Source organism: Lonchura striata, chromosome 13 (assembly GCF_046129695.1).
Source record: "Lonchura striata isolate bLonStr1 chromosome 13, bLonStr1.mat, whole genome shotgun sequence".
Lineage (NCBI taxonomy): Eukaryota > Metazoa > Chordata > Aves > Passeriformes > Estrildidae > Lonchura > Lonchura striata.
The window spans coordinates 21,440,462-21,667,455 of NC_134615.1; the positions used below are offsets into that span (position 1 = coordinate 21,440,462).

At 57.5% G+C, this 226,994-nt stretch overlaps 6 protein-coding genes and 2 long non-coding RNA genes across 8 annotated transcripts; 3 read left to right on the forward strand and 5 right to left on the reverse strand.

Moving 5' to 3' along the window:
- Positions 1 to 23,519: 23,519 nt before the first annotated feature.
- On the reverse strand, positions 23,520 to 33,300 carry IRF8 (interferon regulatory factor 8). The gene is made up of 9 exons (XM_021537941.2): positions 33,158 to 33,300; positions 31,436 to 31,610; positions 29,843 to 30,026; positions 28,896 to 28,984; positions 27,655 to 27,766; positions 27,343 to 27,390; positions 26,290 to 26,676; positions 25,620 to 25,735; positions 23,520 to 24,700 (listed from the first exon to the last, which is right to left on the reverse strand). Exons 2-9 carry the CDS (start codon positions 31,607 to 31,609, stop codon positions 24,530 to 24,532), a joined length of 1,281 nt encoding a protein of 426 aa, XP_021393616.1. The 5' UTR covers position 31,610; positions 33,158 to 33,300; the 3' UTR covers positions 23,520 to 24,529.
- A 3,406-nt stretch (positions 33,301 to 36,706) lies between these two features.
- Positions 36,707 to 51,219, reverse strand: LOC110474486 (dual specificity protein phosphatase 22-A). Its single transcript, XM_077786235.1, has 8 exons — positions 51,186 to 51,219; positions 50,987 to 51,062; positions 49,671 to 49,704; positions 49,098 to 49,180; positions 45,905 to 45,954; positions 42,787 to 42,861; positions 41,559 to 41,730; positions 36,707 to 37,806 (listed from the first exon to the last, which is right to left on the reverse strand). Exons 2-8 carry the CDS (start codon positions 51,005 to 51,007, stop codon positions 37,639 to 37,641), a joined length of 603 nt encoding a protein of 200 aa, XP_077642361.1. The 5' UTR covers positions 51,008 to 51,062; positions 51,186 to 51,219; the 3' UTR covers positions 36,707 to 37,638.
- An 865-nt stretch (positions 51,220 to 52,084) lies between these two features.
- On the reverse strand, positions 52,085 to 57,641 carry COX4I1 (cytochrome c oxidase subunit 4I1). The gene is made up of 5 exons (XM_021537951.1): positions 57,568 to 57,641; positions 56,466 to 56,545; positions 54,609 to 54,776; positions 53,197 to 53,328; positions 52,085 to 52,350 (listed from the first exon to the last, which is right to left on the reverse strand). Exons 2-5 carry the CDS (start codon positions 56,542 to 56,544, stop codon positions 52,214 to 52,216), a joined length of 516 nt encoding a protein of 171 aa, XP_021393626.1. The 5' UTR covers position 56,545; positions 57,568 to 57,641; the 3' UTR covers positions 52,085 to 52,213.
- Positions 57,642 to 59,462: 1,821 nt separating this feature from the next.
- On the forward strand, positions 59,463 to 68,280 carry EMC8 (ER membrane protein complex subunit 8). The gene is made up of 5 exons (XM_077786385.1): positions 59,463 to 59,774; positions 64,604 to 64,680; positions 66,101 to 66,170; positions 66,639 to 66,733; positions 67,444 to 68,280. The coding sequence occupies exons 1-5, from the start codon at positions 59,586 to 59,588 to the stop codon at positions 67,601 to 67,603; spliced, it is 591 nt and encodes a 196-aa protein (XP_077642511.1). The 5' UTR covers positions 59,463 to 59,585; the 3' UTR covers positions 67,604 to 68,280.
- Positions 64,432 to 74,789, reverse strand: LOC116184038 (uncharacterized). The gene is made up of 2 exons (XR_004148762.2): positions 74,749 to 74,789; positions 64,432 to 65,081 (listed from the first exon to the last, which is right to left on the reverse strand). It is a non-coding gene; the product is annotated as an uncharacterized LOC116184038 (long non-coding RNA).
- LOC110474499 (uncharacterized) lies at positions 74,669 to 78,428 on the forward strand. The gene is made up of 3 exons (XR_002466085.3): positions 74,669 to 74,883; positions 76,664 to 76,752; positions 78,068 to 78,428. It is a non-coding gene; the product is annotated as an uncharacterized LOC110474499 (long non-coding RNA).
- A 1,981-nt stretch (positions 78,429 to 80,409) lies between these two features.
- GINS2 (GINS complex subunit 2) lies at positions 80,410 to 84,301 on the forward strand. The gene is made up of 5 exons (XM_077786236.1): positions 80,410 to 80,726; positions 81,419 to 81,533; positions 82,163 to 82,262; positions 83,277 to 83,403; positions 83,848 to 84,301. Exons 1-5 carry the CDS (start codon positions 80,637 to 80,639, stop codon positions 83,971 to 83,973), a joined length of 558 nt encoding a protein of 185 aa, XP_077642362.1. The 5' UTR covers positions 80,410 to 80,636; the 3' UTR covers positions 83,974 to 84,301.
- A 5,485-nt stretch (positions 84,302 to 89,786) lies between these two features.
- Positions 89,787 to 194,246, reverse strand: GSE1 (Gse1 coiled-coil protein). The gene is made up of 17 exons (XM_077786386.1): positions 192,291 to 194,246; positions 157,338 to 157,500; positions 106,786 to 107,004; positions 101,973 to 102,172; positions 100,185 to 100,366; positions 99,853 to 100,050; positions 99,463 to 99,654; positions 98,882 to 99,192; positions 98,178 to 98,502; positions 96,012 to 96,592; positions 95,389 to 95,501; positions 94,656 to 94,926; positions 94,430 to 94,552; positions 93,954 to 94,322; positions 92,775 to 93,038; positions 92,297 to 92,400; positions 89,787 to 90,525 (listed from the first exon to the last, which is right to left on the reverse strand). Exons 1-17 carry the CDS (start codon positions 194,244 to 194,246, stop codon positions 90,391 to 90,393), a joined length of 5,706 nt encoding a protein of 1,901 aa, XP_077642512.1. The 3' UTR covers positions 89,787 to 90,390.
- Between the last annotated feature and the right edge of the window lie 32,748 nt (positions 194,247 to 226,994).

Here is a 226,994-nt window from a genome sequence, read left to right on the forward strand (position 1 = left end):
AATACTTGTTAATTCTCTTTCCCTGTAAATCTCCAGCTCCCAGAGTCCTGTCATTGCATGAGAATATCATTCTTCCCTTTTTTGAGAAACAAGAACTGCCAAGGCTCCCTGAATGGAGGGACAAGACACAAACGGGTATTTTTTGCCACGATTATGCCTTTTAACCCAAATTTTTTGGGTTCTCTCGGGGCTGACTTGTGGCATTCTGAGACACCTTGGTTTTTTTTTTTTTTTTTTGCGTAATTCCTGACCTTGGCAAGAGCACAGTGAGATGGTGGCCAGCAAGATAAAATAATGGGGGTGGTTTATGCTGCCTGTTTAATTCTGCCAAACTTTATAAACAGCTTGACCTCAGCAGGCAGGAGCTCGAAAGCGAAAATAAAAGCCAGGACAAAGGTCACTTATTCCATGCTGGGAGGGGCAGAATTTGCTTGGCTTTCACAAATACTCTCCCAGAAGTTTTATGAATGACTTTGTCAGATTTCTCAGCTGGGACCAGTCCAGATCCAGCACTCGGGGATCCCAAAGTGGGACAGACACAGCAGGGGCATCCCTATGCCTGCACCACGGGTGGAAAATGGGATTTCCTCCCCACTTCACTGCAAAACTTCCAGCTGAATAAGTATTTTAAAGGAAGAAGGGAATGGATGCAATCTCTGCATTTCCAGCCTCTCTACCTCTCCAAACATCAGGAGGTGACATTTGAAGGAGAACAACCCAAACACTGAGGACCTTGACATTCAAAGCTGCATTGCAGATGTCCTTCTCTAAACAGTATTTTTAGTTCAAGAGCAGCGGCTCCATCTGCTTCTTCCTCCTTTCCTATAAGTTAAATAAAACCCAAATTCCTGGAATCTCAGCTCCTCGTTTATTTAAGTGAGCTACAGTTTTAAAATCCCATCACGTTTTGATTTTTCTCCTTCCAGTCCCATCAGTTTCCTTTACTACTAATGGCCAATTTTCCAGCAACCCCAAGTACCTGGAATTTAGGATGTCATTTTCTCCTCTGTTATTTCCCTCTCTCCAATCAGCAAAACATTTTCCTTTAGATGAGGAGAAAATGTCACGCTGTACAGGGCTTCTATCACATCCTGGGGGCCAAAGGACACCTGAAACTGGGTTTTTTACATGGGGTAACAATTTTTTTAGCTCATAACCCATGGTAAAAAATCACAGACATTTGTAGACGTGCCTGATGATATCCCAGCATCTGCCCCATCCCCTGGAAGTGCCACCAGGTCTGCCTTGGAGATTGGCATTTTGTGACATGTGCCTGCTCTAGGGCCACTTCACAAGTTTTGCCTTCATCTTCTGTGGGGTTTTTCTGTTCTTTGGAAGGTTTCAGGCAGAAATAGTGTTTCCCCAAGCCAGAAATAGGCTTTCAAATGTGTAATTATTTTCAGGGTGCCTGCAGAGAGAGAGAAAGCTGCTGTGAAAACCATGGTGCACCAGGGACATATCCTTCCCCCACTGCTTTGGGCCAGCAAGTGGAAACACCAATAAATCAAAGGAAAAAAAGAAAAATTGATGGGAGTAGTACCCCAAAAACTCTCATTCCCCATAGTGCTGGAAGTCTGCTTGGTTTCGAATTGAATTTTTTGAGGCACACGAGCATCCTTTGAGAGGAAGCACAGACACTCCTTACACTTCCCAGCCCCGCTGCTCTTCGGCGGGGTTTGACGCGCCGTTCCGCAGGTTTGCTCCCCGCTTCCACGGCACCACCACCCAGGCCAAGGCAGGCAGAGGCCGAGCAGAGCCGTTGGAGCCCTTGCAAAGGCCCTTCAGCCCGGCTGGGTTGTGTTTCCTTTCCTGGGAGGGCAGTGGACACGATGCCAAGAGCTCACAAGTGGAGTTGCACAACCCCAGGCCAGCGCCGGCTCCCAACCGTCAGCGCTCGGAGGCGGCAGCGGCGGCGGGGGGGGGGGGACGTGCAAAGCCTTTTGTGCCCCCCCCCAACCCTCCCCCAGGCTCTTTTTATACTTTAGAGAAGTTGGGTTCATCCCTAAGTTCCTCTCCCACAGATTGTTCCTGTTGCTGTCGCTGCTCCGACCTCGCAGATCATGTGGCTCGGGGTGACCTGGGCGCAGCCAAGGCGGTGGCTGGGAGCTCCTGGTGGGGACACTGGGGACACTGGGGACACTGGGGACACTGGGGACACTGGGGATGGAGGTCCCTGTGGCTCCACAGCCTCATGCTTTTTGCCTCTTCACCATCTCCTCATTTCAGCTTTAGCTAACTTGCCACGAAGCTGTGACTGAATACTGTGGAGCTCTTATTGTTTCACTAAGGTGTAATGATTTTCCTCACCATCACAGCTGCTTATTGCATGCAAAATTCACAACGTTCTAGGATAATAAAACAGAGATAGATCTTGGCTTTGAGGCTGTGGGCTATAAAAAATCATGGCAGATTGTCGCCCTGATTCTTAAGATTTTTCTAAAGCCTTCTGAGTTTACATTCTGTTAGAAAACTTTCTCACAGGATTTTCTATAAACAACATATTGTTTTGCATTCCTTCATAGGGGTGGAGAAACTTGATGTACTAGTAGTTTGTCCAATGCCTTTGGAGAGGTGACACATTCACTCTCCAATCCACTGTCACCTTTGGAAAAGTATAAAAGTTGGAGTCAGAAAATCAACCTTCTCCTTTACCTTGCAAATAGCAGTGGCTCACGTTGTGCTTTCACGCGTCCTATAGAGACAGCAAATAATCCATGTTTACTTGGTGTGTTGTTTTCTTCTTTAAACTCTCTGTCATCATCTTCAAAAGTCAAAGAAACAAGGATTAGACAGAATTAAAACTTGGAGACAAGCAGGATTCCGATTTATTACAATATCCAGGCTATTCTGTTCAAGAATAATTTAAAGATCCCAATCAACATTTATTAAACCTGTAGAAAGCTTTTGAGCACAATTGACAGCACATCCCTTTAGGGAACTCACTCCTGCTTTAACTTCCTAAACACCAAGCTCTCTCTGCTCCTCTACCACCTCTAACTTGGCAGCTGTGCCAGGGAAACCTCTGGCTTCCAGCACCCCAAAAAGCTGCTGGATGAGCAGAGAGAAGGGATTTCATTTTTGGAGAGCATCCCTTGAACACGCTTGGCAGGAAGGGCAGAGTCGTGGTTAATGGTGAAGCTTTCCCTCCCACTGCTGAGTATCTTCCAGATTTTATCGGCTGCATCGTGGCTGGGTTCAAATTCCCGGTTGTTTGGGTGCAATAAACCCTGATTTATTTGTGGGATCGGGGATTGCTTGAGGATTCAGCCAGGAAACTGAGCTGCAGCCCTGCTTTGATGCACACCTGGGCACGGCCACCCCTCTCGGTCCCAGGGCCTGCAGGGGACACGGAGCTGGGAGCAGAAGGGAATAAACTGATGGAATGAACACCCATGGAATAAACTGAGCTCAAAGGGACCCACAAGAGGCAGCGAGCCCTGCTCCTGACTCTGCTCTGGACAGCCCCAAGAATCACTTCAGGCTCTTGAGAGCGTTCTCCAAACCCACATCCCTGCTCCCAGAGCTTTAAAACCCAGAGCAAGGGCAGGCAGACCTTTGCTGTGGAACAGGTGATTAGCAGGTGATTAAGCAGCCGTGATTAAGCAGCTGATGGGATCCTTGGGATGGCTCTGGGGCAGCCATTCCCCCCAGAGCTCCATTTGGAGCTGCTGGGCTTGGATGGGCACTCAGGGGTCTTTTCCAAAGTTTCCAGTGCTGGTGGCCAGCGATGAATCCCATTCCCTTTGCCTCCCACCAGCTCCCAGGAGCACGGAGTGGATTTTAACACCAAAAAATCTATTTGTCTAGGGAAAAAAACCCCAAAGAGCAGAGCAGACAGTGGAGCCCTGCAAACCAGCAGGTGCAAACCAGCCCATCCCATTGAATATTTGGTATTTTCCATGCTGGTGACCACTTCCTGCATTAACTGGATCGATTGACAGCACAATTCCTGCTGGAGGGAGCAGTCGGCGAGTCAAAAGAGCAAACTTGGTCATTGTATAAAACAGGATGAGCAATCGTGGTGAGACTCTGACCGTGCCGTTACATTTATGGCTGCAGCACGTGGACAAGGGGATCAAGGTGTGCAGGGAGAAGGGACAGAGCCAAAACAGCCCCAAATCGTGAAAAAAACCACAGCAAAGGGATAGTGGAGGGGTTTTTTGCCATCTCCCAGTGATGCCTTGTGAAGGCTCAGTGAAGAACAGAGTCAAAGAATAAAGCAGGGATTTATTAAAGGATCTTCTCCATGGATCCACCTTGGACAGCACCAGAGCCCAGCCAGGGCTGCACCCAAATGAACCAAAATGAACCCAAGGTGAACCAAAATGGTCCCAAAATGAACTCAAGATGAACCAAAATGGTCCCGAAATGAACCCAAGATGAACCAAAATGCTCCCAAAATGCACGAGCGCTCCTGGGGCTCTCCCTGGGATCAGTTCTGCTCCATTGGCACCTTGGAGTTCATTGTCCCATTCCAGCTTCAGCCCATCAGTCCCACCCTGCTTGCTTTTCTCTCTCCAGCCCACGCTGTTTGTGCTCCCGGGCTGAGATTTGGATCATTTGTCCTTGGTGCCCAGCTGGAGTAGGAATTGTTTTGTGTCCCTGCTCTGTGCACAGAGCTCACCATCCCCTAAATTTGAAGCCCAGACCCACACACCAAAGCAGCACAGAATGTGAAAAATATAAAATTAAAACCTGAGGTATCACCAGCCCCTAATCGAGCTATGGGAGGTGGTGATGGAGATCTGCTCCTGGTGTTGCAGAAGGCACCAGAAGGCCCAGCTGGGATAGTCACTGCATTGGGAATTTATGGCCGCAAAAAGAAAATCATGGAAAAGTCGTGAAATCAGAAGTTTCAGGGCTTGGAGAAAGGGGCAGGGAGATGGCTCCCAGTGGAACGGCCTCTCTGCTGAGCCCCTGAGGTTTTCCATCCTCTGAGCAGCAGAAAGCACATTCCAAAGGCCCTGTGGAGCTGCTTCCCAGGCTGCCAGAGCCCTCCCTCGCTGGGATTTTCTCCGCTTTCTCCACATTTTCCCTCAGTAACAGATCTGGTTTGTGCCCATCTGGTTTTTACAGAACCTTCCAGTGGAGAAAGAGCAGTGAGGATCTGGGGGAGTGATTTTCCACAACCCTGCTGGATCCAGCCAGGAGCTCTGCCTGGGGAGGGATGGAGGATTGAATTCTCCATTCCCTCTCTCCCACCTTTTGAGGACTTGGAGCCACTTTCCTGCCTTCACATTCCTGGGATGCACATCCCTGGCAGAGGAGGGGATCTCCCAGGAGGGATTCCCCATCACCCTCTGAGGGGGCTGGATCTGCAGAACAGGGGCACCACCTCCAGCAATTGGAGTTGATCCCCAATTCCATGTTCCTCCATCACTCAGAACCATGGAAAATCGCACCTGCTCGTGCATTTGTATTTTTTGTTCATTTTTTCCCCCCTCTAACTGTAGTTTTCCCAGTGACTTCTCTCAGCAGTTCTGCCAGGCTCGTGCCAGACTCTGTTCTCAGTCAATCAGCCCTAATTAACACTGACTCTAATGGTTCCGTGGCTGTGTATTCTTCCTGTTCAGGCAGAATATTCCTTCCCACTGTTCATTTCCCAGGCTGTGCTTGTTTTTAGTGAGATCTTTTCCCCTATGAAGGGAGAAATCCAGAAGGATTTGAAGCTCCTAATTTCAGAGATTTGCTTAGAAGTCGTGTTTTTCACACTGTGCTATTTATTACAAACAGAAAACCACATTTTTTTCCAAGCAAATACCAAGAATAAGCAGCTAAAAAAGAAAACAGCACCCTGAACAAGCCCCTGTGATGTTTTAGCAACACTGGAATTGGGATACTTGCATTTTGTTAAGGTGTGAGCAAAGTTTATTAGCAGCAAAATAATTCCCAGGCTCTCTATAAAACCCTCAGTACAAACATTCCCACTTCCAATGATCAAGGGGTTGTTTTGGGGGTGGAATTCAGAGGAATCCACACAGAGGAATGTTTTTAGCCCCTGGAAGCACTAAGGAAATATTTAATACACGTGGAGGGAGGGGTTTTGCTGGGGAAATGCACCAGGGAATGTGGGATTCATGGCAGACATCAAGGAATGCACCAGGGGTTGTCTACAAGCCTTGATGATCCACATAAATAGAGGGAAAACCCTCTGGATTTGTTATTGGTGAGCTTAATCTCATCTGTGCAGGGTTTATGGGTTACAGGGGGGATGATTTAAGGATTATCACAGCCTGGAAAGGGGGGTAGTGTATAATTTATGGAATGGTTTGGGCTGGAAATGGGCAAGGACACTTTCCTAATCGATCAGAGATCCCACAAGTTTGTTGGGAGCAGCACAGTGTTCCACCCAACCTGCTGGAGAGAGGGTCACGAGTTGTGAGGAGTTAGATATGATAGTTAGAAAAAGTACGTTTGTCGTTTCAGTGCTTTAAATAGCATATTATAGTAAAGAAATCATTCACCCTTCTGAGCTGGAGTCAGACATCAACATTTCTTCCCACCAGGTTCACCTGCATTTACATTAAGCTGGGCTTGCTCAGCCTGGGAAAGGGAAGATTCAGGGTGGTTTAATTGTGGCCTGAAGGGAACCCACAGGAAAGGTGGAGAGAGATTTTGGGCAAGAGCTGAGTAACAGGAAAGGGGGAATGGCCTCACACTGATGGGGCAGGGTCAGATGGGAATTTGGGAAGGGATTGTTCCCTGGAAAGGTGGGCAGGCCCTGGCACAGGTGCCCAGAGCAGCTGTGGCTGCTCCTGGATCCCTGGCAGTGCCCAAAAACAGGCTGGACAGGACTTGGAGAAACCTGGGACAATGGAAGTTCTCCCTGCCATGGCAGGGGTGGAATGAGATGAAATTTAAGATCCCTCCCATCCCAAACCAACCCGTGGTTTATGATCCCACTCCCAGTGCTGCTCTGGCTGTATCCCCTCCTCACCTCACTCTCAGGCCCCCCTCCCTGGCCAAAAGCCACCTCAGAGCCAGCCCAAATGGAGTTTCAGTGTCCCTCGGTGCCGAGCATCCCCCACCCTGCCCACCCCGAGCAGCCCTGGCGCGTCCCGGCCGGGAAAGCGGTCGGAAAATGAAAATGAACTTTCCCTCAGCAGCAGAAACTCCGGGGGGAGGTTTGATTATTTTGGGTGGCAGCTGCAGCCAAGCAGAACCAGGAGTGGGCTGTCCCCACCTTCGAGCAGCACCCGCTGTGCTCTCACCCCTCTCTAGCGTGGTTCCTGCCAGCACCCAGCCCTGCCCGGGGAGGCTTTTGCCACTCATCCCCAGCTGGGTGACACGAGGGAGGCACCCAAACCCCACCAGCACCATGCCCTGACTCCCCTCAGCACCCCCAGCAAGATCAAGGGGTGATCAGCGCCAGGCACAGCCAGAAAAGTTTCTTTATTTCCTTATAAGCGCCATAATTTCCACTCAAATCTCATTTTTTCCACCCCCACGCTGTGGCTTCGGGCACGCAAGGAGTGTTTTCTTGAGAAAGCCGTGGCTCAGGGGGGATTTTGGAGGGTGGGTGACCTGTCCTGAGCTGTCCCCACAGAGGGGTGGAATAGGGAAACGCTCCTGAGATGCTGCACCCAAAGGTGGAGCCGGGTTTTGAGAAAGATTTTTAATTTTCTTTCCAGTTTCGCACTACCTTGCGGCTTCGTGGGAACTCATCTTTGGGCACCGAGCATTTTCATTAAGGAACAAGAATCCTGGTGTTTTTTACAGCCCTTCCTCATCACCCAAACCCAAAGGGAAGAACGAAGATTATCACCCAGGAGACAACGAAAGTGGAGCCTTCCTAAATCTGGGCTTTGCAGCTCGTGGCTCCCTGCAAGAGCTGCAAAACCCTGGGTGAGCATGGGATGAGGCTGGGATGCTCCAGTCCCAGAGCCTGGCAGGGCTCTGCTGCCCTGAGAGGCATCTCCAGCTCTGTTTGGGCCAAAAAAATGAGATTTTGGGGCTGGGAAAAGCCCCACAGTCTATGTAACCACCCCCCTCATGTTTCCTAATTGCCTTTCTGCAGGGGTTATTATTGAGTAATGCCTATTTGGGTGAAAAATTGCACCATAAACAGCCAACAGGGAAGGAAATAAATAATTGCTAATAAATGTCAAAGTGGATTAGCAAAGCAGAAAAACCAAGAAAGAGCATTTTTTTTTTTCTTTCTATTTTTCTTTTTTTTTTTTTTTATTTTTTCTTTTTTTTTTTTTTTTTTTTTTTGCTTGGAAAACAACTCCTTGCAAAGATTGGGTTTAATGAAAACTATTTCAGTGCCATGCAGGGGAGCTAATGCTTTGTCATTTCCTCAGAGTGGGTTAAAATCTGTCTCACTCCCCCACAGTCTACAGCCAGCCTGGAAAAACAGTTTTTTCTTCTGTAAAACAAGGAAAAAGCATAAAAAATTGATGTATTTCTCCCAAGCACACCAGAAGCTTGGAATATTGGATGCAAAGAGCTCAAGCATTGAGAAAATTGGGAAATTTGTCAGGTTTAGTGACTGTCCAGGGCTTGAAACTTAACAAGATGATGTGCATCTCACTGATATTTAGCAAAAAATCAACTTCCAGGTCCATTCAAAAGTGGGGGGAATAGGACTGAAAGCCTTAAATAAAGTGTAAAACCAGATGTAAATTAGGAAAAAGTGAAATATCAAAGGTGACAATGATTCTCCTTCCCAGCCAGGCAGTGTTTGGGAGTTTTCTGTGCAGCCCCTTTCTGGAAGGAGACACCAGCTTTGCTTTGGCCACCACAAACCTTTGATTTACAGACTCATTAACATCCCTGCAAGGCTGTGCTTGCCAGGCTGGCTGCTGGGAGCTCAAAAAGTGACTTATGGAGAAGGGAAAAACGGGAAAAATAAGAAAAATCTCCTCCTCAGCTCTGCCCTTGGAGCAGCAGCACCATCCCAGGGTGTCCCCCTTCAGCAGGCAGGGCTGGTTCCTCTGGTTGCTGCAATGATCTCAGCTTTTTAACCTCAAAAAACTGATTTTTATTATTTTTTTTTAAACCAGAATGCAAAGAGGCAGCCCCATTTTGAGCTACTTCAGCACAAATCCTGGGCAATCCTTTTTTTTTTTTTTCCCTTTTCATTTTCTCCTCTTTCTCTGAGAAACTCACATTGCCCTGCTGTTGTACTGAAGCAATAAAATCCTCAAGAGAGCAGAGGATGCTGAAATGAATGGCCAACCCCTCTGTTATTCCTCGTGGCTCCCCTAACTCCTGCCAGCTCAACTTGTGGTTGAGATTACAGCGATAAATCACAAGCTTCTCTTTGAAATAACAGCTCTGATTTCACCCAGGCTGAGGAAGGAGAAGGAGCCACTGGGTTGTGCAAGGTGGGGGGACGGGCATGGGATGGATTCCCCTCGGTTTGGTGGGGAATAGAGAGGTCCCAAACCCACATATGGGAAGGAACAGAACTTTCATCTTCGTTATTTCACTTTTTCCTAATTTAATAATCTGCTTTCACACTTTATTTAAGGCTTTCAATCCTACTCCCCCCACTTTTGAATGGACCTGGAAGCTGATTTTTGCTAAATATCAGTGAGATGCACATCATCTTGTTAAGTTTCAAGCCCTGGACAGTCACTAAACCTGACAAATTTCCCAATTTTCTCAATGCTTGAGCTCTTTGCATCCAATATTCCAAGCTCCTGGTGTGCTCAGGGGATCCCACACAAAATTCCAGGTGTATCCTCATGGGTGGAAACATCAGAAAGGGATTTTCATGCTCCAGCTGCTGTCCTTGTGTAAGGATGGAGAGTTTAGGCAGGATGGCGCTCAGCTATACTGGAATGCTGGGCTGGACCTCTGTATGAAGCAAAGGTGCCAAACCTGCAGATTTCTCCCAAAAAAAACCCAAAATTTGTGGATACAGCACAGCTTCAGCACTTTTGAGGCCCCAAAATGCAGCTCCCTGCGAGGGTGGTGACCCTCTGCATGAGGCAAAGGTGCCAAACCAGCAGATTGTTCCCAAAAAACCCAAAATCTGTGGATGCAGCACAGCTTCACCATTTTTGAGGCCCAGAATGCAGCTCCCTGCAAGGGTGGTGACTCTGTATGAGGCAAACGTGCCAAACCTGCATATTTCTCCCCAAAAAACCAAAATCTGTGCATACAGCACAGCTTCAGCACGTTTGAGGCCCAGAATGCAGCTCCCTGTGAGGGGGGTGACTCTGTATGAGGCAAAGGCGCCAAGCCTGCAAATTTCTCCCAAAAAAACCCCAAAATCTGTGCATACAGCACAGCTTCAGCACTTTTGAGGCCCCAGAATGCAGCTCCCTGCAAGGGTGGTGACTCTCTGTACGAGCCAAAGGTGCCAAACCTGCATATTTCTCCCAAAAAACCCCAAAACCTGTGGATACCACAGAACTTCAGCACATTTGAGGCCCAGAATGCAGCTCCCTGAGACAGTGGTGACCCTCTGTATGAGGCAAAGGTGCCAAACCTGCAGATTTCTCCCAAAAAAACCCCAAAATCTATGGATACAGCACAGCTTCAGCACTTTTGAGGCCCCAGAATGCAGCTCCCGTGAGGGTGGTGACCCCACAAAGCAAAGGTGACCCCACAAAACACAGGCGAGGCCCCGAGGTGATGGGGAGACCCTCACCAAACCCATGCCCAAGAGGGCTGCCCCATCCCTCCCGCTGATCCCCCCCAAGCAGGAACAACCCCAAAGACACCCTCAGCTTTTCAGTTAACCCAGACGGAGTTTCACCTCACGCTTTGGCATCCTCAGAAACTTGCACCACACCCCTATTTTTAGCCTGTCCCCCCCAGCTGCTCTGGCTGGGAGACCCTCGCAGGACTCCTGTGGCCAGGCGTTATTTTGGGGGGTTTTTAGTGTGTCCATCTGTGCTGGGCCAGGCTGGGTGAAGGAACGTGTGGTTTGAGCATCTGTGAGCAGCGCAGGCCGGGCAGGAGGAGCAGAAACGGCTCCAAGGGCTTTTTGGCCGTGGCCAGCAGCAAATGTGGAAGTGGCTCCTCCGTCCTGGGGTCGGGGAGGGTTAAATAAAGAAAAGGGTCGCTGTGCCCGGTGGGTTTTGGTGCAGCTGAGCCCGACCTCACCAGCAGGAGGGGAGAGGCTCAGCAGCTCCGTGCCCAAACCCATCCGTGCTCCTAACGGGGCAGAGAGAGGACAAAGGGTTTCTCCTCTTCTGTGTCACCCCAATATCTCCTCCCGCAGCTCCTGGCTCTGCCACAGGGTCTTCAGCATCGCTGTTGAATCGCCCCAGCCCTGGTACAACCCTGGGTGCTGGAGTTCACCCCAGTTTTGCTGTCCCGAGGGGCAGATCCACAACTCCCCAGAAGCCACGGCCCCAGCGCTTCCCTTTTCTCAGAATAAAGGGAGATGTTTCTCCAAGAACAACAACAACAACATTAAAAAAGAAACCACGGCCCCAAAAAAAGCAACGCTGGAACTTTTACTTTCCCTGTGCTTTTTGCTAAATTTCAGGTGGGATTTGGGAAGTTGCTGCAGGTTCAGAGGCTTTCGACTTCGTGTTTTCACTTTTTAACGCCCGCTGCGGTGACTGAGATCTGCCTACCTCTCTCACACTACCTTTGCCTGGAAATACCCATTGCTACATGGAAAATATTAAATAAACATCTCCAAAGGAGCCTCTGGTTTCTCTGATGGTCTCACCAGGGTCACTGGTGGGACCAGGAGCCCATGGGTTGGAGGGAGGCAGCTCTGATGCTGTCAGGGACATGAGCAGCTTCTCCAGAGGTGGTGGCGACTCCAGGGGTGGACATGGAGTGGCCACCTGACCTTGCTGATCTTGGATTCTTGGAATGGTTTGGGTTGGAAAGCACCTTAAAGATCACCTCATTCCAACCTCTGCCACGGGCAGGGACAACTTCCACTATCCAAGATGGCTCCAAGCCCTGTCCAACCTGGCTTTAAACACTTCCAGGAATCCAATCCTGGATCTGAATCCTGGATCTCTTCCACTGGGCAGCCACTGGCAGAACAAGAGGACACAGTCTCAAGCTACATCAGGGAAGGTACAGGTTGGATATTAGGAAAAAAATTTTCACTGAGAGAATAATAAAATACTGGAATTGTCTTCCTAGGGAGGAGGTGGAATCACCATCTCTGGATATGTTCAAAAAAGACTGGACTTGGCACTTGGTGCTATAATCTGGTTGTGGTGTTAGGGTGTAGGTTGGACTTGATGATCTTAGAGGTCTCCTCCAACCTCATTATTCTGTGATTCTGTGTGAATCCCTCATCATCCAGCCTCTGTAGGGACACTGAGCCAGCCAGGGTTTCAGCCTCAGCCAGGCAATGTAGCTTGGATTTCAGCACCACCTCCACCATCATCCACACAGGAGAGGCCCATGAGCTCCTGAGTGGAGTCTCCACGCCAAAACTGCTCACCCAGAGTTGTCCCATTCAAGCCCCACCATCTCAGCTGGCCACTTCCACCTGGACATCACTCCAGGTGATGGCATGGAGCATCCAAGCCCGCCCTAATCCCACCCCACACACCAGAGCTGAACTTTGGTCCACACCCTGCTGACTGCCCTTCCCCTCACCCTTCCCAACCGGGGCTTGTCTTCAAAGCACACAGCTCGGGATTTATAAATAAAAGAAATAAATAAGGTCTTTTTTTCTGTTCAAATTTAGCCCGGGGCAGACAATGTGTCCGCGCGGTGAAAGACTCGGTTTCCTGTCTGTTTGTCGGGGCTCCTTAGAAGCTTCCTCTGCATAACAAGCCCGGCTGGAGGGCGGAAAGGGTAAGGACCGAGCTGAAAAGTGAACAGTGGGATTGCACAACACCCCTGGCCACCAGCAGCCTCCAGGCTCTGCGATCCAGTGGGATCTGGAGGATGAGGCTGTGGTGTCCTCCACGCGCCCACCTGCCCCAGCTGGCTGGAGATGCCCGGGCAGCATCCGCAGGGCAGCACACCGGGAGAGGCGCACGCCCCGGCCCAAAAATAGTTCTTGGGATCCACAAAATGAGTCACTTGATTTCTCGCCCAAAAATATCTCCCTGCTCAACGCTCGGGGCTGGAAGGAAAAAGCCGGGCGGCGTCCGCGCCCGGGCGCTGCTCGGCGGTGCCGCAGCCGGTGCCGGCGGATCCGCAGCCTGGAGGAGGTTCGGGAGGTTGATCCCTGCTGGGAGTGTGGGAAGAGCAGAGCCAGAGCTGAGAATGATGATGCAGCGTTGTTCTTGTGGTATTTCTGGCCCAGCCAGAAGTGGGAAGTATCAGAAATCTCACGAGGCGCGAGTTGGCCTTGTGAGATTTCCAGCTCTTTTGCAAACCCCCTGAGGCCTGGATTCATCTCTGACCTGGTTTGCTCTCTCTTTTCTTGCTGTTTATTCCTATCAAACACCCTTTTGCCCTGAAGGGATTCTCAGTTCTGTCTTCCACCTGGGTGTAGATACAAGGGCATGGAAGGAGTACCAGGATTAATGTTCCATTCCACCCTGCAACATCTTGCACCAAAAACGGCGGGGGGAAAAGGGACAATAACAGCAGGAAAAAGGAAATAAAGCAGGAAAAATAGATTTCCCTTATTCCCTGGCACACTCAATATGGCAGAATTACGACTCCTCCCCAGCCCTGCAGCTTGTCTGACACAGCATTTATTGGTTAAGGAAAGTTTGGGATGCCAAAAAAAGCTCCTTCATTAAGGACTCTATTAAATGTGTCTTTTTCCACATGAATGTCCCCAAGCTCAGCTCCTGCACCCATGCCCAGCAAGTTGGGGCTTCAGGGACATGGGATCAGCATTCCAGTGTTAGCCCAAGAGAATCCATTTCCAAGCATGACTGAAGCACCAGCTCCCCTCCACAAAGCACTTTTATTTCTTTCAGGTCCAAAGACTTGGACAAAATACCCTGGGGAATTTTCCTTGGAGAATTTTGTTTGCTCCAAGCCCCATCCAACACTCCCAAGAATGGAGCAAACCTCCTGGGAGGAGCAAACATGGCACTAAAATCATTTAGGTCAGAAAAGATCTCTAAGATCATCAAGCCCAGATGTTTAATGAGCCAAAGCCACCACGAATAGAGGTGACAAAGGAGAGGCTCAACCCCATTAGAGGACACCAGCCAACCCACCCACAAGGAAAAGAGGTTTGGCAGCTCTCAGGACTTTTCCCCCTTCAAGATCTTGTTCCAGCCCTGGGAGACACCAAACCAACAGGGGGTTTTAGGGCCAAGCCTGGCGCTGACAGGAAAGCAGCTCACGCTCCACTTCTCACCCGTAAATGTAAATGAGCCCCAAGGCCACTCCTGCACCCACTCCGGCACTTTTTCTGCCAGAATTTCTGCAAGGAAATTCTGATTTTTATAGCAGGGGCACCCCAGGCTCGGCGTGCCACGGTGCAAAACCCAGGAGCTGAAATCTCGCTAAGAGCAGAGCGCTGCAGATTAATGAATTAATTCTTGGCAGAGGCCAAAGCCTGAACTCAAGGCTTGTTTTGTCACAGGGAATGGATCTCATCCTGACTCATCCCAGCAGGAAAAGTCCTATTTGACTATTTAGAAAGCTTCAGTAGAATAAAATAAATATTTATTTAGTGACTCTTATTTTTCCCTGCATATGGGTTTTGTGCACTGCAGCTCATTGGTTTAATTTTTTTTTCTACTTGCTTTTGAAAATTTGGTCTCAAGCCAGAATTCCTCTTAAACTCCAGATTCAGGAGGAGGCTGTAACACAAGCACATAATAAATATCTGAAAATGAGAGGGGCTACAGGATGGGGAGGACTTTTTTTTCAGCTCATTTCAGTGAAACTCCAGGTTTTGCTTGTACAGAACTGAGAGCAGCTACTGATGTTGGGGGAAAGGAGTTGGGGAACTCTTTTTGCAGCTCTGTGAATATTCAGAGCTTAAGAACTTGCCTTTTGTAGGCAGTGGAGCTACCTCAGAACCAGATGAGATGATCACACCTGCAGACTCTGAAGCTGAAGCATGTGATGGAAAGATGATGGTTTTGGGGAGAATTGGCTCTGTCCCAAATCCAGCCCCCCCCCAAAAAAAAGATGATTTAATGTACAGGACAGCAGCTCTGACTCTGCCAGCCTCCACTTGTAACCAAAAAAACCCTACTAAAATAGGTAAACCAGCAGGAAGGTAGGGAATGGCAGAGATATGATCAGCTCACCACTGTTTCTTATCTCAGCAAAGAACAGAGGGGTGCTAAATCAGCTCAGATTGGGGTCACAGGTCCACGGGCCACCACAGGAACAATTCCTGGAACCCCAGGGTTACCACATCGTGCCCAACTGACAGCTCAGGCTGGAGGTGAGCCTTTACAGCACGCCAATAAAAGGGAAAACAAACGTTACCATTCATTCCCATCCTCCTGTTTCAAGATCTGGCCCTGCCCTGAAATCAGATCCCATCTCTGGCAGCACCTCAGCGTCCACCGGTGACGGCCACACAAATCAAGAGTGAATTATTAAATTCTCCGGGCTGCTTTCCAGCCTCACCTCTCCTGATAGCCCTGCGGGGCTGATAAGTAGCAGGATGTCTCAAGGACTGGGCTGTGATGAATCAGCTCCTCCTGAACAGCTCCTGGTTGTTTGGAGAGGAACAAACTCACCCTGAGGCAAGGTGAGAACCGGCCCCGGGGTATTCAGCCTCTGGAAAATGAGCCTTCATGGGCAGGCAAAGATTTTTCTGCACCTGAGGTTGGAGCTTCTGTGTAAAAATGCTCCAGAAGCTGCAGGCATCGTTTATTGCCTTCCTTTCATTTCTCACTTTAGAAAGAGGCTGCTACAAATTCCACCAGTTTCATTAAAATTATAGGGAAATCCTCAGTTTTCCACTGCTGTGTTGAAGTGTTTAAACTCTTCAAAACGTGGCTGCCCCATCCGTGGAAGTGCCCAAGGCCAGGTTGGAAGGGGCTTGGAGCAACCTGGGATGGTGGAAGGTGTCCCTGCCATAGCAGGGGTGGGGTGGGATGAGCCTTAAAATTCCTTCCAACCCAAACCTTTCTGGAATTCTGTGAGTAAGAACCCAAATTAAGAGACAGGACCAGAAATGACACAGTGACACTTTTTCCTGCAGCAGCTCAAAAAGATGATGTCACTTTACCAGAAATACGGAATAATTTCTCAACAAGGCAAAACCAAGGCCAGGTTTTGCTTTCACATCAAGACCTCTGCAGTTTCAAATTCACAGCAGGAAGAGTTCCAGGCCAGGGAAAATAATTTGGGACAGAAGGGATTATTAAAGGTCATCTAGTTCAAACTAGATGGCCCAAAGGCCATCCAAATGGGATGGGTGCTGGCCAACCAGCCTGGCCAGACACCTGCCTGCCACACAAAATCCTCCCTGGTACTCAAAATCCTCCTGATACCTCTTGGCTTCATGACTCACCCTTACAGCAAGAAGCTTCACCCAGAAAATCTGGGGGAAATTAAAAAATTGTGCCTTTTCTAAACACCCCAAACCATTGCCCTCCTTGAGAACCAACTTGCCCTGAGCCATCTCTGCTCTGTATTTCATCAGAGGGCAAAGCCCTCAGCCTGAGAAGGTGGGAAAGGACATTCCAGAGGATCACAGTCCTGAGGGCTCACACTGATCCTGCCCTGCTCCAGCTGGCACTCGATGTTTCTCCTGGGGGAGTTGCACCCCATGACTTTGAGTGCCCAGCACAGCCAAGCTGTAAAACCCCTCGGTTTCTCACAACCCACGGCAAGGTTAAAATTACCCCAGAATTTCCAGACTCTTGTCGAGACCGAGAGTTTCCCACATCCACCCCGCGGGGAGAGCCACCCAGGGTGGGGACAGGGATTTGTTTCCCCGCCATTCAGCCTGATCGTGGTCTCCTGCCTGATCTCAGCCCCACAAAAGGAGAGCCAGCACCGCCACTGGCTGTGGGCAGGAAAGAGGAATCGAGCAGGCACCGTGCAGCAGAGATGCTCCTCAGGAGGAACCCAGGAGACTCCCCCTCTTGCAGGAGAGACTGCTGCTGTGTCCTGCCAACGGGTGGAACCCCTCTCTCCTTTCTGATCCCATCCCCATGTCATCCAGCTCTTTCTTGGCCATCACTCCACAGGGGTTGGTCCCCACAGCCAGGAGCAGGTTGAGGGCATTGAAGTTGTCCATGGAGCAGCCACAGCCCACGGCCCAGGCTTCCCTCAGGTTTTGGGGTTCAGCTCAGCCACGCTGGCTCCTTCCCCTTCCAGGGATGTGTTGGACGATGTTTGTAGGACCAGAGCTGGACATTTGGCAGGGTAGATGTTCGCCCTTCTCCTGAGCTGCAGCAGCAATGAACCTCCCTCCAACCACCAGCATCTCTCATTTTCACCCACCTTTTCCGTCTCCTGCTCGGTGGTGAACCCCACAGACCACCTTCCCCACCTTCCCCACCACAAGCCTCCTTCCTCCAGGCTCTCCTTGCCCTTGCTGCTGGCACCACAAGTGAACGTTTCCTGCTGAATTTTCCCTTCCTTGCCTTAAATGGAAGCAAGTGGTCCCTTCCCTTCTCCACCTGAAGAAAGAGGCTCTTCTCATCTCTCCTTGGACCAGGTCTCCTTCAGACCTCACCATCTGCCCAAGGAAGGACTGGAGGCCACATTGGTCATGAGCATTTGGGACCAAACAGAGAAAACTTTGGTTGAAGCAGCAAAGCAAATCAGCAAATTTGAAATATTTGGTATTTTTACCAAAGAGGTGTCCAGACCCTCCTCCAAAAACAAAACCAGACTGTGTTTCTGGGACAGAGGTGTAAAAACATTCCCCAAAATGATCCCTCTTGCTCTTTTCTAGCCGTGATCCCTGGGAAGACCAACCTGCCTTCTGCACCCTGCAGACCTGTCCATGAGCCAGATTTATCTCGGAGAGAAGTGGTTACTCCTCAAATACAGAACAGAAAGACACGGGCAGGGAATCACTCGTTTCAAACCACTGCTGCTTCCACATCCCTCAGTCCTCACAGAAGAAGCCCAACAGAAGAAAAAAGCAAGAACCATGGGACGCTCGAAATTGATATTATTGAAACAAATTGCTCCAAAGACTAAAAATCTTGTAATTCTTTTGGGGTTTTGAGTAGCTGGGTCCAGTGGAAGGTATTTCAGCCTCTAGGGAGAGGTTGGAATGAGATGAGCTTTAAGGTCCCTTCCAACCCAAATCCTTCCATGTTTCTGTGATTTGCATTTCTCTGAAAAACACCCAGCACAGAGTAAGGAGGTTTTACATAACCCATGTGAATTATTCTCTCAGCAAGAGCTGGAGCAACTCTTCTGAACACTCAACTACATTCACACATTGGGGTGAAAAAGAAGGAAAGGGAATATTTTTCCAGCTTGGAGTATTTTTTTTTAACCACCACATTGCAAAGATCTCCTTGTGCAATGGCCTGAAATGCCCTTTTGCTTCTTCCCATTTCCATTTGAGGGCTGAGACCAAATCCCTCTAAGGAAGAGCAGCAGAGGCCCAGGTTACCTGGTGGCTCTGGGTTATCCAGACCCACACAAAAATCTCCCACTGACTTTTATGACTCCTGGATGCATCCAGGTGTTTTGTCATTACAAACAAATCACCTGCAATAAAAATATGCCAGGGCAGCACACAGCCCCTGAGCACATGCAGACTGAGGGGGAAGGGAGGGGATTTCAGCCTGGATGTGGTTTCAGGCTCGGTCTCATAACAAACCCAAAGTTCTGAACAAATATCGCCGTGTTTCTCCTCATCCCTGTGCTGTCTCTGCTGCTGGGGCTCGGGTGGAGCCTCTTTCCAGGACTTGGGGTCTGGTGTTCAGGCAGAGACCTGCAGAGGGAAAGGGCACCTGGCAAAAGCTGATTCTGAAAATTAAGTGGCTGTCACGTTTTCTGGGGTTTGGGATCCCATTTCCTCTGAACAAAAGCTTCCTGCAGCCAAGTCCAGCTGGAGGAATTCCTGCAGCTTCAGCCTCCCCACCCTCAGCTCTTTCTCTTTTGATCGAGCTGCGGAGCTGCCTTTGGCCGATCCTCATGTTGCCTCCACAGCTCTGACCTCATGGTTTGGCCCTGGAACCAAGTCCCACCATCCACAACTGAAAAATGTCACGTGAAACCGTGTCAAGAAAACGGTCACAAAATGGAGCAAAGCCCTTGAGATCCACCAAAGGCAACACTTGGATGGGTTTTCCTGCCAGGTTTCCATCACAAATCATCATCCTTGGCCATAAAACCACCCAAGGGGGTATAAATGTTATTGTCTTCCCAGGGAGGTGGTGGAATCATCATCTCTGGATATGTTTAAAAAAAGACTGGACTTGGCACTCGGTGCTATAGTCTGGTTGTGGTGTTAGGGCACAGGTTGGACTTGATGACCTTAGAGGTCTCTTCCAACCTCATCATTCTGTGATTCTGATTAAATGCCTTTGGAAAAGGAGGTGGGACCCTCCATGCAGCTCTCCTGCCTTGCCAAGGAGAAATCCTGCTGGCCCATGAGGAGGGGGCTGCTCCCAGATTACAACACGCTGGCAGGAAGAGCCCGGAGAAGCTGGCTCTGGACAGGCTGCTGTGCTGAAACGGGGGCATTGAGCAATCAAACCAGTTGGAGAGGCTGGTGTCTAGAAATAAAAAGTGACTGTTTGTTTTCTAACGCCTCGAGAGGCGCCTGGGGGGGCCGGTGCCAAGCGGGGGCAGGTTGGAGGAAGCAGCTGGAGCTGGTGGCTCTTGGATTCCCGAGCAGTTCAACTGTGAGCTGGGACCTGCCACTGACTTGTGGTTGCAGAGCACTGGATGGAGACGCCTGCAGAGCTTTTCCTCTTTCTCCAGGTTGAGCTGGGGTAAATCTCAGGATTTAGCTGGGACAAACCTCGCCCTCCTCCTCCCCAGCCCACCAAACTTGGTCTTCACACAAATTTGGCACTAGGTAACTCCTCACATTGGGTTTCAGGCATGTGGGAGTGGTGGGCAGATACTTGTTGGACTCTTGGATGCTGAATTCTTCTCCTGAAGCCACCTTCAGTGGTGCTTTTGGCATTTGGTGAGGGGCGTGTCCTGGGAAACTCCAGCACCACGTGATGAACAAGATTAATACAACCCAGGATATAAACCAGCTCATTTTCTCCCAAGGAAAATGCTTCCCAGAGGCCCAGCTGCCTTCCAGCCACAAATCTCAGGAGAAAGCTTGGCTTTGGACCCAAATTACAGCCCTGAGTCAGTGAACAAAACATCAAGGGGCTGCAGTATTGATCACATCCTTTGCAGCACCCAGAAATCAAAATGTTCCTCTACCATGGAGTAGACATCTTTAAGTTGGAAAATCTTAGAAAATTTCCCCAAATTTCCTGCCCTGGTCCAGCCTTCCCTGCCAGATGTCAGGAGGATTTGGTAATTCCAAATATTCTTGAGGGAGCCCTGTATGTCCTGCAAGTTAAGGTTTCCTTCATGGAAACCAAGCTCCACTCCTTCCCATGTGGAACCTTCTACTCCTGAAGGCAGGAATTCAGCCTGGGCAACTCCCAGAAATTCCCTTCCATTCCCACAGGCCTTCCTGGGAAGCAAGGAGATGCCTTGACATCAAGAAGGAGTTTGATGCTGCTGCTGCTCTGACTCCAAGCGTGGGAAACCAGCAAAAAAAAGCAGCAAGAATTTTGGGCAGGGCAGTCCGAGCATCTCATTTACGCTTCAGTATCCTGCTACACCAGGAGGATCACTCAGCGGAGGGGATGCAGGGGATAAATCACCCCCAGGGTTTGGGGACAGCATCCTCAGCCAAAAACTTTTGGGACTTGCCAGCAGACAAGACAGAGAGGAGCCAATGCTGGCACTGAGGTTTCGCTTCAGGGAGGTGACAGAGAGGAACCCAAATGAACAGAAACCAACGAAAGTATTTGAGTCACCAGTCGCCCAAAACCACCAGGACAGGGCACAGCTGCAGCAGCAGTGCCCTGGGGCTGCCCGGCACCGGGCAAGGTGCAGGGATGGGTGCCTGGGATGCAGGCACTGCCTCTGGACTGGGGCTCCTCCAGACCCCACCAGATGGGGATGGCAGTGCCATTCCTGCCTGGCTTGCAGGAGAAGTGCAGGAATTCCTTCTGGAATTTCACAAAAGCCGCGGTGACTCTGAGCCGGGGGCACCCCTGTGTGAAATCAGTGCACTTACCTGGAAATCTGTGCTGGAGCTTCAGCCTCGGAGGCTTCCTCATGGTGGATTGCAGGATGGGGAAATCCAGGTTAGGCCTCAACCCAAGCCAGATCCAAGCATTAAACCTAAGCCCAAAACACTTCTGCCAACCCCACCTGAGCCAAAACAGGACCCCTGCCCACAATCACATGCCCACCTCATTACCCTTCTTGCATCCCAGTCCCTCCTCACCCACGAGGTATTTCCTCTTGGAATCTCTTTGGGATGGAAGCCATGGCGCTGGTTAAGGTCCCAAACCGAGCTGTGGGCTCTGAGACGCTGACAAAACTAAAAATAACCAGTGCAGCACGAGGCACCTCAGCTCCCCACGGCTCTTCCGCGGTCTGGGGTGGAAATTGAAAGAGCCCTGGGTAGGAGCAGGTGGCTCCAGGCGAGCTCAAGGTGGTGGTTTCTGGGGAAGGACTTGGCCCTGCACATCTGGGGAAACCACGAGTGGGGTTTCTGCTGTCCCAGCTCCATTCCAGCATGTGTTGTTCCAGCACAGCCCACAGCAGGTGCCTCGCTCCCACCTCCACCCTGCCAGGCCCTCAGGTGATGCCTCAGGTTTGGCTTTTCTATTTTTCACATTCTGTGCTGCTTTAGAGTGCAGTTTTGAGCGTCACACGAGGGGATGCTGAGCTCTGTGCACAGAGCAGGGAGACAAAACAATTCCTGCTCCAGCTGGGCACCAAGGACAAATGATCCAAACCTCAGCCCAGGAGCACAAACAGCGTGGGCTGGAGAGAGAAAAACAAGCAGGATGGGACTGATGGGCTGGAGCTGGAATGGGACAATGAACTCCAAGGTGCCAATGGAGCAGAGCTGATCCCAGGGAGAGCCCCGGGAGCGCTCGGGCATTTTGGGAGCGTTTTGGTTCACCTTGGGTTCCTTTTGGGACCATTTTGGTTCACCTTGGGTTCATTTTGGGACCGTTTTGGTTCACCTTGGGTTCATTTTGGGACCATTCTGGTTCACCTTGGATTCATTTTGGGACCGTTTTGGTTCACCTTGGATTCATTTTGGGACCGTTTTGGTTCACCTTGTATTCATTTTGGGACCGTTTTGGTTCATTTGGGTGCAGCCCTGGCTGGGCTCTGGTGATGCCCAGGGTGGATCCATGGAGGAGATCCTTTAATAAATCCCTGCTTTATTCTTTAGCTCAGCTTTCACAAGGCATCACAGGAGGTGAAGCTTCCTCACCCTCTGAGGGAGCAGCGAGGGCTGGAGCAGGATTAAAGCCGTGGGCTGCTCAGGAAGAGCAGAGAAAGGCTGAGCAGTGCTCACAGAGCACCCACAGCTGCCATCCCCACCCCAGTGGCACAGATCCCACAGGAGCTTACAGGAGTTGGGGTCTCCTTTGCCTTTAGGATCTTGGTGCATTCTAAATTGTGGTGTGCAGCCAGTTCTCCCCACAAGCACGGAATCCAAGCACTGAAATTCCTGCAGAGGATGTGCACAAGGGCACAGACAGCACCATGAGCATCCCACCACCAGGGCTGGGCCAAGGATGGAGGAATTCCCTCAATCCTCATTCTTGATCACAAAGCTCAAGTTCTCCCATCTCAGGGCACCCCCCTAGACCAGAACCCTGAGAAATCTGGATGGAGAAGTGTCCTGGTTTGTGCTGGGATAAAGTTCATTTTCCTCTCAGTAGTATTGTGCCTCACCTGCTTCCCTTCACTTTTACTCCTCTTTCCCTTTCATTGCAATTGCTATACTTGATATTTTTATAATTGGAATCCCTGAATGGTTTGTGCTGGAAGGGACCTTAAAACTCATCTCATCCCACCCCTTGCCATGGGCAGGGACACCTTCCACTGTCCCAGACTGCTCCAAGCACCTTCAAACTTTGCCTTGAGTATTTCCAGGGATCCAGGGCTTTTCTGGGTCTCACCTCCCTCGCGGGGAAGAATTTCTTCCCCAAGAATTTTCTTCCAAATATTAAACTGATGTCAATCCACAAAGCTTTTCTTTGCAATTCCCCTCCTATGAAGGGGTCACATGGAATGAGGGAGGCACCCGGCTGCCAGCTGGGATTGCACCACGACAGGACAGTGGGGAAACACTCCCCTTTCCCATGGGAAAAGGCAAAGAGGAAGTTCTTGGACACAGCCATAAAAAACTGCCCCCACCCCATGGCCTTGGAGCGTCACACGCAGCTCAGGGCTGTGGCAGATGAGCAGGGACACATCTTCCTCCTCCCTGGAATGGGGGGGCTCCAAGTGACCCCATTTCCCTCCCTCCATTGCATTACAGCATTTTGACTCCTTTTTTTCCTGCCTGGAGATGAATCCAGGAAGTCCAGGAAGAGGAAGGAGATGAGTGAGGCTTAACACAGACCCCACCACCAAAACCAAATTAGGGGCAAGGCAAAGGTCCCAGACTCCTCCCAGCAGCTCCGAGACCCCACTCCTTGCACCCAAAAACCACATTGCAAGAGGAATACAAAATATAGCACTTTAATTGCAGGGAGATATAAAAATTTACCCAAAAAAATTAATAAATCTCAGGCATACAATAAATAGGCAGCTTTGGTGGCACGCACACACGTGCAGTCCTGCTTTGGGAGGCACCAGCAGCTCCCCAGAGCTGGGGGCACACACAGAGGCTGTGAAAATGAGGATTTACACATGGATGACGCTGCCTGGACACGCTTGGGAGAGCCCCACACGTGTGTTTGGGAGGGTGAAGCCAAGCTATTCACACTATGCTGCAATCTTGAAAAATTAAAATTCTATATATTTATAGAAACTCTGGCTCTGGTCAGGAAAAATTAAGATTCCCAAGTTTTCATAGTCAGTATTTGCATATAGAATCTCTGCATCAGTTTCCAAATTTCAATCCACTTTGGTGTGAAAGAGAAACACATAAATCTCACAGCAAAAATAAAGAGAGATCTCAGGAGTTCTCTTTGGGAGGCACATCCTGCCTTTCACCAGCAGGAGTCTTTGAAGGGGGAAAGCTGATTCCTGGATATAATTTCCTAAATTTGAGCATTCTAAGGCTTTTCCAAAAGTCAACTCTTATCAAATTGCTGCTCTCAGCAAGGTCTGAGTTGCAGAATGTTGGGGCAGGTGGTTACAGCTGTTGATTTTTGGTTCTGCCTGACTGGCCATTAACAAAGGCAACACAAAGCAAAGCCAGCCCTGACCTTCCTGCACAGCTTGGATGCTCTAGACAGTCCTGGGACTAAAAAAGTCACTTTTATCATCATAAATCATTTACAGGACAAACACTGAACATCCAACCCGTTTGCTCACGGCAATTTCCACCTCTGGATTTCTACAGACTGGAAACGGCAAAGAACAAAACCCAACTTTCCAAAAGTAAAAAAAAATAAGAAAAAAAACTAAAGGACTCTTTTGAGTGTCGCATTTTAGGACACTTGGGCACTGATGGGATTAATGTGGGTGTGGATGAGCCCAGGCCAGCAGGCTGGGAGGGGGGCAGGGCTCAGACTGCGATCTGCTGGTTCTCTCGGAAGAGCGGCCGTGTTGTGCAGACGTCCTGGAAGATCCGGTAGCCCTGCTCGTGCTGGGGCTCCTCAGCCACGGGCAGCATGGGGCTGGAGCTGCAGCTCTTCCCAGCCTCGTCCACCACCTGCCTCAGGTACAGCTGCTCCACCTGGGGCAAAGGAAAAAGGTCAGGGATTGAGTGAGGAGTGTTCGCTTTGGCATCTCCTGCTGCTCCATCCAGTGGAGATGGGGTGGGGGGCACACAGCAGAGCACAGCGGGGCAGGTCCTGCCAGCACAGCAGGTCTGGCTCCACAAGCACCTCCAGGAAATAAAGGAGCAGCCCCAGGAGCTCCTGCCAGCAGGGATATTGAGGTGCAAGGACAGGCTGGGGGATGTCCCAGCACATCCAGAGTGATCTGCTGGGGCAGACATCCCAGACAACAGGAGGTGATGAGGTCAGGAGTTGTGCAGGAGGCACAGGACCATCTCTGGTCTTGTAAAATCCCCACAGGACCTCACAGACCTGGTGGGTCTCTGCTTGCTCGAGAGGGGATGCCACAGCCTCCCTGTGCCCTCCCTGTCACATCCCAAGAGGCTCCAGAAACCCCTGTCCTGAGCCTTTTCAACCCTACAGCTGCTGCAGCTTCTCCAAGGAGACTCTGACCAGAGCCACGAGGGCTGACCCCACATCCCATCCCCTTCTTCACCCTCCTAAGATCTCCCAACCCCACTGCTGCCAATCACAGCTGCTGCCCACATCACTGACGGATCTGAAATCCACCAGTCCAGGGATTTACTTCCCCATTTCCCACAGGAAAAGGCACAAGTCCCAACGCCAATGCAGGATCAGAGGTAGGAAACACTTCCCTGCAGCTCACAAAACTCGTGCCATTGGGGAGTTTCATTTGCCAACCCAGCTCCAGGAATCTGACCATCAGCAGCCCAAGCAGCTCTCAGGAGGCTGTGGAAAAGCACCACATTTCCACCCCAATCCAGGCACCCAAATGCCCCGTGGCTGCAGGGCGTGGAGCTCTGCTGGCAGAATTCCCACCCTGTCTGGGTCCCTTTTCCTGGCAGCCCTCCGTACCTGGACAAGGATGAGTTTACACCTCAGTGGCACAGCATCTGGGAACTCCTCCCCGAAGCACAGCATGACCCTGCTGTCTGGGAAGCGGCCCTGGTTGTTGTAGTACTGCTGCAGCTCTGCAAGGACAAAGGAAAACTTGGGATTTGCCCTCCAGAGGCTGCCAGCCTTTGTTACACGGCCCTGCCATCAAACACCCCACAAGGAAGCCGTGGGCTCAAGCAAAGCCTCCAGCTTTGGGATTTGCCACGTGATCCCAAACGCCACATTGTCCTTTCCCAGGCCTGGTGGTGTCACCTGCTCCTCCTTGGGAATGCAGCAGCGAGGGATTCAGAGTGCTGCAAGGAAAAAGGGCTCCACCCTTCCGACCCCACCACAGGGCCCAAGGGGGTCTCACGCCGGGTTCAAGCTCCAGAAACCCTCTGTGCATGGTCCCAAGGCTTTAGGATCCCAGAATTACCTCAACTTTTCCAGGGAGCTTCTGGCCAGAGTCAAATCCCTGTTCTCCCATCCTCTCCTCCACCCTCCTGAAGGTTTCCCCACCCCAAACTGCTGCCACCCAGCCTTGTCCACCACATCTGCTGGTGGACAACCAACCAGCACAGGGATTTATTTCCCCACAGGCAAGAGCAGAAACCCCAACACCAAAGAAACCAGGAGGCCCCTCACAAACCTCGGAAGAACAAGTTGGTGTCAAAGATCTTCACCACCTCCTCCCGGTCCAGTTTGTTGGGCCTGTCCTTGTAGGCCATGGTGTTGCCACTCCAGAAGACCCTGCCCTGGCACAGCCTCTTGATGAAGATGCCCTGCTTGTTGCTGTGCAGGAGGACACCCCTCTCCAGGTGCCCGAAGAGCTTCCTGGTGATCTGCTTCTGCCGGTCGTTCTGGATGGCGTCGGCTGAGGGGAACCGGACGTGCTCCAGGGCATCGGGGGCGTAGAGCTTCTCCCCGTGGCCCGAGGGCTGCCCCAGGGAGATCCTGCAGCCCTCGGAGCACGAGGTGCTGACGTGGCCCACCAGCCTCCCGCTGTAGTAGAAGCTGATCACCATCTGGGAGTAACCTGGGAGGCGATGGAAGTGCATCAGGAAAGGACCAACCTGCTCCTCGCTGCCCTGCCCACGTCCCCAAATCTCCTGGGAGCGATTCTCTCTTGGTGGAGGGACATCTCCAGGGCTGGCCAGCAAGGGACAGCTCCCAGTATTTACAGGATTGTGGAATGGTTGGGGTTGGAAGGGACGTCTGGGCCAGTCAAGCCCCCTGCCCAGGCAGGGTCACCTGGAGCAGGTGACACAGGAACAAATCCAGGTGGGGTTTGTTCCAGGAATTCCTCTCTGAACGTTCCACAACTCCCTGGGCAGCTGTTCCAACACTCTGACAACCTCCATGGGAAGTTTTTCCTTGTGTTGAGGTGGAACTTCTGGTGGTTTAGTTTGTGGCTGTGAAATATATTGAACTTCTTCCTCCTGACTTTGCTCCACACCCTCCCCATGCCATGGGCAGATCCCCCATTCCAAAGGCTGCCTGATCCCACCATCCCAAGCAACTGCTGCTCTTTGCCCCCATGGCACCCAGGATTCATCCCAGCATGGAGATGTGGATCATCAGGAGGGTGCAGCACCTCCTAAACCCAAAGCTATGCACGCTTAAAGGTGGGGGACAGAGCCAGAGCCACCTCCTGCCACCAGCACCGGAGAGGAGCACCTGGTGGCCAGGTGAGGTGCCTTACCTGAGTGATACTGCTCGTAGCTGGAGTATCCACTCATCAGGGGCAACGCTGCGGGCACAGAAAGCCAAGCTGAGCCTGAATTCCCAAATCCCAATCCCCCAGCTCCCCCCACCAACCCCTCCATTTTCTATCCCACCCCCAACATGGGAAATGCCAGCAAAAAGCTCCCAGCTGCATTTCTTGATGGGTGCTTCCAACATTCATAATGAGGAAGACAAAATAAACTGCTCCCCATTCCGTATCCCCGCACAGGAAGATTTTTCCTGCCCCAAAAAAATCTCCCAAATACCACACAAGCTGCTGGCTGCTTACCAGGGCTGGGCTGCTGCACCCACCAGTCGGGGATTGGGGGGTTCCTGCAGGTCTCCTGGGGGGGCGAGGGGCTCCTCTTGATGATGCCCAGGTATTCATCCACACAGGAGGGCTGGGGGACAGCAGACACCAGGATCAGAGCAGCTCTGATGCCTCCAGCAAGAGTGAAACTTGAAGCCTCACTCAGGTGAAACGTGGATGAAAAATTAAACTCTACAATTCTAACAAAGATTTGTAGGGAATAGTTATGTTTATTTACAGTGTTTTGGATGTAGCTTGGGACTTACTGTTTTTTAATGAGCATGTGTACTTTTGAGCATTTTAAATTTTTTTTATTGCTCTTACTAATTTCTATATGTATAGAATTTTCTAATAGGTTAATGCATATTCATTCTGCTGATTTCACATTACACTTCTAGTTAGTTACACTTGTACTCAGTTTTTGTCAGAAAGTATAGAAAGAACTCCTGGGTTACTTTGCCCTGTCTGTTTCAAGGTCTGAGGAGCCTTTCTTATCTTATTTTTTTAGTGTGGAAATTTGTATTCTTTTTCTTTAGCTGGGGTAGTTGTGTTAGTGTCGTAGTTACTAGACTAAGCAATATATTTAGCAAGTTTCAAGTGGTACATTTTACTTAAATTTCAATGGATTTCTACCGTGTTAAATTTTCACTCCGTCTCACAGGGTTTACAGTTTTTTTCCCCAATGCCTATTACCTATATTAAATGGTGCTTTTCTATCTTTTATATGGTACATTACGTGTTACATGGTTGCAGTTTTCCCCATGCCTATTACCTATATTAAATGGTGATTTTCTACTCTAAACCAATCTGTGAGTGCCAACATCACCAAGAACATGGAGGTGAGGAAGGAGAAAGAGGGAGGACAGGGCAGGCCCAGATCCCTCCATCTTAAAACCTCTGACCCTCATGTACAAAACCAAAACCCCCCTGTACAGCACTCAAAAATTCTTCCCTCTACTTTGTGGCTACTTCTACTATAATATCTAAACTTTTGTGACTTCATGTTCTTCCTGCAAGGTTGGTAAATCATACCATGGTTCAAACCCAAAATCACAGCTGTTTCCAGCTGCCTGCCAGGGTCTCAAATGCTTCCGACCCGAAACATCCAAAAATGTCTGAGGGACATTTTGAGTTCCCACACCACCTGAACAAGCTGCAAACCCAACGCTGCAGCTTTGCAGACGAAATTTGGGCAGTGCTGTCCCAAACCAGACCCTCACCTCTTTGATGAGGTCCTCGATGGCAGAGGAGCTGCAGTCCATGTCGCTGACATCAGCCAGGCTGCTCCCGTTGGCAACCCCTGCTTTGCCTGGAGGGAGAGGTGGGGCTGCAGTCAGCACAGCCACACGTGCCAAGCACAGCTCCTCTGGAAGGGTTTTGGAAACCTTTCACCCAGTGAAAGTCAGGAAAGCAGGAACCACAGCAGAGCCATGTAACAGCACCTTGGAGAAGCTCACAGCCCCTCCAGAGCTGCTTGTTTGGGGTAAAAAATCACTTTACAACTCATTTTTCCCCCCAGCGCAGGGACCAGCAGCAAGAAAAATCAAAAGCCTGCCTGGTGACAGAGAAAGAGCTGGAGCAGAGGAGAGAGTTTGGGGTTTTTTTGAGCACCCCAGAGACTGGGGCTGGGGCTGCTGCTTCTCTTTTTTCCACCAGCCTTCCCCAGTGCAGTGCTGCTGCTGGTGGGAACCTGCAGTGCCATTTGCATAGTGGCAGCACAGCCCCTGTGTGAACGGGCTGGAGGGGACAGAGATGCTAAAGGCAGATTTCCTGACTGCAAAACTCATTCTTTTTTTGGTTTTTTTGTAAGTTTTTAACTTAAAAAGGACAAAGCACACAGCCTCCCCTAACCACAAATAGAGTTAGTGTGAGCTGAGCCACACCGGACACCAGGGCAGCTCTCTGCAAAATTATTGCTCCTCCAGCAAGAAAAGGGATTTATTGCAGCTCCCCACCATCCTCAAGCAAGAAAAGGGATTTATTGCAGCTCCCCACCATCCTCACAGAGGGGTTGGGAGGAAAAAAAGGTTGAGGCTCATGTCCCTCCCCCAGGCAGGGAAAGTGGAATTTTCCCCTACAACATCCTTAGGGAATGGGAGCTCCCAGGAGGCTGCAGCCAGGACAGCTCGCTCAGGTGCAGGGCTCAGTCCTCTCCTGGGCAACTCACACTTCTGCTCCTCCTCTGGCACGATCCTGTAGACCTTGTAGGGCTCGGAGATGTCCAGCTGGGACCTGTCTGTCACCTCCTCAAAGTCGGGGCTCTTGTTCAGGGCGCAGCGAAGCCGCGTCTTCCACGTGGCCGGCTCCGCTTTGTCGCCTTCCTTGAACTTGCCTTTGAAAACAGCCCAAGCCTAAAGCAAAGAATGAACAAAAAACCCTCACAAAATCCTCCCTGTGAGCCCTACAAAACCTCTCAGGGAGGAAGAGCTGGGGTGGCACATTTTGCATCTTGCACCCCTTCTCAAGCATCTCTTGGGGATTTGCTGTTTCACTCCTAGACTGCACAGCCACCACACCTGGGGGGGGTTTTGGGGTGCAGAGCAGCACTGCCTGCCTCAGAAATGCAAAAAAAAGGCTTTTAAAAGCCAGGTTTTTCAAAAAGCAGAGGGCAAAATCATCACCCGTGACTTCACTTCTGCACCTACGGGTCAGGAGATGCTGGGAGCACAAGGAATATCTGCTCAATTAAAAATCAAGATAAACCTCATTTTTCAGCTCCTGGCTGATAAGTTAATAAATAAATAAATAGGTCTTCCCAAGATCAGAACTTAATTTGTGCTTTTTGTAGGACAATGTATTTTACCACTGAAGGAAGAATGAAAAATGTCACATATTTTTTAAAATATACATATTGATTTCTTTTATAGATATTTCAAGGCTATCCTCAGAACTCAGTGCTCCCAAACCATTCAGTAATTTCTTACTGAAATTAACTCCTTCACCAGTACAGATACTTGGAAGTGGGGTCAGAGAGAAGGGAATTCCTGGAGAAGACCTGAACATTTTGCTTCAGGATAGAATTTTCCCTTTTCCAAAACTGGAACCCCACCCTTCAGTGAAATCCTTCCTGCCTACGTACAAAATCTTTAGTTTTTTTAATATAAATCCAGCATTTTATCAAGAGAAGTTGATGAGAAGTTTAGAGCAGGTCAAAAGCTGCTTCTCACATCACACCTGGATTCAAACAGGATGAAAACAAACCTAAAACTGGTCCTAATTTTCGATAAGAAGGAATAAATCATCAAGAGCTGATAAGAACTTTAGAGCAGGTCAAAAGCCACTTCTCACATCACACCTGCTTCTCACAAACAGGATTCATCCTGTTTGAGTCCTGAAACCTAAAACTGGTCCTAATTTTTAATAAAAATTAATAAATCAAGAGAAGCTGATGAGAAGTTTAGAGCAGGTCAAAAGCTGCTTCTCACATCACACCTGAATTCAAACATGCTGAAAACAAACCTAAAACTGGTCCTAATTTTTGATAAAAAGGAATAAATCATCAAGAGCAGCTGATAAGAAGTTTAAAGGAGGTCAAAAGCCGCTCCTCACGACACAGGAGAAAACCTAAAACTGGTCCTAATTTTTGATAAAAAGGAATAAATTATCCCAAAAAAAAAAAGGAAAAAAAAAAAAAAGAAAAACCACCCTGGGAGACCAAGTGCAGCATCTCCTGCAAGGTTCAAAGCCGTAAAACCCAGCGAGAGCGCGGCACAAACAAAACCAACAGCACCAAGAGAAGGCATCACCAAGCCGTCCCTACCTTGAAGATGGAAGCGTCCACCTCCTGGTTGTAGTCCTGCTTGCCGGCGTGCTTCCAGGGGATGCGGAACATGGACTTCTCCTCGTTCTCCCACACCAGCCCTGCGTAGAGCTCGCTGTCGATCTGCTCGATCAGCCACTGCCGCAGCCGCCGCCCGCCGTTGCGGTCACACATCCTGCAGGGATCATCCAAACCCCGTCAGCTCTCCCATTTCCATCCCAGCACAGAGATTTGGGATGGTTTTCCCCCAGCTCAGCTGGCGCCTGCAGCTTTTGGAAGCCCCCCGTGCCAATGTCTGCCCGTGGAATGAGATTATCTTTAGCGTCCCTTCCAGCCCAAACCCTTCTGGGATCCCACGCTTCCATAATTCTGAGATCAGAACATCTCCACCCCACATCTCCACCCTACCCCCTGCTTCTTCTAAAATAAAAAAAATAAAAAATTTAAAAATCAAGGCAATTTCCTTCTGAGTTACTACAAACTCTACCAAAGTTCCTCTCCCAAAAGAAGCTGACTCAGTGCTCTGCTCATTCCTATTTTGCTGCAGGATAAATCACAGAGGAAGCAGAGGGATGGATGGGGATTCAAGCCCCCAGCTCTGCTGTCACCTGAGCAAGTGACACCGGGCAGGCCATGCTGGGGGACCAGCAGCTCCTGAATCAACTTCCCAGGCATTTTGGGCTCTGCATTTTACAGGACTGCCTCTCCCTTGTTCATTTGTTATTTACTGCCCCACTGGAAGAATTTTGGGTGGAAAACAAGGATGCTCCCAGCACAACCTGAGAACCAGTGGTGCCTGCTTTGCCATGGGCTCCCACCAGCTCCACCAAATTCCATCCCTTCTAGACAGCCCTGGCTGCTCAAGCCCTGGTTTTTAGGGATGGCCAAAGCACCACAGAGGGCACAGCTCTGCGTGCCAGCTGGGTGTCCCAAAGGATATGCCACAGCCCATCCCTGGAGGAACGGGGGCACACGCAGTTTCTCCGGGGACTCCAGCACCCAACTGAGTGATGCCAAAACTGAGAAATCCCGCAGAAACAGGACGCTTCTTCTTCTAGAAAGCTCCTTCCCAACACCGCCAGAGGCCGGAGCTCCATCTCCCTCCCCGAGAGGGAATCACACGCTCGGGACACATCAAGGAGCCCCGCGGCTGCCCCCCGCCCATCCCGGGCTCGGGGACCACACGACGGGGACTTCCCGCATCCCTTCCCGGGAGAGCTCGGGACCTGCCCCCGCCTTTCCGCCGCTCGCTGCCGGTGCCTTGCCGGTATCCTCTCACAGGGGATGCCGGTACAGGACGAGATCCTGCGGCCGGTCCCTGCCCTCCTCCGGGGGATACCGGTGCCGGTACCTGTCCCCCGGCCGGTCCCTGACCTCGCCCGGAGGATACCGGTACCTGTTCCCTGCTCCCCGGCCGCTCCCGGTGCCGGTCCCTGTTCCTGCCCTCCCGGGAGGATGCCGGTACCTGTTCCCTGTTCCCTGGCCGCTGCCGTTCCCGTGTTCCCCGGCCGGTCCCGGTACCTGCTCCCCGACCGCTCCCGGTGCCGGTACCTGTTCCTACCCTCCCCTGGAGGATGCCGGTACCTGTTCCCCTGGCTGCTCCCGGTGCCTGTTTCCCGGCCGGTTCCTGCCCTCCCCGGAGGATGCCGGTACCTGTTCCCTGCTCCCCGGCCAGTCCCGGGGCCGGTCCCTTTTCCTGCCCTCCCCGGAGGATGCCGGTACCTGATCCCTGTTTCCCGGCTGCTCCAGGTGCCTGTTCCCCGTTTCCCGGCCGCTCCCGGTGCCTGTTCCCCGTTTCCCGGCCGCTCCCGGTGCCTGTCCCGGTACCGGTTCCCCTCCCTGCTCCGCTCCCCTTTCCGCGCTCCCGGTGCCGCGCCCGCCGTTTCCCCGCGCTCACCTTATAAAGCAGCGATATTGCGTGGCCACGCCCACCACCACGCCCTCTCTAAGCTCCGCCAATCACCGGCTCCTCCCCTCTCCCGCCCTACCCAATGAGGAGGCGGGGCCGCGCGGAGCTGGCCAATGAGGAGCGTCCCGGCGGGGCGCGCGCCGCAGTTTCTCTTAAAGCGCGGCTTTCCCCGAAATCAGCTGACCCGGGGGCGGGGCCTGACCCGGGGGCGTGGCCTGGGCGGGAGGGGGCGTGGCCAGCCCGCCCCTATCCCGGGTCTGTCCCGGGCCGGTCCCGAGTGATCCAGTCCCAGTTCCAGCCCAGTTCCCCAGTGCCAGAGCAGTGCCAGGTCAGCCCATCCCCAGTCCCAGTTCCAGCCCGGTTCCCCAGTGCCAGAGCAGTGCCAGGGCCAGACTGGTCCCTCACCAGTCCCAGGTCAGCCCAATCCCAGGTCAGCCCATCCCCATCTCAGACCAATTCCCCCATCCCAGACTAATTCCCCAGTCCCAGACCAATCCATCCCCAGCCCATGATCAGTATATGCCCAAATAAATCTCCACAGTCCCAGATCAATGTAGTCCCAGACCAGTCTCCCAGTCCCAGATCAGTTTCCCCAATCCCCAATCAATTCCCCCAATCCCAAATCAGTTCCCCAATCCCGAATCAGTTTCCCCAATCCCGAATCAGTTTCCCCAATCTTGAATCAGTTCCCCCAATCCCGAATCAGTTTCCCCAATCCCGAATCAGTTTCCCCAATCTCCAATCAGTTCCCCCAATCCCGAATCAGTTCCCCCAATCCCGAATCAATTTCCCCAATCCCAAATCAGTTCCCCAATCCCGAATCAATTTCCCCAATCCCGAATCAGTTTCCCCAATCTCCAATCAATTCCCCCAATCCCGAATCAATTCCCCCAATCCCGAATCAGTTTCCCCAATCCCAAATCAATTCCCCCAATCCCGAATCAGTTCCCCCAATCCCGAATCAATTTCCCCAATCCCAAATCAGTTCCCCAATCCCGAATCAGTTTCCCCAATCTCCAATCAGTTTCCCCAATCTCGAATCAATTTCCCCAATCCCCAATCAGTTCCCCCAATCCCAAATCAGTTTCCCCAGTCCCAGACTGGTCATTCTCCAGTTATCCCAGGTCATTCTATCCCCAATTCCAAATCAGCCTTCCCAGTCTCAGACCAGTATTCCCAGTCCAAGACCAATCCATCCCCAGTCCATAAACAGTATATTCCCAAACAAACCTCCCCAATTCCATACCAGTCTCCCAGTCCCAGACCAGTCACCCCAGTTTCAAATCAGTTTCCCCAGTCCCAAATCAGTTTCTCCAATCCCAAATCAGTTTCCCCAGTCCCAGACCAGTTTCCCCAGTCCCAGACCAGTCTCCCTAGTCCCAGACCAGTTTCCCCAGTCCCAGACGAGTTTCCCCAGTCCCAAATCAGTTTCCCCAATCCCAAATCAGTTCCCCCAATCCCAAATCAGTTTTCCCAGCCCCAAATCATCCTTCCCAGTCTCAGATCAGTGTCCCCAGGCCCAGCCCAGCCCATTCCCAGTCCCAGGCCACTTTCCCCAGTCCCAGACTGGTCCATGCCCAATCCCAGTTTAGTCCAGGGGGTTCCCAGTTCCTTTCTGGATCGAGGCCAGTCCTGGATCATTCCCTCCCTGCCTGCCCAGCAGTTCCCAGTGTTCCCAGTACAGATTTGGTGTCCTGACTTTGCCCCAGCCCAGCCAAACCCAGCCAGAGCCACCAGAGCATGAAGCCCCATCTGCAGCCTGACTTCAGAGGGGCTTTTTTGGGATTACCAGATTACACACACATTTCTTGGAAGAAAACCATAATTACTCCCACGTGGGCAATACAGAGAAATGGGAAATGGATGGAGCTGCACAGATGGTTTAATAAAAATAACGCTCTGAGGTGCACAACCTTTCCTGGCATTTCTAATAAAGAACGGCTGGAATGAGCCTTGATTTTAAGTTTTTTAAGCACCCCCCACTGATCCTCATTGGATCCCCCCCAGGAGATTTGGAGTGAGCCAAAAAACATCTTCTGCCATCAGATACAGTCAGGAGGATTCATGTTCTTTTTTGACCAAAAATACAATTTTAATCTTTGCTTATCGGTGGGGTTTTGCATCACCACCTCCCCTTGCCAGACAGAGACCCTCCTGTAAAAACCTTTTTTTTTTGTTAAAATTCTGGGCAATTTGTGATATTTTAAAGGGTCTGCACACAACCAAACTCTCCATCCCCTCTGGGGATCCACTGCAATGCAGCGAGGTGACTTCATCATCCCCACCTTCATTTTGGCTCTGCAGCTTCAGGTAAATCCAAATTCCCTGCGGGGAAGATAAAAAATGAGCCCCATTAAAATAGGGTTTCAGGCAATTGAAACAGGCTGGGAGCAGAGCCCATTTCCCCGTGCCAGAGGCACCAGGATTTTGGGAAGGCTGATGTGGGATAGTGTTGCTTTAATTTTTTTACCAAAACAAAAATTAAAATTTTATATATATATATATATATATAAATTATTACAAAAATATAAACTAAAAAAACTCTAAAAGTTCCTAAAAATTCAAAACAACAGGGCAGCAGAGCCCAGCAGCCAAGCGTGAGCTGCTCTTGGCAATGGCCAAAAAGTGGAAATCCAGCCCAGTTTTGCCTGTTTGGGGTTTGCCTCCCAGCTCCCAGAATTCCTAAAGCCACCTCAGGTCCCGCTGATGGAAGCCAGAGTGGAAAAACAGATATATTCACCTGGGATAGCCCTGAAAGGCAGGGAAATTTGGGTGAGGAGGGGATTTTGGGGCTTGGCTGTGGCTGGGATGTCAGGCACGGCGGGGGTGCTGCTCTGGGGAAGAATTCCCTGGGATTCCCCAAATCTGGGGGATTTTTCCAGCTCTGCCTTTGGTGCCGTGGTTCCCTGGGGGTGTTTGAAGCTCGGGCTGTGGAGTTTATCACACCTCCTGCACCTCTAATCTCTGCTTATCACCCATCTCCAATGACTTCCTATTAACTCCCCTGCCTTCTCTTTTCTCTTCCTGCCTGCAAGTTCCATTTTTTTCTGCTTCCTAAAATGAAAACAGAGCCTTTAAATCCAATATTGATCCCTGAGCCCACCCCATCAACAGCTCATTATTTGCTTTCCCTTTGCTTCCATGTGGAATAAAACCCACAGGGACCCTTTTCTCCATCTAAATAAATGGGGAAAAAACACTTTTTTTCCCCCCCCTGGAATTCTATATCATGGCTAAACGTGGAATATTTAAATCTTTTCATCTTGCTGGTGGTTCTCATCAAGAAAATGGGAAGCAGGGTGGTTTTTTCAGTCCATCTCTGTATTCCCACCAGGAACACCACAAATCAAGTCCAGGCACCCTCAGGATTTAATCACTCTCTTCTTTATTAGGAGCTGAGTCACCCCTGGTGCTGTCACACCACAAGTACCCGAAAATCTCCATCAAAGAGAATTCCTAGAAATGTTTTGAATCCCTTTTTTCTTAGAAGGAATTGCAGAGCAGAGATTTTTATTTGAGTGGACAAACAGGGTAATTATAATAAAAGGCACGGAAGGGTTGGAGGTTTCCATGTGGAAGGGCTGAATCCACGGGATGGGACCCTCCTTGTAAGGCAGATGGGAGGAATTCCTGACAAAATAAAAACTCTGGAAAAGCACAATCCGAGTTTGGGATGAAAAACTGGACATGGGCACGGGGTTTGGGTATTAAAAAGGCTTTTGGAGAGGGACAGAGTTAAATTGGTCCATGGGTAAAGGTAAATTTAGATTGCCTTTTTCCCCCTACCTGGGGCTGGGATAAGGAAAATGCCAGCTAAAAGGAAAATTTGGATTTACCTTTCCCCTCATCTTTGGGATTGGGATGAGGAAAATGCCAGCTGAAAGGTAAATTTGGATTTACCTTTCCCCTTATTCCTGGGGTTGGGATAAGGAAAATGCCAGCTAAAAGGTAAATTTGGATTTACCTTTCCCATTATTCCTGGGATTGGGATAAGGAAAATGCCAGCTAAAAGGAAAATTTGGATTTACTTATAATATTTGTGTTGAACAGTGTGTTTTTAGCTTAAACTAATAGAAAAATGCCAACACTACAGTGAAACATGGAGGGTATGAGGAAGAAGAAAAAGGACAAGATATACCTAATTTTTTTTGTTGTTGTTTCTTTTTGGACTCCTAATTTAGAATCTTAAAATTTTACTTTTGCACCCGTGCCACACTTAATTATTCCTTATATCAAACACTCAGAGCTGGTAATTGATCCTGTAAGATTGAAAACTCTTTTCCATGGCCAGAGATCACAGCCAGTGTCTCTGGGGGCTCTGTCCAGGGGGGTTCCTGACCCCTGCCAGGGTCCCAGGGCAGCCAGAGGGAAGCCCTGGATTCCCAGAGCCCAGCAGCTGCTGCAGCTCCTGCTGGTCCTGGAAGGGGTTCCTGCCGTAATCCCGGCGGATCCAGGCGCGGTACTGCCGGGGAAAAAAGGCAGAGGAGGATTTTGGGGTGAGCTGGGCAGTGAGAGAGCCCAGAGAGAGCAGGGCTGTAGCAGCTCCAGTGGAAAGCAGCGAGCAAAGCAATTCCTGCTGCGTCCCCAGCACAGCCGGCGTGCAGGAAGCTCCCAGTCCCACCGAGCACCCCACAGATGCTCTGGGATCCCCATCCCAGCACCCCCACATCCCCAGAGCTGGCAGCACCCTCGGCTTCCCAGCCCACACTGGCCGCAGCTGGCACAGCAGCTTTATTTATTCCTGCTTGCCAAGAAGCTGCTGCTGCTCCCCGTGTGCTTGAATTCCCGTAAGGAATGCTTCCCAAAGCTTTTTTTTATTATTATTTTTTTTTCCCCCCCCAGCACAAGCAGCACAGCCGAGTTGGTCCTTGCAAGGTGAGGCAGGTTTGTTGTCAGAGCACCTCGGGAGGTTTTGAGGAGCCTCTGACCCCACTGATCCCCATTACTGCTGGTGGCCAGGGGCCAGCTGGCAGCAGGCTGAGGGCTGGAAGCCAGGGATGATCCAGAGAAACCATTCCCGTTATTGCTGGGATGAGGAAACAACCAGACAGTCCCAAATTGCAGCACGGAGCAGCGTGGGGCAGCTCTGCCAGGATTCACCACTCCAGGCTCACAGGGAATCTCCCTGAGGAGCTGGGATCCAGCTGCTCCCGCGTGGAAATACCGGGATGAGTGACAGGAGCACCCCCAGCAGCACCAAACACCCCGAGGAAAGGATGGAGGGTGCCTGTGGGTGCGAAGGGTGGGGAGAGGGACCGAGAATTGGAGCCCTGGGATGGGGACAGGGATGGGATGGGATGGGATGGGATGGGATGGGATGGGATGGGATGGGATGGGATGGGATGGGATGGGATGGGATGGGATGGGATGGGATGGGATGGGATGGGATGGGATGGGATGGGATGGGATGGGATGGGATGGTGCCCTCGCTGTGGATTTGGGCTCCTGGATGGGCAGGAGCCACCCAGCTCCCAGAAAATGTTGGGATGAGGGGCAGCAAGATTGGCAGCTCAGCACTGGATCAGTCACAAGAGGAAAAAAAAAATGTTTTAGACTGACCCTGGTGATATAATCCCCTCCTGCGGCCAGGGAAAATCAGCTGGGACAGGGGGGATTTCCACTGGGAATGTCTGGATTTCCCAGCTCCACCCCCTCCCACAGCAGGGCTGTCACACCTGCAAGGCAGGGACATCCCTGCCCAGGGCAGCCCTGAGAGCCACACCCGTATTCCTTGAGGAAAAACACCCCTGGAACGCGAGACCCACAAGGTTTGGGACAGGATTTGGGGCAAGACCCACGCCAGGATCTCCTGGGGGGCACATCCCTTCAGTGCCAGCCGTGCAGAGGGATGGAGCGCCGTGGGAAGGGCGCCCTGGCACCCAGCAGGGCTCAGCACCCAGCCTGGAGCTGGTCCCACCGCCCAGGGAAGAGGGCAGGGCTGGCTGGGAGAGGGGGGGAGCTGCCAGGCATTTCCTCCTAAAGCCAGAGCAAGAAGTGGTTCCAGCCCATTTCCTCCAGTGCTGAGCAACAGCCCATCGCCCTCCTCCTCCTCCTCCTCTCCCAGCCATTCGGGTCAAAGGCAGCCTGGCCACGGTGTGCCAGCACCATGGGGGACAGCTCTGCCACCAGAATGCCCAACTGTGCCCTCTGTGCCATCCACACTGTGCCCACTGACTTACTTTTCTAACCTTACCCCTCATCCTGCTGCTGCCCTCGGTCCCTTCCTTCTTTTTTTTATCCCTCCAGCCCAGGGAAGCCCCATTTGCCAGCTTGAAACCACAGCTGCACGCCCCATCCCTTCCTCCCAGCTCAGCTCCCTGAGGTGAAGGAAACTGAGGCACCGCAGCCCCAGGAGGTCCCAGAAGGTCCAAGGAGGTCCCCAAAAGGTCCAAGAAGGTCCAAGCTGTTCCTCACAGCTTTCACCACCAAGGATTGAGGCTTCCCACCCACGAGGGCCGTTCTCTGGCCAGCGCTGACATCACAGGGAGCACGGGTGGGAGTTTCAAGGAAAAGGCAACTCTTGCTAAATCCCACGGACAGGAAAACACATCCCAACACCTCCACCCTCAGCTGTGCCTTGGCTGTTTCAGGGAAAGCGTTGCAAAGCCACTGGCAAAAACTGTGAGGTGATGGAAAAGCGTCTCCCAAGGGAAAGGGAGGGAATTGTGGCATCCATTGAGCCCAGCGTGGATTTTGGGAGCAGGAGGAATCGGGGGGATGGAGGGAGGGCACGGCAAAGCCCAGAGCAGGGTCTGTGCTGGGCCAGAGCGTGGGAAGGGCTGGGGAGAGCTGGCCCAGCCGGGGGAAGCCCCGCAGGGAATCTCCAGCCCCGCGGGTGTTTTGTCATCCCCGGGAGCGTTTTCCAGCCTCCTCCAGGGGCGTTTCTGGTGACACCGGGGCAGAGCCACATCCCTCATGTGACAGCACCCGGGTGTGGGTCTCAAATTCAGTCAAAGAAAGAAACTGAGAATTTCTAGCCAGGCAGAAGCCTGGGAAAGAACTGGGAAAAATTATAAATTATTCTTTATCTCTCTTGTTTTTCACATTGTTTATAGTTAAGTTCTATCACTGTGCGTCAAGCACTCTGCACCAATGGTGTGAGTTGCTTTCACTTCAGAGCCAATGGATTTGATCCTTGCGAAGCTCTGTATAAAAGAGCGGGGCATTTTGAATACATGGGAGTTTTACTATTACAGCCTTCCGAGTCAGAGTCTCTTCATTCCCGTCCTGCCTCGACAGCGACACCCGGGGAAGGGAACTTGGCACTGGGATGGGGCTGGCCTTGGGGACAGTGTCACGGGCTGTCCTGCTCGCCGTGCGAGGGCAGGAATCCCCTCCGAGCGCTCCGAGGGTCCCGCTTGCCGCGGGGACATGGCGCGGTGGCTGCGGAGCACGGGCGGCTCTGCCAGCGGGGCTGGCACCGGGCTGAGGGGGCACAGGGGCTGTGACATCCCTCGCACACGTCCTGTCCAGGGTTTCCCTCTCCTTGCAGAGGTGTCTGTGCCCCATGGGAAGTTTGGGAAGCCAGGGATGGGTGGAGGAGCAGAGTCCGGAGTGGGAGGCTGGAGAGCCAGGTGGGAGCTGTGATTTAAAAGCCTTTTTCTTTTCTTTTTAAGGTCTTTCCCTTTGCCTTTCAAGGCATTTCCCTCTGCTTCCGAAGGTTTTTGGGTCAAAAGTGCAGCTCTGACCTCTGCACTGAGTGCTCTCCCAGCTGCTGGGATCCAGCTCGGCGCTGCTCCATCCTCCCTGCCCCGGCCAGCCCGAGCTCCTGCTCTCCCAAAACCTGCTGCCCCAGCTCGGTTTGGGGAGGAAATGGGAGATTTCTCCACCCACACCTGCTCCTGCCTCTGGGAGCAGGGCACTGGCAGATCCCAGCGTGCCCAGGCATCCCGAAACTCCTCACAAGAGCCTTCCTCCCTCTCCGTGCTGCATTCCCGGGAATCGGCCCAGCTCCTTCCCGAGCTCCCCAAGGGCCAAACTGCTCAACCATCCCTCCCGCTGCATCCCAACTCGAGAAAACAAGTTCAGCGTTTTTCAGACCTTTTTAAAGCTTACTCACACGATATCACGGCGATTATTTTTTTTTTTTTTTTAATTCCTTTCTGTTTTTGCACACAAATTCCCCAAATCCCGCTGGGGCAAACAGAGAGCTGCGTGCAGAGGAGCCGTGCCCGGTTGCAAAGCCTTCCAAAACACCCCTCGAGGGGACCTTACCTGGGGGAGCAGGGTGCTCTGGTACTCCTGCAGCTGCTGCTGGAAGCCGGAGTTGGGGCTGGCGTAGGAGCGCACGGCCCTGGTGGCAGCCAGGCAGCTCTGCCAGCCCAGCTCTGTCACTGTCATCAGGTATGCCACCAGCACCGTGCTGCTGCGGGACACCCCGGCCAGGCTGGGCGCCACAGCGGGGGCATCAGGGAGGGGATCCCGCAGGAATCACCCCTGGGATGCAGAATCCCTCACTGGGGTGTGGGCAGAGGGGACAAGGAGCTTTCTCACACTGCTGTTGTCACCTCCCTGTCCCCTCCTCACGCCTGTCCCACATCCTGGATGCTCGGGTGGTCAGTGCAAGGATCCCATCCCTGAGGATCCAAAGTCCTTCCCATGGCTCTCCCTGCTGCTCTGTGCCTCATCCTCTCCTTCCTCCCCCTCCCCAGTGATGCTCAACACCAAGGACAGTTTTTGGGAGCCCACGCCTGATGCCGCAAGTTTTAGATTTTCTATTTTTCATATTCTGTGCTGCTTTAGTGTGTATTTCTGAGCTTCACATGAGGGGATGCTGAGCTCTGTGCACAGAGCAGGGAGACAAAACAATTCCTGCTCCAGCTGGGCACCAAGGACAAATGATCCAAACCTCAGCCCAGGAGCACAAACAGCGTGGGCTGGAGAGAGAAAAACAAGCAGGGTGGGACTGCCTGGGCTGGAGCTGGAATGGGACAATGAACTCCAAGGTGCCAATGGAGCAGAACTGATCCCAGGGAGAGCCCCGGGAGCGCTCGGGCATTTTGGGAGCGTTTTGGTTCACCTTGGGTTCATTTTGGGACCATTTTGGTTCACCTTGGGTTCACTTTGGGACCATTTTGGTTCATCTTGGGTTCACATTGGGACCATTTTTGTGCACCTTGGGTTCATTTTGGGCCCATTTTGGTTCATCTTAGGTTCATTTCGGGACTATTTTGGTTCACCTTGGGTTCCTTTCGGAACAATTTTTGTACCATTTTGATATGAACCTATTTCTGGAGGTACCCAAAATGAACCATTTTGAAATGGTCATTTTGGGTACCTCCAGCAAGAGCCTGGCTGGGCTCTGGTGCTGCCCAAGGTGGATCCATGGAGATCCTTTAATAAATCCCTGCTTTATTCTGTGACCCTGCCCAGCTCTCCTTCCCCAGGCACCACCCCCAGCTCCCAGAGGACGGGTGGGGTGGGGGGTCACTGCAGCTCTCACCAGTGCACCAGGCAGGCTCCCCCTCCCAGCCGGCACTCGTGGATGAACTGGATGCACTCCTTGAAATGCTGCAGCCTGCAGGGAGACAGGCACAGGTGAGGAGGGAAGGGCACGCCGAGCCCTGGGGCAGTTTTGGGGCAGAAAAATCTGCTTTTCACCACTTGTCCTCCCTGGCCACCCAGCCCTGGGTTTTCCAGGAGGAGAAGTGTTGAGAATTTTAGACTTTTTGTACTAAAAGGCACTGACCCCCAAAAGAACAACATTTGACCTTAAACCATAGGAAAAGCTTCCAAAATTAAATACTAAAACTAAAGTGATGAGTGTGTAGTTTAAACTAAAGGATGTAATATCACATAGTAGAAAACTTAAAGTTTAAGGTTTTAGAATGTAGTAATATATGTAAAACAACATAAAAGCTTTAAAAATAAAAACTAGTCCTTCTTCACCTTCTTCTTCCTAAGTTTAAGTAGTATTGTGTAATTAAATAAAAAATTCACATCACAAGCCACAAGTATTAAGTTAAAAATTAGTTATTAAGTTAAAAATCAGTTATAAAATAGTTAAGTTAAAAATAAAAATAATTTAAGTATCATCTCTTAATGAAAGAATTTATCCTTAAGAAACCTTCTAAGAAAAGAGACACAACTCCATTTTTAACTTATTAAAACACTATCAAACTCACAAGTTGTGAAACTGGAATGTAAATAAAAAACAATCAACATCTCAACCCAAACAGAAAAATACCATCTCACACATTTAATCCAAAAAAAAATAAATAAAATTAAAAAAAAAAAAATCCAGAGAGAAGAGGTTCGCTTTGGCAGCACCTCTGCTGCGGTGCTGGACTTCCTCTGCTCCGCGTGACGGGGTGGGCGTGAGCCCACGGAGCCTTCCTGATTTCTCAGCAGCCAAGGCTTGACCTCCCACAGTCATTCCCACTGGTGCCTTGCCACGGGAGCTGCTTTCCCCCTGGGAACTCTCCAGAACCTCCTCCATCACTGCTAGCCCATGGAAAAGGCTGTTTGTTCCTCAGCCTGCCCTGGGAGCGCTGGGCTCGGCGCTGTGCAAGGAGCCGAAAATGAGTTTATGCAGGAATTGCAGGGGTTCTGCTTCCCAGGAACAGGAGCAGAGATGAGGGAGTGTCTAACGTCGTGATCGGGTTAAAAATCCCGAGCCTCTCATTCCTGGAAGGAGATGTCAGTCCAAGGAGCCTCCAGCAAATGGAGCATCAACATCTGGGAGGATTTTCTCTGCCCAAAGTGACGCCTCAGTTTTTGATTTTATATTTTCCACATTCTGTGCTGCTTTGGTGTGTGGGTCTGGGCTTCAAATTTAGGGGATGGTGAGCTCTGTGCACAGAGCAGGGAAACAAAACAATTCCTGCTCCAGCTGGGCACCAAGGACAAATGATCCAAACCTCAGCCCAGGAGCACAAACAGCGTGGGCTGGAGAGAGAAAAACAAGCAGGGTGGGACTGATGGGCTGGAGCTGGAATGGGACAATGAACTCCAAGGTGCCAATGGAGCAGAACTGATCCCAGGGAGAGCCCCGGGAGCGCTCGTGCATTTTGGGAGCGTTTTGGTTCACCTTGGGTTCATTTTGGGACCGTTTTGGTTCACCTTGGGTTCATTTTGGGACCACTTTGGTTCATCTTGGGTTCATTTTGGGACCATTTTGGTTCATCTTGGGTTCATTTTGGGACCATTTTGGTTCATCTTGGGTGCAGCCCTGGTTGGGCTCTGGTGCTGCCCAAGGTGGGTCCATGGAGGAGATCCTTTAATAAATCCCTGATTTATACTGTAACTCTGCCCAGCCTCTGTTCCAGCTCAGCCTTCCCAAGGCATCAAAATCTCGTCCCAGAGGATTTCCCTGCTTGTCCTGCTGCTCTCCACAGAGCAGACATCATCCCCCAGGGCCTGCAGGTGCTGCCCACTCAGCCCCAAACTCTGCAGATCCCAGTCCTCCCCTTCAGCCCCTCGGCAGGAGCAGCAGGAATGTTCTTGCCTTGCAAGGACACGATGCTCGTGCCCCCAGCCTGCATCCCTCTCCCAGCCCACCCCAAAAGGAATTTGGCTCCCTCCATCCATCCTCACCCACTCCACGGGTGTTTTTCCCACAGGGAAAGCTCTGCCTGTGCTTTTCCAGCCTCCAAGCGTGGGATCAGGGAGTGGAATTAATGCTGAGAGCTGCTGAGCTCCCGAATCTCAAGCAGGGACACAAAGTTCACCAAGATTGTGAAATCCAAGGCATAAACTGACGAGCAGAAAATAGTTTCTTGAATAACTCTTCCTTCCTGCAGGCAGCCTTATCTTCTTTTTTTTTTTTTTCCTCCTTTTCTTTATCTTTTTTTTTTTTTTCCTTTCGTAGACACGCCACAAGCGCAAAGAAATGAGCAAAGGGGGAAAAAATAACAGCCAAAAATCCCAGTTCTTGCTGAGGCAGGGTTTTCTTGTAAAGCTTCTCTTTCCGCTCAGCCAGAGCATGAGCAAGCAGGATTCCACCCCCGGGCACGGCTGCTCCCAAGGATGCTGGAAAATCCAGCACCTCCACAGGCAGGGCCTTGGAAATTAAGTTTTGATGCTTTTTAGGGTTTGATTGGAGAGAAAAATCCCATGGATTTGCCAATTTGCTGGTGCAAATGGATAAATTTGGATAAATTATGGGTGCCCGTCACCCAAAGCAGCAGCATCCCACAAAATCCTGGGAATTCCTCCCAGCAACTTCATCTCCACAATAGTATTCCAAGAGTTATGAGCATGGGTGCTTTATATGGCAAAAATAATTTATACTTTAATAAATTTCTCTTTAATTAAAAAAAAAACAAACCTTGAAGACTGACACAAATCATCTTTCTAACATTCCAATTTTCAATCCTGCGTGGTGGAATAACTCTGAAACTTGACGAAAAATTACATTTCCTGACTGCAAGCACACATTAAAACTAGATTTTAAGCCCTAAAATGTTCTTTACCACACAAAAATGAGCCCGAGCTCCTGGAAAATTTGGGGATTATGTGAAATTTCACAGCGTGAATGGACTAAACCTTCATCCTGCAGAAGAGCTGAGCTTTTATTGACCAACAGCTGCTAACAGGAAAAAGGATGGGAAATCACTTACAGGTTTTGACTGGATGAATCCGAGGCCGAGATACACAGATAGGTCATGTCCTGCAATACCAAATAAAACAGCCATGAAATACCTGCAAGAATCACAAAATCCTCCATTTCTCCCTCTTTTTTTTTTCCTTCCTCGGTTGGCCTTGAGGGGAGAAGAAAGCTGAAAACCACTTTGGGGTTTGCCATGGATGGGTGCATCCATCCCACCCTGTTGATTTCCTCTCAATCCCACAGGACAGGATTTTGGGGGGCAACTAAAATATTCAGGAGCCCCCCAGAACAGAGGCAGGGAGCCCCAAATTCCGCCAGGAAGACGTGCACTGACAAAGCCACCCTCATCCATGAGTTATTTCCTCCTCGTCCTTTTAATACCCCATAAATCATCTGCTGCCTGCTGGCCGAGGTCAGATTACTTTCCTCTCCTTAAAACATCGCTTCCTCGATCCTCCCTGTTCCGAGCTAAATTTAGATCCTTTTTATCTGAGGGTTGGGACTTTTTTTAATCTTTTCTTAGCAAAATTGAGGGGGGAAATCCTGCAGCTAGAGCGCCAGGGATTGCCCCATCTCCAGCAGGTCCCTCCTGGCTCAGGCAGCCCAAACCCCTGGACCCCTCTCCAGCCCAGGAGGTTGGAAAAATTGGATTATTTATGGAAAGAAGAGGCAGAGCGGGATGGGCACTGGGATAATTCTGTGCTGGGATGACCCACAGGGTTTCCACGCATCACCTCATCCACAGCTCCACGCCTGGTGCCATCCCAACGTCTCCCCACGCTGGGAAGAGCCACCAGGCCACTCCAAATCCACCATGGAGAAGCCAAAATGTACTAAAGACACCCCAAATCCATCGTGGAGAAGACAAAACTACCTCAAGGCACCCCAAATCCATGGTGGAGAAGCCAAAATGCTCTAAAAACACCCCAAATCCACCGTGGAGAAGCTAAAACTACTTCAAGCCAACCCAAATCCATGGTGGAGAAGCTAAAACTACCTCAAGGCCAACTAATCCACCTCGGAGAATCCAAAACCACCTCAAGGCACCCCAAATTCACTGTGGAGAAGCCAAAATGACCTTAAGGCACCCCAAATCCACCGTGGAGAAGCTAAAACCACTTCAAGACATCCCAAATCCACTGTGGAGAAGCCAAAACCACCTCAAGCACTCCAAATCCACTGTGGAGAAGCCAAAATTACCCCAAGCCACCCCAAATCCATGGTGGAGAAGACAAAACAACCTCAAGGCACCCCAAATCCACCATGGAGAAGCCAAAACCACCTCAAGGCACCCCAAAGGGTGACCCCCACCCCCAGGCCGGGATGAACCCGCGGCTCCTCACGGGGCCGGTGCCGGGTTTGCGGTCACGGCTCGGGGCCGTGATTGACACATTGCAAAACCCCCCGGGCCCTTCCGCTTCCCCTGCGGGCTCTGCTCCAGGGTGTAAACGCTGCGTGTGCTCTGCTCCGGGGTGTAGGAGCTGCGTGTGCTCTGCTCCAGGGTGTAAACGCTGCGTGTGCTCTGCTCCGGGGTGTAGGAGCTGTGTGTGCTCTGCTCCAGGGTGTAGGAGCTGCGTGTGCTCTGCTCCGGGGTGTAGGAGCTGCACGTGCTCTGCTCCGGGGTGTAGGTGCTGCATGTGCTCTGCTCCGGGGTGTAAGTGTTCTGTGCGCTTTGCTCCATGGTGTAAGCACTGTGTGTGCTTTGCTCTGGGCTGTAAGCATTCCAAGAGCTTTGCTCCATGGTATAAATGCTCTGAGCACTTTGCTCCATGATGTAAGCACTCCGAGCACTTTGCTCCATGGTGTAAGCGCTCCAAGCACTTTGCTCCCTGTTGTAAGCACTCCGAGTGCTTTGCTCCATGGTGTAAGCACTCCAAGCACTTTGCTCTGCATTGTAAGCGCTCCAAGCACTTTGCTTCATGGTGTAAGCACTCAGAGCACTTTTCTCCATGGTGTAAGCACTCCAAGCACTTTGCTCCCTGTTGTAAGCACTCCGAGCGCTTTGCTCCCTGTTGTAAGAGCTTCGAGCGCTTTGCTCCCTGTTGTAAGTACTCCAAGCACTTTGCTCCCTGTTGTAAGAGCTTCGAGCGCTTTGCTCCCTGTTGTAAGTACTCCAAGCACTTTGCTCCCTGTCTGCCCCAGCCCAGTCCCCAGCCCCGGCCCGTCTGTCCTTCCCTGCGGCTCTGTCCCTCTCCCGGAACTCCGCAGGGAACGGCCCCTGCTGGGCTTTGTTGGGGCTCCCTCCGTGGTGGCCCCAAAAGCAGGAGGGGTCCTGGTGGTGCCGGTCCCTTCCTGCAGCATCCCAACGCTGGGGTGAAGCACGCCCAGCACCTGGAGGAGGTGGAGCTGCTGGGAGAGTCCAGGGATGCTCCAAAAGCTGGGAAAACCGCTCTGGAGCCAGGCTGGATACTGGGAATGTTCCCCTGGAGAGGAGAAGCTCCAGGGAGAGCTCAGAGCCCTGCCAGGGCCTGAAGGGGCTCCAGGAGAGCTGGAGAGGGACTGGGGACAAGGGATGGAGGGATGGGACACAGGGAATGGCTCCCACTGCCAGAGGGTGCATTTAGATGGGATTTTGGGAAGGAATTCCTCCCTGGCAGGATGGGCACAGGGTGCCCAGAGCAGCTGTGGCTGCCCCTGGATCCCTGGAATGCCCAAGGCCATGTTGGACACTGGGGTTTGGAGCAGCCTGGGCTGGTGGGAGGTGTCCTTGTCCCCCACCGGGCATCCAGCACCCCGCGGCCGTGCCCCTCGCTCCTCCTGGCGCACGGAACCATCCGGGCAGGATTTGTGCGCCCCGTCGCACGCCTTTGGCACCACCTGCCTCAGTTTCCCCAGCCAGCATCCCGCGGCGCTGAGGGGATCAGCGAGGCCGGAGGAGCGGGGACAGCTCCGCTGCGGGTCCCGGCCCCGCCGGGGCTCCATTCGCGGGGCGCCGCCGCCCTCTCGTGGGGACCCCCCGGCAGCACCCAGCACCGGGTCCCGCCTGCCCCCCAAAAACCACCGAGAGATGCCCCCAACACCCCCTCCCCAAATCCACCACTGAGCTCCTTTGGGCAGCATCGCCTGGCATCCATCGATGCAAATCGGTGCAAGTCGGTGCAAATCCAGCATTGCTTCTCCCCAGGCCAGGAGAAGCTCCTGGATGTCCCTTCCCAGCTCCTGCTGCCCTGGGTGGTCGCCAGGCTCCCCAGCCAAGCACGCACCTCCAGCACGGGCGTGGCACGGTTGTGGATGGATAGGATGTGGGTCACCCCGTTCCTCAGCAGGTTCTCGTGGTCCTCCGAGTCTGGAAACGGGAGCCACGTGGGAATTACCTGCCCTGCTGGGACCCACCGGCCACCCCCCACCCCCTGACCCCCATTCCAGCCCTGCCCGCTGCCTCTCATCCCCCACACAGTGCAGGGAGGAGACTGGATTCCTCCTTCCAGGCAAAATCCCCCTGGGATGCACTGGGGACTCAGCAGGTTCCTAAAGCCATCCCCAAAAATCAGAAATTGCTCTGAGAACTCAGACAAGGCTGTTGTGTGCTTGCTGATGAGGAGGTTTTCAGATAGGCCATGAATTTCCAGCATGGCTGGTGACCACAGCTCCCCAGTGGACATCATCCCTTTCCTGGGCTGGACTGAGATCACTGGGATGGGGATTTGGGGCAGCTCTGGAAGATGCTGAGATTCCCAGTTGGGAGCACATGGAGTTGCCAAGGAGAGGAATCCTCCAGCCCTTCCAGCTGCCCAAGGATCCCAAAGCACCACGGAGGGGCAGGGAAAGACACTCACCATGAATATTCCCCAAGTAGAGGCCGGTGACAATCTGGGAGGTGACAAAAAGGAGAGAGAATTCAGATGGCACCAGGAACAAAGTACATCTGATGCGGTGGGAATGAGCTCCAGCAGGACCAGGACACCTGGCACCAAACTCCCCGGGCCATGCCAAACCAAGCACCCAAATCCATGGATCATCTGCATAAACAGCCAGGAAAAGCTGAGCCAGGAGAGCAGAGCTCAGGAGAAACTCAGCACAGAAATGGGAGGAGTTTGGACGTGATCCTCTGGAGTTTCAAAGGTTGTATCTGCCAGCTGGGGATGGATGGATGCTATTTATAGCAGGATTGATATTTATTGCAGTTAAGAGATGTCAAGGCTGCAAATTTGGTCTCCAACTGGCTGTGGCAGGGTTATGAAGGAGAAAAGGGAGAGTTGCGGGTGTTTAAGGGGTGTAAGAGCCTGCCAGAGCATTTCCAGAGGCAAAGAAAGACAGAGCTGATGATCAGCTGGACTTGCTGGTGCCCATCTGGCAGCAGAGCCCTGCTTTGAGGAGTTTCAGGGTTTTCAGCAGCACTGGGTCACATCCAGCTGCACTCCTGGGTGCAAACTCGTGGATTCAGCACAGCACAAGTTGTGAAGGGGAATGCAGAGCCCTGCATCTTATGGAGTCCAAAACTGGATCCTACAAAAGTGTCAGCACCAATCCAGCCCTTGGCAACAACAGCCTGGACCCCCCGAAAGGGTTTGGTGGCACTGGGGGGCTGTAAAAGGCACTTTGCCTGTCAGGCTGAGTTCACAGGGTGTGAATCCTCGGAGTTAAACCACATCAGAGCCGTGCAGAGGGAGTTTGCCCTGATCTGATCTCTCTGTTGGTGTCCCAGAGTCTAATTTTAAACTGGAGGACTCACATTCCAAGCGGTCGTTTAAGGACACCAACAGAAATCGATCCCCTCCTCCAGCCCTGGAGGAAAAAGCAGCACTGAAACCACACTACCCCCACTGCTGGGGCACACCCCGAGGGTGGAAAGGGAGGAATTTCCCTGCAGGGACCCCTGTTATCCCTGAGGATGAAAATGCCAAGGTTGTACCACCCCAGGGATGAGCACTTAATGCCAGCTGTCACTTTTCTGACACCTACAGACCCTGAGCTCTTCACCTCGGTTATTAACCTTGGATTTAAATCCCTGTTTCCTAATTCTCTTGAAGTGCTTAGAATTCCAAAGGGCTGTGGGAAAGGTGCAGATAGCCGTATTTAGGGATCTGGGAAGTGCTGCAGAAGGGCTGCAGAAGAAGAGAACGTGCTGGCCACCATCCCAGTCCCCCTGTACCTTGCTCATTCCAGTCCCCATGGATTTTCTCTGCCCAGGATCAGGATTCCGGTGGCTTCTCAGTCTCCAGGGCTACCTGCAAACAAACACCCAAAATTCCCAGGGAGGATGGTGAGATCTGACCCCCTCCCAGAGCAGGAGGAAGGGAAATGAGCCAGGAAAGGAGCAGGCAGAGAGAGCCCTGGCAAACTCAGCTCACCTGAGGCTGCTCCGGCGGGTCCCGCTGCTGCTCTGGAGGGAAGGGGAGCAGAGAGTGGCTGGTGCCAGGGAGGGGAGGATGAAATAAGGATCTGGGACCGTGGCAAGGCTCAGGTTTCTCTCCTGGCCTTCCTGAGGTTCCACAGCTTTTTGGAAGGGCAGTCCCAGGAGGAAATCCCTTATCCCAGCAGCACTGAAACTCCAGCATTTGCTCCCAAAATACCAATTTTCTAAGCACAATCCCCTGGCAGCTCCATGTCCCTCACCCAGGTCGGTGCCACCAGGCTGCCAGAGGCAGGAGCTGTGCAAAAAGCAGGGAAAAGCAGAACTCCAGCCACCACCAGCCTGGGATTGTCACCCTCATCCTTCTCAGCAGCCCAGAGATAAATTTATCACTTAAGGGATTTTTTTTCAGGCGTAGGAAGAGGAATTCATTGCTTAATTCCCACCAGATTACCTCACCTTGAAAACCTTCCCGAATTTCTGAGTGGAAGAGGTGTCAGCAACAGCCCACCACAGCTCCTAAACCACATTATCAATTTCCTGATGGTTTCCTGATCCATCAGGAAAAGAGCAAGCTTGGTTTAAGCTTCAGAAGGGCAGGGATCAGAGGGACCAAAGATCTTGGGAATAAAAACCATGGATGTCCATGTGTTAGCACACAAGGAGCTGCATCACAACTCAGAAAAATTCCTTCATGGATCAGCTCTGCTCACAGAGACACTGGGAAAATCAGGGAGTAAGAGCTGTTCAAAACCTGCAGAGTCCAGCTCAGCTGAAGGGAGAAATTTGGCAGCAGCTTTCTTAGCCCTGAAAACACTAAGCCAGGCAGCAAATCCTGTTCATAAACCAAATATCCCACCCCAAGAAACCCACCCAGAGACCAGCAACAGGCAGCTCTCAAGTTAACCAGACATTTATTAGCATTTCTGGAGGTGGAGAGGGTGTTCCAGTACAACAAGCAACGAGGTCACACACGGGTGATGGAATCATCTCATATTCAAGCAGAGCAGGTTCCACTGAGTTGCTTTATTTCTTCCATTCGTTCTTGTCAAAATCCCACTGGGCTGTGATGCCCTGCACGGGGTTCACCCTCATGTCCAACATCCTCTTGGTCTGAGCTGACACCCACTCGTCGGAGAAGGTGTGCGGGACGGGGCCGTACACTGCAGGATGGGAATTATGGAATTACATCCTCATGTCGCCTCAGCAAGTTGGGAATTTTGGGCTAAGTTTTGCTAATAAAAGGGTTTTTTCCCCCTGAAGTCATCTCACTGGAGCAGGGTGCCCAGAGAAGCTGTGGCTGCCCCAGCTCTGGAAGTGTCCAAGGCCAGGTTGGACAGGGTTTGGAGAAACCTGGGACAGTGGGAAGTGTCCCTGGCCATGGATGGAGGTGAAATGGATCTTCATGTGTGTGTCCCCATGTCCCTGTGTGTGTCCAGGATCTTTTCCATCTTCAGGATCCCTTCCAACCCAAACCAGCCTGTGAGTCTGTGATTTGTTCCAATCCCCACTCCCTGCATGCAGTCTCTGCTGCATCCAGCCCAAACCACACTCCCACATGGATTCTCCAGTGGTTTCCTCCATCACCAACATAGCAGCTTCCTGCTTTCCTATTTTTGGGAGCCTCAAGGCAGGGAGAAGCTCCTTTAACTGCTGCTCTGCCTCCTGGCAGCTGGAGGCTCCCTGGAGGTTGAATCCTTAGCTGGGAATGCAGCCAAACGTGGCAGAAACCCAAATGTTCACTACCCGGTGCACCAAAAGAGGGGAAACTCTGGAATCAGGAATTTCACCACTCAATCCTTCCCATTTCCCATCCTCCCAAAGCTCCACTCCCTTTCTGTGAGTCAGCTTCCTGAATATTTCTGCTACATCCCCACCAGCTACAGCTCCAGGATGGAGTTTTCAGGCAGCTCCTGCTGGCAATCCCTGCTCTGGCTGTTCCATAAAGCATCCTGACCCCACAGAATTCCCATCAGGCATTTCCTGATCTCCATGGAAGAGTTACTTACTGAAGTGCTTCTGCCAGATGAGGATGACTCCAGTGAGACCAAGGAAGAACAGAACTCCCCCCAGGATGGTTTTCCACTCGTTTGTCCCTTTGTTCATCTCTGCGTAGGTCTCATTGAATTTTATCCGATACACTGGGAGGAAAAAAAAGTATCAAATCCTCTCTTTTAACTTTTCCTGGGATTTGTAGGTGACCATGAACTCTGCAGAGGGAGGTGAACCAAGCCTGAGGCTGCCCAAAAGGGGGTGGATGCTAAATTAGGTTTGGCACACACCAAAGCAAATCAGTTGTTTCACCCCACATCAATTTTGGTCTCCATTTTACAGATTATCCTAAAGTTGGCCACAAGTTACAGTGTAGACCTGAAAGAAGGAAAACTGGGAGTTCTCCTTCCTCCCCTCCAATTCCCAGTGTGGTTATTGACCCCAAAGCTTCCTAGCACAAATAATTCGCACAGGAATGTTTCGAGCTCAAAAGGCTTCTCAGCTGCCACTGAAATCCACAGGAATTTAAAATCCAAAGCAACAGAAAATTTGGAGCAATTCCTCAAAAAGTTTTAAACCTTTCCCCGACCAGGCTCTCCCTTTATACCATGAGAGAAGTTAGAAAAGATGAGGCAGATTTATTTACAAGTCAAAACACCCACGGGGAGCCTTCATTAGCTGGAATTTGGTTCATTCCAAGGTCAGTGGTTATTAACATTCAAATCCAGGTTTGTGTTTGGGGCTCACTTCACACAGCTGGACTAACAATAGCATGTTAATCTGAAGAGATTTTTTTTTTTCCTGGCTGGTTGAAAGCAGATGGGAATCAATAAATAAATAAAAATAATTATCATTATTTATTAATTATTCATTAATATTATTAATTATTTGTTGTTGTTGTTACTATTGTTATTGTTATTATTATGTTTCTGGAAGAGGAAGGAATGGCTGAGTGTGCTCTCAGATATGGAACAGAATCCACAGCAGGGGCATTGCATGTTCTTTAAGAGCACTGAAGATCTTGGGAAGAAAAAGCATGGAGCACACAAGGAGCTCCACCATAATTAATAAAATTCCTTCATGGATCAGCTCTGCTCACAAACTCTGGGAAAAACAAGGATAAAGGGCATTCCAAGCATGGCCTGGAACAAAAAGCTGTCTAAAGACTTCTGACATGGGCCTGGAGTGCCAGGACAAGGGGAATGGCTTCGAGCTGAGTGGATTTAAGTGGGATATTGGGAAGGAATTCCTGGCTGGGAGTGTGGGCAGGCCTGGCACAGGTGCCCAGAGCAGCCCTGGCTGCCCCTGGATCCCTGGAATGTCCAAGGCCAGGCCTGGAGCAGCCTGGGATGGTGGAGCTCCATCTTCCAGCTCCCTTCCCAGCCATGGCGGGAAGGTGGGAATGGTGATGCAGGGCCCCCAGACCTACGTTCCACTTTCTCCTCCACGGACAGGGCGCTCCAGGCCGCCTTCTCCTTCTCCTTGAGCGCGCGCTGCTGCGCCGACAGCTCCCGCACGAACGCCACCTCGGGCAGCGGCACGTCCCGCCGGTCCGCGTACACCGGCAGCGTGTACTCCTCGGCCTTCACCACGCCCGCTGCGGCACCGGGCGCGGGACAGGGGACACGGGACAGGGGGACATGGGGACAGGGGACAGGGGGACACGGGACACAGGGACACCGGGACATCAGGACACAGGGACACCAGGACAGGGGGACACGGGGACACCGGGACACACACGTGGGGATGGACATGGGGACACCGGGACATGGGGACAGGGGACACACACGTGGGGATGGACACCGGGACACGCACGGGGACGGGGGGACACACAGAGATACAGGGACACACACGGGGATGGACACCAGGATACACAGGGACAGGGGGGGACACACAGGGACACCGGGACACGCATGGGGACAGGGGGATACACACATGGGGACAGAGATACAGGGAGACAGAGACATGGGGACACAGACACAGAGACATACACACAGGGACATGGGGACACGGGGACACACACAGGGACATGGGGACACACATGGGGATGGACACCGGGACACGCAAGGATCAGGGGGACACACAGGGACAGGGGGACACACACATGGGGATGGACACGGGGACACGCACAGAACGGGGGAACATAAAGGGACAAGAGGATACACAGGGACAAGGGGATACACACAGGGACAGGGGGACACACACAGGGACACACACATGGGATGGACATGGGGACACACACAGGGACAGGGGGACACACATGGGGATGGACATGGGGACACGCATGGGGATGGGGGGACATACAGGGACACGGGAAGACACACACAGGGACATGGACACGGCGACACAGGGACAGGGGGACATACACGGGGACATAGGGACACACACACACACACAGGGACACACATATGGGGACACATGGACATAGGGACACACACAGGCACACAAGGCCATGGGGACATACACAGGGACACAGGGACACACACAGGGACACACACAGGGACACAGAGACACGGGGACACACACAGGGACATAGGAACACACACAGGGACATGGGAACACACACAGGGACATGCACAGAGCGACACAGACACATGGGGACACGGGGACAGACACACACAGGGACAGAGTGACACCGGTCACAAACAGCTCTGACTGCTCACGATCAAAACCCAGCAGTGCGGGAGGAGGAAGAGTCTGGCAGAAATTCCCAGAGCACAAACAGGAATTGCAGAACGCTTTGGGAAGCACCTGGAAGATCACCCCCACTGCACCCCCTGCCATGGGCAGGGACGCCTGGCCTGGGCACTGCCAGGGCTCCAGGGGCAGCTGGGGGGCTCAGGGACCCTCCTGGCCCTGCTCAGCTCCTGCCAGGAGGGGACAGCCGGGGGGTCGGGCTCTGCTCCAGGGAACAGGGACAGGAGCAGAGGGAACGGCCTCAGGGCAGGCTCAGGGTGGGCAGCAGCAGGAATTTCCCCATGGAAAGGGGGCTCAGGGATTGGAAGTGCCCAGGGAGGGTTGGAGTGCCCATCCCTGGAGTGTCCCAGGAGCTCCTGAGGTGGCACTCAGAGCTCGGGGATGGGGCACAGCTGGACTTGGTGACCTTGCAGCTCTTCTCCCACCTGCACAATGCCACGCCTGTGATTCCTGCCACCTCCCCAGCTGGTGGAATGGTTTTTATTCCCCATGGTTTTTACTCCCTCCAGCCCAAGCCTGCCCACCCGTGGCAGCTCTCTGCTCCTCCCCTCCAGGCTGTGCTCCATCCCCTTCCCCACCCCCGACCCACCGTGTCCATGTGCCCCGAGGCACAGGGAGGTGGAGATGGATCTCCTGCCGACCAGGCTGAACACTCTGGAAGCCAACATCCTGCAGGGGCAGGCAGCAACAGTCAGTGCCAAGGTGAAATTAAGAACATTTCCCACGAGTTTATATTAAAAAAAAATCTATAAAGCCTAGAGATTTCCTGCTCCTTCTGCAGAGGACAGCACAGCCCTCCATGCTGGAAGGGATATTTAGTGGGAGATCTGGGATGAGCATTTCTCTCCCTGTTTTTAACCCCAGCCTCCAGCACAGGAGGCAAAGGACATTCCCTGATTTAAACCACCCTTTTAGGACGCTGTCATTCCAAAATAAACCATTCCTGGGAGGATTCCAGGAGCCCCAAGCCCATCCCGGAGCCACCGCAGCCACCCCAGCGCAGGGCGCGATCCCAGACAAGGCATTCCCACCGCACTGATTCCAAGGATTCCAGGCCCTCCGCTGACCCCAGCCCAGCCCAAGCCGACCAAACTCCCGCTGGCTGCCCTTGTCACCCCAGTCCCGCCCGACATGTCGCGACAGCGGCGACAGAACCGCGCAGGGGCAGAGTGGAACCCGCGGGAGGGGTCGCAGCGCTGCCCCCTCAAACACCCCCCCCACCCCACCAGCCTGGCGGTGGGTGGGGATGGCGGAGGGGCTCGGTTCTCGCCCCCGGCCCGTGCCCGCCCGGCGGTGGGTGGGGATGGCGGAGGGGCTCGGTTCTCGCCCCCGGCCCGCTCCCGGCCCGTGCCCGCCCGGCGGTGGGTGGGGATGGCGGAGGGGCTCGGTTCTCGCCCCCGGCCCGCTCCCGGCCCGTGCCCGCCCGGCGGTGGGTGGGGATGGCAGAGGGGCTCGGTTCTCGCCCCCGGCCCGCTCCCGCCCGGCGGTGGGTGGGGATGGCGGAGGCGCTCGGTTCTCGCCCCTGGCCCGTGCCCGCCCGGCGGTGGATGGGGATGGCGGAGGCGCTCGGTTCTCGCCCCCGGCCCGTGCCCGCCCGGCGGTGGGTGGGGATGGCGGAGGGGCTCGGTTCTCGCCCCCGGCCCGCCCCCGGCCCGCTCCCGCGGCCCGCCCGCCCGGCGCGGCCTCACGACCTGGCGACCGTCCTCTACGGTGGCGGCACCGGAAGGAGCCGCGCCGGAAGTGGGGGGGCAGCGAGAGCGCGGGGCCGGAGCGCCCCCCCGCGCGGGGGCTGACGGGATGCGGGCGGACCGCCGCTGGAGGTCTGCCCCGATTCCCAAAATCCCGGCGTTGTTAAAGGCGGGAAAGAGCTCCGGGATCGGTCAGAGTGCCGACCCTGTGACCCCACCGTGTCCCCAGCCCAGAGCAGCACCTCAGGGATTCCTGGGACACCTCCAGGGATGGGCACTCCAACCCTCCCTGGGCAGTGCCAACCCCTGAGCCCCTTTCCATGGGGAAATTCCTGCTGCTGCCCACCCTGAGCCTGCCCTGAGGCCGTTCCCTCTGCTCCTGTCCCTGTTCCTGGAGCAGAGCCCGACCCCCCGAGTCTCTTTCCCACTCCCTCAGGAATTGTCCAGCCCCTTTCCAGCTCCATCAGGATTCTCCATCTCCCTCAGGAATTGTCCAGCCCCTTCCCAGCTCCCTCGGAATTCTCCAATTCCTCTCCAGCTCCCTCAGGATCCTCCATCCCATCCCCTTCAGGATCCTCCAGCCCCTTCCCAGCTCCTTCAGGATCTTCCAGCCCCTTTCCATATCCCTCAGGATTTTCCAAATCCCTCAGGAATTCTCCAGCCTTTTCCCAGCTCCCTGAGGAATTCTCCATCCCCTTCCCATCTCCCTCAGGAATTTTCGAGCCTCTTTCCCAGCTCCCTCAGGAATTCTCCAGCCCTTTCCCAGCCCCTCCAGAGCCAGGCACAGCTCCAAGCTCCGGCCAGGAGAGCCCGGAGCCAGCCAGGGCCATTCGGGGTGTGCCTCTTACACAGAAACCCTTTTTCCTTTATTCTTTGAGATTCCTCATCCCTGGAAGTGCCCAGGGCCGGGCTTGGAGCCACCTGGGACAGGGAAAGGGTTGGGGTGGGAGTGGAGGATCTCCAGGGCCCTTCCAAGGTGAACCATCTGCGATTCACGGGGCTGGACTGGATCATCCCAGAGCTTCTTCCCACCCCAATGATCCCAGAGATCTTTTCCTGCTCAGTGATCCCAAAGATCTTTTCCCACCCCATCATCCCAGAGATTTTTCCCATCCCACCACCGCAGCCGTTCCTCCCCGGTCCCATGGCTCTGCCAGCACCGAACATTCCCACCCCACCCTGCCCACCCCAAACCCCCCCAGACCCACCAAAAGCCCCCCCAAACCTCCCCAACCCCCCACAAACCAACCCCAGACCCACCCCAATAACCACCCCAAATCCACCCCACCGATTTTGGAATCCTCCCTCATTGTGGGACCCCAAATCCACCCCAAACCCCCCCAACCCACACCCACCCAAACCCCCCCGGACCCACCCCACACCCATCCCAGACCCACCCCAAATCCACCCCAAACCCACCCCAGACCCACCCCAAATCCACCCCATCCATCCCACCAACTTTGGAATCTTCCCTCATTGTGGGACCCCACCCACCCCAAACCTCCCTAAACCCCCCCAAATCCCCCCAGAACCTCCCCAAACTTCCCCAAACCCTCCCACACCCCCCCCAAACCCCCCAAACCCACCCCAATAACCACCCCAAATCCACCCCACCGATTTTGGGACCCTCCCTCATTGTCGGACCCCAAACCCACCCCAAACTCCCCAAATTCACCCCAAACCCCCCCAAAATCCACCCCAAGCCTCCCCAAACCCACCCGAAACCCACCCCAGACCCACCTCAATAACCACCCCAAATCCACCCCATCCACCCCACCAACTCTGGGACCCTCCCTCATTGTGGGACCCCAAACCCACCCCAAAACCCCCCAAAAAAACCATCCCAAATTCACACCCCCCCCACCCCACACCCCACTGTCGCAAAGCCGGCCGCGCTTGGCGGCACGTCCCGACACCCGCGGCGCTTGACGGCAGGGCCGCACCGGGACCGAACCGTGCCGGGACAGCGGGGCCGAACCGGGGCCGAACCGGGACACCGGCAGCACGCCGGGCCGGGCACCATGAAGCTGACCACTCAGGCTTACTGCAAGATGCTGCTGCACGGCGCCAAGTACCCGCACTGCGCCGTGAACGGGCTGCTGGTGGCCGAGCGGCCGCCGGCGCCGCAGCCCGCGCTGCTGGTGGATTGCATCCCGCTGTTCCACGGCACGCTGGCGCTCGCCCCCATGCTGGAGGTGGCGCTGACCCTGGTGCGGAGCTTCCCGGGGATCAGGGATGCTGGCTGGGGGTCTTTTTTGGGGGGGTGCAGGGAGGTGTTGGCGCGGGGATGAGGGATGCGATGTTGCCGGGGGGGTTTGGGGGTGCAGGGAGGTGTTGGGGCAGGGATCGGGGATGAGGGACGCTGGCAGGGGATTTTTTTAGGGGGTGCAGGGAGGTGTTGGGGCAGGGATGAGGGATGCGATTCTGCCAGGGGAGTTTTTGGGGGTGCGGGGAGGTGCTGCCCCGGGGATCAGGGATGCTGGCTGGGGGTCTTTTTGGGGGGTGCAGGGAGGTTTTGCCCCGGGAATGAGGGCTACGATGTTTCTGGGGTTTTTTGGGGTGCAGGGAGGTTTTGCCCCGGGGATGAGGGATGCCGTGCTCCTGGCAGCGTTTTTTTTGGGGGTGCAGGGAGGTGTTGGCGCGGGGATGAGGGATGCGATTTTTTTGGGGAGTGCAGGGAGGTGCTGCCCCGGGGATCAGGGATGCTGGCAGTGTTTTTTTGGGGGTGCAGGGAGGTGTTGTCGTGGGGATCAGGGATGCCATGCTGCTGGAAGGTGTTTTTTGGGGGTGCAGGGTGATGTTACAGCGGGGATGAGGGATGCACTGCTGCCAGGGGTTTTTTTGGGGATGCAGGGAGGTGTTGGTGTGGTGCTGGGAATGGAAATGCTCCAAAAATTGGGGGGGTGGGAATACCCACCTGGAGAGGAGCAACTCCAGGGAGAGCTCAGAGCCCTGCCAGGGCCTGAAGGGGCTCCAGGAGAGCTGGAGAGGGACTGGGGACAAGGATGGAGGGATGGGACACAGGGAATGGCTCCCACTGCCAGAGGGTGCATTTAGATGGGATTTTGGGAAGGAATTCCTCCCTGGGAGGGTGGGCAGGCCCTGGCACAGGTGCCAGAGCAGCTGTGGTTCCCCTGGACCCCTGGCAGTGCCCAAAGCCAGGCTGGGAGCAGTCTGGGATGTTGGAAGGTGTCCCTGCCATGCAATGGGATGATTTTAAGATCCTTTCCCACCCAAACCATTCAGGGATTCTTTTTTCCATATGCTTCAGGTCGTGTGAATGAAGTAAAAAGTTGGGAGTTAAAACATCCAGGCAGGGAAAAGCCAAATCTCTAAATTTTGGTGGATAGGGAGGAAAAAAGTTAATCCTGGAAGTCATGAATTGCTAACAAACCAAGAAGAGTAAGACACATTGCCAGTGCTGCCTCCCCAGCTCTCAGCAAGAAATGAATTCCCCAAGATTTCCTCCCCCTGACATTTAAAAAGGAATTACCTTGAATTCCTGCCCCGAATCCGGCAGATTTTCAGCCAGGGAAGCAGCATTTGCTCTGGGCACCTCAGCAGGAAAGGGGAACACAGCCTTCCCTGGGGACAAACAGTCCCTGGCAGTGCCCAGGGCCAGGCTGGACGGAGCTTGGAGCAGCCTGGGATGGTGGAAGATGGAATGGGATGAACCAAAATCCCCTCCAACCCAAACCATCCCATCACTGTGAGCAAAAGAAGCTCCGTCCCTTCTTGATGCCATTAAAAACAGCAAATTTCTGGTTCCTCCAGACTCGTCTTTAACGTTTCCCTCAGTGCTTTTCATTCCGGTACAGATTTTATTTGGAAGCAAATCCCAGTTATTCCTAAATAAATTCCAGGTTTTTCCCAGCTGTGGCAATGTTGACATCTTTGTGGAGCCTGGAAATGATGAAATGCAGCCAGAGGCGCAGGACAGGAGCTGAGCCTGAGCCCTGAACCGTTTGTTTTACCATAAACCACCCAAAATTTATCATTTAAAATCTATTTACAGCAGTGTAGGAGTAGCAGAGCACTGTGTGCTTTCATTAATTCACGATTAAATGTCTTTCCACTGGATTTTGGTGAACTTTAGGCCTTCAGTGCAGCTTTTTAGTCTAGATCTTGGAGCAGGATCAGATTATTAGGAAATAAATCCTGTTTCTTGCAACATCTGCAGGAAAAAAATTATCCCAGAGCCAAAGGAATGGCAGGATTTTATTTATTTACTCCCAGTTTTTGGTACAGAAATGCAAAGATTGGAAATTCTTGGTTTTTCCCACAATAATTAGGGCTCTGAATGGTTACAGCCACTGCTGTGATCCTTTAAAAAACAGAATCTTACAAGAGCCCAGGGCCTTTTGCTGCTGTTTTGGGTTTAAACAAAAGCAGAGGTGTCAGTAAATCCTGTCAGAGCAGCTGTGAAAATTGGATTTCCTCACGGAAAAGCTTGGGAGGAGGCGGTTCCACATCTTCTGTACAAGTTGGCCTGTGGATCCAGAATAAATCTGGGAGATCAGGGTGCTTAAACTCCATTTTTGTAGCAAAGCAGCCTCATTCCTAAAGGATTTCAGAGCTGTGGCAGGATTTAATGGGATCTGCTTCTTTCCACGTTCAGTTTTTGCTGATTCTTGGTCGAGGGTGGCCCTGTGGGAGGGGTTTTGGAACCAACCCCACAAGTTCCACCTCCTCTCCCCTGCCCTGAGTCCTCCCAGAATGGGACGGGAGCAAAAAAAATCTCCAGATTTCATCTGGGAATAGAGGAGATACTTCCAAACTTCAAGGCTTTGCCTCCTGAAACTTTCAGGGGGTACAAGGGATGAAAAAACCCCACACCAACACCTCCAGAGGGTGGTTGGGCACTGAATTCCCCAGGGAATGTTCACATTCCCAAGGCTCCAGAGCTCCAGGAGAGTTTGGACAGCGCTGCCAGGCACAGGGAAGGATTTTGGGGTGTCTGTGCAGGGCCAGGGCTTGGATTGATGATCCTTGAGGGTCCCTCCCAGCCCAGGATATTCCAGAATTCTCTGATTTCCTGGGATTTGGAGCTCCAGAGGGCAGAGCAGCAGCTGCCAGGTTTAATTTGCACTCTGAAATCCTTTCCCAAGCCGGAGTTGTGAAGAAAAAGTGAATTAAGTTGCACTGGAGCCTCTGAATTTCTCTGCTAATTGATGTGGTTTTACAACCACAGCTCCAAAAAGGGGAAACCGAGGAGCACTTCCCTCTCCTGGAACGGCACTCAGCTCCTCCTCCTCCACCTCCTTTTCCTCCTTTTCCTCCTTTTCCTTTTTCTCCTCCTTCTCCCAGGGTTTTCCAGCCCTGGTGGCTGCAGCAAACCAAAGCCACTTTGGATTTTTCCTTGGCAGGACTGGATGTGACTAAAAATATTTCTAATATTAAAAATATTTCTAACATTGAAAATACTTCTAACATTGAAAATATTTCTAATATTAAAATTATTTCTCACAGGAGCTAATTGCTGTGATACCTGTTGAGGATCAGTGCTGTGCTTGGAAAATTACAGCTGGAAACAGCTTTTGTTCCAAAATTAGATTTTTTTTTTTTTCCCCCCCTTTGTTTTATGCCGAAGCAATTTTTAATTACCAGTTAGGAAAGTGAGAACTTAAAATCATTCTCTTCTTTCTTTTCAAGACAATTTTTGGTATGGAACAAAAATGGCTTTAGGACTGTGGTTTTTAATTTTCAAATGGATGGAGTTGGGTTTTTTTTAATAATAATGATTATTATTATTAATAATATTTTTACTGCCTGGGCTGCTGGCTCTAATGCCAAGCTTTCAAACCACTCACAATTAAAACCAGAGTCCTAAGCCCTCAAAATGGGTTTGGAATTGAGACAGCAGCTCTTGCAGGGCTGCACAGCTTTTTTTTTTTGTCACTTAAATCCGTGTGATCCCTTGGATTATTCACATGGCTGCTTTGTTTGGTTGGTTCTGCAGTCTAATACAATAATTATTGCTGAAAATGAGATTGATTTGACTCCCAGGATGCCACAGGTCAGCACCAGATGTATTTTTGGAGGCCTTTTTAATAGAGCTGGGGAGGGTTTTTTGAGGCCATGTTCTCTAGGGACTGCAAAGGAAAATTCGAGCTGCTTCCTCCCCTTCTGTCTTTGTATTTTGCTGACTTGATACCCTCAATTCTAATAAAAAACATCATATATATATATATATATATATATATATATATATATATATATACACACCATGTATATATATAGATAGATATTTTCAAAGCCAGACTCAGCAGGAGGAACTCAGCTCCAATTTAAAGCAGCAAGAACAGCAGTGTTTAAATTCATTTAATTAAAATGCAACAACCAACAAAACTACCTATGTTTTGTACTTGTGTAAATCAAAAATTGTCTAAATTATATGCCAAAAGTACATCTGGTTAAGCATTTACATGGAGGTGTTAAATAAGGAAGATCTCTCAAAGGAAAATCATTTTATCTCAGTTGAAAAGCTGCTAAATGGCACAAATTTCTGCCTCACATTCGCCTTTCACCTCAAGCTTTTATTTTCTATTGAAGGCCCCAAATGGTTGCATTTTCCCCTAGAAATGGGACATTAGAAATAAAACCTTTCTGCAAGGACAGGGCAGCCACACACCCACGAGGGCAGCATTCCCTGGAGTGCCTTGGCAGGAAATTGTCCCAGCCATTGGTGGGTGAGACCCAAACCAGGCTGAGTTTAATTGTCCTGTCACTGGGATTTAGGCCAGCCTTTGACTGAAACAGCTCCTTGCTCTTTTGCTCCATTTGGTTCATGCTTCCCATCATCTCCAAATGCTCTGTTGGGTTTCTCCATCCCAGCTCAATCAACCCAACTGTGAGCACTCCCACAACCAGACAGAAATATGGATTTATTTCAAGAGCCCCGTGGCAGAGATGGAGCAACACTGCTTTATTTACAGGACAGCCACGAGATTTCCTTCATCCTGGCTTGTTTAATTTCTTTTTTCTCCTTGATCCTGGAGGGTTTTCCCCCTAGGATTTATTGTTCCCGTTGCTTTTCCAGATTGATTCCTGGTGCAAGGAGAACAGCTACGTGATAGCTGGATATTACCAGGCGAACGAACGCGTGAAAGATGCCAGGTGTGTTGGGCCAATATTTCCTTCTGTTTGCTCTTTTAGCTCGTACCTTGGACTCTGCCAGCAGCAATCATGCCCAGAAATCAGGCGTGTGTGATTCCCTCTGACAACTCTCAGCTGCTCCCACATTGTCCCCGTGGGCCTTTGGTCAGGTGCAGCAAGTCCAGGCTCTGCAGAATCCCTGCTCTCCTCCCGTGGCTGCTATAAAAGGCCACTCTTTGAACCACTGCCAGCTTCTTGAATTGCAGTTGTCAGGGAAAAAGCCAAAATCTGCAGAGTGTTTGCTCGTGCAGGATGGATCTTGGAAAGTCTGACGGCTCCCAGGATCTTGTACAAAGTCAGGAGTGACCTGATTCTTTCTACATTTCTTCATCATCGCTGAGTTTTTTCCAAGCAGTTTTTTACTGGTGGTAAAGAAGTGGAAGATGAATTCAGTCAGGCAGTGATATCTCTTATTTATCACTTCTTTTCCTCAGGATTAGTCTTTTTTTTTTTTCCCTGCTGGCTGACTCAGATTACTCACTAAACAATAAGGGACATTCCTGTGGAGCCACAGTTTAATTTTAGATCTGTGCATTCCACGTTTTCCCCTCTATCTGTTGGACAAATCCAGGATTGGGACTAATTAGAATAAGAGCAACTTGTTTCAAGTATTACGCCCCATCCCTGGAAGTGTCCAAGGTTGGATGGGGTTTGGAGCAGCCTGGGATAGTGGAAGGTGTCCCACCCATGGCAAGGGATGGAATGAGAGGATCTTTAAGGTCTCTCCCAACCCAAACCATTCCATGATGCTCTGATTCCAGTTATTTGTTAATATATATTCAAACTCAATTATGTTTATTAAGGAACACTTGTGACCTCTATGGTGTCTAACAGGAATAAAAGCATTATTTGTCCTTTCCTTATAAATCTGCTGAACACATTTTTAAGGAGAGGTTACAGTTTTTCTCTTTGGGGTTTGAATGAATATCACAGGCTTGATGGTTTTTTAAAAGTCTAGTTTGATTTCTGAAGGTAACTGGCACCACACAGAGATTGTCATGGCACCACATAGAGATTGTCACCTTTGAAACGTGGGAAAGGTTATCAAGGGTTTTCTGATTTTTGACAAGTTTTCAGTGCAGACTGGGGAGAAAACTCATTTCTTTTTCAAATGCCTGCCAGGGCAGGGTCTTTGGTTTGGGGGAAGAAGATATGAGGGCACCAAATGTTGATTCTGTGTCAGTCCAAAGCCATTCCTAAACCCAGCTGAGCTCCAGTGGCTGCTGCAGAGCCTTATATCAGCTGTGCCATCAGCTCCTTTATTTTGTTCCTGTTTGCAAGCACCCAGAGTCACTCTCACATCTCTCTGAGCTCATTTCCTGCTGCTTTCAGCTGAAACTCGTGGCTCCCATCACTCAGTTCCTTTTTCTTTCTGCTCCAGCCCAAACCAGGTTGCAGAGAAAGTGGCCTCCCGGATTGCCGAGGGTTTCACGGACACTGCGCTCATCATGGTAAAGAACTTCCTTCCCCTCAGCCCCCTGTGTGTTCTGAGCCTGCTGCTGGACCAGGGAAATGCTCTTCTCTGGCTCCTTTCATGAGGAATTCTGTTTCTCTTCCCCTCCAAAATGCTCTGGGGAGGAGATGCAACGAGCAGCAAAGTACAGAGTAAATCCACAGAGAGTCTGTGCTGAGCTCTCTGCCACCTCAGAGGGACTGGAGGCCTTCTCTACATGTTCAGGCAGCAATTTCTGGCTGCAGCCCACCTCATGCAACTTAAATTCATGTATTTAATGTCACAAACAGGGCTTTTCCTCCTCACTGCTGTGCCAAAGGACATTGGCAGCTTGTATTTGGCAGTTGGAGAGTAAAACAGTGGGTGGGTGTAAGATGCCCTGTTTTTAAAAAACAATTTTGGGTTTATTTCATCTCTTGGGATGCTGAGGAGAAGACTGAGGTGGCGTTTCCGTGTCCCACCCCAGGTTGACAACACTAAATTCACCATGGAGTGTGTGGAGCCTGCCATCCACGTGTACGAGCTGCACGAGAACAAGTGGAGGTGCAAGGACCCACACGTGTGAGTGACACGGGAGCTCCAGGGGTTTGGGGACAAACAGGCTGTCCTTGTAAGGATTTCCCCAAAGGTTTGGGGACAAACAGGCTGTCCTTGTGAGGCTTTCCCCAAAGGTTTGGGGACAAACACAGGTTTGGGGACAAACAGGCTGTCCTTGTAAGGATTTCCCCAAAGGTTTGGGGACAAACAGGCTGTCCTTGTGAGGATTTCCCCAAGGGTTTGGGGACAACCACAGGTTTGGGGACAAACAGGCTATCCTTGGGAGGATTTCCCCACAGGTTTGGGGCCAAACACGGGTTTGGGGACAAACAGGCTGTCCTTGGGAGTATTTCCTCAGTGTCTGGGAACAAACAGGCTGTCCTTGTAGGATTTCCACAAAGCTTTAGGGACAAACAGGCTGTCCTTGTAAGATTTCCCCATGGGTTTGGGGACAAACAGGTCTCCTTGTGAGGATTTCCTCAAAGGTTTGGGGACAAACAGGCTGTCCTTGTGGGATTTCCCCACAGGTTTGGGGACAAACACGGGTTTGGGGACAAACACGCTGTCCTTGTGATGATTTCCCCAAAGTTTTAGGGACAAACCGGCTGTCCGTGTGAGAATTTCCCCAGAGTTTGGGGACAAAGAGGCTGTCCGTGTGAGGATGCTGCAGCAAGGCTCCATTCAGAGTTTTTTTGTGGTGATTCCAGTTGATGCCTGGTTCTTTTCCATCCCAGTGACTTCTGTGAAGACTGGACCGAAGCCCAGCGCATCGCTGCCTCCCTCCTGGACAGCAAATCCTACGAGACACTGGTGGATTTTGACAACCACCTGGATGACATCCGCAACGACTGGACAAACCCGGAGATCAACAAAGCTGTGCTGCACCTGTGCTAGGAGGGATCCTCCTGACTGCCCCGTGGCCATTCCCACTCTGTACTGAAGAGAGAAAAATGCTATTTTTGAATGTAAATAGAATTAATATTCAGTACCTTGTGTGGAAAGCTGACTGATTAAAGAGGAGTGGCCTGTCCCGTGGCGCGGTGCTGTGTCCCTAAAGCCACGGAATGTTGGTGGTGACATTCCCTGGAAGAGCTGCCAGCTGTCCTCGTGGACACCATCCCACTTGTAGTGAATGTTGCTATTCCTTGGAAACCAGAACTGCTTCTGCTTGGTCCCCATTGTTCCTATTCCAAAGTTTTGACTTCAGCTTTTCTAATCTTCAGTGAGGTTACTTTTTAACGATTTCTGGAAATACCTTTCCAAAAAAACAAAAAATCAATCCTATCCTCAGATGAGAGATTTTAAGGGCAAGTAGATCAAATGGGAGGTGAATGGTTTCTTCTGGCCTGGTTTGGAATTGTAACTCTCTTGGCACAGTAAAATGCAAACTGCTGAGGATGTTCCATGCTCATGTGTCACCTGTTTCGCAGTGCTTTAGCATGACAGAGAGTTTTAAAGCAGTATTCCCAAATGATCTGGTGGTCCTGCTCTCCGTGGGCTTGGCAAGCGCAGTTACTGCTTGAATGTGTTAAACCCAAAGTAAATTATTTATAAAAAGGACTGGAAGCACACTACTGAGTTTGAATTCCAGTTGCAGTCTACAGTAGTGAAATACTTTATTGAATTTCATGCATTTTGAGGGGGGAGTTAATCAGCAGATCTCACTTTCCACATGATCCAAGTACATGGAATCAGGGAGCCTGGATACAGCCTAGTTCAGCTTGCCTAGTCTTTCCCATTAATATTTATTTCCAAAGAGAAGTTTTCTGGACAATGCAGCTTTATACCAGCCTGGAAGAGCTCTTTGTTGCCTCTCTCCTAACTGTAGTTAAACACAGTCTCAACCTGCAACAATTCCTCCAGATTTCCTTCTCTTCTTGCCCAGAAATATTGTTACAAGGAAGATCCAAATATCCACAAAATGTCTCCAATCTTAAGTGTTAAAATCACAGCAAAGTTTGGGCTGGAAGGGACTTGGAGATCATCTCATTCCATGGGCAGGGACACCTTCCCCATGAGCCCCACCAACCTTGGGTTATTTCCAAGTGAAACTGTCAGAACCTCACTATTTTGAGTTAATAAACCCAAATTTTACTCTTGGTCTTGGAGAGGGATGGGGCAAGGCTAAAACCCCATTTGCAGCAGGGAATAGAGCCTGGATACCCCCAGGCTGTGGAGTTCCAGGTGAGGTTCCACGGGGGGAGGTGGGAGGGAGGAGAGGAAGCTTTGGAGGAAGCTTTGGGCACTTTGGTTTTTATCTCCCTGCTGTGCAGGGCTGAGGTGTGATTACCAAAGGCTGGCACCGAGTCAAGAACCTTCCCTGGGCTGAGTCAGGCTTGCAGGAGAGGGAAATGTTTTCACTTGTTGACAGAAAACACGTATTTAACTCCCCAAAGGACTGAGATAATGCATTCCAGTGGCTGCTCCACTCTGTTTCTGTAGGAAAAGATATCCCAGGAGCAGAATGCAAAGAACCCGGGCTGCAGGAAGAGGATTTTGTACAAACACCCAGTGAAAGCCAAGGTATTGTTCCAGAGGCAGATCTTTATCTTAGCCGGATTCCTCGTGTGGGGTTGTCAGAAGAGCTGCTGCTCTCCTGAGCCACAGGAAATGTGTTTCTTGTTCTTTGTAACAGCATCTCCTATTCAAGCTATGATCATAAATATGCAAATTCAGGCTAATCCTGCTCCCCCTGTTAGGCAGTTTGTCTCAGTGTGTAACCTGCTGGAATATTCCCTGTGTGACTAACCTGGGACACACTGCTGGAAGGGGAGCAGCTTTTAATGCTTTGTCTTCCCCTTTTTTTAATCTTCTCTTTGCTTTCAATTGAGGACTTTTTTGCCACCAGCAGAAGCCCAGGCTGGCTTTAAGCAAAGAGGACAAGCCTGCAGATCTTATCTCCCCTGGCCTATTTGCACTGAAGCAGCAATTCCATAAATCCAGGAAGCCACCGTGGCTCTCCTGGAAGAATGAGGAAGCTGCAGGGCTCAGGGAAGGCTGTGTTCTCCTTTCCTGCTGAGGTGCCCAGAGCAAATGCTGCTTCCCTGGCTGAAAATCTGCCGGATTCGGGGCAGGAATTCAAGGTAATTCCTTTTTAAACGTCAGGGGGAGGAAATCTTGGGGAATTCATTTCTTGCTGAGAGCTGGGAAGGCAGCACTGGTAATGTGTCTTACTCTTCTTGGTTTGTTAGCAATTCATGACTTCCAGGATTAACTTTTTTCCTCCCTATCCACCAAAATTTAGAGATTTGGCATTTGCCTGCTTGGATATTTTAACTCCCAACTTTTTACCTCATCCACACGACCTGAAGCACTTGGAAAAAAGAATCCCTGAATGGTTTGGGTGGGAAAGGATCTTAAAATCATCCCATTGTATGGCAGGGAAACCTTCCAACATCCCAGACTGCTCCCAGCCTGGCTTTGGGCACTGCCAGGGGTCCAGGGGAACCACAGCTGCTCTGGCACCTGTGCCAGGGCCTGCCCACCCTGCCAGGGAGGAATTCCTTCCCAAAATCCCATCTAAATGCACCCTCTGGCAGTGGGAGCCATTCCCTGTGTCCCATCCCTCCATCCTTGTCCCCAGTCCCTCTCCAGCTCTCCTGGAGCCCCTTCAGGCCCTGGCAGGGCTCTGAGCTCTCCCTGGAGCTGCTCCTCTCCAGGTGGGCACCCCCAGCTCTGCCAGGCTGTGGGATTCTCATTTCCCCAATTTTCCAGAGCAGTGACAAAGCTCCCCACAAGCAGATGGGTGACAGGAGCCAGGGAATCCCTGCCCAGCTGTTTTGGGGCACTCACAAGTGAGGTCCCTGCTCCCAGGGAGTGCCAGGTCCCACGTTCTCCCTGAGCTCATCCCTCTGTGTGTGCAGACGAGGATTTGGGGGAGTTTTTCCCCATCCAGCAAGCAAAGCAGCCTGCTGCTGGCATTTTCCCTCTTCCCATCTGCTCCTGGGATGTTCCCTCCCCGAGGGAAGCCAGCAGAGATGTAACAGCTCCGGTTCTTGGGGCTGACACGGGAGCAGGTTCAGAGATCACCTGGCACAGCTGGAACCAGCAGCAGACAGATGTGCAGAGCCCACCCCAGCTGTGAGGGGCGACCCCCTGCCCCCAAGAATTCCTTCAGCGAGTGACAGGCGAGGAGAGGTGACAGTGGCAGATGCAGGAAGCAGTGCCCGGCTCTCTCCTCCCTGGCTCCCGGCCTAATCGCTGCTCTCCGATCTGGGAAGCGTCTGGAGATGCCGCTGGAGGAGGGCACTGCCAGGGAGGGCCGGGATAACACTAATGGAGGCTGAGTGCAGCCTGGAAAATGGCCTCGAGGGGAAATGTGCTGGGCTTTGTGAGCTCTGCTTCTCCTTTGGGTGGAATTCATCTTCCGGAGCCGAGCTGGAGCACCCACAGCAGCCCAACCCTGCTGGGCTGCTCCCCTCCCATCCTGCCTGGGATCTGCTGTTCCCAGCTGGACCCGAACACCTCCACAGGTCCCAGTCCTGCAGCACATCCCCCTCCTCGCTTCCCCCGGCCGCTTTCCGCGTGCCCAAGGAGCCGCCGAGGGCTTTATCGATTTCCCTTCTCGATTTTTTTTTTTTTCCCTGTCGCTTTTAGACCACATTTTCACCCAGCCTTCTCCTTCGAAAGTCCACCCCAGCTGCTTCCCTTCCTCTTGGCTTGCCAGAGGCAGACCTGGAGCGGACGGACACGGGGGGCTGCCGGGGGGGACAGTGTGGCACTTCCAGCCTGCCGGAGCTGGAATGAGGGGAGCAGGGATCTCTGCTCTTAAAAACACCTGGTAGGTGGGCAGGGGGTGAGGGGCACCCCGGGAGCGCTTCCAGCAGCGCTGCTGCAGCGGGATGCGGGCAGGAGCCGTGCCAGGCACGGCCCGCTCTGCGCACGGCGGAGAAACGCCGCCGCCCTTCCTAGAAATGCACCCAGGAGCTTAAGAGATGGACCTAATTGAGGCACTCTGGAGGTTGTAGCAGCAGGGGATAAAAGGGAAAGCTGGGCCCAGATTAAGCTCAGCGGGCCGGGAAGCGCGGCGGCCGTGGTCGGGTCCCTGAGCCAATTCCCGGCCTCCCGTGGCCTCCCGGCTGGATCCGTGCTGGGGCAGAGGTGTTTCGTTCTGGATGCAGGAGCTCCGTGCCTCAGGTAGGTGCTGGCTCCCCGCTTCCCTCCTGACCCCCTTTTGCAGCAGCTCAGCCTCATCCCGCTGGATTTTCTCCGGGGGCGCTTCCAGCCCACGCGGTTCCTGCCAGTCCTGCCAAGAGCCGCTGCTTGGGGAATGCTGGAGCTGCTCCAGTTTCCCTGGAGCCTGCATCTTCAGCTGCCTCCTCGTGACATCCTCCTCCCTCCCTCCCTCCCCACGCCTGGCATCCCCTCCGGGCGCCACTCGCCAGCCCTGCTGACTCTGGAGCTCCAGGAGGGAATTTCTTCCCCGCTCCCAGCACTGGTTGCCACTTCCAGCTCTGGCTAGCCCCATGCAGGAGCCTGCAGCCCCTTCCTGGGGCAGCTCCAGAGCCAGGCTGGGGAGGGAGCAGCCCTGTGCCCTGCTGGGGCCAGAAGGGACGGGGGCAGGAGGGGACAGGTGGCCTCGTTAGCACGGGGCCAGGGTGACGTGCCACCTGCGTTAGCAGACCCTGGCACTCCGTGACCCAGAAAGCTGCTTCCTCCCCCTCCCTGCTGAGAGGGGAGCCCAGCTGGTGTTTGCAGGAGCAGCTCCTGAAGGGAGCCAGCAGAGCTGCTCCGGGCTCTCCGGCCAAAGCTTTTCTCGTGGCCGGCCTTTGCGCAACGCGTCCCTTGTCCCTGCGGTTCCTCTGGCGCCTGGGAAGCAGCAGCAGCTCCCCCTGCCCTTCCCCCAGAGGCAAGGGGGGAGCTGCCCTCCATCCTCACCCTCCTCAGGGCCTCAGCGGGGTTGGGAACAGCGGGAGAGGAACCAAAGGGACGCAGGCAGGGCTGGAAAGCAGCCAGTGACCACCTCGGGGGACAGCCAGCTCTGGAAGGACAATATTCCCCCAGGGAGTGAAACCTCCTTCCACCCTCTGAGCCCATCCTCTTCCTCCCCTGGCCAGCTGGCTCTTGGTGGGCTTTGGCCACTTGCCCTGACACTCAGCAAGGCCCAGCTCAGAGCCTCGTGACAGGAACCAGGAGCTCCTGGTGACCCTGGCAAGGGGGTGCTGAGCCCACTGGGCTGCTCCTGTTCCTGGCACTCAGCTCCTCCTAACCCTGCTCGCCCAGCAGTGCCCAGGGCCCCACGCCAGAGGGGCTCCAGGCCATCCCCAGCCACCTCAAGGTGGACAAGCCCCACTTTATAAAGCTTCACAAAGGTTTTTGCTTTGCTCACCAGCCCTGGGGAGGACAGGAAGGGGTGTTTGATGCTGTTTGTGCCTATCAGGTGTCAGCAGAGCAGCTGCACCCGCAGAACTAACCACAGGTATTTTAGCAGCCTGGTGTTTACGGTTCCCATCCCTGCTGCTGCAAGACAATCACTTTTTTGTCACTGCTGTAGCAACAACTGCTGCTCTGGGCCAGGCTAATTCCAGCCCCTGTGGGTTTGGGGTTGTTTGTTCTCACCCAGCAGCAGCAAACAGGTAGTTTTGGAGGCAGGCAGTAAAATAGCTCAAGGTGAAGGAGGGATTTGTGCTGCTCTGACTGGATTTGTGCTGCCAGGGAGTGATCTTGGGGTGCTGCGTGCTCTGAGTTTGGGATGGGATCTGGAAAGATCAGCTTTGCCAGGCTCTGCTTTAGGACTTGTCTCTAAATCTTAGACTTTGCAGCTGAACGGGGGAAAAAATCCACATAAACCGATTAATTTGTGTGTTTTCTGAGGGGAAAAAAAGGGAGCTGCGGGTTGCAAACGTCTCTGCCCAGGACTGTGCCCGCAGCTGGAGCTGCAGCCTTGCCCCTGTGCCACCCTGGAGCTTTGCAATAACTCAGTTCTTTGACAAATCAAAGCAGTCAGATCGGGAAGGAAATCAGCTCTTCCCAGATTTCTGATTTTCATCCAGCATGGCAGGACCAAACCAGCAGAAAGTGGAGCAAAACCACCCACCACGGTTTGCTCTCCCTGCCGCCCATCCCAGCCAGGCTCTGACCCCATCGAAGACCTCCCAAACCTCTGGGATCAGCTCTCTCCTGGTCCCGGGGTGAAGTTCCAAGCTTCCCTTCCCTTCCCTTCCCTTCCCTTCCCTTCCCTTCCCTTCCCTTCCCTTCCCTTCCCTTCCCTTCCCTTCCCTTCCCTTCCCTTCCCTTCCCTTCCCTTCCCTTCCCTTCCCTTCCCTTCCCTTCCCTTCCCTTCCCTTCCCCTTTTCCTTTTCCTTTTCCTTTTCCTTTTCCTTTTCCTTTTCCTTTTCCTTTTCCTTTCCCTTTCCCTTTCCCTTTCCCTTTCCCTTTCCCTTTCCCTTTCCCTTTCCCTTTCCCTTTCCCTTTCCCTTTCCCCGCCCTCAGCCGGGGTATTTAATGCTTTCCCTGCATCCCAACCTCTGCTTTTCACCGCGCCTGGAGCACAGCCGGCGCGGGGGCCTCGCCTCTCCATTGCGGAGGAGCGGGAACGTGGAAAAGCCTCTGGAAAAGCTTCTCCTGCTAATGGCAGTGCGGGAGAAGGCGGCGGAGGCTCAGCCTCCCCCGGGCATCCTCCCAGCGGGGTGGGACCCGACCCGGAGCGCTCATCCTGGGGATGGTGAGGAAGCCGCCGCTGCCCTTCCCGCTGCCAGGCTGGCTTTGGGGCTGGGAAAGGGAAAAGATCCTCCCTGGGAGCTGGGAAAAGTGGAGGCGCTGCCGGAGGTCGATGTGTGTTGGCATCGGGACCTCAGGGTGCCCTGCTGGCTTGGGTGCGGGCACTCACCGGCCCTCCCGGGGCACTCGGTAGCTCAGGCTGGCTGTAGGGATGCTGGGTGCCCGGGGGCATCGCCCGCAGCTCAGGGCACTCCTTTTTCTCTCTCTCTCTCGGCTCCGCGCTGCCTTGTGCAGCGGGGTGAGAGCAAAGCAGCGTTTCCTCATCACCCGAGGGCTTCGCCGGGCACGGAGCGGGGGCTGGATGGGGAGGAGCCGCTCACCTCATTAGCCAGGTTCCCAACCGACCTCGCCGAGCCCAAAGGCGGCCGGCTGCCACCTCCTGCGGGCACCCCCGTGCCAGCCTCCGGCACGCAGGAGCTGCGCTGGCGGTGGGATGCGGGCACCGGGCACAGCGGGTAAGTGCCGCCCCTCGGAGCCCCGGCTCCGTGCCTTCCTCCCCGCCCGGTGCCGCCTCGGAGTGTCCCCCCGGGCCGGGCAGCTCGGTGCCCGCTCCAAGGGACGCCCGCGATGAGTGTCCGGGGCTTTTTGGGGCGTCAGCTCGCCGGGATGCGAGCGTTGCTTTGGCCTGGAGCCGGCACACGGCAGAGGAGCTGGAGCCCCGGCAGCCAGCGGCGGGAATGCCGCTGGAATGCTGCTGCCAGGGGGAATTCTCCACCCGAATTCTGGCCCTCGGCCATGGGGAGGGGGAGGCTGTGTCCTCTGCAAGGGGTTGGGCCAACAGGGGGTGATCCCAGGGGATGAGATCCCAGAGGACCAGATCCCAAAGGATGAGATCCCAGAGGATCAGATCCCAGAGGACCAGATCCCAAAGGATGAGATCCCAGAGGATAAAATTCCAGAGGATCAGATCCCAGGGAATGAGATCCCAGAGGATCAGATCCCAAAGGATGAGATCCCAGAGGATCAGATCCCAAAGGGTGAGACCCCAGAGGATTAGATCCCAGGGGAGAGATCCCAGAGGATAAAATCCCAGAGGATTAGATCCCAAAGGATGAGATCCCAGAGGATCACATCCCAAAGGATCAGATCCCAGAGAATCAGACCCCAGAGGATCAAAGCCCAGAGGATCAGATCCCAGATGATCAGATCCCAAAGGATCAAATCCCACAGGATCAGATCCCAAAGGATCAAATCCCAGAGGATCAGACCCCAGAGGATCAGATCCCAAAGGATCAAATCCCAGAGGACACCCCCTGTGCACAGAGCTGGCTGTCCCCAGCATGACCCTCCTCTGCTGGTGTGCGAGCCACCAGCAGGTGCCAAAACCCACCAGATTTGCCTCAAAACAGATTTCCTGACATTTGGGCAGCCTCCAGGAGAGCTGCAAAGTGAGGTCCTGGGCAGGACTCCACTCCCCAGCCCTGAGGGGGGGTCACAGCTCAGGCTGCACCTGGGGAACTGATAAAAATGCAGAATTAAAAGCAGAGATAGCAAATTTTCACTTCCCCTTGCTGCCTGCTGCTGACCCACCTCAGGGCTTCCTGTGAAGGCAGAGGTCAGGCAGGGGAGCAGGGGCTTTCCTTGGCTCTCTGTGTGGCCCAGAGCTTGGAAGAGCCAAATGAGTCACTGACCCTCATCCCAAGAAGCTTTTCCCAGCAGCTGTGGGAGGAGGGGTGAAGATTTCCCAATAAAGGGGTGCTTTTCCGCAGAAAAATTGTCAGCATCTTGGAAAAAAACTGATGTCCCACAGTGGGAATTATCCATCTAAACACTCTGGGGACATCAGGGGTGCCCAAGAGGAGCGGGGTGATGTGAATTCCAGCAGTGCATCCCGGCAGCTGCTCCGGCTCAGCCCGAGGGAGGCAGCCCTGGGATCATCCCTCGGTTTCCTGTGCGTGGACTCGGGGTTTTCTCTGCAAGAACCCGTCCCAGTTCCTCCTGCTCCCAATCTCCTCATCCTGAAATATCTTCAGCCCAAACCCCAGGAGCGGAGAAGCTGGGATGGGACCGCTCACCCAGCAGCAGGTTCCTTCTCCACCCTCCCAAAAAGTTCTTCCTGGAGCTCGCGGGCCCAGGTTGAGTCGCTGAGGCGCCGTGACATCACCGGTGGTTTTGCGAGCGAGCAGCCGCGTTTCCTGTGGCTCTGGAGGCTCGCAGGGAGAGATGTGAGCTCTGGGCTCCTCTCCTTCCTCCCCCCCAGCACCGCTCCCCTCAGGCCTCTCCTCTCCTCCCCAGCGCCAGCGGCCAGGGCCGGCGGCGGAGCTGGAGAGCCGCGTCCCGCTGAGAGGATGAAAACATGGGGCTCAAGTTCTCCTGCCTGAAAGGTCAGTTTGGGATGGGCCTTCGGGCTGCTGCTGCTCCCCAGAGACACCTGGGGGATGGTGGCTCCCAGAGGAGATTTTGGTGTGGGTGGGAATTGGTGTGGTGGAATTTCTGACGTCTCACGGGCGACCTGTTGCGCCTGGATGGCCCCAAAGAGGATTTTCCCTGCTTTATTTTTTCCCTGCTTTATTTTTTCCCTGCTTTATTTTCCCTGCTTTATTTTCCCTGCACCTTTTGATCTGGAGAATCCAGGGGTTTCCTTGGAGGCAGGAAAGGGCTGCTCAGGGACACGTGGCTGGCATGCAGGGGTCAGCCCAGAGCTTGGGTTCCAGCTCCCGGCCTCCAGGCTGGCCCCAAATCATCCCTCACTGCTCCACCCTCCCCAGGGATGCTCCAACCAGGAGCTTCTTCCCCAACTTGAATTTTCTTAATGGATTTAGGCCGGGAATGGCGTCAGGGATGTCTGCGCAGGGGCAAAGTGGGAGCTTTTAGTGCTGCTGGCCTGGCAGGGCGAAGGCTGGATATGGCATCTCCCATTAGCTCTGCATCCCTCTGACTCCTGCTAATCATCCTCGGGGTCGTTAGGGATGGGGCTTAATGAGGATCCCTCTCCAGGATGCAGGGCCGCCTCTTCCCTGGCTTTTCCCAAGCCCAGACTCTCTGGGATTCTGGCTGTGATGGGCATAGAGCTGGATGCATCAGCCAAAAATGAGCTCTGCCCCCTCTCCACAACAGGGAGGCTGGGGGGATTTGGGGTCTCACAACCCCCCCTGTCCAACAAGGGGGAGTTGAAGAGGGGAAGCAAGCAGCCAAGGAATCCCAATCCTGCCCCAAATCCAGGACAGAGCCCCAAAATATTCCCCCATGCTTCCAGACCCCTCTGGTGAGCTTGGAGTCTGGAATAAAAGAAAAGACCCTCCCCCTTTTCCAGCTCCCTTACATAAGGCAGGGCTTTATCCTTAATTAAAAAGAGATTAAAAATATCAGTGTCTGTCCCCTCCAGGCATTTTCTTGCTTGGGAAGAGCTGAAACCTCCCTGGATGCAGCCTGTGCCGCACGGGGCTTTTCTCCTGATTAAAAAAGCAGATTAAAGCGATCTGCTCCCCTCAGGGCGGGTGGGCTGGGCTGGTGGTCGAGGGAGGGGTGGGATCCACCTCTGAAACCCCGCCAAAATCCAAGGTGGACGCAGGGGAGGAGATGTGAGGATGCTGTGGATTCTCCAGTGGCTCGTAAAGCGCTGACACCGAGGAGGGCAGGGAGCCGGGGGGATGCTGAACCCGATGCCTGATCTTTCTTTTATCCCCCAAATTTCCCCAGGCTTGAAGATGTGCGTGAGCAGCGGGAACGGCAGCGAGGGGACCCCAGCGGGACAGAAGCACCTGCACGTGCCCTCCATCATCGTCACGCCTCCCACGCCCACGGGGACCACGCTGTCCCGCGAGGGCCGGCGCGGGGAGAGCCCCTCGCCCTGCAGCCCGTGCTGAGAGGGGACACGGGGGGACCCCCAGCCCGGCAGGAGCTGTCCCCTCTCCTCGGGATGGAGCCCCCAGGCCACGGCCGGGCCGGACGAAGCTGCCAGGGACACGCGGGGCACCCACGCGGGTGGGTTTGGACAGCAGGGACCGGGGTTTGTCCCTTTTGCTATTCCCCCCACGGCGAATAAAAACCCGCACCCCCAGTTCGGCTGTGGCAGCACACGGGGGATGGGTTGTGCACCCCGAAACACGGCAGCATCGCCCCCACGGGGTCACCCCCGTGCCCGTGGGCGGGCAAAAGTGGGGCTCCACAGCTTTCCACGAGGGATTGAAGGATCCACTGCAGCAAACAGCAGCGGGATAATGAACTCGGCGTCGTCACCCCCATCCCGCCGGATCGGCCGCATCCCGGGAGGGAGCCGGGGGCGACGCTTCCCGGGGAGCGGCGGCACCGGAGCCGGCGGGAGAGGCGGGAGTGTGAAAGCAGATGGAAATTTCATTTTTTAATGACAGCAGCAGATGGCAAAAGACACGCCAGGGGAGGTGCAGCGTGGGGGAGACGTTCCCGGAGCGCCCAGCACGTGCCGGCGGCACCGGGGGCTGCTTTGGGGACCCTCCTCGGGGATTGGGGGTCCCCAAGGCTTGGCTCCCACCCCAGGGTGGGGGTAACGCTCATCCCAAGGGTGGTGGTTGCTCCACGGGTGATCCCAGGGTTGAGCCCAAGGTGGTTTGGGAGAGGGACTGGGGTGAAGTGGATTTGTCTGGTGTGGGGAAGTTCCATGGGGACTTGCAAATGGGATACAGCTCCCCCCAAATCATCCAGAAATCACTGGGATGAGCTGGGTGTGGGGAGGAGGATGGATGGATGGATGGATGGATGGATGGATGGATGGATGGATAGATGGATGAATAGATGGATGATGGATGGATGGATGATGGATGGATGGATGGATGGATGGATGGATGGACGGATGATGGATAGATGGATGGATGGATGGATGGATGGATGGATGGATGGATGGACGGATGGATGGATGGATGGATGATGGATGGATGGATGGATGGATGGATGGATGGATGGATGATGGATAGATGGATGGATGATGGGTGGATGGATGGATGATGGATGGATGGATGATGGATGGATGGATGGATGGATGGATGGATGGATGGATGGATGGATGGATGGGGAACAGAGAAAAGGGACAGGTGAGTGATGGCAGGTGCCGGAGCATGGGTGTCTGAACAGGGGCCACTGAACAGACAGACAGATGGGCAGATGCTGGGGCCTGAGCACCACCCAGGGACAGCCACGCCCAGTCCCTGTCACCCATGCCGGTCCCTGTCACCCATCCCGGTCCCTTTCACCCATCCCGGTCCCTGTCACCCATTCCGGTCCCTGTCACCCATCCCGGTCCCTGTCACCCATGCCGGTCCCTGTCACCCATCCCGGTCCCTTTCACCCATCCCGGTCCCTGTCACCCATTCCGGTCCCTGTCAACCATCCCGGTCCCTTTCACCCATCCCGGTCCCTTTCACCCATCCCGGTCCCTGTCACCCATGCCGGTCCCTGTCACCCATCCCGGTCCCTTTCACCCATCCCGGTCCCTGTCACCCATTCCGGTCCCTGTCACCCATCCCGGTCCCTTTCACCCATCCCGGCCCGGCGGTCGCGCGCGTTCCCGCGGGGCGCTGCCGCTCTCGGCCGCCAGGGGGCGGCAGTCGCGGGCGCCGCCACTCCCGCGGCGCCCCGGCAACAAGTGCCGCGCGCTGATTGGCCGAGCGCCCGCGGGGAGCGCCGCGATTGGTCCCCGTGCCCCCATCCGGACTTCCCCCGGCGGGGCAGCGGCCAGAGCGCGCCGCGCGCAGAGCAGCCAATCACAGAGGCGTGCGCCACGGCAACACAGCCAATCAGCGCGCGCCGCGCCGCGCCGGGCCCCGCCTTTCCCCGAAAACCGCGAAAATGAGACGGGAGGCGGGAAAGGGGAACGGGGGGCGGGGCCTGGGGCTGGGCGGCCAATGGGGAGCGAGGGCGGGAGAGGGCGGCCCGGCTCGGGCCCGGTGCGGGCCCGGTTCCGTCCCGGTACGATCCCGGTACGATCCCCGTCCAGTCCCGGTCCGCTCCCGGTGCGCTCCGGGTACGATCCCGGTCCGGTTCCGGTCTGCTCCCGGTGCGCTCCCGGTGCGGTCCGGGTACGATCCCGGTCCGGTCCCGGTCCGCTCCCGGTGCGCTCCCGGTACGATCTTGGTCCGGTCCCGGTGCAATCCCGGTCCGGTCCCGGTTTGATCCCGGCTGGATTCCGGTTCCATTCCGGTGCGATCCCGGTTCCATCCCGGTCCTGTTCCGGTTTGATCCCGGTCCGGTCCCGGTGCGATCCCGGTTTGATCCCGGTTCGGCTCCCCCCGGGCCCATGGAGCCGGCCGAGGTGGAGTTCCTGGCCGAGAAGGAGCTGGTGACGATCGTGCCCAACTTCAGCCTGGACCGGATTCACCTGATCGGGGTCGGCAGGGCCGGGGCTGGGAGGGGACCGGGACTGGGAGGGGACCGGGACTGGGACGGGACCGGGGCTGGGCAGGGACCGGGGCTGGGACGGGACCGGGGCTGGGAGGGCCTTGGGGGCAGGGATTGGGTCTGGGGAATGGGGTTGGAGGGATTGGGATTGGGGTGCGGGAGCTGGGGGGGTTAGGGTGGGTCTGGGATGTTTGGGAAGCTGGGGAGGAGACGGATTTGGGATGGATTTGGGATGGAGGGATTGGGGAATGACGGGCAGAGGGGGGACGGGGTTGGGAGGAGAGGCAGGGCAGCCCCCAGGAGGTTGGGGAGGGGGCTGTGCTGTCCCCCCACATCTCGGGGGGTCTGTGCAGCCCCCGAGCCCTGGTGGGGGTGTCCGGCTGTCCTGGGCGCTGGCCAGAACCTGGGGAGCCTCTGGGAGCTGCATGTCCAGGGAGGTGGAATTTGTAATTCCTGTGAAACCCCTTGGAATGAAAGGAAACTTTGGTTATTCCTTCTCCAGGGAGATGGGGGAGCTTCTGAGAGCAAGAATTCAGGGAAGTGGGAGGAGGAAATGCAGGATCAGATGTTTGTCCCAGGCTTTTCCAAATCCTCTGGAAACTCTGGCCACATTAGCAGGCAGGCTCTGTGCAGTCCAAGCTCTGGTTGGAGCCCGCCTCTCATCCTTAATTTGTTTTCCAGGGAGATCTGGGTCCCTTCAACCCTGGCTTGCCAGTGGAAGTGCCCGTGTGGCTGGCCATTAATCTGAAGCAGAGGCAGAAGTGTCGGCTCATTCCCCCGGAATGGATGGATGTTGGTGAGGATGGAGGCTCTGCCTTCAGCTCTGGCCTTCAGTGGGTGCAGTGGAAGCATGAAATTAAAAATAATCCGTTTTTCACCATTAGTGGGGAGCTTAATTGAAAAGCACAAGGCAGCTGGGAGAGATGGATCTCATGTCCCACCACTGGGATTTTCTTTACTCTCAGGGGGGTGAGGCTTGTTCAGAAGAAGCTTTAGGGACTTTGGGTCACAGAATCTCAGAATTTTTTAGGTTGGAAAAGATCTCCAACCTCACCAAGTCCAGCTTGTCCCCATCTTGTCACCAGCCCAGTGCACTGAGTGCCACCTCCAGGGATGGGACTCCAAAGCTCCCTGGGCAGCCCCTTGCAGTGTTTAACCACCCTTTCAGTCCAGGAATTCCTTCTGATGTCCAACCTGAACCTCCCCTGGCTAAATCTGAGGCTGTTTCCTCTCATCCTGGCACTAATTCTTGGGAAAATCCCTGTGAGGAGATAGGGATTTTGGTTGGATGGATGGATGGATCCTTGGAGGCATCCATGTCCCTTGTGTGCCTCCCGAGCTGATCCTACAGAAACAACGTGGCTTTTTCCTGGGGAGAGGGGGAAAAAACCACACAAAATCCGAGCATCCCTGGTTGCATTTTAGGGAAACTGGAGGAAATCCGGGATCAGGAGAGGAAAGAGGACACCTTCACTCCCATGCCCAGTCCCTACTACATGGAGCTGACCAAGCTGCTGCTGAACTAGTGAGTAGGAGCTGAGCTGGGCCGTTTTCCACCCCACTTGGTTGCGAGCACTGAGGATTTTTCAAGCTTTGCTTGGCAGCAGCCCCGCAGGGCGGTGGGGAAAAGGGAGAGTCGAGGGAGTTTCATCCCTCAGCCTTGCCAAGATTTCTCAGCAGCACTTCCCTGATGGTAACTCTGCCTCTCAGGAGCTTGGGGTGGCTCCTTGCGTGGCCTCCTTGTCGGGGCTGTGCAGTTTTAGGGAGCACAGCTCGGTGTGGAGGAGCCGCAGCACATTCCGGGCTGCAATCTGCAGGCTCCAGCCTCCTTCCCTGGCTCTCCTTCAGGAGGAAAGCTCCTCTCCCCTCAGCCTGGGGAGCAGGAGGCCAGGGAGATTCCCAGCCTGAGCTCCTGCCTGCTCAGGCATCTCACTTGTAAAACGTGCTGGCTGCTGTTTGTCTCAGCCAGGGCTCTGCTGGCTTCTTAAGCCCTTGATTAAGCAGGGTGGGTACTCCAGTTCTGGATTTTTGAGGCTCCTGGCAGGGTGGGCACTCCAGTTCTGGATTTTTGAGGCTCCTGGCAGGGTGGGCACTCCAGTTCTGGATTTTTGAGGCTCCTGGCAGGGTGGGCACTCCAGTTCTGGATTTTTGAGGCTCCTGGCAGGGTGGGCACTCCAGCTCTGGATTTTTGAGGCTCCTGGCAGGGTGAGCACTCCAGCTCTGGATTTTTGAGGCTCCTGGCAGGGTGGGCACTCCAGCTCTGAGAGGGAGAGAAATGTGCTTGCCACAGAACCCCATTCTAAAAAGCCCAAAATTCTACTTTTCCACCCTTTGTTAGTTCAACTATCACACCACTCAGACCCTTGTGGTTTGCAATTCCTCGTGTGGAGTTCGCAGCTTTTTCCACGGGCTAAAATCGAAGCCAGGGGTGTTTTTTGACCTCGTGCCAAGGTCTCTGAGCCCCCTGCCAGGGTCTGGAGGGATGTGCTGGGCTCTGCCACCTGCTCTGAACCCTTTCCCTTCCCTTTCCCCGTGCCAGTGCCTCTGACAACATCCCCAGAGCGGACGAGATCCGGACGCTGGTGAAGGACACGTGGGACACACGCGTGGCCAAGCTGCGCCTGTCCGCCGACAGCTTCGTGAGGCAGCAGGAGGCTCATGCCAAGGTGTGCCAGGAGCTCGGCCCGGGAGGGAGCCAGGGAGCTGGGGGATGAGGGATGGGCTGCCTGGAAAAGGCTGGCTTGGCCTGGGCCGTGGGTTGTGGGGGTGTCACCGAGGAGCTGGGGTCGCGTCGGAGCCTCGTGGAGCTGCCTGTGCCTCGTGGGAAGCTGAGGAGTCGTGGAATGGTTTGGGTTGGCTCTTAAAGGTCTCTTCCCACCCCCCCTGCACGGCTTTCACCAGACCAGGCAGCTGCAAGCCCCATCCAGCTCCTCCTTGGGCACTCCAGCCATGGGGAATGCTGCTGGAATGGTGCTCGGGTGCTTCTCCTGCCCAGGGCTGCAGCTGGGTCAGTCCCTTGGGGTGTCAGCAAAGGGAGCTGGGAGCTGCTTCCCAGCACCTTGTCTTCCCAGCACCTTGTCTTCCCACATCCTGTTATTTCCCCCTTTTAGCTGGATAACTTGACCCTGATGGAGATCAACACCACCGGGACTTTCCTCACCCAGGCCTTGGATCACATGTACAAGCTGCGGATGAACCTGCAGCCTGGCGAGGGCTCCCACTCCCAGGATTTCTGACCAGGGGGATTTGGGAAGGAGCTGCTGCCCCTGGGCACCTCAGGGACCTCCCAGCCCCCAAATCTCCCCTCAGGGTGGGCCAGGAATTGCCTGAGAGCTGCTGGAGCATCCCCAGAGGTGCTGGAGCATCCCCAGAGGTGCTGGAGCATCCCCAGAGCCTCAGTGCAGTCCAACCCCATCCCCAGGGGGATTTTTGCCCTCCCTCCCCAAGGATTTTTACTCTCCCCCCCGGGGTTGTCCCCATCCCCCTTTGGGGCATTTTTGTCCCCCCTCAGTCCTATTTTTGTCACCCCCCCAAAACCAACACCCAGCTCCCCCAAAACACAGCCTGTGCATGTCCCCACCCCACAGGGACATCTCGGTGTCACCTCCCACCCTCAGGGGTCCCACCCTCGTGTTCCTCCCCCTTCCCCTATTCGCAGCTCTGGGATGTGGCACCGAGGGTGACACGGGACACGGGGTGAGCATGAGGACATCAGCTGTGTGTCCTCCCCCTTGGAGTCACCGTGTCCTGTCCTTGTCCCCGTCCAGGTGTCCCCCCAGTCTCCAAACTTGGTGTCACCACGTCCCCTCAGCCGGGGCACAACTCGTGTGACCCCAGCTCTGTCAGCACACCCTGCCCATGAAACACTCCCCGTGTCCCCCGGCATGGTGGCACCGTGTCCCCTGTCTGTGGCACAGAGTCCCCGTGTGGCCCACTGTGTGGCCCCATGTCCCGGCAGGGCACCAGCACTGCCCAGCTGTCCCCACCACCACGTCCCCTTAGGGCAGGAGGATGCTCCAACTGTCCTTGTGTCCCCAAGTGCAGGTGACACTGTCCCCGTGTCCCCTGAGGTGCAAAGAGGGCAGTGCCACTGTCCCCATCATGAAGTGAGGGCAGTGTCAATGTCCCAATGTTCCTTGGGGCACAAGGAGTGGGTGGTGTCACTGTCCCCATCACAAAAAGGGCAATGTCACTGTCCCCATGTGCCCTGGGGTGCAAAGAGAGGGCAGCCACTGTCCTCATCATGAAGAGAGGGCAATGTCACTGTCCCCATGTCCCCTGGGGCAAAAGAGGGCAGTGCCATTGTCCCCATCATGAAGAGAGGGCAGTGCCACTGTCCCTGTGTCCCCTGGGGTGCAAAGGGAGGGCAGTGTCACTGTCCCCGTGTCCCTTGGGGCACAAACAGAGGGGCAGTGCCACTGTCCCCATTACAAAGAGAGGGCAATGTTATTGTCCCCATCACGAAGAGAGGGCAATGTCACTGTCCCCATGTCCCTTGGGGCACAAAAAGAAGGCAGTGCCACTGTCCCCATCACAAAAAGAGGGCAATGCCACTGTCCCCATCACAGAAAGGGCAGTGCCAATGTCCCCATCACAAAAAGAGGGCAGTGCCACTGTCCCCATCACAAAAAGGGCAGTGCCACTGTCTCCATCACTAAGAGAGGGCAGTGCCAATGTCCCCATCACAAAAAGAGGGCAGTGCTGCTGTCCCCATGTCCCTTGGGGCACAAAGAGGGCAGTGCCACTGTCCCCATCACAAAGAGAGGGCAGTGCCACTGTCCCCATCACAGAGAGGGCAGTGCCACTGTCCCCATCACAAAGAGGGCAATGCCACTGTCCCCATCACAAAAAGAGGGCAGTGCCGCTGTCCCCATCACTAAGAGAGGGCAGTGCCACTGTCCCCATCACAAAAAGAGGGCAGTGCCACTGTCCCCATCACAAAGAGGGCAGTGCCACTGTCCCCATCACTAAGAGAGGGCAGTGCCACTGTCCCCATCACAAAGAGGGCAGTGCCACTGTCCCCATCACTAAGAGAGGGCAATGCCACTGTCCCCATCACTAAGAGAGGGCAATGCCACTGTCCCCATCACAGAGAGCGCAATGCCACTGTCCCCATCACAGAGAGGGCAGTGCCACTGTCCCCATCACAAAGAGCGCAATGCCACTGTCCCCATCACAAAGAGGGCAGTGCCACTGTCCCCATCACAAAGAGCGCAATGCCACTGTCCCCATCACTAAGAGAGGGCAGTGCCACTGTCCCCGTGCCCTGGACACCCCGGTGGCCGTGCCCCGTGGGTTGGCACTCCCGGAGCGGCTCTGGCCGCAGCCGTGCGGCTTCTCCCGGGGCTCTGGGCAGATCTCCGGCCTTGTACTTCAGCGAGGCAACTTCTGAGGGCAGCACAGGCCACACGCTGCCTTGAAAGCCGTAAATTTCGAGGCGGTGCTTCCATGGATTTTCTCAGAGCCTGGGAAAAAAAAAAAAGAAAAAAAGCAAAGGGAAGATGTGCCGGCAATGAGGTGTCTGCTGGGGAGATCAGATCCATCTGCTCTTTGGAGGACAAAAGGAAATGGTTTTCCCTCTCGGATACCAGGCTGTGGGGAAATACCAGAATATCAACCAGCTTTATTTTTGTAATGTTTGGGGGTTTAAAGTGAAACTGTCTGTAAAAAAAAAAAAAAAAAAGATAATAAAGAAAAAATTGCAGCTGAGGAGCGGCATCAGATGAATCCCGGGCTGTGTCACAAACAATGCTTGGAAAATCCTGCAGCTCCCCTTTGGCTCCGGCCCCGTTTCCCTGCGGCAGAGCAAGGGTGGGATACAGGGAAGGATCCAGCAGGATCCAAGTGGGATCCAGGGCAGGATTCAGGCAGGATCTAGGGCAGGATGTAGGCAGGATTCAGGGCAGGATCTAGATTGAATCTAGGGCAGGATCCAGCAGGTGTTCAGGCAGGATCCAGGCAGAATCTAGGCAGGATTCAGGGCAGGATTCAGGCAGGAACCAGGGCAGAATTCAGGCGGGATCCAGACAGGATACAGGGCAGGATCCTGGCAGGATTTGGGGCAGAATTCAGGTGGAGTCCAGGCAGGATCTAGGGCAGGATCCAGACAGAATCTAGGCAGGATGTAGGCAGAATTCAGGGCATAATTGAGGCAGGATCTAGGGCAGGATCCAGGAAGGATCTAGGCAGGATTCAGAGCAGAATTCAGGCAGGATCCAGACAGGACCCAGGCAGGATTTAGGCAGGATCCAGGAGGGATTCAGGGCAGGATCTAGATTGGATCTAGGGCAGGATCCAGGCAGGATCTAGATTGGATCTAGGGCAGGATCCAGGCAGGATTTAGGCAGGATTCAGGGCAGAATTCAGGCAGGATCAGGGCAGGATCCAGGAGGGATTCAGGTAGGATTTAGGCAGGATTCAAAGCAGGATCCCGGCAGGACCCAGGGCAGGATCCAGCAGGATCAGGGCAGGATCCAGCAGGTCCCAGGACAGGATCAGGGCAGGATCCAGCAAAACCCAGGTCAGGATCCAGCAGGACCCAGGACAGGATCCAGCAGGACCCAGGACAGGATCAGGGCAGGATCCAGCAGGACCCAGGACAGGATCCGGCAGGTCCCAGGACAGGATCCAGCAGAACCCAGGTCAGGATCCAGCAGGTCCCAGGACAGGATGCAGCAGGTCCCAGGACAGGATCCAGCAGGTCCCAGGACAGGATCCAGGCAGGATCCAGCAGGTCCCAGGACAGGATCCAGCAGAACCCAGGGCAGGATCCAGCAGGTCCCAGGACAGGATCCAGGGCAGGAACCAGGACAGGATCCAGGCAGGATCCAGCAGGTCCCAGGACAGGATCCAGCAGGTGCCAGGCGGGCTGTGGCTCAGCAGGGCTGTGCTGACGCCAGCTGTCATCGCTGCTGTCACCCAAGGGTGCCAGGCTGCAGCGCTGCCCTTCCCCGAGCATCCGGGCCGGGCTCCCGGTGCCATCTGTGCCCCCAGGGCTGGCACCGCGGCACGGACGGCAGGAACGGCGTCAGGAGCTGCCGGGAATGCTCGGAGCCTTCCCAAGGGAGAAAGGATTCCTTGCCGCCGTTGTGGAAGAGTTTATTTTGGGGTTTTTTTTTATGGGGGGGATGTTTTCAGGAATTACAGCAATATATTCATAAATACCTAATTACTACATTTAACAAATAATATATTACATTACAATTAATTCCAACAAGGTACACTTTGAACATGTTTAGGGTTGGGTTTTTCTCCTTTTATCAGGGGGTTTGTGTTTTTTGGGGGGGGGAGTTTGTTTGTGGTTTTTGTTTGTTTTCTTGGGGTTTTTGGTTTGTTTGTTTGTTTGTTGGATTTTTTGTTTGGTTGGGGTTTTTTTTTTGTTTTTTGGGGTTTTTTGGGGTTTTTTTTGTTTTCTTTCACAGCATCCAACCTGCCCCCAGCAGGCTCTGCCTTCCTCTCCTTCCTCCCAGCCCTTCCAGGCTCTGGCACAGCTGCTCCAGCAATTCTGCACGGACACAAATGCTCACCAGAAACCTGGAGCATGGGGAAAATCGGTCCAAAACCCCGAGGCATGGGGAAAATTGGTCCAAAACCCCCGAATCCAGGCTGGTGAGGAGGGAAAATCAGCACAGGAGCTGCTGCAAAGCGAGGCTGCATCCCAGCCAGGCTCCTCAGCAGGACGAGGGATAAATCTCCAATGATTTTCCATCTCTGGCTTCTTCCCCCTCCCTCTGCCACGGCACACAGGAAGGGAAAGGAGCGGAGCAAGGAGCGAATTTTGTGTTCAAATTCCCTTCCAAGCCCACAGCTGGCAGCGGCGAGGCCAGGGGCTGGCGAGGCAATTGGGGATTTAAAAAAGATTAAACTAATTTCTGTCACAAGGGCATTTTGCTTTTTAATCTCGCCCAGCTTTTTCTTTTTTTTTTATTATTTGGTGAAGCCAATGAGAGAGAAGGGAGCAGGGGGGGTTGTTGGGGGGGTTAATGCTTTTCTTTGCCAGTGCAACAAGGGAATTTAAAGCAGGAAGCAGAGGTCACCTTTTCCCGGAGATGTGAGCTGGTCTCGTGGCGAATTAAAAAACAATTTCTGATAAATAATTTAAAAATAACAATCAAATAGAAAGGCTCCCCCGGGGGAGGGGAGGCAGGGCACGCTCTGGTTTTTAGCAAGTGGCTAAAAACGACACCAAGCCTGACCCTGGTGGCACCAGGACGTCCCTGCCCGCCCGTGGGCACGGCTCCACATGGATTGTCCCCAAAGTGCCACCAGGACACGCCACAGGACCCACTCTCCCTGTGCCCAAACTGCCTTAGGGCTGCTCTGATTGTCTTGGTGGTTTTTAGGGGGGACAAGGACACCCCAGTGCCACCCACCCCTCAACCCTCCACCCTCTCCACGCAATCCCTTGGGATTTTTCCTTTGGCAGATGGAGCCTGGGCAAGGCTCAGCCACCACCCGTGACACCCACGACGACCCAGCTGGAGCAGAAAAAGCCCCAGAAAGCAAAGAAAAAGGGTAAAAATAATAAAAAAAACCCCAAACCCACAGGAGAGTGGAAGGGCTCAGCTTCCCGAGGGATTGGTGGTGGGACAGGGCCTGCCCCAATGGAAAAAGGGATTTGTTTTTTCCTGGGTTTCAATTCTTTTTAAAACATTTCAGTATCTTTTCTGGCCCGACCAGCAGCAGTACAAACACTAAAAGCGAGTTAATCTTTTTTGCCAAAAGGAATAAAAAACAAACAAACTAGAAAGAAAAAACAGGGAGGGAAAAGGAACAGGGCAGGGGGAAAAAAAGGGGAAAAAAAAAGCAGAAACATCTTAAAAAAAAAGGCAAGCTTTTTATAACAATAATTAAAGCAATAAAAACATACAAAACTTTGTTGTTTTTTAATATATATACACAGTACAAGGCTGAAGCACCTTTTTTTTTTTTTCTTTTCTTTTCTTCTTTTTTTTTTTCCGCCTGTTCAATCCCAAAGCCGGGGTGACGAAGTGACCTCGCGCGTGTCCCTGCCCCTTCCCCGCCAACCAGGAACAAAAAGGGACCTTCAACCAGTTTATTGACTTTATTTTTTGATAGCGAAGTGCATTTCCAGGGGAAACCCCGGGCTGGGGGTGCCGTGCTGGGAGTGGCAGCACCCGGGGCCCCGCCGGGTTTAGTGTTGTCGGTGGAGTCTTTCATTGTCTTTTTTTCTTTTTTTTTTCCTTTTTTTTTTTTTAGAAAAAAACCCCAAAGAACCAACAAAAATGAGCGTTATAAAGTGTGGGTGGGTGGAGGGGGCCCTTCAGAGCCGTGGCCCCCCCAGAGGAGGAGGGGACAGGAGGGGACATGCCGGGGCTGCTGGCCGTGGGATGGGCTCCCAGCTCCTCCTGGCTCCCATTTGCTTCATGCATGGCACATTCTCCACTTATTTATTCCTCTTTTTTGTTTGTTTGTTTTCTTCCTTTTATTATTAATGATTTTGTCGTCGTGGTTTGTTGTCTTTTTTTTTTTTTCTTTTCCCGTTCGGTGGTGGTTTTTTTTTTTGTTTTTTTTTTTTTTTTTGTAATTTTATTTTTGTAGCTTCAAACCTCCCAGTGAAAAATATTAAATATTCAAGGTAATAAAATAGATTATTATTTCTAGACTATATGTTCGGCCTGGCCCAAGGAGCGTCACCTGGGATACCCCTTGAAATAACCCCTAGACCACTGCATTGCAGGCAAGGCAAGGCACTTCCGCAGGTGATCCAGCTCGGCTTGCAGGCGCTCCCGCTCCGACACCATCTTCTGCTTCTGGCTCCTCAGCTCCTGCGGGCAGCCAGGGAATGGGAACGGTCAGAGGGAGCTCCAGGGCAGGGCAACAGCAGGGAATAGGGTGGGGTGCTGCAGGGAATGGGTGCTGCAGGGAATGGGTGCTGCAGGGAATGGGCGCTGCAGGGAATGGGTGCTGCAGGGAATGGGCGCTGCAGGGAATGGGTGCTGCAGGGAATGGGCACTGCAAGGTTTGGGATATATCAGGGAATGGGCAGTGCAGGGAATAGGAAATGCAGGGAATGGGAACTGCTGGGTTTAGGATACAGCAGGGAATGGGCAGTGCAGGGAATGTGAAGTGCAGGGTTTGGGATACAGCAGGGAATGGGCAGTGCTGGGAATGGGAAGTGCTGGGTTTGGGATACAGCAGGGAATGGGCAGTGCTGGGAATGGGAAGTGCTGGGTTTGGGATACAGCAGGGAATGGGCAGTGCTGGGAATGGGCAGTGCAGGGTTTGGGATACAGCAGGGAATGGGCAGTGCTGGGAATAGGAAATGCAGGGAATGGGAAGTGCTGGGTTTGGGATACAGCAGGGAATGGGCAGGGCTGGGAATAGGAAGTGCAGGGAATGGGAAGTGCAGGGTTTGGGATACAGCAGGGAATGGCAGTGCTGGGAATGGGCAGTGCAGGGTTTGGGATACAGCAGGGAATGGGCAGTGCTGGGAATGGGAAGTGCAGGGAATGGGTGCTGCAGGGAATGGGCAGTGCAGGGTTTGGGGCAGTGCAGGGCATGGGGCAGTGCAGGGAATGGGAAGTGCAGGGAATGGGAAGTTGTAGGGAATGGAAGTTGCAGGGAATGGGTGCTGCAGGGTTTGGGATACAGCAGGGAATGGGCAGTGCCTGGTTTAGGATACAGGAGGGAATGAGCACTGCAGGGAATGGGGAACTATAGGGAATGGGCACTACAGGGAATGGGGCAGTGCAGGGAATGAGTGCAGGGAATGCAGGGAATGGGATACAGCAGGGAATGGGCACTGCCTGGTTTAGGATACAGCAGGGAATGGGCACTGCAGGGAATGGGAAATACAGGGAATGGGCAGTGCAGGGAATGGGCTCTGCAAGGTTTGGGATACAGCAAGGAATGGAAAACTGCAGGGAATGGGGAACTCCAGGGAATTGGCACTGCAGGGAATGGGCAGTGCAGGGAATGTGCTGTGGGAGGATTGGGTGCCCTGAGGTCAGGTCGCAAGAAGGTTGGGTGCCCAGGAGGGCTGGGTGCCCACAGAGCCTGCTGCCCACAGCAGGGTATGCCCAGGGCATGGGTGTCCAGGGGATGGGGTGCCTAGGGAATGGGGTGTCCAAGGGAGGGGATGTCCAGGGAATGGTGTGCCCAGGGAATGGGGTATCCAAGTGTGGTGTGCCCAGGGAATGAGGTATCCAAGTATGGTGTGCCCAGGGAATGGAGTGCCCAGGGGATGGGCATTCAGGGGATGAATGCTCAGGGGATGAACGCTTAGGGGATAGTGCCCAGGGCATGAGTGTCCAAGGGATGGGGAGCCTAGAGAATGGGGTATCCAAGGGATGGAGTGCCCGGGTCATGGTGTGCCCAGTGGGAAGGGGAGTCCAGGGGATGAGTGCCCAGGGGATGGCGGCATGGTGTGCCCAGGAGATGGGTGCCCAAGGCATGGTGTGCCCAGGAGATGAGTGCCCAAGGCATGGTGTGCCCAGGGGCTGGGTGCCCAAGGCATGGTGTGCCCAGGAGATGGGTGCCCAAGGCATGGTGTGCCCAGGGGCTGGGCGCCCGGAGGATGGTGCTGTCCCCACTCACCGCCATGCTGTGTGACAGCTGCTCGGCCGTCAGGCTCAGGGTGTAGTGCTGGGCCTCCAGCCGCCGGCACTGCGTCTGCAGCACCTGGCGCTCCAGGTTTTGTTCTGCAACATCCGAAGGACAAGGGCTGAGCGCCGGCTCCTCGGGCTCTTTGCACCACCCATGGAGGGTGCCAGCCCTGCTCTAGGCTCTGCCCAGCCAGCAGGGATTGCCCCCAGCATCCCAGAGCATTCCCAACCCCGGCACCGCCTGTGGGGAACCTTTAGGGAGGACACTGGGCACTTTGAATACACTGATTTTCCATGCATACGTAAATTTTTGCCAAAACAACAACAGTGCCTGTTGATTTCAAGCTGCTCCTGCACTGCTGGAGACCCCCCAGTGCTTCCCCAGCCCATCCCAGCAGGAACCACTGACACCCCCCACAGAATATTAACGCACAAATTGGCATTTTACCCTCCCTGCACCCCTTCCTTACCTTCTATATGTTCCTGGTAAGCTTCAAAAATTGCCTCGATCCCTTGCCACTTGGGCCTGGGGTAGTCTTCCTCCTCTTCCTCCTCTTCCTCCTCCTCGTCCTCGTCCTCGGAGGCGGAGTCCCGGGGCAGGGGGGGCAGTGGCCGGAGCGGCCCCTCGGCCGTGCCGTTGTGCGGGGGCGCGGGCGGGCGGGCGGACGCCTGCAGCTCGGGGATGTTGTAGTGGATGGACGTGTCCAGTTTGTGGTTCTGCTCCGCCGTCCCCCCTGTGGGGCAGCCACAGTCAGCCCCTGCCCGCTCCCCACGGCCCCTCAAGGCATTCATCCCACCCATCCCAGACCTTTCGGGGGGATTACGGGTGGGGTTTTATCGTTCCCTGTGCGCTGGAGTGGTTTTATGTATTTCAATCGCTCAACTGAGTGAGTTTGGAGGCTTTGGAGCTGTATTATCCCTCATTTTTAGCTTCAGCAATGAGCTCACTGCATGTTCCAGCATTGAGGATGCCAGTGCCAAACCCTGGTGGGGGGGACATGGGAGTGATATCCCAGTACCCAAGCAGCTTCCTGCGTCCCTGCTTCTTTTTCTGAACATCAGGGAGAATTTTTTGATTGGCAGGGTTGTTGAACACTGGAAGGAGCTGCCCTGAGAGGTGGTGGAGTTCCCATCCCTGGAGGGGTTCAAGGAGGGCTTGGTGTGGCACTCAGTTCAGAATCTTACTCTCCTGGATTCTTAAGTACTTTAGATTTGTAAGTTAGGCCTGTACGGAAGTTATTGTTTTGTGGTATAGTATATTCTATATGATCCCTTGCTAAATTAAGTTGTCAATTAAGTTTAAATGCTGTTAAGTGATGTTGGGCCTTTAAATATAACCTGTTGACCAAGTCCAGGCTCAGTTTAGCACAGAAATCTACTCTGAACTTGTGCCTCAACACGAGGGTCTTCCATATTCCTTTTTGTCCTTACCCTTTCCTATCCCTTTGTTTCCCCCTCCTCCAGCCTCCACAGAGATTATTTGGGGTTTATTTACTGACTTTGCATTTTTCTTTCCTTTCCCTCAGAGTGCTTTAACCACCTAATGAACAGGACAGAGCACCTTGCCAACCAACTTTGTTGTGATTTTTACACCAAACCCGCTTTTGCCGATACTTTTAAAACAGCAATTCCCGACAACCTCCCCTCACCTTTGTGCTTCTGCAGCGCCTTCTGCGTGGACTGCAGCACCGACTCGTGGAACTGGTGGGCAAACTCCTCGGCAATGAAGGGCTCCCAGGGCTTGCTCTTGCCGTTCATGCTGTGGGACAGCGGCACCGGGATGTCCTTGGGGAGGGGACCCCTGACGTAGCTGAGGATGCTCAGAGCCTTCTTCCCGGGGTGCCCGTCGCTCAGCCGGGGCTTCTCCGGCGCCGTGCCCGACTCCTTGGGCCTCGGTGGCTCCTGGGGCCTCAGCTGGTCCAACCTGGAGGCTTCGGCCACCTTCGGCACCTCCGGCACGGAGACGGCGATGCCCACGGGTTTATCCAGCTCCAGCAGAAGCGGTGGCACCGGAGGCTCTTTGGGAAGAGGAGGAGCAGTTGGCTGCAGCCAGGACTCCGTGCAGCCCTCCAGGCAAAGCTGTGCCCCTCAACCCAAGAGCCGGGGAAGGACTTGTGGCGCTTACCAGTGCTGGGGGCACCGGGGCTGTCCCGCGGGGAGCTCTTCACCACCACGGCGGCCGGCGTGGTCTTCTGCTTCATGGCCTGCAGCATCTCCACCAGCTTCTCCTTGTCTGCGGCATGGGAAGCTGAGGTTTAGTGTAGCCTCTGCTCAGCAGAGCAAGCTCAGGGCCCCAGGCAGACCCCCCGCGCCACCCCCGAGCCCCAGCGTGCGCGGGCCATGGCTGTTACCTTTCCTCTTCTCGGCGCTGATGTGTGTGAGGTTGAAGATGGTGAGGAAGCGCTTCTTCTCCTCGAAGTTGGGGCTGTTGTTCATCTCGTCGGGGCTGTAGCGGGTGGAGAGCGGCGGGCGCGGGGAGGGCGTGCGGCGCTTGTTCTGCACCGTGGGCGGAGAGGGGCTCCGCTCCCGCAGCATCCGCCGGCGCTTGCGCCGCTTCTGGCTCAGCAGTTCCTCCTTCTGCTGCTGCGTGGTGAGGCCGAAGAGCTGCAGGAACTCCAGCTTCTGGGGCGACCAGGGGGAGCAGAGCAGAGCAGGGTCATCCCTCATCCTCGCCTTCATCCCTATTCTCATCCTCATGGCCGCTGTCACCCTCATCCTCATTCCTATTCCCATCCTCATGCCCACCCTCATCCCTGTTAGAATCCTCATCTCCATTCCCTTCCCCATTCTCATACCCATTCCCCTTCCCACCCCATTTTCCTCATCCTCATTTTCATTCCTGCTCCTATCCCCATCCTCATCTTCATCCCACCCCCATTCCCATTCCAATGCCCATCCTTACTGCCATCCCCATTTCCCCATCTCCATCCCCACCCTCATCATCCCCATCTCTAACCCCCTGGTGCCTCTGCACACATGTGGGGATGGTGGCTGCACTGGGCACTGGGAACTGGTGTAAAGGAGGGGCTGCTCCCCCAGGGGACAGGGAGGGGACAGGGAGGGGACAGGGGGTGCCACCAGTACCTCGGAGGACGTGTCCAGCTTCAGCGGGGGCTGCTCAGCCACGCAGCGGAGATGGGCCCGCACCTCCTCCTCGTCGCTGTCGTCACAGGAGTCATCCAGGTCGTAGTAGTACCCTGAGGATGGGGAGAGGCTGGTGAGAGGCTGGGAACACCTTGGGCACCTGCTGGGACCCCGGGGAATCTTCTGGGACACAGGGGAACCCCACTGGGGATGGGAGCCCAGCAGGAAGTATGTCAGAGGGGAGTGATGTGGGGAGTGTGACCCAAAGGAGCCCTGTCCCCTCTCCACCAGCTATGGGACCTCGGAGGGCATCACCCATCACTCTGGGATGAGTGGCAGGGGGCCAGTGTGGCACAGGCTGGGGACACCGTGATGGAGCCCCCATCTCACTGGAGTGGGGACAGCAATTCCAGCCCCTCCCAGCTCTCCATCTCCTCCTCATTGCTACTCTCATCCCCTCTCCAGCAGCCCCATCAATATTTAAAACCCTCTTATTAGCTCCAGTTCATCATTTATTCATCGGGCACGTCTGGAGCGCAGGGTTTACCAAACCCGCTGGGACGCGGGAACGTCGGCATTCCCGGGAGACCCCCGGTGCTGGGGGGGGAAGGAAATCCCCTCACCTTTCTCACGGGCCTCCCGCCGCCGCCGCTCCTCCAGGTCCAGTTTGCTGACCAGCCTGCGGTGCTGCTGCACGAACTCGTCGTAGATGTACATGGGGTCCTGGGCGCGGGGCTGGGGGGGCCGGTAGGGCGAGCTGGGCTTGGAGCTCTCGGGGAAGGCGGCGGCCGGGGCTCGCTGCTGGCTCAGGATGCTCTGAGTGGACTTTTCCAGCTCAGCTAGGAAGGGGGTGTGGGTGAAGGCCCCGTGCTCCGGGGCGCCGGGCTCCCGTCCCGGGGGGTATTTCTCCAGAGCATCCCTCTTCCTCGGGCCCTCCTCCAGCTTCTCCGGGCAGAAAACCCTCTCCACCTTCACCACAGGGAAGCTCTGGCGGCCGGGCTCGAAGGGCGCTGGGTGGCTGTGGAGGGCGTGGGGCTCGGGGAGGCGCCGGGGAGGGTCGGGGGGGCTCTCCATCAGCGAGACGGGGTTCCAGAGGGACGTGGTGACGGGGTGGTGCTGGGGTTTGGGGGAGATGAGGGGTGGGGGCCCGCCAAAGTGCTGCCCTGGCTCCCGGCTGCTGGGCTCGTGGCGGCTCGATCCCAACCTGCGGGGAGAGGAGAGCACCACAGAGGTGAGGAGCTGGCGCTGCCACCGGGGAGCTGGCAGCGCTCCAGCCCCGGAGGATTTTGGGGAGAAACCCAGAGGGGTTTGTGCACGTGGGGCTGCCACACTTGTCCCCTTCATGCCACAAACCTGAGGGATGGGGGCAGAGTTAAGGCTGTGCACGGGCAGGTTGAGCATGGATGTGGCTGATGGTGCACTGGGCTGGAGCCCCCAGCCTTGACCCCTGCGTGGGGACAAGCGAGCCACCAGTCCTGCCACAGCCCCGTGGCGAGGGCAGCACCCCGGCGCAGCCCTGCTCTGACAGCAGGAGCCGGAGCCAGCCTGTTTGCAGGATAAATATTTCATGTGCCCAAGCTGTGCATTTAACACTTTTCCGCTCCAGCGCCCCGGAGCTCCGCGCACGGAGCAGCGAGTTCAGCTCAGCGCCGCCACGGCGTCACCACCGGCGGGGAGCACCGCCTGCCCTCGGGATCCATCCCTCTCCCACCCCGCTGGATGCAGGAAAAGGACTGGGATGGAATATCCCCGGCTGCAGGTGTCTGGGGGTGACCTTGCTGTCTCCTCTCCGCTTTGGGGTGGGAGGAGCGGATGGGGAAGGGAGCCTGCGGCGGGCGCTCGCCTTTGTGCCGCCCCGTGATCCGCTCCTTATTATCCTCGATGAGCCGCGCTAATCCCCTGGATACCCAAAAATAACAAAGGGAGCAGGCGGCAGAGCTGGCTGGATGAGCCTGCACTGCTTAAGCGCTCAGCCACGGGGGGTGAGCAAGGCTTGTCAATCAATCCGGGGGTGTGGGCACGCTCCGCTGCCCCCCAAACTGCCCAGGCTCGGCGCAGGTGCCCCCCAAACGAGGCATCCACAGCCCAGCCCCGCTGCCCGGGAGGGGGGAGCTGCAATTAGCCGTGCTGGTGGCCGGGCAGCACCTGGCCACTCGCCGCTGGCCCCCGGCCACCTCCCGGGCTCGGCGCCTGCCGCCGCGCAGATGTCGGGCACCGGGAACGCCTGGCGCTGCCAGCACAGCCGGCCTGGCTGGCACCGTGTGGCAGGAACCTGCTGGCACCGTGGCTTCGGCTCATGGGATGTGTAAGGGGCACGGCCGAGGGGTGGTGGACGCGTGACGGGGGGCAGAGCTGGGTAATGGGATGGACACAGCCACAGGTTGGGGAGGAAATCCTTTAAATCATCACCTCATGGCATCAGTAAAGATCATCCTATTCCACCCCCTGCCATGGACAGGGACACCTTCCACAAAACCAGATTGCTCCAAGCCCCATCCAACCTGGCTTTGGGCACTTCCAGAGATCCAGGGGCAGCCACGGCTTCTCTGGACAACCTGTGCCAGGGCCTCCACACCATCACAGCGAAGAATGTCTTCCCAATATCCCATACAACCCTGCCCTCTTTGTATAGAGACATTCCCCCTGTCCTATCACTCCTTTCCTTTGTCCACAGACCTTCTCCAGCTGAAGATACGGATATTCCAGCAAGGACAGCAGTGACACGGGAAAACACAGCTCAGTTTTGGGGGAAAGCTCCATCCCTGGAGCGGCACTGGCAGCATCCCTACCTGGGGTGCTCGGGCCGGTGCTCGGGCTCAGCCTGGCTCGGGGCACGCCCTATGTCCAGGTGCTGCTCCAGCACTTGCTGCCGGAACTCCGAGACTTGGGATTGCCGATCCTCCTTCTCCTGGCGCAGCCGGCGCTGCCGGGCCAGCCACTTCTCCTCCTCGTTGGTGCGGTGGATCAGCAGCGCCGTGGCCGCGCTGCTCCCGGCCAGGGGGAACACGCTGTGGTTGGGGATGAGGCTGGGCACGGGGTGGTGGGAGCCCGGGGGCGGGTGCAGAGGGTGCTGGATGGGCTTCGGCGTGGGCAGCACCGAGTCCTTGAGTTTGTCTGCGGTGGAAGAGGGGTGATGGAGAGTCAGGGTGTGGAAGAGTGGGGGGTATTTTGGGGTGAGCATCCCTGTGGGTGGGAGGGACCCGGAGCTGTGGGGCAGCCACCGTCAGAGCTCAGCTCAGGGGGCTGCCCGCTCGCTGCCAGCCCAGCTGCCCGGCGTGCACCGGGCACGGCGCCAGCCCGGCCCGAGTCAGATGGCACAGGCACCGCGCCGACGCTCTGAGATGCTGCAGCTGGGCTCCTGGCAAAGCAATCTGGCAGCCAGGACAGCCCATCCCCGTCCCCAGCCGCCTCCCGGGGCCACCGACCCCCTCGGCTCTGCCATCTGCACGGAGGGGAGAGGGGACCAAGGCAAGCTGAGGAAGGCGGGCAGTACCTGCTCTGCTGGGTGCCAGCGGCTCCACCGGCTTGCCCCGCTCCTCGGCCGGGTGCCCCCGCAGCCCGTGCAGCTCCGCCACGGGGAGGAAGGGCCCCTCCATGGCTTTCACCATGCTCAGCTCCTTCTCCCGGGCACGCTCCCGCTGCCTCTCCAGCTCCCGCTCCCGCTCCTTCTCCCGCTCGCGCTCCAGCTCCTTCTCGCGCTCCCGCTCCCGCTCGCGCTCCTTCTCCCGCTCCCGGTCGGCTTCTCGCTCCCGCTCCTTCTCCCGCTCCCGCTCCCTCTGCCGCAGCTCCTCGTCCATCTGCAGCCTGCAGAGAAAAACCAAAACCAAAAGCACCGACCCCAAACATCCCCCTTGGAGCACCCCTAAAATCAACCCTGGATGCCTGTCAGCATCCCCTGGAACACCCTTGAACCTCCAGAGAACCCCCAAACAGCTCCTGGGCACCTGCCAGCACCCTCCGTGCACTCCCAAATCCCCAGTCACCCGCCAGCATTCCTAGAGCATCCCAAAAGCACCCCTGGTGCTCTGCCAGCATCCTCTGGAGCGCCCCATCCATGCCCCCACCACCCCGTACCTCTCGGCGGCGAGGCTGGAGATGCGCTCGGACTGCAGGGCGGACAGGGAGGAGTGGGAGAGCTCGGGGGGGTACCGGACCCCCGAGAGGTGCAGGTGCATGGCCGAGGGGTGCAGGGGGGGCAGCGAGCCCGGCGCTGGCAGCGGGTAGAAGGGGGACCTCAGTGCCGACAGGCAGTACGACTCATCCATCCTGGGGAGACAGGGATGCTCAGACGGGCAAATAACTCCCAGTTCCCCTCCCAGGAGTCAGATGTGGGGGGTGCCTTCTACTGGGAGAAAGGGATGGAGAGCCCCAGAACGCCCTCAGTGGGTCATGCTCCCACCTCCCAGTGCCTCAAAGCTCATCCAGCGGTACCTCCCAGGGATCCCGAGGCTCGGAGGTGCCCACCTGAAGGCAGGATGAGGGAAGGGGTGATGTGTCAGGTAGCTGGGGTGGTAGTAGGCGGCGGCGGTGGCCGGGTCGAGGCCGAGGGGCGGCAGGGAGGACATGCGGAGATCCTCGGCCGTGTGGTAGGGACGGAAGCTCCGCAGGTAATCCTCGGTCACCGCGCTGGGAGGCACCACGTGGTGGACCGGCCGCTGCAGGCTGGGGGGCAAGGAGATGGTCACCATCCCTCCCTGTCCCCCTGGGGGGGGGTGTCACCTCCCCCAGGTGGGACCAGAGCTGGCGGGGGACGCCCTCATCCTGCGACCGCTCCCGTCCGCTGCGGGCAGACTCACTTGAGAGGAGGGAAGCGGGAGTCCTGGACCACGGAGCTGGGGGGCAGCCCGAAGGAGTAGGGTGTCCCCAAGAGGTGGGAGGGCACAGTGGGACCCCCTGCCTTCTCCTGCGCCAGGGGGGGCTCCGAGATGAGGCGCTCGCGGCCGGCGCTGCTGCTGCTGCCTCGTGACCCTGCTTCCTGCTGCAAGGCAAAGGGGCAGGGAAGCCAGGATGAGCATCAGGACACATGGGCAAGCCCTGCTGTGGCACCACCCCAAGACCCTCAGTAGGTCCCCAGAGTGCCCTGGCTGGCAGCAGTACCCAGGGAAGGATTCATCCAGCAGGGCATCTCCTGAATCCAGGGTTTGGGAAGGCAGCTGGAGGGGTGGGAGGGTCTGAGAGGCTGCAGTGGGGGGCCCCAGTGGGAATGGAGGTGTTGAAGGCAGGGCAGAGCTGAGGGCAAGACACCCATTACCTGCCTGGAGATTTGTGGCTGTTTTGTTCCCCTGAGCTATAAATCATCTGGGGAGGAGTGACACGGCCGGGGGAAATCCAGCCAGCCTTTGATAAGGGCCATAACCCAGGGGTCAGCCCACAATCCCCCTGGCACCCCCGGCATCAGCACCCTCCCACAGGGCCTCAGCCGCTTCCCATCAGCTCCCATCCCCGGTGTCAGCACCAAAGGTCACTCCCTCCAGCTGGGGAGGCACCTCTAGCAAGGGGGAACAACTTAGGGTGGACAAGACACCCCACAGGATCTGACAAATAATAGGGCGACCCCCGCAACAAGGCAAGTTTTGGTTTAAAAATTGTTATTTCTCATCACACCTTCTCCATTTAGCAGCTCAGGAGGAGGAGGATGGTAGCACCCACAGCATCCCCTACCCCAGCATCCCTCCCCACCCTATCCCATCCCATCCCTCCAGGGCAGGGCCAGCCCCAAGGTCACCACAAAGGGCCGGTGGCCTGCACAGAGCTCACTGTGTGTGCCAGGCTCTGCTCTAATTACAATTACCTCCTGGCTCTGCCAGACATCGCCACGCTCCGTTAACCCCCACACTGGCGGGGGGACATGGGCTGGGGAGCACCCCGACACCCCAGGCACCCCTCCGAGCTCCCGGGGATCACGGTTCCATTTATTTTCCCCCACTCTGGCCCCCGGCGTTTCTCATCCCCTAGCCTCGCCTCTCTTTGTGTTTAATTAGTCTTTCCAAGTGGCATAATCCCCCCGGGAATCTGCTTGTAGCATGCGGAGGAGAGGAGAACCACTAACGATGCTTCTTAATTAGCTGCTCTCCCCCCACCCCAACCCCTCCTCCTCCTTCCTTGCCCTCCCCTCCGGATGGGGATGATGATGGCAGCTCGGGGACACAGCAGGGAGAGGAAGGGACCAAACTGAGCAGCCCAGTGATCCCTTGGGAGCCACGCAGAGTATCCCACACTTTACAGTGAGCTCCTGGGCACTCTGTGCCCCCTTCCCCGGGACCCTGTGACTCTGATCAGATAACCCTGGACCCTCCTTCCTGCCCCAACGGGGTTGGGGGAGAGCCAGGGAAGCCCACCCTGTCCAAAGTCTGTACAGACCCCTGACATTTCCTGTTCCTCCTCTTTTGCCCCACTCTCCACATGGACACCACAGAATAAAGAGAGCTGAACCAACATATATTGGGGTAAGAGCCTCTTTTGGGAATCTTTGCCATCTCCTGATATTCCTCCCCTCACAGCCTGATATTCAGGGGGCTGTGTGAGGGGGGGAACATCAGCACACCCTCCACCCTTCAGGGGGCAGCCCCCAAACGCAGCCCTACCTGTCTGCCCTCGCTCCTCCAGACCCCGTTGACCGTCTTGGTGGGGGCGATGGTGACGACGGGCGGCGTGCTGGGCACGCTGTGCCCCCCCGGGGGCACGAGGATGGGGCCCATGGGGCCACGCTTGGGCGTGCTGGCAGGGGAGCTGTGGTTGGTGGCCGGTGAGGACACCGGGGACGACTCGCTGCTCAGGGAGGAGCCTGGGATTCAATCAGAAATGGAAGGAGTTAGGAGAAGGGCAGTTAAGTGGATGGAAGCAGCCTCCCAAGGAGCTGGGGCCATTCCTGACAGGATGCCTCCCTGCAGGGAGCAGGGGTGGGGCACTGCCATGCGCTCAGGGTGTGCAGCATCCTGCCAGACCCTCAGACTGGTGAGGTCCCCCATGTCCCATCCCAGAAGTTCCCAGTGGTGCTAAAGGCTCCACCTGGCACGGCGGGATGGGGCAGCCTCTTGCTCCCTCCTAACAGGGACTGGCAGACCCCCAGTGCCACAGAACCCCCTGGCACAAGTGACACCAATGTGATGCCAGCCCCCACAAAGCAAACCCAGAGACTCCTTAATCCAGCTGCAGGAGCTGTCAGGGACAGGCTAGGGCCTCTGGAGACACTGGGATGAAGGAGTGACTCCCTGAAACCCTTGGGCAAAGCTTTGGTTTCATTTGCATAATACATCTGTACTTTAACTTATCCCCACCCCAGGGATGCTGGCTGTATTTCCAAAGGGAAAATAAAAACGGAGTGAAAGTGGAGGAGAGGAAAAGCAGAGAAATACAAATTCCACACTAGCAGGGGCACAGGGAGCCTGCTGTCAGCTGCACGGAGCACTTCCCATTCCTCAAACCCACATGGGCAGCCTGGGGGGCTCTGAAACCCCAAACTCTGCTCCCTCCATCCCACAGTGTGGGTCAGAGGGAGATTCCAGCAGGGAGCAGGAGTCCAAGAGTGAGGAGTGGGCTGTGGACGCAGGATGAGCAGTGAGCAGGGCACGGAGAGAGGCCTGAGTGTGCAGGGTGTCTCATCAGCTTCCCAGTGTGCAAGGCCACTTCCCTGATCCCCTGAGCGTGTCCTGTGGGCATGGCAGCCACTCCCAGAGTGTGCCAGCAGCTCCTCACCTGCACCCTGCTTTCCCAGAATGTGCCAGCAGCTCCTCACCTGCACCCTGCCTCATCCTTTTACCCACTCCCAGAATGTGCCAGCAGCTCCTCACCTGCATCCTGCCTCATCCCCTTGCCCACTGCCGGAGCATGCCAGCAGCTCCTCACCCTGCTTAATCCCCTTTCCCACTCCCAGAATGTGCCAGCAGCTCCTCACCCTGCGCCCTGCACCATCCCCTTGCCCTCTCCGCAGGCCACACAACCCCAGGAGGGAGCTGGGAATGCCAGGGGAAGCAGGAGCATCCCCGGGCAGCGGGAGGGCTGCAGGGTGGGCAGGAAGCTGCAGAATGAGGCTCTGTGCCCCTGTGGCTCTGTGCCCCTGTGGCTCTGTGTCTGTGGCTCTGTGCCCCTGTGGCTCTGTGCCCCTGTGGCTCTGTGTTTCTGTGGCTCTGTGGCCCTTTGGCTCTGTGGCTCTGTGTTTCTGTGATTCTATGGCCCTGTGGCTCTGTGGCTCTGTGTCTCTGTGGCTCTATGTCTTTGTGGCTCTGTGTCTCTGTGCTCTGTGGCTCTCAGGCTCTGTGGCTCTGTGTGTCTGTGGCTCTGTGTTTCTGTAGCTCTGTGTCTCTGTGCTCTGTGGCTCTCAGGCTCTGTGGCTCTGTGTTTCTGTAGCTCTGTGTTTCTGTAGCTCTGTGTTTCTGTGTCTCTGTTTCTGTGGCCCTGTGGCTCTGTGGCCCTGTGTCTGTGTCTCTATGTCTATAGCTCTGTGCCCCTGTAGCTCTGTGTTTCTGTAGCTCTGTGTTTCTGTGGCTCTGTGTTTCTGTAGCTCTGTGTTTCTGTGTCTCTGTTTCTGTGGCTCTGTGGCTCTGTGGCCCTGTGTCTGTGTCTCTATGTCTATAGCTCTGTGCCCCTGTAGCTCTGTGTTTCTGTGGCTCTGTGTCTCTGTGTTTCTGTGGCTCTGTGTTTCTGTGGCCCTGTGGCTCTGTGTCTCTGTAGCTCTGTGTTTCTGTGGCCCTGTGGCCCTGTGTCTCTGTAGCTCTGTGTTTCTGTGGCCCTGTGGCTCTGTGCTCTGTGTTTCTGTGTCTCTGTGGCCCTGTGTCTCTGTGCTCTGTGTTTCTGTGGCTCTGTGTCTGTGGTTCTGTGTCTGTGTCTCTGTGTGTCTGTGGCTCTGTGTTTGTGGCCCTGTGGCTCTGTGCTCTGTGGCTCTCAGGCTCTGTGGCTCTGTGCTCTGTGGCCCTGTGTCTGTGGTTCTGTGTCTGTAGCTCTGTGTGTCTGTGGCTCTGTGTTTCTGTGGATCTGTGGCTCTGTGTTTCTGTGTTTCTGTGGCTCGGATGCTCAGCAGAGCAGAGGCCGAGCGGAGCATCCCGCTGCCGGCCGCCCTCCCTGATTAATTATTCCCGAGTCGCTCCGAATCGCTTTCATTTGAAGAGCAGCAAGGCTGGGGGAAGGAGAAAGGCTGTCCCCAACAAAGGAGGCCGATTTGACACCCACTGAAGTCTATCTTGTCAGCGCAAGGCCAACAACAATTAGCAGCCTAATCCCCTCTGAGCTGGGAAGCCATTACTCACCACGCGATAGCGTTAACAATCAATACCATCACAATGAGCCCGGCAATTAATGAAGCTAAAGTCTTACTTCAGAACCTTAATTCTCGCTGTGTGGCTTTAAACGGGAGGGTTTGTGATCGTTATAATTAACTGGTGGTATTCAGCCAGGAGTTAGTCAATGAAACTAATCTGGATTGGAGATGACAAGAGGCACAGTGTGATGGTGTCACCTTTGTTTTCTGACCTCCCGCTTCCCCGCTCGGCGATAGCAGATTAGCAGCCCGGGCTGACAGGCAAATGTAATTAACAGCTGAGACCCTGACGGAGAACTGGAAAAAAGAAGGGAAGGAGGGGTGGAATAAAACCCACCCTGCGGACAGCCCCGGGCAGGACAAGAGGCAGCAGCCCCCGGGCAGGCGGTGGCTTTGTGGGGTTTTGCTGGGAAGGGGTCAGGCAGGATGAGCCGTGGCAGTTTGGGATGCTGTGGAGCAGTAGGATATCCCTAGGGATGTGCCAGCACACCTGTGAGCCCATAAAGATGGAAAAAACCCAGTGATCCTGCATGAATCCGGCATCTGCCACAGCAGAGCATCTCCAGAGGTGGGAAGGGAAATGGAATGAGCATCTCTCGTTGTGGGAAGTGGGTGAGGGTTCCAGGGAAAAGCAATTTGTTTCCTGGTGCTAAAAACCACAGCAAGGAGAAAAACCGCTTTCCCAACAGACACCCAAACCCACACGGATCAAAAACCTCTGAGATAAGCCACTTGAGGCACCCAAATGGGCAAGGGAGGGGTTTTTGCAAACAAACTGTGCAGGTGTTAAGGGGAAATCCAAAGGGAATGTGGCTGCTTCTCTCCAGTGCCACAAAATCCATGCCCAGACCTGCTGATGTCCCTTGGGATGGGCTGAGCAGCACAGGGAGGGCACAAGCTGTGGGGTGCGATGGGGAAAAAAAACCAAAATAATTCCCCAAACTCAATCAATCGCTGTGAAGGAAGCAGATGGGTTCCAGAGGAAGCAGCTGGCAAAAACCAGGAGCTTCCAGTGAGGATGAAGCATCACCAAGACCTGGTTCCCTCAGGGTTACAGGGACCTGGTATCCCCACACGTTTCCTTAGGAGCAGCTGATGCTTCAGGTCATGGCTGTGCCAGAGATTTTTGGGCTGCAAGGAGGGTCTTGTAGGTGGTGCTTGCAAAAGGGATTTTCCAAAAGGGGGTAGGGGAAAAGGATTGTGCCAAAGAGGCCTTTTAAAAAATGTCTTCCAAAAAGACTTTGCAGAAAACATCTTGCAAAGGGGTTGGGTGTCTTTTGCAGGGATCTAAGTGCCCAGGCCACAGGCAATGATCCAAGGGGAGCACCCACTGATGCAAACAGCAGGGATATAAAGACTATTTCATCCCAAATTAAAGACACCAGAAGTCTCTTGAAACACATCCCAGCCTGGGGACTGGCTGCCTTCTCATTTGGGCGTGGAAGCCCTGGCAAATCCCTGTGGCAGGGGGGACCTCAGGGTGCTCTAGAAGCAGCTCACACCCCACATCCAAACAGACAGGAGGGATGTGGGCAACAAGGGCTGGGCACCCCTTGGGGCTGCTCAGTTGGGAAATTTGGCCTGGGAAGTAGAAAATTTGGGGAACCTCTGGAAAAAGCAGCGTGGTGGGAGGGAGCAGGGCTGGTCCCTGCCGTGCCGTGCTCTCCCAGGGTACAGTGAGCAATGCGGCACTCGGATTACTCCAGATGAACTGAATTCCCAAATTGAATTCCCAAACTGCCCCCTCGGGACACCAGCAGGTTGGTCTCTTCCACCAGGCAGCCACTGGCAGAACAAGAGGACACAGCCCCAGCTACGTCAGGGAAGGTTTAGGCTGGATATTAGGGAAAAAATTTTTCACTGAAAGAATAATAAAATACTGGAATTGTCGTCCTAGAGAGGTGGTGGAATCACCATCTCTGGATATGTTTAAAAAAAGACTGGACTTGGCACTCGGTGCTATAGTCTGCTTGAGGTGTTAGGGTGTAGGTTGGACTTGATGGTCTTAGAGGTCTCCTCCAACCTCATTATTCTGTGATTCTGTGAAAATGCATTAGTTGGGGAAATGGCAGGAAAACACCGGCTGCAGCTCCTGGGAAAGGCACCAGGGTTTGTCACCGCCCCGTCCCCGTCCCCGTCCCCACCTCTGGGCTCCTCGGCTTGCTTGGCGAGCTTGCGGAGGGCGGCGGCGAAGCTGGAGGAAGGTGCTGCCTGGACGGACAAAGTGCTGCTGGCGGCGGGGCTGCCATTGGGGACGATGGAGCCGTTCAGGGGCGACGGGGTCAGGGGGCTGACGGTGGCGGTGGTGCGGGTGGCCGTGGAGAGCATTCCTAGGGACGGCGACTTCGGCTCATGGCTCATGCCTGCCGGCCAGAGAGAGCGGGTTAGACACGTGGAGACAGGATCCTCAGTCTCCCCCAGGAGTGGGACCGCCAGCTCCTTTCCTCTCGTTCACCACGCCACCCCAAAATGCACCCCGAGTTCAGGGAATGGGGGGGGAGTGCGTCCCAGCACTCCACATTGCCACTGAAGCCCAGGAGAATGGAGCAGGAGGGCTCAGCAGAGCTCTGCAGGAATGCACAGGGAGTTTTGGGGGGCTTCAGCATCCTGATGGAGGTGGTGGGGAGAGGCGCAGTCCCCCTGACTCGTGTGGTGCTGCCAAAACCCAAAGCACCACTGCTGCACCCCTTATTGCCACTATTGCACCCCAAATCCAGCCACTGCACACTCAAATCCCCACTACTGTACCCCTAAATCTGCAATATTGCATCCCTGGATTCCCGGCGCTGCCCCCCACTGCTGCATCCCTGGATAAACAATATTTCATCCCTGGATGTTCAGTACTGCACGCTCAAATCACCAATAACAGATCCTCAGAACTGCACCCTTAAATCCCCACCTCCGCACCCCCCAAATTCCCACTGCTGCATCCCTGGAGTAAATATTTCATGCCAGGATCTTCAGTACTGCACCCTCAAATCACCAATAACACATCCCTGGATCCCCAGAATTGCACCCTTAAATTCCCACCTCTGCACCCCCCAAATTCCCACTGCTGCATCCCTGGATTAACAATATTTCATCCCAGGATCTTCAGCAATGCACCCTCAAATCCCCAATAACACATCCCTGGATCCCCAGAACTGCACCCTTAAATCCCCACCATTGCACCCCCAAAACCCCAATACTGCATCCCTGGATCCCCAGCACCCACCCCCAGCTCCCCACACTGCCCCTTGAAACCCTCACGCCCCAAATCCCCACCACAGCACCGCGAAGTACCGAGGTCCTAAAGGGCACAGTGACCCCAAAATCGAGGCTCAGGTGCTGAGCAGGAGGGTGCAGCCCTCCCCGATCCCCCCCAGCTGTCACACCAATTGCTCCAGGGCTCTCCACCTCCCAAAAACAGCAACTGCTGATGTCAGGGCCCTTAAAATAGACTTCACCCAGCAGCTTCATTAACACCAGCCTAAAATTAGCCCGGCTCCCAGGTGGGCAGGAGGACTGGGGGGGGATTTTGGGGCAGCCCCCAACTCCCAGCAGGCCTGGAGGCAGCTGGAGGCATTGAACACCTGGAGCATCCACTGCAGAGGGTGGATGGAGCATCCCCCGAGCATCCCCTGGCAGCGGCTGGCCAGGGAGGAGCCGGGGGGGCACGGGGGGCACTCGGCGTTGATTAATCTTTGCCCCCCGGCCCCAGGAGAGGCGGCGGCGCGCTCCCCTCTGCCCTCATTATACAAGCATTTATTAACTCCGGTGCTCTCAGCCATTGACTGCCGCCTTGTCGACACGCTCGGCTCATGTAAATTCATTACCAGAACAGCTGGGAAGCCAAGCCAGCCACGCCAGCCTGGCCCCGGCACCCCCGGGCTCTGCTGGCACCCCTGGGCTCTGCTGGCACCCCCGGGCTCTGCTGGCACCCCCGGGCTTTGCTCCAGCCCCGGGTGAGGGCTCGGTGCACCGGGATGTGCCGGCAGCACCAGGCGCCCACGCACCATCCAAAGGGGACACGGCGCTCCAGGCACAGCCTGCAGCTCCTGAGCACTGCCCCACATCCCCCAGGCACTGCCCCACATTCCCTGGACACTGCCTGGCATCCCCTTGGCACAGCCCTGCATCCCCCAGGCGCTGCCCCACATCCACCACGCACAATCCTGCATCCCCTTGGCGCATCCCTAGGTGCTGCCTGGCATCCCCTTGGCACAACCCTGCATCCTCCCAGCACTGCCCCACATCCACCAGGCACAATCCTGCATCCCCAGACGCTGCCTGGCATCCCCTTGGCACAGCCCCGCATCCCCCAGGCACTGCCCCACATCCACCAGGCACAATCCTGCATCCCCTTGGCACAATCCTGCAACCCCAGGTGCTGCCCCACATCCACCAGGCACAATCCTGCACCCCCTTGGCACAATCCTGCATCCCCTTGGCACAATCCTGCATCCCCAGGCACTGCCCCACATCCCCAGGGCGCTGCCTGGCATCCCCTTGGCAAAGCCCAGCATCCTCCCAGCACTGCCCCACAGCCTCCAAGCACAGCCCCAAACACTTCCCAGTGCCCCCCAGTTCCTCCCCACCTATTAACCCCAACATAACCCCCACTGCCAGCCCCAACCAGGCCTTTCTCCAGACGTTTCTCCAACCATCAGCAGGGATCAGCAAGCTGGCACACACACACACGGGCAGGGCATCCCCCGTGTGATGCTCAGCTGATCCCCGCGGCCCCCAACGCCTCCCGGGCAGCTCCTGATGCCAGCGGGATTTGCCAGGCCAGCACCGGGCAGCCGGGACCGGGTGAGTGGCCGGGGCAGCGTGCGGGGAGCTCGCCTGCCCCCGGGGCTGAGCTGTGCCGCTGCCCCAAACCAGTTCTGCCGCTCCCTCCCGGTGATAAAATCGGCGCCTCCGCTGCTCACCCGCCGTGCCCCGCCGGCGCCGGCGTCCGTCTGTCCGGGCGTCCCTGCGCTGCTCTGCGGGACAGCTGCCAGCTGGGGAAACTGAGGCACGGAGAGCTGGCTGGGCGGGAGCATCCGCACAGGGGATGGGATGGGATGGGATGGGATGGGATGGGATGGGATGGGATGGGATGGGATGGGATGGGATGGGATGGGATGGGATGGGATGGGATGGGATGGGATGGGATGTGGAGCTGCCACGCCGTGTTCTCCCACCCCCCCATCCCTCCGGCATCCCCTCGCCGGCACGGCGTGGGTGCCACTCACCCCTGCGGGTGGCTGGGGACGCCGTGACGCCCCACGGTGAGGTGGGGCCCCCCCAGCTCTGCCCCTCCCAGCAGGCAGATCCGTGCGGAAAAACAGGTCAAGTTTGGTGCCTGGAGCAGCCCGGGGTCATGGCAGCGGTTGCCTCACCAGGGCGGGGAGATGAACCCCAAAAACGGGACATGCTGTCCCTCCAGTGTCCCCAGCCCTGTGTGGGTACAGGGCTGGCACTCCCATGTACCCCTCCCTGGGAAACTGAGGCCTGAAACACCCCCCACACCAAGGCAGGGGGGCTGTGGGGGGCCTCAGGACACCTGGGTCCCCCGTTGAGGCCACAATGGGGAGGCTGGGGAGCAGGGAGCAGGCGATGTGTCACCCTGTCCCCGTCCCTCCCACAGCATGTGCCCGGGCACAGCAGTACAGGGAGTGTCTGGCATTCCCGGTGCCCGCTGGCTGCCTGCCCGTGGGAGCAGCAGCAGCAGCAGGAGGAGGAGGAGGAGGAGGCGCAGGGATGATGGCGGGGTCACTGCCACGCTCCCCTCGCCCTTCCCGCAGTGCCACACGGGGCTGGTGGCATCTGCGGTGGCACAGGAGCCCGCAATCCCCGGCTCCTGGAGCCCTCCCCGAGCCCCCACATCCCCGGCTCAGGGCTGGGAGCCGGGAGCTGGGAGCGTGCCATGTTCTCTCCATCTGCTCCTGATGATGCTGGCGGGTTTTTTGGCAGCGGGAGCCTCCTCCGGCAGCGAGAGCAGAACCAGTCTGGCTGCCTGGTGGGGCTGGAGACAAATAAAACCCCTTGGCAGCCGCTGCGGGCAGGCAGGAGCGGGCAGCGAGGGGCAGGAACGGGCTCCCAGCACCCTGAAATCCCTGGGCACGGGGTACCGCTGTCGGGAAAGGGGAAGTGGGCAGGTTCAGCACCTTGGCTCCTGGTTGCCCCCTTCCCAGCACCTTGAAAGGCCTCTAATGAGCGCGGAGTGCCCTTGGGAGCAGATTGCCATTGAACTCGACCTGCACCAGCCGCCTGCTCTCACAGCAGCTATTTTGAGCTGCCGGGCTCCCAAGTGCTGGAACTAATAATTTATTACCAAATACGATCAGGCAGCAGCTCCAGCCCCTGGCAAATGGAGCGGAAAAAAACCCAGTGCGGCGGGAAGCCGAGGGAGCGGGGAGAGACGAGCATCCTTCATCCTCCTCCTCCTCCTCCCCCGGGATGGATCCGCACCCACCCCGCAGCACCGCAGCTGGGACGGAGCCCACTTGGCCGAGCCCTCTGGAAAGCTCCAGCACGCTCCCCGCTGATGGTCCCCCCCAAAGGGATTTGGGGTGATGAGGGTCCCCCTCAGCCTTTCCCCCCCTTCTCTCAGCGCCTCCCGCTCCGGAGCCGCATCCAGCTGCACGCTCCGAGCAGGAACAGCTGCTCCGCATGGATTTTCAATGCTAATGGCCTCGCATCGCCAGCCCCCCCTTCCCTCTGCCTGAACTGCAGCGGGCAGAGCCCCAGCACGGAGGGCAGGGGGCCAGGGCCAGCCGTGCCTGTCGTCACCCTGTCACACACCCTGCCACACACCCTGCCACACACCCTGCCACACACCCTGCCACCCCTGGGGCAGGGCACAGGCAGAGGTGACCAGCTCCTCTCCCGGCGATGCCCTGCGGAGCCGCCGCACGCTTTCCACCCCTCATTAGAGCAGCTCCACACCTCCAACACGCTCCATTAATTAATTAATTGATCGATCCCAGCCTGTGCTCCTGCCCCATCTCCCCACTTCCCAGCACACACAGCTGAAACCAGGGGAGGTGGCCGGGCTTGGTGTCCCCAAGAGATGCAGGCGCAGCCTCTGTCCAATTTTAGGGCGCTCATGGCAGAACCCAGGGCCCATCCTGGGAACACCCCCCATCCCCTCGGCGGGGCCTGGATGGGTTGCCCGTGGTGAGGAGCACCTTGGCTGGGATTTGGGGCTCCTGTGGAGCCTGGCACGGCACCGAGCACCCGGCACTATCATCCAGCTGGGCCTCCATCGATCACTCCTCCATGGACCATTGATCTGGCAAACGACAACAAGCAAAGTAATAAGAGCTCGTTTGGAGGGCGCGGCGCAGGGGATGCAGCGGTGCCGGGTGGCTTCTCTCCCTTCCCCACCTTCCTTCCCGTGCCCAGCCAAGCAGCCCTGGGAGCCTTTTCAGCCCTCAGGAAATCGAGCCAGGGAATTATTTACTTTAAAGCAACTTTCTCCCCTGTTTCTGCCCTGCTTTGAAGCTGGGAGCTTGGGAAATCAAGCCCCTGTGCCCCAAGGGTGCTGCTGGGCCCTGAACTCCCCTCTGCAGCTTCAGGGTTGGGTTGGCAGCTCCTCTTGGCTCCTGATGCCCAGATCCAAGTGCCAGCTGCGTGCTGAGTATCCCTCTGCTTTGGGGGAAGTGGGGTACAGCCCTCACCCCTCCACTCTGCTGTCTTCTGGGGCTCAGTGCCTTTGTGGGGCACTGGGCACTCCTTGGAGCTGCCAGGCATTGCCTGGGAGAGACTGGGCATTGCACTGGGATGCTGGGAATTGCCTGGAGGAGATTTGGGAATTGCTCTGGGATGCTGGGAATTGCCAGGGAGAGACTGGGCATTACACTGGGATGCTGGGAACTGCCTGGAGGAGATCTGGGAATTGCACTGGGATTCCGGGTATGGTCGGAGAGAGAGCTGGGCACTGCCCTGCTGGGCACCTAATGGCCCTGCCAGGAACCTCACAGTGGCATTAAATGGTGCCACCGGGCACTCCCCAGTGCCACTGAGCCTTTCACAGCTGCACTGGGCATCCCACCGTGCTGCTGGGCATTCCCAGATGCCACAGGGCACTGCACGGCGGCACCGGGCACTCCACGGAGCCGCCCCTGGGTCGGAGCCAGGCACCAGGAGGTGCTGCCAAAACTGAGCACGGTGCTCCCAGCCACGGCACAGCCCGAGAGAGGGCAATGCCTGGCACACCCAGGCTGCCCTCCCATGCCCACACGGCCGTGCCCCCAGGTCCCCAGGCTGGCGCAGGCGTGCAGCAGCAGCAGCAGCGCATTGTTTTGGGCGCAGGATCCCTTGCCCAGCAGATGGCAGGTATAACAAAGCAGCTTGCTGCGGCCAAGCCAATTATTTATCTAATTATGATTTACCACTTAACCACATGATCTTTCTGCAGAGTTGTAGGCAATTAAAACCGGGGTGATTATGTGGATTATGCAAATCGGCTGGAGCCGAGCGAATAAAATTGGAGATTAGAGTTTCACGCAGGCTGGATCTTGCATGGGGCAGGTCCTGGAGGGGCAGGGGCAGGGCAGGGGGAGTGCAGAGAGGGGCAGGGGGCTGCAGGCAGGGGGGGAGTCCAGGACTCAGCCATGGGAAGGGGCTGCAGGACACAGCTGGGAAGTGCCAGGACAAGGTGAGCAGATGCCTCGTGCCACCCCCTCTGCAGCATCGAGGCCACAGCCAAAAACTGCCCCCAAAATGGGGTGGGTGCCCTCCTGCTGGTGGGTGACTCTGCTGGCACCAGGGACCCCCCAGCATCCACCCCTGCTGCACCCCAAAAACCTGAGAGGGGTTCCACAGCCCCCATCCCTTACCCCATCCACGGGGCAGCTTGTGCCAGGCAATTAATAACAGGTACTAATAACAGGTATTAATAACGAGTACTAATAACGGGCATTAATAACGAGTATTAATAAGGAGCATTAATAACGGCGCCTGGCAGATTACGCCGCCTGCCCGGCTTGATATGAGATTTATGGATGGCGCAAAGTCCGGAAATACAGGAGTATTAATGGTAATTCCTCGTGTCCTAGCAAAGGTCACAGGCAATCTCCATCAATCCCGCTGCAGAGCGGGGGCTCCGGGCAGGATGGAGGGGTCCGGGCAGGATGGGGGTCCCCTCTTCACCCCCGGGATCCCCCAGCAGTTTCTGGTGGTGCAGATGGCCCAGCACGGGCCAGAGCGAAGGTTTTACCTTGGGATAAGAAATTATCCCTGGCAAACAGAGAATTTGCTGTGTGGATTTTCATTTTCCCAACACCAGCGCCACCTGCTCCCCGTTGGTGCCCCACGTTTTGGGCTATGAGGTGTTGCGGAGGTCTTGGATTCCTCCAAGGCTGGGAGCACCTCCAGTGTCACCAGAGCCACCTTGATGGGTGTTTCCCTTTTCATGGAGCCTCACAAAAAAACTAAGAAGGTTTGAATGAGCAGAGATGTCCCCAGAGGCAGACTCTGCTGGGGATGGGGACACGCTGCCAGCACTGGTGGGACAGATCCAGCACGCTCCTCATGGCAAGGAAGATCAACCAAACCCCAGCAAGGGGAGCAGACCCCTCCTCTCTTCCCACGCTGGGATTTAGGGTGATTAATACCAGTGATCCCATGTGCCAGTGCTGGGAAGGCCAGCCCGTGCCCCCATGAGCAGCATCTTTCCTTTTCGCCTACAGTAATCCTCAGCCTTTCGAGCAAATTATTAAAATTCACTTATATTTAATCTGCCTGCTGGAATTAATTGAATTTTTACGCTTGGCAAATGTCAGTGGGTGCACGCTGCCTCCCAACGGGGACCCTGCTGCAGGTGCAGCGGGCAGAGCCCTCGGCTCTTATCCCTCCCCAGGGATAAATCCCACCCTGGAGCAGGGGACAGCGTGCCCACAGGCCCCACTGGCAAGGGCAGCAGGATGCCAGCACCTCCCAGCTCTGCAGGAATGCTCAGTGACACCAGGCATGCATCCCCCAAACCTCCCTGAGGAGGGAAGCTCCCCAGATCCCACGGGATTCCCACCGTGGTGGCTTCGGAGGTGACACCGAGAGCCCATCTCTCCCTTTCCCACACCAGTGCCGGAGATGCCAGCGCCCTGCCTGGCATTGTAGTGATGAGAGCCTTCCTCCCCTCCCCATCCTCCTCCTCACAAATTGCCAAAGCATCTAATTTGCCCGCTGGGAAGGCCGAGGGAAAAGAGGCTCTATTTTGCTGGTAATAAGCCCTCCAGACAAAAGCGGGATGAGCCATTCAGCGCCGGGAAGGGGGAAGGGTCCGGAGCGGTGCCAGGGGCTTGGGGAAGCCAGAAATTGCCTCCCTGTTGGGGAACCCAGCTCTGGGACACACACACAGCACGGGACGCTCACCCCAGCAGGACCCCGGGGTGATGCCGAGCTCCTGGATGGCCGCTGGGATGGGACACAGAGTGCTGGGGACACTCCAACCTTGAGAAATGACAGCAAATCCCAAAGCCAGGCGGGTTCAGTCGCTGCCACCCTTGGGAATAGCCCCGTTCCCTGCTCAGGGATGCTCCTCTCCCCACCCACCACGATGGATGCGAAGTTCATGGGAAAACTCACCCCAGCAGGACCCTGGGGTGATCCCAAGCTCCTGGATGGCCACTGGGATGGGACACAGAGTGCTGGGGACACTCCAGCATTGAGAAATGACAGCAAATCCCAAAGCCAGGTGGGCTCAGTCACTGTCACCCCCAGGAACAGCCCCGTTCCCTGCTCAGGGACGCTCCTCTCCCCACCACGATGGATGCAGAAGTTCATGGGCAACCGTGGAGTTCACAGGCAGCAGGAGCCACGGGGGACCCGTGGGCAACTTCCAAACTTGACTGGCGCTTGCCCCCCTCCACCGCTCACCCGGGATTATCATAAATTAAGACGTAATTACTCCATGGAAATTTACAGCACAAAGCTGCGGCGCTAACAAGTGTGTGTTTGGCGGCACCGGGGGGAGATACAAAGCGCTATTGTCTGGCGGGCGCCAAAAAAAAGCTGCTCTGCCCCCAAAACCCACACATCCCGGGGACAGGGATGAGGGTGGGGATGGCGATGGAGCCACACCACGGTGGCAGCGCAGGGAACCAGGTTTGTTTGATACGGAGCTCCAAAAGGAGGATCCCAGCAGGGAGGGATGGGTGAAGGCTGCCCAGGGTGATGATGGGTGCCCTCCAAGCAGGTGCCAGGGCTCTGCTCCCCGACAAAGACATCTCCTTTATTCCCTCAAATAACTCTCAGCTCCCAACCGTGGGTGCTGCACCCAGCAAAACGCCACCTCTCTAACCCCTTCTGCCCAACTTCAGCACACATGGGGTTAAAATGAAACCCCCTGGGGACCTGGAAGGAGGGGGGGGACACATGAGGAACAGTGCCAGCGCTGGCGTGTGTCCCCCCCCTCCCCAGCCCCGTGCTGCCACATTCCCCCAGCTGTCACACGCATTAAAAAATAATAATCATCAACGTGGCAAAAAACCCAAAAAAAAACCAAAAAAAAAAACAAACAAAAAAAAAAAATCCAACAAAACCAACCAACAACCGAACCCAACAAAACAGTGGGAAAATATTCAGGCGGCTAAAACAAATCCAGCAATAAAGGAGCTGGGATCCTCGGAAAGCTGGCTGTGCAATTAAGCAGTTTTCTGCTGTACGCCGATAATCACCTAATTATACTATTAATGACAGTTCAACCTGCTCTGAAATAAAAGGACATTCTTCCATAACAGGATGCCAGCTGTTTGTTACAGATGTCAAACATCTTTAGAGCATTATTATTAAAAGAAGGGGGGAAGGAGGAAGCTTGGGGATGCTGAAGCACAGCCGTCTTTCCCCCTCAGAGCATCTTGCAAGGGATGAGAGGAGGGGGTTTGGAGTGTCACCCCCACTTTGAATCCGGGAGAAGAATCTGTCAGAGGGGTTTTTTCAGCGGGGGTCGACGTTTGGAGTCATAAATCCCCCACGTCGGGCTGGCGGCAAGAAGCGCCTGGGTTTAATTAAGCGCAGCGTTTGGGAAATAAAAGTTAAAAATCGGTCATAAAATTAGAGGGAGGGGATGCTCCCGCTGCCAGGCTCGGGGCAGGGCTGGCCCCGCTCCCCCCACGGCTGCCGCCGGCGGTGCCCGCGCACGTGCCGCGCCGCCGTGCCAAGGAGCATCCCGGCAGGTGCCGGCAGCCGGTGCCAAGGCGAGGGAAAAGGGGGGAACACGCCGGAGAGAAAGGCAGCACCTGCTCCCCCTCAAACCCCGCGGCGCGGCGGCGAGGTTTGGAGGTGAGCGGTGCCCGCTGCTGCGCCCCCGGGGATTGGGGGGGCTGTGGTGGCAGGGGTGCCCCAAATCGCCAGAAAATTCGCCCTGGGGTGATTCCACCTCTCCCCCGGCAGCTCCGTGCTGGCACAGCCGTTCCTGGGGAGCAGCCGGGTGCCCACCCGCCGTGGGGTGATGCCAACGCTGGCATTACCCACCCACCCACCCAGACACTTGGCTTTGCAGCCTGTCCTATATAGCTCCCAGCAAATGTGCCTGTAAAACCATCAGGAACCGGGTTTAGCCTGGGAATAAAGAGATTACGGAGGGGAGGGGGGTGGGAAAGGAGGAAGGAAGGAAAAAGGGGGTGTCTGGGAATAATTCACCCCCCTCCCGGCTGTGTGGCTACTGATATCCCGTGCGCCTGCAGGGTCATGGCACGAGCAGGATGGCTGCAGAAAGGCACTGGATTTTTGGGGTGCCCACCCAGCCACTCAGAGCTGGGGGGTTGTGATGGAGCCCCCTCCCCAGGCCGGGACCCCCTGACCCCTTGGCACGCACTGGGCTGGCACTGGCCTCACTTGCCAGACAAGATCCAGCAGGAAAAAACCATCTGGGAAGCATCCCCCGCCCCGAGCTCCGAGCAATGCCCCCAGTCCCCCCCTTCCCCTGGCTTCCCTCTTCCCCCCCTCCCCTCCTCAAACCATCACGGGGAAGCTGGAAAGTGGTTGACATGGTTGCCATGGCGACCGAATTTAGGACTGGCGAGAGGAGGAGGAGGAGGAGGAAGATGGTGGGGTGGGCTAAGGAGGAAGGCAGGAGGACTTCCCGGCACCCCAACACGGCTTGGAGCACCCCGGCATCACCCAGCCCCCCTCAGCACCCCACCAACACCTCCTCGTGCACCCCTCGACCCCACACCCGGGGCGAAGATGAGGAAGGGTATCCCCAAACCCCAGATCCAGCTGGGGGGATGCCAGGAGCGGGGCTCAGCCCCGAGTACCCCCAAACCCAGCCCGGGGGCGGCTGTGCCCGCCCGGCGCTGCCGAGAGCCGCCGGTGACTCACAGCCCGCGCCAGCGGCACCCGCCGAGCGGGTGTTTACGCGGCATCACCCAGCTCCTTCCATCTGCTTTGATCCAGGGGCTAAATATTCCCGGCCCCGGCATAAAAATAGGAACCATTTGGGAAGGTCCTGAGTCAGCAGCATCCGCTGCCGGCACCCAGCGCCATCCTCCGCGGCACGCCAGGCACCCGCCGGGGAGCCCCAGGGCCCCGCCGGCACCTGGGGGATTTGCCACATTCGGGGACACTCACAGGGAGGGGGGAGCCCCCAAAAAGCTGCGTGTATCCAGGTGCCACCCTTGTGCCAGCCCCTCCGGGGATGCTCTGTGTCCCCGAGGAGTGCTGCTGTCCCCAAAGGAGGGTGGTGTCCCCGAGGGACACCGGCTGTAGGGGGACAACTGCACCCACGTTACCCCAGGGAAGAGGAGCCTGAGCGTGGCTCCCATGTGGACCAGCAGGGAACGGGGTCCCTTGCCGTGCCCTGGCTCTCAGCGATGCCTGGTGGCAGGTCCCCACAGCGCCCGGTGTCCCCTGGCAGCCGGCTGAGCCCCGTGGCACAAATCCAGCCTCAGGGCCAGAGGCATACGGGGACAGAACCTCGGTGACCACAGGGACAAAAGGGCACAGAAGCCTCAGTGACCAGAGAGACAGAGGTGACAGGAGCATTGCTGAGGCGACCAGAGGGATAAAAGGGGACAGCAGCATTGGTGACAAGAGGGACAGAAGCATCAGTGACCAGAGGGATGCAGGAGACGGGAGGAACCAGAGTGACACAGCGAACAGGAGCATCAGCGACAGGAGGGGACAGCAGCACTGCTGACCAGAGGGGACACAGAGAAGCCGGCAGGATCCCGGGCCGGCCAAGCTCGGGGAACAAGGCACCGAGGAGCAGCGTGTGACACGGGCCACGGGCAGGCAGTCCCCGAGGCGGTGACAGTCCCCGGCAGGACTCGCGCCGCTGAGTCACCGCCACCAGCCCCGCGCTGCCGAAACCCCCGGCAGCCCGGGGCGGGGGAAGGTCCCCGTGTCTCCATCTGCTCCCACCCGACCTGGCCCACCGGCATCTCCCGACGCCCGGCAGCTGCCGCCAGCGATCCCGCTGCGTGCCAGCGCCTCCAGCACCGTTCCCACTAATTGCTTTAAACCCCGCAGCCTGACACTTCCATGTTCCTCTCCGTCTTGCTTTTCTCCGCCGATTTTATTATTCCCCCTCCTCCGAGGCGGCTGGGGAGCCGGCCGGAGCAGGGTTTTCCAGGGTGCAGGAATTAGTGCATCAGCCACAAGGGCAAAACCAGAAGTTTCATGCAACAGGAGCTGCTGCCGGGAACCCCGGCTCGACCGGCGCGTGCTAAATATGGAATTTTAAGGGGGGAAAAAAGCCAACCCCAAACCCGTCTCCCTGCACCTGCAGCCCTCAGAAGCTCCCCGCCGCAAGGGAGGGCTCCGAGGCCGGGCAGGAATCACCCAGGGCTGCTGCAGGCAGCGGAGGAGAGCGAGGAGCAAGCCAGGCGATGGTGTTTGGGGGGAGCACGGGGAGCGGGACCCCCACAGCCGGCACGGAGGAGGGCCCAGGGTCGGAGCAGGGTGGCACAGGAAAGCAGGTCACCCACGTCCCCACCGTGGCACAGCGCTGGCGGAGGATGTGACAGCACAACTCCTCGCTGAGCGGGGGGACCCCCAGTTCCACCCCGGTGCCCCTCGGCCGCCCTGCCCGGCTCGCCTTCGGGCGCAGGCGTGCGGGGAGAGCTCCGGTAAGAACGGCCACATGTCAAAGCCATTTCCTGAAACAAACAACCATCCGCGGGGGAACGGCCACGCGTGGGCACCGAGCCCCGCAGAGGGCCCTGCCACTGCCCCCCAGCTCCGGGAGAGCGCCCTGAGCGGGCACCCCGATAGCGCCTCGAGTTCACAACCGGGGCTCCCAGCCCGAGGCTCCACCTGGAGCTGCACCCCCAGTGCCAACCCCCGGCGTGAACCCCGAGATCACAGCCTGGGCTCACAGCCCGAGTGTGCCACGCGTGAACCCCCGGTGCGCACCCCAAATACGCACCCAGAGCACCGCCAGCTCCCACCCTTAAGCACCCCAAAGCCCCCTCAAAACTCTCACCCTGAGCACACCCGAGCTCGCACCCAAACCCCACTGATGCTCCCCAAACCCTCGCGGGGGGATCCTCCTCCCTCGCCGGCAGCCGAAGGGGCCGGAGCTGCCGGCTGGGGTGGCACAGCAAACTTTGGTGCCCCAAATCCCTGTGCCCTCGCAGTGACGAGGCTGGCACCCCAAAACACAGCACATCCCGCATTTCTCCTCATCCCAGCTCAGCCAGAACGCCCCCAGGGGAGAGGGAGAAACCCCCAGGGCGAGGGAGTGGCAGCAGGAGAAGAGAGGGGGATCCAAGCACCCCAAAACACTGCAGTGCCGTGCCAGGGCTCTCTGCTCCCCCCTCTCCTCGCTTCCCCCGACCCCAAAACCTCTTAGAAGGTGCTGGAAGAAAGTAAGTTCACCCCCAAATCGCCCTTGGCTGCCGCAGGCTGGGGCGGACAAAGGGGAGTCCCCGGGTTGGGGGGACCCCGGGGGAGACCCCGGAGTGGGGGGACAGGGAGTGCAGAGGGCTGGCGGCAGCATCGCTCGGTGCCTTACCTGGTAAGTAATAGAGAGGTGGTTTCAACCCAAACATGATTTATGTTACAGTTCCATTGCAGCCAGGAAGGAAAAAAAAAATTAAAAATAAAAATAAAAGAGCCAACGTGAGGAGGATGTGTCAGGAAGCAAGCAAATAAAAAAAGGGAAAAAAAAAAAAAGAAAAAAAGAAAAAAACCCAAAAATTAGCACCAAGCCACACGGAGGGGGTTGGAAAAATAAACCAGAGGCGAAAAAATACGGTGGAGCGGGGAGGAGGAGAAGGAGGAGGAGGAGGAGGAGGAGGAGGAGGAGCGGGGGGAATCAAGTGCGTGGGGGGAGGAGGAAAAATAAAAATTGAAATAGCAGCGAGCCCAGGGCGCCGGCGGAGGGTGGCGGTGGCGGCTGTCACCGGCGGGGCCAGGGCAGGAGCCTGGCTGCCACGCGTGACGCCTTCGCGGGGGTTTTCCTGCCGCTGAGCCCCCAGCTGCCAACCGCAGGCACACAAAAAGCCGGCGACGAGGGGGAGGAGGAGGAGGAGGAGGATGAAGAGGCGGTGGGACCCTCGGCGGGCGGCGGGGAACGCACCCCCTGAGCAGCGCAGTGCAGTGGGGAGGAGGGGGATGGAGGCGTGGGGTGGGTGACCCACGCGGGGGTTGCGAGCCGGTGTCCGTCCGTCCGTCCGTCCGTCCGGAGAGCCCCGTCTCCGCGGGCTGCGCCACGGCGGGCGGGCGAGAGGCGGCAGACTTGCCCCCCTCGATCAATTTTCATGCAAGAATCATTATCGGTAAATTGGAAATCTGGCTCCCTGACAGCAGATTTGTCTCCCCTAATGACGGGGAGCGGGGCAGGAGGGCGGCCGGCAGCTGCTCGCCCCCCAGCACCCTCCGCCCGCGTCCCCCGGGCTCCAGCCTTTGGCCCCGGTGGTTTCGGGGGGTGGGTGAACCCCCGGGGCACCCCGGGGAGCAGCCTCCCTCGCCCCCACCCCGCTCCTCCTCCTCGCCTACAGACGGAATAATTTTAAATTTTTTCTTTCTTGCCTTTTTCTGTTTTCAAACAGCTGCCGGTGCGGCGGGCGGAGGGGGTGGGGTGTGTGGGGGGGAAGAGGAATATGTAAAATAAAAACAGGAACGCAGGTTTCCCCCCCCCCCCCCCCCACGGTCGCTTCAGGAGGGAAAATTAGGATATAAAACAATAAATAACCCAACTTTCCTGCCCGCCGGGAGCTGCCTGCTGCTTCACAAAAGGCAGGCGAGCAAAGCCGCCTGCCCCAACCCCGGCGCGGGGGTCGAGCCCCTGCTGGCCCCCCCAAAATCCCCTCCTGAGCCCCTAAATCCCTCCTTGCCGGCCTCGCTGGGCGTCGGGGGCTGTAATGAGCCGCCCGATAGGATCTCCCCCATCCCCTCTCCGCTGCTGCATTAGCAGATCCGGGAAGACATGCTTGCAGGCAAATAGGGCTAATAAATGCTATTACGGGAGCGCGAGGGAGGCTGGAGATCCTGGCTGCACCATAGTAACGAGGGCCCGGCTTAATTTGCTTTAAGCAAACGATCAGCCGAGGCGGGGTGGAGGAAGGAGGGGAAGGGCTGGGGAGGGGTGGTGGGGGAGAGTCGCTGGCTCCAGGCACGCCCGGGCGCGCTTCCAGCGGGAGCGCGCTTCCAGCGGGAGCGCGCCCCGTGCGCTACATGCGCCTCTGACCCCCCCCAAAAAAATCAACCCCGCTCCCAGCGCGCCCCCGCCCAGCTCCGTCCTTCTCTTCCCAAACTGGTTTTAACACCAAAGTTCACGAGGGCGACGTGTGATATCTCGCCCCTGCAAGAGAAGCCACATCCTGTATGATAATGACCAGCCCTTCCAACAGCTTTAAAGATACAGGGGCCATTCCCAGGCGCCCGCTGCCTGCAGGGACAGGGGGCACGGAGGTCACAGTGTCACCCCGAAGCCATCCATCCATTCCCAGGTGGCCCACGCTCCAGAGCGTGGGGACAGAGGGGTTACGGGGGTCACGGTGTCACCCCAAATCCGCCCAGCCATTCCCAAGAGGCCGCTGCCGGCACTGGGTGTGGGGATGTGGGTGGCACAGGGGTCACAGGGCATCCCCAAATCCAGCCAGCCCTTCCCAGGTGCCCACTGCCTGCCCTAACTCCACCAGAGCGTGGGCACAACGGGGGTCGCAGGGTTACCCCAAACCTATCCAGCCCCGTGGCTGGGCATGGATGGTTGGAGGGGGTTTGTGAGAGGTCCTCTGGCTGCGTGTGTGCACACCTGTGCACACTTGCATGTGTGCACACACACAGGTATCCCTGCACTCCCACCCTGCCGGCCGCGCTCCCCAAAATCCCACTCGGCAGAGACGGAGCCTGTGCAAACCTGCACCCTCCTCCTCCTCCCCCCCTCCCCCGTTAAATATTTCCTTCCCGATTCCAGGTCGGGGGATTATTATTATGTCTTCTCTTCCTTCCTAACCTACATCTGTCAAGATCGGCGCTGAGAGTATTTCTGGCCCGTCCCCTGAGTCATCGTTGCTCACATATCCCTGTGTCCCCGCGCTCTGTGGGGCGCTGGGAGCTGCTGCTCCCACCCATGGGTGCTGCTCCACCCCGGCCAAACATCCCCCCAAACCTCACTGGTGCACTCTATAATGCCACTGATGGGGTCACACACCTGGGGGTTCCCCAATCCCATTTCCCCCCCTTGTGTGGGTGCAATGGGGACCCCCCAGCCCAGGTTGGGAAAAAGCTTTGGAGTCACCGCGTCACCCAATTCCCACCCCGTTTGCAGAGGGGTTGGATCTGCTGGGTTCAGGCAAGCACCGGGGGACCCCTCCCCTGCTCCCCCCACCCCACGGCAGGAGCCGTAAAAATTAATTTGCAAACATGTCATTACACAATAGCTGTGCAGGCAATAAACCTGTAATTACAGGCGGCTGGGGGAGCGGGCAGGCAGGGAGGGGAGGGAGGGGAGGGAGGGCAGACCTGCCTGCCAGCTCCGGTTTTGGGGTTTCACCCCCCTCCCCTCCGCTGCTTTTATTCATTATGCAAACGAGAATTGCTTCACTCCTGGAAGTTGGGCTCCACTTCAAAGGGGCGCCCTGCCCGCCCTGCCTGCGCTCCCCGCCCTGCCTCCCAAAACCCCAACACCCCAAACCAGGAGCACCCGTTGCTTGGCCGGCGTGGGGAAACCGAGGCACAGCGGCCGGGACAGCCCCGTTGGGAAACCCCGACCCTTTGCGACATCGGCCCAACCGAATTATCCGCCACCCTCTTGGGCCGTCCCCGCTCTGCGGAGCGACCACCCTGCCTCAGTTTACCCACTTACCACCCCGCGGGACGCCGGGCAGCGGCCGAGACACCCGCCCGGCCACCCAGCAGCCGGCTGGGCCACGCCGTGCCTCGCCCCTCGTTAGCGGGAGAGCCTGACGAGCCTGACCCACTTCCCCGAGCGCCGGCAGGATTAATTGGTTCCTTTGCTCGCGCGGAGCCGCCGGGAGCTGGGGCAGGTGCCAGGCGGGATTAGCAAAGCATGAGAGCGCAGCTTGCGGGGCCAGCCCTGCCCACGCTGCCACCACGGCCGGGCCACGCCGCACGGGCATCCCGCACGGCCACCGGGACATCCCTCCTTGGGATCGGGCACCGGGACATCCCTCCCTGGAACGGGCACCGGGACATCCCTTCCTGGGATCGGGCACCGGGACATCCCTTCCTGAACGGGCAACGGGACATCCCTCCCTGGGATCGGGCACTGGGACATCCCTCCCTGGGATCGGGCACTGGGACATCCCTCCTTGGGATCGGGCACCGGGACATCCCTCCCTGGGATCGGGCACCGGGACATCCCTCCTTGGGATCGGGCACCGGGGCATCCCTTCCTGAACGGGCACCGGGACATCCCTCCCTGGGATCGGGCACCGGGACATCCCTTCCTGAACGGGCACCGGGACATCCCTCCCTGGGATCGGGCACCGGGGCATCCCTTCCTGAACGGGCACCGGGACATCCCTCCTTGGGATCGGGCACCGGGACATCCCTTCCTGGAACGGGCACTGGGACATCCCTCCTTGGGATCGGGCACTGGGACATCCCTTCCTGGGATCGGGCATCCCTGGGGATGGGATGTCCCTCCCTGGGAACGGGTACCGGAATATTCCTCCCCGGGAACGGGTACCGGGACATCCCTCCCGGGAACGGGCATCCCCACACGGCCACTGGGACATCCCTCCCTGGGAAAGGGCACCAGGATATCCCTCCCCGGGAACGGGCATCCCCGGGGACGGGACACCTCCCTGGGGATGGCCACCGGGACATCCCTCCCTGGGAACAGGCACTGGGACATCCTTCCCTGGGAACAGGCATCTCTGGGGATGGGACACCTCCCTGGGGATGGCCACCTGGACACCGCTCCCTGGGGATTGACACCAGGCCACCCCTCCCTGGGCATGCTCGGCCTCCCCACAGGTCTCCCCATGGAATGGGATGTGGCCATGCTGGGTATATCCAGCACGGGGATGCTCAAACCCGAGGGATGCCTGCTCTAGGGAAACTGAGGCACAGGCTCCACCACATTCCCTGCAGCCCGGCACCATCCAGCAGTGGGGGACACAGGATCAAGAGGAGCGAGCAGTCACCTCCCATCGTAAATAAGCAGCTCAGCGATGATTTCCTGCTCTTGTTGACCTTTGACTATGCAGAATAAAGACATAAATCCATATTTTAAACCCATCTGAGCGCCAGCCAGGCCCACAAAGCCATTTACAGCCTGCGATTTGGACGGGGCAGTGAGCAGGAAAGCGATGGTTTCTCGAGGTGACATTCCCCAGGAGGGAAATGAAGTGTTTTATTTGCAGATATATAGGGCACGGTCGTTCCTCCGCTGCTTCCCCTTCCCTCCGCCCTCGGCTCATAAATAAAACATACGGCCGTGTAACCGGCTAATTACGGGAGGATGGCAAAACCCCGCCGGTCGCTGGGAAAAGAAATCAGCTTTTTAATCAGCCCACTTTCCTCCCCATCTCACTAAAGGAGAAATGGGCATTTCGGGTGCCGGGATGGAGCCGAGACTCTCCGGCGGCTCGTAGGCTCCCTGTGGGGTTGTGCACCCCGATCCCTTGGGGCAGATTTGGGGTTGCTTTGGACTGGGGGGGTGCTTCAAGCTGCTTTCTGGCGTTCTGTTTTTTTTTCCCCTGGCTGGGAAAAGGATGTCTTTGAAAAGTCTAATTGTTCCTTACACATTAGATACATTAATGAGGTCTCTGATCAAGCGGCTGGCTCTCCGGCAAGGAGGCTTCAAGTAGCAATTTTCCATTTGTGTTTCAAATTTTAATGAATGTTCCTGTCTCCGGCTGCGATGCGCGGTGATAATCCGTACGGCTCGGGTCAGCGCCGGAGCAGGGGCTGCCGCACGGGAGGGCTTGTACAAGGGTTTGATTTCTTTGGGGAATAGTTCATACAAAAAATGGTAATGGCAGAAGACAGTCTTCCTTCCCCCTCGGTTGCCAGAGCCCAAGAGCTACAAATCAGAGGGTTATTATTTCTTTCCGATGTCCCTAAAGTATCCTATATCTTTAGCGGGAGAGTAAAGTTCAGCCCTGATAAGATTGCGGCGCTGGGTGAGACGCGCTTTGCCTTTCCTCCTGCCTTGTTTTTTCATCCCTCTACCTCCATCTCCCTCTCCCTGTATCCCTGAGGAGGCCAGCAGGGTGTCCCCAGGGCCACCAGCCCACCCCAAGCCCCACCCGCCCCCCACATCCAAGGGCCGGATCCGGAACCCACCCCGCCAGGACAAGATTTGTATAACCTTGTTTTGGCATGCCTGCCATTAACTTAATTTAACATCCATATTGCCGCTACTTAATTAAATAGATGAACTCATTTTACATTTGCAAGTCTTAATTCATCCTGAACAAAATTGGCCATGTTTCGTTCTTTCTACGCTACCAGCTCCCCGGAACAAATGACTGCCTTTTGTAGTTAACTGCTAGTACAGGTTAAACGCTAATTAGCAACCCGGGTTGGGTGTTAACTTCCTTATTTATCACCCCGGCGCCACTCGGTGAGCGAGGGGGCGCGGGCTGGCGCTTCCAGCTTCCTGCGTGGGCCTGGGTCCCGCAGGGCCGGGGCAGCGGCGCTGGATGTGCGCGGGATGCCGCGTGCGGGACGCGCCGTGCGCGGCACACGCGTGGGGCTCCTGGGGCTGGCCCGATGCACGGAGTGCTCGGTGCAGGGAGCCTGGCGCATCGTCCAGGTGTGCAGGATACCTGGGGGCTGGCGTGCGGTGCTCGGCACACGTTCCCTGCAGCATTTGCAGTGCGCGGTGCTCGGTGCACGGGACACGATGCACGACGCGTGGCTCGTGGTGGATGATGCACGGGGGGGTCAGGGCATGGGCCTCGGCACGCGTGGTCCTTGTCACAGTGGTGCTCAGTGCATCACGCAGCACCCAAACATCTCCCCGGAGAGCACCCCTCCGCCTCACCACCCTGCCAACCCACCATAACTCTGCCATGGCCAGCGCAGCCTCCCCAGGGGTATCTGGGGAGAGGCCCTGGAGCAAGCAGCACCCTGCTTTTCCAAGCAAGCTCCCACGCAGGCTGCTCCGGGGGTGCTCGCACCAAGTGGCGATGCCTGGAGGCTGCCGAGCCTCAGCACATCCCACCCACGCGCCTCCCGTGGGGCGCTGGCTGCGGCGGGGGGCACGGCAGGGCGAGGGGACACGGGGACCACACCAGCAGGGCAGCTGGGCTGCGCTGAGCCTGGCAGGAAGCTGCTCCAGGAAGGCTCGTCTGGTTTGACTAACAAATCGCTAACTGCTTCCCCCGAGGCAGGTGGAAGGAAACAAGCTCCGTGGCTGTAAACAACCCCCCTGGCCCCCCGCTTCCCACCCACGGCCCCCCACAGCCCTCCCCAAGCACCGGCCAGGGGCAGGTTGAGACAGAATACACTTGTGCAACCCTCTGTTCGTGCTCTGATGCAAGCCCTGCCAGGGGGACAGGGCCCCCCCCAGGTCCTGCCCGGTGCCCAGGGACGCTGGCACCCCGGGCAGGGCGTGGGGTGACGCGGAGCTTGCGCCAGCCCAGGCTGGCCCTGCAGGACAATTCCTCACCGGCGCCTGCCATGACCTCCCAGCTGCCGGCGTGACTCAAGGGGACGAGCCGAGGCGGTGGCACGGGGCACCCAGGGGCAAAGCCCACCATGCTGGTGACACTGAGGTCCCCCTGCCAGCACCAGCCAGCGCAGCGTGCCCAGGAGAGGCGACCACTGGTGCTGGTGGCATCACCGCTGATGTCCAGCCATCACCGGTGGCTAACAGGGATGCTAACAGGGACGCGGCGGAGGTGGCATGGGGACGAAGCGGCGGCAGGGCACTGATAGGCATCTCCCTGGCCTTGTAAACCGATCTGCCCCCACCTGCTGAAATAACAGCGAGGGGAGGCAGCTCCGGTTACCGGCAGTGCCGGGGGCCGGCTGGGTGCCAGCACCCTTGGCAGAGGGCCAGGCAGGCACAGGCAGCTCCGCGGGCACCGAGCGGGGACCCCGGTCCTGCCCCCTCGCCACAGGCGCCGCACGGAGCTGCTCGTCCCGCTCCCCGGCGTCACCACCCCGCCTGCTGCCTCCCCACCCGGTATTTCAGGTCTGGCACCCAAGCCGGCGCCTTCGGGAGCCAGCGGTCCCGCAGGGACATCACCCCCGCCCGGGGGTGGCACCGCTGCGGGGATGGCACCAGCCACGCCGCCCAGGAGCGGGAGCAATTCTCCAGGTTATCCCGAGAGGGTTTGGCCGCATCCTGCTTGGCGCACAGGGGGTCCGAGCTCGGCAGCACCAGGATGAGGAGTCACCGTGGCCAAAAAAAAGCCCGGTGGCTGCATCCAGCCGCTCTGGGAGGAGGGATGAGCGCTCCCAGGTCCCCTCGCTCCCCCCCAGGCCCCACCAGGACCCCATCCCAAATCCCTGCCATCAGCAGAAGTGAAGGAGCGGGGCCGTGAGGAGCGAGGGTGATAGATAACAGCCCTCTGTGCCGGCGAGATAAATAGCCCCAGCAGCGCCAAGCTGTACTCGGCCAGAAGCTAATAGGGGCTGTCAGGGCAGTTTAGAGGAGCAGAGCATCGTTTCGGGGCCCGGCTGGGAGGACGCCGAGGGGAAGTGACAAGGAAGCTGAGCAGAAAGCGACAGGCAGTACACAAAGAGCATGTCCTCTGTAAGTGGTGATAAACCTTGGAAAAAAAAGAGAAAAGCTAAATCAGTTGTTTAGCCGATGTACCACATGCTGACAGGGCAAATGTGAAGGCTTTTATGGCCACATGGGTTTTCATTTGCAGTTATTCATAGCGGAGCCGGGCGCTTTATCTCACTTTACATTATGTGCAACCACAATGCAGACACTTGCACCGCAACGCATTGCCTCCCTGGAAAATATTAATATGTAAATGTCAGGCTCAGAGGGCAGCGAGGGAACAGCAGGCAGGGAGCAGGCCGGGAGATAAAACCTGCCCTGGAAGGGAGGGGGGCGAGCAGGACCCCCAGCCCGCACCCTTGGGTGAGCAGGAAAGGGGAGGCACAGCTGGGATGGAGCGTGCGGAGGGGAGCTCGGTGTGCATTTGTGTGTGGGCACACGTGTGTGCAGCACGCACAGCCTCAGCTGGGAGGGGTGTGTGTGTGTGTGTGTGTGTGAGCACAAACACGTGTGCACGGCATCCCTCAGCAGAGAGGGATGGATTCCTGCGTGTGCACTCACACAGGCGTGCACGACGCCTCCCTTGCAGCACAGGATGTGCACGCGCGTCACCTCTGCGGGAAGACTGACGTCCTCGGTGCCCTGCCGTGTGTCACAATCCACGGGCACCCCCGTGCAACCGCGAGAGTCCCGGGGAGCCGTGCCCACCCCGAGGGATGCGTGGCGAGGCCATGGGAGGGCTGCCATGCCAGGCTGGGAGGCAGCCCCGGCCGGGCAGAGCGCGCCGGCGCGGCGTGCCAGCGCCTGCACAGCCCCGGCGGGCAGCGCTCCAGCCATGCCTGCTGTTCCCGGGCTCTGTTCCTCTCCAAGAGCCTCCAGCCCCGGGGTAGTGCCAGACTGACAGCCTGGAGGCTATTTATTCGCAGGCAGAGGCAGCGGGAGCTGCTGGCGGATGCGGCCGCCTTTGTCCTACAGGGAAGTTTGCTCCCCGCCTCCTGCCTGCCCCCCATCTCCCCTGGTTTTCCACCTCCACGCCCCGATGCACCATCCAAACGCAGGGGGGCATTTGGGGCAGTTCCCAGCCCCAGTGTCCACTGTGCCACAGCAGGACTCACACACAAGGCCCTGGCACACAGGGACACCGGGCAGCTGCCACGCTCCCCCTGCCCCGGCCGCCCTCAGCATCACCCCATCAAGCCAGGGCGCTGGAGGTGGCACCCCAAAGGCGGTGGGGGAAGGAGGAGGGTGGGCTGGGCACCCACCCCTGGGCTTTTCTCCTTGGCACGGTGCCTGCCAAGGTGGGGGGCACCCCCAAAACGCAGCCCCCTCGGCCGTTAGCAGGAGAATCGCTGGCAGCCGGCGCTGGCACGGGGACAAGCCTGGGAGAGAGGAGAGGTGGCCCCCCAGCACCTCGGGGAAGGCAACAATCCCTGGGCATTTCTTTTTTTGGCAGGCCCCGGGTGCCCCCTCCTCTGCACCCCCCCCGCCCTCCTCCCGCGCTCGGGCGCAGGGACACAATTAAATCAGTGTTCTGCTAACAATCTGCCGGCTAATAAGACATTTTCCTCCCTCTCCCTCCTCCCCCCCACTCCACCCCAATCCGTGTGTGATGGGAGCGCTTTGATATGAGAGTGGACTCTAATGGGTTCGGTGTAAGGGAGCCTTAATTTATTACGTGCCTGTAATTGATGTTTGTATAAAGTAGCTCTTACAGCTCCTCAGAGTGGGAGATGAAAAGCAATCAGTCAGCCATTTGCCTCCAAAGGAAGGAGAGAGAAGACAGACAGCGAGAAAGAACCAGACATACTCATCAAGCCTGGAGAAAAACCCAGAAAACGAGGGAACAAACAAAATCACCCCTGCGCAGCCTCACCAGCGGCTCTGGCATCCCTGGGTACCACCGCCAGCATCTCTGGATATCACTGCCAGCATCCCTGGGTATCAGCATCAACATCCTTGGGTAGTGCTGCCAGCATCCCTGGGTACCACTGCCAGCACCCTTGGGCATTACTGCCAGCATCTCTGGGTACCACTGCCAGCATCCCTGGGCAGCAACACCAGCATCCCTGGGTACTGCTGGCAGTCCCTGGGTACCACCAACAGCATCCCTGGGTACCAACACCAGCATCCCTGGGTACCAACATCAGCATCCCTGGGTACTGCTGGCAGTCCCTGGGTACCACCAACAGCATCCCTAGGTACCAACACAAACATCCCCGGGTGCCACCAACAGCATCCCTGGGTGCCACCAACAGCATCCCTGGGTACCACCAACACTAGCATCGCTGGGCATTGCTGGCAGTCCCTGACTGCCACCAACAGCATCCCTGGGTTCCAACACCAGCATCCCTGGGTTCCAACACCAGCATCCCTGGGTACCAACACCAGCATCCCTGGCTGCCACCCTGGCTACCAGCTGCCACAACCCTGGGTACCTCCCCACCCCAACATTGCCAGGGATGGATCCTGGTGGGAATGCCAGGGGCGGGTGCCCCGTGGAGCCGTGGCAGGGCAGGATGGGGCCGGGGCTGATCGGGCTGCAGCAGCCGGTGCTGAGCTGCTCTAATGACAGCGGGCGCTGGGGAGTCACGTGCCGCCCAGCGCCGGCTGGGGAGCCGTACGTCACCGGCCCCGGCAAAAAATCGGTGCTAAATTGAATCAATCCATCTTGGAAATGGCTCTTGTCAGCCAGTGTCAGGGAGAGCGTCTGCAGGAGAGGGATCAGGCGGGGGCAGGCCGGCGAGGGCCAGGCGGGCGGCACCGCTGCCGTGGCACTGCCGGGTGTCTCCTGACCCCTCCCCGTATGTTGGATATGGGGGGGTCCTCCTGCTGTCAGGAGGGCAGAGCAGGATGGGATCCTCATCATCCGTCCCGCATGGAAAGCAGAGTCCGGAGCAGACTGCATGCCTCAGTTTCCCCACACTCCGTGCCCCTTTATCTGGTGAAGGAGGGCAGCTCCACATCAGGTAAAACCCCAGGAGGGTTGGAGACCCCCTCAGTGCCCACGTGCACCACAACACCGTGCCCAGGGCAGAGTGTGCCAAGCTGGGAAGGACAATTCCACACCAGGGAGACAAAGACACCGGCACTTGACACAAATATAGATGGATCCTCGGAGTACGGACCCTGCAGCCTGGCAAATTAAAACGTAGCGCGAAAGGGGGGACGGAAACAGCCCCGGTGATTGATTTTCCATCCAGACATTCAAACCAACCGAATATGTCACCCAGACAAGCCCTCGGAAAGCGGCGGCAAGCCCAGATTTATCCTCCGCTTGGACCGGAGACCATCAATCCCTACCCAACCCTGGGAAATGGCTTCACGCCCCTGCCTTCCCATCACGGTGCACATCCCATCGCCGGGCCAGCAGGTGGGATGGGCACCACCATGGGAAGATGGAGCACAGGAGCCGTCAGTGCTCCAGCAAAGAGGATCCAGGCACAGGGACACATACCCAGGCTGCTAACGAAGGCAATTAGAGGGGAAAGCATCCCTCGCACCGCTTCTCCTAATTAAGAACCATCCAATTCCCCAACCCGCCTGTTCCCCGGCTCCGGTACAGCCTGTTATTTACCTGCAGCTAATAGGTTGGGCGCAGCTAATGATAGTCTTGTATCAAATGGCTGGATCTTGGCTTCTGACAGCTTTAAAGACCCGTCTCGGGGACACGAGGGTTTCTAATTACGGGGTTCGTCACGGGAAGGCTGGGTTCAACGCCAGTCACTCTCCCCGGGTGACATTTCTGCCCGGATTGGAAATCTAAACACAGCCCAGCCAGTTAAGGTTAAAAATACGGCGCTTGACAAGACAAGGGATCATAATTTGGGTCACCGCCGGGTTTAATTAATTGGAATGGAGCAATCAAAGCACAGCGTGCGGTAATTACAGCCCCGGTTGGGGCAGGGCCGGGGGAGGCGGGTGAAGGGATGGGGGGGATGCTCCCCACCGTGGGGACAGGCAGGGAGGCATCGCCCTCGCCCTGGGGTGCAGGCAGGCATCGCGTGCAAGCAAGGAGCAGGCAGGGCAGGCAGGGAGACGCGAAGGAAGCGAGCTGGGAGCTCCCCAGCACGCCATTCCCAGCGGATCACACGCCATTCCCACAGGAATCCTGGCCAGGCAAAGTGGGTTCCATCCCCGGCGTCCCGCAGTGCCACGCAGCCCAGGCTCCCAGGCAGCACCGCGGCTCTGCCGAGTGATTTATTTTCACCAATTACCGGGGCACTTTTCCCTTCGCCAGGACCACGCTTAATTGATTGGAACCTATTGAAAACAAATTAACCGGCACCGGGGCGCAGGGACCTGTTTATGGCTCCTCCGTGGGGGGAGGACACGTGAGTGGCTCTGACACGTGGGTGATGCACGGTGGGATCGGGGGAGGAAGGTGGGACAACCCAAATATCCCCCTAAATATCCTCAGCGCTGCTGGCTGGCTCCTCTGCGATGCTTAATGCTGATGTGCAAGGGGAAACTGAGGCACAGAGCAGCATGGAGCTCACATCCTGGCACTGTCTGGCTGGAAAAGCTCCCTGTGGCATGGACAGGACCAAAATGTTCCTCCTCACCGCAGTGCCCCAGAGGAGGGATGCTCACAACGGTGACCCCATTAAGCGAACCCAGCTAGCATTAATTTGACCCCATCCGCCGCGCGCTAATCAGCTGTAACCGTGGCACCCAGCTCAATCCAAATTGATTTACCGAGGCTGGAAATGGATACAAATGTGATTAAAGGCTTTTTATTTTCCATAGGTCCTCTCTAAAATGATTTAAATCAATTGCTACGTGCAGGGTCCTCTTCCTCCTCCCTGGCTGACCCCATGGCGCCGCGCTGTCGGCCGGGGCGGGTGGGATATAACACCCCACTTTTTACACCCGCCCCATAAACCCACCCGGAGGGGAGCAGCACCCCAATTTCCCCCCCGTGACCCACTCACACCCCTCGCTGGACCCCTCACATCCTTCATGGGCGGGATGCCGGCACGCCGGGCGGCCCTGGCGAGCGATCAAAGCCCATTAGGCTGAGCGCCGATGCGCGCCCGTTGTTCGTCAATTATTCAAACAATAATTGCACCCTTATTTAAAGTCTAGTCTTGCGTGCGCAGCACTGCAGGCTGCCAAGGCCCACGTTAGATTTACACCCCCGGCGCGCTCCCGCCGCCAATTAATTAAGCAAACACATTCCTCCGCACGCTCTCAGGTGTGCAACCTGCCCGGTTCAGGTTCAGCCCGGCAGCACTGACACATCCCCACCTGGGCGAGGGGTCACAGCCCCTGGGGGGCCCTATTAGGGCTCCCTGGTTTTAGGATTTCCCTAAGGTTGGCTGCTCTCACCCTGCTCCAAAGCTGATTAAAGATGAAGCGGTCCCCTCATCTGCTTCCCCGCAATTTTTCCCCAAATTTGGGGGGGGCAAAAAAAAAAAAAAAGCAAGGAGGAGGGGGTTGACGCCAGCATCAATTATTAGGGGGGCCCCCTTGTCCCCAGCGGTCCCTAACGAGGGGGGAGGCTGGGAGTGACAGTCACCAAGAGGTCAATTCATTCATCTGGCCATGTTATTACAAGTCCAAATTTATTGTCACCGGGCCACATTAGCGCTGGCACGGAGGACGCGAGGTTGCACCCCTACTGAATAAGCAGATAAATGAAAGACATCTGGAGAGCAGAATGAAGGGGCAGATTATTAATGCTGAAATTTAGAAGCCAAGGTCTAAGCCACGAATCCATCAGCGCAACCAGTTATGTCCAATAAATTAGGAGAGATAAGGATTGAAGGATGGTATATTAAAGGCAACATTCATTTCTGAACTGGCACGAGGGCTTGCAGGCATCCTGCCTCTGCAGGGTTAACCCTTGGTGGGCAGGGATGTGGAATGTGGGATGCACAGAGCTGGGGAGGCCAATGGTCCCTGCACAGAGCACGCCCTGCCACCAGCTGCCCGATTTGGGGCTGTCACCAGTGCCACCCCAGAGGGGGTGTGAAGGAGGGTGCACCCCAGTGGAATGGGCACTGTGATGGAGGTGCAAGGTGACAACGGAGAGGCTGGCAGGGGAGCCCAGGGAATCCCATACCAAGGAGCAGAGGGCTCCCCAGCCCTTCCTGCAGCCCATCCATCCTCCCCGTTAAGGGAGGCCTGGGGGTCTGCGTGGCTCCTCACAGCATCTGTGACCTCCGTCCCTGGGCTGGGGTTCAGCTGGCCCTGACGGTTCTTTGGGGACCCATTGCCACGGGCAACAGGTCAGGACTGAGGGGACAGAGCCTGTCCGGCCACCCCAGCCCCAGCTGTCACCAGGAATTGTCCCCCTATTCCTCCTCCTTTGGGTGCCTCCCACCCACAGCCCTACCCCACCCCATAGGTCCCCACCACACCAGCACCTCCGGGTTATGCCTGCCTCAGTTTCCCTAATGGCATCACAACAGGATGGCAGGATCTGGCTACCTCAGAACACTTCAGTTCCTATCCTATCCTTCAGTTCCATCCTATCCCAGCTGATGTGAGGCTGCAGCCTGGCACTTCCAGGACACGTTATCCCCAGGGAAAGCAAGGAACCCAGCAGGCCAGGGACCCGTGATCTCCTCAGTGGCACAGCGCCGGGGATGAGTGAGCACCTCCATGTCATGATGCCAGGAAGGGCAAAACTCAGGATTTTTTGCTCCCGTTTGGCTGGGTGACCGCTCAGCAGTGAGGCCACTCGCTTGAGTCTCCCCTTGGCACCCCACAAGTGGCATTTTGGAGGAGAGATGTGCAAAGATGGGGAGATGATGGCGAAACAGGGGGTCCCTGATGCTGGTCCCTCATTGGCCCAGCAGCACAGGGATGTAGGGCAGGAAGGCACACAGGTCCCCCAACACCGACCTGGCCCCCCACAACCCCAACTGAGCCCCCTGCCCAGCCCCAAGCCCTCCCAGCACCCACACAGCTCCAAGCCCCCCCAGTGCTCCCAGTTTCAGCCTTCCCAGCTCTCCCGCCAGTTCCAGCGTCTCTCCCCCTCCCCGCAGTGGCTCCCGAGCAAATTTCAACCAGCCTCATCTGGCATCTGAGGGATTTGGGATTTGTTTAAGCTCTTTTCACCCGCCGGACTTTAATCGGCGCGTTTGCCTGACCTCCAGCCCCGGTGCAACCCCGGCTGTGCCGGCGGTGCCGCCTGAGGGTCCCGGCTCGGGGCGATTCCCAGCGCCAAAGCCCGGGGCTGCCCCCAGGATAGCTGGGATTAGCTATCAAATAACTTTGCATTTAAACCCTTTTTAACAGGGCTGGAGGTCGGGAGGGTAAGGGCAGAGGTTAAGCCTGGCCACGGCCGGGCGCTGACCCCGTGGCCGGGGACGCCGGAGAGGGGACGGGGCGGCACGCGGGGTGTGGGACCCTCGGCCGGCCGTGCCACCCACCCGCCTCCCCTTGCACGGTGGGGCCAGGCAGGGGACAGCTCATGGGGACCTTGCTGGCGTCCCCACAAGAAGGGTGTCTCCAAAACAAGGGGTGTCCCCACAGGAGGGGTGTCCCACAGCCCCAGCCTCGCCACCCCCATCACTTACTGAGGCTCTGAAGCAAAGACGACCAGCTCTTCATCTCCAGCATGGCGAGGGTCCCCTGGCCCCCACCCCAGGCCGGTGCTCAGGCTGCTGGGGGGGCCCAGCACCGGTCCCACACCCCGGCAGCGGGAGGCACAGCCCCGGTGCTGAGCCGCCGGCGGGTGACAGCGACCATTTTATTGCCTTTTAACTCTGCCTGCGCGGCTCCGGCGCGCTCATCCTCCCCCTCCCCGCCGCCCAGGCTGGTCCCGGGTTGGGGAGCTTTGCTTTTCCCTCCCTTCCCTCCTCCTCCCTCCTTGCACTTGATAGCAGCCTTGTCAAGCCCGCCGAGCTGTGCTGACCCCTGCCCTGGCGCTGCTAATTAAGGCGGCACAGTGACAGCCCCAGCGCCTCGCCAGAGCGCCGCGGCACTGCTGCTCCTAATTGGAGACGCTTTTGAGTTCTCCAAAACCACCCAGTTGGGGCCGGGGGTCCTGGGGGGGTCCTGCACCCATGCCAGGGGGTGGTGCTGCAGGGGGATGCATGGCCCAGCCTGCACCCGTCAGCATCCTGGATATTGAGATCTCAGGAATTACTGAGAAGCTGATGCAAAATTGGATAAAAAGACCCTGAAGTCAGGAGGAAAGAGGGATTGGGATGGATGAAGGTGAGCAATTCCCTCAGGAACGTCCCCCGCATGAGGGGCACCTCGTGCTGGGGCCTCCTGAGGTATTTTTGGATGGTGAGGAGTGAGGGCAGCGGGCATGGCAGGGAGCCAGGGCACGGGACTGTATCTCCCTGTGGCAGAGCAGGGGCTGGCAGGGGTATCAGCTGGGACACCCGGCTCCTGTCCCTACCCCTCTGCCAAGACCCTGAACACCCTGGGGAGCCCCACCACGGCTGGGGGAGCTCGAAGGGGCACGGCAGCACCCACCCAGCACCCAGCCCCGGGGCCGTGTCCCTGGGCCGTGCCAGCAGCCTGACGGATGCATTGTGTCGTGACAGACGAGCTGTTTTATCGCGGCCAGGGAGCCAGCGCCAGCCGTCAGGCTGACCCCGCCGGCGGGCTGAGGAGAAACAGAAGAGGGCTTGTATCATCCGGGGGTCAGAGGGCACGGAGGCGGCCAGCCCCCCCTGCACTCCCAAATTCCTGGCATGCACGCCCGGGCAGGCAGCTGCGTGCGGCCCCTGAGCCGCAGGTGGGGGCTGGCAGGGTGTGGGGACGGACACCCCCCCTCCCCAGCACCCCCAGTCCCTGTGCTGGCAGCCCAGCTTCCCCTTGTCGTCCCTGTGACAGTGTCCCCAAGCTGTCGTGTCCTGTAGCATCCCTGAACCGAGGTCTCCAGTGTGTGCTGTCCCATCCCCATCCCACTGCAGAAGCTGGGACACCGCAGGGGGACACAGATGGGCACTCACAGCCACCCCAGTGTCCCCCAGGACAAACCAGTCATCAGAGGTCACCGCTTTTCCCACGTGACCCCAAAATCCAGTGTCACCTCCATGTCAGGGCTCTAGTGGGATGGGCAGGGTGTGATGGTGACTGCAACCATGATTCACATGGAATTAATTGGAAATCTCATTCCCAAGGCTGGAGCAATGTCCCAGCACAGGGAGATGGGGATGTTTGGTAGGACCCCACTCACTTCTCTCAGCAGCAGGAGTGTTGGGCAAGGACTGAGCAATGCTGGCCCCCCACAAAACTGTCTCCAAGACTCACATCCTTCTGGGATCAATCCCACTGGGCTGACATCCCTGGCATCAGGCACGGCCGAGCTGTGGGGGCATGATGGTGCCAACCACATGGGTCAGAGCCTGCCTTTGCCCGCTCACCCTGGTGCTGAGGGTCTGTGTGGGCCAGTGGGGAGTAAATCCCCCCTGGAACCTCTCTGAGCTCCCCATCCCTTCCTCCTCTCCCTTCCAGCAGCCTTTGTGCCGCCGCCGAGCCGGCACCTCCGGGGTGGATGCATTAAGGCAGCACAAAGCAGAGCCGAGAGGCATTTCGGGTGCAATTTTCCCTGCTCCATTATTGACAAACAAGCTGCTTTGTGCAGGTGATGCCGAGGCCAGCGCGGCAGCTGGGACGCTGTGCCACACTGTGCCACGCTGTGCCACGCTGTGCCAGCTGGACAGCCCCACTCCTGCCCCACAGCCAGCCACGCTGCATCCGCCACATCCCGGGTCAAGCAGATCCACGTCACTCCTGAAAACCACGGGGGATGAGGCAGGGGGATTGCTCTGGGATGAGCAGCGGTGCCCAGGCGAGCGCTGGCGTCGCTGCTGGGCAGCGCCTTTCCCCCGGCCGGGGCGGCTGGGCACAGCGTGCGGCGAGTCTGTCGTTAGCGCCGTGCCAAACCCAAAGTGGCTGCTTCGGAACGGCAATCCAATAAAAGTGCTACTTGTCTATTTATCATCCTCAGGGCTTTTTATCACAGTGCAGATGGCTGCTACCTTCGCAAGGCACAGCAGTGTGCTGGCACGCGCCCGCCGCACAGAAGCTCGGGCGCCGCGGAGTCTGTGCGTACACCTGCGAGGAGCCGGCGGCCGCCTGCTCCAGAGAAGCCGGCCGGGAGCCGGGCAGTGCTGCCTGCCAGTGCCACAGCACCCCAGGACGTGCCAGGTCCTCGCCTGGGTAGAGTTTGCACCGGGCATTGGCACCAGGGATGGGCACAGGGCATTGGAATGGGGCACTCGCGCTGGGGATGTCCACCGGGCGTTCGCAATGATCAGTTGTACAAGGTGTTTGCATGGCACCTTTGCATCAGGGTTGGGCACTGGGCGTTGGCACTGGGCATTCCTCATCCCTGGAAGTGCTCAAGACCAGGTCGAACAGGGCTTGGAGCAGCATGGTCCGGTGTAAGGTGTCCCTGCCCACTGCAGGGGGGTCAAACAAAGAGATCTTTATGGTCTCTTCCAACTGAAACCATGCCAAGATTCCATGATTTGCACTGGGGATGTCCAAGAGATGTTGGCATAGGGCTGTTGCAGTGGGTACACTCACTGGGCACTCGCAGGGGGTGTTTGTTTGCACTGGGCACCTGCAGCGGGCATTTGCACCGGGGGTTATTAGCAGGCGTTCCACTGGGCACCCACAGCCCGTCATTACCCGTCTGGGCGGGCTGTGGGCAGCGGCAGCAGCGGGCACAGGGCGGTGGGTGGGAGCCACTGGAGCAGGTGATTAAAGCTGTATTAAGTGTCTGTCTGCACGCGGGAGAAAACACACCTAATTATCCGCTGGAGTCGGCCGGGAGGGAGGAGCGGCCCCGATCGCAATCACGTAATGAAGTGGAACGCAGGGCCAGGCCTGGCGCGGGCGGTAATTAAAAGGCAGCAAAGCCAGAATTGCAACGGTGGCAGGCAGCGGGCAGGGTCCCAAACCCGGCGCCTCTGACTTCCGTGGGAATCCCTCCTCAGGGAGCCCACTCGCATCCCCGCTCCAGCACATTGCCCCGTGCAGCGTGGCCTCAAGCCCCACCTGCCTGTGCCAAAACCCCCCTGCATGGCACAATACCGGCACGCTCCAGCAAAGCCGGGCGGCTGCCAGGACGCGGTGCCAGCACCCCTGCCCTGCCCACGGGCGCCGGGCCGGCAGCGCCGTGGCACCGTTGCATGGGCGTCGAGCGCGGCCCGCTGCGCGGAGACGATGCCGGGACACGGAGGGCTGGCGCCGCGGTGGCAAGGGAGCCCAGCCCCACCTCTTGCACCGAAGCCAAAGCCGCCAACCCACGCCACCGCTCCCCGAGCGGGTCCGGCGGGTCAGGAGCGCCCCGGGGAGACGCCGTGTCGCCCTGCCCGTGCCCGGCGTCCGCAGCACCGCTGCAGGGACCCCACACCCATGCCTCCCCCCCTGGTCCGGCTGCCCCAGCCGGTTGGGAAGCGGCCGGGCTTGCCCGGGAATGCCGCTTGCATCAGCCCCGGCCTGGCTGGCACCGCTGGCAGGCGGGGACGTGCAGTGCCGGCGGGCGGCACGCTGGGGTCAGGCCCTGGAGTGGCACAGCGGGGTAAGGGCATCCCTGGCAACACCGCAGGGACCCCCACATCTCTTGGGGTGGTGGCACAGGGGACACTCAGAGGGGGAGTGACCACCCATCCCACATCCCTGTCATTCCAACCGCATCACACCGTGGTGCAGGACTCACAGCCTCACCCATGGGACGGTGACAATCTCCAGCACGACGTGTGGGCATGGTGGCAGGCAGTGAGGGCACAGGGAGACATCCCCTCCTTCTCCTCTCCCTGTCTTTTTCTCCTTCTGATTTTTTTTTTTCCTCCAAGCTCTCCAGAACAAAGTACACACTCTACCTCTTCAAACCCACCACCATCTGTCCGTCCGTCTGAGCGCCGCAGCCCCGCCGCTCCGAGCGGCCGCCTCCGAGCAGATGGTGACAGGGGAAGGACAAGCCGCTGCCACACAGGGCCGGGACGGCGGCGGGGCAGAGCGGCTCCATCGGCCCTGACCTCCTCATCCTCCCCGGCTCGGTAATTACCCAGCAAACAGCCCGCGCCGGGTCATTGTGCCGGACACCAACAAAGGGCGGCCGGCGGCGGGACCTCCCGACCCCTGCCAGCCCCCTGCCAGCCCCGCCACCCCTGCCCTCCGCCAAAAGAGCAATAAATCAAAGAGATGGGACAGGGACAGGCTGGCAGGCGGGGATGGGGATGGGCCTCCCTCCCCACCAGCACGTGGGTGCACCCCCAGCACCCGGGCCACTAGCCCTGGATGCTCCGCAGCCCCCCTGGATTAGTGAGGCCATGCACAGCATGGATGCAAAGCATCCCCCTCCCTGGCCGAGGGGACGAGTCCCTGCTGCCCTTGGGGACACACACACAGGCTGCGTGTGCTCCCAGGCTGAGCGCAGAGGAGTGAGGGCTGCTTCCTCCCCCTCCACCCTCCGGTCACAGCCAGTTAATGGGGAATTTCATGGGTGCGGCACAGCGGGAACATGCCGGAGCCATCTGCTCGCAGGACCTGGGGCTGTCGAGCCGCCCTGACCTCGGCAAGGCAAACAATTTGCAGGAGCAGATGTCGCACCCTCCCTTTCCCCCCGGGGATGGGGTGTGTCACCCCCCGGGCTCAGCACCCCCAAAACCCCCGGCACCTCGGGGTGGTCCCCTACACCGAGCTGGGGGCACAACCAGAGAGCCAAGGCACGTTGCAGAGACCTGGGAATCTCACTGCAAGAGTGACACCCCCACAAAATGTGTCGCCTTTGGGAATCTGGGCACGGCACAACAGCAGAGAGGATGATCCCTGCTCCCTCCTGGCACCCCCAGCATCACAGCCAGGTGCCACCTCACAGGCTGCCATCCCCCTGTGCCCGCTGGCAAGGATTTGGAGAGGCAGCTGTGCCCACAAGAGCTCATACCCTGCAATCTCCTGCCACGGCAGCGGCGTGCCAGGCACAAAGGTGCCTGGCTCTGTCACCACCCGCACGTAGCACAGCTTGGCACGGGGGTAAAGGTGCAGGCGCGGCTGCTCCGGCAGCAGATCCCAGCCGGATCCAGGCTGGTTTCCCGCAGGTCCCCGGGAGTGGCGAGCACCGGTGTCTTTTGGGCTGATTAAAATTCATTCTGCATGATTTAGGACCTAATCTCGGTGAAACTCCACAGCGCTTTATTAATAGCGCATTAGTGGATAATTCATGCGTTCGGATGAAAAATCAGCCCGTGTTATTCTCCGGGAGCAGGGGGGGGACACGCTGGGGGGGGACACGGGTGCGGGGAGGGGGGCACCCCACTCGCCCAGCCTCCCGCACCTCGCCGCCGCCGCATCCCGGCGAGGCAGCAGCCCTTCTGACAACTGCCACCACTCATTAATCTTGACGAGTTTTCTGCTGAATATTCTTCCACAGGCTTTCAAACCGTTCACTAATTGCAATTAATCACTTACCGAAACAGATGTCAGGAACAATGGAATTGGGAAGTCTGGAGGCTTGATAAAGCTGTCAGAGGAGCGCGCTCGTGTGGCAGCGGGTGCCAAAAGGCGCTGGCAACACCTTCCCCATGCCATGTGCTGGGGGGACCCGGTGACCCCATCCTGCCCGCGCGGCATCTGTCCACCCCGGAGAGGGAAAACGCACGGAGAGGGGGCACAGGGGGGGCTCTGTGTCCCCATCAGCCACCAGCGCACGGGATGGGGACGTGGGAACTGGTTTTTGGCGGTGAGAGCGGCACACCTGCGGGGAATACCACGGATCCCATCAGCACGGCTTCGCCCTGGCACCGGGGCGGCTCGGGCTCTGCTCTCCATCAGGAAAGCCACACGGAGCCCCAGCGGGGCGTCACGTCCGCCGTGCCTCGCACAGGCGACGGCACGTTCCCCGTCCCTGCCAGACGCCGCTTTAGCACCAGCAGGGATCCAACAGCCTTCCCCGGCAGGCGCGCCACGCTGTTTACCCATCACACATGAAAGGTGCCGAGCTGACAGCTCCAGAGATGGGAGAGAGCTCCCGGAGACACTGACGGGGGGACAAGGTGGCCGAGCGCCTTCACCTCCTGCCCTTGGAGACCCCAAGGGCCACCCCACAGGTGACCCACGCAAGGGGCTTCTGTTCCCCTGCAGCTTTACCAGCTGCAGCTCTGCACGCCCCCCACACCTCAGCTGCTCCCCCAGCATGAAGACATCCTTTGGGAACAAAGTGGGGACAAGCTGGGAGGGGGAGCACTTTCCCAGTCTCCCGCCAGGCAGAGGATGCTGCACAGCCTGAGGCCACCAAGCACAATTAGCCCCGAGTCCCCCAACCACAGTGGGGACACCGCTGTGGGGACACCCACACCTCCCCAGCAGGCAGAGCCCAGGGGACTGGAGCATCCTTCCAGGGCTGGCACAGCACGAGCCCAGCCCGGGGCTCGTGACCGGCGTGGCCTCGACACATGTTGCAATAAATATTCCGCACAGACACCGTTCCATATGTATGATCCGGTGGGGTGATGATTTTTCTACTGATCACTGGAAGTGACAGCTGTGCGGAGAGCAGGAGAAACAAAGGCACCGACTGCTCTCCCCGTTACACTCTGCTAGCGACATGATGGTGTGACACGGAGCGGCAGCATCTGGTGGCACGGGGACTGGCAAGCGGGACGGGACGCCTGTTAGCGCCCGCCACAAAGGGGTGGCCACGGGGTGGGCTGGAAATAAGGATGGGGTGGCCATGGGGATGGGGTGGTGAAGGAAATAGGGTGGAAATAAAGATAGAGTATCAATGGGGACAAGGTGACAATAAGATGGTAACAGGGATGACGTGGTCATGGGAATGAGGTGACCATAGGACAAGGGTGGAAATAAGGATGAAGTGGCAATGGGGAAGGGGTGGCCATGGAGATGGAGTGGGAATATGGGTGGGGTGGCAATGGGGACAGGAATGGACACGGGATAGCAGTGGGTGCTGCGTAGCAATGAAGATGCGGTGGGCATGGGATGGCAATAGTATGAGGTGAAAAGAAGATGGGGTGGCAACATGGTGACAACATGAACGGGGTAGCAGAGGGCGACAATGGGGATGGGGTGGCCATGGCAATAGGATGGAAATAAGGATGGAGTGGCAGTGGCAACAGGGTGGCAATGGGGACAGGATGGCGATGGGGATGGGGTGGAAATTCAGAAAGGCGTCAGTGTGGATGGGAGGACAATGAGAACGGGGCAGAAATAAGGATGGGGTGGCCATGGGGGTGGCTCCCATCAGCCCTCTCATGTCCCACACTAGCAGCCAGCCCCTCCATCCTGCCCTCCTGCCACCACAGCAGCTGTGGGAGCACCCGGGCACGGCAGCGCAGCGCCCGGCCCAGGCAGGGTCAATATTTGCATTCGATTTGCAAGCGTTTCCTCCCCCCAGATAACGGCAGGGCTGCCACAGGTACGGGAGGGAGAACGCTGGGTTGGGTTAATTATTAGTGAACATGCAAATTCCCCCTCCACGAGATAACAATAAACACCGTGATTTCAGCGAGATAAACAGGGCTTTAAATTTCCAGCAGCCTTTACTGGTGTAAAAATAAGCGTCCCTTATTTATTTAGCTCCTTTGAGAAACCACATCAGTCCCCAAACACAGTCTTTTACTGTCAAGCTACAGTAGAAGCCTTTATAGGCAGCGAAGATCCTGACAGCTACCCCTAGCACAACCATCTTTTATTCATGCTCATAATATAAACTGTATTGCCTCAGAAACAAAAGGATTTAACTCGCTGCTGGCTGGGTGGCAGCGGCCGAGCCGAGGTCCCCGCTGGGGGCACGTGGTTGGGATGGCTTTGCTGTGACATCCCACATCTCTTCATCCATCAGGATGCCTCCTCCTAGGGACAGCGCTGAGACAGACCCCTGCTCTGATGCATCAGCGTATCCACGGATAAAATAAGCCAAAATAACAATCCCCCCCACCCTCCAACCTGGAGCCATTAGGCAAAGTCTCCGTGCTCTGCGGTTCCGAATCCCACCCTGCCTGCACAGACGCAGGAAGAGCAGCGGTTACAAGAGTGGTTCGTATTTAATAATGCAATTTATATTCCACTCTCAACATAAACTATTGTAAAGGCACACTAATGTAAAAATACATCTGGCTTGTCAATAGTTTATCTTCTGGATCTGCATCTAAATCCCTGGGCATTCTTGACTTATGGCTGCACCAGTGTCTAATGAATAAAAAGGTGCAAATTATAGGCCTTGCTTTAATGCTCATCATAAAATTAGATGATAGTTGCAAAAGCTGCATTCTCCTGCCCACAGTGCAGCAATGGTAAGCTATAAATAAAGTGTATTTAATGTATCCCAGCGCTGCGCAGAGCCAGGAAACAGTATGTTACTGCACAGCCTTCAATGGATCCGCCACCAGTTCAATGAAGTGATAACTGATCCATCATGTGAATTTATGTTAACTGTCTGCTCGCAAAGTCACGGCCCCAGCACTGTAAATAGCCCACAATCCTTCCAGCCCGGCCTGCCTGCCAATAAACCTGTCACGGCAGCCCGGGAGCAGCCACCTTAGGACACCGCAGACAAACCATTACAGCCTGGGTTTCCTCCCGGTTTTTCCATCGCCGCCGTGCCTCGGTTTACCCACAGCCCAGCACCCCCCTCCTCGGGGCTTCCCAACCCCATGCGAGGCTTTTCCACCTCCCTGGAGCTGTCACATCAGGGATGCGGGAAGCCCAGATGGGATCCGGGGGGCTGGCGGGGGCCTGGGTGGGATGGGTCCTGTTCCAGTAACAGGAAAATGATGGGAAGGGGGGGACAGGCTGGAAGTGGAGCCCCTCCAGTTCCTGCAACAGGGTGGGATGAAGAGCCAGGGGGGATGGTGGGAACTATTCACTGGATGGGAACAGAAATGTAACTGCATCCTCCTCTGGCAGAGATGTGTGTCCCAGGGCTGGCACTTGGGAAGGAGACATCCCCAGGAAGAAGTTCCTGGAAAGATGTGGTCACCAGGAAGGAGATGTTCCTTAAATTGTGGTCCTGAGGGAGAAGACATTCTCAGGAAGATGTTCCCAAGAAGCAGATGTCTTTGGGAAGGAGGTGTCCTTGGGAAGTTGTCATCTCCTGGAATGAAACCTCCACAGCAAAGATGTCCCTGGTAAGGTGTCCCAGGGAAGATGATGTCCTAGGGAAGGACACATCCCCAGGCAGAGGATGACCCTGAGAAAATGAGGGAAGGTGATGACCCCAGGAAACAGATGTCTTTGGGAAGGAGATATGCTCAGGAAGGAGATGTGCTCAGGAAGAAGACATCCCTGGAAGAAGCTGTCCCCAGAAGGGGGACATTGCTGGGAAGGTGTCTTCCACAGGGAGTTGTCCCCGGGAAGATGATGTCTCTGAGAAGATATCATCTCCTAGAAGGAGACATCCCCCGCAAGGATGTGCCTGGGAAGGTGTCATCCACAGGGAGGTGTCTCTGGAAAAGTGTCAGGAAGAGGATGTCCCTGGGAAAATGTGATACTCAGGAGGGAGAAGTGTCTGAGAACTCCAGGAAGACACAGTCCTGGGGAAGATCTTCCCAGAAGCAGACATATTTGGGAAGGAGATGTCCCCAGGAAGGAGACATCCCTGGGAAGATGTCATCCCCCTGGAAAGTGACCTCCCTGACATAGATGTCCCAGGGCAGGCATCACCTGTAGGGATGCGTCACAGGAAGAAGATGTCCCAGGGAAGATGACATCCCTTAGGAAGGAGATATCCCCCTTCAAAGAGCCCAAAGCCATGGAGCCCCAGCAGTGAGAGACACAGTGATCCTTGGGGAGCAAGGTGGCACCCGGAAGGACAGGGAGGACACTGCACCCACAGGAAGCAGCATTACCACCACCCAGCTCTCATTAACGCAGTGCTGAGCAGCCCCTAATAATAGCAACAGTAAATTCTCCTACCCAATTCGGGTCCATTTCTATAAATAATGTAGGATCTTTTTATTTACTGACAGGTTGTAAAAGTATCAGTGAGAATAATGTGAAATCAGGAGCTGCTGAATAATTCATGGCAGCGGCTTCGCTCTCCCCGTCCCTGCGCTCCCCTGGCCCCAGCGTTTACACGACAGCACCTTGCACTTGGGTTTATCTCATAAAAACCAGGACTAACGACCTGGCACTAATTCTTTATCAACAGGGACTTTTACAGCGAGGGGAGGAGGAAGGAAATAGAAAGAAATAAAAATAACCCCGGGTGCACTCTATAAAAAATGCATGGGCCCATGTCCTCGCCTCTGCACGGAGCTGGCCATCCCCGGCTCCTCCCATCTGCAATTCCCCACAGACCCCACAGCCTCTCCAAAAATTAGTATTAATTAGCAGCACCCACAGCCACACACTGGCATCGTCCTGGGGTGGATGGAAGAGTGGCACAACCCTGCTGGGCCATGGGGACATTGGCATGACCCATGGCACACCAGGAGGTCTGATGGAGAGACTGGCAGGATCCATGGGAATGATGGTAGGACCCTTGGTGGCACCAGTAAGATCCATGGGGATGGTGGCAGGAGCCATGGGAACACCAGCAAAGCCCACAGGGATGATGGCAGGACTCGGGGGGATGGTGACAGGACCCCTGGGAACACTGCCAGGGCCCACAGGGATAATGGCAGAACCCATGGGGACACTGGCAGGATGCTCCCTGTCCCCATGCCACCCTCAAAGCTGCCAGCCTGAGGCAGCAAACCCCTGCTGGGGGCAGATGGGTTAAATCTGGGCAGAAAGAGCTGATCACTGGGGCAACTAATCCCTGGAACAACCTGATCCGGTGTCCCTCATCCCTCCTGCCACCGCTGAGGGCGATGGGGACAGTGGGGACGCCCCTGCAGCTGCCCCCATCCCCTCCCCAGAACAATACCTACCCGCCGCTGTTTTGATGTGCGGCACAAAGCCGGGAGAGCTTTCCGTGTAACATGATAAAAGCAAGTCCCCAGCCAGCACAATTATTTGATAATTCTCCCTTAACACCCATCAAATTAAAGCAATGTCCAAGGGCTGCCTGAAGTGGCACTGATAGGTATTAAACTTTAATGAGATTTAATGGCACTGCCCTACTTTTTAAGCGCTCGGGCCTACATTTATGAACATTTAATTTCCCGGGCCCTGACCTCTTTTTTTTTTTCCCCCTTTTCCCCATGGCCCCCCCTGCCCACCAGCACAGCTGGATTCTGTTAGCTCTGGCAGCAGCCCCGACCTGGGATGCTCGGGATGCTGGGCCAGCCCTGAGCCCTTGGAAATCTCCAGGAGCTGCAGGGTGAGATCTCGACTCCTGCAGGGAGCTGAGCAGGGAGGGGGAGCCCAGGGAAAAGCCAGTGGGGAAGGGGGGTGCAGATGTGATTCACCAGCAGCAAACACAGCCAAATGTATGGAATGATTTAATTAATTTGCTCTTGGGATGAAATGACACTGCGGATCTGAGGGGTTGGAGGTCCCTCATGCTTGCTTGCAATGGTTTTGTTTAGGCACCCCTGGAAAGTAAGTGTGCCCCCACTGCAAACCCACTGTGCCAGGGCAAATTTGGGGGCTCAGACCCCTCAACGCCCCCAGGGACAGAGCACAGCCCACTGATCCAGTTTATTGCTGCCCTCTAGTGTGTACGGGACAGCCCAGGCCTGCTGTCACTTGTCCCCCTGGCCACTTGGCCACCTAGCATGCTGCATCTCAAGTGAGGACAGCTGATGAGATGCTCAGAGCCCTGACAGAAAGGAGCTGTCTGCCTCAGCACCCCAAAATCCCACTAATGCAGCTGCAAGGTGGGCACCATGGCACAGACTGGCACCAGTGACACAGGGCATCACCTCCTGCCCCACGGCGTGGCAAGGCCAGGTTTGATGGGGCTTGGAGCAGCCTGGACTAGTGGAAGGTGTCCCTGCCCATGGCCGGGGGTTGGAATGAGAGGAGCTTTGAGGTCACTTCCAACCCAAACTGCCCTGTGATTCTATGGTCCTTGGTGGGAAACAGCATGCAGCATTTCCCTACACTGGGAATACCAGCCATGAAGAGGGGCTGCTGGCATGGGTGACCACTCATGGCATAAAGGTTAGAGAAACTGAGGCGCACACCGAGGCAGCCAGGCTTCTGAGCTGGAAACGTCCCACTCCCGCCTTCCCAGCACCCACCTCAACTGCAGGGAGCCCAGCAGCAGGAATGCAAAGGCAGGGCAATAAAAGGGAGCGTTATCAAGCGCCAGCAGAGCTGACAGCTCAGGGAGGAGAGCAGGGAGGGAGGGAAAGGAACAGAAAGGAAAAAAAAAAAAAAAACCCCACCCTTAACCCCGAGATCACTTATCATTCAGGCTGCATCACGCATCTAGAAAGTGCAGACACAAAAATGTAATGTCATAACATTCGCAGTTCAATAACCTTTGCTTCACGAGACGGCTTGAACTGTCAGAGGAGCTGGAAGGTAAATATTTCAGCGCCCAGGCACTGAATGCAAAGGCGTGGGGAGGGGGTCGGCCTCGGCTTCCCCAGCTCGCCTCGACACGTTCAAATATCCCCCGCCATAAATCCCGGCCGGCGCTGGGGAAAGGCCGTGGCGCGGATAAAATACGAGCAGATATAAAGGCAGACACCTTTATTGTTCGGCAAAGTCTTCCAACAAGTTATGAACCCGCAGCTTGACCCTAACCCATCATCTTGTTATACAGCGGAAACAAAGGCAGCGCCGGGAGCCGGGGCTGGAGCGGGGCAGGACGCGGGTGGGAAGGAGGAAAACGCGGCCTGCCTCCTCCACGGGGGATATTTGGGTGTAATTCATCCCTAAACCCCACATCTACCATGCTCCAGGCTGCCTGTGGGGAGCAGACCCCGGGTTAGCCCCTTGCGAGGAGCCTCCCTGCCAGGTTCAAGGGCAGAGAATTCCCTTGGCCGGGGTTAACAGGAGCAGCACGCAGCAAACCCTGGTTAACCAGGATGGGCCATGCGGGCAGGAGGAAGGAGATTGCACAGCCAAAAACCAACGGCTGTGAGGGTTGGCAAACCAGTGAGGGATCCAAAGTGGAACAGAAGGATTTCCCAATGGGGAAAAACCCCCTAACAGCACTGGGAAGGTGCTGGCCCCAGGGCTGAGCAAAGGGACAGCATGGCACAGTGAGCAGTCCAAGGTGACTGCAGAGCACAGTGAGCAGCAGCCTGGTGTCCAAGCCAGCTGCATGGCATGGAATGGCACAGCACGGTGGGCAACAGCAGTGCCAAGCAGCTTGCACAGCCCTTGCATGGCACGGTACAGCACAGCACGGTGGGCAACAGCAGTGCCAAGCAGCTTGCACAGCCCTTGCATGGCATGGAATGGCACAGCACGGTGGGCAACAGCAGTGCCAAGCAGCTTGCACAGCCCTTGCATGGCATGGAATGGCACAGCACGGTGGGCAACAGCAGTGCCAAGCAGCTTGCACATCCCCTGCGTGGCACACGCCGCGCGGACCTCCCCGCTCCAACTGCGCGGCACAGCTGGCGACCACCAGAGCCACCTGCCTGCAGCTGGGCTGGCTCTGCCACGGCACAGCCCCGGGAAACAGCAGTGCCAAGGCTCGCAGGGGAGCGGGACACCCCAGTGCCAAGCAGGGAGGGCGTCGAAGCGGGCACAGCCGCGGCGAGGAACAGTTAAACGGCCCCCGCCCGCGCGGGGCGTGCGGCAACAGGCACCATCACACCCTGCCCAAACACCTGCTACCGCCGCGCTGGCACGGGGCGAGCGCCCGCGGCGGGCACGGCAGCGGGGAGCGCGCCAGGGCCCGCAGCGAGAAGCGGCATGTCTGCGCTTGGCAGCACAACAGAGAGCAGGTGACAAGCGCGCCGGCGGTCGCTTTATTACAGGAAGCGAGCACGCAAGCATCTGACGCCATGCTGCCCGGAGAGAAAATAAAACACCCCCCCCTCCCCTGCTATTAACAATCCCTCTGCGGGCGCGGGAGAAGGGCCCCCGGATGCGGGGGGTGGGTGCCCTGCTGCAAAATGATGGCCCGGTGGCATCACAGCTCAGCCTTCCCCCCTGCATCGCTCCCAAGGCCAAGTAAATCCCAAGGGAGTAAAATTATGTGTGTGTGTGTGCACAAACATTTTTCCTCGGCAAACACTCCCCGAGACAACAAAATCAGCCGCCCCTGCACCCGCTCCCGCGCCGCCCCGCTCCTCTGACCCAGCAATTAGAGGCAGGCATTAATATTTAAATATTGCCAGCTCGGGAGAAAGGAAATCAAATAAAACACGCCAGCGTGCCGGCAGCACATCCCACTCCTGCTCCGCCGGCCTCAGAGAGGGTGCACGGCAGCAGCGGGGTGCTGTGCCACTCTGCTGGGGACACCAGGGTACTGATGGCACAGGGGGAACCCCCCCTTTTCTGGGCAAAATCGGGGTGAGCAAGGAGGCAGCGAGCAAATGGTGGGCAAGCAGCAGTGACGCTGTTGCCTGCACAGCCGGGGGGTTTCAAAGGAACCCCAACCCCACACTGACCATGTTTTGGGGTTCCCACTCCCTCCCAGCCACAAAGCACCCGCCTGCGGGGTGCTGGGGACACACACACATTCAGGCTGTGTCACCCCCCCTGATCCCACGGGTGCTCAGAGGCGGCGCTGGCCCAGCAAAGAGGATTTACTGCTCAACGCAAGGGGCTTTAGAGGCAATAACTTTCCCTCCTCTTGACTTAAATGGATTTGAAACTTCAAAAAGGATCGAGGGGGCAGGCTGCCAAGCGGCCGCCCCCAAGGGCTGACCGGGCAGGGGCTGGGGGGGCCAAGGGGGGCTGCGAGCCCAGCCAGGGCCAACGGCCGTGGCAGATAAGGGCTGGGGGGCCCAGAAGGCCCCGAGATAAGGCGGCCGCCGTTGTGGGTTGTGGGTGCGGGAGCTCCGGGGCGCTTCCTCCCGCCCCGCGGTGCAACCGCCCGCGGGCAGTGGGGTGCCGGCATGGGGGGACGTGGGGCGGCCGGGGCACGGAGCACAAGGCATGGCAAGGGCCACTTCAAGGGCAATCCCCCTGGCAGCCTGCCCGGGCAGCCGCCGCAGGCCAAGCTCTGTCCTGGCTGCTCTTTCTCGGGGCTCGGCAGGGCTGCCCCACAGATGCAGCACCCCACAGGTGGGTGATGCACGCCGGCATCACCCACACACGGCGGTGTGGGCTGGGCGTCTCCACGGGGCCGTGATGGCAGAGGCCATCTGCTGCTGCTCACAGTAAGGCCAGGCCTTACACACGGAGCTGGCAGCGGTGCCAGGGCTCCGCGACAGAGGTGTGACCCATGGCAGCGTGCCCTGATGTTGGGGAGAGCACCACCACCTCCATGCCTGGCGCAGGCACAACCCCCCCAGAACATCCCCTCCGGGCCTCAGCCTCCCACGGGCCAGACAGCAGGGTGAGGGAGAGGGCTGGGAACAAACAGAGGAGCAGCGATTAAAGCTAACACCCCTTCCTCAAGCTGCCCCCCAAGCTGCACCCCTGTCCCAGGCACCGGCGTGCCGGGAAGGAATAAACTGTCCTGCGTCCTTCGGCACCCCCCCTGCGCTCCCCGGCAGGCTGGCCCCCCGCCAAAGCCACCATCTCCTCCTGCAGCTCCCTGCCCTGCAGCCAGCACGCTCTCCCCGTCCGCCGGCCAGGACAGGCCCCGTGTGCACGCAGGAGACGTGCAGGCACACGCAGCCCGCGTGCCCCCGGCGAGGGGTCACCGCGCTTCACACCCCGGGCTTGTGCAACGCGCACGGAGACACGCGGGTGTGCTCACAGCCAGCCCCCCCTGCACACCGACCCCCGTGCCACCCCCCGGCCTTGGCCAGCCCTGGCGGTGCCCTCGCCGGCGGGTTACACAAACAGGCAGCCGGGCGCACGCTCGCCCGGCTCGCTCGCACCCACAAACCACACGGGCTCACCCCGGTGCTCGCCGGCGCACGCGCGCCCGTGCAGGAAGAGGCGCTGGCTTCCCGCTGCCTTCTCCCTCCATTACCTCCCTCCCTGGATCTGGAGCCTGCTCGTGGCCCAGCGGGCACCCACGCGGCACCCGCGGCTCTGTGGGAGGAGGAGGATGGGGATGAGGAGGAAGAGAGCGGGGTGCTCGCCCCTGCCGCTCCATCCGCTTGCTCAGGGCCTGGGGAGGGATGCTACCAATGGGGCAGTCGGTTGACAGATGCCACCCATTGGGGACTGGCACCCGTGTCACCATGCAAAGCAGACACGGTGAGCCAGCGGCCCCAGGGCGAAGGGCACAGCAGGCAGCACAGGCAGGGCTGGAAGAGCCAGCACGGAGCAGGGCATTAAAGGCGAGGCAGGCGAGACGCCGGGGCCGCGGCATCACCCTGGCACAGGGTGCGGTGCCCGGGCTCCTCGCGTCTGGCTCAGCCAGCAACACGGTCCCTCTCCAGCTCTGGCGGTTCTGGGTGTCCAGAAATATTGGTGGGTAAACTGAGGCACGGCCTCACGCTGCACCCTGTGTGCCTGAATCGTGAGAGGGACAGACACCAAGGCAAGCAGAGAAGGGTCAAGGTCAGGGACACCCGGTGGCCTGCCAGCCATGGGAAATGACCTCAAGGGTCTCTCTGGAATGCGGGTCATGGGGATTGAGCACCTCAGTTGGCCCCAGACCTGAGGTCACAGAACCCAGAGGTTCTCATCTCCCTACAGCACTCCCCAGCTAGATCCCCAACTCCAAAGCAACCTCCATTTTCCACACCATGGAGCTCCCCCAAGGCCAGGGTGACTTCTGTCCACAACATCACAGGGCACCTGAAGCTCAGGGAGACCTCTGTCCCCCCCATGATGGAGTACCTCTCCACCAGGGCGACCTCCACTTCCCCCACACTAAGGACCTCCAAGCCAAAGGCAATTCCCATCCTCCAGGCCACAGGGTCCCCCTGCCTCAGGGTGACCTCCATCCCCCAAACAACAGTGACCCCCGAAGCTCAGGCTGACCACCACCTTTTGTGTCATAGGATCCCCCAACTCTGGGGTGACACCAGTCCACAAACAATGGGGTCCCCAAACTCCAAGGTGACCTCCATCCCCCACATCACAGGGAACCCCAACCCCAGGGCAACCATGGGGTCTCTCAACCCCAGGGTGACCTTGGTCTCCCAAACCACGGGTTCCTCCAGACCCAGGGTGACCTCCGTTCCCCTTACAACGGGGTTCCCCAAACCAAGGTGATCTCCATCCTCCATACCGTGGGTTCCTCTAAACACAAGGTGACCTCTGCCCCTTAGACCGTGAGGTCCCCCAACTCCAGGGTGACCTCCACTCACCAAACAACCGCACCCCCAAACCCCAGGGTGGCCTCCACCCCCTATCCCATGGTGTCCCCCAAGCCCGGGGTGACCTCCATCCCGCACAGCAGTCTCTCTCAGCCCCATGGTGACCTCTGTCCCCCACACCACAGAGCCCCCCAACCCCCGGGTGACCTGCAGAGGGGTTGGGGGGGCACTGCGAGCAGCGGGGTCACACCAACCCCATCCCACCCCACCAGCACGACCCCCACCCGGGGGAGGGGACGGACCCGCTGCCCCCTCCCCACGGCGCTGCCGGGGGTCCCCGTGGGGAGGGAGCGGGGGTCACTCACCCGCGGGCCGCGCTGTCCAACGGGGGCTGCGCTCCTCCATGGGCAGCGCCGGAGGGAGCGGGGAGCGGAGCCGTGCCGAGCCGAGCCGTGCCGAGCCTTCCCCCGCCGCTTCCTGCTTCGCTCGGCGCCCGCCCGCCGCCCCGAGAGCCGCACGGCTGGAGCGTGACTCACCGGGGGCCGGGCCGGGCCGGGCAGGGCAGGGCGGCGGGGCGGGGGCGGCCCGCACCGGCGGCGAGGCGCGGGGCGCTCCCAAAACAGGGATGCTGCTTCTCGGAACCACCCCCCGCCTCCCAGCCGGCACCACCGGGAATGGGGGTTCCCCCCCGTGCGGGGTGTCGGTCCCTCCGCAGCATGGCAAGAGTTGGGGTGATGGGGGTGTCGCTCCTGGTGACCCCTCCCCAGATGTAGAGATGGGGGGATGCCTGAGCCAGGCAATGATGGGGGCAAGGGGTTGGGGTGGGATCCAGGCCTTTGGCCCCCGCCCCAAAACTGCTCCAGGATACTCTGGGGTTCAAGGGTGCCGGCGTGGCCCAGCACGGTGAGCAGCCAGGGTGGTCCTGAGCCCAGACCCTGTGGAAATAAGGGGTGTCCCCATGGCAGCCCCCTCGGGACACCCCAATGCCTCAGGCACCCCCTGCACCAGGCGTGGGAGAGGGAACAGCGCTGTCCCTCCCAGCTGGGGATGGTGGTTGTTTGGTCACCCCTGTGCTATCCCACCGTCACCTGGACTTGGGGACACCAGTGACACGAGTGGGGTGGGGCTCAGCCCACTGGCACAGGAGGAAGTTGCCCATCATTCAGCGGCCACACCAGTCGGCTCCACGGCTCCACGTGCCAGACAGGCTCGGCTGGCTGGGACAGGCAGGACCCCCACCTCCCTCCCCACCTCCCTCGGGCAGGAAGGAGGCTTTGGTGAGGAATCTCATCCTGGCACTGCCAGCCATGAACTGGCACCTCCGCAGGAGGACACACAGGCCATGACAGGGACACCCAGCCGTCCCCAAACAAACTGCCACACCACCGCACACACATCCCCCAAAATCCCTTCCTAGCTCACCCTTGCCTCTGCATCCCCTCCGTCCTCCTCCTCTTCCTCCAACAGGCCCCAGTGCTCGCCACGCCGGTGCTGCCGCGGTGCCGCTGCTGCCCGCCACCCCCCCAGTCCTCCTCGTGCTTCCCCCCCACCCTCCTCGTGCTTCTCCCCCCCCAATTCCCTTTTCCCGTTCTATTTTAAATTTTTATTGCATTCTTTTTAAAGAATACAGAGGAACAAATGCCCTTATCAGCAATTCTCACAAGGTATAAAGAGCCGCTTTTATCTCCTGCCTTTACTAATCTAGAGTGAGCCAATGCCTGTTAATTTTTTAATTTTCCTGGTGAATGCATTTGTGGTTCCGTCAGCATCCATCCGGACACGCACGCAGGATCCCCTCAGCACCCCAAACCAGCCACCCTGGCACGGGATTGACACCGTGCTGGCAGAGCAGTGGCTCATGGTTTGGCAACCACAAAGGGGTTTTGAGCGCTGGGAAGTCCCGTGTGTCACACGGAGCTCAGCAGGACACCCCGGGATGTGTCACCACCCCCAAGATACTGAGGTGCTCCCACAGATGCCAGCCTGGCTCTGCCCGGCCACAAGGAACGCTGACAGCGTGGGTCTCCATGCTCAGCACGGGGATAGATCCCATGCCAAGCTGTCCAGATGTCATTGTCACCTCTCTGGCCGAGGTCCCCGCAGGGGCAAAGGGGGGGTCACCCCTGTGTGCCCCCCAGGAAGGGACGCAGCTCAGGCTGCACGCACAGCAGGGCTGGGAGCGCAGCAGCCGGACGCGGCGCAGATGAGATGTGGCAGGCGTGTAACAAGCCATTAGTCACTGTCACCTTTGCCCGGCAGCCACTGGCAGGGTAATAAATCCCGGGCTGACTCCAGCAGGCCCGTTCCAGGCCACAGCTCCCAGCTTGCCTCCACACCACTGCTGGCTGGGCTGTGAGCAGCTTGTAAATGCATCCCGTCCCCCCCGGGGGACGCAGCGCCTTGCGGGGTCCCCAAACCACAGCCAAATCCCTGTGGGGCTGATCGATGGGTGACACGGGCCACTGCATTCCTGAGAAGGATCCTTCTTAGGGGATGTCAGGGGTCACAAATCCTCACCACCAAGCAGCCCCCTGGGCCTGCAGGCTGCCCCTTGGCTCTCCCTGCCTGCCCCAGCTTCCTGCCCGCTGCACCTTGCGGTTCCTGGCTCTCGCCAGCCCAGCGCCAGGAACCGGCATCGGCGGTTGTTACCGGATCAAAGGAGCCTGGCATGGCCCAGCACGACACGGCCCGGCGCGCCCGCCGGGAAGGGCTGGCAAACAAGCCGGTCCAGGGAGGCGGCAGGCGGGAAGCACGCGTGATACCTCTCCTAAAAATGCTGCCGCTCCTGACGGACAGGGCGGCCGAGTCCCTGGAGCCGCGGTCCATCCCAGCCCCGGGGGCCCCCCGGCTCCCCAGCACAGCCGGCCCAGCACCGCGGCTGGCCCCGGCACCCACGGCCTGACTCACGGCCCCGGGGATGGCGGGCAGGGACCGCGGTGCTGTCGGGGCTTCCCAGCGGGGCTGCGGGTGTTGGATCCCAACCCCGAGCCGCCGGGCATGAGCCTTCACCAGGAGTCCCAAGCGGCACATTGGGCTGATGGTCACCCCACGGCGGGACAGGGGACATCCCTTGGCAATGGACGGTCACCCCACGGCGGGACAGGGGACATCCTTTGGCAATGGACGGTCACCCTACAGTGGGATATGGGACATCCCTTGGCAATGGACGGTCACCCCACAGCGGGACAGGGGACATCCCTTGGCAATGGACGGTCACCCCACGGCGGGACAGGGGACATCCTTTGGCAATGGACGGTCACCCCACAGCGGGACAGGGGACATCCCTTGGCAATGGACGGTCACCCCACGGCGGGACAGGGGACATCCCTTGGCAATGGACGGTCACCCCACAGCGGGACAGGGGACATCCCTTGGCAATGGACGGTCACCCCACAGCGGGACAGGGGACATCCCTTGGCAATGGACGGTCACCCCACAGTGGGACAGGGGACATCCCTTAGCAACGGCAGCCTTGTACCCTCCAGTATCCCCCCGCATCACCTACTTGTGGCTCCAGCGTCCGCACCCTCCGCATCCAAAGGTGTCCGCTGGCCGATGTCCGGGACAGCGCTGCCCGTTCCCGGGCTCTCCCCAGCGCTGGCCACCCGGTGCCGGGACTCACCGGCCGCAGGCTTGGTGGCGGCCGTGTCCAGGGACGAAGAGGACGCCTGGAAGAGAAGCAGGACAGAGACTCAGCGCCGTTGCCTCTCCCGGTCGGAGCAGCGCCGGCACGGCTGGGGGGCACGGGGGGGTTCGGGGCGCACGGACACAAGATGCTTTTGTTTTCCTGCCGGCCGGTGCACGTGGCCAGCACGGGAGCCGCATGCCAGCCCGCGCCGTGGGGCTACAGCTGGATCCGGCCGATGGATCCCAGCACAGCCAGACAAGAAAGGCTGCAGGGGGGGCGAGGACATGAATCAAAGCGGCGTCCCCTCGCCCGCCGGCGGCAGCTGGCCGGTTAGGCAGCTCCCGATTACTCAACCGGGCAGTGTTTACTCGAGATCAACAACCCCCCCATCGCCTTCCCTGCCAGGCGGGCGAGGGAAACGTGCTGCTGGGATGGGGATGGCATTCCCGCTGTGCCTTGTTTGGGGACAGTTCCCCCTCGTCGAGCCCCGGGCGTTGCTGTGGCCCGGGGTTTGTTGTAGCTGTCACCCTCCTGCCCGGGCACACAGCTTGGGCTGTCACCGCTCCTGTTTAGCTTTAATAAAGCAACAGCCAGTGACGCCACACTCATCCCAGTGCTGTTGTGCCACCCTGGGAAAGGCACACGGACAGCCCGGGTTCACAGGACGCTGTGCCCACCCTGGGTACGGTGGGGCGCAGGTGACCTCCCCCTGCCACAGGTGACATCCACAGGGGACACCCTGCACCTGATCTGGGGACATCAGGACCATGGTGAGGATTTTATGTTGATCCTGTTTTTCTCAGGATTACTCCTATAAACATGGAGATGGATGGCCGGTGCTTTGCTGGGAAGCCCTTAGACTCAATGAGCCACACGAGTGGACGTATAAATTCACCGTTTGCTTCCTGGAAAGGTTTAATTTATGGAATCCATATGGCAGAGCCACACAACCGCGAGCGCTTGGCACATCCCGTGAGTCCTCGAGTGCCACCACGTCCCAGCCCCAACTGGCGGGGTGCCACCGGCTGCCTGGGTGATGGCAGGATGCTCTTGTTTTTCCCAGTGATTAACAGAAGGTGACTTTCACAGCGGGCAGGGGACAAGCCCAGGGATCAGTCCCCATCCCCGGCAGCTTGGTTTGGGATCCCTGGAGGTGGCAGGGATGTCTCAGGGGACAGGCTGTGCCACTGGACAATGCCACCAGCAGCAGCAGGCAGCAATCCCCTACCTGTGGGCATGGGAAAAGGCTGGGGTGCACTTTGATACCTGGAGCAACTAATTATTAATTAGCATTAATCACTCCCCATCATGTGTCACAGCAACATTGGGCAAGACGCAGCTGGGAAGTCACAGACCAGGGTCTTGGTGGGGGAAGTGGATCTTGACAGCTGGGCCAAGGCTGGCACCCTCCTGCTCCCCAGGCAGCCCCCCAGACCCCAAACCACCCATCAGCCCCACACACCAGCAGCCCTCACCCCCTCTCTTTTCCTGCCAAGGGATGCTGAGATGCAGAGGCACCAGAGATGGGTCCCACCTGCCCAAGGGCAGCCAGGATCCCACCCCCCCTCACCACCCCTGTCCCCTGGGACCCCCCGGCTCCGCACCGAGCACTGGCCGCCTCCTTGCTTCAACTTCACCCGGCACTATCTGTCAGCAAATCATCCCCGGTTACACAGATAAGGAATAATTGATGCAAAGGAGCCATCTGTTTGCGAACACGGAATATCTGCTCAATTAGGAGGGATCTGTCCACCCAGATAAAGCATGGCAGCAGCCCCTCGGAGCGGGGGCCTTCCTCCCCAGCCACGTCCTCAAAGACTCAACCCCAATTAGAGGTGAGCAGGTTGATTTGGGTGCTAATTTGCCAAGCAGCACCCTGAGGTGCTTGAGAAGAGGCTGGGAGGGAAGGGTGCTCTGCCACCAAGCGCTGAAATTTGAGGGGACAGCTGGCAGATCCCCCATGTCCCACTGTGACAAAGCTCAGCTCCTCCTGGCTCTGGGAGATGCTTATCCCACTTTTCCAGGGATGGAGAGAGGGGAGCAGGAGCTGTGCTTGCCGAACGGCGCTGAGCTGAGGCCGGTCCACTCGTGACACGCCGATGGACAAGCCTGAAACAGCTCCCAGGACATCCACAACAGGGATCAGGGACGCAGGGCACAGCCTCAGGCACATCCAGGTCAGGGGTAGGTGAGCAGCGAGGTGACAGCAATGTGACATTGTTATGTGATGTTATTAACACAGGAAGAATGGAGCTGGCACGCAGGCTAGCAGGGAAAAGGCTCCAAGCAGAGCTGGCAGGGATGGCCCCATGACATGACACTACTCAAACCCCTCCTGGGTGGCATCTGTCCCCATCTACCCCAGCAGCTTCTTGGTACCAAAAGCTCGAGGGAGGACAAAACAGAGCTGGTGGCCTCCAGGGACAGGCACAGAGAGGCACTGCCAGATGCCACATCAGCCGTGTCACCTGTGCCCCACACCACCAGCACAGTGCCCCCCCTGCCCTTGGCGTGGTGCCCAGGGCAGGCAGCATGGCAATCTGCATAAAGAATGGCACCAAGGGCAGGGGGTAGTGTCCCCAGTGTTCCCACTGTCCCCAGAGTGTCCCTCCCCACCAAGGACACATTCCTTCTGCTGCCATCCCCGGGCTAAACAGCTGCCGCAGCTCCCAGCTTTGGGATGGCAGTGCTGGAGTGGAAAAGCAGAGGGCAGGAGGCCACGCCAGCACGCTTCCTGTGCCTTCGGGACACCCAAAATCGCGGCTTCCCCATTCCGCCTCACCCTCTGCTGGGACACGCAGCGCCGGTGCCACCCGCCCACGGGAATGCGCCCACGGGAATGCGCCCACGGGAATGCGCCCAGGGAATGCCGCCCACGGGAATGCCGTGGGCACAGCAGAGCCCCCACCGCATCACCCCGGCCTCCACCCTCCCGGCTGGCAGCACCCCGGAAAACCCCTGCGCTGCCAGCAGCCAGGGCACCGGGGGTGGCTGCAATCTTTGTCTCTTGGCTGGCATCACCCCGGCACACGCAGCCTGCCAAGCCCCGGCGCGGCTGCGCGGTTTGGCACAGCGTCGATGCCAGCTCCGGTGAGTGGGCAAGGGGTGAGGTGAGGAGGATGCCCGGCACAGAGGGGCACTTCCCAGGGGATGCTGAAGGCCTGGGGGACACAAACCCTCGCTGTGCCCGGCTCCCCGCAGGCCAGGGAGGCGGTGCTCGGGGTAAAAGGGGGTTTTGGAGTGCTGAGGGCTGCAGGAGCAGGCTCCCCCCAGTTCCCTTTGTGGCTGAGGCCCTCCAGCCCCCTGGCTCCTGCTGGGGCTTTATCACAGCACAGCCCCTGCCCTGTGTTCCCCCAGACCGTTCCAGCTGCTCTTCCCTCCAGGGAGCCTCTGCCCTTCTCCTCCTTGTCCCAGCAGCCTGAGAACACAGGGTTTTCCCGCAGAGCAGGCTGGGGTGCCCCTGGGGGGCTGGGGAGCATGCTGGTGGCATGGCTTGGCCCTGATGGGTGCCCACAGGAGGGGGTGGTGGCTGGCTCCATGCATCTCCACCGTATTTAAAGTTTCTCAGGCGTGTTTGCTGGCGGGAAGTTGGAACCTACAATTACAGCTGTGCTAACTCCTCATTAAAGAGGGGAAGGGAAAAAAAAAAAAAAGGGGAAAGAAACAAAAGGCTCCAGACAGAGACACAGTGCCGTTAACCCTTCCCAAGATGGGGATGTGGCCCCCCAGGAAATTCACACAGCTGGAGGGATGTGTCAGGGTGGTGGCAGGTGACACCACGCACCGAGGGTCTGCCCATGAGCATCACTGCCCACCCAGGTGCCCGCTCCGTGTCCTGGCGGTGCCGGCGGTGCCGCGGCGCCCGCGTGGGCACGGCCGCGGCTGTGCCGGAGCCGTTTGTCACGGCAGGGCTGCGGTTCCCGCTCGCTCTCCAGCAGCGCCACCGTGACGCCTGCTCCAGGAGCCCACACAATATGTTCGCACTCATCTCGCAGCTGCCCCCAGACAGCCCGAGGTGCCGCGCTGCTCGCCGGCGCGGGGGCCGGTGTGTGCCAGCAGAGCCGCGGCGCGCCCGCAAGCCCAGCCGGGAACTGGCACGGAGGGAAGGGGCTGGAGACTGTGGGCAGGCTGGATGCCACAAGGGCGGGCGAGGCTGGAAACACTACTGGCATGGGCAAGGGATGCACCAGTGGCCCACCCTGTGCCACAGCACACTCAGCCAGGCTGTGCCACGAGCCCTGGGAATGGCAGACCTGGGGCGGACAGGCCTGGCTGTGACCCGTGTGTCACTGCAGCCACCCTGCACCACACGGAGCAGAAGCCGGTGCGACACGTGGGGTGAAGCACATCCCCCCTAAGACCCCATCCCAAGGAGAGTTTGACCCTGTGGCCACCCCAGTGTGACCACGGTCCCCCTCCTGCCCCATCCCCGGGGAGCAGCAGGTCCCTGCGTCACTCTCCAGCCCCCTCCCCACGGCGACACCACCTCAGCGCCGCGGCCGCAGCGGCCCTGACAGCAGCTAACGAGCTGCAGGCAGCAATTTGGGTTATATATAGCCCCAAAGTGACTGCATCTAATTGCTCCAGCGCACACCAGCCCCGCCGCGGGGTCCGGGTGCTGGGCCCAAGGGGACAGGGCGAGCGGCACGTGCTCAGCCCCCTCGCCCGGATGTCACCCCGTGTGACCCCCCGGGCACCCTGAGGCTGGCGTGGCACGAGCATCACCCCATCCACGCCAGCCCCGAGGAGCTGGGCCTCTCCTGGCAGCTTTGCGCCCGGCCATAAGCGGCTTTGGCTAAAGCCGCCGTCCCGGCCCGTCCCAGCCAGGGACCCTAAGGAGCTTTTGTCCCCTCTCATTAAAGGGTTTTGGCCAGGAGGCCCACGGGGCGCAGCACCCAGCACCCCCTCTCCACGGCCTGTGGGCTCCAGCCAGCTGCTCCGGCAGCCCCGGGAGGCAGCAGGGCTGGAGGGAGGGAGCTGCTGCCTTTGTGGCAGCCCCCATCCCCTCGCAGCAGCTGCCAGGCGAGGCGGCGGGCGCGCAGATGCGGCCGGGGGAGGTGCTGGGTGTGTGTGTCTGTGTTTTTAGGGGGGTCCCCCGCAGCGGCTCCCCACGCCGGAGGGGCAAGCGGCGGCCCCCGTGTGCAGCCGCCGGCGGGGAGGGGGAGATGGAGCCGAAATTGTTTGCCAGCTTCCTCGAGACGGCACAATGGAGGGCGCGCAGGCGGATCCGGGGTCAGGGGTGAGAGCAGCAATAAGTGGTTTATGCCTTTTGTGAAGAGGCTGAACTGACAGCTCGCTGGATTAACAAAGACGTCCTCTGTTCCCGGGCAGGTCATGTGGAAAGCGCTGCGCCGACCCCTGTCACTTCTTTTTTTTGCAAGAACAGACATTTGTTCGCCAGCGAACAGGGAGGTGATGGAGGGGGAGGCGGGGGGCACACAGCCGCCCGCTCCCGGCTTTTCCTCGGGCTCCTCTGGGGCTCTGGCCATGGGGATTGGCGGCACCTCCCGTGCCTCAGTTTCTCCAGGTTATGGGAAGAGCCGTGGCTGGTGGGGATGTCAGCTCCTCCACCCCACGCCCAGGCAGTGCTGTGCTCCACAATGCTCCACATCCACACCAAATTCCCCCCATGCTCATCCTTCTAGCACCAGGCTGGCTGGGCAGGATGGGACCTGCTCGGGCCCTGTCCCACCGTGGGGACATTTGTAACTCGTGTTTGCCAGTCCCCGCCAGGCTGGGGAATGCTCCCTTCAGCCTCCTTTCAAAGCAGGGAAACTGAGGCAGAGGAGGATGTGAGCATCCCACCCACACATGGACAGCAGGGCTGGCAGCAGCACTGCCACTCCTGGTCCTGGCCCTGCGGGGAACAATCAGCTTTTTCAAATCCACAAGGATTTCCTCAAGGTTGTGCAGCACAGAGCCTTTGCTCCAGAGTTAACAGCTGCAATGCTGCCACTCCACACTGAGACCAACTGCCCTGGCTGGGGCGGGCACTGCCCGGCCTCAGGTGTCCCTGCAGCTCCCACCTCCCTCTGCCACCACAGCCCAGCCCTGCTGTAGGTCCCACAGAGACCAAAACTGGGATGGGAGAGATGCAGCTTGGAGTCTGCCACCCAAATCCTTCTGACATCCCACAGGACACGCAGCTGCTTGGCCCCAACCCCAGCTCCCAATGCCCATCTCAGGGACACCACAACCCAGCACAGCTCACCCACCTCCAGCTCCAGAGCTGCCGGCCAGTCTGTGACCAGTGTCCCCTCCCCGCCACCCTAAATACCTGCCATGGGAACCAGAGGCTGCCACAAGGGGCTTTTCACTCTGGAAAACCCCACCCCCCCCACAGCGGCTCAAGTTTTCGGGACATTCCCACACGTGCTTAGGGGTAAACTGAGGCAGGGAGGAGCAGCCAGGTCGGTGCAATGCTCTGCCGGGTGAGGGGACACAATCCCTCTTGGATTGGGGTGGGGGCACGTCACAGCAATCCCAGCCAGGGCCACGCTCCGGCTGGGTGATCAGCCTGTGGCACGGTGGCATTAAAGCCCCAATCTGTGTCCCTAAATCCTCCATGTCCCCCTTCTCCATCCCACAGGCAGCTCAGCGCCCATTCCCGGCTCCCTCCTGCCATCTAAAGACGGACTTACCGCCGGGTCCGGCGCTGCCTTAAGCCGCAGATTAAACGGGAACCATCTGCAAGGGGAAACTTTAATGCAGGATAATACCTGCCACACACACCCCGCCGTGTCACAGCGCCGGCTGGGCGCCGAGCCCAGCCGTGGCATCGAGTCCCTGAGCGGCCACGGGCATCCTGAGGCTCTGCACATGATGTTCCCATCCTCCTGGATGTCCCCATCCTCCTGGATGTCCCCATCGTCCTTGCTGTCCCCTCCTGGCACAGCCCTGTGAGGATCCACGGCTGGGAGCTGCACGCCCAGCCAGCCCCCCACCCTGTCACCAGCCCATGTCCCCCCACAAAGGAGCCACCCCAGGCAGGGGACACCCAGGCATGAGGAGGGGGTGGGGGTCCAGCCAATGTCCCACCTGGTTAATTACTTTAAGTGATTAAAGTCTCTTCATCAGAGCAGCAGATTAGGCCCTGCAGCTGGGAGCTGTTTTCCCTCACAATCTCCTCCCCCAGGGGACAACAAAGCAGGGGTTCTGCACTGTCCCCATTTTTAGAAGCAAATCCCACCTCCTCAGCCCCAAAAAGGTGTCCCAAATGTCCTCTGTCCCCTCCTCCAAGGCTGGCAAAGCCCCCAGGTATGCCCAGACCAGCAGCATCGCCCGGGCTGCAGCGGGGATGTGGGGTCACAGGAGGGATTCCTGGGGGGCAGTGAACCCCAAAGCTGGGTGGGGAGGGATGACACGCCTCCGGCCAACTCAGCACCCCAATGAATTACACGGGAGCACAAGTCTCTGCTCAGGTCAGCAGGGAAAGGAGCCAGGGAGGTTTTCCACCACTCCTGATGGAGAATTTACGGCCAGGATCCACCGTGGGCTCAGTAATTAGTGTTGGGATGCTGAATCAGCACCTGGCTATCAGTGCTGAAGGGATGGAGCTGGGGGGGCTCTGGGACCGATGGTGGCCCCCCAGGAGGGACACAGGGGGCACTGGGGTGACCCAGCAGTGCATGACAGTGGAGGGGGACATCCCTATGGCTGGGAACACGGGAGGAAAGCTGGTAGCCTAGCTATCCCATCCCAATCTGGCTATCCCATCCCAATCTGGCTATCCCATCCCAGCCTGGCTATCCCATCCCAGCCTGGCTATCCCATCCCAATCTGGCTATCCCATCCCAATGTGACCATCCCATCCCAATCTGGCTATCCCATCCCAGCCTGGCTATCCCATCCCAATGTGGCTATCCCATCCCAATGTGACCATCCCATCCCAATCTGGCTATCCCATCCCAGCCTAGCTATCCCATCCCAATCTGGCTATCCCATCCCAATGTGGCTATCCCATCCCAATCTGACTATCCCATCCGAATCTGCTGCTCCAGGACCAACTCCAGCCCAAGATCCCTCAGGTGTCACTTTGGGAACGCCCCAGGATGGACAGAATCCCCCGTCCTGTTCACCTAAAGACAAAAATCCCTCTGGCTCCCCCTTCACAGCCTGGATACTGCATCCCAAGATGCTCCAGCCCTGGGATGCCCCAGCATCCCAACAGCTGTGCCCGGGCAGCCCTCTGGCCTTGACGGCTGCCATTAATTTCCCGGGGTCGGGAATGGCAGGGCCGGCTCCCCGGCAGATCCAGCCTCTGCTCCCTGGCTGATTACAGCCATTTCCCTGCCCGTGCCCCCTCCCCGCTGTCTGCCTCCTGCCTCCGTCTGCTGCCTGGTTTTATGAGGGCCATTTCCAAGAGGTCGCTGGAAATAGATTTTTATCACCTCGTGATAAATATCGTTTATGGTGACATTACTGCTCCGTGCAGCCGTGCAGGGGAGGAGGGAGGAGAGGCAGGAGGACGCCCGCTCCCAAGCCCCAGCTCCACGGGGCACAGGCTGGGCCCCCTCCTCGTGTCCCTGTCCCCATTGCCGGAGGTTGGGCAGCGCCATCCGACACCATGCATCCCTGCATCCCTCCATCCAGGCGGCAGGAACAGAGGGAGCTGCATCATTAGCCCCGCGCGCCATTAAGCACTTAAAAAGCCATAGGAATAAGCCGCGCCATTAGCTGGCAAGCGAGCTGGGAGGGGAGGGATGCCCGGAACCCAGCACGGACCAGGCAATGTCACCACCCCGAGTGCCCTGGAAGCGGGGGCAGCTCCAAGGTGTGGAAAACCAGGGGCTTTCAGAGCTGGCACATCGCTTCTACAAGGGGTGACGCCACCGGGCGCCTCTCCAGAGGGACTTTTCGGCACACTGGGGAGAACCGGCTCCTTGTTCATCCCCTCCTCTGCTCTAGGGTTGGAGCTGGCACAGAAACCCGGGTGAAAACGCCACGGCCGAGCTGACAACTGCAAACCCACGGCAGCGGTGTTGCAAGCCTGCACGGAGCTGAGCCGGCAGCCCAGAGGAGCGGGGTCCTGCCCGGCCCAGCCCGCGGCAGGGCCAGCTGCCAAGCCGTGCCCACAGGCAGCTGCCTCTGGAAAAGGGCACGGCAGCGGGCAGGGGGCCAAGGCCAAGCTGCTCGCCGTGCCAGCCCTGCCACACACAGCGCCGGGCACCGGGGGGAACAACTGCCCCGTTCACCAGCGCCAGGGCGAGGGGGTGTCACCTGAGGGGACAGGGGTGCAGTCCCCATGGGTGTGAACCAGCTGCAAAACTGCACACCCAGCAAAGAGCAGCCCTTGCATGCAGGCAGAACGTGGCACTGCCAGCCCGTGCCAGGAATCCTGTTTGTTCTCCCCAGCCCTGGCACTGGGAGCCTTGGGCAAGCCGCCTCCTGCCCCGCTGCCTCAGTTTCCCCAGCTGGCAGGGATGGTGGGGCACAGGCAGGGGGTGGGCTGCTATGGGGGGACGCCAGCCTCGTGTTGTGGCTCCTTGTGACACGCAGCGTGACCTGGCCATGACACAGAGCTGTGGTGACTTCCGTGGGGAGGGACCCCCGGTGTGGGGCCAGGACTTTGCGTGGGGACAAGCATGGCCAGAAGGCAGCACGGACCACCTGGCATGGTGGCATGAGCTCTGCTCAGCTCCTCACACCTGGTGGGCAGGAAACAACACCAAAAAGGGCCAGTCCAGTCACTCAGATGGCACATGGGGCTGTGTGGGGACAGCCAGCACGGACAAGGAGTGCTGGTGCTGTCCACTCTGTTTCCCTTTCTGCTGCCAGGACAGGTACCTTGGTCATCCAGTGCCACCCCCATGTCATTACCCACACCAGCAGCTGCCACTGTCCCCTGTTGCCACATCCCACTTTAGGACATGGGTTCCCCAAGCCACCCCACCCCCTTGGGGACAAGGAGCCAACATCCAACAGAGACCCCGGGATGCCCCACAGCAGCAGCAGGATGCCAGCAGCGCCAGCCACCTCCTGTGCCCATGAAAGGAGATTCGTTCACCTGGCCAGTGGCCGGGTGACCCCAGGTCCAGCTCCTGCCACCAGCTCGTGGCTCCTGGCACGCAGGAGGCAGCACGGCCTGGCATTGCCACCTCGCTGGCGGTCACGGTGACCTGCCAGCGCTGCCGGGGCGCTCCGAGCCCAGCTCTTGGCCTGGCACGCAGCTCCTCCAGCCAAGGCGAGCTTGGCACCACCCTCCCAGGGCATGGGCAGCACCCTCCGCACCCCGGGCTGGCAGGGAGCAGGCAGCAGCAGCTGCAGGAGGTGCAGACAGACGGACAGACAGCGCGAGCACAGCCCCCCGTGTGCCACCCCGAGCTCTGGGGTGGGGGTTTGGCCATCCCCTGCCCACAAAGCCTCTGGGGGGGCACCCCACGGGCCAGCAGCATCTCTTATTGGGGGACAAATCCCACCAGGGGTGTCCCCCATCACCCACAGACAGAGCCTGGTGCCCCCAAACCTTTGCCTACTGCCCCCCCAGGAGCCAGACCTGAACCCCCCAAGGGTGGGCGCGTGTGCTGCAGCCCCCGGGTTGGGGTGCCCCCCCATGCACCCCATTAGAGCTGTGTATGGGCCTGCAGGGGTGCAGGAAAACCATTTTACAAGTTGGTTTTTTTAATAAAAATACTGAAAAAACCGGGAAGTGCAGAAGGCACCTGGCAGCACCACACAAAGTTTGCAGCAAGTTCCACAAAGCCTTCCCAACCACAAGTACCCGCCACGGGTCAGGGGGGTCACAGGGGTCCCCCCGCTGTGCCCCCACACCCACAAACACACCCAGCAAAGTTGGGGGGGACACACAACAAGTCCGGGGGGGTACAGAGTAATTTATCCCCCCCAGCAATCCTGGTGGGGTGCCCGCCTCAAGGCTGGACAGGGGTGGGAGAGGGGCTGCAGCAAGGGGGGTTCAGGGTGGGTACAGGCAGGTGAGGGGGGCACGGGGGGGTGGGAGGACACAGGAGGGGGTGGGGGCATTTCGGATGGGGATGGAGGGGTACAGGAGTGAGGGGGGTACAGGCAGAGAGGAGGGAGGTGCAGACCGGGGGTCAGGGCGGGGATGGGATGGGATGGGATGGGATGGGATGGGATGGGATGGGATGGGATGGGATGGGATGGGATGGGATGGGGATGGAGGGTAGAACCAGGGTGTGTGTTGGGGGGCACAGGTAAGGCAGGGAGGGGGGCACAGTCCGAGGGGAGGGCACGGGCAGCTGCCTGCCCTGCACGTACCTGCGGGTGCGGTGCGGGCAGCGCGGTGACCCCGGCGGCGGCGGCGGCAGCGGGAGGAGGCAGCGCCGCGCACACGCACACGCGAGATCACATCCCCATCACATCCCCATCACATCCCCATCACATCCCGAGCCGCGGCGAGAGGCGGGGGACACACACACGCACACACACACAACACACGCACACACTGCTGGGGGCGTGGGGGCTGCGCTGAGCTGGGGAGGGGGGGTCAGGGAAATTAATAACCGAGAAAAAGGCACTTACCCCCTCCGCGGGGCTCGCCACCGTGCCGCGGGGGTGGCTGGAGGGTGGCGCTGGGAGGGGAGGGGGGGATCAAAGGCTGGGGTTGGGGTGGGGGGGGGGGGTCTCGCCAGCCCCCGCTGCCTGCCACAACAAAGAGCCAGACACAACAAAAGCAGCATATGGCCAGAGCCGCGCGGGGCTGTAAATTAAACATAAAGGGAAGATTAGATAATTAATGAGCGCTCCCGGGCCGGCCCCGGGGGAAGGGGAAGGGGGGGCTGCCTGCTGCGGGGAGCCCCGAGCCCCCCGCCCAGCCCGGGAGGGGAGGGGGCCGGGGGGCACCTGTTGGGAGGGAGGATGGGCAGCGGCCTCGCCAGCTGCTCGGGGCGCAGCCTAAGAGGATTAGCGGGGGCATCCCGCCCCCGGCAAAAGGGCTTGAAGCTGCAGGGCTGGGGGTGGGGGTCCCCTGAACCCCCCCACGTGCGGTGTCGCCTCTGCCCCAGCCTTGCGCAGCATCCCCGGGGCGGTGGGGAGGGGTTGGGCTCCAATCCCGCATCCCTGCATCCCTCCCCGGGGGGGAGGGGGGTGGGCTCGCATCCTGCATTCCTCTGCCTCAAAAACCGGGAAGGATTCACGCACAGCTCAGTGGGCTCCCACTGCCACGCGGGGAAGCCCTTTGGAATGCCCCAAATCCAGCCTGCTAGGCAGGAGGGGAAACTGAGGCAGAATGGCGTACTACTGGGGCAGAAGAGGGGGAAACAGGCAGGAGGGGGGAAACTGAGGCAGAGGGACGCAAAGAGAGAGGAAACTGAGGCAGGAGAGGGCGAGTCCACGCTGGTGGAGGGCAAACTGGGGCTGTCCCCAGGCAGCCCCGGGCCATCAGCAGCGGCTGTCCCGGCGGGCAGGCGGGAGGAGGGGGTACCCCGGGAAGGGGGTGCCAGAACGAGCGTCAGGCTCGGCCCGGCCAGGGGAAGGAGTTAATCCCATTATTGGCAGGCTCACAGATGGCGGCTGCACTATTCCCCTGCTTAGCAGATTGAACAGATCAGGCAGGAGGGAGGGAAGGAGGTGGGGGGGGATCTCCCCCTCTGCCCAAACACCCACAGAACAGGAGTGCGAGGGGCTGTGAGCACCCCCCTCCACCCCATGAGAGCCTGCGAGCACCCAGGGGTGCTGGCCCGCTCCCCCCTGCAGCCCTCACCAGCACAAATCCATCTGCTCTGCCCTGGACAAGGGGTGGCTGACACAGCAGGGGATTTGGGGACACCCCTGCTGTCCCCAGGCCAAACCTGCCACCCCCCAGATTCTCCGGGGGGTCAAGGGCCAGGTCTTGTTTCGCTGGCTCGGGGAGGATGAAGCAGCTGCTCCCAGGGCTCAGCAGGCAGGGCTGGAGCCGGGATCGGGGAGGGTGGGAAAGGGCTGGCAGGAAGCCAGGGACAGGGAGCTGGAACGTCCCGAGCGGGGAGAACAACCGAAAAGGGATGGAGGGAGGGAGGGACGGACAGAGGGAAGGATGGAGGGACGAGGGAAGGAGGCAGAACAGGAGCCAGCAGCTCCTCAGCCCCGCCGCACCAGCGTGGAACCACAGGACTGCGGCCAAGCACCGCGGGATGTGACGGCCCTGCCAGGGCTCAGCCACCTCCACCCCACAGCCATTCCCCACCGCAGCCCCCCTGGAGACCCCACGGAACCCCCACACACACCCCACAGATGCCAGGTCCTGGTGGCTGCCAGCCCAGCCCCAGCAGGCAGGATGAGGCCACCTCCAAAGCAAAGCTGCCCGCTTGCCTTTTGGAAAAGAGTTGGGAAACACTGAGCCTTTCATTCTGCGGGGTGAGCAGCTGTGCCCAGCCTGGCACCCCACAAAACAACCCCCCTGGCCACCCGCACCAGCCCCCCACATCCCTCTCACCCTCTCTGGGGGGCACCCCCAGCGTGGATGTGACATCCCCTTGCACTGAGCCACCATTCCAGGCCTTGCCAAGGCAATGGAGAGTGGGAATTTGGGTGGGAAAGGCTGGGGATACAATCCCACAGGGCTGGGGTCCCCTCCAGCAGGCAATGGGACCCCCAGGGAACTGGGAGGTACCCACAGCCTGGCCCCACGCTCAGCATTGGTACCCCCATGCCAGTCCCTACCCTCTCCTTTGGGGGGGTCTCTGCAGGTTTGGGGGTGCAGGAACGTGAGCACGGCCCCAGCATCCCAAAACAGCTCAGCTCAGCTGAGGGAATCCTGGCCAGAGCCTGACCCCCAGCAGGAGGGGACAGCCCCAGAGCCCTGGGGACACCACGGGGTATGGAGGGAAGTGGGACAGTCCTGTCCACACAGGATGGAGCCCAGGGCAAGCCCCCCATAGGGTGAGAGCTGGCAGGAGGGTGGGCATGCTACTCCTCAGCCCTTTGTGCCTCAGTTTCCCCCGGCGTGCCTCAGTTTCCCCCGCACGGCGAGCACCCCTCTCTGCCACTCCTCGCTGCAGGCACCAGCCAGCTCAGGAACACGTCTGTGCCTCAAGAGCCAGCTCAAAGCCCTGGTGAACTCACTCTGGGACACCCCCAGCTCCTGCCTCCACCCCGCCCCAGCGCAGGGCTCCCCAAAATCCCCTCTGGAAGCTCAGCCCAACCCCGCTGCCAGCACGGGGGATGTGGCACAGGGGTGCTCCCAGCTCGGCTCTGATGGCACCCGGGGAGAGGAGATGGGCAGCTCTGGGTGAGGGGGGACACTGGCACAGGGCTGGATGATGGCTGGTTGTGATGGGATGTGCACCCACAGGGTGCCCTGGGGTGATTCCACACCTGCAAAAAGCCCCCAGATTTTGCTGGGCATGCTCAGCCATCCCCAGCTTTTTTTGTTTTGGGGGGAGAGGATCCCCCCAATTCCCAGCTGGCAGTTCCCATCCTCTGGAGATCTGAGGAGCCATCAGCTGGGAGCAGACAGGTTGGGGCTGGGAGCTGCCTCCCGTGCCAGCCCAGGCAGGCTCCCAGGGGACTAATACCGGCATGTAAATATTAGATACTTCTGTCTCCTCTGAGGCCAATTACACAAATCGTGGCAGCTCCCGCAGGACTCTCTGCTCCTACTTACTGTATCATCATTAACAGCTTATTAGAGAACAGCTGCTCCAAGAGGGGGAAACAAAAAAGGAGAAGCCGGCAGGAGAGGAGGGAAGGAGACAGGCACGGAGGAGGAGGAGGAAGCGTGACTTCCACCCTGTCCCAGCACTCAGGGACACTGGGAACATCATCCCCATGGTGGCACCGATGCGCTCAGCCCTCCCAGCAAACCCAGCAGCAAACCAGTCCAAAAATCCTGGTGGGATCTGCTGTGGGATTGCCAGAAGGTGCTGGGAAGGGGACAGAGGGATGGGCCCTGCTGGTGTTGGGTGGGGGACAGGAGTGAAGTGGCTCCAGGGAAGCAGGAGTTGGAGTGAAATCACCCAAGCAGCCTGGCACCCCTCAGCCAGGGGCATTTTGGGGCTGGGAAGTCCCTTCATGCCCAGAGGGAGGATATTCCTCAGCCTTTGGATGTTGGGATGGGAGGACAGGAGGTTTAGGATCCTCTCCCCAGCACAACCCAGCCTCCCTGAGCGGGGACACACATTCCCTAAACCAACAGCAGCATCATTAAAAGGTGCAGCTAATTGGGAGCAGACACTCCTCGCCCTCCTCCCGGTCCCCCAGGGGTGACAGCAGCCAGGCTGGGATGGCAGGGGGGATTTTTAGGGTGCCACAAGTCCCCACCCTTCCCGTTCCCTCCGAGTGCAATTAGGCACCATCAGTCCCAGCCCTGTCACCCACCCACGTCCCCTGCGGCCACCAGGGCCGGCCGGGGTCCCCGGCAGGGTGGCCCTGGTGGCTCCGGGGTCACGGCAGGGTGGGTGGGGCAGGTGGCCGGGGCAGGTGGCCCTGCCGGGAGCCGTGTCCCCGGGAGGATGTCACGACATGCTTCTGGTGCGCTCTAGCGTCAGGCAGCATTAATGCACTGCTGGCAGCAGGCACGGGCTGCACAGCTGGACACGGGGTGGGGACGGACAGCTGGACACGGATCCGCGTGGGGACAGACACCTGGACACACACACACACATACATGGGGATGGACACCTGGACAAGGATCCGCGTGGGGACGGACACCTGGACACACACACACACATATGGGGAGAGACACCTGGACACGGGGTGGGGACGGACACCTGGACACGGATCTGCGTGGGGATGGACACCTGGACACAGATCCATGTGGGGACAGACACCTGGATACAGATCCACGTGGGGACGGACAGCTGGACACACACACATATGGGGAGGGACACCTGGACATGGATCCATGTGGGGACGGACACCTGGACACACACACACACGTGGGGATGGACACCTGGACAAGGATCCGCATGGGGACGGACACCTGGACACACACACACACATGGGGACAGACACCAGGACACACACATGCACACAGACGGGGATGCACACCTGGACACACACACACGTGGGAAGGGACACCAGCACAGCCACCAGACCCCCTTGGGAAGGGGACATGGCCACCAGCTGTGCCTCACCCCAGCTCGGGGGGCTCTGCTGGGCCAATGTCCCATTTTGGGGGGCTGGGGGGCACACGTCCCATGGGGGGGGACAAACCACCCCAGGCAGGGGCAGATGCTGTCGGAGGGGAGGGGGAGCAGGGCTCCCCAGGGCTTTCAGGGGCCAGGGAGGCAGCAGCTTCCCGTCTGATTGCTAATTATCCTCGTTATTCCGTGTCAGACACTTTATGAAGCACCGGAGTGATTTGCTCTTTCCCTGTAATTAGGCACGTCGCAATTACCATCTAATTCAAGTTCAAGCTCCGCGTCCTCGCGACCTTCCCGGCCTCAACACCGTGTCCCTGCTTGTCTCTCCAGGGTCCCCCTGATGTCACCTCTGCCCCGTGTCCCTGCTTGTCTCTCCAGGGTCCCCCTGATGTCACCTCTGCCCCGTGTCCCTGCTTGTCTCTCCAGGGTCCCCCTGATGTCACCTCTGCCCCGTGTCTGCTTCTCCAGAGAGGAGGGGGCACCGAGGGGCGGGTGGAGGACAAGGCACACAGCCACCCCCCCTAAAATCCACCCAGCTAAATGTGACACCAAAAGCCCCAAGCCAGCTCGGGGACACCCCTCCAGGAGGGTGACAGTGCCCAGCACAACGCTCCTGAGCATCCCTGAGCTCTTGGGATTTGGGGGTGAGGACTGACCCCCCAGCCATATACAGCTCCCAGCCAGCTGCCACTTTGTCCCCTGTAATGTCATTTTAGATTCCACAGGACATATTTAACACATCCATGTCACACCCTCGGTTCCCATTCCCACAGGGACAGCAGCACAGAAGCAGCAATAAAAAAAATAACCTACAAGGCTTTTTTTGGGGGGAAGAATTGAATACAGAGAGCAGGACCCTGCGTGATTATCAGCAGCTCTTGTATGTGGCACTGGGATTCCCTCTGCCCTCCTGGCTCATGGCATTTGGTCCAGGAAGAGCCACATCTCCTCCTGGAGCATCCCAAAAACGCCGCCGGTGTCGCAGCCCTGGGCGCCGTGCCGTGCCAGGCTCTGGTGGTGGCACCGGAGTCCCCCCTCCCATCCTCTCCTCCCAGCAGCTAATTAATCCTTCTGCTCAGGCAGAGCTCATTAGTGCTGCTGCAGCACGGGGCCGCTCCGGCCACCCGGCACAGCAGACAGCAAGGTCAGTGCCAGGGCCCGGCGGGCACCACGCTTGCCCTGGCCTCTGCTTCCTGGCCCCCTCGCTGGCCCTTCCTGCAGGCTGGGGGTGTTTCTCCAAGCTTACAGCATAGGGAAGTGAAAAAAAAATTTAAAAAATCTTTAAAAAAGGGGGAAAAAAGAAAAAAAGAGGGGTGAGGAGGTGGACGGAGAAAAGCCCCCCCCTGAGCGTGAGCGGGAGGGAGCAGCGGCCAAGGAAAGCAGAGGAGTCAGCCAAGAGCCTCCCTCCGTGGCGGCAGGGCGCGAGTGGGCCGCCCTGCAAATGTTTTGAGTTTCCAAAACAGAAGGGAGAAGCCAAGAGCTGCTGAGTTCCCCCCCTCGCCAAGAAGGACAAAGGGCATCCCTGTGCTGTGGAGGGGAGGGCGGGCGCCCAGCACCCCCGGGATGGGCCAGGTCGGGGGAGGTGGCACAGCTCGGCTCTGATGGTACCCAGGGAGAGGAAACGGGCAGCTCCGGGTGAGGGGGGACACTGGCACAGGGCTGGATGATGGCTGGTTGTGATGGGATTTGCACCCACAGGGTGCCCTGAGCGGAGCCTGGGGTGATTCAACACCTGCAAAAAGCCCCCAGCTCCCTATCCTGGCCCAGCAGGAGCCTCCCAGCTCCCATCCTCCTGGGAACCCACCCGCTTCGAGAGCCAAGTGTGCTGGAACAGCCCCGAAGCCGGCGTGCTAGAGGCTCTCCTTGCTGCAGGAGACACTGACACCAATCCAGAAGGAAATCCCAGTGCCCACCCCGGCTGCTGGCAGGGATGTGAGGATGCTGCATGGGTGGTCCAGCCCCTCTGAGCGATCCCATCCCGCAGGGCGATGCTGTGCCCCAAAAAGCAGAGCCCGCCCCACAAGGAAGATGGGGCAGCATCCATGGGAATGCCAGCAGCATGGGCCCCACACTGCTGGGGGACCCCACACCCTCCTCCTTCCCCTGCAGATTATAACCTCACACAGATTATAATCTTAAATTATTAATCCCCAACAAATCCAAACCCCATCTGCCTAATCCTGCCCCCTCCCCAGCACAAATCCCCTCCTGGGGGGATGGGGGGAGCAGGGCTGCCTGGATGCCAGCCCTGCTAGCGGGAGGGGTGGCAGAATCCACGGGGGAGCCCCCCCAGCCATGCTGGGAGCAGGCAGGGAGACAATATCGAGCCTATGCGGCCCCCTCGCCGCCAGATGTGTGTTAATAAGGCAGCTGCCCCCTAAGCTAATAAGGTCACTTACTGGCTCCAGCAAGACGAGAAAACAAGCAGGGGCTTGGCTGCGGTACAGCCTGACTTGGCACTCGCCGCACGCCGGCTTCCTGAATTCTTGCCGCTTCCAGAACAGCGCAACGGGGTGGAAAAAGCAGAGAGAAACCTCTCCCCCCCACCAAAAAAAAGAAAGCACCCCTGCAGCCTGCCCGCCCCCAGCATCCTGCATCCCCCCGCTGCCCGGGTGCTGCCGCCTGTGCCCGGCTGTCCTCGCCCCACCGCGGGGTTTATTCCTTAGGCAAAACCCGCTGGAAAGGCTGGGAGAGGAGGGGGGGATTCCTGCAGACTTTCCCAGCTCCCCCCCCCAGCCCCGGCCCCGCTCCCTCCCTCGCCTGCCCCCGATCATGGCGCCTACAACTGCCTTTGTTTTAATATTCTAAAGCGAGCCAGATGCCGGCTTTAATCCCCTCAGCTGGGGAGGATTTGCAAACACATTCGGAGGCAGAGCCGGCCCCGGCCCCAGCCCCAGCCCCACGGCGGCACCGCGCCCCATCTGCCGCCTGGGCAAGGGGATCCCGGCCCCTAATTGCCTTCTCATGTCGGGATTAGGAGCTGACAAGGTGTCCGACATGGGGACACGACATCGGGGACACGAGCATCCCCTGCCACTCGTGCCCAGGGCGCACGGGGAGAGCCCTTCGGTTTGCTCCGCAGAGTTTGGGGGTGCCCAGCTCGCAGCCACGCTGCCCAGCCACCCCCCAGGCAGCCTCAGTGCCACCCAAAATCATCTCACCCTCAGGGTTTCCCCCTCCTCTGGGAGCCTAAAGGGGAGCAGCACCACTTGCATTTTGTCCCAAGGTCCCCAAAGTGCGAAAACAGAGGTGGCATCTCCCTCCTCCGCTGTCTGTGTCCTGCAAGACCCCTGCTCGCCTGGGGGAGCAGCTCCCATGATGTCCCCCTGTGAGGGGTCAGTCCCTTGTCCAAGCCAAGGACAAACCCTTTTTTTTTGCATTTTGTCCCAAGGGCCCCTAATTGCCTTCCCATGTCGGGATTAGGAGCTGACAAAGTGTCTGACATGGGGACACGACTTTGGGGACACGAGCATCCCCTGCCACTTGTGGCTGGGGGGCACACAGGGAGGGCCCTTTGGTTTGTTCCGCAGAGTTTGGGGGGTTTGCCCTGGTGACACGGTGCCAGCGGGGTGCCAGTGGCGTGGATGGGTGCTGCAGGGTGGGGGGTGCTCAGGAGAGGGGCAGAAGTTGGACTGAAGCTCTCCTGAAGGTGGGATGAGGGATGGTGTGACCAGAGCCATCTCTCCCGTATCCCTGGTGGATATTGGGATGTTCTGGGCAAAGCTCTGGGGGTCCAGAGCCATCTCTCCCACATCCCTGGTGGATATTGGGATGTTCTGGGCAAAGCTCTGGGGGTCCAGAGCCATCTCTCCCACATCCCTGGTGGATATTGGGATGTTCTGGGCAAAGCTCTGGGGGTCCAGAGCCATTTCTCCCACATCCCTCATGGATATTGGGATATTTTGGGCAAAGCTCTGGGGGTCCTTCCTTCATCAGGAACAGGGGAAGGGGTTTCCATCCTGACCTCCAGCAGCACCAGCTGCTGCTCTGCTGCTGCCTCCCTCCCCTGGGGAGGATGAGATGAAGCAGGGCCAGCAGCAGGAGCGAGAGGAGCCAGATCCCGCAGGAGCAGCTCCAGGTGAGCGTCCCGTTTGTCCGACAGCATCCAGGCCATCCTCTGCATCCCCTGCACCACAGTCCCGGCTGTCCCAGCACACCCAGACCCTCTCCACAGCCAGGAGGGGCAAGTGGCCTGTCCAAAGTGGGGGGAGGCAGCAGCAGAGCCCCAGGAGCCGCAGGGTGATGGGAACGTGATGCTGGAGCAATGTCCCAACCCCACAACATCCCGAATGGGGAAACAACTGCCACACCAGATGCCCCATAAACCCCCTCCTCACCCAAGGGACAGCTCACAGGGCACCCTCACAAATGCTGGGGGTTCCTTCCAGACCCCCAATCCAGGCTGGACTTTGTGGGGGACCCCAAAAAGCTCGCAGCCCTGCAGGGACCACGTACCCCTCCAAGGATCTCCACATCCTCCCACAACACCCATCCCACAGGAGGTTCCTGCTCCAGCTTCCCCAGAGAAACACCTCCAGGAACACAGAATCTTCCTGAGCTATCCCGGACCCCATATTCACACTGCAAAAGCAGCAGGGCTTTTTTTGAGGGTGGTTTTTTTGGGTTTTTTTTTTTTTTGGTGTGTTATTTTTTTTAAGACCAGGATCTCCTCCACAGCACTTAGCAGCCAGGAGTTCCGAGGGAGAAGAGCTCAGTGCTTTAGAACAACGCCTCATTTGCCAAGAAATAATCCCAAGGAGAAAAAAAAAAAAAAAAAAAAAAGACCCAAAAACCACCAACTCCAAAAACACCCAAAAACCCCAGACTCAGAAGATAATTAACTCCACAAAGCAGCGGCCCCGAGTAGCTCAAATCTTCACTCTAACTCCCCAGCCTCTTCTCCAAGGAATTATTTCTTCCTGTCTCCAGCACAACGGCACCAGCACCCGGAGGCCTGGGGATTTTATTGGGGTTGTGTGTGTCCCCCAAAGCCCGCAGGCAGATTTGCCCCCACCCAGGCAAGGTGGGGGGCCCAGCCTCACATGAGAACTCACATCTCTGAGCAAGGGGATCACTCCCCATCCCTGTGGAGGGTCGCAGTGGGGACACTGAGGGTGTGGGGCTCCACTCTTGAGGGGATCAGGAGGGGGGGAAATGGGTGCTGCTGGCCCCCAACACCCACCAGCACCCCCTGAGAGAGCAGGAGCCACTTTTCAGGTTCTTCCCTGCAGACAAACAGTAGGAAAAGGCAGGACAGCCACCCTGGGGGTGCATTTTACCCCCCCCATTCCCTCTCCCACCTTTAGGTCTGGCAGAAGGGGTGCTCCACCAGAAGCTGGCCCGAGTAACCCCGGCACCATCAGCCCTGTGGCACCAGCAGCATCACCCCCTGCCCCTGGCCAGGGAGGGGAACTGAAGAGAGAAGAGCTGAGAAAAAGCAGTGCAGAGCCAGCCCTTCCCCCGGCATCCCCCTTCCCCTCCTGACCGCAAAAAGCCAACATCTCCCCGCGCCCCTGCAGCCAGGGGATGGGAATGTGGAAGCAATTGCACTTGGCAAGGCAGCAACAGTGAGTCAAAAACAGTTGTTTGGCTTGTCAGCCACCCAGGCCCTGCAGCACTCTTGTTTTCCTTTGCCTGCCTTAACCCCTTCCAGCCCCACGCACTGCTCCCAGCAGGAGCCACAGCCCCCAGCCCGCCCCGGAGAGCAGGGGGGAGCTGGGCAGGGGTCTCATCGTATGGTTCTGCTCCCAAAAAATGGGAGAATGGGCGATTCTCTGGCAGGAAAGCCTGCAGGGAGAGGCTGCACTGAACCTGCTGCTGTGCACGGGGATGTCCCGAGGTCAGCAAGGCTGCCCGGTGGTCCTGGAGCATCCCACCCGCTGGCCCCAGGAGGTGCAGAGAGCTCCTTGTCCCTGCCACAGAGCACCCCAGATGGCCCTTGGCAGACTGAGGGGACATGGCCAGGCGTGCTGGGGACACTGTGCCACCCCGGGGTGGTCAGACCCCCCCTGGGCAGTGGCAGCCTGGTGGCACTGGGTGATTTAAAGCCCTGAGCACAGCAGGCCTCATCCCATTTACAGCAGTTTAGCACATCCCAGGCTGTTCCCACTGGCTCCTCCAGCCCCTTCCCTGCTGGCAGCGAGGCCAGGAACACACAGAGCCACCACGGGCTGCAGCAGGGGCTCTGCTCCATGCCCAGCTCACCCCTCACACCCCACCACGGGGGTCCCTCACTGCTGGGACCCCAACTCAGCCAGGCTGCCACCAATTCGGGACAGGGTAGGGGGACACCAGGATGCATCCAAAGCCCTCCCCACCACAGAGGGACAGCCGTGGGGGTCAGGGCATGGGTCAGGGCATCCCTCTGGGCATCCAGCCAGCTCCACCCAGCTTGGTCCCCGAGAAGGTAGACACGAGGGGAGAGGCCGGGGATGGGGGTTCTCCCTCTCTCCCACGGGGACAAGCCCCACTGCACCCCTCCAGCACAAGGGAATTAGGGCGAGGGGATGGCTGGGGAAGAGTTAAACCCTCTGGAGCTCGTGGAAGGGGAGGAAAAGCGGAGGGCAAGGCTGCGCCCGCCGGGAGAGACAAAGCGAGACGCGGGAGCCAAGAGATGAAGGCGAGGATGCGATAAGAGGGGGAGCGGGGTGTGTGCGCTGGAGCGAGGGAAGGGAGGAGGAGGAGGAGAGGTGGGTGATGACCAAAGTCATTGAACATTTTTTGGCACGCCTACCCCCGAGTATCCTGGCCGTTGGCCCAGCTCGGAGCTGAACTTAAACAAACTCCTGTTGCAGCCATCTGCTTGATTTTAAAATAAATCAAACAATCTGTTGAGCCGTGGGTGATCAAATTTCCATCTGTGCGGACGCCTGCTCGCCTCCTCGGAGCCTCCGCTTGCCTCTACCAGCCAAACACTCCTGGCAGCATGTGGCCTCCCTAATTCCTCCAGGAAAGGGAGAAACCGGACCTCCCCCTGCACCCCGGCCCCCTCCCGGCCCTTCCCCGCCACCCTCCTAACTCAAACCAAGTGCTATTTTTACAGCCGCCCACCAAACAGAGCCGCAGAGACACGGCTCTAAAGAGGAGGAAAACGGGGCTGGAGGGAAGATCCCCAGAGGGATTGAGCTGATGCCTCGCTGCCCACGCTGGGGGGAATCCTCATCCTGTCTCCATCCATCCATCCCTCCATCCATCCATCCATCCCACGGCTCGGAGGGGATGGGAGGGGAAAGGGCAGCAGCTGCTGGCCCCGGCGGTGGCTGCGGTGCAGAGGCCACGGGCTGGTCAGAAATAGCAGCTGTGAGGCCAGCTCTGTGTGGCTGTCCCCAGGACAGGGACACCGGGCACACGTCACCCCCCAGCTTGGCCTGGGGGTGCCCAGCTCGCAGCCACCCTGCCCAGCCACCCCCCCAGGCAGCCTCAATGCCACCCAAAATCATCTCACCCTGAGGGTTTCCCCCTTCCTCTGGGAGCCCAAAGGGGAGCAGCACCACTTGCATTTTGTCCCAAGGTCCCCAAAGTGCAAAAAGAGAGGTGGCATCTCTCTCCTCCGCTGTCTCTTTGTGTCCTGCAAGACTCCTGCTCGCCTGGGGGAGCAGCACCCATGATGTCCATGGGCCCAAAGCCCCTGTGAGGGGTCAGTCCCTTTGTCCAAGCCAAGGACAAAGCCCTGCTGGCATCACCATCCCTCCCTGGAGCCCTTCCTTCCGCTCCGAGCAGAGGGCACCGGGCACAGCGCCAGCACAGCCAGAACTAGGGCACCAAGGGGTGGGGCAAAAGATGAGCAAAGAGGGAGGAAATCGTCGTGAGTGAAGGAGAAGGAGCAAGGGTGGGTAAAGGATGGAGCCCGATTTGGGCTCACTGGACCCCAGCAGCTCCGGTGGGGAAGGTCAGGGTGAGAGCACACACTGCATGGGAAAGCAGGGAAGGACAGGACAGCAGGATTTATCCCTCCTCCAGGGCTTCAGGTATTGGGGTGACACTTCCTGAGGGTCCCCACGGCATGGTGGGAGCAGCAGCAAGGAAAAGGAGGTGCCCAGCACCCACCAGAGCCGTGCCAGGAGCCCGAGCCAGCGGCTGCGGAGCAAACCTCACCCGTGTGGGACATTGCCAAGCCAAGAGCTGTCCTGGCCAGCCCAGGGCCAGCCTGGCCAAGCCACTCACTGCTGGAAAGAACAAGGAGCAGGGTGGGGGCCACCCTGCAGCCTGAAATGCTTCCCCAGTGCCAGCTTTTGGGAGGGGTTGTCCAGCCCCGAGCACACAGCATGAGGCACCCAGGCTCCAGGATGCAGGATCAGCAAGGGAAAAAAAAAAAAAAAACTGGAATGAGTGATAGAGCAGCTTGGGTGATCCCAGTGCCACAAGGGAACAGCCCCGCAGGAAAATCTGCTCCTGGGCATCCACAGCCCTGAGCTCAGGAGGTGGCTGAGGTGGGGAGGTCCCTCCAAATGCTCCTTCTGGAGTCAAATCCAAGCAGAGCCCTGACAGGATGCACAGCAGGGAGCAGGTTACACAGCACAAGCAATAGCGGGAAGGGGAGGGGGGAAAAAAAAAAAAAACAACCACCAAAACCCTTTTTGGAAGAGGAAAAGGCTGACAGGACCTGGCTGAGAAGCAGGAGAAAGCCCAGATTTCCCAGTTACTGTGCAGATGTTTTGGACTGAAAACAGAAGACGGCAGGAGCGAATTCATCTCCCCTCCAGAGACGCCGCAGCCGGAGCAGCTGGACTGTGTCTGCAGGCAGCAGAGCCGGCCTGGGAGCCCCAGACTGGGGACCCCTGGGAGCCCCAAACTGGGAACAACCCCAAACTGGGAACCCCTGGGAGCCCCAAACTGGGAACAACCCCAAACTGGGAACCCCTGGGAGCCCCAAACTGGGAACCCCTGAGAGCCCCAAACTGGGAACAACTGGGAGTCCCAAACTGAGAACAACTGGGAGTCCCAAACTGGGAACAGCCAGGACCCCTGGGAACCCCAAACTGGGAACCCCTGGGAGCCCCAAACTGGGAACAACCGAGACCCCTGGGAGCCCCAAACTGGGAACAGCCAGGACCCCTGGGAGCCCCAAACTAGGAACAACCAGGACATCATGGGAGCCCCAAACTGGGAACAACTGGGACCCCTGGGAGCCCCAAACTGGGAACAGCCAGGACCCCTGGGAGCCCCAAACTAGGAACAACCAGGACATCATGGGAGCCCCAAACTGGGAACAGCCAGGACCCCTGGGAGCCCCAAACTAGGAACAACCAGGACATCATGGGAGCCCCAAATTGGGAACAACCAGGAACCCCCGGGAGCCCCACGTTGGGACCAGCTGGGTCACCCTGGGAGCTGCACACCAGGAACTGCCAGGACACCCCTGGGTGCCTCCTGCACCAAGAGCAGGGCCAGCAGGGACAACCCAGCCCTGTCCCCACACCCGGTTGACCTTGGCACCGTTGCCTCCAGGGAGAACTGAAAGGCCTTGTCTTTGCAGTGTTTTCACTCCGGGATAACTCCTGCTGCCTGCTCCCAGAGCACGGGGGAGAGATGGGGAGAAGAAAATGCAGCTGGGTTGGCAGTGAGGACAAGGAGAGGGGCAGGAGAGAGGCATCCATCCATAAATATAAATATAAATATAAATATAAATATAAATATAAATATAAATATAAATATAAATATAAATATAAATATAAATATAAATATAAATATAAATATAAATATAAATATAAATATAAATAAATATAGTTATTCCTGGCCAGGATAATAACTGGAATCATCAGCACTCGATGTAAAGTCAGCCCCTTTGCAGAAACATGCTGGAAAGGGATGGTGGCAATTTGCTGTGTCCCTCCCTCCCAGCTCTGTCTGTCCCACCTGAGCGAGAGCCCAAGGTCCTGGCTGTCACCAAAATGTTCCCAGCTCCAAGGTCCCTCCCTGGTGTCCCAGGGACAGAGGTGGCTGCTGGTGGCCCCTCAGCCCCATCGGATGATGCACTCCCCGTTTCCAAGGAGGAGCAAAGCTGGGGAGGACATTTAAAGCCATTTTGGAGGCTCAGCTGGGAAAACTCCACCTGCAGGGGGTTGTGCCCGTGGGATGCACATCCTGCAGGGATGGGCACCCACAGTAGGAACCCCCAGCCCCAAAACAGCAGGGGCTGGGGACACACTGGGTGACAGCATGCAGGACACAGCCTCAGGGGGGTCACAGAGGGCTGGAAGCCTGGGAGCAGTCCAGGCTGCTGCCCTTTGGCCAGGGAAGGCAGCTGCCCATCCCAAACCAAGGGGGGAACAGCCCTGGCTGCGGGGTGGCCACCACCCCTCTCCCATCAGGACCTTCCCTCCCGTCCCAGCTGGGTCCCAGCCTTGCTTCAGCTCTAAAGTGGAAAACAAAACTTCACCAAAGCAGTCCCTGCAAGACCTACTGCCCTTTCCCCATCCCTTGTGGGGGTGCCCGAACTCTCTCCACGCATTCCTGGGGTGGGAATGGGAATGGGGGTGGGAATGGGGTGGAAATGGGAAGGGGATGGGAAGGGGATGGGATGGGATGGGATGGGAAGGGGATGGGATGGGATGGGATGGGATGGGATGGGATGGGATGGGATGGGATGGGATGGGATGGGATGGGATGGGATGGGATGGGATGGGATGGGATGGGATGGAACAGGATGGGATGGAACAGGATGGGATGGGATGGGGTGTGAGGCAGCCCAGAGCAGCCCCAGGCTCGCTCAGCCCCAGTGCAGGTCACGGCAGGCTCGGCACAGGCACCTCTCCGGCAGGATGGAGAGGGAAAGCCGGGGCAGCTGCTGCTCCAAGCCCGCCAGCTCCGTGGGTAAACAGATGACTCCAGCCTCCCCAGAGCTACTAAAGCCCGGCAGCACTTGTGCCAGCGTGGAAGGGGGGAGGAAAAGAAGGAAACCAAAGAGGGAGAAGCAGCGTCATACCCACGCCAGGCTGTAAGCGCACCCAGGTAACGTCACCCTTCTCCCAGCCCGGCCAAAAATCCACCCTGCAGCCATCCCCTTCATCCCTGCCCTGCTCCCGAGGATCCAGCAGGGAAAAGGAGTCACACAGCAGCCAGAGCAGCTGCACCAGGCTGTTCATGCAGCCAGGGCACGGCTCGGCTCGCGTGTGCCGGGGAGAGGCCGCAGCAGCCGCTCACCCGGCACCGGCAGCAAACCACGACCTGCCCGCAGCAGCCTGGGCTGGCACCGGGGCTCTGGCACCCTCCACAAGGCCCAGGGAGGGCAACCAGGCTGGGATGGCCGGGAGCACAGCCCCTGGCACGGAGCAGCCCCGCGGGGACCGGCACGTGGCACCGGCGCCGCGAGGAGCCAAGGCACGCCCGAGGCACCGCTGCCACCCGCCTTGGCCGTGGGGACCCGGGGCTGTCACAGCCCTGGGATGGGGCCCGGGGGAATTGTGCTGCTGGAAAGGCTCCCACCGCCAGCTGCTCCCAGCGAGAGAGAGCCCGGCGTGGCTGGGAGGCTGTCACCGCCAGCAGGGCTCCTGCCCCAGCCTCACCATCTCCCTGGATTTGCACCCAAGTCCCCACCCTGGCAGTCCCCAAGGAGGGCAGCGTGCCCTTGACACACCAGAGGGACATTTCCTTGCTGCAGGGAGGAACATGTGGCCAGATGCTGCCCAGCAGCACAGGACCGTCTCCAAAAAAGGAGCCAAAGTGCCATCAAGGAGCAAACAGAGCCCTCCCCACCCCAAAAAATGACATGGGAATGGATCCAGGGCACCTCCTGCAGCCAGAAAGGTGTCAACAGACCCCTGGTAATCCAGCTGTGCCCGGTGCCCCAAAACATGGGTCCCCAAAACCTGCTTGGGAGATGGAGACAGCTCCTTGCCACGCAAGGACAGTGACAGAGGTGTCAGGACAGGACCCAGCTGGTATCTGGAGGGGTGAAAAGCCAGCTCCTGCCATTCCTGATGCACTTGGCAAACCAGGCACCCGCGCTGCTGTGCAGGGAAGTCCTTCCTCCTCGCTGGGAAGCAGCCAAAGAGCATCCCAGGCTGCCCCCTGCGACCGAGCTTCCCGGACGGCTGAGAAAGGCCAAGTGTCTGGACAGAACATCTGCGTGGCTGCAGCAGCCAGAGCCGCCCAGCCGGCCCTTCACCCCCTCTCCCGACTTGGCTGCAGCTCCAGAGGATGCTCCAGAGCTTGCAAAAGCATTTTCACCGCACGGGGTGAGAGTGGAGCCGGTCCCTCTCCCCAGGGTGCCCACAGAGGGTGTTTCGGGGGGTGCAGCACGCTGTCAGAGCAGCACTTCTGGCAGGTGCCTGCTCGAGCTGCCAGCCCTGCGGTGCTGCTGCTTTTGGGAAAGGCAGGCAGAGAAAGCAAAGAGCAGGGAGGGCAGGGTGAAAAATAAATATATAGCAGCCAGCTGGTGAGCTGTGGAGTCAGCACAAGGTCTGCAGGACACGGCGCTGGCAGCAGCACAGGAGCCCTGGAATTTCGGACAGCTGGTCCAGCAAGGTCAGCCCGGCCAAAGCAAAGACCCCCCTGTGCTGCTCCCCACAGCGTGGCTGAAGGACAAACACCCCCAGCTGGAAACCCCATGGGGACAAGCCACCACCCCAGGGGTGGCTCTGGCACAGGCTAAGTGGTGAGGATGAGGAGGGACAGCCAGGGGCAAGCTCCCACATAGCAAAGCAGCCCTGACCTCGGTGGCAGGAGGAAGCCCGGGGCACATTTTCCCCGTGGTGTTTCTTTGTTTTGCCATCTGGGAACACGATCCCAAAGGAGGCCGTGCCCCGAGACATGAAGTCATATCATGATTATATTGCCACCTCCATGCTGGCGTTGAGATCTCATCTGAAAATGCCAGCCCGGGTCGGTGCTGGATGCAGCAGCTGCTCTGCTGAAAGGCAACAGAGGCCCCACTAAAAAACAACTTCACATGCTGCAAAGTGAACAGCTTTATCCCCATGAAGCTGGCTAAAATTCTGCTCTGAATCTGCTGGAATTTGTGAGGCAAAAATCGCCACAAGCACAGGTAAAACCACCAAAACCAACCCAAGCTGGAAGCCAAAAGATTGAGATGAGTAAGACCAGCTCTGCTCCTTATTTAAGGGATGAGGAGAAGCCAAGTGCAGCCTGTGCCACCCCCCTGGAGCCCACACATGATGCCTGGGGCAGGGACACAGAGGTGGCACCAGCTTGGCCAAAAAAGCACCACCAGCCAAAGCGCTGCCAATGGCCAGGAGGTTTTTTGATTTCCTTCAAAATCCATAAAAGATGCAAAGAAGGCAGAGGTGCCTGGGGCTCTTCCTACACAGGTCTCTTAATTCTCATGCTGCAGTGCACCCAAACATCCCATAATGTGGCCTGGTGCAGTGCAGGAGGAGGGCTCAGGCATCACTCCCCGCCTTCTGGGTTTGTTTTTCTGGCATCCAGGAGCTTTGGCTGCTGCTCAGCATCAGCAGGACAAGGTTTAGTGGAGAACACAGAAACTCTTTGATTTTTGCCCAAAACCTTTTTGGAAAGCCAAAAGGAAAGTGCCCACCAACAGCTGTCAGCTCGACGCGGTGATTTGGAAATGCAGCCATGACCTTTGGAGCTGGGAACCTGCAGAAGGGGCCAAAGCCCCAGCTGAGCCAACAGCACTGCTGGCAATTAGCAAACCCAGTGAACTCAGCCCCTGGGGCCTGACCGTGCCCTGTCAGGCACAGCCCCACACCAGCAGCCCCAGGTGTGCTCTGAGAAGTGGGAATGGGGCATGGAAAACACCACGGGGTTCCCAGGAGCTGGCCCAAGGACAAGGCTGGGAGATCCAGCTGCTCCCGAGGAGCTCCGCGCCAACACCTCCATGGCAGCACCAAAAACTGAGCACAGAACCAAGATTTGTTTGGGCTGGAAAAGCCCTCCGAGATCATCGAGTCCAACTGCTTCTCCAGCACTGCCAAGGCCACCAGTGACCATGTCCCCAAGGGCCACATTTTTTAAATCCCTCAAGGAATGGCAGCTCCACGCTGTGCCAGAGCTTGATGACCCTTTCAGTGGAGAAATTTTCCTTAATATCCACCCTGAGCCTGCCCTGAGGCCGTTCCCTCTGCTCCTGTCCCTGTTCCCTGGAGCAGAGCCCGACCCCCCGGCTGTCCCCTCCTGGCAGGAGCTGAGCAGGGCCAGGAGGGTCCCTGAGCCTCCTTTGCTCCGGGCTGAGCCCCCCAGCTCCCTCAGGATCCTCCAGTGCCTTCCCAGCTCCCTCAGGATCCTCCAGTGCCTTCCCAAATCCCTCAGGATCCTCCAGCCCCTTCCCAGCTCCCTCAGGATCCTCCAAATCCCTCAGGAATTCTCTATCCCCTTCCCATCTCCCTCAGGAATTTTCCAGCCTCTTTCCCCACTCCCTCAGGAATTTTCCAGCTCCTTCCCAACTCCCTCGGAATTCTCCAATCCCTCTCCATCTCCCTCAGGATCCTCCAGCCCCTTCCCAGCTCCCTCAGGATTCTCCACATCCCTCAGGAATTCTCCATCCCCTTTCCATCTCCCTCAGGAATTTTCCATCCTCTTTCCCCACTCCCTCAGGAATTCTCCAGCCCCTTCCCAGCTCCCTCAGGATCCTTCAGGCCCTTCCCAGCTCCCTCAGGATTCTCCAAATCCCTCAGGATCCTCCAGCCCCTTCCCATCTCCCTCAGGATCCTCCAGCCTCTTTCCCACTCCCTCAGGAATTCTCTAATCCCTCTCCATCTCCCTCAGGATCCTCCAGCCCTTCCCAGCTCTGCTGCCCCAGCGCTGAGCCCTGAGGACACTGCTGGTGACCGGCCACCATCGGGCCCCATCCCCATTCCCTGCCACACTCCAGGCCCAGCATCCAGACAGCTTTTTACCCATGGAACAGCGACCCATGCAAGCCACGAGCAGCCAGTTTCTCCAGGGAAATGCTGTGGGAAATGCTGCCGAAGCCTTTACTGAAATCCACCCCGAGAAGATCCCTCAGCCACCGCGTGGGTCACCTTGTCACAGGGCGCAGGTGACAAGGACCCGGCGGTCAGGAACTCGTGAGGGCTGGGCCTGATCACTCGGCTGTCCTGAACAGCTCTGCTAGAGTTATGGCAGGATTTCACAGCTTTCCAGGCACCTGGAAGTTTTGCCAAAAAGTTGCATTTAAGGGAAAAAAAACCCAGAAAACCTCAAGAGGGATGACTTTTACAGGTATACGGCAGGAATCCAGGGCTTCCCTCTGGCTGCCCTGGGACCCTGGCAGGGGTCAGGAACCCCCTGGACAGAGCCCCAGAGACACTGGCTGTGATCTCTGGCCATGGAAAAGAGTTTTCAATCTTACAGGATGAATTACCAGCTCTGAGGGTTTGATATAAGGAATAATTAAGTGTGGCACGGATGCAAAAGTAAAATTCTAGGATTCTAGATGAGGGGTCCAAAGGGGACAAGATGGAGGAAATTGGGTGTGCCTTGTCCTTTTTCTCCTTCTTCATGCCCTCCATGTCTCACTGTGGTGTTGGCATTTTTCTGTTGGTTCAGGCTGGGGACACACTGTCCAACGTAGGTGACAGATCTTGGCACGTTATTGTAAATGCAGCCCAGGGAGTTTCTGGTATTTAATGTTTGTCACATCCCACTGAGGGCAGAGCCCCACACGCTGCCCTGCAGGACAGAGCTGGGCAGGGCAGCAGAACATGTGAGAGATCAACAGAATAAACAACCTGGAAACCAGCACAGATCAATTATGGCTTCTGCTTTGGCAGCGGGGCTGAAAGACAGAGACTTTCTACAATCTGAGAATCATCAGTACCACAGATTCCAACAGTATACAAGTGCTGAGAGAGCAGTGGAAGGTGAAGATGGGAAGAGTGGGAAGACAGGGGAAGCTCTTCTGGTGAGCACAAGACACTGAGAACAGCAGAGAGGCTGAGGACAAGCAGCCCTTGAGCTGGGAATGCATCACTCACTCCTGTGGAGCGGGCTGGAGAGCCCAGGAGTGTCTTGAGAAGGCACAGCCAGCCAGGAACAGGTCACTGTCACCTCTGGGAAGCAACCAAGTCTCCAAATCTGGGCATTTTTGTGGTTTATTCAAAGCCATGGCTCCCAGCAGTGGCTGCTCCAGGAACCGGCTCCTCCTGGGATGGATGCACATCCCAATGGGATGCACAGGTCATTTATCCAGATCAGCAGGAGATTTCCCACCTGGATACCCCAAAATCAGAGCTCTACACCAGCAAGTGCATTCATCTACACAGCTTCCCCTTGTAAGGGGCACAGCTGGAAAGAAAATCCATTTTTGCCGTGCACATCTGGGCACCAAGGGCGACAGGCCAAAGGATGCCCAAGCCAGGTGCCCTTTCTACACCCAGCACTGCCTTTTTTCCTTGGAAGGGACAACCCAAACCCGGCCCACATGTGCCAAGAACAGCAGGGTTCTGCAGAGCTCACCTCCAGGAGATCCTCCTGCAGCAGGGAGAACCTCAGGCACCACCAGAGCTCCACAGAGCATCGCTTGTTCCACTTCTCCCCACCACCAAACCAGCAGCAGAGGCACCACCCATCCAAAATATCGGTGGCTCCTCCCCCCTGACCAGCCTCAGATGTGGGGGTCCCTCATCAGCACCTCCACACTGTCACAGAGAGGACCTCTGCCCCACCCTGCTTTTGCTGCCCTGCTAAAAGAGGGACACGTGGGGGTGTCTGGTGGCTTTTGGGGTATCTGACCTCAAGCTTTGAGCCATTTGTGTCAGGCACACACAGGCGAGAGAGCAGCAAACCACAGCTGTGTGCAGGGGATGGGAAAAATCAAGTGGAGTCCAAGAATGAAGTTGCAGAGCTGAAAGGAGAACTGGGGAGATGGTTTTAGTTGCTCAGGCTCGTTCCCTCCAGCTTGGTCCCACTGGAATGGGGGCCTGGGTGTCACACAAGAGTGAAAGGCTCATCTGGGGTGACTTTCAGCAGCAAGCACGGCTGAACAAGGGTACAGCTAAATTAACCAAGTGCCCTACCCAAGCATTAAGCCATGTTTTAAATAACCTTGACATCTGTGAGGTCTCAGCCTGCTGGAAAGCATGTGGAGACAGGGAGGGAAAATGTGCCAGGACCTTCTGGGCAGCCAGAGTCCCAGCAGGGCAGGGCAGAGCCTGGCCACGATGTCCCCAGGCAGCTCTGCTGTCCCTCCTGCCATCAGCCCCTTGCAGCAGCCCCTTAATTTGCTCATTAGCAAACCTGGGAACAAGAGGAGGAACTCAACAGCGTCCCTTCCTCGTGACACACTGCGTGTCCTCCTGGGAGCTGGGGACTGGGGACAGTGGGGACGAGGACAGGCGTGCCCGAAAAACGCTGGGACCTGGGGGGATCACTGCAGAACCCCACAGGAAGCACCCAGAGCGCCCACCCATGCTGGGGCAGAATTGCTGTTCAGAATGTCCCCATGAGGTGGCCTGGGGACACCAGGAGGGCAGAGGACTGAAAAACCAGCTGGGGACATGCAGATGATGCCCTTCTCATCAGCTGCACCTAGCTGGGGCACATCAGCACCACGGGTTGTTCACCTGACCCCCGACGCCTCCATGGCCACCAGCACCTTGAAAGTGCCACCAGACCCATGACCACCACACCCAGCAACCATGAAAATAAACCACCTGCATCCACAAATGACCCAAAATTATGTCAGGACCATCCAGCCCAGGCGGACAGACCCGGGGGGGAACCCCCCAAAAGCAACAGCTTCCAGAGGATTCCCAGCACCGGTGCCAACCCAACCTCCCGTGCCATCCTGGCACCCTCCAGGTGAATGCAGCTCCTGCCTGGTGGCTTTCCAAGCAGTGTCCCCCCTAGTTCAGGAGCCAGCACAGCTGAATGAGAAATTATATTTGTAAGCAGCCAAGGGAGAGCAGTGGGAGAGAAAAGGAGCGCTGTCTTGGAAGGACTGGTTTACATTTCTAAAGAAAATGCCAGTGCCTCAGAGAGCTGCAGGGTTCTGGCTATGGATGGAGCTGAAAGGCTTTGAAAATGACCTCGGGGATTTGGGATGTTGGCATTTGACAGAGCCCAGCCTGGGGCCTGGTTCGGTGATGCAGAGCAGCAGCTCTGGAGAGCTCCCACAAGCTGGAAATCTGGGAGTAAAAGCTGTTCTTTTCCTATCCCACGAGAAAGACAAGCCTGGGAGGGATAAACTTCTGCTCTGCCATGTGCTTTTGAGGTGGTGCCCTCCAAGCAACCTGTGTAACCCCAGGGGGAGCCACAGAAAGGAGCAGCTGGGGAATCTGGCAGCACCTGGGCCAACCCTTCAGGCTTGCAGGGCTTTTGGGGAGCCCTCAGTGCAGGACAACCAGAGCAGCACGGGTGGGGGGAGCCCAACCATCAGCTGTGGGGAGAGCCAGGGCTTTTCCAAGGGAAATCCTTTCATTAAGGCACCTTGTAAAACTGGGGATAAGTTGGGAAGTTTCCTACAGAGCCCATGAGCTCCTTCCCAAGGATGCTCCCGTGGAGGGCAGGCCAGGCAGTCATCCTAACCCCCTGGCACCTCTGAGCACCCTCGATGGCAAGAGGGACAGGGTCGGGATTTCCTCTGTCCTGGCTCCCACCTCCCTCATGCGAAGCTGCCAACAGCACAGACAATTCTGGAACAGGAGACGTTTTGGCTCTTCCCACCTCTTGGAAGGATTTTTATCTCTCCCTTCGCAGCTTGACAGCTCCAAAAGTTCACTGCTAAAGGCACCCCATCCATTAGCATTCACCCCCAGGACCCAGACCCAAAAGAAGAGCATCCATCTATGTCACTGCTCCAACTCCTCCTGGATTCCAGAGGTGGGAAGTGCTGGGAAAGGAGGGATGGGGTCTGGACCAGCTGCCTTACCTTGGGGAGGAGAGTCGGGGGTGCCACTGCCAGCAGCTCTGGCGGGGTCATGCTCTTGCCAGCCAGGACCACGGCCCCGCACTCGGCACAGGCGCCGATGGTCAGCTGCTTGCCATCGTCCACCAGCAGGCTGTTGGCCACGCGCAGGGTGTAGAGGAAGACGGGGAGCCTGGCCACTTGAACCGCTTTTAATCCAAGGCATCGCTTCTTCTCCTGCCGGCAGAAGAAGCAGACGAAGGTCTCCACCTTGTACTGCCGGGACCAGGCGCTGCTGGGGTGGTGGGAGTTCCTGCCCTCGTGCTGCAGCCACTGTCCCAGCAGGTCGTGGTAGCACAGGATGCAGGTGGCCACCAGCCCGGTGGAGTCGGCCGGTCTGGCCCGCGGGGCGGGCGGGTAGACCGTCAAGAAGGGGAAAAAGGGCTCCTTCTCCCCAAATCGCCCTGGAGGGTTGACGTTGAGCTGGAATTCTTTGCCAGCTCCCAACTCGGCCCCGCAGATGTAGCAGACAGAGGTGGGGCCGGACTTGATGACAGCGGGGTGGCCGGAGAGGTCACCAGCGGAGAAGACCTGGTGGTACCTCCCCAGGAAACTCTGCACGGAGGAGATGAGCTCCTCGTTGTGACAGGCCCTGTACATGGCCCACAGGTCCTGCAGCACCCCGAAGCACTTGCGGCAGCTGCTGACCTCCCAGTGCTTGTTCAACCCCTTGGCGCCGGGCGGGCAGGGCAGCAGGCTGAGGAAGGGGAAATGCATGGTGCTCTTCGCGTTGCCGTTGGTGATTTTGGCCGCCACCGGCCTCGCCTCCTTGCCGCACTCCTCCCCGCACAGGTAGCAAGCCTCGGGCACCGGCGGGATGCCCGTGCCGTCCTCCTTCATCCCTCGGCGGCCCTTGGGGGGCATGGCCCCGGCGCTGAGGGGCACCACGTAGAGCCGCTGCAGCACGGGCACGTTGGCCAGCTCGAAGCTTTGCCACTGCTGCATGAGGGAGGCGAAGCAGCAGGGGCACACCAGGGTGCTGCCGGTGGGGGACAGCGGCTGGGCGCCCGGCGGGGGGCTGTGCAGCCACAGGAACGGGAAGAAAGGTCCCGGCGAGCTCTTCTCCTGCTTCTGCACGTGGACGCGGTGCTGGGCGCCGGGCGCCAAGGGGCTGCCGCAGATGTAGCAGGCGGTGCCCGCTGCCCAAGCGGGCCGCTCGCTGCCTTCCTCCTCCTCCTCCTCCTCCTCCTCCTCGCTGGTGATGTTGATCTCGCTGTCCGACGAGCAGCAGGGGGGTCCCCGCTCGCTCCCCGCCGCCGGGGGGGCCCGCGCCGCGCCGCCCGCCCCCTCGGGCTCCGAGAGGGGCTCGGCGTCGGAGAGCTCGGAGAGCTCGGAGCCGGCTGCCGGCCCTTCCTCCTCCTCCTCTTCCTCCTCCTCCTCCTCCTCCTCCTCCGGGTGGCCGGTGGCGCGGCGCGGCGGCGCGGCGGGGTCCCAGCCCGTGGCCCCCCGCCGCAGCCCGGCTCCCCCCGCCGCCGCCGCCGCCGCCGCCGCCGCCGCCTCGCACTGATGGGGCCGCTTGAGCCAGTACATGCGCTTCTCCACCGGCGTGCGGCTGCGCTCGAAGGAGTCCCACTGCTCGCCCAGGAAGCAGCGGCAGACAGCGCAGACCAGGGCGCAGCCCTCCGCCGAGACGGCGCGGGCTCCGGGCGCCGGCTCCTGGTGCTGCAGGAAGGGGAAGAAGGGCCGGTGGTCGCGGGGGGGTCGCACTTGAAGCTTCAGCTCTTTGCCGCGGCTGATGCCGCCGCCGCAGATGAAGCAGCAGAGCGGGGGCGCCGGGGGTTGCGCGGCCCCGGGGCCGCCCCCACCCGCCGCCGCCGCCGCCTCGCCGGCCGCCAGCGCGGCCATCAGCCGCTGCTTGCGGGAGAGCGGCGCCGCCGCTGCCCCCGGCCCCGCCGCCGCCCCCGGCCCCGCCGCGCTCATCGCCGCCCCCGGCTCATCCCGCGGCTCCGCCGGACACGCAGGCTCGGGGGGCGGGTTTGCGGAGCGCTCCCCCCCACCCCTCCGCCCGCCTCCTCCCGCCGGGGGAAGGCAGCGAGAAAGGAAAGAGGAAAAAAAAAAAAATTATGATAAAACAACGGCAACAACAACAACAACAAAAAAAAATTAAAACAGCTCCCCACGGCAACAAAATATCCACGAACGGCAACAAAAATAAACCCGGGATAAAAGTTCGGTGCGAAAGTTTGGGTCCCGCCGGCGGCGCGGAGGAAGGGCGGCTGCCGGCCGCCTCCCGGCCCCGGCGCCCCCGGCCCGGCTCCTCCCCGGCCCCCCCTCCGCGACCGGCCCGCCCGGGGGGGCCCGGAGGGAGGAACGAGCCGCTGCCACCCGCCCGCCCGCCGCCAGCCCGGCGCGGAGCGACCCCACGGGGGAGGGCCGTGGGGACTCACAAAGCCACCCCCGAGGGGGTTTATGGCCGGCCCCACGCGGGGATCCCCGCACCGGCCCGCCCGCGCCGTGCCCAGTGTCCCACCCGCCACCCCCTAACCACAGCACGGCGCTTTGTGCGGCTCCCACTCCCCACAGGCACCGTGTCCTGCTTCACGCCGCCGGGACTTATCCCACCCAAGCACCGAGCCTTTCCTGCCCTTTCCAGCCATTAACTCGGTGTCCCGAGCACCCCCGGTAATTTATTTTCCACTTTCAAACTACTGCCGCTGTTCCAGTTCGATACCAGATTCTATTTCCCGCTCGATCCTAAAATGCTGCGTCGCTTTGCCACTCGCTGGTAAATAGCTGATGCGTTCCCAGCCGGAGCTGGCGGCGTTTCAGCGGCGCATGCAATAATCCCGGTATATCCTTACCTGCCTCGCAGCCCGCGATAAGATTTAATGCTTGGAAAGCACTTTGCTGTCCTTGGACAATAGGCACCGCGGAAGCGCAAACTGTGCCCAGGGCCAGCCTCAATTAAACCTGACTGATTAACCACCCCAGCGGCTCGTCAGCGTGCCCACCGGCTCGGCACGGCTCTCCCCATTAAATAAATATATTAGGAACTGGAAGGGGGATTTTTTTCAAGCAGTCTGTTTAGGAGGAAGCCTGCTGCCGGCAGTGCTGTGGAGTTTGAGTTCATGGCAAGTCACTGCAATAACCCAGGTGCTGTCCTTGCAAGTCTCCCTGAGCTTGGAGGGTGCAGAGTGAAACCCAAAGAGGCAAGGTCAGTGGTTGGATAGGACACAGGGACAGAGGGACAGCAGGATGAATGCCTGAGCCACGTGCCAGCACACCCCGATGATGCACAGAAGCCACAGTGTCCCTTGCTCCTCATCACTCCTCGGGGCACCCCGTCTGGGTCCCCCTTGGGCTGACCAACCCTTCGTGTCACCTCCCACCCGGATTGCTGGTGACAGCGTCCAGTGCTCCCCAGCAACTGGCCCCGAGATCAAACAGATTGTGTGACATCAGCTGGAGCGCGGGCAGGGGCAGGAGGGCTCTTCAGGGACCCGGATCCAGTTTCCACGCAGATGGCTCCGGTAGTAAAGAAACAGGGGGTGGGAGGCAACACACAAAGCGGGAATACGATACCTTGGGAGAACTGGCTCCACGGGGCTTTTTCAGGGGTTTCCAGAAGACAGCAGGGCCTCGTTATATTTTATTTATTTATAGGGCTGATGTGGTGGCTGCTCTATGCACCGAGGGCAGCGGGAACGCCGCGTGTCGGGGTGGACATGACTCAGACGCTCTTTAAAGATGCACTCGGTCTCTCGGTGTCGCCCCTCTTCCCGGATGGAAAGGGGCCACTGGGCCGGATGGGATCCCTGACCCCAGGCAGCAGCACCGGATCTGGGAATGCCTCACCCCGGTTGCCCAGCTGGAGCTCCGCCGGGCGCTGCGGCCACCAGCTCAGCCCACCCTTCGAGCGCAGCCGACAGATGCTCTCCCGCCTGCTCCGCAGATGGGCGAGAAAACAACACGCCACATCCAAAGTCCAGAGCTCGGCAGGGCCAAACCTCCCCTCCCCACCCTGCCCTGAAACACCGACCCTCTGTGCCCCTCTCCGCGAGCCCCCGGCTCCCCCGTTCTCCCCGCGCCCCACGGGGACACGGCCTCGGAGCAGCTTCCCGGGCCTTGGCTGCGCCCGGACAGAGCAGCTCATTTATCATCCTGTGCCGCCCTGGCCCTGCGGTTGCTGTTTGCAACAGAGAAGCTGGGAGGGAGAGAAAATTTCTCAAGTCGGCCTCGGCAAGAACTGAAAACATATGCCCTGGCGGCAAACGCGTCCCCCGGGGCGCGCGGGGATCAAGGCGAGCCTAGCGCAGGATTTTCCACCGCGGCTCCCGCCGGCGCGCTGCCCTCCTGCCAGAGCTGGCGTCCCACAGCCACCCCTGGGCCCGGGGTGGTGACAGCCAGGTCTGCTCCTCCAGCCCAGCGCTGGGAGCACACTGGGAGGCAGGGCAGGGTGGCCAATATCCCGCTGGACCTTGCTGGCTGCGCTGCAGAGCTGGCCCCGTGCTCAGAGAGGAGCCCCGGGGACAGATGTCCCTTGCGAGGTAGGGGACAGGCTCTGTCTTGGGTCAGGACTCAGCACCAGTCGTGCCAGGTGCTGGGCAAACAGCTGTGGTCGTGGGGCAGGGGGCTTCCCTGGCTTGGATGGGGCAGGGATTCAGGATGGATGCATGAGCAGCCCACAGGGTGCTGGGTCCATCCCTATCCCCATCCTTGTCCCCATTCCCGTTCCCGTCCCCATCCTCATTTCCATCCCCATTCCTGCCTCAATTCCTCCATCCATCCCCACGGCCAGCCCTAAACTTACCTTTATTCTCATCGCCATCCCCAATTCCTCTTTCCATTCCTCTGCCTGTCCCTATTGCCATCCTTATCCTCATACCCCTTTCTTTTTCCACTTCTGTCCCATCTCATCCTCACCCTCGTTCCCATCCTCATCTGCATCCTCATCCCCATTTCTATCCCTATCTCCCTCCCCATCCCCATTCCCATCCCAACCCCCCTCTCTGTCCCTATTCCTACCCCAGTTCCTATCCCAGTCCCTTTTGCCCTTGGGGCCCTGCAGGGCAGCACCCATTCCCTGGCACCCCGAGGAGCAGGCACGTGCTGCAGATCCCACATCCCAGGGACCGGGAGGTTAATATGGAAATTACCAACTGCTTATTCCTTCCAGCTGTTGCTGTGAGTCATCAAGTGCCTTAAAGAGCATTTCAAACAACACAGTGCCTTTGAGACAGCGTGACTGCTGCCCCAGCCACCCCCTCTGGATAATCCTCGGCAGGGTCTGGTGTTTGAAAAGGGAATATTTCTCCAAGGAGGCAATTCCCAGCCCTGCGTGGCCGGGGAGGAAGAACAGCCGCTGCCTCCACGGCGCCTGTCCAGGCTCCCACCTCCACCCGTGGGCTCCTGGCGTCCTGCCCGAGAGCAAAGCCAGGCAGGGAAGGGCACTGGGAAGGGCAGCCCAGCCCTGGCATCATCTCTGCTCAAAATCCAGCAGGGACATCTCAATCCCACCACGCACCCGCATGGGTGACGATCCCTGCTGTGCCACCTGGGGAAACTGAGTCAGGGGGCGGCCAGTCTGAGCTCCACAGTGTCACCTGCCCGGGGTGAAGGTGGCAGAGTGGCTGCCACGGGACACTGGGACACTGGTCTGGAGTTCAGTGACCTTGAACTCTGCACTCAACAGCTGTATTTTCCTCGGCAAGCTTTTATTTCCTTTTTTTTTTTTTTTTTTTTTAAAAGGCTGATCTCTGCACTCAGTTGGTGCTGATTTTTCAGATGGGAGAGATAGGGCTGGTTCATGGAAATAGTGGGGATATATCCCTTATCTGCTGCTTCAACCTTTCTTTGAACTTCTGGACTGACTTCATTGATTTTTCCGCTGTTCCTTTCGCTGGAAAAGCCCAGGCAGGTTTTCTCCTGCTTGCAAACTGTTTTCCCCCAGTCCTTTGCAAGGCTGTGCAGGTGAGTCAAGGATGCTCCTGGCCAAGATCCCAGCTGGTGAGAGCAGGAACATCTGCCTCTGCACAGCAGAGAGCCTGGAATCAAAAAATAATGACCCAAGGAAAGCTGTGCACAGGTGACAGGGAGCTGTGACAGGGTGCAGGGGAAGGGGACAGGGCCATCCCACGCTGAGAGAGGAGGCAGGCAAGGAGGGAAGGATGCTGCTGGCATGGTCCCCAGCAGGCAGGAAGGAGAAAGGTGACTCTGAGGAGAGGAGGGGACTACCGACTGCCACCACAGCCCTGTGGGGACACTCTGAGCCTCTCTGCTCTCCCGGACAGGCTGTGGCAAACACACTGCTGCTCCCTGACAGCTGAAGGACAAAGCCATGCGGGGACACACTCGGTGCTGGCAGGGTGGTCACAGGGGCTGAGTCCAACCGGGATCCCCAGGAGCACCCTGAGAGCCCATGAATTTAAGAGGACGATCCAGCACCCTCAGTCCATGCCCCAAACCCCTCCATGGGCACTCGCAGCGTTGATCTCGTGCCGCTCCTCCTGCTCACCCCCTCTGGGACCAGCCCTGGTTCCCCCCATCTCCCCATGGGCAGGAGGGAGGGAGCCACGTCCCCTGCGAGGCACAAGGGCCCAGTTGCTGGCTGTGGGGTTTCTTCATAAGGGCTTTTTTATTTTTTTTAAGAGATTTTTTTTTTTTTCTTTTCCTTTCCAGGGCGAGCAGCTCTGCAAATGCCAAGTGCTGATGCCAAAGGGCCGTGTCAACAAAGAAGAATGAGTGTGGCTGTTAGAGGCTGCTATTAAAAAAGGGTGGAGAGGAGAAGGGAGAGGGGGGGTGAAAAAGAGAAGAAAAGGTTTGTCACTGCAAATAATAACAGTTTGCAGAGCAGTAAAAATCCGGGAGCAGTAAAAATCCGGGAGCAGCAGCCGGACCCCTGCAGTGCCCTTGGGCGCTAGCATCAAGCAGAGACTCTGCACCCTGCGTCCTTCCAGAGAACAAACCCATCCCAGCTACTTGGCATCCCCTGTGGGCAGCACAAAGTGTTTTTCAAGCTCCGAGGGTTTTCCAAGCCTGCCGTGCCCCTGCTCGGCCCCGCGGCGGGGCCGGGCACGGCAGCGGCTCCCGGGGCCGGGCGGGGTCGTGGTCCTGCTCCGGCAGTGCCAGGAGCTATTTCTGGGCAAGCCTCGGCTGCTGCCGAGTGGGATGGGAGGGAAGGAACCTCTCACATGACTCCGAAGACGCGAGGGGAAGAAGATGCGGTCTCTGGTTTCAGCTTTCTATTCCCAGCCCGCTATTCCGCGGTGGGAGCTGGGGCTGGATCCGGGGCTGCAGGCGAGCACCCTCATCCCCCTGGCAGGCAGGTGGAGCTCACGGCTCCTGCCCACCTGAAATTCCCCCTTGGCATCGCCTCTCCCTCCTGCCCGCAGGTCAAACCCGAGCGGGTGTAGGGGATGCTTAAGTATCATCACAAAGCAAGCAGAGGAAGAGATAGGCAAAGCCCAAATCTTATTCCAAAACCCCGAATGGAAGTATTTTTGAGGATAATCCACCAGCTCACCTCATCTGGATTTTTTCAAAAATATTCTTGCTTACTATGTTGCACAGTGGTCTGTCCTTAGCCTCAGTGGTTTTATTCCCACATCACCTTTCATTCCCACCTTTCCATGCCACAGCCACCCTCTGTGCTCATTCTGTGCTCATCTCCAAAGCAATGGCAGAAGGTTAACCTCTGGAAAAGCCTGGTTTTCAAATATTCTCCCACCCCCACCCCACCACCCCCCCCCAAAAAAAAAAAAAAAAAGACAAAACTTTGGTCAAAATTGAGATGTTCCCACAGAAATTGGTATTTCCCGATGGAAAAACATTCCTTCAGCAAAACGCTGACCTGCTCCGGTTACAGCCTGGTCATGGCCATGAGGCAAAGCAGCTGGGAAAGGAATTAGAGCTGGGAGCTGCACGGCTTCACCTCAGCCTCGATCCCCCTCCTGCCCCGTGCTCCCCGTGCTGGGATGGGGATGGGCCAGGAGGAGCCAAGCACAGCAGCATCCCTGAGAGCCCACGGGTGCTTGTCACCAGCCCTGTGGCACCCCGGGGTGGCTCAGCAGGGTGTGACCACCCAGGCTGCTCCCCCAAAGCCAGCTGGAGGTGGGATGAGCCAATGGTACCAGATGTTCCCAAGGATGGAGCTCTGCAAACAACCCCAGCCCGCTCTGGGCTCCTGGTTGGGAATGTTTTGCTGGGTTTAGAGAGCTGGGGGATGAGATCAGAGGAACAAGGGCTGGGAGCTCAGCAGGTTCACCCCCAGAGCTGGGGATCAAGGGCTGCCTCCGGTGTCTTCCCTTTAAGAATTGGTGGAAGAGCTTTTTTGGGAGGTTCTCCTGTGCCTCGGGGTGCCAAGCAATGGATGGGGTTTGGTTTGATTCTTATCCAAAGGCAGGTTAGTACAGGCAGATTGGAATGGATCAGGAATCAATGGAACAGATCAGGAATCAATGGAACAGATCGGGAATTAATGGAACAGGTCAGGAATCAATAGAACAGGTCAGGAATCAATGGAACAGATCAGGAATCAGTGGAACAGATCAGGAATCAATGGACCAGATCAGGAATCACTGTCCCCTTGTGTAGCCAGAGGGTGACAAGAGAAACTCCTGTGTTGGAAAAAATTTTGTTGGCAATAATGGGACAGAAATCAGTGGCCATGCAGCAGCCAGAGCAGCCCATGGAGGGTCCAGCGCCCTCATGGCAAGCATGGATGCCCAGGAAAGGTGCCACCATCCAGGTGAAACAGGCACTCACCTCTGTCACTGCGGGCTCACCCTCCCCTCGTGGAGCTGGAACCCATCAGCCGTGATGGACACATCCCTTTGGACACAGACTGCAGCTGTCATTGGGGAAACTGAGGCAAGGAATCGGCAGGAAGGTGAGCCCAGACCTTCCAAATTCCCATAATCACCAGCTCATGGCTTCCCTGCTCCAAGCCCTGCTCCCCATGCACCACCAGCCCCAGAGCCCTCCCTCATCCCAGAGATCCCGTGTGCTCCAAGCTCCTTTGGCAGCTCCTGTCCGCTCTGTCCAGCTGAGGTGCAGCCCTCTGTCCTGCTAACCACTTCCCTGGCCAAACCTGGGTTCCCAGCAGGGATTTTCCCATTCCAGACTCTCTCAGTGCCCAGCAGTCCCCCCCACACCTCCCACACTGCGGGACACAGGAGCACTGCTCATGGTGGGGACACTGGACCTCTTGACCTGTGCCCAGGTTGTCACCCGGGCAAGCGACATCCCCTTCCTGGGAGGAATTGTGCCTGTCCCTCTCTCTGACCTCTGCTGAACACATCCATCCCTAGGGATGTGCTGGCCCTGCTGGAGGCAGCAGAGGAGAAGCCTGATCCCACCAGGAAAATAAATGTGCCTTCATCCAAGGGATTCCATTCAACCCCAACCTCCCATCAGGGTGCACCCCGTTCCTCCCCATTCCTGCTCCTGCCCTAAATCAACACCAGCAGCATGACCCAAAAGCAAATTTATCTTAAAGACCTTTTTAAAACGCATATAAAAAAATACAGCTTCATCGGAAAGGCTTTTTTTTTTCTTCTTCTTTTCTTTTCCTTTTTTTTTTTTTTTCTGGGGGGGGGGAAAGGTTTATGCCTCCTTGGAGACCTCTTCAATAAAACGCATTCTGGCTCTCCGAGCGTCTGACTGCAAATCAGGTTCCAGCCGTTCCCTTCCTGTGCCGACCTGCTGGAGTCGGCTGTTATTCTTGGCAGGGTGCCCCGAAGGAAGAAAAAAATCCCCCCCCAGGCTCCCAGCGGCTGGGAAATGCTGATGACATGACACCTTCCAGCATTCTTCAAGGTCAAGAGGGGAGGGAGGGAAATGAAAGGGGAGAGGGTTTTTTTTTTCTGTTGTTAGCGTGGGTTATTGCTTCGCTCAGGCATTTCCCTTTGATGCTCGCTCCTTGTTACACAAGATGTTGCAGGCTCCCCGTGCCCCGGGTACGAGCTCACCACCTTCCCTGCTTCCCAACAGCAGGGATCTGCATCCCGAGGGCATTTTGGGACCAGCACTGCATGGGCTCAGCTTAAACCCAAGCTGGTTTTAAGCTGCACATCTCAAGGAGCATCACATCTGCTCCACCTCACGCTGCCCCACAGAGCTCTGTCCTCTGGGACACCCCCGTGCCATCCAGGAGCGTGTGGTTATTCCAAACCAAAATCTCCCCCCAGCACTGGCCCATGGGGCTCCCCCACACAGAAAGCCCTGAGCCCCCTCAGCCAGCCCTGGGTGCTGCATCCAGCTGATAGGGACAGGCAGCACCCTCGGGGACCTGCCCACAGGACTCCTGCTCTGACAAATAAAACTTGGCACCTCTCTCCTTGAGATCCAACAAATCTCTGCTAATCCCCCTGCTCCCGGCTGCCAAATCCTCCTCCTCCTCCCCCAAGGTGCAGAGCTCTTCGAGGCGAGCTGCATGCAGCCATTAGCCCTTGCAACAAGGAATTGCCATCATCAGGGCACGGAGGAGCAGTGGCAGCGCTGATGTCCCCCGTGGCGGTGACAGGGAAGCTGCTGCACTCCTTGGAGAGGTTTTGGTTGGTGCCTCAAGCCGGGGTTGATGTGCTGCTGGAGCACACAGCAGCTGCTCTGTCCCTCTGGATGGATTCTTTGCTCTCCCGCTTCCTCTGACCGCATTGGAAGGAAGATCCAAAATGATCCGAGCACTGTGACAAAGGGAAGCAAAGCAGATGCCAGCAGGGGTGTTCAGGGACAAGAGAACAAGCAGGGACAGTCTCCCTGTGTGTGCAGGCAGGTTTGGGATGGGGTGACATCCCTGGACCCCCAGGAACCCAGGGACATTGCTCACATCCTCCATCCACAAGCTGCATCACCACACCTGCGGTTCAGGATCTCCCTCGGGGGACTGTGCTCCTCCTGCTCTGTGTTCCACAGAAATCTTCACTGCCACATCATCCCATGAGGCTGCCAAGGATCATCTTTGTGCTAACCCACCTGCACTGGGATCCCATTCCTTTCTTCATTTTTGGGGCCAGGGTGGTGAGTGGGCCTGTTGGGTGAGCTGGATCAATTCAGGGCTAATGAGGGTCTCGTGTCTTTGTTGGGCTGTCAGCCCTCCCCCCGAGGAATTACCCAATCTGGGATTACCATGACCACAACACCTGGGTTTGGAAAGGAGCTGTGGAGAGTGTCCAGGACACCCCAGCATCCCTGCAGGATCCCCTGGAAGCTGGTGCACGGCCACATCCTGCCCCAAGGGCTCCTGAGGAAATCCTGGAAGGCCATCTTACAATGCAGCCCTTCCTGTCCCCGAAGGACCGCCGAGCACGGAAAAGGCGCCGCGGGCTCAGGCACCGGCCGGCCCCGGGGGGGACGTGGGCCTGACCCGGCACCTTGTCCAGCCCACCTGGGGCCACTTCCCGCCGGGCTCCGGGCCAGCACTGCTGCTTTGTCCTCAAAATGCAGAAAAACAATGGGAGCAGCAGGGGGATTGCCCAGGACCCCGCTGGGGCGGCCACACGGGCACGGAGATGGCACTGGAGATGGATGCTGGACACGGGCACGGAGATGCCACTGGAGATGGATGCTGGACACAGGCACGGGGATGTCACTGGAGATGGATGCTGGACACGGGCACGGAGATGCCACTGCAGATGGATGCTCCTTTCCATGCTCCGCTCCCCGCCCTGGCATCCCACCTGCACGGCAAAGGGAAATGCTCCCTGAGCTGCCCTCCTGCTCCTGCCAGCCCCGTGGTGCCTGCAGGCTCCCTGAGCCCCGTGGCAGGGCTGGCAGGCCGCCTGGCAGCAGGGCACATCACCGGCCCGGCGCGGGGCTCCCGTGTTCTTGTTCCCGGTTTTTTCCAGCGGGGAGGCCGCGGGGCCAGCTGGCTGCCGCCAGCCTGGAACAGCGTGGCCTATTTTAAACCGCTTGCACAAGGAGTCAGCAGCTCCAGCTCGGATTTTTTCCGAACTTTATTTGTCCAAACGCTCCGCAGGGAGGGAGGGAGGGAGGCTGAGCAGGAGGAGGTGGGGCAGCGGCTCCCGGCTTGTTCGGCTGCCAGCAGCTCACCTGCACCGCGGTGCTCCGGGCTGGGATGGCACAGCCGGGACGCTGCGTGTGACACCCCGGCGTGGAGCGCTCCCCAAATCCCCCAGGATCAGCAGAAAAGCTGGAGGTGGCAGAGGCAGAGCATCAAAGCCTGGAAAGGCAGCGGATACCTGTCCACAGGCAGAGCTGTGGCTCTCAGGAGTGTGCCCAGGGCAGGCAGCTCTGCTGTGCCAGAGGCTCGTGCCAAGCGGGCGCCCACGTGGAAATACCCACTGGGAGGGAGGATAAAACCCCGGCCAGACCCTGCTGAGAGCAGCAGGAGAAGGGGCTGGAGAACTCTCCCACTCCCATGATGGTCCCACAGCCCCACCATGTCCCTTATGACCCAGCCGTGCCGAGGATGCTGCGAGCCGGGGATGAAACACTGGCAGTGCAGTGATTAAATATGGACAACTTGAAATTAAAATCCCTTGTTTGTACTTTTCCACATTAGACCACATCCACTATAAACTTTTTGGGAGGCCAAGCCTTCTATGAAGGCCCCAAAAGACCCAAAAACACAGAGCAGCAGTGCTGACAGAGAATCTTTTCCCTCACAGAAGACTTGATATTCCACAATGCAACCAGAGTATCCATCACTCAGGGATTTTTTTTTCCCATTATATTTTCTTTAGATCAAACTGCTAATTATACCTCTTTATGAAACAACTCCTTCTGCCTGGGCTGAGGTGAGCTCAGAAGATCCCTTGCAGCTCCTCTCAGAAATCCAGCAGCTCTCACAAGGGTCAGCAGCCAAAATGATGTAAAACATGATTTCCTAACCCTGCCGGTGGGAAATCACTGGAGAGCAGAGGGGATGACTACGGTTTAAAAAATTTAATTGTGCTCAAAGGTTTCTTGGTTTTTTTTAAGCTGCTTCCCCAAAGAAGTGGGAGTTGCTGTGGCCAGTAGAAATAAATTTCCTTTTCCAGTCACCAGAGCCTTTGCACACTGGGGAGGGACCGAGCTTCTGCTTGGGGGGACCTGGGGGTCCCACAGCATGTGTTCAGGAACTGCTAAACCACCCGGCTCACAAAACCTTCTTCTTGGGCTTTAAACTCTTGGCTGGAGGCCCTTCGGAGCTTTGGAGTTCGAAGAACAGCCCAACTCTTGGAAGAAAAGGCAGGGGGGAAAAGTTATCAGCTGTTGAGTGCTAGCTGGATGGGAGAGAGCCGCCGAGCCGGGGGCACGGCCGGGGAGCTCCACGGATGTCACGTTGGCCCGAGGCAAGATGTTTATGGCCCTGGCTGGAAGCCCTTCAGAGGAACCCATGGCAGTGATTTACGGCGCTTCCGATGGACGCGGAGCCGCTCCTCTGCTCCGACCGGGCTGCAAAGAAAACATCTGCAACCCCTCAAAGGCAGGAGGGGCTGAGGGAGCAAAGCAGCGAGAGTGTGCTCCAGGGCAGGGTGACACCAGGGCCAGCACGGCCCGGGGCACAAGGGCAGCTGGTCCTGCCTGAGGACACCCACCCAGATCCTGCCCAGGACACCCAGATCCTGCCCAGGACACCCAGATCCTGCCCAGGACAACCAGATCCTGCCCAGGACACCCAGATCCTGCCCAGGACACCCAGATCCTGCCCAGAACACCCGGATCCTGCCCAGAACACCCAGATCCTGCCCAGGACACCCAGATCCTGCCCAGGACACCCAGATCCTGGCCAGGGACACCCAGATCCTGCCCGAGGACACCCAGATCCTGCCCAGGACACCCAGATCCTGCCCAGAACACTCGGATCCTGCCCAAGGACACCCAGATCCTGCCCACTGCCCTTCCCATATTTCTCCCTTCAGCACTGGAGGCCAGAGGTGCTAAAACATGGATTAATCAGCAGGCTTGCCTCTCAGAGCAGAGCTGCTCGGGGAGGATGGAGCCCAGCTCTGTGCCATTCTGGATTCACCCCGACAAGCCCAGAGTGCTGTGGGAGCCTGAGCAGCAGCTCCCACCTCCACCAAGGCCCATCCAACACCCACAGCTGCCTCCCAGGCTCTGGAAGCTGCACCCACGCCCTCCTGGCACTGTGGCCAGGCAGGTGCTGCCAGCAGAGGGGTCTGACCCATGGGGAGCACCCCAGGGACCCTCCGGGCTCCCCCACCTTGGTGACGTGGCTCTGCCATCCCCCACGGTCCCCACAGGCTGAGATGTGGGAAGCCAACGTAGCCACAGTGGCGGATTTCCCCTGGATTTGAGGAAGAGTGGGTGGGAAGGATTGAAGTCAGGAGACCAGAAGTAGCTTCTCGTTTTTTCCCAGCCTAGAAAAGGGACCACAATCCTCCCACACAGCGTGCTGCACCCACTGAGTCACCGAAAGGAGAAGAAGGGGTGATGCTGCCCTTCCTGGGACCCCAAATCCACACTCACGCCCATCCCTGCTGAGCGGGGCAGGCAGAAGAGCCACATCCCATAGCTGCCAACCCTTGCTGCAGGTCAGGGATGATTGCAGCAGAGCACGACACTGCCCCAGGGGCTGCAAAGTTTATTTGTCTTCCTTTAGAAGCCCAATTTTACAGCAAGAGAGGAACAGCAATGCAAAGGAGGGATTGGCAGCTGCCTCCTGGGGTTGTTGCAGGGCTCTGTGCCTCCCTGCTAGACACCCTCACCCACCTCCCTCCCTTCCCAGCTGCTGCCCAGCACAGGATGGATTTTTAAACACCAACAGCCCCCGGGTGATGCAGGCCAGCAAGAAAACAGGGACCCCTGCCCGCTCCAAGGAACCCCCACCCCGCAGCCCCCAAGGGGGTGTCCCTGCCCTGACACCCCCAGGGGTGGTGCAGGCAGGTGGGTTTGCCCCCCCCAGCAAAGCTCACATGCTTCCAGGCACACAGAGGCCATGGAGTGAGTGAATGTGAGAGGGATGAAGGCTCCCAGGGGCCCTCAGCAGCCTCCAGCACAGCATTTGAGCAGTAAATGGCTTTATTCTCTTCCCAGCACTCGCCCATTAAACACGCCGCGGTTCTGCCACTGCTTTAAGCCGGTGATAAGTCAGGCTGAGGAGGGTGAAGAGGGGGATGTAAAAAAAGCACCCCCAGGCATGAAAGGCCAGCGAGGCCCTGCTCCCCCCTCCCAGGATTTATGAATGAAAACACGTTTCGCCTTGGCAGCGCCACTTTCCTCGATGCACGCGGGCGAGGAGGGGGGAGAATCCTGGAATTATGAGGCTCCAGCACCAATTAGGGCTGTTTACATTGACGTAAAGTCTGGGTGAAGTCCCCACCCCTGCTCCCAGCATATTTATGAAATTACTCCTGCTGACACTGACAAATGCGGGAGGGAAAGTCCCTGAGAACACGGATGCAGCCCGGCACTCCGTGGGGTTTCTTCAACCAGCTCTGAGATATAAATATCTCAGATATTATATAGATATTATAATATCCTATAAATATCAGCCCACTCACCCCCAGCCAGGACAAAGGGGTTCAGCTTGAGGAACCCCCAGCATTGTCCCAGGACCAGGATTCCCAGAGAGGGAAGGGAAGGCAGCAACACAACGGGGAGAGGCTGGGATGCATAGGAAAACTCTTCACATTTCAGAATTTCCTGGATAAATGTGATCCAGGCTAAATGTCAGAATTTCCTGGATAAATGTGATCTCCCAGTCCAGGGACCTCAGGCTGCTGTCACCAGCTGGGATCTGGAAAAAGGGAATTCTCCGCCCTAATCTCCCTGATCACTCCCTGCTTCTGCACCCGAGCAGGACGTCCCAGGCTCCATCCATGGAAAAGAAATAGCAGCTTTATGGCTGAGAAATCCCCAGGAAAACCTTTTTCCCCTCAGCTCCATGAAGGGAAACCATCTGAACCTGCTCCCCACCACCCACGCGGCAGCGCAGACGCGGCGCTGGGCGCCAGCACGGGCGTGTTGGAGGCAAACCTTCAAATTAGGGAGCTTGGCCAAGCCAAGCCATTCCCACTAACGGCTCCTGGCGCAGGAATTTGCCAGGGGCTGAGCAGGATTCGTGCTCAGAGGAAGATGCCACGGCTGGAGCGTGGCAGGGCACACGGGCTGGGAGGTGGAGGGTGCAGAGTGCTGCCAGCGCCTGCCGCAGCCTCTGCAGGGCTCAGCGAGGTTGGGAGGGCTGGAAACAGCTCCAGAGGGAGGGAATAAAGGCTCCATCCAGCTGGAGAATACCACAGGGGGTTGTGGGGCCGGTGCTGAACATGTTCAGGGGTTTTGGGGAAGGGTCTGGGGCGAGCCAGCAGGAGCTGAGCTTCAGCAGCATGAAAGATGGAGAGAGGGACTCCTGAACGCTGCCAGGCTCCAAGCAAGCCCAAATCCCTCAGGAAGGAGATCCAAGCGTGGCAGCAGACGGATCAAACCACTCTTCTTGCTGCATCCCAGCCTGGGGAGCAGAGAGGAAGAGAAGGCGGTGGAGGAGGAAGAGGAGGAGGAGGAGGAGGAGGAGGGGCTGGAGCTGCCCAGTGCTGCCTCCCTGCAGAGAAGCCAAGTGCAGAAATGCAGGAGCAGAAGGATTGCCTTGGGCAGTGGGATGCAGAGGTTCTGGGGCAGCTGCAGAGGAAGCATTAAGCAGGGAGAACCAGCCCATGGAAAGAAAATCACTTCCCTTTTTTCCCCCAGAGCAGAGCTCGGTGCTAACCTGAGGAATCCCTCGCAGCAGCAAAGCTGGGAGCCCAGCAGGACTAAAGCCATGGCTTAATTCCTTTCCCAACAAATAAATATCTCCCAGGCCGTCATATGGACAGCGAGACCATCTGTGGGGACAGTGATGGTGATAAAAACCACGGGCACAAGAGGAAATCTCAGCCTGTAGAGTCCTAATCCAGCTGGATCTGAAGGCAGATTTTCCCTGCTGCCATCCTGACACGCAGCCGCTGGAAAACCAGAGGTTTGGCTCAATTTGATAAGGAGAGAGGAGCCTCTGAGCTGGTTTTTGCAGCCCTTGAGCACAATGGGATTGAAAACAGCACAAGGAGCATCGCCTCACTCTATACCACAGAGTTTTTATTTGTTAGTGGCTTCTAGGTTAAAAATGATTTAACATGGGCTGCAAAACAACACATTTCCCATCTGGCAGCTCCACACTCATGAGGTCTCCATCACACTGAAGCCAAGAGCCCACACGGGGTGGGAACCACGGCAGCAGCCCCCCTTGCAGTGCCCTGATGACTTGCCAAAAAAGCAGAACTTCCAGCAGTTCAACTAAAAATGGCAAATCCTCTTTTCATCCCCCCGGCGTTATTTTTACCCGGTGTCCCAGCGCAGGGACAGCGCTGCCATTTCAAAGCTCCGGTTTGAGCTTAACAAGCTGGGAAAAGCTCAGCGGTGTCTGCTGAGTCTCGGGGTGAAAGCAGAGCAGAGAGAGGAGCTGCTTTCATTTCATGATGAAATAAGTCCCCGTGCTGGGCCACGGGCACCCTCCTGGGTGGACCTGCTGCGTTTGGAGCAGCTGGAGCTGTTGCTGCAGGGGAGCTCTCGGCTGGGACTTACCTTGGGTAAAATAAAGCAGCTTTTTCAGCAGCAAAGCAGCTTCTAGCAGGGAAAACAACCCTCCCCATCACCACTTCCCTGCCTTATCCACGGAGATTCCCTCTGGTGTCTGCTCCAATTCAGGACGGTGATGCAGGAGGAAGGAGCTCCATCCTCATCCCACTCACCAGGGCTCACCCTCCGAGGGGTGAGAGGAAGGAGCACAAGGGAAGAGTGAGATTTCAGGAGGTGGGATTTTTCAGGCTGCCTGAGATGGCTTTGAGCCGGGGCACTGGGTATTCCCATAACAATAAAGCCATGGGGGGGAAAAAAATCCCTTTTTTTTCCCAGGCCAGCAGCTAAAGCAGTTCCTGTTCCAGGGATGGCATTAACGGGTTTGCTGTAGCACTAATTATGCAGCAGTGGGGATGGGGGAGGGCTCAGCCCTGGTTTTAGTCTTTTTCCCTCTAAATAACTCGAAGTGAATAAGGAAGGTGCAGCAAGGAGCAGGGAAGTTGAGGCACTCTTGCTCCATTAGCTCCTGGTAATGATATTATCTGTATTAAAGCCTGGGATAAAAGCAGCCAGGCAAACCTCAGCTGGGATCTGGATGGAAAATAGGATGATGGGGCTCCTCTCTGGCCATAGGGATGCTGGAAGCTGTGTCTGTGCAAGTGTGGAAGAGAAGGGAGGGGAAATACACACCTGTCTCCTCAGATTTCCCTGTAGACACTGGAAAATGGGATTCTGTTATCCTAGAGGTGAAGCACCACAGGCTTATCCATCCCAACAGCAGGGTTGTGCCGTCCCAAGAGCTGCTGTCCCTTGCCACACAAACAAAACATGGATAATTTGGCTGCCTATCCCAGATTTTGCTTCCAACCCCATTGGGAAGGGGTAATCAGCAGCCTGGGGGTGCAGCAACAAATAAACTCCATTGCTTTAACACTGCTCCCATTAAACAACCACGGGGACAAGATTTCCTGTTAAAAACACCATGGGAAAAAATCAAGGAAATCTTTTGTCCCATCTCCCAGATGAAGGGAAGGAAAATGAACCATGGAAAGGAGAAAAGAGGGAGTTGGAATGAGTGTCAGCAACTCAGCCTGGCTCTGTTGACACCACCTGGGAGCCCTGGGTGGTTTTGGGGAAAGGCTGATGTTGGAATCTGAGGTATTGATGATTCCCAAATTGCAAAAAGTCTCTGTCTTTCAGCCCCGCTGCCAAAGCAGAAGCCATAATTGGTCTGTGCTGGTTTCCAGGTTGTTTATTCTGTTTATCTCTCACATGTTCTGCTGCTCTGCCCAGCTCTGTCCTGCAGGGCAGCGTGTGGGGCTCTGCCCTCAGTGGGATGTGACAAACATTAAATACCAGAAACTCCCTGGGCTGGATTGACAAGAACGTGCCAATATCTGTCACCTACGTTGGACAGTGTGTCCCCAGCCTGAACCAACAGAAAAATGCCAACACCACAGTGAGACATGGAGGGCATGAAGAAGGAGAAAAAGGACAAGGCACACCCAATTTCCTCCATCATGTCCCCTTTGGATCCCTAATCTAGAATCCTAAAATTTTACTTTTGCACCCATGCCACACTGAATTATTACTTTTATCAGACAGAGCTGGTAATTCATCCTGTAAGATTGAAAACTCTTTTCCAAGGACAGAGATCACAGCCAGTGTCTCTGGGGGCTCTGTCCAGGGAGGTTCCTGACCCCTGCCAGGGTCCCAGCCCTGCCAGGGCAGCCAGAGGGAAGCCCTGGATTCCCACAGGGTGGGAAGGCTCTGCCTCCAGCCCTGTGCAGCAAACAAATCCCAAAAGCTCCCCCATCTCCATCCAGGCAGCCCCAGCCCTGTTTTTCACGCCTGGCTGGAGTTTGCAATAGCAAAGAGCCAACAACTGGGTCAGAGCATCCATCCGTGCAGGCAGAGCTGCTGAGGCTGGGGCAGGAGGCTCGGAGCCGGGCGTGGACCCGCAGCCCAGCTCGCAGCCACACGAGCGAGCGGCGTCTGCGGCCGCGCCCGGCGCGCTGCCAGAGCCACACAGGGACACCTTGTTCTGCCAGGGGCTGCGAGGCCAGCCCCAGCCAGGCCCTGCACCTCGCAGAGCTCCAGCAGCCCCTTCTCTCCCTGAGGCACGGCTGGAGGTGCTGCCAGCTCCGGGGAGAGTGGTGGATTCCCCAGCACGGCGCCCACCGAGCATCCTCCGGGCAGCGCTGCTCTCACACCCGGTGTTCTGGGGGGTTCTGTCCCCTCCTGGTCCCCAAAGCAGAAGCTCCAGCCGGCTTTTCCAGCATGGAGCAGATGGCACAGCACGGGAAGGTGGCACAGGCACCACCAGCTCCATCTCAAGCCTCCTCGACAGAAGCGTTTCACCCCTGGAGCTGGGATGAGTTTTGCCCCGTCCCTGCAAGTGTGGCAGTGAGGGGAAGGAGCTCTCCCACTCATTTCTGGGGGTGTTTCTGCATCCAGACAGGATTTGATGGCTCTTTCCCTCCTCCTCCTCTCTTCCAAGAGCAGGGATGGATTTGTGAATGGGCCATTGTGAGTGGATGGAGGAGAGGGAAGGGAGCAGATGGGGAGCGGGCTGGTCCCCGTCACGGGCCGGTGGCCCGAGCCCTGAGCGATGCAGCCAGGTGCTAAAGGCCAGCCTTGCTTGAAGGTTACCGAGATCTGAGAAACCCGAGCTGCAAAAGACCTTGCAAAAGGGCAGACCCAGCCTTATGGCCCGTCTGGAAGAGCAGACCTCCCCTCTGGCTTGCACCCCTTCTGTGCCACCCACCGTGCCAGGGGGGGTGCACCCAGCTGGGGGGGCAGCCCCTGCTCACTCTGCTCTCCAGGGCAGGAGCAGCCTGCTCCTCGGGCAGCCGTTCCATTTTAGCTGTGCTCCTCAGCAAGCCCGAGCCAAGCCCTGAGCCCAAACACGGAGGCGCTCTGGCCCCCAGCCCTGCCCTGGGAGTGCCTCCGAGCCTGCCCTCACCCAGGCAGGGTGGCAGCAGGTCCAGCTCGGCTCCAAAAGCAGCCGTGGGGGGGTTGGGAGCAGGGGCAGACTTGCACCCACAGTCCCAATCCTGACGGAGCTGTCGGGGTGCTGGGGCACCCCCGGGCATCACCAGCTTCACCCCCCTGCCTCTGCTGCTCCCCTCTCACAGCGGGGATGTGGGGGCACCCCGAGGGGGACAGAGCAGAACCCCCACCCGCCACACACACACATTCCAGTGGCTTTACCCTTCGGAGTCGCGGCGGCTGGAGAATTCCAGCTATTTCAGCATCTTTATCTTTTTTGGCTACCATTTCTCTTTCGGCCACGTTATAAATTAAAAGCTGCTTTGCTTTTAACCTCCTCCAAGCTGCACCTTTTAACCTCCCTCCCTCGGCTGCTGGCAGGGAGGGGGCTGCTCCTTGCTCTCGCCTTGGAGGTCTGCCGCAAGCCAGCGAGCCCGATTCTCCCCCCTTGCTTGGCTCGGCACCGGGTGCCAACAAAGGCTCCTTGCAAAAGGAGCTTGTCATCGCTGATGGATGACGTGGTTGTGCGGCGGCTGGAGCCAGGGAGCCGGGCTGTGTCTGCACGGGGGCTCAGCCAGCCACCTGGATGGCACTGACAGGCTGCCCGCCAGCGGCGCGGCTGCGCAGGGCTGCCCGGGCAAGGGGACAACCCGGGGGGGTGGCGCTGGGACAAGCAAGGCCACCCTCGCTGGGAGCACAGAGCGTGGCTGCCATCCCACAGGCAGCAGCCGGGACTCGGAGCCATCCCAAAGCCATCCCAGAGCCATCCAAAAATCATCCCAGAGCCATCCCAGAGCCATCCCAGAGATATTCCAAAGCCATCCCAAAGCCATCCAAAAATCATCCCAAAGCCATCATGGAGACATGCCAGAGCCATCCCAAAGATATCCCAAATCCATCCCAAACCCATCTCTGAGCCATCCCAAATCCATCCCAACCCATCCAAACCCATCTCAAATCCATCCCAAACCCATCCAAACCCATCCCAAATCCATCCCAAACCCATCCCAAACCCATCCCAAACCCATCCCAAATCCATCCCAAACCCATCCCAAACCCATCCCAAATCCATCCCAAACCCATCCCAAACCCATCCCAAACCCATCCCAAATCCATCCCAACCCATCCCAAACCCATCCCAAACCCATCCCAAAGCCATCCCGGCTGTGCCGTGCCCCCGGGAGCCAGGCAATGCTGAGCAATAATTCCCTCCATCCTATGTGGCTTCCTACACAAGGTATCAGTGCTGCTCTTGATTAGGGAAAAGCTTCCCATATTACAGGCTTTTGGCTCCGGGGAGGAACGAGTTGGCCAATTGCAATTATTAAGACATTTAAAGTGCATTTAACCCAGGAGCCCTTATTTTCCCCTTTCAATGTAACCACTAATTCCTCCTAAATGCTCTGCTCCGCACTCCCAACCAGACAAAGGCTTTAATGTTCGCCTGGAAAGGCTCATGGCACAGGCACCGGGCACGGCGGAGCAGAGGGGAAGGAAAGGCTGGTGCAGCCTCCAAGGAGGAATCCAAGCTGGAGGCTGGAGCTGAGCACAGCTTGAAGCCCTTGGAAGGTGCAGGGTCCAAGCAGGGGCTGACAGGGCTGGAGGCACGGGGTAAAAATCTCAGCAGGGCAAGGAGAGGCACAGGGAAAGGTTGGGATTGTGTGAAACCTGGCCGAAGTTAGCCCAGGGTCACCTCAGGGAAACAAAGCAGCCCAAGGAGACATAACTCACTGTCCCCAGCAGCTGGTGACCCCAGGCACCGTGAGGACACTCACCCTCCCACCTTGGCCACGTCTTGTTTGGGTGAACAACTGACTGCTGGAGCCGAGGGAGCTCATCCTGCTGCCCCGGTGGTCCAGCAATCCCCTGGGACACCAAGCCCTGCCACTGCAGCCCGGGGACAGCCCCCGGCCACCCCTCAGCGGAGCAAACCAGGGCTTGCCTGGAGCTCAGTGCTTTAATCCAGGGCCAGGGGTTATTTGCCGTGTTGCTCGCTGTTGTCAGATCCCCCTCAGGCAGAGCCTGGAAGCGCTGGATTTGTACCAGGATGAACCCGGGGCTGCAGTCTGCAGCAACATCTGTGTGTCCTCACCAGCCAAGCAGCCTGCTACCCTCACCATCCCAAAAATACGATGTGGAAGGAGGCTGTGCAACTGGAATCCCCATCTTCTTCCCACTGCCTAAAATTCAAGGTTGGGTTGACCACCTCTGCAGGACTCCAAGCCCCAGTGGAGCACCCAGCCATTCACATCCCCCCGTTTTTCACACTCAGTTCCTCCCGGACTCTCAGGAAGGTTTTCCCCCGGCCCCGGCTCAGCAGCGGGTTCCCATTCCCAGCTGAAGTTATCGGCGCGCTCGGACCCGATGGGGAAAACAGATGCAGCAGCAGCAGATGCAAAAGTCATCGGCTCCTTCGGGGCGGGAGAGAGACGGGCCAAAAAAAGCTGAGCAGGATGGGCAAAGGGAAAACAGATTTTTTTCTTGGCGCTGGGGTAACCAGGAGGCGGCACGGCGAGAGCCGGTGCGAGCCCGGCTGTGCCGGATCCAGACCTTTTCCCTGGGGTTTATTTCCCAAACAACAACAACAAATTGGTTGCAGATTCCAAGGCGGGTGGGGAAATAAAAGGAAATCAAACCAAAATCCTTTGACTGCAGAGATTAAAGGGGATCAGAGGCCAAACACACAGTCAGCACCCAGCTCCTCCACTCAGATGATGGAGGCTGCTTTGCATGCAGGCTGTAATTAAACAGCTGTGTTTTCTTTAAAGTATGATTTCGAGTTTGTTCAAACACCATTTTTTGCAGAGTACCACGGGATTTCGAATGAATAGACTTTTCAAAACATATTTGGTGGGGTGGCCTTGGATTTGGGACTGGAGAAGGAGGCAGGAGAATATCTGGAGGTGGGGGGGGGGGGGGGATGAAAATGAAATTAAATGAAATTAAATAAAATAGAATAAAATAGCCTGCAGAGCAAACACCTCGGCAAGGAGAACGTGCAAAGCAGGGCCAGGACTGCCATCCCTGGCAGGGGAGAGGCAGGCACTCGGCAGCCGCCAGCAAACACAGGGTTAAGACTCCAACCAGCCCCTCTATTAAGAGCTGAGCACATTTAATGGTTTAATATTAACCCAAGCGTGACGGCAGCAGGATTTCAGCCCTACTGTCTCGCCTTGGAGCTCAGCCCCACGGAAGGCTCCGGCTCCCTGGCGAGTGAGCCCTGATGATGCCCGGGTGATGCCTGCTGCAGCATCCCTGAGCTGGGATGCCAGCAGCCCTTCGGCACAGCCGGGGCGGGGGGCTCCAGCGGCTCCGGGCACCCCCAGAGCGATGGGAGCAGCGCTCAGCTTGCGGCAGGTAGCGCTGCCCGGCTCGGCAGATAGTCAATACTTCATTTGAGGTTTAGCCTTTCGAGCGTTTCCCATTCATTTCAGCAAATGGATCGGCTCCCACGGCTGCGGGAAGATCGAAGGGTCCCCTCCCACCGCTCGGGCTGGCCGGGCTGGCGGGGCTGAGGCTGCCCGGCCGCCCCCCCGGCAGCTCGGGGCGTTAATGGGAGGTCGATGCGGCGCTAACGACCGCTCCGGGGGTGACCTTGGCGCAGGTCGAGGGAAGAGAGCTGTTCCAGGAAGAAAATTGCGGCTTCAGCCCGCTGGCTGGTTCAGGAGGATAATTGCAGAGGGGCTGGCCGCTGAGGGCTGGGGGTGATGGGTCACATCTCGTCTGGCTTTCAGCTCCCTCTGCGCTCACCCTGCTGCAGCTGAGGCGGCTCTGGCTGTGCCCATTCCCACCTCGCAGCCCTTCTCCAGCATCCCTGCCAGGGCTGTTGCTCCAGATGCGCATCCCACAGCCCATCCCAGCACACTTCCCACGAGTCATTTTCCCTCCCAAAGCAGCGGGGTTGTTACCCGGGCTTCGAGGTAGCAGCATCCAACCAACATTTAATCGAGTGGTTGTTACCTGGAATTGTGTCCACGGGGAGGATTCACAGGCTGGGAAGCACAGCAGCTGTGCTGCTGGTAACCCCATCACCCTCGGGGGCAGCTCCAGGTCCTGCTCAGGCCCAAAATCTGAGCTCAGAGCAGCTCTCCCTGGGTTATAGCTCATTAGTGGGATAACGATTCCTACCTTGAAGCTGGGGTGATGAGTCCCACCTCGGAGCCATCACTGAGATGATCATTCCCACTTCGGAGTGACTATTCCATCCCCCGGATGGGCTCCAAGGTGGGAACTGTCACTCCGCCGCTGGGGTCACCGCTCCAGGTGCCACCACTTGGCGCAGCAGATGCTGAGCGTTCCCAGGAAAGGACCATGGGGACCACCCGGGCCCCCCGTGTCCCCCGCAGCCGGGATGCACCAGCCGAGCCTCCCAGGTGCAGGGAGGGTGATTTTTTGGGGACAAGGCGGTTGCAAAGGTCACTGTTGCCCTCTGCTGGTCCAGGGACAGGGAGAGCGGGGACAGCCCGGCTGGGTGGGACACCGCTGTCCCTGCTGCCACCTGTGTGCTGAGTGTGTCCGTGCTCAGCCCGGCTTTCGCCGCCTCGGCAAACCCCTGTGTGCCTGTTCCACCCCCCTGGCTGGCAAAGAGCCTCTCTGGTCCCTTGTCCCTGTTATCTCTCACTTAAGGCTTTTCCTTGCCAGGCACTGCTGCTAGCTGAGCCTGCAGAGATGCTCAGCTGAGCTGGGCAATGCTTTCCGAGCAAGAAATAAATCAAATCTGCAGGAAATAAATCAAATCTCCTGGATAATGAGCCAATCTCCATCCCCAGGGGATTGCAACCTACCCTGGAGTCGTGCTTCCTCCCACCCCCCATCTCCATCCCCAGGCAGAAAGTGCCCATCCCAACAGGTAACTCCCTCCCTCCCTGCCAAGCTCCATAATTTTCCCTCTCATAAGCAGATCCATAGGAGGCACAGGGAGGCTGGCATCCGGAAGGCAAAGTCTGCAGATTGCTGAATCCAAAGCTGTCGTTGCAGTCCCAGCACTGGCACAGGGCCCGGCCAAAGCTGCCCTGCCTGCGGGTCCCCAGGCTTGGCACCAGAGCTGCTGAGCCAGAGCCTGCCTGGCAATTCGTGCCCACGCCACAGCCTTGAAAGCTCCAAGGCACACGGGGAGGAGGGAGGATGCTCTGTGAGCCGTGGGGAGATGCCTCAAGAGCCCCAGGAGAAGGGAAGCTCATGGGAGCCTGGATATGCAGCAGCAGTACTAGCAGAAATTGGGGATGGGAGATATCTCAGGACTCTGGGGAAGGAGAAGCCCGTGGGATCCTGGTTATGCAGCAGCATCAGCTGCAGGTGCTGGGTGTGGGCACAGCCGTGGGTCTGTCAGGCGAACCGAAGGTGTTGTCTGTCTGTTTGTGCCCCCTCCTGCCACCAGGAGCACAGACCTCCCCCAGGTTCCTCAGTGTCCTGCTCCCGGTCCTATATCGTGCTCACAAACCCCTGTCAATAAGCATTAAGAAATCATCCAGCTCGCTGGGGAAGGGAAAAATCTGTAGGGTTAAGATAAAGACATGATGACAGAGCAAGACAGGGAGTTATCTCGGGCATGGGGGAAGGAAACAAGAGCAGGGAGGGAGGGAGGGAGGGAGGGAGGTGGGGAGCGGGGATGATTTCTCCTGCAGAGCAGCAGCCTGCCAGGCTGAAGGTCAGCAAAGGGCTGTAGCAAATCAGTTTTTAATTGAAAACGAGCCCAGCAATGACGCCTGGCCACTGTTACCTGCGTGGGGATGCTGGAGTTGGCTGCCACCAACAGATTTGCTCTCCAAATACACAAGGGTTTATTCTTCCACCAGCACAGCTCCCCAGGGAAAGTCATGTGCAGGGAAATCACAGCCCCTCCTGTATCCTTTCCAAGGGAGGAAAGCAGGGAAAGCTGCTGTCCTGCACCTCCCAGCGAGAGCAGGAGGTGGAGGAGAAGGATCCTGTTTGGATCTGGCTTTAGAGACACATGGAGAAACCACAATTTCCTCGAAACTTTGCATCTGCTGGAGCTCGGCGTCTGCTCTGACAAGCAGGGGTTGTGCTCTATTGGATCCATACGTTATTCTGTGCAATCAGAGCCAAGATCCCACCGTGGGATTTGTGGGGCCTCGTCTGGAAAATGCTCCAGAGCCCAAGAGGTTCCTGGGCAGCTACAACCAGGCTGCGTCCTTCTTCCTGCCCCAGGTGTTCCTCACAGCAGAGACATCCCTTTCATCCCCACCACTCTCCCACCTCCCAGGTAGCTCTGGTGGTGTTCCCTACAGTCCATGGACTCAAGCCACGCATCCCAATTCATCCAGCAGCCTCCTTGTCTCTGGAGAAAAGCATCCCCAGATGTGCCCTCAGCCCCCACAGCTTTCCCTCACTCTTCACTTTCCTGTCAGCTCTTCCCACCTTTTCCTTACTGGTCCCAGTTCCCTTTTCTCACTGGTCCCCAGCTCATCTGGGTGAATGGATGTGACCCCACATGGCTTTAGGAGCAGTAGAGCGGTTTGGAAACGCTTTGGTGTTGGCAGAGGAGTGGGAAGCAGAAGTTCCCGGGAGTAGAGAAACTCAAGGTCCTGCCAGTCATCAACCCAGAGCCCACCAGCACTGGGAAGGGCAGGAAGCACAGAGGAGCTGGAGGAGTGAGCACGGCTCCTGCCAGCCTTGTCCAGGGATGTTCTGCTGGATTCTTGGCCTCAGAATCCATCTGACAGGCGGACACTTTTGTGAATAATAGTGGAGCATGAGACTCTTAATCTCAGGGTCGTGGGTTCGAGCCCCACATTGGGCGCCAGTCTGTGGGGAACACTGGGCTCCAGGATGGTTTGGATGAATGGAGACCAGAGATCTCTGGAGGCAGATCTTGGGATATCAGGTTTATTAGGGATGGAGAAAGGTCCTGCTTGGAGCTGCCAGACCCAGCACGGGGCGAGGCCTGAGGGGATGGGGAGGGGAGAGACAAGAGGATGCTCCAGGAAAGGGTGGAAGTTCTAAGAGGAGGGAAGTTCCAAGAGAGGGGAAGATCCAAGAGGGTGTCTGGCTCCTCAGAGACCCCTTATCAGGGGGCTTCAAGGTGGGCTGGAACAAGACTTGGGCCAATGGGGTCACAGACACCTGATGTTTCAGGGGAGGGTCACAGGTGTGGGATGACCCATACATTTTGGGGATGAGATCGAACAGTCCATTTGACCCTTGGGCCTACCTGTAGGTAAGGGCATTGTTCAACCAGAATGGGGGATTGCTTTCAATCTGGCTGTACTATTGTTTTCTACTTGTGCAGTAACTAAGGTTTGGTACCTCAAAACTTGTTACCATCTCAATCTCTGTATTTTCTAAACCTTTTGCCAGGCAATCATATTTATAAGTCTTTTCTATTTCATCTTCCCCAGCAAGCAGCAGAGGAACAGTGAGGCTGGGCAGCAGCAGCCACGCTCCTCAACATGGCTGGGAGAGGCTCCTCTGGAGGGGAAAAGGGCCCAGGGTGTTGGGTTCTCCCCTGAGGCACCCAAGGAGATGGTGAGGGTCCCTTCCAGTGAGGTTGGGTGTTAAGAAGGTCCCAGAGCAATGGCTGCTCCCACAAGCAGAGCTTTATTCACGACAGGAGAAGGCAGCAGGAGACAGAGCCCTGCAGTGGTGGTGAATTCTCCCCGCAGCAACCCCAGCCTGTCTTCCCTCACACACCAAGAGCAAGTGGGGGAGAGCAGCCAAGCCCAGCCCCTCAGCGCCCACCGGAATCTCAAGGTATCTTTGCCCTTTCAAACAGAAAACCCCCAGGTAAGAGAGTAGCCAACCTTTGCTCACCTTGGCCATTTTCTTTGTCTCTTAAATACCAGTTGTTATTTTCTCTAACCAACAGATGGGACAAAACTCCCTGAGAGAAGGAAAATCCTGACCCCCAGCAGAAAGCAAGTGCTCATGGAGAAGGACAGTCCAGCCATTGAGGAGGTGGGGAAGAGGGTTCCTTATGCTGAGGAACGTCGTGGCTCAATTTTTCAGACCATTGTTGGCAATTCCAGCCACTCCCAGGCACAGCTGGATGAAATTCACGGGGAGTTTGGCCCATGCAGACAGATCCTTGATGGCTTCCTGACATCAGAAGGTGGCCAGCCCCCAAAACAAGGTGGATCTCCTGCTGAAGCAGGTCCCGGGCTGTGCCAGGCCAGGTTTGCCGGGATTTATCCCCCCTGCTGCAGGGTTCCAGGCAGGCTGAGCCCCCAGCAAGGTCCTGAGCAAACAGATCCCAGCTGTCGCCCTTCCCGGCGGGAAGCAATAAACACACACCTGCTCCAAAGGGCTCCCTTCGCCAGGAGGGATCTGCTCCCTCCTCCCCTCACCATCCCTGGGCAGAAATTCCCGTTCCTGGCATGCCTGGCTGAGGGGAATGGAGCCAAGGGCTGGACCGGGCCTGAGATGACACATCTCTGCTTCTCAGAGGGTTTTTGGGGTGGAAAGAAGGGAAGTCACCCCCTCTCCGCTGTAGTGCCACATGGCACATGGAAACTGGAGACAGGGTGGATTTTTGGATGCTGTGCCACCACCAGGTCCATATCTGGTCCAAATGGGCCCAAAATGAGCTTTGTCCCTTGGCATCCTTGTGGGATGCAGCTGGAAAAAGTCATTGCTCCCACTTTGAGCAGAGCAGCTCATGTACTTCAGTGATGCTTACAGAGATGAATCCCTGTCTGGAAACACTTCCCCTGAATTAATATCCATTTCTTTTCTCCATTAGCACTTCTGTCAAGACAGATTTGCTGCCCTCAGGCACTCAAGAAACCAAAGTAAAGACCAAAAGCTGGGAACGGGGGAGTTGCCCCTCACCCTAGAGTTCAATGTGGTTAAACAAAACCTGATTATTCCGATCAATCCTGCTTTCCTCCACGGAGCATTCCCGTGTCACAGCGTCGGGAGATGCTACCTCACTGCTGCTGCTGCCTTTAAGGGAGTTATTCCTGATTCAGATGGGGCCAAGGATCAGCTCTGAGTGTCCCCAGCAAGCAGCAGGATGCTCAGGGATTAAGCCTGACATGCATCACCCCTGAGGGACAGGGAGAAGAGCTGTCCCTGCAGTTTCCCATGGGAAGGGGAGGGGGTGGAGGGGGAGAGCCATTAAGCAGCTCCTTACCCTGGGGATAATTAATCTGCAGAACCCACGAGGAGGGAATGGCTGCGTTGCCCTCTCCGTGCTCCCATTTGGAAGGGGGAGTCTGGAAAGGTTCCAGTCAGATCCCATCTCGTGTTAGGGTGTCAGAATCTGTGGTATTGATGATTCTGAGATTATAAAAGTCTCTGTCTGTCAGCCCCTCTGCCAAAGCAGAAGCCAGAATTGGTCTGTGCTGTTTCCAGGTTGTTTATTCTGTTTATCTCTCACATGTTCTGCTGCCCTGCCCAGCTCTGTCCTGCAGGGCAGCGTGTGGGGCTCTGCCCTCAGTGGGATGTGACAAACATTAAATACCAGAAACTCCCTGGGCTGGATTGACAAGAACGTGCCAAGATCTGTCACCTACGTTGGACAGTGTGTCCCCAGCCCGAACCAACAGAAAAATGCCAACACCACAGTGAGACATGGAGGGCAGGAAGAAGGAGAAAAAGGACAAGGCACACCCAATTTCCTCCATCTTGTCCCCTTTGGACCCCTCATCTAGAATCCTAAAATTTTACTTTTGCACCTGTGCCACACTTAATTATTCCTTATATCAAACCCTCAGAGCTTGTAATTCATCCTGTAAGACTGAAAACTCTTTTCCATGGCCAGAGATCACAGCCAGTGTCTCTGGGGGCTCTGTCCAGGGGGGTTCTGACCCCTGCCAGGGTCCCAGACCAGAGGGAAGCCCTGGATTCCCACACTAAGGGATCCCTGCTCACCATCTATGGGGGTCTTCAAGGGCATGGGAGTCCCTGTGAGCCTGGAACGGGGCATCCACAGGGCTGGGCAGGGCCACCTTGGCCCCCCAAAGCAGCACCCGGAGCATCCGGAGCGTGCCCAGCCTCGGGAAGGCTGAGCCTTTCCCCAGCCTCCGGGCAGCCTTCCCCAGCTGGTGCTTTTTTAACCTGGAGCTGTGGAAATTCGGGCAGCTCCCCAGCCCTCGGAGCTGCTCTGCATTTTGGCTTTTAGCTCCTGCAGCCGGGGCAGAGGCAGGAGCAGGGCTGGGCCCCCCAGCTCTGCCCCAAACACGGGGATTTGTGCCAGCACATCTCATCTTCTGCTTTCCTCAGGCCTTTGGGGCTGGGGTCAGCGCCGCAGGAGCCTGCAACCACGGCTCAGGGGCAGCACAGCACCCCCGGGGTGACATTTTGGTCCTGGGAACAACTTCAGTGCTCAGGCAGAGCCCAGCAGGCAGCTCCAGGGCAGGGGAGGAGGGTGATGGATGCAGGAGGGGGAATCAGCATCCTCTGAGATCCTTCCTGGGGACAAAGCACCAGGAGGCTGCTGGAGCTCTGAAAAAGCAGGAGGGCTCAGCACAGCGGGGCTTTTGGGATGTGCTCTCCCTGCCAGCACCTGTGGCAGCCCCTTCCCAGCCCTTTGATCCTCCTCCAGCTCCTCGGCATCCTCCCTCGCTGTCTCTGGGGGTTTTCCAGACCACCTGGGTAGAAGCATTCCTGCATTCCCCCGTGTGTTTCAGCTCCTGGAGTCAGCCTTGGCTCTGCCTCCATCGCTGCTTTGCTCTGCCGTGCCAAAATACTCCCAATTTACAGAGCAATCCCTTTTCCCCAGCTCCCCTGCGCCGCCGGGCCCGTGGTGAGGGTTAGAAAAGCTTTTTATTCGGATGTGCAAACACCAGCGGGTCTAAGGCCACTCTTTAAGCTGGGACTGGGAGGGTTTGATCAACCAGGGCCTCGGGAAGGTTCACCAGCCCATCCTGCCTCGTTTCCTGGGAATTTCATTGCTCTCCTGTGCTGTTCCACAGCATCACTGCTGGGCTTCAGTGGAGAGCATTGTGGAGGATTGCAGGATGGGCTGTGTGCTCTGCGCTGGCATTGGGGTCCCCATCACCCCTCTCCAGCATCCCCTGTACTGTGAAACACCAACTTCATCATCAAAGCCAAGCCCAGGGGTGTCCCCAGGCCCCTCATCTCTGTCACCCCCATTGCCTCCCGTGGACCCAGCCCCCAGGACACAGCCCCCACTCCCCCCTCTGTGTCCAAGGAGAAGCAGCCCCCGGTGCTCTCACCCCCCCCTTCCCTTGCAGGCTGTTTTTCTCCTCCTCTCCTCCTTCCATCAAGCAGCAAATATGCTTTCAGAGCAATAAGACGGCTGTTCAGCCTTTGGAACAAATGTTCTCTGCCAGGCTTCGAGCACAGGGGCGGAGGGGGGACTCACACTGATTTAATGACAGTGATTTAAGCAATTTGATCCATTTTTATGGCGCATTTACAGTTAGGGGAAAGGGAAGGGAAAAAAAAAAAAAAAAAGAGGAGAGAGAGAGAAACGCAGGAGTGGAATGGAGGCAGGAAAGGTTAGGGAATGCACCCCAGCAGGCGCTCGGAGAGGGAGAGAGGCTGTCACAAGCTGTTCCTGGCTGCTCTGCCAAGGAGAGGCCTCCGAAATCTGGCTGGTGTCAGCGTCGGCTCCCCGGGGCTGCAGCTCACCCAGGAGGTGCTGCAAAGCCTCCCCAGGTCTCATGGATGCAGGGATGTGGGTTCAGGATAGGGCAGAGCCTCATTTTCCTCGGGAAATTCAGCAAGGGCACAGCCAAACTCCAGCTCTCATCCTGCTTCCACGAGGGGAGCCCCCCAGTCACCCCTAATGGAAATCCCTCCAAGACTCCCATCCATTCCCCAATTCCAGCTGTAGGGATAGAAGATACACTTCTGGGGTGCTGAGGGATAGCTGCCTGTATAAACACAGCAAATCCACTTGGAATGGAGGTGAAAACAGAGCTCTGAGCTCCCCCAGCTCCGAAAACTTCAGCCCCAGGGAGCCTTTCCCATGGTTCTGCTGACACCTGGCCCCTCTTTCCACGTGCTCTGCACAGCTTCATCCTGGCCCCACTCTGTATCTCCCAGCTGGCTCCCAGCATCCCAGAAATTCCAGCCAGATGTGGCTCGTGACCCCGCTGTGGATAGCACCTCGTACTGTCCTGGGATCTCCAGGAAATCCAGGATGCGCCAGCCCAGACATCACAAAGTAACGGAATTGGTGGCCAAACACTGCTCCTCCCTCGGGAAGGGACCTTGGAAATGTCCACACTCAGCTTGAGAGCAACCAGCCAGCTTGGCTCTGTGGGAAAAGGAAGAAATTCCATGAAAAATCCTAAAGGATCCCTCCTGGGGGATCCCCTCTGCCACAGCTGGTGGGTTTGTGGGACCAGAGCTGGCTGAAGCATCGCACTCTGCCCAAATCCTCACGTCCTTGGCAGCACCCTGAGGATTCAGCACCAGGGAAAACACACCTGGACTTACCCTGCTCCTGGCTGGAGAGCAAAGTGAGTCCTGCCTCAGGAAAACAGAGGGAAAAATGTCATTCCAAGAGAGTTTGCATCAATAAACAGAGGGGAGCAGCCTCTACCAAACCCACTCCACAACAAACTTCCAATTGCATCCTCCCACTCCACCTGCAAGGAAAGCTCTGCACCAAGAGCTTCCCCTGTTCCCAGAGGGGTTGGGTGCTGGTGGTCCCTCACTTTGCTGCTCCATCCCTTGTGCAAAGCCAAGGCTGTCCCAAAAGATGGATCTCAGCTCCTAATATCCCACCTGCTGCAGGCACAGGGATTGGGAAGCTGCAGCACTGCTGAAGCTGTCACCCTGCAGAGATGCTGCATATGCAGGATTTATCCAGCTTGATGCCCTTTGAATCCCACAGGAATGAGTTGTGGCACCTGGGAGTGTTGGGAAGGATGGATAAATAGAATTGCCTGGCAGAAGATTCACAATAGTACAGGCAGGATGAAAACAATCCCCCCTGCTGGCTGGACAATGCCCTTACCTACAGAGAGGTCCAAAATTCAAGTGGACTGTTCTATCTCATCCCCAAAATGTACGGTTCACCCCACACCTGTAACCCTCCCCTGAAACATCAGGTGTCTGTGACCCCATTGGCCCAAAGTCTTGTTCCAGCCCACCTTGAGGCCCCCTGATAAGGGGTCTCTGAGGGGCCGGATGCCCTCTTGGATCTTCCCCTCTCTTGGATCTTCCCCCCTCTTAGGACCTCCACCCTCTCCTGGAGCATCCTCTTGTCTCTCCCCTCCCCATCCCCTCAGGCCTTGCCCTTCCAAGCAGGACCTTTCTCCATCCCTAATAAACCTGATATTCCAAGAGCAGCCTCCAGAGATCTCTGTCTCCATTCACCCAAACCATCCTGGAGCCCAGCGTTCCCCCCAGACTGGTGATCCCCACCTGGGAGCTCTCTGCAGGATGGGGAAAGGGGCACCCAGGGACAGCACAGCAATGTGGGAGCTCCCAAAGCAGCTTTGGCAGCCCACACCTCCCCAAGAGAATGGGGATGGAAAAGGTTGCACAGAGAATCCACCTTCCTGCTTGACTGGTCAGTCCCGCAGCCAGGAAAACCCTTCCTGGAAGCCAGGGGAATTTTTTTCCTGCTTATTTCTTTGATTTTTATTATTTCATTTTTAAAAAATTATTATTATCAAGGCCCATCTGGAGGCTACAAATACCCTGCAGGTCTGAAAGGGATGGGCTTTGAACACATCCCAAAAGGTTCTGTTTGGGTTCTGCCACATCCCCGGTGGCACTGACACCTCCAGGGACCCAGAGACATCCAGGAGAGCAGAGCAGCCCCAGCCTGGCCTCGGGGGGGTTGTTGGCTTAAAATACCTCCGAAGGAAGAGGGAAAAAAAGACAAGGGAAAAAATTCCAAGCAGCAAACAAAATAAATCTTCCTCTCCAAGCTAAAGCAGAGAGAAAATAGCCAGGGACCTTGGCCGGGAAGTTGTTTTTTATAGTGCTGGGGTTCACTGCCAATTTCAGCAGTTGGACAATTTTCCTTTTGCAGCCCAGAAATAGCCACTCCTTTTGGGGCAGCCCCGGGCGCTGCAAGGTGGGCTGCTCTCCTGGACTCCCAAAACTCCTGCCAACACCCGGAGCTGCCCGGAACCCCCCTTTGGCAAAGGGGAATTTTCGGGAATCACCTGCAAAGCCGAGATCCCGCAGGTGAGCGGAGCCCCGGCGGGCGGGATGCGCTGCCCGGCGCAGCTGCCCTCGGCCTTTGTTTGCAGGGATTAAAAGGGAAAAGAAAAAAAAAAGAAGAAGAAGAAAGGACTAAAGCCCAGGAGAGCAGGAGCGATGCGCACACCTGCCTGTGGC

Excerpts from the sequence above, each read along its gene's own strand:
- IRF8 (XM_021537941.2), bottom strand. The coding sequence starts at position 31,609 with ATGTGTGACCGCAACGGCGGGCGGCGGCTGCGGCAGTGGCTGATCGAG. Across the intron at positions 28,985-29,842 it reads GCCAGAGGAGGAGCAGAAGT|GCAAAGCAGGGGTTGCCAAC; the intron begins GTGAGTTGCCCA and ends CTCTCCCTCCAG. Across the intron at positions 26,677-27,342 it reads CTACGAGCAGTATCACTCAG|GTTACTCCCAGATGGTGATC; the intron begins GTAAGGCACCTC and ends ATCGCCTCCCAG.
- LOC110474486 (XM_077786235.1), bottom strand. The coding sequence starts at position 51,007 with ATGGGGACTGGAATGAGCAAG. Across the intron at positions 42,862-45,904 it reads GATTCATCCAGTCAAAACCT|GCTGCAGCATTTCAAGGAGT; the intron begins GTAAGTGATTTC and ends GTCTCCCTGCAG. Across the intron at positions 41,731-42,786 it reads GGAGCCTGCCTGGTGCACTG|CCTGGCCGGGGTGTCCCGCA; the intron begins GTGAGAGCTGCA and ends TGTGGCGCCCAG.
- COX4I1 (XM_021537951.1), bottom strand. The coding sequence starts at position 56,544 with ATGTTGGCTTCCAGAGTGTTCAGCCTGGTCGGCAGGAGATCCATCTCC. Across the intron at positions 53,329-54,608 it reads CGTGGAGGAGAAAGTGGAAC|TGTATCGGATAAAATTCAAT; the intron begins GTAGGTCTGGGG and ends TTTTCCTCCCAG. Across the intron at positions 52,351-53,196 it reads CATCTGGCAGAAGCACTTCA|TGTACGGCCCCGTCCCGCAC; the intron begins GTAAGTAACTCT and ends CCCATCCTGCAG.
- EMC8 (XM_077786385.1), top strand. The coding sequence starts at position 59,586 with ATGAAGCTGACCACTCAGGCTTACTGCAAGATGCTGCTGCACGGCGCC. Across the intron at positions 59,775-64,603 it reads TGGAGGTGGCGCTGACCCTG|ATTGATTCCTGGTGCAAGGA; the intron begins GTGCGGAGCTTC and ends TTGCTTTTCCAG. Across the intron at positions 66,171-66,638 it reads CGGACACTGCGCTCATCATG|GTTGACAACACTAAATTCAC; the intron begins GTAAAGAACTTC and ends GTCCCACCCCAG.
- GINS2 (XM_077786236.1), top strand. The coding sequence starts at position 80,637 with ATGGAGCCGGCCGAGGTGGAGTTCCTGGCCGAGAAGGAGCTGGTGACG. Across the intron at positions 80,727-81,418 it reads ACCGGATTCACCTGATCGGG|GGAGATCTGGGTCCCTTCAA; the intron begins GTCGGCAGGGCC and ends TTTGTTTTCCAG. Across the intron at positions 81,534-82,162 it reads CCCGGAATGGATGGATGTTG|GGAAACTGGAGGAAATCCGG; the intron begins GTGAGGATGGAG and ends GTTGCATTTTAG.
- GSE1 (XM_077786386.1), bottom strand. The coding sequence starts at position 194,246 with ATGAGCGCGGCGGGGCCGGGGGCGGCGGCGGGGCCGGGGGCAGCGGCG. Across the intron at positions 157,501-192,290 it reads CCCCGACTCTCCTCCCCAAG|GCGTCCTCTTCGTCCCTGGA; the intron begins GTAAGGCAGCTG and ends CTTCTCTTCCAG. Across the intron at positions 99,655-99,852 it reads TTCCCTCATCCTGCCTTCAG|GATGGATGAGTCGTACTGCC; the intron begins GTGGGCACCTCC and ends CTGTCTCCCCAG.